Source organism: Ustilaginoidea virens, chromosome 2 (genome assembly GCF_000687475.1).
Source record: "Ustilaginoidea virens chromosome 2, complete sequence".
Lineage (NCBI taxonomy): Eukaryota > Fungi > Ascomycota > Sordariomycetes > Hypocreales > Clavicipitaceae > Ustilaginoidea > Ustilaginoidea virens.
The window spans coordinates 2,107,579-2,375,535 of NC_057317.1; the positions used below are offsets into that span (position 1 = coordinate 2,107,579).

General features: G+C 54.3%; 77 protein-coding genes across 77 annotated transcripts; 38 read left to right on the top strand and 39 right to left on the bottom strand.

Moving 5' to 3' along the window:
- Positions 1 to 3,555: 3,555 nt before the first annotated feature.
- Positions 3,556 to 4,902, bottom strand: UV8b_02319 (uncharacterized protein; the record flags this gene model as incomplete). The annotated part of the gene is made up of 7 exons (XM_043139817.1): positions 3,556 to 3,658; positions 3,717 to 3,945; positions 3,998 to 4,094; positions 4,417 to 4,511; positions 4,573 to 4,638; positions 4,703 to 4,811; positions 4,891 to 4,902. The coding sequence occupies 7 exons, from the start codon at positions 4,900 to 4,902 to the stop codon at positions 3,556 to 3,558; spliced, it is 711 nt and encodes a 236-aa protein (XP_042995751.1).
- A 447-nt stretch (positions 4,903 to 5,349) lies between these two features.
- UV8b_02320 (uncharacterized protein) lies at positions 5,350 to 5,843 on the top strand (the record flags this gene model as incomplete). Its single annotated transcript, XM_043139818.1, has 2 exons — positions 5,350 to 5,426; positions 5,576 to 5,843. 2 exons carry the CDS (start codon positions 5,350 to 5,352, stop codon positions 5,841 to 5,843), a joined length of 345 nt encoding a protein of 114 aa, XP_042995752.1.
- Positions 5,844 to 6,478: 635 nt separating this feature from the next.
- UV8b_02321 (uncharacterized protein) lies at positions 6,479 to 8,333 on the bottom strand (the record flags this gene model as incomplete). The annotated part of the gene is made up of 5 exons (XM_043139819.1): positions 6,479 to 7,152; positions 7,210 to 7,369; positions 7,429 to 8,009; positions 8,080 to 8,162; positions 8,269 to 8,333. 5 exons carry the CDS (start codon positions 8,331 to 8,333, stop codon positions 6,479 to 6,481), a joined length of 1,563 nt encoding a protein of 520 aa, XP_042995753.1.
- A 1,043-nt stretch (positions 8,334 to 9,376) lies between these two features.
- UV8b_02322 (uncharacterized protein) lies at positions 9,377 to 10,059 on the top strand (the record flags this gene model as incomplete). The annotated part of the gene is made up of 2 exons (XM_043139820.1): positions 9,377 to 9,584; positions 9,656 to 10,059. The coding sequence occupies 2 exons, from the start codon at positions 9,377 to 9,379 to the stop codon at positions 10,057 to 10,059; spliced, it is 612 nt and encodes a 203-aa protein (XP_042995754.1).
- Positions 10,060 to 12,245: 2,186 nt separating this feature from the next.
- UV8b_02323 (uncharacterized protein) lies at positions 12,246 to 12,479 on the bottom strand (the record flags this gene model as incomplete). The annotated part of the gene is made up of 1 exon (XM_043139821.1): positions 12,246 to 12,479. One exon carries the CDS (start codon positions 12,477 to 12,479, stop codon positions 12,246 to 12,248), a length of 234 nt encoding a protein of 77 aa, XP_042995755.1.
- Positions 12,480 to 14,619: 2,140 nt separating this feature from the next.
- On the top strand, positions 14,620 to 15,666 carry UV8b_02324 (uncharacterized protein; the record flags this gene model as incomplete). The annotated part of the gene is made up of 2 exons (XM_043139822.1): positions 14,620 to 14,760; positions 14,830 to 15,666. 2 exons carry the CDS (start codon positions 14,620 to 14,622, stop codon positions 15,664 to 15,666), a joined length of 978 nt encoding a protein of 325 aa, XP_042995756.1.
- Positions 15,667 to 18,036: 2,370 nt separating this feature from the next.
- Positions 18,037 to 18,606, bottom strand: UV8b_02325 (uncharacterized protein; the record flags this gene model as incomplete). The annotated part of the gene is made up of 2 exons (XM_043139823.1): positions 18,037 to 18,387; positions 18,460 to 18,606. The coding sequence occupies 2 exons, from the start codon at positions 18,604 to 18,606 to the stop codon at positions 18,037 to 18,039; spliced, it is 498 nt and encodes a 165-aa protein (XP_042995757.1).
- Positions 18,607 to 19,631: 1,025 nt separating this feature from the next.
- Positions 19,632 to 22,354, top strand: UV8b_02326 (uncharacterized protein; the record flags this gene model as incomplete). Its single annotated transcript, XM_043139824.1, has 4 exons — positions 19,632 to 19,658; positions 19,766 to 20,284; positions 20,379 to 21,946; positions 22,165 to 22,354. The coding sequence occupies 4 exons, from the start codon at positions 19,632 to 19,634 to the stop codon at positions 22,352 to 22,354; spliced, it is 2,304 nt and encodes a 767-aa protein (XP_042995758.1).
- Positions 22,355 to 24,533: 2,179 nt separating this feature from the next.
- UV8b_02327 (uncharacterized protein) lies at positions 24,534 to 24,842 on the bottom strand (the record flags this gene model as incomplete). The annotated part of the gene is made up of 1 exon (XM_043139825.1): positions 24,534 to 24,842. The coding sequence occupies one exon, from the start codon at positions 24,840 to 24,842 to the stop codon at positions 24,534 to 24,536; it is 309 nt and encodes a 102-aa protein (XP_042995759.1).
- A 2,748-nt stretch (positions 24,843 to 27,590) lies between these two features.
- On the top strand, positions 27,591 to 27,908 carry UV8b_02328 (uncharacterized protein; the record flags this gene model as incomplete). Its single annotated transcript, XM_043139826.1, has 2 exons — positions 27,591 to 27,731; positions 27,801 to 27,908. 2 exons carry the CDS (start codon positions 27,591 to 27,593, stop codon positions 27,906 to 27,908), a joined length of 249 nt encoding a protein of 82 aa, XP_042995760.1.
- A 2,679-nt stretch (positions 27,909 to 30,587) lies between these two features.
- On the bottom strand, positions 30,588 to 30,947 carry UV8b_02329 (uncharacterized protein; the record flags this gene model as incomplete). The annotated part of the gene is made up of 1 exon (XM_043139827.1): positions 30,588 to 30,947. The coding sequence occupies one exon, from the start codon at positions 30,945 to 30,947 to the stop codon at positions 30,588 to 30,590; it is 360 nt and encodes a 119-aa protein (XP_042995761.1).
- Positions 30,948 to 32,082: 1,135 nt separating this feature from the next.
- UV8b_02330 (uncharacterized protein) lies at positions 32,083 to 33,361 on the top strand (the record flags this gene model as incomplete). The annotated part of the gene is made up of 4 exons (XM_043139828.1): positions 32,083 to 32,422; positions 32,532 to 32,703; positions 32,790 to 32,937; positions 33,032 to 33,361. The coding sequence occupies 4 exons, from the start codon at positions 32,083 to 32,085 to the stop codon at positions 33,359 to 33,361; spliced, it is 990 nt and encodes a 329-aa protein (XP_042995762.1).
- Positions 33,362 to 35,406: 2,045 nt separating this feature from the next.
- Positions 35,407 to 36,901, top strand: UV8b_02331 (uncharacterized protein; the record flags this gene model as incomplete). The annotated part of the gene is made up of 2 exons (XM_043139829.1): positions 35,407 to 35,475; positions 35,855 to 36,901. The coding sequence occupies 2 exons, from the start codon at positions 35,407 to 35,409 to the stop codon at positions 36,899 to 36,901; spliced, it is 1,116 nt and encodes a 371-aa protein (XP_042995763.1).
- A 1,030-nt stretch (positions 36,902 to 37,931) lies between these two features.
- On the bottom strand, positions 37,932 to 38,507 carry UV8b_02332 (uncharacterized protein; the record flags this gene model as incomplete). Its single annotated transcript, XM_043139830.1, has 2 exons — positions 37,932 to 38,381; positions 38,475 to 38,507. The coding sequence occupies 2 exons, from the start codon at positions 38,505 to 38,507 to the stop codon at positions 37,932 to 37,934; spliced, it is 483 nt and encodes a 160-aa protein (XP_042995764.1).
- Positions 38,508 to 38,843: 336 nt separating this feature from the next.
- UV8b_02333 (uncharacterized protein) lies at positions 38,844 to 40,840 on the top strand (the record flags this gene model as incomplete). The annotated part of the gene is made up of 2 exons (XM_043139831.1): positions 38,844 to 39,796; positions 39,979 to 40,840. The coding sequence occupies 2 exons, from the start codon at positions 38,844 to 38,846 to the stop codon at positions 40,838 to 40,840; spliced, it is 1,815 nt and encodes a 604-aa protein (XP_042995765.1).
- A 359-nt stretch (positions 40,841 to 41,199) lies between these two features.
- Positions 41,200 to 42,276, top strand: UV8b_02334 (uncharacterized protein; the record flags this gene model as incomplete). The annotated part of the gene is made up of 1 exon (XM_043139832.1): positions 41,200 to 42,276. One exon carries the CDS (start codon positions 41,200 to 41,202, stop codon positions 42,274 to 42,276), a length of 1,077 nt encoding a protein of 358 aa, XP_042995766.1.
- A 484-nt stretch (positions 42,277 to 42,760) lies between these two features.
- On the bottom strand, positions 42,761 to 44,686 carry UV8b_02335 (uncharacterized protein; the record flags this gene model as incomplete). Its single annotated transcript, XM_043139833.1, has 3 exons — positions 42,761 to 44,245; positions 44,349 to 44,428; positions 44,590 to 44,686. 3 exons carry the CDS (start codon positions 44,684 to 44,686, stop codon positions 42,761 to 42,763), a joined length of 1,662 nt encoding a protein of 553 aa, XP_042995767.1.
- A 2,137-nt stretch (positions 44,687 to 46,823) lies between these two features.
- Positions 46,824 to 47,354, top strand: UV8b_02336 (uncharacterized protein; the record flags this gene model as incomplete). Its single annotated transcript, XM_043139834.1, has 3 exons — positions 46,824 to 46,853; positions 46,903 to 46,953; positions 47,031 to 47,354. 3 exons carry the CDS (start codon positions 46,824 to 46,826, stop codon positions 47,352 to 47,354), a joined length of 405 nt encoding a protein of 134 aa, XP_042995768.1.
- Positions 47,355 to 48,607: 1,253 nt separating this feature from the next.
- On the top strand, positions 48,608 to 50,852 carry UV8b_02337 (uncharacterized protein; the record flags this gene model as incomplete). Its single annotated transcript, XM_043139835.1, has 2 exons — positions 48,608 to 49,263; positions 49,343 to 50,852. 2 exons carry the CDS (start codon positions 48,608 to 48,610, stop codon positions 50,850 to 50,852), a joined length of 2,166 nt encoding a protein of 721 aa, XP_042995769.1.
- A 1,194-nt stretch (positions 50,853 to 52,046) lies between these two features.
- On the bottom strand, positions 52,047 to 55,787 carry UV8b_02338 (uncharacterized protein; the record flags this gene model as incomplete). The annotated part of the gene is made up of 8 exons (XM_043139836.1): positions 52,047 to 53,419; positions 53,538 to 54,150; positions 54,215 to 54,283; positions 54,403 to 54,537; positions 54,613 to 54,708; positions 54,781 to 54,813; positions 54,894 to 55,140; positions 55,276 to 55,787. The coding sequence occupies 8 exons, from the start codon at positions 55,785 to 55,787 to the stop codon at positions 52,047 to 52,049; spliced, it is 3,078 nt and encodes a 1,025-aa protein (XP_042995770.1).
- A 3,687-nt stretch (positions 55,788 to 59,474) lies between these two features.
- Positions 59,475 to 60,350, top strand: UV8b_02339 (uncharacterized protein; the record flags this gene model as incomplete). The annotated part of the gene is made up of 1 exon (XM_043139837.1): positions 59,475 to 60,350. One exon carries the CDS (start codon positions 59,475 to 59,477, stop codon positions 60,348 to 60,350), a length of 876 nt encoding a protein of 291 aa, XP_042995771.1.
- A 3,490-nt stretch (positions 60,351 to 63,840) lies between these two features.
- UV8b_02340 (uncharacterized protein) lies at positions 63,841 to 69,963 on the top strand (the record flags this gene model as incomplete). The annotated part of the gene is made up of 2 exons (XM_043139838.1): positions 63,841 to 63,999; positions 64,093 to 69,963. 2 exons carry the CDS (start codon positions 63,841 to 63,843, stop codon positions 69,961 to 69,963), a joined length of 6,030 nt encoding a protein of 2,009 aa, XP_042995772.1.
- A 1,207-nt stretch (positions 69,964 to 71,170) lies between these two features.
- UV8b_02341 (uncharacterized protein) lies at positions 71,171 to 73,338 on the bottom strand (the record flags this gene model as incomplete). The annotated part of the gene is made up of 3 exons (XM_043139839.1): positions 71,171 to 71,416; positions 71,511 to 73,016; positions 73,105 to 73,338. The coding sequence occupies 3 exons, from the start codon at positions 73,336 to 73,338 to the stop codon at positions 71,171 to 71,173; spliced, it is 1,986 nt and encodes a 661-aa protein (XP_042995773.1).
- Positions 73,339 to 74,072: 734 nt separating this feature from the next.
- On the top strand, positions 74,073 to 75,320 carry UV8b_02342 (uncharacterized protein; the record flags this gene model as incomplete). The annotated part of the gene is made up of 4 exons (XM_043139840.1): positions 74,073 to 74,357; positions 74,445 to 74,646; positions 74,741 to 75,066; positions 75,156 to 75,320. The coding sequence occupies 4 exons, from the start codon at positions 74,073 to 74,075 to the stop codon at positions 75,318 to 75,320; spliced, it is 978 nt and encodes a 325-aa protein (XP_042995774.1).
- A 992-nt stretch (positions 75,321 to 76,312) lies between these two features.
- On the top strand, positions 76,313 to 77,131 carry UV8b_02343 (uncharacterized protein; the record flags this gene model as incomplete). Its single annotated transcript, XM_043139841.1, has 3 exons — positions 76,313 to 76,411; positions 76,480 to 76,559; positions 76,657 to 77,131. The coding sequence occupies 3 exons, from the start codon at positions 76,313 to 76,315 to the stop codon at positions 77,129 to 77,131; spliced, it is 654 nt and encodes a 217-aa protein (XP_042995775.1).
- Positions 77,132 to 77,450: 319 nt separating this feature from the next.
- UV8b_02344 (uncharacterized protein) lies at positions 77,451 to 78,584 on the bottom strand (the record flags this gene model as incomplete). The annotated part of the gene is made up of 1 exon (XM_043139842.1): positions 77,451 to 78,584. One exon carries the CDS (start codon positions 78,582 to 78,584, stop codon positions 77,451 to 77,453), a length of 1,134 nt encoding a protein of 377 aa, XP_042995776.1.
- A 1,425-nt stretch (positions 78,585 to 80,009) lies between these two features.
- UV8b_02345 (uncharacterized protein) lies at positions 80,010 to 80,624 on the top strand (the record flags this gene model as incomplete). The annotated part of the gene is made up of 2 exons (XM_043139843.1): positions 80,010 to 80,114; positions 80,391 to 80,624. 2 exons carry the CDS (start codon positions 80,010 to 80,012, stop codon positions 80,622 to 80,624), a joined length of 339 nt encoding a protein of 112 aa, XP_042995777.1.
- A 1,305-nt stretch (positions 80,625 to 81,929) lies between these two features.
- UV8b_02346 (uncharacterized protein) lies at positions 81,930 to 85,697 on the bottom strand (the record flags this gene model as incomplete). The annotated part of the gene is made up of 13 exons (XM_043139844.1): positions 81,930 to 81,936; positions 81,992 to 82,037; positions 82,149 to 82,263; positions 82,363 to 83,131; positions 83,200 to 83,541; positions 83,610 to 83,816; positions 83,885 to 84,008; positions 84,068 to 84,201; positions 84,262 to 84,498; positions 84,610 to 84,739; positions 84,993 to 85,343; positions 85,439 to 85,582; positions 85,664 to 85,697. The coding sequence occupies 13 exons, from the start codon at positions 85,695 to 85,697 to the stop codon at positions 81,930 to 81,932; spliced, it is 2,640 nt and encodes an 879-aa protein (XP_042995778.1).
- Positions 85,698 to 86,742: 1,045 nt separating this feature from the next.
- Positions 86,743 to 87,302, top strand: UV8b_02347 (uncharacterized protein; the record flags this gene model as incomplete). Its single annotated transcript, XM_043139845.1, has 4 exons — positions 86,743 to 86,815; positions 86,865 to 86,953; positions 87,012 to 87,060; positions 87,154 to 87,302. The coding sequence occupies 4 exons, from the start codon at positions 86,743 to 86,745 to the stop codon at positions 87,300 to 87,302; spliced, it is 360 nt and encodes a 119-aa protein (XP_042995779.1).
- Positions 87,303 to 88,895: 1,593 nt separating this feature from the next.
- UV8b_02348 (uncharacterized protein) lies at positions 88,896 to 96,578 on the top strand (the record flags this gene model as incomplete). The annotated part of the gene is made up of 9 exons (XM_043139846.1): positions 88,896 to 89,066; positions 89,123 to 89,179; positions 89,260 to 89,347; positions 89,401 to 89,466; positions 89,535 to 89,737; positions 89,799 to 90,039; positions 90,098 to 90,447; positions 90,523 to 94,948; positions 95,053 to 96,578. The coding sequence occupies 9 exons, from the start codon at positions 88,896 to 88,898 to the stop codon at positions 96,576 to 96,578; spliced, it is 7,128 nt and encodes a 2,375-aa protein (XP_042995780.1).
- A 969-nt stretch (positions 96,579 to 97,547) lies between these two features.
- Positions 97,548 to 99,545, bottom strand: UV8b_02349 (uncharacterized protein; the record flags this gene model as incomplete). Its single annotated transcript, XM_043139847.1, has 5 exons — positions 97,548 to 97,694; positions 97,838 to 98,103; positions 98,226 to 98,897; positions 99,010 to 99,055; positions 99,126 to 99,545. 5 exons carry the CDS (start codon positions 99,543 to 99,545, stop codon positions 97,548 to 97,550), a joined length of 1,551 nt encoding a protein of 516 aa, XP_042995781.1.
- A 4,765-nt stretch (positions 99,546 to 104,310) lies between these two features.
- On the bottom strand, positions 104,311 to 105,893 carry UV8b_02350 (uncharacterized protein; the record flags this gene model as incomplete). The annotated part of the gene is made up of 3 exons (XM_043139848.1): positions 104,311 to 104,782; positions 104,886 to 105,090; positions 105,173 to 105,893. The coding sequence occupies 3 exons, from the start codon at positions 105,891 to 105,893 to the stop codon at positions 104,311 to 104,313; spliced, it is 1,398 nt and encodes a 465-aa protein (XP_042995782.1).
- A 4,332-nt stretch (positions 105,894 to 110,225) lies between these two features.
- UV8b_02351 (uncharacterized protein) lies at positions 110,226 to 110,649 on the top strand (the record flags this gene model as incomplete). Its single annotated transcript, XM_043139849.1, has 2 exons — positions 110,226 to 110,305; positions 110,382 to 110,649. 2 exons carry the CDS (start codon positions 110,226 to 110,228, stop codon positions 110,647 to 110,649), a joined length of 348 nt encoding a protein of 115 aa, XP_042995783.1.
- A 1,679-nt stretch (positions 110,650 to 112,328) lies between these two features.
- Positions 112,329 to 115,007, top strand: UV8b_02352 (uncharacterized protein; the record flags this gene model as incomplete). Its single annotated transcript, XM_043139850.1, has 2 exons — positions 112,329 to 114,596; positions 114,687 to 115,007. 2 exons carry the CDS (start codon positions 112,329 to 112,331, stop codon positions 115,005 to 115,007), a joined length of 2,589 nt encoding a protein of 862 aa, XP_042995784.1.
- Positions 115,008 to 115,285: 278 nt separating this feature from the next.
- UV8b_02353 (uncharacterized protein) lies at positions 115,286 to 118,629 on the bottom strand (the record flags this gene model as incomplete). Its single annotated transcript, XM_043139851.1, has 3 exons — positions 115,286 to 118,138; positions 118,206 to 118,520; positions 118,597 to 118,629. 3 exons carry the CDS (start codon positions 118,627 to 118,629, stop codon positions 115,286 to 115,288), a joined length of 3,201 nt encoding a protein of 1,066 aa, XP_042995785.1.
- Positions 118,630 to 120,711: 2,082 nt separating this feature from the next.
- UV8b_02354 (uncharacterized protein) lies at positions 120,712 to 122,852 on the top strand (the record flags this gene model as incomplete). The annotated part of the gene is made up of 4 exons (XM_043139852.1): positions 120,712 to 120,790; positions 121,056 to 121,356; positions 121,869 to 122,182; positions 122,254 to 122,852. 4 exons carry the CDS (start codon positions 120,712 to 120,714, stop codon positions 122,850 to 122,852), a joined length of 1,293 nt encoding a protein of 430 aa, XP_042995786.1.
- Positions 122,853 to 123,529: 677 nt separating this feature from the next.
- UV8b_02355 (uncharacterized protein) lies at positions 123,530 to 125,317 on the top strand (the record flags this gene model as incomplete). Its single annotated transcript, XM_043139853.1, has 2 exons — positions 123,530 to 123,744; positions 124,015 to 125,317. The coding sequence occupies 2 exons, from the start codon at positions 123,530 to 123,532 to the stop codon at positions 125,315 to 125,317; spliced, it is 1,518 nt and encodes a 505-aa protein (XP_042995787.1).
- A 1,294-nt stretch (positions 125,318 to 126,611) lies between these two features.
- UV8b_02356 (uncharacterized protein) lies at positions 126,612 to 126,986 on the bottom strand (the record flags this gene model as incomplete). The annotated part of the gene is made up of 1 exon (XM_043139854.1): positions 126,612 to 126,986. One exon carries the CDS (start codon positions 126,984 to 126,986, stop codon positions 126,612 to 126,614), a length of 375 nt encoding a protein of 124 aa, XP_042995788.1.
- Positions 126,987 to 127,501: 515 nt separating this feature from the next.
- On the top strand, positions 127,502 to 127,792 carry UV8b_02357 (uncharacterized protein; the record flags this gene model as incomplete). Its single annotated transcript, XM_043139855.1, has 1 exon — positions 127,502 to 127,792. The coding sequence occupies one exon, from the start codon at positions 127,502 to 127,504 to the stop codon at positions 127,790 to 127,792; it is 291 nt and encodes a 96-aa protein (XP_042995789.1).
- A 1,871-nt stretch (positions 127,793 to 129,663) lies between these two features.
- Positions 129,664 to 132,640, top strand: UV8b_02358 (uncharacterized protein; the record flags this gene model as incomplete). The annotated part of the gene is made up of 2 exons (XM_043139856.1): positions 129,664 to 132,127; positions 132,252 to 132,640. The coding sequence occupies 2 exons, from the start codon at positions 129,664 to 129,666 to the stop codon at positions 132,638 to 132,640; spliced, it is 2,853 nt and encodes a 950-aa protein (XP_042995790.1).
- Positions 132,641 to 133,018: 378 nt separating this feature from the next.
- On the bottom strand, positions 133,019 to 134,754 carry UV8b_02359 (uncharacterized protein; the record flags this gene model as incomplete). The annotated part of the gene is made up of 2 exons (XM_043139857.1): positions 133,019 to 134,485; positions 134,656 to 134,754. 2 exons carry the CDS (start codon positions 134,752 to 134,754, stop codon positions 133,019 to 133,021), a joined length of 1,566 nt encoding a protein of 521 aa, XP_042995791.1.
- A 2,414-nt stretch (positions 134,755 to 137,168) lies between these two features.
- On the bottom strand, positions 137,169 to 138,992 carry UV8b_02360 (uncharacterized protein; the record flags this gene model as incomplete). Its single annotated transcript, XM_043139858.1, has 4 exons — positions 137,169 to 137,462; positions 137,531 to 137,825; positions 137,958 to 138,812; positions 138,877 to 138,992. 4 exons carry the CDS (start codon positions 138,990 to 138,992, stop codon positions 137,169 to 137,171), a joined length of 1,560 nt encoding a protein of 519 aa, XP_042995792.1.
- Positions 138,993 to 147,483: 8,491 nt separating this feature from the next.
- On the bottom strand, positions 147,484 to 149,064 carry UV8b_02361 (uncharacterized protein; the record flags this gene model as incomplete). The annotated part of the gene is made up of 1 exon (XM_043139859.1): positions 147,484 to 149,064. One exon carries the CDS (start codon positions 149,062 to 149,064, stop codon positions 147,484 to 147,486), a length of 1,581 nt encoding a protein of 526 aa, XP_042995793.1.
- Positions 149,065 to 153,020: 3,956 nt separating this feature from the next.
- Positions 153,021 to 154,989, top strand: UV8b_02362 (uncharacterized protein; the record flags this gene model as incomplete). Its single annotated transcript, XM_043139860.1, has 2 exons — positions 153,021 to 153,136; positions 153,255 to 154,989. 2 exons carry the CDS (start codon positions 153,021 to 153,023, stop codon positions 154,987 to 154,989), a joined length of 1,851 nt encoding a protein of 616 aa, XP_042995794.1.
- A 677-nt stretch (positions 154,990 to 155,666) lies between these two features.
- On the top strand, positions 155,667 to 157,906 carry UV8b_02363 (uncharacterized protein; the record flags this gene model as incomplete). The annotated part of the gene is made up of 5 exons (XM_043139861.1): positions 155,667 to 156,000; positions 156,076 to 157,347; positions 157,515 to 157,609; positions 157,668 to 157,748; positions 157,814 to 157,906. 5 exons carry the CDS (start codon positions 155,667 to 155,669, stop codon positions 157,904 to 157,906), a joined length of 1,875 nt encoding a protein of 624 aa, XP_042995795.1.
- A 646-nt stretch (positions 157,907 to 158,552) lies between these two features.
- Positions 158,553 to 160,298, top strand: UV8b_02364 (uncharacterized protein; the record flags this gene model as incomplete). Its single annotated transcript, XM_043139862.1, has 2 exons — positions 158,553 to 158,604; positions 158,674 to 160,298. 2 exons carry the CDS (start codon positions 158,553 to 158,555, stop codon positions 160,296 to 160,298), a joined length of 1,677 nt encoding a protein of 558 aa, XP_042995796.1.
- Positions 160,299 to 161,185: 887 nt separating this feature from the next.
- On the bottom strand, positions 161,186 to 163,343 carry UV8b_02365 (uncharacterized protein; the record flags this gene model as incomplete). The annotated part of the gene is made up of 2 exons (XM_043139863.1): positions 161,186 to 163,002; positions 163,103 to 163,343. The coding sequence occupies 2 exons, from the start codon at positions 163,341 to 163,343 to the stop codon at positions 161,186 to 161,188; spliced, it is 2,058 nt and encodes a 685-aa protein (XP_042995797.1).
- A 1,077-nt stretch (positions 163,344 to 164,420) lies between these two features.
- Positions 164,421 to 165,193, top strand: UV8b_02366 (uncharacterized protein; the record flags this gene model as incomplete). The annotated part of the gene is made up of 2 exons (XM_043139864.1): positions 164,421 to 164,487; positions 164,568 to 165,193. The coding sequence occupies 2 exons, from the start codon at positions 164,421 to 164,423 to the stop codon at positions 165,191 to 165,193; spliced, it is 693 nt and encodes a 230-aa protein (XP_042995798.1).
- Positions 165,194 to 165,638: 445 nt separating this feature from the next.
- UV8b_02367 (uncharacterized protein) lies at positions 165,639 to 166,778 on the bottom strand (the record flags this gene model as incomplete). The annotated part of the gene is made up of 1 exon (XM_043139865.1): positions 165,639 to 166,778. One exon carries the CDS (start codon positions 166,776 to 166,778, stop codon positions 165,639 to 165,641), a length of 1,140 nt encoding a protein of 379 aa, XP_042995799.1.
- A 426-nt stretch (positions 166,779 to 167,204) lies between these two features.
- UV8b_02368 (uncharacterized protein) lies at positions 167,205 to 167,955 on the top strand (the record flags this gene model as incomplete). The annotated part of the gene is made up of 2 exons (XM_043139866.1): positions 167,205 to 167,235; positions 167,294 to 167,955. The coding sequence occupies 2 exons, from the start codon at positions 167,205 to 167,207 to the stop codon at positions 167,953 to 167,955; spliced, it is 693 nt and encodes a 230-aa protein (XP_042995800.1).
- A 178-nt stretch (positions 167,956 to 168,133) lies between these two features.
- On the bottom strand, positions 168,134 to 169,903 carry UV8b_02369 (uncharacterized protein; the record flags this gene model as incomplete). Its single annotated transcript, XM_043139867.1, has 1 exon — positions 168,134 to 169,903. One exon carries the CDS (start codon positions 169,901 to 169,903, stop codon positions 168,134 to 168,136), a length of 1,770 nt encoding a protein of 589 aa, XP_042995801.1.
- A 1,980-nt stretch (positions 169,904 to 171,883) lies between these two features.
- UV8b_02370 (uncharacterized protein) lies at positions 171,884 to 173,639 on the top strand (the record flags this gene model as incomplete). The annotated part of the gene is made up of 2 exons (XM_043139868.1): positions 171,884 to 172,642; positions 172,782 to 173,639. The coding sequence occupies 2 exons, from the start codon at positions 171,884 to 171,886 to the stop codon at positions 173,637 to 173,639; spliced, it is 1,617 nt and encodes a 538-aa protein (XP_042995802.1).
- Positions 173,640 to 174,271: 632 nt separating this feature from the next.
- On the bottom strand, positions 174,272 to 175,612 carry UV8b_02371 (uncharacterized protein; the record flags this gene model as incomplete). Its single annotated transcript, XM_043139869.1, has 1 exon — positions 174,272 to 175,612. The coding sequence occupies one exon, from the start codon at positions 175,610 to 175,612 to the stop codon at positions 174,272 to 174,274; it is 1,341 nt and encodes a 446-aa protein (XP_042995803.1).
- A 1,609-nt stretch (positions 175,613 to 177,221) lies between these two features.
- UV8b_02372 (uncharacterized protein) lies at positions 177,222 to 179,114 on the bottom strand (the record flags this gene model as incomplete). The annotated part of the gene is made up of 6 exons (XM_043139870.1): positions 177,222 to 177,700; positions 177,827 to 178,158; positions 178,263 to 178,372; positions 178,746 to 178,765; positions 178,884 to 178,897; positions 179,032 to 179,114. The coding sequence occupies 6 exons, from the start codon at positions 179,112 to 179,114 to the stop codon at positions 177,222 to 177,224; spliced, it is 1,038 nt and encodes a 345-aa protein (XP_042995804.1).
- A 1,118-nt stretch (positions 179,115 to 180,232) lies between these two features.
- Positions 180,233 to 181,085, bottom strand: UV8b_02373 (uncharacterized protein; the record flags this gene model as incomplete). The annotated part of the gene is made up of 2 exons (XM_043139871.1): positions 180,233 to 181,012; positions 181,083 to 181,085. 2 exons carry the CDS (start codon positions 181,083 to 181,085, stop codon positions 180,233 to 180,235), a joined length of 783 nt encoding a protein of 260 aa, XP_042995805.1.
- A 372-nt stretch (positions 181,086 to 181,457) lies between these two features.
- UV8b_02374 (uncharacterized protein) lies at positions 181,458 to 182,090 on the top strand (the record flags this gene model as incomplete). Its single annotated transcript, XM_043139872.1, has 1 exon — positions 181,458 to 182,090. The coding sequence occupies one exon, from the start codon at positions 181,458 to 181,460 to the stop codon at positions 182,088 to 182,090; it is 633 nt and encodes a 210-aa protein (XP_042995806.1).
- An 816-nt stretch (positions 182,091 to 182,906) lies between these two features.
- Positions 182,907 to 185,574, bottom strand: UV8b_02375 (uncharacterized protein; the record flags this gene model as incomplete). The annotated part of the gene is made up of 2 exons (XM_043139873.1): positions 182,907 to 183,713; positions 183,799 to 185,574. The coding sequence occupies 2 exons, from the start codon at positions 185,572 to 185,574 to the stop codon at positions 182,907 to 182,909; spliced, it is 2,583 nt and encodes an 860-aa protein (XP_042995807.1).
- A 774-nt stretch (positions 185,575 to 186,348) lies between these two features.
- UV8b_02376 (uncharacterized protein) lies at positions 186,349 to 187,714 on the top strand (the record flags this gene model as incomplete). Its single annotated transcript, XM_043139874.1, has 4 exons — positions 186,349 to 186,480; positions 186,577 to 186,625; positions 186,796 to 187,555; positions 187,657 to 187,714. 4 exons carry the CDS (start codon positions 186,349 to 186,351, stop codon positions 187,712 to 187,714), a joined length of 999 nt encoding a protein of 332 aa, XP_042995808.1.
- Positions 187,715 to 188,639: 925 nt separating this feature from the next.
- UV8b_02377 (uncharacterized protein) lies at positions 188,640 to 190,003 on the bottom strand (the record flags this gene model as incomplete). Its single annotated transcript, XM_043139875.1, has 2 exons — positions 188,640 to 189,170; positions 189,302 to 190,003. The coding sequence occupies 2 exons, from the start codon at positions 190,001 to 190,003 to the stop codon at positions 188,640 to 188,642; spliced, it is 1,233 nt and encodes a 410-aa protein (XP_042995809.1).
- A 2,607-nt stretch (positions 190,004 to 192,610) lies between these two features.
- UV8b_02378 (uncharacterized protein) lies at positions 192,611 to 194,597 on the bottom strand (the record flags this gene model as incomplete). The annotated part of the gene is made up of 3 exons (XM_043139876.1): positions 192,611 to 194,104; positions 194,251 to 194,358; positions 194,469 to 194,597. 3 exons carry the CDS (start codon positions 194,595 to 194,597, stop codon positions 192,611 to 192,613), a joined length of 1,731 nt encoding a protein of 576 aa, XP_042995810.1.
- A 2,359-nt stretch (positions 194,598 to 196,956) lies between these two features.
- Positions 196,957 to 199,578, bottom strand: UV8b_02379 (uncharacterized protein; the record flags this gene model as incomplete). The annotated part of the gene is made up of 4 exons (XM_043139877.1): positions 196,957 to 197,829; positions 197,898 to 198,038; positions 198,106 to 198,438; positions 198,511 to 199,578. 4 exons carry the CDS (start codon positions 199,576 to 199,578, stop codon positions 196,957 to 196,959), a joined length of 2,415 nt encoding a protein of 804 aa, XP_042995811.1.
- A 1,113-nt stretch (positions 199,579 to 200,691) lies between these two features.
- UV8b_02380 (uncharacterized protein) lies at positions 200,692 to 201,732 on the top strand (the record flags this gene model as incomplete). The annotated part of the gene is made up of 3 exons (XM_043139878.1): positions 200,692 to 200,986; positions 201,135 to 201,283; positions 201,388 to 201,732. The coding sequence occupies 3 exons, from the start codon at positions 200,692 to 200,694 to the stop codon at positions 201,730 to 201,732; spliced, it is 789 nt and encodes a 262-aa protein (XP_042995812.1).
- A 3,079-nt stretch (positions 201,733 to 204,811) lies between these two features.
- UV8b_02381 (uncharacterized protein) lies at positions 204,812 to 205,021 on the bottom strand (the record flags this gene model as incomplete). Its single annotated transcript, XM_043139879.1, has 1 exon — positions 204,812 to 205,021. The coding sequence occupies one exon, from the start codon at positions 205,019 to 205,021 to the stop codon at positions 204,812 to 204,814; it is 210 nt and encodes a 69-aa protein (XP_042995813.1).
- A 2,486-nt stretch (positions 205,022 to 207,507) lies between these two features.
- UV8b_02382 (uncharacterized protein) lies at positions 207,508 to 211,233 on the top strand (the record flags this gene model as incomplete). Its single annotated transcript, XM_043139880.1, has 1 exon — positions 207,508 to 211,233. The coding sequence occupies one exon, from the start codon at positions 207,508 to 207,510 to the stop codon at positions 211,231 to 211,233; it is 3,726 nt and encodes a 1,241-aa protein (XP_042995814.1).
- A 1,471-nt stretch (positions 211,234 to 212,704) lies between these two features.
- On the top strand, positions 212,705 to 214,852 carry UV8b_02383 (uncharacterized protein; the record flags this gene model as incomplete). The annotated part of the gene is made up of 4 exons (XM_043139881.1): positions 212,705 to 212,764; positions 213,119 to 213,793; positions 213,917 to 214,066; positions 214,130 to 214,852. The coding sequence occupies 4 exons, from the start codon at positions 212,705 to 212,707 to the stop codon at positions 214,850 to 214,852; spliced, it is 1,608 nt and encodes a 535-aa protein (XP_042995815.1).
- Positions 214,853 to 216,734: 1,882 nt separating this feature from the next.
- UV8b_02384 (uncharacterized protein) lies at positions 216,735 to 218,816 on the bottom strand (the record flags this gene model as incomplete). The annotated part of the gene is made up of 2 exons (XM_043139882.1): positions 216,735 to 218,551; positions 218,651 to 218,816. 2 exons carry the CDS (start codon positions 218,814 to 218,816, stop codon positions 216,735 to 216,737), a joined length of 1,983 nt encoding a protein of 660 aa, XP_042995816.1.
- A 1,884-nt stretch (positions 218,817 to 220,700) lies between these two features.
- Positions 220,701 to 222,041, bottom strand: UV8b_02385 (uncharacterized protein; the record flags this gene model as incomplete). The annotated part of the gene is made up of 1 exon (XM_043139883.1): positions 220,701 to 222,041. The coding sequence occupies one exon, from the start codon at positions 222,039 to 222,041 to the stop codon at positions 220,701 to 220,703; it is 1,341 nt and encodes a 446-aa protein (XP_042995817.1).
- Positions 222,042 to 222,630: 589 nt separating this feature from the next.
- Positions 222,631 to 224,341, bottom strand: UV8b_02386 (uncharacterized protein; the record flags this gene model as incomplete). Its single annotated transcript, XM_043139884.1, has 3 exons — positions 222,631 to 223,246; positions 223,326 to 223,854; positions 224,044 to 224,341. The coding sequence occupies 3 exons, from the start codon at positions 224,339 to 224,341 to the stop codon at positions 222,631 to 222,633; spliced, it is 1,443 nt and encodes a 480-aa protein (XP_042995818.1).
- Positions 224,342 to 232,147: 7,806 nt separating this feature from the next.
- UV8b_02387 (uncharacterized protein) lies at positions 232,148 to 233,549 on the top strand (the record flags this gene model as incomplete). Its single annotated transcript, XM_043139885.1, has 2 exons — positions 232,148 to 233,291; positions 233,422 to 233,549. 2 exons carry the CDS (start codon positions 232,148 to 232,150, stop codon positions 233,547 to 233,549), a joined length of 1,272 nt encoding a protein of 423 aa, XP_042995819.1.
- Positions 233,550 to 234,564: 1,015 nt separating this feature from the next.
- On the bottom strand, positions 234,565 to 235,779 carry UV8b_02388 (uncharacterized protein; the record flags this gene model as incomplete). The annotated part of the gene is made up of 4 exons (XM_043139886.1): positions 234,565 to 234,615; positions 234,828 to 235,261; positions 235,373 to 235,420; positions 235,734 to 235,779. The coding sequence occupies 4 exons, from the start codon at positions 235,777 to 235,779 to the stop codon at positions 234,565 to 234,567; spliced, it is 579 nt and encodes a 192-aa protein (XP_042995820.1).
- A 933-nt stretch (positions 235,780 to 236,712) lies between these two features.
- Positions 236,713 to 237,792, top strand: UV8b_02389 (uncharacterized protein; the record flags this gene model as incomplete). Its single annotated transcript, XM_043139887.1, has 2 exons — positions 236,713 to 237,544; positions 237,656 to 237,792. The coding sequence occupies 2 exons, from the start codon at positions 236,713 to 236,715 to the stop codon at positions 237,790 to 237,792; spliced, it is 969 nt and encodes a 322-aa protein (XP_042995821.1).
- A 944-nt stretch (positions 237,793 to 238,736) lies between these two features.
- Positions 238,737 to 242,367, bottom strand: UV8b_02390 (uncharacterized protein; the record flags this gene model as incomplete). The annotated part of the gene is made up of 3 exons (XM_043139888.1): positions 238,737 to 239,566; positions 239,623 to 241,647; positions 241,734 to 242,367. 3 exons carry the CDS (start codon positions 242,365 to 242,367, stop codon positions 238,737 to 238,739), a joined length of 3,489 nt encoding a protein of 1,162 aa, XP_042995822.1.
- Positions 242,368 to 243,005: 638 nt separating this feature from the next.
- UV8b_02391 (uncharacterized protein) lies at positions 243,006 to 244,179 on the bottom strand (the record flags this gene model as incomplete). The annotated part of the gene is made up of 3 exons (XM_043139889.1): positions 243,006 to 243,817; positions 243,877 to 244,024; positions 244,093 to 244,179. The coding sequence occupies 3 exons, from the start codon at positions 244,177 to 244,179 to the stop codon at positions 243,006 to 243,008; spliced, it is 1,047 nt and encodes a 348-aa protein (XP_042995823.1).
- Positions 244,180 to 244,637: 458 nt separating this feature from the next.
- Positions 244,638 to 248,363, bottom strand: UV8b_02392 (uncharacterized protein; the record flags this gene model as incomplete). The annotated part of the gene is made up of 5 exons (XM_043139890.1): positions 244,638 to 245,411; positions 246,651 to 247,112; positions 247,168 to 247,736; positions 247,793 to 247,852; positions 247,910 to 248,363. The coding sequence occupies 5 exons, from the start codon at positions 248,361 to 248,363 to the stop codon at positions 244,638 to 244,640; spliced, it is 2,319 nt and encodes a 772-aa protein (XP_042995824.1).
- A 4,885-nt stretch (positions 248,364 to 253,248) lies between these two features.
- UV8b_02393 (uncharacterized protein) lies at positions 253,249 to 254,106 on the bottom strand (the record flags this gene model as incomplete). The annotated part of the gene is made up of 2 exons (XM_043139891.1): positions 253,249 to 253,936; positions 254,003 to 254,106. 2 exons carry the CDS (start codon positions 254,104 to 254,106, stop codon positions 253,249 to 253,251), a joined length of 792 nt encoding a protein of 263 aa, XP_042995825.1.
- A 426-nt stretch (positions 254,107 to 254,532) lies between these two features.
- On the top strand, positions 254,533 to 260,539 carry UV8b_02394 (uncharacterized protein; the record flags this gene model as incomplete). Its single annotated transcript, XM_043139892.1, has 4 exons — positions 254,533 to 254,721; positions 254,778 to 256,391; positions 256,452 to 258,983; positions 259,049 to 260,539. The coding sequence occupies 4 exons, from the start codon at positions 254,533 to 254,535 to the stop codon at positions 260,537 to 260,539; spliced, it is 5,826 nt and encodes a 1,941-aa protein (XP_042995826.1).
- Positions 260,540 to 260,946: 407 nt separating this feature from the next.
- UV8b_02395 (uncharacterized protein) lies at positions 260,947 to 263,214 on the bottom strand (the record flags this gene model as incomplete). The annotated part of the gene is made up of 5 exons (XM_043139893.1): positions 260,947 to 261,350; positions 261,494 to 261,552; positions 261,638 to 261,850; positions 261,989 to 262,732; positions 262,835 to 263,214. The coding sequence occupies 5 exons, from the start codon at positions 263,212 to 263,214 to the stop codon at positions 260,947 to 260,949; spliced, it is 1,800 nt and encodes a 599-aa protein (XP_042995827.1).
- Between the last annotated feature and the right edge of the window lie 4,743 nt (positions 263,215 to 267,957).

The following is a 267,957-nucleotide window of genomic DNA, read 5'->3' on the forward strand; positions in this document are numbered from 1 at the left end:
TCATGTCGAAAACCGCGGTCTCGTATGGGGAGGCCGGCGCTTAATGAAAGGCAAGCCATGCCGCCACATTTGACTTTGAGATCCGTCAACAGACGGGGGCTACCATCGACGCCTGCGGCGATCCAAGAGTTGTCTTCTTCTTCACTGTCTCACCCCCTCTATCTTAACCACGGGGAACGTGATCCGCAACCGGGCCATGGGAGACATGTCCGACAAGACTGACGGGGCGGATCGTCTAAAGCCGAGGCAGATGAGCGAGCACCAGCAAGAGCACCAGCAAGATATGGTGGCATGGCGTAGCGTACCGTTGCGTTGCGTTGCGTGAGAAGCGATGGGCTTTTCGCGCGAGTGCAAAGGCATGGCTGCTTGTACAGTTGCCGGCTCCGTGTCGAAACCTACGATGACCTGGTGGTCAATAGAACTAGCCTGCCAATGCTGTCACCAACAACACTAGGACCATGGGATCCGAGCGCAAAGCCTGCTTGGTTTCGGCCGGGGGTGCCTGCTGGCTTTGGTTCCGCGCCTCCAGACAAGACGTTTCCCCAGCCCCTGGCTTCAACGATGTCTCCTTTCGACGGGTAAGTAGAAAAGATCCGTGGCTCGGCTAGATACATGTGCCGGGTTAGCTCACCGCAGAGATGCCGAACAAAGTCTAGAGTCCAACCTACCGCAAAACCAGACGATTTGAGAGGGGGGAAAAACAAGAGAAGGAAAAGAAAAAGAACAGAAGCTGAAAAATGCAAAAAGGAAAAAGGAAGGAAACGGCAAATGCTGCAGTGTGGAGTTTTTTCTTCTCAAGGCTAGAGGAGATGCACCGGGCCTGATGGAACTACGGACACGAGCACTCGTACTAAACAGAACAGGTCCATGCCCGTGAGTTTCACGCCAAAGGCTAGGTCATCCGTTGCAACCGGGGTTACTATGCATAATGCGAGGCTGAATGAAGCACTTCACTTTTGCAGAACAATGGGCCAGGCAAAACGCCCGGGTCCTCCGCCCGTGGGTGGCTGAACCCCCTCGCCGCGTGGAATAAACGGCCTGAAAACGTCGGAGCACGGCACTCTGTTGCCCCAGTTGGAACCCGTAAAGTATCCATCACGCTCGCGGACGGGCTGCCAAGGCGGTTGACCAACAATGCTGACGTGGCGTGGCGGCGGTGGCGAGACGGCGACAAGTCGGAACGGTCAATGGCCGTCGCGACTTCGCCACGGTGGCGAAAAAAAAAAAAAAAAAGAGCTCCCCCGTCCAGCGACCAGGCTCCGATCTAGAGCGGTCCTCTCATCTCCACCTCACGAACCGGGGGTTCCGTTCTTTGCGGCCCATTGCGGGGCCTGGAAGCGGTGCCAGGGAATTTCGGGCGCCAAGAGCGTGGCCCGGGGTTGTGATGGCAGCCAATGCGAGCAGAGCATCTCGACTTTTGCGGGTGAGCGGCTGCATCGACCGAAGTAAAGCAGAACAGCGGTCCGACTTGTCCAACGGACATGCGCGGCGGCGGCTGCTGCTGCGAATGCTCCGCTCCGTCCGTTGCGTCGCGGCAGGAAAGCATCCGTATCGAGCATCGTTGACAGGACAAAAATCGACCTGCACTTGTCGATGGATACATGCCGGGTCTGCAGTGGTCTATTTGTGCATGACAACGGTCGACAAAAGCCCGGAATCCGGTTTCCTCCCGTTATCGGATCGGACTTGTCTGACGTGAGAGACGCTGGCTTCGGACAGAAAGCCGCCCGGAACCCGCGCCCAGATGACGACGACTAATGGTTGAAGAAGCACGTTCGTACGAAGACTGTGCTGCGATGCAAGCCTTGCTCGCACATCGGCGTTTGTCGTGTGTCGTGCGTGCGTGTCGGCCAGTCGGGCCCGAACCAGTCTGTTGGTGCTGCATCGCATCAGTCATCACCAATCGTCTGTAGTGATGCTGCCTGTAAGCGGTAGGCAAGACGTTGGAATTGATAATTCAGGGACCAGACTTCTGCAGCCACACAAGGCCACACAAGGTCGACTTTGCCACAGGCGCTTGTTTCGGGCAGATCTCATCGTTTCCCCCCTAGCTCGTCCGTGCAACGCAACGACTCGAGTCGACTAGACCAGCCTGCGTCGTACCTTGCAAACCCGGGATTTGCTTCCCCACTGCTTCCGCCGCGGAGCGGATGGGAATCTCGTTTTTCCCGTTTTTTGTTTTCCCAGTCCAGAAAACTCAAATTCGCCACCGACTGCTCCGCTGGTGGCAAAAGAAGGGGAAAAAAAAAAAGTTCAAGCCGCCCGTTACCCCCGCCCTCGTTCCCCTGGCGGCAAGGCGGCTGTCGATCAAGCAGCCGGCTCAGCCTCAGGTACAAACGCACTCTCTCTCGGGCGATCGGCGGCGCTTCTCTCCCGTGCTGGACCTCATTTGCCCTGCGCCCCTGCGCCCCTGCGCCCCCTTTCGCTGGGCCAATTGTTCGATATAGATGCAAAAAAACTTGATGCAAAAACCGAGTGGCCAAACCCGGACCGCTCTCTCTCTCTCTTTCTCTCTGCTTTGTCATGGAAAAAGCGGACCTTTTGCTCTCCGTAAGCGCGGCTTTGCCCGCTTTGGCCTATCACAGGGCCCGTGGAGCTTTTGCTCCGGGACCTCAGTTGCTTGCCCAACTCGAACTTGGATCAGACAGTTGCTCCTCCAGCAGAGGCGGTGCACAAGTTTGCACACGTCGATGTGGCTCTCTTGAATATTTTTTTTTTTCTTCTTTTCCTTTTTCGCCCCTGGTTCGCCATGTTTTCATGTTTTTTTTTTCCCTTGGTCCCCTTCGTGTTTGTACAGCCACCCGTCGGGGCCCTCGGTCCTTGCCATTTCTTCAGGGGTGTTGTCCAATTAATTGACTGACTGCTGAGTGGTCCTACGGATATCCCCAAAGCTCCGGTCAAGGCCCGGACGGTGGTGGCGACCCGTTGTGTTTCTTGCTCTTCCGTGTCATGGCTGTTTGCTGTGCCCGATGCCATCCGCTCCTCTTATCAGCCTCCGCCTTGCTCATAACCGTTTGCGTCCCTCGATATTCTCCCGCATGGGATAAACGCGCTCCGACTTGGCGGAATCTCCTGCAATCATCTTCTCCTTGCTCAATTTTTCGACCTCATGTCTCTCGGACCGTTCATCCTCCATGACATTTCATCGCCTTGTACTTGCTGCCACAGGAGGTGACGAGGCTTTCCAGTCACGATAAATGTGCAAGGAGCATATGGCTGAATGCCCAGTTTGCGGGAAAGCCTATCTCGTCTATGTTGCCTTTTGCCATCTTTTCCACCCGCCGTTGCTGTCATGTCCGAACGGCCTATTCATTCTTCGCGCCAACATGCGTCAAGGCCAGTGTCCAAGCCCTGTTTGCCCAAACAGTCTGCGAGGTGGTTGCCGCGTCATGTAACGCACGCACACTCAATGCATCATCAATTTTTTCCCCAGTGCCGATCAACGGCCAAATAGAGCAACAAGAGAGATAACGACAAGGAGTGAGGAAAGAGAGGAGGAAGAAGAGTAGTGCTGGGCAGTCACTTCAAGCATTGCGTTGAAGCTCTTGGAAAAGCTCAAAGCTTCTCAGTACCTGTGGGCACCTCAACAACCTGATCGATGCCGCTGTACGTTGGGATTTCCAAATCATATTTTGTTGCCATGTTTGGCGTCAAAAACCTGACAAAAGACGTCAGCTGGCGATTCCGGGACCCAGGGTATACACCAGAGTACGTACCGACCACCGATGAAGTGTCGTCCCTTGAAATATTTGACCAGTGGCTTTGGTGCAGTGAGGCTGACAAGGGCTGTAGGCATAAACGAGCTGCCCAGTCCAGATCTCGGGGGACCATGTTCGATATTCCAGGAAGAGGGTGCGTCAACTGAGGTGATGGGGAGCTTGGTTCTCTCAAAGGCACGAATCACGTCTGGGAACGGATCCCTCACCTCTCCCGAGAAACTGAACCCTGAGGGATGATTTAGCTACCGACGCAGCGTAAGCAGGTGACGCACACGAACCGAAAATGGCATCAACGATGTGGTCCGTTGAATCCAGTGCTGCTTGGAGGTCTTGCGCAAAGGGGACTTCCAAATCTTCGAGTTGTTTCGTTAGACGCTAAATACAACGATGGGCGCGTCAGTCATGTTGCCTTGGCTACTACATTGTGTCATCATCACTGATGCGTTGAACCTCGGTTCTTTGCCGTCACCTGCCTGAAAAGACAAGTTTCGACATTTGGTAGTTATAGGATGGGTATGGGGGTTTAGTGAAAAGTACGGATGGGTAAGAAGAAATAAGCCCAAAGCGAGCTCTGTGTGTGCGCGCGTCTTGCGGGGGGTTTTTTTTTTTTTTGTTTCTTTTGCAAAACAGACGGAGAGGCTCCCCTCTCCTGGGGTCGCGACGTCATCTTCCCAACACCCAAGAAAACAATACCTACTCGGTACAAGTCCTTCTGGCTTCGTTTTGGATAGTATACAGTTGGCTGGTATCCGTAGTGGAAGAGATGCCGAGCAGCCACAAGCCCATCTCCGCCTAGATGACTGTCAGCGACAAACTTGGGGAAAAGCGCGAGATTCGGGCGGTAAACACGTGCCGTTATTTCCCGGGCCGCACGCAACAAGAATTCTGCGTCCCCTTTCCAAGGGATGGATCCGATAGACTTAAGACCAGGCTTTAGACCCCAAAACTGCAAACACCCAGGATTCCCCCAGTATGCTGCTCACCGGCTTGGGAGACGGACAGACCAGCCAGCTCCATCAGCTGGTCGATGGAAAACGCGCAAGTGCTCATGAGCTCCTGGTCAAGCGCAGCAGCGGCTTTTGCTCCCAGCGTCTATCGAGGGCCGGTGCGTTGGTCAGCCTGCGAAGCTCGTCGTCCCGCGGTCCCGGAAGTGGGTGCAGGTTCTGCTGACCTTGAGTGCCATGGCGGCCGAGTCTTTTCACTTGTCCGTTTTTCTTTAAAAATAAAAAATTAAATTGATTAAATCAGGCAGATGTAAGGATTCGCATCAACTCAGTCAGTCGTTGTTTGCTGGGCAAACCTGCCAATGCTGAAAACGTTGAAAAGGTTTCGTTGCGTGACAGACTGACAGAGACGCGTCGTGGCAAAGGTTCTGTCCTCCGTTGCGTCGTGCCAACTGACATCATCATCATTTTCTTCCCGATTGGCTCTGCCAGCTGGACAGACAGCGAGTCGGCGCTGATTGGTCGGCGCGGCGAAACCCGGCCTCCGACGCCCCCGGAATAGCCACCAAGCTCCCATCGCGGGTTTGCACGCCCTTTTTGGCGGCGACGAAATCCCGTCCGTCTCCCCCCATCGATTGCCAATTGCCAGCAGCGCGCATACAGCCCTTCTACCGGAGGCAGCCGCCATGGTCCTCAAGATCCGTCTCGCGCGCTTCGGCCGCCGCAATGCCCCCTTCTACAACATTGTCATTGCTCACGCCCGGTACGGTACGCCCAACGCTCACCCCGCCCGCCTTACCCCGGTGACGAGAGACGCAACACGACGTCTTTTGGGGGGGGGGAGGGCCGAAACAATCGCTCTTTCTTGCTGACGTGGAGCTGTTGTTGTCCCCGCGGGAAAAACCTTTCTAGCACGGCGCGCAACTCTCGTCCTCTTGAGGTCCTCGGCACGTATGACCCTGTTCCGAAGCCCGATCCCTACGATAACTCGGGCAAGCTGCACAAGGATATCAAGCTGGACTCGCATCGCGCCAAGTACTGGCTGGGTGTTGGTGCGCAGCCTACAGACACGGTGTGGCGCCTGCTCTCAATGAGGGGCATCTTGCCGAAGAAGACGTTTGGGCCGAAACCGACGGAGAAGAATGCGGCTGTCGAGCCGACCAAGGTCAAGATTCGGTAGGAAAGAAACATCGACAGCGACCATGTGAACTGCTGGAGGATGGGCGTGTGATGTAACCCAGCTTCATTGCTGTTTAGTTTACGGGACACACTATACGATTACGGGATATCGGCATTTGAGGCGTTTTTTTTTCCTTTTTCCAACTCGGAAACGAAGATTCGGCATGTTGCAGCTAGAGGAAGCACTGGCTTTCAAATCACGTTTGGCCTCGGGGACGGTTCACAGGGCATGGCAACGATAAATAACAGATGCAGCCCTTTTACCTAACTTTTAAAAGGACAAGAAAAGATTCGATATTTGGTAGCCAAAATGAATGTTGACAGACACACGCGCAAATGCCTCCTTCTCATACCTATAGAGGTCTGAGGTTAGTCTATTGCAATGCTCACGCAGGAGCCAAGCCTTCTACACAAACAGAAATGAGAAAGCGAAAAGAAAGGGAAAGAATGCCATCCTGGGCAACAGTCCCGTGAAAGGAAAGGAAAGGAAAGGAAAGGAAGGCAAGGGCGAAACACAAGAAAAGAAACTCCGCAGTACCCCAGACAGGAATATCTGCATGCTCATGAATCCGACACATTTCAACGATTCCAACGTAACGCTGACTTCTGATAGTCCAAACATTGTGCTGACGTGCCCTAATGTGACGCTGCAAAGAAAATGTTCATGATCAAGCACACCACCATAACAACGACACCATACACTGCCAACGCGAGCGCAAGTCTTCTGACCAAACCATGATCGAGGTGCTCCAAGTCCCATCGCCACTTTCTTCGCCATCGCCAAGGGCTTGCGTTTGTAATGGTCGAGGAGCCACCCAAGGCCCGGATGCTGCTCTCCGCGAGCGGAGCCGATTCCTCCATGTCGGACGTTCCTGAACCCTCCATGTCATCATCTTCTTTCAAAAGTCGCTGATGGTACGGACTATCGGGATCGCTGATCTTATAGTAGAAAAGCCCGGGCAGGATGAAGCTGATGGATGTTGAGCCCGTGCTTCCGACGAATGCCAAGACACGGTCCAAGCTGCTGACTGATAACGCGGTAAAGTACGCCAGTGTCAGAATAAAGGTCGTCAGAAGCGCAAAGCGTGTGTCAGACATTGGCGCCGTAGCGCCATGGTCACCTCGAGGCGCAGCTGCCGCGCCATGCCCAGACGAGTCGGGCCGGCCGATATTCGGCTGGGCTGGGCTAGGTCGCCATCTTAGAACGGCGTCCAGGGACGCTCGGCATGGATGAACTTGAAGCGGGATGGAAAATAAGACGAGAATGACAATAGCAGCCTTGCCAACTGTTGAGGCAACACCAGTGGGGTCTGAAAGGCCATCAGAATGATATGCGGTCGTAGACATGACGGAAAACGGCAACTTACACATCAAGACAATGTTACCCACAATGTCGTTGCCGAACGTGATGTAACCAGTAACGGCAACCAATATGTAAATGCTCGCAGCCGATCCAATGCTGGCTATGACGACGCGAACTATGCTCGAAGGGGTATTATCTTTGATTTCGTTGACAATTGAAAACATCTGGCGACTTCGCATTAGCACCCATCGAGGACGAAACGAGCGGGGTGGTGTTGACGGACATTTTGATGGCAGGTATAAGCAAAGACAACAATCGGCAGAGCGCTCAAAGTCTCTACAGCCCCGGCCCATTTGATAACACGGATATTGTGGGAGTCGGCGTGTGGATCGACCGCGAAATGATAGATGACCAGCACAATCAAGTAGCCTATCGACACCAACGCTACCAGGCTAGTATACTTGAGCGAGTCGAGTCGTCGAAGAAAACTAAGGGGAATGACCAAGAGCATGAAGGCTGTGATCCAGAAATGTCGATCAACCAAGTACGGAATCTGGTCTGCGCGGCCATTGAAACCCAGCATAACACCCGGCATCAAGTCTCCAATGATGATCATGTAAGAAACACCGACTCCAAAGCATTTGATAGCAATAGCAGCATCGAAAATAACCGAAGCTTGCGAGTAGGTGATTTGCGACAGGGCGAAAAAAGAGGCGCTCCCACGTTCGAGGTAGCGGGCGCATTTGGACTGCAAGTAGAGACCGAAAGCAGCCGTCAATCCCGACCATAAAACTAATACCACGCCGAGCATAATGCCCATATGAGATAGGACAGAGGGCATTGCCAGCGTTCCGGCACCGACAACTAAGCAAGGAATCAACCACGGTCAGTTTCCAGGCGAGCGGCCCATTGAGATGTGATGGTTGACACGGACTAGTATTTAGCAGGTTGACGATGCTGCTGACTGTCGAGGCTCGCCCACCGTGGCCACCATCCTTTCCACCGCGGCGTCGAGATCTTTGCGACAGAAGAGAAGAAAGTGCATGGTTAGCCTGCTGCCGTTCGCGGGCAGGGAAATTTCTCACACGGGCCCGTCGATTGACAAGAGTGCGACACGACATACCTTGGCATATCGCTCCGAGAGGTGGCAGAGGAATTCCCATCCGTGATGGTCGAGTAATTGGTCATAGCAGGCCCCTCCTATGACAGCAACCCCAGCGCCAGGGTACTGTGCGAGTTGGCTTGTTGTCAACCGAGGCCGCCGCAGAACGAGGGACGAGACAGACAAAGACAGACAAAAGCCACCTGTCGTCCTCCACCCAGCAGCAGACCCTAAACCGTAGGAGGGACCACCTCGGCAATTGAGCTGCGCCCGCTCGCGCGCTAACCGTCGCTTGGAGCCAGAAAGAAAAAGAAGAAAGAGAAAAAAAAATTGAAACGAGTGGACAGTCCAATAGCAATTTGTGTCGAAGAAAACGGCGCGTTGTATGTGTCGACGGTTGGGCAAGAGTAGGAGGAACCTCGATTGACGTTGGATGTGGTGGAGAGTCGTGACAACGAGCCTAGCCGGATTTAGGTTGGGCCCCTCACAACGGACCCACCCTGAACTTCACTTTCCTGAAACCCCACACCCAGACCTGGTCCTTCCCTCCTGAGCCGTTCTATGCACGTTCTATGTGTCCCTTTGGCTGTGTTAAGGTGCAGCTTTTGTATCGGACCCACTCTTAGCTAAATACCTACAAGGTACCCTCTTGGCAACTGGCCTAGTCACCAAACCTTTATCACTAAAATCCTTATACTAGGGAATTCTGGCATTTTTAATAGAGCTAATAAGAGAAATCTTAAGAGTTAGTAATAACGCCTTTCTATCTGCCCTTATCACTGTTAAGTTGACAGCCTAATATTGTGGGAATAGCCTCACAGCGCTATATGCCTGGCCCTATGGGTGCGATAAGTGCGATGTAGCTCTTTGTAAGTCTGGAAATTGCCGGTACTTATACTACTCTGCTATTTACTAGTCTGCTAATGTACCCTTTAATTTACGGTTTTCTATTGGCTAAAACCCTGGTCCGTTACAAAAGCTGCACCTTAACACAGTCAAAGGGATGTACATACCTACCTATCCTATATGTATCAAGCTTGCTCGTCCATTCGCATCAACAACCAGCAAGGACAGTTTGCTCCTTATTGCGGCGCGGACACCGTCCGAACCAGGGACTTCCGAAGCCAGCATGGACAACTCTCTGGACCAGACGACTCTAGCAACCCTTTCCCTACTCGAGTCCCGATTATTGCGAATCGAATATTTGCTTTACGGCCAAACCGTGTCGCCTCCGCCAGCACAACAGGATGCGGCGCTACGGAGGATGAAAAACCTGGAAAGGAGATTTTCCATGATGGTTTCTCAAATACGTGTTTACGGCGAACTGCTGAAGATCTGTATGCGCACCAGCTGACTTGGTTCTTGCGGGACACTCTGTCGCAACCCGCCCGCTGACATTCCGTACCAGACAGATCCCATCCGGACTTGTTCCACGCACCGAAGGCTTCCGAACCACCATCCCAGCTGTCAATGTCAGCTATCCGGTCCATTGTTCTAGCTTCAGCTTCAGCCTTTCCCTCGACACTATCGTCCCTGACCAACATCAAAGATAGTCCGATTCCAGACCTATCCGAGAGCGCTGCTCTGATAAGCTCAGCGGAACGAATGAAGTCCATGGAAGCAACTCAAATAGCTCAACTTGCCGAAATCAGTGACTTGCGACGAAGAAGCGAGGCGGCCATGCTTTCGTGGTACGAGAAGGTGGTATTGACGGGCTCGCAGGGTCTAGCTGATGTTGAGAGCCGTGTCCAAGGGCTGGAAAGACTGGTAAGAAGAAAGGAGCTGGCGGTGGAGGAGGGCAAACAGTTGTAGATGCAAAAGCGCAAGGTGGAGCTTACCCCTCAGCTCTTTGACGGAGCAAAGCGCATTGCATGCTAGATATGTGCGGTCATGCATATAACGAGCTAAAATGCCAAGCCACGGATAGCAGGTAAAGCCGTTGACTTTGGTGGGTGCGGCGTTTGACATCATCTACCAAGACAACCCGCACCCCCGCATGAAGCAACTCGAGAGAATAAGGAGACTACTTGCATAGGTTTGACAAACATGTTACGGCCAATGGGACAAGATCGGTCTCTCATGCGACAGTTGATCCCACATTGAGAACAGCTACTGTGAACGCTTCGAATTCCCCATGTTCCTGATCGTTGCAACAGAACTACTGTTGGACTGGTGGTTGATCAAAGCAGGTCAATCAGTTGATCACTCAGGTGAGGTGACCGAGTCACGAAAGCATGCCTTAGGCAATTGCCCTTGGCATGAGAGCTAACCAGACATGATTATGGTCTGGAAGGACTTGTATTTTGCAGGTGGCATACATTTTCACATTCGAAGCAGCACTCGCCTGAGTCTGGGCTTCACATCAACGTCCTCCCCCAAAGTTCAGCAAAGTGCGCGCGCGAACTTTCCGAAACATCAACGTTGACCCGCGCAAAGCTCTCGAAAACGCGATTCAGGCGACAACTGGAAGTCATGGGTATCGGCGAAGGGAAAGCTTGTGACGGCGGTTGATGCGTGGCGCTGGTACGTCCAAGACGGGGGGACGTGTCGCGTTTGATTTGAGCATGGCATAGTTCTTTCCGACACTCGGCAGCAGAGCGTGTTTCGACGAACAGCAAGCAACAGCAAAGAAACTGGCTTGCCTCTTCACCTTCTGTCCCGAATACGTGGCGTCCTCTTCAGCCGTCGCTTGATCTTCAAGCTCAACGATCACGACACAGTCCATGCCTTATCGTCCATATAACGTACCTATAGGCATCGTAAATTTCACCATGACACGTAGTAACAGGGCCGGTGGTAACAACACTGGGTATCTGGTCGGGACAAAACCGGCATGCGCAGCTTCGCAGCTTACAACCGCCGGACCGTATCCCACACGAGGCTGGAAAAGATCCATTTCTCGCCAACCTCGCGAGGCGAACACCTAGGACTAGCCGGGCCAGAATATGCAGCAGAGGGGTTTGATCCGCCACTACTGTTCTTGCCCGAAGCCGGGTTGTCTACTCCGCAGGATGCCTGTTTGCGTATGTCTTGCTTCGGTCATTGTAGCATCGTTTCATTCTGCGCCAGTACCTAGAAGCTAGTATTCACGAAGATTTACGGAGTAGTGTGGTCCTTTTGATTGAGGTTTTTTTTTTTTTTTTTTTTTTTTTTTTTTTTTTTTTTTTTTTGAGGTCAGACAGGTTCAAGTTTACGGAACAATCTGGTATACAGCCCGTCTTTCCGTCGAATGGGTTTATTATTACCTTGTCTCATCCACCCCCGTCTTTTAGATACGAGCTTTCTTGAGCGGGAGCAACACTGCTAGGGCTACCGTGCAATCCCAGAAGAAGGTACTGTGTATAACGGGAAAAAGGCCCAGCCTCAACCACCAACATGTCGGGCTGGTTTGGGACAAGGTAACGGCAACTCACGATTCTCCGGTTCAGCGCCATGGCAAGCGTGGGCGTGGAGGCTTGTTGGCTGCAGATGTGGCTTGCGCCCATTCACGATTCATCCAACGCATGAGCCATCGCTCCACCAGCAGCCGCAGAGGTTTCGGCTGAGGATCGTGGCTTTTGGACGCCTCCGAGCGGCGTTGCAGGCGTTGCAGTCATGGGGGCGTCGATTGGCGAAACCAGGCAGAGACAGACTCGAGCCTTGGAGGCAGCCATCTTGACCTTTGTGAAACAACGAGTGAGATATCCCAGGAACAGCATGATGATGCAGGGGGTACAATGACGCGACGCGACACGACGCGGACGCGTACGCAGGTCAAGCAAAGGCCAGATCGCAAGCTGCAGGCAGGGTGGCAACCGCTCGCCCCCACCGGCCGGGGGCCCACCGCCCAGGCAGCGAGCGATTCGTATCAAGATGGGGACAAAACAGGTCGAACTGCCTCCCGAGCTATTTGACAGGTAGGTTAGGTTAGGTACCTACCTCCTGGACCCCGTGCGGAATAGTGATGTCGGCTACGGGTCGCTTTCGAGCAAAGACGCCCGCCCGCCAGCGTCGCCAAGTCAGTCGCCAGCAGCAGCAGCAGCAGCAGCACCACCACCACCACCACCACCTGGCACTGACCAGTCGACAAGGGCGCCGGCTGCCCCATAATCCCCAGGGCCATTTATTGGATCGGGCCCATCTGCTAGGGCCAATGCGCCGCGGACAAAGGTTGTGAAGGGTGCCATCGGGGTGGCGGCAAAAGCTAACGGAAGTGACGGAAGTGACGGAAGTTGGACACGGAGACAGGGCATGGAAGGGCATGGACATGTACGGAGTAAAGAAAGAAAGACATCAAAATACCTTTGAGGAATCCGAAATCAGGCCAGAAAGGGCGGGCCTCGTGGCAGGTTGCAAAGTCGCCCTTGACAGGGCCCAGGTGGCTGGCGGCTGGCGGCTGGCGGCTTTTAACTGGTCGCCCCAGTGGCCTGCCCTGCCCCGGCCAGACCCTTGATGGCTGGCTGGCTGGCTGCCTGTTTTTTTTTTTTCCCCCCCAGTGGACCCATCCATCGCCAATGGCCAAAGCAAGTACCGGAGCAAGAGCCCTGGTACATAGGTAGGTACCTAGGTAGGAGCCCTGGTAGGTAGGTACCTCTACCGAGAATGCATCTTTGCTTTGGACGTCAACTCTGTATCGGCCATCGACTCCCTTAGGGAAAAGGTACTGACTGGAGCTACTTGGTAACTACGGGAGGTTCCTCTGGGTACTCCGTACCATGAATCTAGCTCGGAAATCAGCCCTTCCTTCGGGCCTGCCGACCGCCTCATTCCTCTCCGCATCTCCTTTGTTGAGCAATGAGCATCTTAGGGATCGAGTTTGCTAGGAGTCTGGTACGGTTGTCGGTGGATGGCCCTTGATTGCTCGAGCCTTGCTCGTTCCATCCGAGCGTCTTGTTCCAGATTTGCACTCCATTTTCTCCCCGTCATTTTATAGCGACCCCTGCTGTACCCTGCTATCCCCATCCGTTCTCCACCTCGTTACTCTCCTCAACTTTCTTTCTTCTTCAGGCACAACCACACCACCTGGCAAGGAGAATAAACATCATGGTATTTTAAATAAACACCAACCGTACTCCGTAGTTTTCCCCTCCCTATCCCGCATATCACCACGCTGTGCGACTGCAAAGACTTGACTCGACATCCCGTGGCAAGGGCTAACATCAGCCACCAGCCACCAGCCGCCTGACCAGCCCCGTTGGAATCACTGGCGCCCGTTGATTGCCTGGCGTCTGCCCCGACTTGCCCCACAGCTCATTTACGGGGTGCTCCGTACATGAAGAAGAAGAAGAAAAAGTAGAAAAAAAAAAAAAAAAAGACCGAAAAAAACTAAAAGAAGCATAAAAATAAGAGATAGAGAAGGAGAGAGAGAGGGGGAAGCTAAAAGTAAACGAGCGAAACAAACACGACTCCAGGTCTCTTTGTTGCAGACCCCTTTTGTTGGGCGTGCAAGTAAACAGCTGGCACGTCCACCAAGTCTGCACCCAACTTTTCTCGTACCGGACTGGAACAAACCCGTCCCAGCCACATAAGGTAGGTACCTCCTAAGGTACCTAAGGTACCTAAGGTACCTAAGGTACCTAAGGTACCTGCGTACACGCTGTGCCGGTGTCACAAAGACGAGTCCGGTGTGGTCACTGGTGCTGTGCTTGCAGCGAGCGTACGCACCGAGCTAACCAGCTGCCCTTTGACCAACCCGCTAGCCAGCGCGCGCTTGGCACGTTGCAAGCACGTTGGAACGTTGGAACTGGTCTGGTCTGGTCTGGTCTGGTCTGGTAGAGGCTACGGAGCAGGCAGACTAGAGCCACCCCGGTGGGCCCTCCGCACTTCAATTCGCTCTGGGACGGCCAGCTGCCAGCTGCCAGCCGCCAACTGCCAACTCCTACCCAAGTGAGGCCCCAGCCTCTGTCTGTCCCATTTTCCCTCTCCTTACTACTCCACCAGCTGGTGCGCGATCGACCAGACTTTTCCTTGGCTTCGACGTTTCTCGCGCCTCTTTTCAATTGCTCATCACCATCTTCCAACCAAAACTTGGAGCCGCTGCTGCTCTGCCATTCATTTTTTCAATCCCGGTGGGACTCTTCTTCTTCTTCTTCTTCTTGCTTTCAACTCTTCATTCTCCTGTTTCGGTTGCGGCTGTGCCGGCTCCGCCTAGCTTTTAAGCGACAACTTACTTTCCTTTACCGCGATTTCCCCCTACATCACCATTCTTCTCGCTCCCGAAGAAAACAAGAAAGGAAAGGAAAAAAGAAGAAGGAGCAAAAGTCGGGCTAACGACGAGCATCTTTTGCCCGGTATTGCTTGTGCTGACTCATCAACGACTGCCGCCCTTGAATCATCCGAGGCTCGACGAGTCCGTGTTCCGATCGATCAGTCGACTTTGCTTCGCTATTCCTTATGCCAGGTTACGATTCGCAGTACTCTCCGTCACTGCTGAAAATGGAACGCTCACGAGCGTATGGCGGCGGCCGAAAACGAATCTCATTGAGCAACATCCTTGGCGACCCCTTTGCTCTGGCAACTATATCGATTTCTCTCGTACGTCATCCGCCCCGGTTTCAGTACCTCGTACCTGTCGACACGGCTAACAAAAGGCAATATTTGTAGCTCGCGTGGTTCATCACCTTCATTTCGTGCATCATCGCCCAGATCCAGACCAACAGCACGCCTCTGGACTTGAACCCCGACGGCAAATTTCCGCCCTTTGCCTGGTGGGCTGTTGTCTATAGTTTGTTCCTGGTCCTTGGCGTCTTCGTCGTTGTCGCCAGCGACTCCATCCAGACGTACCATGTTGCCGTCACGGGTTATCTAGCCAGCGGTCTGGTCCTGGTCACGTCCGGAGTCAACGCCCTCGTGTACTCCAAGAACGGAGCCAGAGAAGCCGCAGCGGCTGGCTTCATTCTCTTATCCATGGTGGTCGTTGTGTGGATCTTCTACTTTGGCTCGACCCCGTCCTCCACCCCTCGAGCATTTCTCGACTCTTTTGCGCTGGCCAAGGAATCAAGCATCGTTCACAGCCAAGCCATGAACGGCTACGGCGGTACCGCTCGTCCCGAGACGTCTAATTCGGTCCAACCACCGCAAATGTACACGTCGGCCCAGCTCAATGGCTTTGAAAACCCGTCTCCCGTCGGTGGCGCCTCCCAACCGTCCCCAGCAGCAAGCATGCCCGTGTATGGTGCCAGCACGGTGCAGACAGCCAGCACAAAACCTCCCGGCAACGTCAACGGCAACGACGAAGAGGTCCTCCCACCATCCGAATACCCTTACCAGGCCAAGGCAATCTACAGTTACGAGGCGAACCCCGCCGACGCAAACGAGATTTCCTTTAACAAGCACGAAATCCTCGACGTGTCTGATGTCAGCGGTCGATGGTGGCAGGCACGGAGACGTGGCACGGGCGAGACTGGCATTGCGCCAAGCAACTACCTCATTCTCTTATGAGCAAATGACAGGCTCCAAAGCTCAGCCGGCGAGCCGGCGAGCAGAAAACAGTGAGAACCCTTCAGACTTGCAAGAGTTGGAAGTTGGAAAAGCTACTGCCCGACACGGACCATTTCATTACAATCAGTATCGATATAGGTCTTGTCTTCCCGGCTGTCTGTTTTGCCGAGGCTACAAACAGAAATTTCCCGCGCTTTTTGTGTGAATTCGTCACCATCTTTCTATATAATGCCGCAGCGTCATGACTTGAGATCCATTTCAACATTCCTATCTGGTCTTTTCTATGTCACGTCCTGGCCATGGTCTTTGTTGCGTTCTTTTATCTCTCTCTCTCTCTTTTTTTTTTTTTTTTTTAATTTCTTGGTGTTGCGAAAAAAAATCGCTGGGTTACTGGGACATGTATTGGATGGAGTACATTTGGATGATGTTCCTCTCTCACTGGGCATTTGGCAAAGTCATGTTTCTTTTGTGCTCCCTTTTTTTCTTTGCTCTCTTTTTTTTCCCTCTCTCTTTGGGTGATTTCTTTTTTCCATGCTGCGCTGCAAGTGCTGTCCTTTTATTGTCATGCTGCCTGCTAGTCATCCGCATTTTGCTCTGCCCAAAACTGTTTGTGATTGGTGGCGTCGTTTTCCTCGCATCCCTGGACAGTCTTGCCGAGTCTGTTCTGTTTCCGAATCGTTGCTTCCATCGCATATACGCCCTGGTGCTCCGGTGCCAAGAGGGGTATGCCTCGGCTGGGCGCTCAGGGCGCTCAGGTCACATCCAGACAAGCAGACAGACGAGGTCTCTGGCGAATGCACAATGTATATTGGGGACAAGGTTGTATTATATGGCAAGGAGACGGGAAGTTGGCGTGCATGACTGCAATTTCGAGCCGTGGCTAGCTGGAAGCCTGTTTGTATGTGTGCTCAGGCGGCGAGAAGGATATCCAGAGCTTTTTGGCAAGACTAAACAGGGAAAATGGCTGACAAGTGTGCCTCAAAGTGACGAGAGGTGTTTGACCGTGACTTTCTAGCAGCCCTCACTGATACTGCCCATGGCACTGCCGAGCAGTCGCAGTCGCAGTCGCAGTCGCAGTCGCAGTGTGTTCCGCCCGTGATGCTCAGAGGCTTGCTCCAGCATCGCTTGAGCTCAGACAGACAGACAGCTTCTCAACTGGACCAGCCATTCCGAAACGAATTTCTCCCCCATCGCGACACGTCGGCCCCAGACCCAAAGAAACACGGAGCTGCTGTGCCAATGACTGGGCTCGGCCTCGGCATCAACTACCCACTCGCTTCGTCATCAGGCTGCAAAAGAGGCCCCGTCCAGCATTCCCCCTTGATTCTGCCAAGGGATCGTGTAGAACCGCAGTCGAGCATCTGCCGGCGCGACGATTGTCTTTTCCCCAGCATCCAGCAGCGCCGAGCCCCCCAATCCCCGGTCATGTCCGCCTCGTCCGACCAGCCGAGGCCGGTGTATTTGCATCGGGGGCGCAATTCGCCACGCTGGGGGATGAGGCATTTAGGCTGCGCGCGAGGCAAGGATGGGGGCTTGACGATTGGGACATTTGAAACGCAGCATTACGAGCTGCTCTGGCGAGGCATTTCATACGCATACAGCCCCGGAGGGCTGGATGGAGAGCCATGGGCAGGCTTCGGGTTGGGGGTGGCGGTCGCAAGTGGCTACTGGTTTGGAAGCCGCATGACGGTACGTTGCCGTCTTGACGCGTGAACGGGGCTTGGCATGGATTGACGCACTGATCCTGGGAGGGGGGTTGTGGATGGGATAGTGGTATTCGGAGCAGGAAAACGGCTAGGGGTTGTGTCTGGGTGTTTGATGCAGTTTGTGATGAAGGTAGCTACATACGTACATGCATACATGGTTGCCGAGGATAACCGATGGCAACACAGATGGTTCAACCCGCTCGTCATGACCAACGTGGCAATCAAGGTGCAACTTGATCTGGCGAGGCGAGGCGAGGGGAGGCGAGCACTGGGCGGGACGGTGTCCGCCTAAATTCCTTCCGGACGGGACGAGCCTGGTCGGACTGATGCCATGCGCGCTGGTGGCCGGACCAAAGCCACGTTGCCAATCGTTCCGAGTGACGGGTGCCTCCGGCGACAGCGAGCGCCGCACCGGCCTCGGGATAGCCAAGCCATGGTGAACCGTGCCTCGCCGTTGCAGCCGCAGAAACAACTCCAACAGTTCCCCCCCTCCCCCTCCCCCCGCGGGGTTTCTCCGCTCGATATTTAAAAAAAAAAAAAAAAAAAAAAAAAAAAAGAAAACCGCAAAATCAGCTGCGTGCCCCGGGCCGTGGCAGTTCCTCGCTTGATTCTCCCCGCGCGCCCCGTCGGTCTTTCCCTTTTTTTTTTTTTTTTTTTTTTTTTTTCACCCGTCCAGTCGTCTTCTCAGCTCGCGTTCTTTCTGCAGCACCTCCAGCTCCAGGCGTTCTACTCCGTAGCGAAGAGCCTCCTTGCGCTGGCGGACGATGCGGGCTCTCAGCTTGTCCTCCCCGACCAGCTTGCGGGCCGTCGGCGCGGCCGACCGGTCCGCCTCGCCGGGGCGCGAGAGCCGGCCCTGCTGAAGCTCAGCCCGGGCCTTGAGAGTCTCTATGCGTCGGTCTTGCTTGCCGACCTGGGCCTCGGCCCGGGACAGCAGGAGCGCAATGTAAGGGCCGATCTCGTCGCGGAGCGAGGCCTCCGCGGCGGCTAGGGTGGTCTGCGGGATGAGTTCGTAGTGCTGTTTGAGAAGGGTCTCGTCAGGCGCGCTGCTGCAGCGGCATTAGGGGAGGGGGGGGGGGGGCGTTCGTACTCGGACGGTCTTGAGAACCTTGATGAGGCGAGGGTAGTCGCATACCCCGCTGTCGAGGATTCGGACCGAGGACTCGAGGAAGTTTAGGGAGCTGCGCAGCGAGGACACAATCTCGGCGTAGGGCGAGGGCCCAGTTGTCGTGGCCATGGGGGGGGAGGGGGGCGGGAGGTCGGTGCGATCGATGCTCCTTGTTTAATGTTTCTCGCTGGCGCCGTGACAGGAGCCATGGAATGAAGGGAAACGGAGGCGGAGGATGTCGCGAGAAACGTTGTGGTCGGTCGGGTTGGTCGGTCATTGGTCACTGTGGGCTGACCGGGTCGCCGGGCCGTCGGGGGCGGGGGTGGCAGCTGGAGGGTCGGAATGTCCTACCGTGTGCACTGTGCTGTGCACTGGGGAGTCTGCGGCCCAACGGGCTGCTAGGGGGTGTGGCTGTGGTGGCAGCAGCAGATGCTTGCTGCCTAAGCATCAATCCTCCGCTGGATTTAGGCGTCTCCACAGCGGCCGCCCCTTGTCAACTCCAACTCCGGCAAAGAAAGCAAAGAAGGGGAGGCGGGAGGGGCGGCACGTGCGCCTTCAGCTCTTCCTGCTCAACCTCCAACTAAGCAATTTATTCATTCGCAGATCGCAGGCAAAAGCGGAGCCAAAATGTCATGGGCAAAGCTGACATCGTGTATTCCGTAGGAGGGCTCTGCTCGTGCGGCTGCAAGGCGTGTGTACACGGTACAGCCACCTGTTGGCTCCCTGCCCGGCGTGTTCTGCACCAGGCACCAGGCACCAGGTACCAGGTACCGGAAAACTGTGAGGCTGCGCATCGCTCTTGGCTCACCCATCCGGCCTCCTTAGCTCCCCATCCCCAACCTTTACCTGAAGCTGCCACGCCGTCACCCAGTCTCCTTCAACTCCCAACCTTCTTCTAGATCGCCGCGCACACCAGTCAACCATTCCTCCAGGCTGGTGCTCTCTCCGAGCCCGCAAAGTCGCAATCGATCCGATCCGATCCGATTCGCCCGCCGTCCAAGCTGCCGCTTCGCGAAAATCCATCCTGAATGCATTAAAAGCCTTGGCAAACTAGCAGCTGGTGCGCCCGTATTCGGCCTCCTCGCAAGCTCCCACCAGACAGAGACGGAAAGGCCCTGCCAAGACGGGGCGGGCGCCTGGCCGCCGAGGCCGCCATGTCGTTCCTGTGTGGTTTGACGCCGGTAAGCCACGAGAAAGAAGCCTTTTGGCCTGCGCGCAGGCTGCTGCACGCCTTCCTCACCCGACACCCGTCGTGAACTTTGGGCTGACCGTCGCCGGAATGCGCAAGCGTCGCCGGTTTCTGAGCCGCACGCCGAACCATGCCGAGACCCCCCGACGCGCTCGAACAATGTCCATTTTCGGAGGCCCCCACGGGGGTGCTCGCCGGACCTTGCTGACCATGGTTGGGGTCACGACGCTGCTCCATCCTCCCCGGGACGCACCTCCCACGACCTCGCCGGAGCCGGCCGAGAGAGAGCTCGATATCGACAAGCACATGCACGACCTTGTGCATCAGGTATACGAGGACCTGAAGCAAGGACATGCGCAGCTTTCGAGAGAACAGCTGCACAGGTTTCTGAAGCAGGTTCAAGCTGAAGCCGTCGTTGAGCCGCTCGACCAAGAGCACTACGCTTCGTGGGAGTTTGTCCGTATATGGTTGAAGGGCTATGGTGCAGACGCAGTGGCTCGACCTGCCGCCAAGGACCTGTCCAAGCCCCTCACCAATTACTTTATAAACAGCAGCCACAATACATATCTGGACGGCAATCAGCTGGCATCTCATAGCACGCCCGAAGCGTACAGAAATGTGAGTACAGCCCCCCCCCCCCGGGGCGCCGTGAACCGCGTTTGTAATGGGGCCTGTGAATTTACGTCGACTCACACATGCGCACGCCTCAAAGGTTCTCTTGAGGGGTTGTCGCTGCATCGAAATTGACGTCTGGAACGGGGAACCGGCTCCGAGTCGAGATCGGTCAAAATCACCACACGGAGCACAACTCAGCGCGGCACCCTCGAGAACGTCACAAGCCAACCAAGCCGAAGTGGCTGTTGCCGCTCTGGACAAATCCTCGCCGGAATCGGCGAGCGTCAGCGCTCACAGTCGGACCACGGTGGACGAGCCCTCGCCGAGAACGAGCGTCCTTCACCTACCAGACACAAAACAGCAGCCAACCGGCGACCGGCTGGATGCGCCTCGACTTAAATCTGGAGCACCGCTGCCGCCTCGACAACCTCGACATCAAAGCCCACCGCGAGGCGAACCCATTGTAACCCACGGCCACACCCTTACGGTTCCTTGCGGCTTCCGCGAGGTCTGCGAAGCCATCAAGGATTCTGCCTTTCAAAACAACGAGCTGCCCATCATTATCAGCCTGGAAGTACACGCCGACTGGGAACAGCAAGAGATTATGGTCCAAATCATGAGGGAAGTGTGGCAAGATCTGCTTGTGACGGAGCCCCACGAAGATTTTGACCCTAGATTTCGGCTGCCCAAGCTCCAGGACCTACAGCGTAGGATTCTGGTCAAGGTGAAGAAAGCCCCGGCTAGGATGGAACCCCTCGGGCAGATCGTCACCCACAGCTCAACAGAAGGCGCAACCCAGGGCGCCAGCCAGGGCACCTTGCAAACCGCGTCGCAAAGCGGCCCGAGCCTGCTACCGACAGTCACAGACGGCGACGATTCTCCGCCGGTTGAAAGCGAGGCCCAGCCGCAGGCGCTTGCAAAGGCGACTTCTGCCCCTCCCGCGCCAGCCGCGTCTCAAGAGAAGCTCAACGTCGGCCGCATATGTCAGAGCTTGGGCGATCTAGCAGTGTACACACGAAGCGAGCACTTCAAGGCGTTTGAGACAAAGGCGGCCAAGACGCCGGCGCACATCTTCTCCATCAGTGAAAAGCGCATTCTCGAGCTGTACCAGAAGAATCAGCGGGACTTGTTCCTCCACAACAAGAACTACTTCATGAGAGCGTACCCCGACAAGCTGCGATTCAACAGCTCCAACCTCGACCCCAGTCTCTTCTGGAGACGCGGAGTGCAGATGGCGGCCATGAACTGGCAGAAGATGGACGCGGGAATGATGATCAACGAGGGCATGTTTGCCGACGAGAAAGGGTGGGTTCTCAAACCCCTCGGCTACCAGAGCTCCGACAAGCGTGCCGAATCGCACAATGCAGCATCCCCTGAATGGACGTTGGATCTGAACATTACAATGCTTGCTGGGCAAAACATTCCGACGCAAAGCGACGATTACGACCAGCACCAGCGCGGCGGGAGCACCATCCGGCCCTACGTCAAGGTCGAGCTTCACGTCGAGCGATCTGAAAACGCCACGGGCAAGGAAGCTGACGAAAACACGTACAAGAAGAGGACAGATGCCGGAAAATCCAGAAATCCCAGATTCGGGGAATCGTCAAAGAGACATCTCAGCTTCGCAGGTATACCCAAGGTTGTGCCCGAGCTCAGCTTCGTTCGGTGAGTCACCCCATTCCCTCGATGCACGGCCACAGCCTCAAACACGCGGAAGACCCGACCCAGGCGTGCAACCACACCGACGCGTGAGGCTTATCCTCCGCCTTTGTCCGGACAATTTTTTTCCCTCCGTGTCTTTCTTTTTTGTTTACCGCATTGTCAAATGCACCATCACTAACCAGTGCTACGTCGAGGGGGGGGGGGGGGGGCCGGTTCAACAGATTTCGTATCGGCGATGACTCTCGTATGAGCACTTCCATGCTGGCGTGGGCTTGCGTCCGACTCGATCGTCTCCGTCCAGGCTATCGTTTCGTCCGGCTCATGGATATGAACGGCAGCGCCATTCCCCGCGGGGTGTTATTTGTCAAGATTGAAAAGAGGCTGTATGGCAGGGATACGATATCCGAATGAGCCTGCCACGCTGTGAACAGTTTGCTACGAACCGCCCCCCTCTCCCCCCCCCAAAACAAAAGAAAAGAAAAACACTCTTTGTGTTTTGTTGTCCAGTCGGTTGTCGGGTTTTTCCAACTCTGTACAAAGATACAAATATCTACTTTTTTCGACGAAAAAGGACGACAAGAAAGCGATGGACCTGCAAGCCACCATCATGTAGCTTTACCTCGTCGTTGATATGGACAGTCTTTTTTTGTTTTGTCATGATTTTGCAAAACGAGTCAAGTCTTGGGAGGACAACAGGTCTTGGCGTTTGATATGGTTGCATGGATCGGCTTCGTGTACTCGGTACGCTGGCATGAAGGGCAGGGGCAAGGCTGGGGGGAACAGCTTGACAGCCCGGTGGCATGACGTGGGACAGCATGTTTCGTCGGGATAATACCGGCGTCTGTGCAATCATGGGGTCGTGGGATTTCCTGGGGCTATATTACGCTACATTTGGATTGTTCCGGCATCGGAGGGCGATTTTGGACGCGGATTGTCGGATGGACGGCATACATGCAGTTTTCCTGGGTCCTTGCAGAAAATGGCCCCGGGTTCCAATGCCTTGGACGTGGGAGTATGCATTTTTGCCCTTCAGACCGCCCAATTTTCCGTGTTCCCTCGACTCCCGGTCAGGACATGGACGTGCCCGAGCAAAGACGTCTACGCAACGTGTGTTGGCTGTCTGTGCGGCCGCGAAACCCCGAGGGGGGAAGATGTGTCTGCTGCCAGCCTGCGTTGAGGTTATGAAGCCTTGGACAGAAGGCAACTGGCAACTGGTGCTTGGGTCTCGTCATCCATCAGTCCCGTCGCGACCCTGGCTCGCAAGGCCAAGTCAACTGCATGAGAGGCACGCGTACACTTGGGACCTCTGGGGGAAAACCTAGACGACTTGTTGGAAACCCGCTGCGCTGTCAACCATGACATGGCCTCAAAATCGACGTTATCCAGGAGGGTATCCGTATATGGCATCCTTGTGTGGGCACCTGTGCCTGTGGACCAGCTCGAATCACGTACGGAGTACTCCGTACTCGGCATGGATTCTGGTTTCAGAAACAATCGGGCCCGCGGCGTTTAATACGGGCCAAGGGCATCATTTGCCCATGCCATGCCACAGGTGCGACACGAGAGACGGTCGTTTGTGAGAGCCCACCTGTCGTTTCGAAGGCCCAGAGGCAGGCAAGGCTGCTGATTGGTGGTGGGCTGGTGTGCGCTGACAGAGGCCGAATAGTTTCGGCTTTGGTGGTGAACTCGACGTGGTCAAGAGGCACGACCCACGACTCAAAACGATGCCCTTTGCTTGCCAGCTGGAGAGTTTGTGCATGATGACGATGACAAGCTGAAATTATTCGATTTATTCGTCGCCTTCTTTAGTGTGGGCCAATCGGGATTCGGGTCCAAGGCCGGCCAAGGGTGAGAAAAGTACAATGGGCGGGCCCATGTTCAAGTGCGCACCCTGCAAGACCCCGTTACTTGCTATGTTTCGGCCGATAAATTCTCGCCAAAAGCACAGGACGTCTGGAATTTGTAGAGTTGCGGGTTACTTGGTATCTATCTGTTCCAGCACCTGGCAAGCTGGAAGCGGCGAGCGGCGAGCGGCGAGCGGCGATGGCTGGGTATGCGGCATGTGTGTCAATGTCAAGTTGACCGACATGCTGTTTGTTCGACGAGTCCGTCACAAACGTCGCCAAGAAAGCTCCAGTCGGCAAAGTGGCGACGTCTCTCAGTGTAGCCCGGTTGATGGTGGAGGTGGGCACTGGGCTGTAACTTGTCGATAACATTTCCCTGAGCGTTTAACCACGATCGAACATTTGCCTTTCCTCCTCTTGCGTCTGACGGGAGATTCTTTCTCCATCTTCCCTTTTCATGCCCGTAAACAAGACGACGTCCAACCAGTGGCCAGTCGGTTTCTATGGTGCGTGATGCAGCAAGATTTCTTGCTGGGAATAGCGCGGCCAAGCCCTCGAATAATGCAAGGCAAAGTGTGACGGCTGGTTGGTTGTCAGGCACATCCATCACACTATTGATTGCGTTTCAGGCTGGCCACCTCGTTGGCCCCCGGGGATTTTTTCTTTTCTTTTCTTTTTTCTTTTTTTCTTTGCTTGGCCTTTTCCAAAGCACATCACAGGCCGGCAAGGTTCTAGAAATGATGGCCTCACTGACATGCTGTGACCGGGATCCGGGAATCGCGGATGCTGAACTGCAACCCACCCACCACCAGTGGTTCGGATGGCAAGTCGAGTTGAACTGGCGAGTCATCGTCTTCCGGTATGACTCGGGTGTTGAAGCAGAGCCCTTTCTGGCGGGACAAGTTGCCGTTACCATCTACTGCCTGTCGCCCAGTGCCCAGTGCCTGCTGCCCGCTGCCCGCTGCCCGCTGCCAGTACTTCAGTACGTCAGTAACCCGGAGCCGCATGTGATGATTCAGATCGTGCCGAGATAGTCGCAACTTACAGATGCCCATCGAAAACTGCGCCGTGTCAATTTCGACGGATAGATCCAGCCGTTGTTCAGGTCAGACTTTTCGATTGGAAGTGCAACCAGGCCATGCAGGTGCACTGTGCACAGCAGCAGCCATCCTGACTAAGTCTGTGGAAGTCTGTGGAAGGCGCGCCGCCAACCTGAGGTACCTCGGTATCTGCCTCGTACCTCCAACTTCCAAGGTCCCAACCCCTACCTATGTACAACAAGGAGCGTCACGGGACTCTTAAAACGGACCCTCGGAAATCTTGTCCATGTCGCCATTCCGAGCCCAGCGTTTCATCCGCGGGAAGGAGATGTGTGGCGCGCCCAAGTCTGAATGGGGGAGATGCATCCGGGTCTACCGAGTACGGAATACTTTGCGAAATGTTTGCGTCTTCTGCTGCCCTCATGTGCTGACATTCGCCGTTGGAAGGCGCAAGAAGCGCAAGGTCACGTTTGCTGCAGGGCGTCAGCCTATGGGGTTGTGCTCGGTAGAGGATTGCGTCACGAGCGCCGCTAGGCCATGCTATCCGCTGTCCATGCCACGTCGGTGACTCGGTATGGATGCGCAAGGCGCCAAGCAGCCAAAGCCAAACTGCGCCACATCCGAACTTAGGAAGGTACGTGTATGTGTATGCAAGGCATAAGCAGTTGCGCATCATAGCTTGCAGTGCCGCACCCCTCCCCTCCCCACACCCCTAGTACATACCTACCTCTCCTCCTACATAATTATCACGTAGAATTTTTTTTTTTCGAGTCTAGGGAGAGACCGGGCTTTGTCGTGTGGGGTTACTCCGCAATCGGACTCGTTACCGCCCGCTGATGCAGAACGGGAAAGCGAAAGGAGGGAAGGAGCGTGATAGGCACAGTCCCTTTTGGGCGGCAGAAGGACAAGAGTCTGTCTGGTACCACGACTCGACTTGACCAAGGATGATGCACCACGGATGATGCACCACGGATTCACCACGGATTCACCACGGATTCACCACGGATTCACCACGGATTCGCCACGGATTCGCCACGGATTCGCAGAAAGCCAGGCCCAAGAACTCCACTGGCGTCTCATCCCGCTTTGTGCATGACAGACCATACATGACAGAACCAACCCCGGCTAGCCCTGTGTTTCCCCCATCACTACAGAGTACATCCATCACCAACCCAACCCACTCCGTCGATGTTGGTCCGAAGCGGCAACCATGTCGATGCCCGATACGGCTAGCATTCATCTTTCACCCATATCGGGGCTGCCAAGAGCCAATGATGGGGTGCCTGGGGTGCCTCTCTTTTGCTTTTTGCTGGCCCCGGCTGCTGCAGCTGTATGCGCCAACTTGCAAGGCCAAGCCGACCTCAACCTGCATTTCCCTTCCCGACATCCCGGCCGGCACGCTTGCATGCATGCCATGCCATGCCATGCTATGCCCTATCTTTGCCAGGGCCGAGGGCCTCAGGAAAGCTTCGCGGGGCCTCAAGCATACTACATAGCCAATGGCACCCAACTGCTCCGTACAACGCTCTAGTATCCCGGGAAAACAAAAAAAACCATGCGGCAAATCCCCATCGCCACTCCGGTCGCTGACGATCTGCAACGACATGAATCTCATTGTATCACATATATGCACCCCCTTAGACCTACAGGCAGGCTCGGCGTGAACCTTCCAAGTATGCTTCTCGAAATGGCCCGAGATGACATGAAACCTGGCGCAGGATCCTCTCCCCCAAAGATGCTCGCTCGTGTACGACTCTAGTTTTGCGGCACTTGACTTGCTCAACCAAGTCCCCCAAATCCAAGTCTGGCTGGAGATGATGCTTCGGTCTGGAGCCTCCATCATGGCGACTCCCTGACGACTGTAAGCTCTCTGCATCTCGAAAAGGCCAACAAACTCGGACCGCGGCACCCCCCCTCTTTACTCCCGGGCAATCCCCCGAACCCCCTTTCCCCGGTTCAAGCCAGCCGAAAGCAAGGATCTGGGGTTCACAGCGCTCACCCCTTGCTCCCCCCGTCCTAGTCTCCATCCAAAGGTTGCCCTTGTCCACGTTTCTCAAGGGCATCTCTGAGCAAGCCTGCCATTCTGCCTTGATGATAATATGCAAACTATTACTCCAGCAGTCTCGGGCCGCTGACACGCCCCCTGCCCAGATGACCTCGCAATCTCTGCGTCTTTTCACCGTCCCCGAGACCAATATGACAGGTCTCCTGGCTCATGATCGTCTCCGCTCAACGAGACGTCTACCGATCACCACATGCGCTAGATGCCGCGGCCAATCTTGGTCGGGATTAGTCGATGGCCCTGTCACAAACTCTGACCCCTTAGAGGCTTAGACCTGGTCCCTATCTATGTAGTTTACCAGATTCTTGGTTCCCGCCCAGTCCCGCTCGAATAGCAACCATCGTTCCTGTTCGGTCAACGAATCATCTTGATTGATTTCTTTCTTCCTTTACACACTCCCTAGTTCTCGGTGACTCCCCAACCCTTTTTCCGTTTCAACAAGTTTATTTTTTTTTTCTTCCCTTTTTTTCCCTCCGTCTTAGCCATTACATAAATGACAACGGTCCCCACCGGCTTAGACGTTTGGGGGTTCTTTTTATTTCATGCTATAAATATTGCTTTCAACCCGCCTCCTCCGATTGATAGAAAAAAAGGTCTTGCAGCATCTATCAAGCCTGGTTCTTTGACTTCCTTTTCCAATTCATGCCAACCAAGTTTGACGACATCTTCTTCAATCTTTGCTTGAGATAAGCGACTCGAAAATGGTCTTCTCTCAATCCTTCCCCAGCACACAGCCTGCTCCTGCCATGCCTAGTTCATCCGACTTGGACTGCTTATACCCGCCTACTACCCCGACAGCAGAGGCCGTTGGCGGAAGTGGAATCATTTTTACGGGCCCCATGGTTTGTTTGCCATCGGTTTGTTTGCCATCGAAACCTGCCAGCCGACCACAAAGCTAACACCTGTTCCAGATTCCTGGCACTCGATGCCCTACTTGCGCTCTTGAGGGCAAGGAAGTGTGGGTTATCCCGGGCAGATGCTGCGGCTACTGCGGCACACCATGTGATGATGAGCATTGAATGTTGCAACCCGAGGTTTTCTCGTGGGCCTGTTTCTCAGTAGAGTGCCTGCACTAGTAAACGCCTCGAGTTTTGATTCACATTCAAGGGTTTGGCACGGTAGCTGCAACACTATCGTTGCCTCGGACAGACAAGCTACGGCGGAGCGCTCAAGCGGCAATCACGGCGCTTCCGCCTGCATCCACTCCACAACGGTTTCGCATCGGCATTTCCTTGCCTCGTTCCTTCTTTTTTCTTCGGCTGGAGGAGGAGAAAGTGTCAACTTTTAGGACCACGGGATTTTTTAATGGCTCCAAACCAGGGGATCCCTCGCAGCCAACTCGAGGGAGACCGAGATTGGGCATCCGGACTTGGGCGGGGTAGAGGAGGTGGCTCGGTTTATTAGAACCACCACGCCAGGATAGAGTCAAATGAACCATGATTCGGGCTTGCAAGGGCGGGAACCTGGGGCGCCGCGGGCATACAGGCGCAAACTAATACTTGTTTACAGGGCAGGGGATTGGTACGGGAGTTGGTTGCTTGCACGGCCTTCGGCTGTCGGATCTGTAGTTAGATAAAGGGACAAATTTAAGAATTCGCAGACACACCAGACCACCACACAAAGAAACCTTTCAGGCTGGACCGGAAAGGCTCCTCGCGCGATGCAATGTTGCCGTCGATTATCAGTCCCAGACATCCCAAGTCTCCAAGGGGCAACGGGGAAGCCGGCACAAACAAAAGCCAAGCCGTCAGGCAAGCGGATGGTCTGTAGGGACCACATGTACAATCTGCCCCATGCGCAGCAGTCAGTCTCAGTGTCGGTGGCTTCCAAGCAAAGGCCGGCATAGTACATATCCTCCACCCATCCGACCAAGGCGATGTAAACCGTACGCAACCGTACACATCAGCGCCGCCCATGACAGCAACGCCAATCGCGTCTGATGCACACAGAGCTGGGCATCCCCACAGATCTAGATCATCGAGGCTGCAGTGAAACCCCTGGATGGGCTAGCAACCTTTGTACCACTCTGCTGGTCTCATCTTGATCCCGAGAACCCGGTCCACGGAATGTTCCACACGACCGGTGACGGCAACCCCCAAGGGACGCCCGACGACAACAAACCATGGATCCGGTTTCAACACGCCGAAAGCAACTGGCCGGTCAAGCCAAGGGGGAAAAGTTCCGCTCGTGCAAGGATCAAGACGAAAGAGCGCAAATCAAGAAAAAACAGAGGAAACAGAGGGAAGAGGGGGAGAATTGGGAAGGGAGGGGAAGGGGGGGGGGGGGGGGGGGGGGGGGGCGGCAACGTGGTCGGCGTACTGCGCCGAAAAGTTGCGGCGGACTGACCTTGACCTGACCGTCAGTGCCACGCCGAAAATTCGCGGCGGACCTTGGGGACTTTTTCCACTGTTTGTTTTTTCCCCGTTGCTCCAGCCGACGAGACCGGGGTGGTGAATTGGCAAAGCCAGGAGATGCGCACGGCATGGGGAAAGCCGCTGGCGAGTGCGACGGAAAATAAAACAAGGCGCCTTGCTTGCTCCGTGGACGGACGCGCGATGGCTTTCCGTCTCGGTATGGCACGACTCGCTAGAGGCTGTTCTGTTCGTTGGCGGCTTCTTTCCGCGATGTCGACACGATACAGTACGAGGCTGCGCTGGCACTGTGCTTCCGCGAATGACGAATCATATTATCGACGGGTGTACGAAGTATACATTTCGTCTTTCTGGCGAATGGATCTTGGGGCTCATGGTGAGAAATTGGTGGCGACTTTTGCCGTCGCAAGTCTTGGACTCTTGGCAAACGTTTCCAGACCGAGCCCTCTTGTTGATGCCCTTGGGGCTGCAGTGGTGTGTGACTAGCAAGGTTCCTGGTCCTTGGACCCCTTCCTTTTTCGTCTTGTTATTGGGAAGGATAGGGTGGGTGGTGGTCACTGATGACGAGGGCGCACCCCCTTGCGACGGGGGCTGGCGTCGCGGCGATGCGTGGTAACGGCGACATGAGACTTTGGATCTGTTTGAACCTCGGTTCGTGCCCAATCCGTAGTGTCTCGTTAGGCCCTGCCCGGTACTAGGTATGGAGCATCCTAGCCGTGAGGCGTCGACGTCGAGGTGAAAGACAGACATGGCGAGTTTGGAGGGAGGGCGAAGGAACACGCGGGTCAGCAAAGCTCGGCTAGTGTCGCAACCACGTCGATCCCTGCGAGTTCCCCCATATCTGAGCTTTCCCAACTGATGCTCGCAGGCCGTGCGGCGGCGAACAGACTCTGCCAACGCAACATGTCGGGCGTTGGCTACCTGTCCGCGTTGGCAAGCAATGAAGCGTTCTCGGTGGGCGGGCGGGCATGGAACACGGCGAAATAGACGTGGGCAACATTTGTCCAGGGGACGACGGGTGCTGCGGCCGCCTTGTTGAGATGATGCGGATAACTGACGCGCCTGGTGGGCTCCAAGACTGACCCGAGACTGACTGATGACCATTTCTTGGCCGCTCTGGAAAGGAACGATTTGTCAGGAGTCGGAGTCGGAGTCGGAGTCGGAGTCGGAGTCGACTACAAGAGGCCAACGGGATGGGGGATAATGTTGATGCGTCGGCCCGGGGGCAGCTGGCATGCGGCTGGCAGTGTCCGATCACTCCACATGCACGCAGCGCGAGCTCCGGTCCGTCGCTCGTGGGTATTCAGCGCTCGCCCCGGCCACCATCTACATATCTGCACCCCGTTGGCCAGACTCCGCATGCGCAAGCTTCCGTCTTCCGTCTCTTGGCCTGGCCAGGCCGCTGTCACGACATTGGGTCGCATCAACCAGCCAGTCTCGGGCAGGGCAGGGCAGGGCAGGGCAGGGCACGCGAAGCTGTAGTCTTTGTCTCGTTGCCTCCGACAAGGAGTCCAGGACAGGCTTTTCAGGCGAACCAGACCCAGGCCAAGTCAGTTTCCAACGCGTTACATTCATCCAAGGAATGGCATCACGGGACACTATCAACCGGGTCGCGAACCACGTCGAGACGAAAGCACTAGACGCTGCTCGGCTGCCTGGCTGCTTGGCTGATCGCGACCGACCCATTGGCGGATTGGCGGCAGCTCAGCCCTCAGGCGACGACGTCTACGAAATCCCGTCAACTCGGACCGACATGTTGCGCAGCGGCAGCGCGCAGCGTGACATGGTGCTGATGTCTGTATGCGTCTTGCAGCGTCGCGGCCCATGGCCCAGTCCATCGCAGCAATGCGCAACGTCCAGGTGCTACTCCATCCGGCGTCGTTGGAAAGAGTTTGGTCACGACTCTGGGCTCAGGACTCAGGGCTTCCCACAGTAGCTTGACAAATGGTAACCAAGGGTAGGGTAGCATTCCACCCGTCCGTCCGTCCGTCCGTCCGTCCGTCCGTCAGTCAGTCAGTCAGTCAGTCACGACGAGCTATCGTATCAGACACGAGTCCCCCGACAGCCTTGCGAGAGTCAGAGGAAGGTATGCAGGGCCGACCTGGTCGAACCAACTTACAGCAATAGTACAGCAATAATGTTGGCATGCCGACTTGCTGCTGTCAGTGATGCTGGGCCTGGCTTTGGAGCGACGGGATATATCCATCAGTTGCGGGAAGTGTTGAAGTGTCGGCGAATCGAGTTGCAGGAGCTGAAGCTCCGTCGATTCGATCCTCATCCCATCCAAACAATTATCCCATCCAAACATTCGAGGAGAATTTCGCTGGAGCCGGAAGCCCGCTCTTTGCTTGGCCGACACCCTCAAAGGCTCGCTAGTGCTCAAGCCTCACGCCATCTGCCGCTGCCGCTGCCGCTGCCGCTGCCGCTGCCGCCATCCCGGTATTCACGGAAATAGCAAAGGCAAAGTCGGGTCGACCAAGCTTCCTCATTCCCGTCGACTGCTTGAATGCGTAATGCGCGCCGCTCCGGGTTCTGGTCCCAGTTGACGCTCAAGCGTTGTTACCAGGGTATGTACATACATATATAGCGCGTGCAGGCACGGAGTACGCTCTACGGCTACGCACTACGCACTACGCACTACGCACTATGTACATAAAGCTCGATCTGGGACTTACCAACCATCCAACCGGTATGAGTGAGCCCGATGACGCAATGATGAATTTCCTTCTCCTTGCTCCTCCGGGCCCGCAGTATCCGCAGGATCCGCAGGATCCGCAGCCTCCCCTCCCCCTCCTGCCCAGAAACCCCCGCCAGATGGATGATGGCCTTGCCATGTTGCTCTCGCTCTCGTTCGTTCTCGCTCTGCAATTGTTGCGCGTCTCGCACGCCTTTGGCCAAAACATCCATCCAGACGCAAGCTGTTCTCCCGACCTCGTGCCACGCTGTACACCTCCACAACTCTTGGCCACGTCCGTCTCCGTCTCGCAACTTGGTGCCGCGTATTCGCCGCAAGAGCTTCTGTTTCCTTTCCCAACCGCCCGCCATGTCGACCATGCCTGCCACAGGAGGCCACAGCCACGCGTGCTGCAACATTTCTCCTGTTGTGAGTAAAGGATATCAGGCCAAGGGTGTCTATGAGGACATTGGCGGCTACAGGACTTGTAGGGTTCCCCCACTCGTTTGCATGCCGCGTGATTTACGTCGCAATCCCTGATGCTTGCTTTGACGAGTTGCATCTACTTACAGCAACAAACCTTTATTTTCTGCCAGATGTCACGGGCCCAACTGATGCCACCAGAGCGATTGTGGTCATTTACGACATCTTTGGCTATTTCGAGCAGACCCTGCAAGGTTCGGATATCCTGGCGACGGGCGATGGCGAGCACAAGTACAAGGTCTTGATCCCCGACTGGTTCAAGGGCAGCCCGGCTGCCATTGAGTGGTATGCCTGCCAGCTTCCAGCATCCTGCGCAAACCTGCAAAAGCAACAACTATATACTCACCATACCTTGTTTTCTTTCTAAATAGGTATCCCCCGGACACTGCCGAAAAGAAGGAGAAGCTGGGCGAATTCTTCGGAAAATTCCCTCCCCCGGACATTGCCGGCAAGATTCCTGCCTATGTCCAGGCTGTCAAGGACAAGTATCCCGCTCTTGGCAAGTTTGGTATTCTGGGTGTATGTCATGATGCACTCGCCTGCTAAGCAGCACACGCTGCCCTTCCCCCCCATCATTCATGCTCACTCTAATGCTTTTTTTTTTTTCCCCTAGTATTGCTGGGGCGGCAAGGTCGCTCTACTTTCTACCAAGGCCGATAACAACCCGTTTGGGGCTGTTGCTGCTGCGCACCCGGCAATGGTGGATCCAAAGGATGCCGAAGGTGTCAATGTTCCCACGGCTTTGCTGGCCTCTGGCGATGAGCCAGCCGAGGATGTCAAGAAATTTGAAGAGGCTCTCCGGGTACCGAAGCATGTCGAGACATTCAAGGACCAGATCCACGGCTGGATGGCTGCTCGCTCGAATCTGAGCGATGCTCGCGTGAAGGAGGAGTACGAGCGTGGTTACAAAACGCTGTTGACCTTTTTTGGCCAGCACCTATAGTGGGACTTGTGCAAGAACTTGCACGATTGCGGCTCGCAGAATGGACGTCTTGGTTGTGCATTCTTCAAAATGGCGACGACGGCCGGAACTACTCTCGACCGACTGGCAGAAGGGCGTTCCGAGGTTTCACAGACTTTGTATTTTAGCGCTTCCAAACTCGGTGTTTATCTTGTTCAGATGTGTCCTAATGGCAGGCAAGGTCTGTGTCCAAGGCGATCGGCGTCAACGGGGGTTGTCGAGCGGGCAGATGAGTCGTTGGGCCGAGTATAGCAGCGGTTAATGCCAAAGTAGTCGCGGGAACTTGCTGCCATGGGGCGGAGTGTGGGGAGGGAAGCCATTTGAGAAAAGGGAAGCTCCATGAGCGAAGCAACTCATCACCCGGCTCATGATGCGCCTTTCTGTACGTGACGTCGGACCAGATGAGGGCTGGCGGGATTCGTAAGGCTGGTGAAAAGCTCCGTGAGGCAGCTCACTTGCAGCAGCAGCAGCAGCAGTAGATGCAAGATGCGGCGTCGTGGAGAACGTTTATGCGTGGAGGACCATGTCCCGAAAGCCGTGAATACCTGGTCCGTCCCGAAAAGTGCACTTTTTTTCCGATGCAACATCTCTCTCTGCTGCTAGCTTTTCGCAAGCGCCGCGTCAAAGCCGCCAAGTCGCATGTCGCATGTCGCGGGCATCGGATACACCCGGCCGCGTCGTCATCAACCTGCCAACTTACCCACTTGCGAATGCGGGATTAGGTTCGCATTCATCGGTCGCAAGGTTCCTTCGGAGCTTTTCGACTCGGGGTTGGTTGCTGCTCGGAGAAGCTTGTTTGCCGTGCTGTCCCCAAGCACAAGCACAAAGCACAAGCACAAGGCACAAGCACAAAGCACAAGGCACAACAAGGCATAAAGCATAAGCTCCGGCAGTTTGAAAGAGGGGCAAAGGGGACACATACAGTCTGAGTCTGGTATGTACGTATGTACATGCAAGCACGACCACCTCGGCTCACTGCTGGTGCAGGGATGATGGATGACGGACCTGTGGTCAACTTCCACTGGCTGGGCCAGGCTGGAGCGGAGCTTTAGAAGGGCCCTTGGGCTGTTGTACGCTGTGCCAGGTGCCGACGTTCAGCGTCTCCTCTGCGCTGCAAACTCCCCAGCCTGGATCGGCGCAGGAGAGAGGCAGGCCCGGCCACATTGATACATACAGTACATGCAGGCATCAATGATGGCATGGCATAGGCTAGGTAAAGTACAGTAGGCACAAGGCCAGGCACAAGTTGAGGCCACCAGTGCAGTGCAGCAGGCAGGGCAGGGCAGGGCATCTTCATCTTCACAACCTCCTGAGCCAATCCGCCAATCCGCCAATCCTGAGCCAATCAAGCAACAAACCCACATGCGCCAGGCCCGGCCCCCCTCAAAGGGCAACAAAGAAAACCAAAGAATTAACCAGACATCATCCATCGACGTCTGTCTGCTCATGCTGCTCATCCCTGATTCGCTCCGGTTGCTGGATGGATTTCTTCAATCCCCTTTGCTGATGTCTCTCCCTCACAGCTGCATGTGCCTATCGGGTGGCCGCCCGCAGTGCACCCCCAGTTGAGCCGACCCAGTCGACCCTCCTCCATTAACCCTTCAATTATTTCCTCAATTGCTTCCTCCCTTCCCTGAAAGCCTTCCCTGGAGGGCTTCCCTGGAGGGCTTCCCTTGGAAAAGGCTTGATTGAGAATCACCCGGCACCAACCACGGAGCAGGCAGCGGTTGGCAGCAGTCGTCCCTCTTCTCTCCTCCCCCCCCCCCCCCCCCCCCCCTCTCCGGATCAAACCACCTAAACGATTGATTGACCTTGATTCCACCCCGTCACTGGCGCTGGGGGGCCCCGTCGGTCTTCATCACACGACTCCCGTTGCACACGGGGGGTTTAACCAGGGCCACCCGAAAAATCTCAGCCTCTTCCTATTATACCCTCAACGGCGCTGCCAGAATCACCCCCAGCCCGGATCCTGTTTTGCGTCTGTCCCGCCTGGGCGCTGTCGAGGCCAACGAGGGCAGCGGGCCGAGATGAATTCTGCCTCGGGGCGTGCCGGCGTCATTCGCGCTCGTGACGATGCTTCCAGCATGGACAAGCTGGTAAGTCAAGGCTGACCTGCCAACCACACCACAGTTGACCCCTTTGGCCTTCCCTTTTGATGCCCCCTTTCCGCCCCAAGGCAACCATTGGGAGCGTCAATAGTCGCACACTTGCGCCTGCCGTTGCACGCTCCTTTTTTCTTTTCGGGTTGTTTTGCTGCCTTTTCAGCAAAAAAAAAGAAGAAGAAAACAAAAAAAAAGGAAAAAGAAAAAGAAAAAGAAAAAGAAGCAACCGTGGTCTTGTCGCCTGTCGTTCTGCCACGCACTAGTCACTCAATGGACCAAAAACCTCGTCATGACACACTCACGCACGCACACAATGACTGAGGCATTCTCGGCTGACAAAGTACATACTTGCTCGCCCGCCGTTTCTCTCCAGGTTCATTCCGTCCTCGACGATATACTCTACAATGTCATTTCGGACTTGGCCATGAAGGTTCACCGGGACGAAAAGACGGCCAAGGCCACCACGGCGGCAATCCGAGTCGAGAAGATGGCGTCGGACGCTTCCGCCAGCTCGTCGCCCGACTCACGACCCGACATTCGAGTCGAGACGGATTCTGCCCTGTACCAAGATGGAAGAGTCCTGCTAAAGGGCAACCCCCTCGCGACAATACGGGACATTTTGTGCCCCAAATGCCAGCTACCCCGGCTACTGCACCCGACCGACGGCAAGGGAGCCCGAAAGCCCGACCCGGCCGTCATCTACTGCAAAAAGCACCCTTACATTGACAAGCCGGGCTGCGACATTTACGGCCAGAGCTGGGTAGCGCCGGGGCCCGGGCGAGGCAAGAAGAAGAAGGACGTGGAGAAGAAGGAGGACGGCACGCCAGAGCAGCGACCCCCCAACGTGCTCTCCTTCCCGTCGGCAACCTGCAGCAAATGCAAACGATGCATCCTCGTCACCCGACTGAACAACCACATGGGCTCCTGTATCGGCAACAGCGGCCGGAACGCCAGCCGAGCCGCCGCGCAGAAGCTCAACGGCAATTCCCAAAACGACTCGACGCCGCCGTCGTCGCAAAAGGCGACCCCGACGCCGGGCTCCCGCGCCGGCAGCCCTCGAAAACGAGACGCTAGCGAAGACGACGCAGATTCGGACGCGAGCCACCAGAAGAAGAAGCTGAAGCCCTCGGCCAGCAGCAGCTTGACCAAGAAGGTCATCATCAAGACGAAACCCACCTTGAAGAAGAAGGACAAGACGAAAGGGGCATCTCAACTGAGCCAGGAGCACAGGTTGGATTCGGGCTCCCCAGCCTCGAACGGGAGAGGGACGCCAAAACCTTCAACCAAGAACGGGAGCCCTGTCAAGAAGATCAAGACGGCCAAGCCGGCCCATAGCTCGCCAATGTCCAAGACTGGGAGAGATGTTGACGCCATGTCGGAAATATCCGACGCCATGTCGTCGCCGCCGCCGGGAAAGTAGGAAAGTCCAAGAAATTCCTTCCATCACGGCAGGGAGCCTGGGGGCCAAACAAAAAAAGAGAAAAAGAAGAAGAAAAAGGAAGCATCTCTAGCGGCTCACATTACACGGAGAGTGATTATTGGTCTCGCTGCCGCATTTCTCACATTGCGCATTACTGCTTTGGACGATTGCGCCTTTGCTACACGGAGTCTAAGGACGGGAACATGATGACGGATAATCGGTGGCTTGCAACGGCAAGCAAGGCATGAAGTAAAAAAAAAATCATGACACTGGCGGCTGCCCACCAACACTACTTTGGATACAAAACTACCCCGATGGGGCTGAAGGGAAAGCATGGATATAGAAGATTGAAGACGTGTTCGTCTTGTTTCAACTCTGGCAGGAAAAGCAGCGTCGTTTTTGTGTAACAATTTCCCCCCCTTGGTTTTTTTTTTTCTTTCTTTCTTTTTTCTTTTTTTTTTTTTTTGATTCAAATCTGCATCAAGGCGAGCGGCCGGAACTTTGGCTACTGGGGTGGATGGCAGGAAGTTGGTTGGAACAACTTGCCAGCATTGATGGACGATTTTGCGCGGGTCCACGGAGTTTGGGTGTTTTTTTTTTTTTTTTTTTTTTTTTTTTTTTTGTTTCAACTCGTCTGAGTGCGCGCTTTGCTTTCCTTTGGCTGGGATTTTTTTTTTTTTCGTTTTCTTTCTTTGTATTTTTGCCCCCCTCATTTTTTTTTTTTAATTTTTATTATTATTCTCCCGGGTTCATTATGCATTCTTGTTCTTTTGCGGCGGGTGGAATAGACAGATTGTCTCGATCTCCTCGACGTGGATGCATCTATACGATTATAGCTTTTCAGACTGGGAGTTTTTGCGGCGGCATTACATTTTTCGATGGTGTTTGCACACAGTACATGCATGATACGTGGTCTATGATGCTCTTTCCCCCTCCTTCCCTCCCCCCCCCCCCCCCCCCCCAAAAAAAAAAAAGCCCCGAGACGCCAAAACTCCAAACTCCCAAGCACGTCAGACATGCCAAGCGGCCGTCACTCGTCGCCGTCGACGAGTCTGGCCGCCACGATGCGAATCTCCTCGAGCGGCCGGTCCTCGTCGCCCGTCTTGACCATGCCCATCCTCTTGACGACGGCCATGCCGCTCTTGACCCTCCCGAAAATGGTGTGCTTGCCGTCCAGCCAGGGCGTGGGGGCGAGCGTGATGAAGAACTGCGAGCCGTTGGTGCCGGGGCCCGAGTTGGCCATGCTGAGGATGCCGGCGCCCGTGTGCCGCAGCGCCGGGTGCGTCTCGTCGTCGAACGTGGGGCCGTAGATGGAGGAGCCGCCGCGGCCGGTGCCGGTGGGATCGCCGCCCTGGACCATGAAGTTGGGGATGATGCGGTGGAAGATGGTGGAGGCGTAGTAGCCTCTCTGCACGAGGGTGGTGAAGTTGCGCGTGGTCCGGGGGGCGTGGCTGGGGTACAGCTCGAGGACGACGGGGCCCTGCGACGTGGACGGGACGGGATGGGATGGGGATGAGTGAGCAAAATCGTGGGGCGTGGAAGGGGGGGGGGAAGCGGGAGCGAAGGAACGAACCATTGTGGTTTCGAGGAGCACGTTGGAGGCCATTGCGGTGAATGTGGTAGTTTGGATGTGGATGTGGATGTGGTTGTTGGTGTACGGAGTACTTGTTGGCATGGAGCGAGCGAGAGAGCTGGGCCGGCCACCAGCTCGAGTCGTGAGTCGTGCAGCTGGTCGTGGCGGGTGGATGTGGATCCGCAACCCGTCCAACACCTGGCTGGCTGGGCATCTTCACGGACGGCCTCTCACGCATGGCATCTCACGCATGACATTGACGCGAGAAACAAAACCACGCGCGCTCGCGGGTTTCCAGCAACCCCTTCTGCCAGAGCCGCATCATCTGCCTTGCCGTTCCTCGTCCTCCTCCTCCGTACCCCCGCCGCAATGGCAAACGCCACGGAAGTCGACGTGCTCAACGCCTCCGCCGCCAGCAGCAGCAGCAGCAGCAGCACCACCACCACCACCACCACCACCACCACGCCCCTCCAGGACGTCGACTTCCTGCTCCTCGAGCTCAAGCTCGTCCTCTCCGCCCTGGGCATCATCTACCTCGGCTCGCACGCCGCCCTGCGCCGCCCCCCCTCCGCCGCCCCCCGGCGCGGCTCCGGCACCGACGCCGCCCAGAAGCAGCGCGACCGCGACCGCGACCGCGACCGCTCCTCCCTGCAGGGCCTGGAGCCGTCCGACGCCATCGTGTTCCCCCTCATGGCGGCCGTGGTCCTCGTCGCGCTGTACTACCTCATCCTGTGGCTCAAGGACCCGGCCGTGCTGAACAAGATCCTGAGGTACTACATGTCGACCGTCTCCGTCGCCAGCGTCCTGACGCTCTACGCCCACGCCATCGACCTGGCCGCCTCGCTCGCCTTCCCGACCTACTGGCGCGGCGGGGACGGCCTGCTCCGCCGCGCCGACCAGACCACCAGGACCGTCGCCGTGTGCGACGACGTGGGCAACGCCGCCCCCGCCGCCGGTCCCCCGCCCCCGCGCAGTAGTCCGGTGCCGGGGCCCCTCGGCGGCCTGCTGGCCGGCTCCGAGAGAGCCACCGGGGTGGCGTGGGAGCTGCGCGGCCTGCTCACGAGGCACTGGCGCCTCAGGCTCTTTGTCCACGGCGTGGGGGAGGAGACGGCCAAGGTGCGCTTCTCGCACATGACGGCCCTGCTGCTGAGCGTGGCCACCGCCCTGGTGTACTTTTCCACCACGTCGCCCTTGCTGTCCAACGTGCTGGGGATCGGCATGTGCTACAGCTCGTTTCTGATCCTGTCGCCCACGGACCTGCTGACGGGGAGTTTGGTGCTGTGGGGGCTGTTTTTCTACGACATCTTGATGGTGTTTTACACGTGAGTCGGGGGTGAACCACCCAACCATCTCCCCCTGTCTCTTTTTTGTTTCTTTTTGTTTCTCTATCCTTTTTATTTTTCTCCTTTTTTTTTTTTTTTTTTTGGCGTTTCCAGCTATTGTTTCCTTGACAAAGAAAAAATAAAAATACCCCGTCTGGTGCTGACCACTCCCCCACGGCCAGTCCCTACATGATTACCGTAGCCACCACCCTCGACGTCCCCATCAAGCTCGCCTTCGAAGCCGGCTCCCGCAAGAGCATCCTCGGCCTCGGCGACATCGTGATTCCCGGCATGCTGATCGCCTGGGCCCTCCGGCTCGACCTCTGGCTGCACTACGTCGGCAAGCTCAAGTACGAGCCGGCGAGCCTCCGCATCGTCGAGCGGGACCCCTCGACCGGGCTCGTGGCGCAGCGCAGCGACACCAAGCACCGGCAGGTCAAGGCGCGCTACGTCGAGGTCAAGAACCGCTGGGGCGACGGGCTCTGGACGCGCGGCGGGCGGCTGTTCCTCCGGCGGCCGCGGCAGCTGCCGGCCGACCTGGCGGCCGCGCGGTTCCCCAAGGTCTACTTCCGCGCGTCCATGGCCGGGTACGCGCTCGGCATGGCGGCGACGCTGGCCATGCTGCTGGTGTTTGAGCGCGGCCAGCCGGCCCTGCTGTACCTGGTGCCGGGCGTGCTGGGCTCGCTGGTCGCCACGGCCCTGGCGCGGGGGCAGCTGGGCGACGTGTGCCGGTACACCGAGGACGGGAGCCTGGACACCGAGGACGTGGTGGTGGACCTGGACGGCGACGGCAACGTCGTCAAGACGGTGGGGGTGTGCCGCGACGGGGTCGTCGACACGACCAAGCGCGAGGGCAAGGGCGAGGCGGACGCGGACGCGGACGCGGACGCGAAGCCCAAGGAGGAGCAGGCGGGAGAGGGAGAGGGAGAGGGAGAGGGCGAGGGCAAGGACGACGGGACGGGCAAGGCGCGCGAGACGGGCGGCGGCCACAGCGTGCTTGTGCTGTCGATAGAAGCTCCCGCGGAGCACGACGAGGAGTACTAGTCCATGTTGGAATAGAAGGCAAGACGGGGGAGATGCCCCGGCACTCGCCAGCTAGTCCCTCCGAGACCACCAGCTTCACCCGCGCCAACAAACGGCGCTGCCGCTGCCGCTGCCGCTGCCGCAGGTCGCTGCCGCAGGTCGCTGCTCGCGAGTTGCTAGCCGCCGCGGCAACCTGCCCGGTTGTCCCGTCAACGCCGGCCCCCCCACCTGCCCCACCTGCCGGCGTCAAACCGCAGATTCCAGCCGCCACGCCTCCGTTCACAATGGCCACGTGCCCCCCCCCCCCCAAACGCAGCGCTTGAAAATCACCGACGCCGAACCCATCCCCCGTCGCCAAATCCATCACCACCCACCTCGCCATGTCCCAGCCCGCGCAGCTCTCCATCCGCTCCTTCTTCGGCGCCCAATCGCCCAAGTACGCGCCGCCGCCGCCGCCGCCGCCGCCGCCGCCGCCGCTGCCGCCTCCCCCTCCAACCACCACCACCACCACCACCACCACCACCAGCCTCCCCCGCGAGGCCGCCATCCGCCCCGTCGCCGCGCACGACGTCCCCGCCCTCCGCAGAATCAACTCGCTCCTCCTGCCCGTCGGCTACCCGGACTCGTTTTACGCCCACGCCGTCGACTGCCCCTTCTCGCGCGTCATCACCTGGGCCCACGACGGCCAGGAGCCCAAGGTCGTCGGCGGAATCGTGTGCCGCCTCGAGCCGCACGCCCGCGACAGCGGCAGCGACAGCGACCGCGACAGCGACCGCGACAGCGACCGCGACCTGTACATCCGCTCCCTGTGCCTGCTCTCGCCGTACCGCTCGCTCGGCCTGGTCGCCGCCGCCCTGGACCGCGTCGTCGCCGCCGCCGCCGCCGACCCCTCCCTGCGCGTGCGCTCCGTCGTCGCCCACGTCTGGACCGACAACGAGCTCGGCCTGCGCTGGTACCGGCAGCGCGGGTTCGCCACGGACCCTGCCCCCGTCCAGGGCTACTACCTCAAGCTGAGGCCCGACTCGGCCTGGCTGGTGCGCCGGCGTCTCCCCGCCCCTGCCGAGTCGCGCTCCGCCGGGTCCGACCAGCCCCTCGGGCCGAAGCACGTAGCCCCAGGGCCGACCGCCGCTGTCGTCAACTTGCCTCCCCCGCCTACTGCTGCCACCGCCTCGCCATCGGCCCCTTCATCTACGAAATCTACTCCTCCTCCTCCTCCTCCTCCTCCCCCTCCGTCCACGAGACCGAAACCTGTCACGGGCCAATCATACCAGAACCAGCGCCCGGACGGAGAATGGAACGATTTACCCGCCGACATGGCGCCGCTGATGACCAATCTTCGCAAGTCGGCGAGCGAATCTGCTTCAGGGGCTGCGTCAGGGGCCAGCTCAAGAAGTAGCTCCACAGCGCCGCGCAAGAAGAAGGATCGGTCCTACCCTGCCGGCGCGTTTGGAAATTGAAGCCGTCTTGCCTTGACCGGGTCGGCAGACGGGAGGATCGGGAATAGATGCCCAGGATTTTCTGGCGCAATGGGAAAGAAAGGCTTTAGCGACTAATTTACTCACTGGCCTTGTGTGTGATACCCAAGGACCTGGGCGGCCAGCCATACGAGCATCAAACTCAAACGCGAGAAAGATACAGATACGCAGCATAAAGATTGGAGGGCAGATGGGATCGCGTAGAGAGCTAATGTAAAGAAAGCCTGTACTATGACTGACTATACACGTTTTGCAAGCACGAGCGCATGAGATGATGGATATTTAACACTAGCATTGTAATTGATATAATACGCAAAAGTCATCCTGCCACCAAAGAGCTAAAAGGGGAAAAAAAAAAAAGAAATAAAGAAAAAAAAACTCCATTCCCATTCCCATATATCTTCATCTCCCTTGGCGTTGTTTTGTTGCTTTGCTGCTGCCTGACGGCCGGCCGAGTCCTCCTCTCTCATCGTTGCCGTCTGCTCCACCAAATGGCGGCAATCGTCACGGCCGCCACTGCTCCACCAAGCAAGAGGGCCTTCATCGGCAGCGGAGCATCCTCCACCGCCGGCACGTTTGATGGAATCTTCTCCAGACGTCGTTTAATGTCGCTTCGCAGGTCGGCCAGGAAATCCCCAGGCTTTTCCATACGCGCCGCAATCAGCGCAATCAAGGCGGCGCCCACTCCGCTGCCATCCTTGGCGATGCCAATCCGAATCTTGGAGGCCCCGGCGGCCCCGATTCCGTCAATGGCAGCAAGCGCTTCGAAAATCATGTCTCGGAAGAAGGGGTAATGCTCAACCAAGCTGCCGTCAACCCCAATGTCGATGACCTCCTCCTCTGGGTCCTCGAGCTTGCCGGATTGCAGCGCGACGGCGCCGATGGCGACGGCGGACAGCCGGGCTGCTCGGCGCGCCACCGCGTCGGAAATGGTCTTGAAGGCCTGCGCGTCCTCCAGCGACGGTGCGTATATGTCCAGCGACTTTTCCAGCTCTTGGCGCAACGAAGACAGCTCCGGAGTCGTGTCCGCCGCAGCTACCGACATGATGGCGCTGTCGAGGCCCCATGCCTTGAAGATGCCCGACTTGGGGTCGATGCTCGTTGTCGTGTGCCTGTCGTTGAAGCTAGAATTGACGTCGCGGAAGAGATAGATGTCGTCGTGCTTGATCATGTCAACCACGGCCAACCGAACGATTTCGCCCAAAAACATGCCCGACACTCGTTTTTCAAACATTTGCATTCCGGGATTCACGCTCTGGGCATCCAGCGCCTTATCCCACGGTGTCGAGGGCAGGACGTTGAGCTGATTATCAAACGAACCCCATTCGGTGTTGATGACCATTTCGCCGGTCGACGCGTCGTACTGTCCCTCGATGGGCTTCTTAATGTTGGCCGTCTTCTCAATGTACGCGCCATTGGTCCCCGTCCCGAAAATACCACCCAGCAGTGAGTGATGCTTTCCGGTCGAAGTGTATGATCTCGCCATCAGAGTGCCGACAGTATCGTTGACAAGAGCGGCTACCTTGACCGGGAGGCTGAGGTTGTCAATCTCGTCCTGAAGCAAGCGGCAGACATCCTGGCCCACGGCGTCGGGAATATCGAAGCCCTTGGTCCAGCGAATGAGGTTTCCCTTGTTAATGGCTAGTTGCTTCACAGGAAAGCTAAAGGTGAATCCCAGACGGAAAATGTGCTCGTCCCTGTAACCCATGGGAGTGCTAGCAGTCGCTCTACGGCGTACGTGGCTCTCAAAATGTTCGGCATGGTGTTCTCGAAGGAAGAGCTCAATCTGCTTGGCCAGGAATGCGAAAAGCTCCTTGGCAGTTTTCGCAACCATGAGGTCCTTGGGAATGGCGACTTTATTGTACGTGAGATTGAAAGTCGTATCGCCATTTAGCATGATGGAGCAGACGCGAAAGTTGGTGCCGCCGAGATCAACCGCAAGGTACAGTCCCTGCAGCGATTAGTTCTCCGAGTCAGTCTTTACTGTGCCGCGCCGCCTGGCATGAGAAAGAATGCATGTGATGCGCATGCGACGAGGGAGAGAAGATGCTTACCTTTTCCGTGCCGTTGGGCACGCCGGTGACGTAGGTAGGGATCTGGCTCAGGCTGGTACCATCTTTTTCTAGTCCTTCCTCTAATCGTGTCTTGTTAGCTATAAGACAAGACAAGCCAAATTCGCGCGATTCCGGAAAAAAAAAAGAGCGAAAAAAGCGAAAAAAGCGAAAAAAGAGAGAGATGGAGAAAAAGAAAAAGGGGGAAAAAATTACGCAGGTCCCAGTCTCAGCGTCTACCTACTCATTTGCTTCAAGAACTCAACTACATGAGCATTGACATCTGCATCCGAAAGTTCAAACTGCGAGACGACTCGCTTAGTTTCTTCGGCGAGGGCCATGGTTAGAGGTCGGGATACTGGGGCCAACACGGGAAACGATGGGGAAATCGGGCAAACAGGATCGGTCGTCTCCAGGACGAGGGTGGGGAAGAGTTGAAAACGTCGGGGCGTGGAATACTGAGAAGGCAATAATAAGGCCAAGGAGGAGGAGGAGGGGAAAAGAAATGACGATGGAAGCTGCGAAAAGGAGAGTTTGGCCTCGCGGAGCACAAGATGGACAAGCTGCTGGAAATATTAGCGGGTAAAATTGGCAAGCGGACGAGAGCCGGGATCCAGCTGAGCAGCAATAGTAATAATAAAACGACGGGCGGATGAATGACAGAACAGATGTGGATGGGGGGTCTGGTATGATGTAGTGTGGATGGAAGCCACTTAACGGTGATGCGGGGGAGAATGGCCAAAGCTAGCGCCACCGACCAAGCAAAATTGAAATTTCAATGGCTGGCTGCGGGTGCAAGCAAGCTGTCGAGACTCGGCTTTGGTGCGGAAGTGGGCTTTTTTTTTTTTTTTTTTTTAACCCGTGTTATGGGGGTGGTCGAGTGCAGAGAGCTCAGACCAGGCTGAGGAGCGACGGGTAGCAAGCAACTAGAAACTTGTTGCTCCACCACGCAGAACGGGAAACAGGTCGGCGATCAAGACGACGACCCAGCAGGACGGGGATGCTCAGGAAGCAAGAGTTTGGGGCTCGCAAAGACTCACCACAACCACAACAAGTAGACACAGCCACGTCGCGAATGGGCTGAACCAGCTGGCCAAATTAGCCCCTGGACTGGCCGTTTGCCTCATGCTTCCCTCATCCGCATGCGCATCCGCATCCTCCAAGCCAGCCCAGACTCTGGCGCCTACCAGACTCTAATAACCCTCGTGTGTGTAACAGCGTGGTTCGCACGGTATAACCGTGGATGGATTTTGCGCAAAGTCGCAGACCAAGGCCAAGGCTGGCAGGTTGGTGGTGTTGGTGGATGTTGCTATGTTGCTTTCCCTCCACTGTCCCCAACCACTCACTGCTCCGTACTCCGTACACCTGCCGATACAGTTTGCGATAGTGGCTGCCCGTCCCGTCGTAGGTTTCGCCTGTGGTGGAGTTGCGGCCGCTAACAATCAAGGTCAGCTCCCACTTTTGCCAGTCTTCTTTTCCCTGGGAAGCCCTGGGAAGAAGCGCCAACGAAAGAATCGTCTGTTCGCTACCGCTTCCCTCGCTCACAGCGTGGGGATGCAAGCTCGCCGGGGTGAGCAACTTTTTTTTTTCTTTCCCCCCCGTCTTTTTTTCTTCTCTGCCTGTTGAGGAGGAGCCTGCCGGTATTCATCGCAGCAGTGGGAATGGAAACGCGCTCGCATCGATGCAACGCAAAACCTGCTGCCCCTGGCCCTTCTTCTCTATTGCCGACGTACCATGGATGGGCGATTTGCCAAAGAAAAATGGCCGCGAGACCTGCCGACTATGATGCACGCTGATGCAGATCCAGCTGGATGACATGCCCTGCAAGAAGTATGAACAGGAAACTGGAGCCCTTGACTTGTTGAGTGCCACTGAGCGAAATAGATTGGACTCGAGTATGGACAGAATGAAGGAACCAGCAAAATCCGAATTCCGGTTTGAAAGGGGTCTCGGGGTGACTGATGCAGTTTTTATCAAAAGAATTCTGGTCAGTTTGTGACTAGCATGGGGCGAGGTATTGCGTTGAACCCATTTCTCTCTGTTTGTGATCTTCTCGCTTCTCCTCTTTTCTGAGTCGAAGAAAGGTCCTACAAAGGGAAGTCACGATGCGAAAGAAAAGTTGGACCAAGCTACTACTACGGTACCTACCTGTAGGTAGGTACCTACCAAGAGGTATGTAGCGCACAAGCCTCTCCAGTTCAGGGGATTGGTCAGCTGTACATAAGGTCAACTACTACCAGGTAGGTACCTATCTCTATTTTGATTCGACAAGGTACATACATAACGTACCAGACATGTCCTGAGCAGCCAGAGCAGCCAGTGGTCAGTGCCCACGGCAAGTCTTTAGCCCAGCAGCTTCTTCCGAAACTTGCAGGGGCACTCGAACCCTACATCATCTGCGCCTTGATATTCGAAAGGTGTACGTAAATTGACCTTGACAGTACTCCGTACTCTCTCCCCTATTGCAGGGTGCTGTGGATGATGCAGTGGATGGCATCGGGCCTCCTCGTAGGTCTTCCAAAACTATTGATCCGTGGCTGACTACAGAGTAGAGTAGGGAGTAGGGAGTAGGGTCAAGACTCTTCAGCATCCCCTGTTGGCCTCCAAGGTACGGACGTACTTTATTTTTTCCAACTTGCCGTGACCCGTCGTCTTCATCCGTTGCTGATGCGAAAACGAACGCAGGGGTGGGATGGGCGGGAACGAAGCCGCCTGGTTACCGGTTTGATGTCAGCTTGCTTTCCCAAGTCTTGCCGAAATCATATCGGGACTCGGGCAAGCATGGACTCGACCACCCTGCTTCATACCCATCCATCATCGATATCGCCTGTGCGGGTGCAGTCTTGGCAACATGATGCCGTACGTGCTAGATGCGCTCGCAAGACAATCGGCACCTCACCCCGCGAACCCAAAACCCATGTTTACCGCGCGACTTTCAGCCTCGGAGGGGCTCCTATCCGCCTTCCCCACGCCCTGGCGATAATTTCTTTAGCCATCATTGCCGCATAATACGGTAAGCGGAACAAGGTTGAAAGTGTGGACGTAACTCTTGGGGCGCATCGTCAGATGTTGGGGGGGGGGGCAGCCGGCTCAGCTGCGAGCTGGCTTGCTCGAATCGGCAAGCTTCAAATCAACGTTGAATCAACTCGTCGTTCGCTCAGAGAGGCACCCCTGCTGGGCAGGTTCGGGCGCCTTTGTTTGAATTTCCTGCTTAGGTTCGGCTTTGAAGGGGCTGAACCGACGCGGTTGATGTTCAGCTACTCGTTCAACACAGCATCATGACATAAGTTAGTGCTGATAGGGTGGGGGCTGCAGCTAACCTAGCATTGGTCCATGTCGAATGCGGAGAGCTTTGCTGGGCTGGGGTACCATTTTCCTCCGTGCTACTCTGTTCTGTACTGGCAGCGTGGCCATTTCATCGGCTGCGGCCACCAATCCTGATTTTTCATTCATTTATTCATTTACTTATTTAATTTTTTACTTGTGTGTGTGTGTGTGTGTGTGTGCGTGTGTGTGTGTGTGTGTTCTTCGGTACCTATTTGCAAGACGCATGCTTGACGTTCAGCTCATTGACCGACCAAACCCAAGGTCTCCTCCGGACTCGGTCGAGGTACCTGTCCGGGATGGCTTGTCGAGGCTGTACCCCCGCCGCTCCTTCCCCCTCCACTCTCCCCCCTCCCCCTCCCCCACCACTGTCGCATAACTCGAATCCGCTATCCCCTTTTCAGGTAGCCGCGCAGGGGATGGCATCGTCTATCGTCTGAACTCTCAATTCCGAACTGCTTGCTGCACTCCACTTCCAGTGCTCCATCAATTTCTGGCTTTGTTGACAAAGCATTCATTGAATGCGTACAGTATTACTCTCGAGGGGCTTTGTCCCATTTCCCCATATCGGAAAGCCTAGTATCGATGCGAAACGCGGTCTTGCCTATTTCATTCAAGCAAGCGATAAATCGCCGCCGCCACACCCAAACCTGCCATCATGGCAGCCATGTATGTACCAAATGTATGTTGCTTTGGCATCTGCACCCTCGGGCCGTCTTCGTCCTCTTCGCTCTTGCCTTTGCCGCCGCACGTTTCGTGATTGACAAGCCTCTGACGTGATCAGTTGCCCTGTCCCTTCATTCTTTTCATACATCTCGTTTAACCTCTGGTCCTAGTACGCCACCCAATCTGGAATCCCTTGGCAAACGTCTTCTGCATGACGAGGTCGGGGTTTGACCAAACTCGAGCCTTGAGCAGAGACTTCGGTAGCTTCATGCATGGCACTGGATTCCGGCCAGGTTGCCGGGCTACAGTCGACAATACAGGATGGTGACAGTCTGCGTATTCGGCTTTTGCATCGCAGCCGGTCTTATAATGCCGCTGTCCCCGTAGCGGCTCTCGACTCCCCCTCGCCGCCTTCTCAGCGCTGTCTCGACGGTTGGGCCATGGGCGACAGAAACCGTGATGCCCCCAAACTGGCCAACCGGCGGCTATCCAAGCAGAAACCAGCCCGTCTCGCCTCTCCTCTTGGCTCGCCATCTCATTTCTTCGAGACTGCAGTTTCCCCTTCTCCTGCAGCCACCAGTCGCAACTCGCAGGCTTACCTTGCCGGATCCCAAGCTTCCCTTTTGCTCAAGCAGCCGCCACTGCAGCCGCTTCAGCTTGACTGTCAACCAAGAGAATCCGCAATAAATCAACAAGGACCTGGTATACCGAAGCCTTGTAACCTTGCAAGACGTAGAAACGAGGGCCAGCTGCATCTGCAAATCTCATCTGCGCCGCATCCGTCTGGCTTATCAAAGGGCTTCCTTGACAAAGATGGGCCTGGTTCATCCAGCGCGGCATCTACGCCGCCAATTTCCACGCCTAGGTCAACAGCTTATTCAACGACAGTGCCGGGTTCTCCATGCTCGTTATCCTCGGCTAGAATTAGGTTCGTCCGTTGATCTTTGACAAGACCTTCTGTCACTGCTCGGCAAGATCTTGCATCTCGGCTAATATGGACTTGGCAGCTCGGACTGTTATGTGTCAAGAGGAGCCACACCTCTTGCCAAACTACATGCTGACCCGGTGTCGCCTTTGAATCCCAATTTCCTCACCGATTATGAGGCTGTGACTTCTTGCAGGCAGCCTTGCTCTGTCGACGAACAAGCTGCACCGCCGGCAAAGCAGGAGGTTTCCAAAGTCGCCTATCCGCCGATGCGTCGACGTTCGCTCATTCAGACCCCTGGTGTTGCAACTCGTCCACCTTCCGTGGATCTTCCGCGTAGCCCGGTAAACCTAGACTACCCTACCCCAACTGCCTCCGTGCTCTCCGAACCGGGCAGCAGGATGAGGGCTCCGCACAATGCAGAGCTGGGCATTTCGACGCAGGCGTCTTTGCCTCAAACCCTAGAGACCATACCTCAGGAACGGTCCGTCACCCCATGCGAGTCCGATTACCAGCAACTGGGAGGCATGAAATTCGGAACGCTGCGAATTACAAATGCTTCGCCGGCCGCCCCTACTTGGTATGCAAATGAATGCGATAAATCGACAATACCAGTGACCAGACGTCCAACAAACCTGACGGACGGCGATGTGCTCAGTCCACATGGTAGGCCACGAGCTCTGCCCATTATCTCTTCTGGCACAATACCTGCACAGATAGCAAGGACCAAGCCAAACGAGCAAAAGATTCGGCCTCCCCCATCACAGCTGGGCTATTCTTCTCGCGAGAAGTCTCTGCCAAAATTGGAGGAACCAAGTGCTGGACCCAAGAAAAAGAGGAAGTCGGGCTTCCTAGACCTCAAGGAGAAGCCATGTGATGGATTGCCCCAAGGCAAGGGTGCTGCGCCGCCTCACCTGTCTACAGCAGCAATGCCTTCGGGGAAAAAAGGTCCCGACGTTGTGCATCCCGTCAAAGAGGTCTTGTGCGTGAGAAACGACCCTAGCGCAAAGCCTCTACGGGAGGCGTCTCGGAATGTCAGCAGAGGTTCAGACGCTCTCCGGAAAGCCACATCGGAAACCGACAGTGGATTCCTGTCAGGCGGCTCATCCTTGAGCTCACGAAGGACCCTGTCAAACGCCGACAGCGCTTACTGCTCCAACATCTCGGTTCAGTCCAACCTGAGGCCTTTGAACGAAACCACGACTTCCAGCCCCGGTAGCTTTGCTCGTGACTCGCCCAAGGCGACTTCCTCCAAGGGTGCTTTGTCCAGCGACCTTGCGAAGCAAGCAACAACAGCCCAGCAGCCACTTACTCGACCCTCCCTCATCTCCAAGTCCACAAGCAGTCTACGGCAGTTGTCCTTTCGAGCACGTCGACGACGGCCAACCATGTTCTGCGCCGAGCCAACCAACAAACTAGTCAAGTCCCCAACAAAGCTGTCGCACCACCACTCAGATTCTCCCTTATCAGGGACGAGCACAAACACCCCGAGTTCCGCTCCCAAGCACGCCAACGCCGACCCCAAGACGCAGAGATCTGCAAGGCCCCTTAGGCTTTTTGGTTTCGCCAAGAAAGTCGACTTGTCGAAGTGATTTGCGGCGCATACCACCAACATCCAACCGGTCTCCCCCCACCCCCCCCCCGGACGTGCCGTGCCTCTGGATATGGAAGCACGGCTCAAGCGACACGCTACGGCCATTCCAACGCCGTCGACGAAATTCTGCAGCAGTTTTGTACAGAGCACCGAAACACTCAAGACCATTTTCAGTATCGAAAGCAGGTTTGGCCACGGCAAGCGCAGGTAACTTTGCACTCTGGTGCATTCGATGCGCCAAAGCTTCGAAAGCAACGGCCTCAATGTCGGGTGTTGCGTCGCGACAAGGGAGACTTGTATGGCAGTCGCATATCCCACGCTCTCTTGTGCCCGAGTAAACATGTTGCCGGAGGGTTTTTCGAGCTCGAGAGTTCCAACGTCAGCATCAGGCTCGCTGGAAAGCACATGCCTGCGCAGTGAGACTTCATCTACTGGACTCTCTCTCTCTCTCTTTCTCTCATATTTTTTTATTCTTTTATTCTTACACCTTGCTATGCTAATCGTCAAAGGCACAGCATTTCCGGTATCAAAACATCCTGGTCTAGAATCCGACTTTCTGCAAAGTAAAGCACAGCACCGTGCATCGGCGCGAATAACAATGAAACGCGGTGCATATTGCTGCATGGTTTCCTGCGGGAAGTTTGCCGTGTAGAATTCCATGTGTCCGCAGTAAAAGAGGCTGGATTATATGAACTTTTTTTCAAGCAGGGTTGCAGCATTAGTGGTCGACCGCCGCCCCAGGCATTAGTAATGGCACGGTGGAAATAGAGATAATCACGACGGGCTCGTCAATTTCTTCGTGGCGGTTTCATGGCGTCAAGCAATGTATGAACAGAGTCTCCAACGGTCACTCTCGGAACAGAGCTCCAGGTCCACAGGGTTGGAGGGCCATTTGCTGTAAATGTAGGCAGTAGAGAGAAAAACACTGCCCTTTACTTTGAATTTTTATTTTAAAAGAAGAAAAATGGGAAGAAAAGGGAAGAAAAGGGAAGAAAAGGGAAGAAAAGAAAAGAAAAGAAAAGAAAAGAGAGGAGGTGAACAGAAAAGAACAAAAAAGGACGAAGTAAAAGAAAAAAGTAAAAGTAAAAGAAAGAGTAGCAAAAAAGACAAAATAAAGAGTGAAAGTAGAAGCTCGTGATGGAAGCCACGGAATCTCAGATACAGTTCGAGATGAAACCCCCCCCCCCGGTGTCTAGTAAGCCCCAGAACGCTTGGAATACAGCGGCCCAGTGACCAACACAACTTTATTGCGCGAGGACTGCACAGCAGTGCCGGCTTTGAGCGTGAATCCCGGCAGCCTGGCGCCCGTGCCACCCAACGACCAGACAGCTAGCCCTACCCAGTTGTCGCCGTTGTAATTCAACACGCCTTCCGGTACAGGAAATTCCGTCTGCGGACCGATATTGCTGGCATATTTGCCGAACTGGTACCCGTTGACGTAGAGTTGCGCCCGATACTCTCCATTGTGGGTGGCGTTGCTGAACACAAACGACAAGGGAATGTCGTACTGCTCAGCTGGCAGGCCGAGGGTCAACTTGGCGGTGTAGTAGGTCACGCCGGCGTAGTCGACGCCGTCATGGGGGGAATTTTCGGAGAAGACGGAGTCCACGGGCGGTGAGGGGAAGTGGTAGCCCTGGCGTTCAAAGAAGAAGCCACCTTCGTTGAGGGGACCGCGATACTTGTCCACGTAGTTTTCGCCACCGAGGTTGCCCGTAATTTTCCAGCTAGTCACGTCGGTGACGGATCCGTTGGCAGAGGATATGGCGTAGTCAAAGATGCCGCGCGGCACTTTCATGTCCTCGTAGCCTGGGTTGAAGTTTTCATTAAAGCCCATCGAGTCCACCACCACGGTGAGGGCGTATGTTTTGCCCGTACTTAGTTTGGGTAGACTATACGTCGAGTTGGTGTTTTCCGTGTCAGAATTGCCCTCGAAGGAGCCGACAAAGCGGTCGTTGAGCCAGACAGAGGAGGCATATCCCAGGCCGCCAGAGGTCCACACTCTGAAGGAATTTTCCTTGCCAGAGGCGGTGAAATGGGCTCTGAAGAGGAGAGCTCCCGTGTAGAAGCCATAGTCCGAGCCGTAGAGCGACACAGGAGATGCGTCGGCGAAAAGGGTTGAGTTGCCAAGTTCGTGGTGCGCTCCAGGCTTATTGGCCTTCCGTGGCGAGGCGGTTAACCATCCAGAGTCGTCGTACCCGGCTTGAATCTCGGGGAGGGAGTCGACGGCGTACCACGTCAGTTTGGAGAGGTCAGGGACCTGGAGTGTGGGGACAGTGATGTCTGGTTGGCAGAGCAAGGTGCCGGATGATGTGATTGTGAAGTCGACAAATTTTCCGTTGATGGAGAGTTTCTTGACATTGGGGGGGAAACCAACTACCTCAATCGATGTTGACGTGCGGTTGAAGTCGGCGCGGAGAGACAGCGTGTTTCTGGATATAGAGGCCGATCGGATCAGATAGCCGCCCGCGATAATGACGGCTTCGGGATTCATCAGGGATGTTCCGTACTGAGAGGAATCGGAACCAGGGAGAACGGGAACCCAGTAGTTGTATGCAGTGTTGCGGTCTGCCAAGCATGTGCCGTAGTAATTAGTCAAAGGGTTCCTTTAAAAAGACGCAGTTGGACCTTTTGGTGGGACAGAGCAGGAAAAAAAGGAGAGAGAGGAGAGAGAGAGAGACGATACCGAGCAAATAGATGGCCAGATCGCCCACCTGGATAAACTGTCTCTTTGGACCAGGCTTCCACTGCACAATTGTCGACGAGCTTTCCTCATGAAGCAAGATGCTGCTACCGTCGATGCGCATGACTTTGGCCTCCTGCTGAGAAGGAGTATCCACTGCAAACTCGTGCAATTCATTTAGTCCTGCGTACAGGATGAGGACCGTCCTTGAAGCATACTTCTTCCAGGTAAACACCTCGGCTGTCGTGTAAAGCAGTTTATAGTCTCCCACAGGATAGTCGGTCAGATGTATTTTGGAGTCACGGCCATAGAGGGAGAGTGTGCCACCTCGCTGGGGGATGGTCAGCATGCCATTGGGAGACACTGGTAGCTTGAGCGTGTAGGAGACGCTGCCTGTAGCGGTGTAGTCTGACTGACGAGCGATGAAGTAGTTGCCTCCGGTATTGTTGGCGCCAATGAGAGGCGTGATTGTAATGCCAGCATTGTTGGAGTATAGGCTTGTGGAGGCGTCACCGACAGAGGCGGTAATGTATCCAGGGGAGACTTTGAGGAACTGTCCTTGAAGCTTGACTTCAGAGTACTTCTCGCGGTCAATGACCCGGTTCTCCCGGATACACTGTTGGCATTTTCAGTCAGAAAGGCTGTCGTCCACTGGGACGGTGAGGTCTCATTATACGCACTGCACCGTAGTCGTAAGAAGTGTAGCCACCAGGATGACCAAGATTACCCCAGTTTGTGCCGCCAAAAATCTGCGGCCAGTCAGCTCAGAGTTGGTGAGGCGCAAGACAGAAGGGCCGTGGATTGAAGGTACAAGGGGTTGCGAAAGATAAGTAAAAGGTAGAAGAGGGTGACGCATGGCAAGACGAACCATGTATAGGCTGAAAATGGTCACACCGGCAGCAAGGTTGTTCTTGTAGAATACTCGGGAGAATTCATGGTTTACCAGCGCAGCGCATTGTTCGAAACCCCATCCGCCCCAGGGATCAAATGCACCGCCTTGAAACTGAGCTTTCCGGTCAGAAAAGTCGGATAATACAAGCTTTATGCTGATGGAGCGAGCCCCTTTGCTTCAACTCACCTCCACAATGGAATATGGGGTAGACGGACTCTGCTGGACGTGACGCTTATGAAAAGTCGTCGGTAGCCCATTGGCTGGCCACACTGTAGGTTTGCCCTTGGATGTCACAGGTTATCAGGGTGGCTGCATGTTGACTTGACGTGCTGATGCGGGTAGTATCAGACTTACACAGTCAAATCCAAGGGGGTAGCTATCATGTCCCTAGGGTTTCCGGTTAGTCAAGGACCCTTGAGCTCATTCCCACTTGGCGAGAGGCTTGTTTTGTCATCATATAACCGTACATAAATGTCCATTGACCCAACTCCCTTGCCAGGTGCGTAGTTGCCACTAGGCCCAACATCATTGTTGATCATGGGGACCGAGATGCCCGCACTTCTGGCCTGGTTGATAACATATTGCATATACTGCCCGTTGGGAAAGGGTATGTTGTGGCCGGACGAATACTCATTTTCGGGCTGAAAAAGAACGACTGGGCCGCCATATGTGATCTGATGCTTGGCAATGATGCTGCATATATGTGCCATGTAACTTGATTTTGTTGGAAAGACCTTGTCAGCGCGTGTCAAATTCCGGCTGCATTCATTTTCTTCTTTCTCTCTGCTTGGATTTTCCCTTCCCTACGTGCAATTGCTAATATCTACATTTTCCAGACAGTATACTTACTTTTCGGTGGCGTTCAAGTAATCTGGCGCCTCAGATCTGAGATATCCATTCAATTTCTGCAAGTATCCGGGGAACCCTCCCCCGCTAACCTCGGCATTGATATAAGGACCAGGGCGAGCCAGTAAATAAATGCCAGCCTTTTTCGCGGCGTCAAAGAAGGGATCGAGGTCAAAGATGCCCTCGGCTCTGAAGTCGCCCTGCTTCCCTTCTAGCAGGGCCCAGTCGACATAGAAGGAGACCAGGTTGAAGCCCAAGGCTTTGATCTTCTCAAAAACGTCGAGATAGAGCGAAGGAACAGGAAGACGAAATGGATGAACCTCGCCAGAAAACATCATGGCTCGCTCGCCATGGATGAACAGGGAGTGCTCGTCCCAAGAGACCAAGTCTTGGATGGAGGAAGCTCGTCGATCTTGCTCATGGAAAATCTGGTATGGACGACCGCCGAAACCTGCAAGAGTGAGAGCTCGAGACAGTGTGAGCCACACTGCGCCGCCGAGAATAGAAAACCTCATGTCGGATGCTCTCCCTGTACTTCTCGGGCGGCGGCCAAGAGGACAAAAAGCCTGAAGAGACAAGCTCGATAAGAAAGACAAGGCATTGTGCTTCCTTTATACGCTCCGCCGTCCCAGTACAGCGCCGGCAACACTCAAGATGGCAGAGTACCACTCGGGATGAGGAGCCCTTGCAGCACGATCACAGATGGCGGGCGTTTCTCATCAGGCCGCCGGCCAACCCCGCAGACATGATGCAGCATTGCATGCAGTTACGGAGGGGTTAAAGCATCCCTTTGCGTTCTGCGTTGAGAGAGAAGTGCGACAAGCATGTCCGCGCCCGGCATCTGGCCTAGAGGAGGTGGGCGACCGGTCGAGACTTCGCCGTGGTCAAGGTCGACGAGCACGGCATCTTGCGGGCAGATTCTCCATTGCAATTGAGATAGAGGCTTGTTTGAATGCGGAACATGGACGCGGGAGGTCAGTGATGTTCCTCATGGAGAAGTCTGGTTTCCTGGCTTCTGTATGGAATGATGAGAACTGGGTTACTGGGTGGGTTAGGTGGTAGCGAGGTTGGGGCTAATGCCAATGCCTGGCATCATGGGGTCAGTTCAATATGTCAATACCTGCCACGCCTTGAGTCGGAACTCAGAACTCAGGGCCCAGGAGCATGGCCAATACTTGACCGCGACTGCCACCTGCCTGCCACCTGCCACCTGCCACCTGCCACCTGCCACCTGCCACCTGCCTCGGGAGTCGGGACGCACCTGCGCCCTCTTATTTTCCCTCGCCTTTTTCTCTTCTTCTTCGCCTCTTCTTCCTTGCTCCTTTTCCTTTTTGGTGTCAATGGCTCGCGGGGGTGTCCTTCAATGAGCAACTGATGCCGTTTATATTCCGTACTCCGTACACATCATTGACTCCCGGACCTAAATACGGCCGCTTGTGTTTCCTATTTATGACGGCACATTTACTGTGAGACAGAAGAGGGGGCCTCCGCAAGGCTTGTTTCACCTCCCGTTGCATTTTGATCCAACTAGTCCGTAGGGTCATGTGGATGGAATGGATCGACCACGGGACGCGATACCTGTGCGAGGGTGGGCATCTTTGTCATTGCCAGGGTTAAAGAATTTAGGAGAGCTACGCAACCTACGCATCGCATCGTCTCATCGTCTCTTTTGGGGGTAGCTACCTCCTGGTAGATACCCAAGGTCAGGAGGTAGATACGTGTGTTGCTATGATTAAGGGCAATTATAGCTCTTGGTATCATGGACCGTATATGTACTACCATACCACTTGCTTCTCAACCATCCTCAATTTTCAGGTTAGGCTCGAGTAATACCGCAAGAGCTCGGCTGGCTCAAGAACGGCGCAATCTACGCATGCTTTACAGTCGCCCAGGGAGGCCCAGCTCAGCAGAAGGACTGGAGTCGCAGTCAAAGCACATCATCTTGCGCATGAGCCTACGAATGCCGTACTTGATAAGGTCCTCGGCAAATCAAAGCCTATTAAACATGTGGATTGGGGCCATCGGGTCTAAGAGGTCCCCGACACCCTTGCTGCAGTCAGTCAGTCCCTGAAGATTCACTGAAAGGTTGTTTCGGCGAGTAACCGGCAAGGAAGGTGACAGCATACGGGCAAATGGCCGATGCCTTCAACATCTGTTCGTCCCGCCCATGCCAACCCTGATCTGCCTCCCAAGTGGTTCATCCGTCTGCAAAGCTACCATCAGACGTATTTTCCTAGCCAGTCACTTGAAGGCGAAGGTGCGCCAAGGGTTTGTAGGTCAGTACATTTAGAACAGTCCTGTATTCAACCATACAGCAATGTGCGCTGATTCGCGTATTAGCTGCTCGGTAGCCTTGTCCTTCGGCCAGATACTTGAGCTTTCCTCATTCAAAGCAGGATTTCGTATATAGACCTCCGTACGCATCCGTTGCATCGTTCTACAGAGTGCTTGTTGTGAGAGGTTGGTTGATATGGATGGGGTAGGATCCGCGGACTCGGTCGTGAAGCGGACATGTCATGCCAGAGTGTTCCTGTTGCAGCCTGTGAATGCGAGATGGAAAGAATCCCGGCTGCTCACGGAAACAGAAATTCAACACGTGCATTTGCCATGGAGCTTAGCTCTTGTCGCTGACATATGAGTTGACCTTGCGTACAAGGCCGGCCGATAATAACACGAAGATTTGTGGGGGGGGGAACAAAAAAAGAAAAGAAGAATCGAGAGAAAGAAGAAAATTGGAGTGGCAACAAGAATCGCTCGGGGCGAAATCCTCTTGGTTGAGTCTGGTAGGTCTGTTGGATCGTTGACGCACGATCGGTGCCAGCCCGTCCTTGTCAGGCAGGTGCGTTGGCGTTTCTCAAGGCGTCTGGTTGGTTGGGGTGGGTTGGATCTGGAGCCTCCCTGGGAGTCTCTGCCCCAGCCTCTACTCCGTACTCCGTACATGGCAAGGGGTCCCAATGCTTGGCCACGGGCGAGTGAACAACAATGCCGAGGGCTGCCATTTCCGTCCCGTCCCGTCCTGTCCCCGTCCCCTTCGCTTTCCCTTTCCATTTCCCTTTCCCTTTGCCCAGGGTTTGGCGCTCGAGTTTGCAGCTATTCTTGTTGATTCATCGGGACGGTTGTCGTTATACTCCGTAGTGGTTGCACTGTTCAAAGTTCAGGTTTGTTTGTTCCTGGAAAGTGGACCCCTGGCTTTCGGAGGACATTAGGGGTGGAGACACGACGGGTGATTCCCAGCCTCGTGCCAGCTTCCTTGGGAGGCCTCAGGCAGGCAACCAAGTCCATCGCACCGAGTCGCAGTGTCCTGTAAGGGTAACGTTGTGAATAAGCCGGGCGCGGACCAGACTGACCCATGACCACCAGTTGAAAGGAGTCTCATAGATCTGTCCCACTAATTAAACGTTCCCTTAGGTAGGTAAGGTACCTAAGGTAGTTGTATACCTTAGGTACCTATGTACCGTACTCCGTAGTCCTCCCAGCCTTGTCAGATGCAAACTGGGGGGCTGCAATGCTGCCACCGATGCGTCAGCGGAATACGAGGTCCCCGTCTAGTCTGGTCGGGTCTGGTCTTGTTCTCTCTGGCCCGTCCCGTCCTGGGCCACTCGCCCCAAAGGAGGGTCTGGCTTGCAAGGAAGGAAGCTACCAGACCAGCTCCATAAATATATGCAATTCATATGAAACAATTCCCGCAGTTCTTCCGCTATTTCCCGTGACTTACCTCCCACGTCTCTCTTCTAATTCTTTTCGTCCTCGTTGATCTTCATTCCGTTCACACCAGTCTGGTCCGTCTTGTTCAAGTCCTTTTCTACGCCGACTTTCGCTCAGTTTCTCCGTTTGTTCTCGATATTCGTACGACTTTCATCTCATTCTCTTTGCCCGCCGAAAACTTTTTTCTTCACGACGTAGTGTCGAACCGCTTCCCCCTTTCGTTTCAGATCCACTCTTCCGTTCACTGCACACATACGCAAGCAGTCTCCATCAGGCGGGAAGCGTTGCATTGCCTTTTTTTGCAATATAGAACCGAGAAAGTTGCATTTTCGGGCCAGGGACGACTTGTTTCGTCGTCTCTACGTCAGTGTGTTTTGAGGGGACGGTAACGGGTTTGCAGCCTTTTTGTCGTCGTTCTTGTTTCCCCAACATTTTTTTAGTCTGGCACCAAACACCAACCGTCTTGCGGGCCATTTCTCTCCGAAACGTCGGTCAGAATGTACTCGAAACGACTCCTGTCGCAACTTTTCGTTGCCCTGGCAGTGCTTTCGGTCTCCGAGGGTACATGGCTGAATACGAGGAAGTTGGAAGGCAAGGCGATAGCTGCACGACAGCTTAGTATCATTGGCGACATCCTCGGGGGAACTTCAAGCTCGGACTCGGGCCCCAAGTCAACGACGTCCGAGAAAACTGAAAAGCAAAGCACCTCCGCCGTCCCACCTACATCTTCAACTCCAGCCCCCGCTTCGGTTCCAGCTCCAACTACAACCAGCAGCCCCGCGGATCCCACGACTTCTGTTGCACCAGCTACCTCAAACCCTTCCCCGCCAACTTCGTCAACTCCTGTTATCTATACCCCGACTTCCCCCGTCGCTCAACCAACCTCTTCGGCTGCTGCCCAAAACACCAATTTTACTCCCCAGCAGACCCCAACTACAACTACAAGCTCAAGACAGACTTCAGTTACGCTGGTCGTATCTACTAAAGTCGAAGTATACACGGCTACGCGCAGCGATGGATCAAAGGAAACGTTGACTAGTCTCACGAAGACGACTTCAACAGCTGTCCTCAGCCCTGACGATGGCGAGACTAGCGGCATGGCAACAAAGACTCGAAATACCGTCATTGGAGTCGTTGTCGGGGTTGGAGGCGCCATCGTTCTGGCTACTCTTGGACTAGTTGCTTGGAGGATTTGGGGACGCAAGAAGCACAATGAAGAACATCATGGCCTAATGGACTATGACTTGTCCGCCCCTGGAGTTGAAAAGTCTGAGCGAGGCAGTAGTGCTGGTGGTGCTCAACCCAGCCCTTTCCGGTCAACCTTGGAGAACTATCACCAACCTGGCCAGATGAACGCATCGGCAAACTTTTGATAGCGGTGGATGGCATTGGGTGTTCGCATTCCAGTATTTACATACAAGTGACCTGTATACAACGTTTCCTTTTTTGTTTTCCTTTTTTGTTTTCCTTTTCTGTTTCTTTTTTCGTCTTTTTTTTTTTTTTTTTACTTTGTCTGGTGAATAGGGTGAGGAGAGCTCGCTCATGCCATCATTTTCGGCCGCAACCTTCAGATGAGCCTGGCAGACTCCTGCTGAGTACGGGCGAGAAAGACTTGGTCATGCAGCTGAGACAAATGAAGCGCCTGTTCCCACTCTATTTTGGCGATTGCATAGCGAACCATAACGAAGTGCTGCATCTAGACAGACAACTTAATACTATTATCCCAATCGATCACAAAACTGGCTGCCAATTCGGGGGGCTCGCTGATGAAGAAGATACCCAGCATCGAGGCTGGGAAAGTATAATTCCTCAGCTGAGCTGTGGCTTACTTCGGATTCATCGAGCTGCCTGAGTATCAGCCACTGTGCTAATCAGGACTTGGCGCGTGGCACAAGAGAAGTTGCATTCAACGTTGCTTCGCGTCACCACAATAGTTACAGCTATAAATATTCATGCGTCCTTTGAGTCAGCCTGGTGCAGTCCAATCGGCTTTGGCACCCCTTTGGCACCCTAGACCCTAGATTTGCGGGCGCACGTAGTATTTGGCTTGAAAAAACTGCAGCCAGAAGTTGCAGAGCTAGTGTATGGTTTGAATTCCAGCATTCCTCGGAAGTTTGAAGCTGTATTACCTCATGCATTGATAGGTAGGGTGCATTGGAAGCTTTGATGGACTTGATTTGGTGCCGAATGAGCTGACAATAGGACCCACCGTGCGAAATCGCAACCAGTTGTTGAAGTGGACTGTATGGAGTACTCCGTACAAGTCACAGGCCCGTCAGGTTAGCCTCGGCCTCTGATTAGACGTGACGGCAAGCATTAGGCGCCTACGGCACTAGGCACCTACCTTGGCGGACCACCGTCGATACTGGTGGCAGCCGATGAGGAGGAGCAGGTATGGAAGCTCTAGCCAGGGTGCTGTAGGACTCGCAGCATTTATAATTTAAAGTGCGGGATCCAAGGTTGAAGGGATCCTGCGAAACTTGTGCCTGACGATTTAGCTGTGGAGACGTCCTGTGCCTGGAGCCGCAGGAGAGTGGGTCCCGCTACCCGCAACATTGCCTCGGACCCGATAAAGGCACAGCTGGTCGCTTTAGGTACCCAGGCTCCTTCGAAGAGAACAGTACTCCGTACACTTGGGTTGTTCTTGTTCAAGAGGTACCTAACTTAATGTTAGCTCCAAGGGCTTGAGAGTCTGGCGGTCTATCTTTGTCTATGGTACGTACCTTACTTGACACAATAGAACCGAGGAGCTGCTGGAGCAGCTCAATACTTGCAAGCGCCGTGGTCCTTGGAATTCGTCGGGCTAGGTCACTAGGGCCAAGGCTGCTGGGTGCGCCATTCATCCATCAATGATCAAAGCAACTCGCTCAATGGCATCGTCCTGCCATTCTGAACAAACTAACGCGGTCCGAAAAGAAAGACGATCCAAAGTAGGCTTTCCTCTGTAGTCGCGGGATGAAATTTTCCCGCAACGAAGCTCGACTTGACACCTTGCCAAGCAAATTATGCAAATGTTGCCACTGAGGGCACCAAGAGCAAGAAACTACGGAGTATTATGTGCCCATACCCAGCAAAATGACGTACTGGTGCCTGAACGCAGGCGTTCTCCATAAGAGAAGCCCCAAACCCACACCGAGTTTTGTTTTGATCATGGTCATGATCATGATCATGACATTGATTTTGATTTTGGGGGGGTTTTTTCTTTTTGCAGAATTCCTCCGTTGGTTCGTTTATCTGGGTCATGGTGTGGTCGTCATCCTCAGCGTCTCGGTGTTAGGTAGTGGGCCGCTAGAAACTAGCACCTGCAGGCCACCCCAACCCCCCCAACTTCCAGCTGGCTTAGCCCAGGGCCGGCTGGGTTGTTGTCGTGCAGAAACATAACTCCGTGTCTCCTACAACATTCCAGTGCCTCCTTTCTTCCGTCATCCGGCTCTGGCGAACATCCATCGACTTGTCCTTCCTCCCCCATTCGATGTGCCCGGCCGCATCGATCCGCCTGCTTCTCTGATGCTGCTGTCTTCGATTTCCATACCGCCTTTTTTCTGGTTTTGAAAGAGGGCAGTAAGGAGGAAACGCAGCCATTCAGCAGCTCGCAACCACCGCCGCCCTTCCTGCGCCTCGCGCCCAGGTACCCGCCCCCTTACCCTTCTTCCAAGTGCCTAGCGGCAAAACGCGTCGCGTACCAACCACTCGACAACTTTTGGACGATCTGGCATTTGAGCAGTGCAAGTTTGCGGACTCGAATTGTCTTTTTTTCTTTTTTTCTTTTTTTTTTTTTCCAAGCAGATTTCAGTTGCGGGCGACAGCATCCTCGTCTGCGCTGAATCTCATCGGTGAGAAACCCCTGCCACCTCCCCCCCCCCCCCCCCCTATCATTTTACTTGCGGGTTGTCGGTGTCTGGAGATTCGGCAGACCGTCTCTGGTGCATTGCAGTTACCTCTGGGACGGTTGCATGTACCCCAAAGGCCGGAAAGCATCATTCCTTCACTGTTGAGCACTCGTGGCCTCCCGAATACGCCCTTTCTTCCAATGCATAAATTGGTCGATTGGCCCCCATAAAGTTGTTTTGCCTGCTAATGCCTGCATCCGTCTCTCGGGACTAGCTTGCAAAAACGTCGCTGCCTACGTTGTCGACGGCTCCTGCTCCTGGTGCATCTGCACAGGAAGGCATTGGAGAATTTCGTTCTCAAGTTCCGTCGCCGAGTTCCCCAGCGTTGTCGACCACATCTACAGCTGACGGCGACGAAGACGATATTGAGACGTCTCCGGCCCTCCCTCCGCTTCCAGAACCGAAGCTCCCTGGGCGTGTAGCGCAACTATTGAGAACACCTCCCTCTGAGGTAGGGGAAGACAGTCAGTTTGGCACTGCCAGCTGGGGCTCTCCTTACCCTCGGACTGACCACAACCTTCGTCGGCAAAGCTTCAGCAGCGAAGCCTCAGACGACGACTCGCCTGTTCATCACTTGAGCATCGAAACCCGCTTTTTACGCCAGGCGGGAGACAGTTCTGCTCTGGAGCAATCCCAACCGACCATCAGTGCTGCTGCTGCTGTTCTTGCTAATAGGGCTAGAAGACAGCATCGTGGTCTTACGGAGGATTGGATTCGCACACACACTGCTGGCGTTGTTAACGTTGAGCCACGCCATTGGTTCAGTGAAGGGAGCGACAGCGAGCACTCTTCAGTGAGCGGCTCCGAATTGGCTTGGTTCGAGGAAAGAAATCCCCAGACCCCCAGAGCAGCTCCGAAGCCGAGATCCAAGTCGCCAAAATCATCGCAACACGCGAGTAGACGATCTAGCCTCGAAACACTCAAGCCCACGTTGCCCCCAGTCGTAATAGCGGGGAACCAGGCAAGTAGTAACATGGCTGAGCCGGAGCTTCAGCAGGCCTCGCAAGAGGTTGACGCCGTCAAAATTAACCATGACACCACTGAGCTCTCTAAACCTCCTGCAACACCAATCAAAGGCAAAGAGAAGTCTCCGGCCAAGGAACCTGCCATGACTCCTAGAATCAAGAAGAAGGTACCATGGAAAGGGAAGAATATCATGGTTCTGATACCGGGCGACGACAGACGAGGCCTCCCTGGTGGTGCTCCCATGCCCCTTCGCCCACAGGAGGTCGAGAAAATGTTCGACTCCTGGAAACAGCTTGGTTACAGTGTCGACGGATTCGATCTCTGGGTTGAAGGATACCAACCTCCTGGCACAGACGACTCGCAAAGTCGCAAAGATTGGCCCACCGACGATGACATGTTTCGAGAAAGGGCCAACAACAGCTACAAGGTGCTGTTGCCGGATTTGAATGCCTGGAAAAATTACGTCGATGAGCTTCAGGAAGCTAAATTGCGGGCTTTGGGCGTCTCGTTTGCAGAGGAAGAACCTCCGGAGCCTTTAATATCCCCAACCACCAACCCGTCACGACAGGCTTCAGCACCGTGTCCTTCTCTTCCATTCTCGCCACCTATTCCAACGTCATCGGCATCCAGCACTCACGGTCTCTCGGGTTACCCATTCCCCCCGCAATTTCTCCCCGGAGTTGCCAGTCCCGGCCTCTCTTCTGGAGCGTCTCCTGTTTCTTTTGCTGCCGGAAAGTTCAATTCTCGACAGTCCATTTCGCTGCCCGCGGGGAACTCACCATTTCAGCTTACCCAGGCACAAGCATGGTCCAACCCAGCCGGCATCTTACATGGGCTGAATCGCACGGACTCTCCGCTTGCCACCCTGAACGGCATACTGCCTCCCCAACCTCCATTCGGACTTGATGGACTCCAACAAGCAGGTAGCCCTGCCTTTGGCTTTCACCAGCGGCACCAGTCACTGCAGTATTTCCCGCAACAGATTGTCTCAATTGCATCCCCGCGACTCCAGGACGTGTGCGAAGACGATGAAGAGGAGCTGAGCAAGAGCCCATCAAAAACGCCCGAACCCGCTGGGCGTATTGGCGACAATTTGCAGGCTGGAATCGAGGGCGCAGAGTATCATTTGGAAGAGCAACTGCGCAATCAGCTTGAACACGAGGATTATAATCCTCAATCTGCGGAAAGCACGCGGCCTTTTGCTCCCATGCACAGCCTTGCTGCCTCGTCTCAAAACCCCACCATTGCTGAGCGATTCGCGAACGAACCAGGGAAGCCGTTGGAACTGCACCATCCACGACCTCATTCTCGTGGTCACTCTCTGTCCCAGACTTTTTTCCGCGATCACGATGGCAACCAGGAGAATGTTGACGAGAACAACCTGCAGAAGCTTGGCTCGCTGAAAGAAAAGGACGAGGACGAGACGCAGGAGATTGAGACGAACCCTAGCAATCTGGGGACTCCTGTGCAAAACTTTGACTTTGCTACCGCTTTTGGACAGCACAAGAAAACTTCTTCCACCACCAGCAACCCCTGGCGAGAGCAACCGTCAGGTTCTAGTAGCGCGAGACACTCAAGCCATGGTAGCAAGCCGTCACTGTCCAAGCTCAATGTTCAGGCGCCCGAGTTCAAGTTCAACCCAACCACCTCTTCTGTCCCAGGAATGTACAATTTCTCGGCTGGTATCAATTTCCAGCCTGCCGTCTTCCCAGCAGGTATTGGTGGTAGGCAAACCGACCTCCACCCACCTGTGGAACCTGACCAGATGGGGGATTCGGACTCGGGGCTTCAGATGTCGCCCAAACCCGTACCGCAATTTGGCGGCCTTTGTAGGATGCATGCCAGTGCCCCGTCATTCTCGCCCGGCCAAGTTGAATTCAGCTTCTCTACATCCGGACCCAAGTTCCGCCCCGACGCTCCATCATTCACACCGTTCCAATCCCTCGCCAACGGCCCCGCCGCTGCACCAGCTCATACTGCGCGTCAAGACTCTATTTTTGGCAACATCAATATTACCGCCAGCGATATCGTTCGTCCCGTGAAGAAGTCCAAGGCCATCCCCATCGTTAGACCGTCTAGCAGATCGTCTGCTACATCTGGCCATTTTGAACTGGAGTCTCAGGATGGCCCTAACGGTCGCCTCGCTGACGAATCCAGAGTCAAGCGCGCAAAGAGTGCAGCGCCTGACGAGGATGCACTTCCCATATTTGCCGAACGACCTGAGGAAGATGATGGAGTCTCTAATAAGCTCCATCCTAATGCAGCTCTGTCAAACAGAATCGAAGAGGAAGAGCATAGTGTTGGTGAAGACGTTTCTGTGGATGGGGAGCAGACGCTTCCCGTCGACACATCAACGTCCTCCATCCTCACGTCTGATCAACTTGATACGATGGCCACAACTGCTGCCCCATCTGAGACATCGCCCGCTGAGGCGGCGGCCGAAAATTCGACACATTTCGATTTTGAACAGAAGGGTGAACCTCACAATCTGTTGCAAGCCCCATTAATTGGCGATGATCTCGAGTTCTTATCTGCTACGGCGACGCCATTTATTCCAGTTGGCGCGTCGCCCATTGCCCAACAGTCCCGCCGCATGTCGAACGATCGTAAAAAGAGAGAAGAGCCTGCAAAAGTACAAAACGAACAAGAGGAGATGGTTAGATCTTCCGCTGAGCCGGTTCAGCCGCCCCGCGTCAAGCTCACCCCCAAACCCAGAGGTCTCGCGGCCTCGCGGTTTGCCAAGGCTCAGTCACCTGCCGTTTTTGAGGTTCATCGACCTGAAGTCATCCAATCAGTTGAGAAAGAACTTGCGACTACCTCTCCCTTGCCAGAATCTTCTTGGAAAGGGCGGCCTTCTATCGACGCCAGGCAAGATCGGGAGCCCACATTCGAGGAAATTGACGCAGTCATGCAGCAAATGGAAACTGATCCCTCCGTGGGAGTCAACAAGACGCTCGAGTCTTCGCAATGGAAGCCACTGCCCAGCGACGCGGTCGTCGCCGGCTCCGTTGAAGCGTGCCCACCCGCGGGTGAAGTTGCTCAGAAGCCCTCAAGGGACGTTGCGAGCCTTAAGCCTCGACAGTTTGGCGCAATTACGGCCAACACCCCTATACTGAGCACCGAGCCCGAAGATCCCTTCTTGGACCCACCAATCAGCCCCCGATCGCCTGAGCCTTCTAATGAGTTTGACGAAGCTGAGGTTGCCAGTGAGCTTGCGAGTGACTGGGAAGGCACCTTCACGGAGGACGAGCACGAGAAGTTGGAGAACAGGGCCAACTTTTTCGACGGTCGGGTCAACGAGGTCGTCGGAAGCTTGCTGTCGTCCCGCTTGCAACCTCTTGAGAAGACTCTGGCATCGATTCAGGACTCACTGATGTCGAAGCGGCGTCCTCACCAGTCCACTCGCAGTGACATCCGTAGCGTCTCAGGTGACGTGCAAGATAGCGACGCTGATGATGAAGACGAGGAGCCAGCCCTTCAACGCTCAATGAGTCCTCGCCGAGATCGCAGGATGGAGCAAATGCGTTTAGCCATGGCCGAAGTTCTTGCCAACCACCAGCGTAACCAAATAGCTGGTCCGGCTGCGGACGAGAGAGAAACTGCCGTGGCTACTGACAACTCTATGGTAGTAAAGGCGCTCGAAGAAATGAAAGATCACCTGTCATCGAGCCTGAAATTAGCCACGCAACCCCAACCTGAGGATCTCAACCTGCGCAAACGCGATTTTCTTTCTCCAGGGCCTGAGGAACATGCCCAGCAAAAGATTGCAGAGCTTCAGGCCATGATGATGGATCTTGGCCAGCGTTTGGCCAGCGAGCAAAGCAAGACCGAAAGAGAGATCGTGGAGCGTCGTGCCGCAGAAGATGCGGCGGCTGAGCTCAACCGCAAACTGCAAGCGGCCGAGACTCGTGTTGAGGTCGAGATTATCAACCGTAGCGTCTTCAATCAGCGTGTGACCGATCTGGAAGAGCGTCTCAGGATTCAGGAAGATAAGACTGAAGAAGAAATCAAATCTCGGCGAAATGCCGAGGACAGGCTGTCCGAAGTGCAGCGACTACTCCGCATCTCGTCTGAAGAAGAGAATCGCCTCCGGGATGTTGTCGACGAAAAGGACGCCAGGATCAAGACGCTCGAACAACAGGGTGGCAAGAACGCCATGCGAATGACTCTGCTGGAGGCAGCCCAAAACAACTCGGCCCAATCCCAGAGCGAAATGACGAACAGGGTCAACGCTCTTGAAGCAGATCTCAAGACTGTTCGTCAAGACAACAACCACTGGCGGCTAGAGGCAGAACGGGCTGACGAAAACGCCCGACGTGCGGCTGGAGAGCTGGCTCAAATCACGGAGGAGAACAAGCACCTGCAGAAGTCGCTTAACACGCTCGCGGTCCAGCTTGAAGAGAATGAAAGACTGCGCGAATCTTGGAGAAGCAAGTTTGTGTCTCTTCAAGAAGATATGGGACAAGCAGCTCGGGAGGTGGCCGAGGAGAACGCTCGTCGCATAAAGAGAGACCAGGCCATGCTAGCCAGGCAAGAGGTACTTGATGCCAGACTGCAGGCCGAGGCCAAGACTCGCGAGCGCCTCGAAGTTGAAATGGAAAGACTGCAGGACAATGAAAGATCTGGCATGCGTGCTGTCAATGAATGCAAGCGTCTCGAGGGCCTGCTCAGCGACCTGCGAACTGAGAACCACAAGCTGCAACAGACTGCTTCCCGCTACCAGCGAGAGTTTGAAGAGGCTCGCGAATCTGGAGTCAGCGAGATCAAGAGAACCCGCATGGCGTTGCAGACAGAAATAGATGCCGCCAACAACCAGGTTAACGTTATTCGCGAGGAGCTCGAGGAACAAAACTCCAAGCTGCGGACGGAGCTGGACAACGTGAAACTCGATGCTGATACTTTCAAGGCTCAGAGCGAGATGCTCCTCGAGGCGGCCCAGTCCACCAAGGTTGCCGAGCTAGAAGCTGTCCGGTGCAGTCACCAGAACGAGATTGAGGACATGCAGGCCCGGTACGAGCGCCAGATCAACAATGCCACGGATGATGCTTCGCGAATGGAGCAGCAACTTCTCGAGCGCCTCAGCCTCTCATCCTCAAAGATTGAGCATCTCCAAGACCGTATTTTGCATCTTGAAGACAAGTTGGAAATTGCCAAGCAGGCTGCCGCTGCGGCGGCGCAAGCAGCAAAGACGACAAGCGTTGAGCCCGGTGGTGCCGCTTCATCTCTTCCTGCGGCGGCTGTCCCGCCCAGACGAGGATCAAAGTCTGCTGGCGCCCCCGAGAAGATCTCGCCTCAGGCCCTTCGAGAGTCCATCATGGTTCTCCAGGAACAGCTTCAGGAGCGCGAGCAACGCATCGAGGATCTTGAGCAGTCTCTTTCCAAGGCTGACCCTGAGGCGGCGTGCAAAATCTCGAAACGCGATGACGAGATCAGCTGGCTGCGTGAACTTCTGGCTGTAAGACACGGCGACCTTCAGGACATTATCAATGCTTTATCCCGAGACCATTACGACCGGGACCGAGCCAAGGACGCCGCGATTCGACTGAAGGCCAACCTGCAGATGGAAGAACAGGAGCGCGAAAGAGCCATGAACGGGGGGTCATCGATTAGCCTGCCCAACATTGCGCAGAGCTTTCAAGCTGCCACTCCTCGCGTGGCCCAGACCATTGGCCCGATCGCGGCTGCTTGGGGCAACTGGCGCAAGTCGAACCAACCGAGCTTCCGCAACATCTCGGGTGTCCTGTCGTCTCCCTCGTATGGGAACAGCGCCACTCCCTCCAAGAGTAGGACAAGCCCCGGACCGCAGAGCAGTTTGCTGAGCGGTCTTTTGACGCCACCGACCTCGGGCCTGCGGCAGACGCCGATATCTGACAGCAAGCCGCAGCCCACGGCTTTTGCTAGGACTGGCCGTCGGTACACGCCGCAGAGCAACTCGATGGGTCGCGTCCGTGGCGAGTCGAGCAGCTCTGGAGCGTCAGACCTCATGCCAGCCATCCCCGACACACCACAACGCCAGCACCAAGAGCGCGGTGAGCAACCCAGAACGCCACCAATGATGGGCGAGAACGGCTATGATTCCGACGCTCAGCCTGGTGACTTTGATGACCGCGACTTCTTTGAAGAGGATTGAGCGACTTTGGGTGTCGCAAGCTCCGTTGCGTTTTTTTTTTCTTTTTTGGATTTTTTCTTCTCAATTTTTTTTTGACTTCGACAGGTTGGGGGCGAATGAAGGTGTGATAACGGGATGAAACGGCCTGCAAGATAAATGTGTGGCCACACTGGGCTTGGCTCTGCACACATGGATTATTTGTTCTCGGAAACTGTTTTTCTTTTCGACCATTTTGTTTTCCTTTGTTGCCGACACACTTCCTCCCCTACAGTACGAGAGAAGTGAGCGAGTGGTCTTGTCTTGTTCGGACGCTTGTTTTGCAATCAGATTGCAGCTTCCCCCGTCTTTCTCTTGTTGCTCCATGTCTCTTTCTTTTTCCTTCCTTTTTTTTCTCTTTTTTCTTCCTTTTTTTTTCCGGATTTTCTCCTGTCTTTTCTTCTTCATGCAAGACAAAGGGCCTTACTATACCAGAATGCGAAAAATCACACCCTAGAAAAAGATACCCCCCCCGTTTGAATGTTATTTCCTTCACTTCATTTCCTCTCCTCCTGTTCTTGGCCAGCTCCCTCTGATGGCAAAGAGAGCCAAGCGACTGGGAATCGAGCAGGGCTTTGTTTTTATTCCGTGAGGTTGGTTCAATAAAGAAGATCAGAAATCACTTTGCAAGCATCAGCGTGTGAATGGTTTGATTCTCGAGTTTGTCGCGCCTGATTTTACTCTGTTTCGTTCCTTTCTTTGAAAAACAACCCTTAACCTAATTTATTGTGCTATTTACCGGTATTTGCCCTCGCGTCTTTTTTTCTCTCTTTTTTTTTCTGTTTTTGTTTTTTTTCTTTACGATTCTGAAACTTTGGAGCTTTGAGCATAGCGTTTTTGGAAAGGTCGGACGGATGCAATCACTCGTTAGTAAAGACCATGTCGTGAGACTTGGCGCCCATAGATTAGGTAGTAATAGTCCATTCATGTTGCATAGCAGAGGCACTAGTCATGACATCTTTACAACTACGTCGCGGCTTTATTGGTCCATGACGTAGCCAACAAAAAAAGAAGAACAGGGCAGAAAAGGAAAAAGAGGAAATGAAGAAGAAGAAAAGGAAAGAAAGGGAAAAAAAAAAAATCAGGGGAAACAGTTGCCTAACAATTGCCTAACAAAAGTGATAAAGACGTTGCACAAGCAGGGAACAGCAAATTGTCTTGACAAAACCGGGTCATACCCCTCGCAGCTCGTTTAGTTGGCACTCAAGAGCTTCTCGACGGCCCATTTGACGCTGAAATTCCTCAGGTCGGAGTAGTGTTGGCCTACCCCGACAAAGAGGACGGGCACGTTTGTAGCGTGGACGAGACTAACCAGCGTGCCGACCATGTCTCCGACGGTGTCGCACTTGGAGATGATGAAGCCGTCGAGGGAACGGGCTGAGCCGAATGCGGCGTTGAAGTTGCGCGCCTGGGCGACCGAGTCTGTGCCAACGAGGGCCTGCAAAAGCGTCAGCGAGACAATGGAGAACGAAAGGGCTCGGGGCGGGACGGGAGAGGAGAGGAGACAGAGGACAAGCAGGGGTCAGATATACCTCTCCCACCATGAGAATCTTGTCTGGCTGAGCAAACTTGGCAAACTTGTCCAGGGATGACATGAGGCGCTGGTCGTTGTGCCGCCGGCCCGCCGTGTCGATGAGCACAACGTCGTATGCTTGGTGCGAAGCGTGCGCGACTGCGTCCTTGGCCACCGCGGCGGCGTCCTTGCCGTAGCCTTTCTGGTAGAGCTCGACCTGGCCGCCTTCCCGGGCGGTCAACTCCTTGAGGTTGCGCACGTGGACAGCCAGTTGCTCCACCGCGCCGGAGCGGAAGGTGTCGCCCGCGACGACGAGGACCTTGTACCTGTTCTGGAGGAGGAAAAAGCATATCTTGGACAGGTTGGTCGACTTGCCGACCCCGTTGACGCCGACAATGGAGATGACGTAGGGGCGGGGCCGGCGGAGGGAGGTAGGGGCCGGCGAGGTGACGGAGTCGATTTCGCGCAGGAGATCGAGCGACGAGGTGGGCGTCAGCATCTTGGTGAGCGACGACTCCATGGCGGACTGGATCCTCGACTTGATGCCTTCGAAGGAGCCCGTCTTGACGCCCACGAGCTCCTTTTGGACGCCTTGGCAGAGGCGGACGGCGGCTTCGCGTGCGACGTTTTTGCGCAGCAGGTGCTCTTCCATGCCCTTCATTGCGTCTTCGAGGTCTTCCTTGGTGAGCGTCTTGCCGCCGACGACGTTGCGGAACATGCCGCTGATGACGTTGACGCTCGTGCCCAGAATGCCGGTCCTGGTTCCTGCCTTGGCGGCGGCAGCGGCGGCCGCCGCTTCTTTGTCGGCCTCGACGGAGGCGAGCATGTCGTGAACTTCGTCGCCGAGATCCTTGAGGACAAACTTGCCCTTTGTGGTGCTTCCCCATGCGGCCGTGGGAACCACGCCGGTTCGGCCAGTCTCTGGTTTCGCGTCGCTGGCGGACTCTGTTTGGTTCGAGTAGTCCAGACGCAGGTTGGGCTCGTCTTCCCCTGCCGTGCCGTCGTCGTTCCAGGTACGGTTCGCCTTCCTGGCGCCCTTTTTGGCGAGTCTGGTGGAAGACTCGTCTCCGGACGAAGCCGGCGCCGACGCAGACACATTGTTCCTTGACTTGCGAGCGCGGCGAGACATCTTGGCCACGGGGCCAGCCTTGGCCACCAGTAGGTTGCTTGGGGTCGGCGTTGACGGCCGGGACGTGTTCGGCGTAGCTACAGGACTTGAGTCATTTGACGTGCCTTCGTCTTGAACGCCGTTGATGTGGCTGCGGCGGCCGCGGTAGGTTAAGCCAGGAGCCGGGGGGCTCTCGTCGACGGAGAGGTCTGCATGTTGCGCCAGCGGGGGACTGCTTGCGCTCGAGGCGTCCAGCTCCTGCAACTGCTGGTCAAAGTACTTGTCGAAACCGGCGCACTCGACAATGGTGGTGTGCGGCTTGGTGAGCTGCTCGCCGTACAGGTTGACAAAGATGGTCTTGATGTTGTCGACGAGCTTATCGACCCAAGAGAGGTGCAGCAGAGATCTGTAGACGGCCTGAAAAGATCCCGCGGTGTTAAGTAAGCAACTGTGTGTGGTGGCAAGAGGACCGCGCGCTTGCTGGGAGACGAGACGCTTTGCTTACCACAAAGATGACGCCGAGTTCCTTGACAACGGTCCATTTCAAGGTGTGCTGGTCGCTCTTGTATACGGGATTGGAGGGGGCGGATGGCGAGTCTTTCAGCGCGGAGCGGCCGCTCTTCTCTTCGATGAACGTGTCGGCGATGAAGCTGTTAATAATGGGCGATTTGAGAGGCGCATATGTCCTGGACCAGAGGACGACGCCAGATGTGGTGATGATCTCGAACGTGTCCAGCATGGTTGTCGTTTCGTGTGCGGCGCAGCCAAGCCGAGCCCCCCGCGCAGCGAACTTGGGAGGGAAGCCAGTGCCGGACGACCATGGGCTGTGGACAAGAAAAGGGAGAACAGACGGCGAAAATCGGAGAGCGGGCTGAGCGAGGCAGTTGTTGCGAGACAGACTGCTTGCTACGTTGCTTGCGATGTTGCTTGCTGCTTTGCTTGCTGCTTTGCTTGCTGCTTTGCTTGCTTGGTTATGAAGGAGCGAGAGCGAGCACCAGGGTTTTCAGCCACGCGGCCGGTGGCTGGGCTGCTAGCCCAGGTAGGTACACGGTACCACGACAGAGTACGGAGCAAGCTACCTCCTACATGCCTTCTAGAGGTATGGAGTACGGACTACCGGCGGGAAGAAATCGATTCGACTTTGCTAGGGCTGGGCTGGGCTGCCCCACCTCATTCTCGCCGGGGGGCCCCACTCGGGACTGGCGGTCTTGGACGGCGGCGACCTTTCTGCACAGCCACAAACCGCTGGCATCCCCCATCCGACCACATTTCCTCATCAGCCTCAACGACTTTCTGCCGGCACGACGGTTCTCCATAGCGTGTGCTCCGAGTCACGACGACGAAACATGCTGTAGCTGCCACTCGCCGCCTCGCAGTCGCAATCAAATCCCCATCCGCCTCGCTTCTCCCGTCCTTTTCGTCACGCACGCACGCACGCACACCCTCTCTCCATAAAACTCGCCGTCGTCCATCATGCAACGGGGGACTCTCGGGGCGTCCCCCCCATTGCACCACCCAGTGCCGCAACACGTTTCCACAGTCCCTCAGCTGAGGTCGCCGCCGCCGCCGCCTGGTTCCGCGCAGTCACTGGGCCAAGGCTTTGGCGGTGCCGCCGGGACGCCGTATCAGCAGCAAGGAGGCAGCAGCGGCAACGTCTTCGGCTCCTACGGACAGTTCATGAACGATCCCACAGCTCAGATTGCGGCGCAATTCGGCCAGACCGCCTTCAAGCACGGCCAGGACTATGTCGAGCAAAACGTGCGGATTCCTTGCCCCCCTCACTCTGGCCTTGCTCCTTTGTCTTGCTGCAAACCCTCACGCTTACTTACTTGCTTTTCTCGCTAGTTTGGCCGATTTGTCAACGTTTCCGCGCTGAAACATTACTTCAACGTGTCCAACTCGTACGTTGTCAACAAGCTATTCCTCGTCCTGTTCCCCTGGAGGCACAAGCCATGGTCGCGGAAGCAGGCTGTCGGAGCCAACGGTCAGGACGGATGGTACCTGCCTCCTCGGGAGGACGTCAACAGTCCCGACATGTACATTCCAGGTCAGCTTAGGGTCGGATATCCAAGAATACGTTTTCGGAAGAAGCGCAAGGGGAGAAGCAGGGGAAAAGGGGGGCTGACATTTTCCCGTGATAGTCATGGCTCTCGTGACGTATATTCTCCTGTCGACGTTGATCGCCGGTCTCAAGGGTCAGTTCAAACCGGAGCTGCTCGGATACACTGCCACCACAGGCATGGTGGTTGTCATTGTCGAGATTGTGGCCTTGAAACTGGGGTGCTATCTCCTCAGCATTTCCAGCCAGTCCCAGCTTCTCGACCTCATTGCCTACTCGGGCTACAAGTTTGTCGGAATCATTGTCACCATTGTGGTCGCTGAGATCCTCAACAGAGGCAAAGGCACCGGCGGCTGGATCGGCTGGGCCGTCTTTCTCTACACCTTTCTGGCTAATTCGTTGTTCCTGGTAAGCTGGAGAATTGGGGGGGAAGGGGGGGTCAATGATGAAATGATGGGAGTCTGGGACCCGCAACACTGACAGGCATTCTTGGGTAGATGCGATCGTTGAGATATGTCCTTCTTCCCGAGATAGCCGGCAGCACGAGCGGCCCGATGCAGACCGACTCCCGTGCGAAACGCAACCAGAGGACCCAGTTCCTCTTCTTCTACTCTTACATTGTGCAGCTCTTCTTCATGTGGGTTCTTACCCGGGGAATCTAGACGCACGGATTTCGGACTTGGCGAATCAAGGCGCTCACGGGGAATTGATGGTTCTTGGGCGAGAGCTGGGGCGTGGACGACGACGTGGGTGGAGAGCGCTGGGATACACTGCACGTGCGAGATGCGGGAGGCGCGAGAGATGGCCGGCGACATACTTTGCTTGACTTTAATCTTGGCAGACGGAGGGCACAGACGAGAGCCCAGGCGGAGGGCACAGATGAGAGCCCAGACGGAGGGTACAGATGAGAGCCCAGACGGAGAGCACAGCCACCTCGTCTAGTCAGCCCTCCCATATTGATGGTCAAACGGCTAGTCAAAAGACAGCTTGTATTGTACCTCGGGAAAGATGACTTGCGACTGCAGGGGGGCAAAAGAAAAAAAAAGAAAAGAAAAGGAAAGAAACAGATACGTAGTCATGTGGGATGCAGGGAATCAAAAGACGGGAATCAAAAAAATATGACATCGCAGGTCGAGAATAAGCAAACGTTGGCATGCCCACCCCCCCCCCGTTGCATCTCAACAACCGCATGCAATCTGCTGCAGGCCATGACTTATGACTTTGGCCTCCTTCCCGCCAACCCCCAGACCCAAGTACGGAGTACTCGGGTAGCCAACGCCGAAATACGCAATTGCCCATATATTCTATTCTTGCACCATGGGCACCCGACGGGCTCCTCCAAACCCTCCGCCCGGACTCGCGGGCCTTTTTCAACGCCGCCTTGTCAACACAATAGCCGACATCGAAGCCCGCTTGCTTCAACTTGCATTGTCCTGCCTGGCCTGCCGCCCCCCCCCCCCCCCCCCCCCCCCCACGTGGCAAGGAGATTGATCCATCAACCATCCTTCAACCCCTACCATCGCGCATCTCATCACCTCCCGTCTCGCCTCCCGTCTCGCCTCGTGATTTCGCCTCGTGATTTCTTTGCGCCCTCGACTTGTCGTCTCTCTTCCACCCCCCCCGGTCTCCCAGTCTTGACGCAGAGCACACACGCATGGCGCGCAGTCCCATCTTCTCGGCGACCCTCCAAGCCGCCCTCCTGGGCGCAACCTCCAACATCCTCGCGCAGCTGATTGAAGCGTACAGAAAACAGGTCTGTCGCTGGACCGCCTCCCCCCCCCCCCCAGCTCCCGACTGGCAAAGCTTCTGACTGCAGTCCAGGCCGCCCTCCGGGTCGACTGGATCCCGGTGTTCCAGTTCCTCCTATTCAGCATCATCAGCACCCCGCCCAATTTCATATGGTACGTCCGCGGGTCCCCCCTCCGCCCGTTGTTTTTTTTTTTTTTTTTTTCGCTGCTTTCTCACCGCTTCCGTCTCCGTCTCCGTCTCCGTCTCCAGGCAGGATTTCCTCGAGTCCACCTTCCCGGCTCGTCGTCGTCGTCATGCTGCCAAGTCCCCCCCCGAGGCCGGGGGTGACGCAGAACGCGCGCCTCTGGATAAGCGCAACACCCTCGTCAAGTTCGCCTTGGACCAGACCGTCGGGGCCGTCTTCAACACGCTCCTTTTCAGCATATACATCCACTCGATTCATCTCGCAATGCCGCATGCGCCGCGTATCACCAGCTTCACCAAGGCGACGGGGTATTGGCTGTCTCCTGGCGCGATTGACTTCTCGGCTGTGGATATGAAGGTCGTGCTGGACGCGGCGTTTGCGGAGTTTTGGACCATTGTGCTGGCGGGCGTTAAGCTGTGGCCGGCGGTGAGCCTCGTCAACTACACCTTGGTCAAGACGGTGGAGGGGAGGAACCTGGTGGGTTGCGTAGCTGGGCTCGGTTGGGGGGTGTACATGAGCATGATTGCGGCCAGGGACTGAGATTGCGCGTTGGGAGTGAGCGCGCATGAGCGCCCGAAACGGTTCTGTTGATGCTGGGAGTTGGTAACTGTTGAGAGGCAACTCGACTGGCATGATGGAGCAGCACCAGCGGACGGATCTGTTCAACATCTCTTTTGGATATTCAATGAGAGATTTGTTTCTTACGCTATAGGCCTGTCATCTATCCAGTACTACGAAAACAAGCACACAAGACGCTATAATCTTCCGCTGATCCATCGAAACGTCTATCTTTCATCTTGTCATCTTCAGCCGAGCCTCAAGATTGCCAGGCAAACAAGAAAGCAAACATCTCTCTGCATTAAAAGTCTCCATATACCCACGAGTCATTTGAGGCAACGTCGCTGAATCCGCGGGGAATACCACGGTCCCACACTATCGATCCTTGTGATGGCGCCCGGGACGAAACCGAGGCAGGTGACGTCGTTAGGTCTGTTTGCGGATCAAACTCGGCCGCCTCTGGGTTGAGCCTGAATCTGCCACTCAAGCCTTGCGACAACTCATCCGAATATGAATTAGGTGGAGGGCTAGGATCGAACGCGGTACGGGTCCGGGCCCGCCCACCTGGGGCTGGGTCGAATTCCCCGTGATATACTGCAGCCCAGTCCGGCTGAGAAGCTACCCAGGCAGTGACTGCCGAGGAAATTTCGCAAGCCTGTGCCTGGTTTGCGTATTTCTGCACATTCGCTCGATGACGAGGAACGTGATGACGGACCGTTTGATTGCTATCTGAGCTGAGGGAATCGGTGCGGTGGCACGTCATGTCCGAGCCGGACTGCAGGCCCATTGCGTCCTGTGTCGTCACAACCTCTGGCCGCAGAAACCAGTCGGGATCCGGTGCCGTGGCCGGGATGTCATACTTGGCGAAGAGTCTGTCGGCCACATCGTACCAGTACATGAGCCACGGCCTCATTGACCACAATGCGTCCTCGGTCACATGGGGCCGCATCATCTCGTTGGCAAAGTTGTAGATTGTGGCCAAAACCCAGCGTACGTCTTTCGGGAGCCCTTCAAGAGACTGGATGATGCAGGACCAGGTGCGGGCCACTTTAAACAAGCTGTCGCCGCCCTTCTCAATGGGTTCCAGAGCTTCGAAAAAGCGCACGAGGTCGATGTTCCTGGAACATGGCTGGAACGCCATGGCACCGGAAAAGGTTTGATACTCCAAGAGGTACATTTCGGGAAACAAGGTATGAGGGACCATAGACGCGCTCAGATGGCGATACGTCGAGTCATGCCTCGGTATTTCGTCGAGAACGTTGAGACGGGGCGAGGGGGTCATATGCGGCGTGATGGGCTGCTGAACGATTAATTCCAGCTCGGGGAAATCGTGCCACCAATCACTGCCGCCAAGCAGCCGAGCCTCTTGCATGGCCTCCAGGATATCTTGCAGCTCTTCTTGCTGCTCGAAAGCCAGGCCGAGCTGGCCGGACATGTAAACGCCGACATCGAGGCTGCGGATCCACTAAATGTTGGGTGCTTGGTCAAAGTACAGGACAGCACACTCTCCGCAGAACGGCTGCGCGAAGGGTTCCCGGATGTAAAACGCATGATACTGACTGTGCGCTGGACAGAAATACCATGCTACTCCGAGCTCAGCTGGCTCTTCATGACGCACTGGGCGACTGTGCTCGGGGGAGTCTTTGCAATAGAAGCAGCGCCCACGGCAAGGCATTATTGCCGGAGGTTGAGTTGCGAGATGCAGAGAGTTGATCCGAGCCCGGTTGCGGCCCAAGGGAAGCAATGCTGGAAACGATGCTGGGAATGGCGAAGAGATGGTGGCGGCTGAAGCACTGGCGGCTGGTCAGTAAATGGCTGTCTGATGATGGCCAGGTGCAGCATGGAGATTCTGATTCTGCCCGGGGAATCTTGAGTCAATGCCTCCTACTTCAGGGCCGAGGTAGGCGCCGGGTTGTTGATGACTTGCTGATGGCTTGCTGATGGCTTGCTGATGGCTTGCTGGTGACTTGTCGACAACTTGTTGACAACATGGACTTGCCGAGAGCCTGGTGACAACGGGCTGGCGGGCTGGGAAGCACCTTCCGCAAACAACGTGGTGAGAATAAGCTGGATGCTGCCAAGCCACGGAGGCCTGCTCTGCTCTGCTACTTGTCGCTTACGACAGCCGCGGACCAGACCAACGCTGCAACTCAGCTCGACCAGACGTTTCCGTGAGAACAGAAAAATGACCAAACCCGTCAATGCTGTCAAAAAATCCTTTTTTTTTTCCTTGACCCGTCCCGCCCAGCCAACATGCCCATGATTCTGGAACGTTGAGCTTCGCAATAAAAAATCAATCCTTCTCCCCCACCCTGCACGACGCGGAGGTTTTCTGTCGTCGCTACTTCACTTTGATGGCATCAGCCCCCAAGGCTAAATAAACAAACAGCCAGCCCTCAGCAACGAAGCCAGGACTCGCCACGAAGCCGACGGGGGGCCGACGGGGGGCCGACTTGCAACTTATCGAGGAGCTATGGACAAAAGCCGGCGTGCCGCAATGATGGGGTCTTCTTGATCGGCCTAATCAATCCGAGGCCAAGTCCACCTAGTTCCATTTGGACCTGGCCGAGGCCGAGGTCAACAAGACTGTCCCAGTGCCAGTGATTCCCGCTGCCGGCGACAAGCTGGTAGCAAACAGTGGGGAAGGGCGGCGCTCCCAGGCGGCAATCAACGGATTCTTTTGTTCAACAGATGCCTGGCTGGCATTTACCGACTTCGGATTCATCATGTAATCCCCTCCTACGTGAACCGCCTTCTCCTCACGCTCGCTTCGCCTGTTCCAACATCAACCTCCGTCCACACCAAACGGCCACAGAAATCGTCCACGCTCACACCTCGCAGCAAGTTCCCGCCCGTCAACATGGCAGACCATGTCCATCGCATCACCATGTTTAAGCTGCCCGATCCAGCTGACCAGCAGAAGCTAGTCGAGGCCTACAGGGTCGTCGACCAAACCAACCAAAAGGTAGCTGCTATACTGCACAATGCCTGTGTTTCCCTGAAAATGGCACTCCCCCCCCCCCCCCCCCCCCCACCATCACCCCCTTTCCACTCTTTGTCCAAGCAAAACGAATCTTGGTTTGTGCTCCGTTCTCTTTCCCGTTTCCGAGTTCCAGGGCCTTTGGCCTCGGGTTCGGCGACAACCCGCTACCGACCCTTCAAATCAAATACTTGAGCATAATTGATTCCAGTAACGTTGCTTACTGACACGAAACTTTTTTTTCCGACTTCATCTTGTTAGGATGGCAAACCTTACATTCTTTCTTTAGCTGTTGGCCCAACCGAGGATGACCCTCGTTCCCAAGGCTACACGGTGGCTTGCAAGACCGAATTCGCCAGTCTGGACGACATGAGATACTACGACGAGAGTTGTGCAGCTCATCAAACTCTCAAGGCCACTGCAAAGAATCTCGGCTTGGAGGGTGTGCTGACTGTCTACTTCAAGCCACAGGTCACGGGGGGCGCCTCATCCTGAAACATCAATGGAGGAGCATACCAAAGTAACGGTGTACTCCGTAGTCTAGAATAATACCGGAAACAAGACCGACTCTTCTCCGTCAGAGACAAGAACCAACAGAAATCATCTCTCATAGACTCATACCTCTCGGTACGCCTCAGACGCCGAGCCCATGCAGAAAACGTGACACATATCACAAACTTGAGACGATGTTCATCCAATACGCTTTTTGTATTTCTCGACGTGCAATACACGGATCACTAATCTCGGGGAGCACAAATATTCCCATCCTGCCATCCTGGCATGTTCTACAGCACCACCCAGAGTTTTCCAAGCTTCTCAGCAGTGCAACATGGGCACTTACAACAGCCAGCCTGGTCATGTCTGCTACCTCGTCAAGTTATGTACTCCTCCACTCCTCCGCACGCGAGCTGGAGGTGACACTGGCGAGCAAACTTGCAATCTCCCCAATCAGAAACAGACCTCACAACGAACCCAAGAAGAAAAAAAAAGAAAAAAAGAAAAAAAGGCAAGCAGGCCAGTTGTGTTGCTTTTGCCCTTCGTCACATGATAACATATATTTCGACTCGAACCGAGTAGTTGCAGGGAAAAAAAAAAAAAAAGACTCAAAAGAATCAGATCCTAGCACGGTGGCCGTGTCACTACCCAGAATTCCATCCGTCAAACCGCTCACAACATTTCCCTCATGGCTCCGTTCCCAACTCCTGTATCCCCCCAACCTTTCGCGATAATACATTGGTCTTTCCGAAATCGTACATGGAAACTCACCCGCAATCAATGTAGTGGACCCAAGGGCGCTATACACTGTTATCTTCCAGTCATTTGCACAACATGAAACACGAGCTTCTGCATGTCTCTGCCTATGATCCATGAGTCTAGCCGCCCGTTGCGGTGTGGGACATGTAGACCCTGTGTTACGGGGTTGATGTGCCAAGCGACGACCGGAAATGGAAGCTCTGTTGAAATGGGTCAAGTGCCTTGACCGAGACTCTTTGTTGTATGGAAACACCGAAAATTCTTGGGGCATGGTAGTCGCCGAAAGCGACGATAATGACATGAATGAAGCTAAGACATCGATCTCGTAATCTGCTGTTTGGCCGGTAGTCGAGTGTTTGCTCTCTTCAAGCATCCTCACCGCAAGCGTAATGAGCTATTCCGTTACGCGAATCAACGACGTCCGGCAAGAGCAACCTTCCCAGTCATTGCAGACATGGGCAATCACTCTGGGAGAGTGCTTCGCTACGCCTCTTTGTACACGCACGAATCCCAGCGCTCCTGTCGAAGTGGGCGGAACTGCAAGTGTCATAAACTGCTATGTAATGAGTCTCAATGTTTCCTGTTCAACAGAATAGATGCCTTCATACCGGTTGATAAGAAAATTCTCCGCACCTCTCGGAAAAGGACTAGATGCTGAAAAGCGTAAATGTTATAAAAGTAGAACGAGCCAAAAACTACTCTGCAAAAAAGAAAAAAAAAGGTTAAATAAGAGGACACAAGCAAAACAAGCGAAAAGAAACCAACCTTGCGAAAGATAAAAGGCAAGAAAAGAGGCATGATGATTCAAACCGCATGGGGAGAGAAAGCCTTCCAGTTGTTCAAACTCATGTCGCAGACATAGTACTCCATCCTTGGGTCGCTTACGACTTGGTAAAGCGTTAGCATGTGAGAAATAGAGTAGTGCGAACAACAAGGAAGCAGGCCATCATGTCATTTTGTTTCATACCAACCTTTAAACTGTGTGCTGGACATTTACGACATCGTTCAATTCAGTCCCAGAGTCACTTCCCCTGCGATATGAAGACGTTTCGTCCTTGACCTGGGCTGCAACCGGCTGGATAGGTGCAGGCTTCTTCTCCAAGGTGAAGAGGGAAATAACCACCATGACCGCGCAGCATAGACCAATCACCTCAATCTCTTTCCCAAAGGCACCAATGTATACTTGTCTCACAAGCTCTCTCAACTTTTCAGGCAGTTGCAGCCCCGACAATGGCGACCGATGGAGCATGTCTAGTTCTTCTTCTGTCAAGCGTCCCCGAAGATGCTTGTTTGCATGTATGTTGAATAATATTGTGCACAGCGACAAGCCGATGCATCCGCCGAGAACCCTTGCCTGGGCAACTGCGCCCTGAGCCGAGGCTCTCTCGTTTGATTCCGTTGCCAAGATGTTTGTCATGATTGTGGCCGCAGAGAATGACAGCCCAACCCCTAACCCGAAAATCACTTGGAACCCATACTGAGCAGCAGCCTTCTCGGAGTCGCCGGACACTGTGGTCATCAGTCCTACACCTACCAACTGGAGGCATGAAGCACCGACAAGCGTGTATGATGTGTTGTTGCGTTTGCCAGAGATAGCTCCCCCGAGAAAAGATCCAAATGCGCAAGCACTCAACATGGGAAGAATGCGAACGCCGGCCATAAGAGGTTCCTGGTTATTAACCATTTGGAATCGCTCAGGCAAGATGATGGAAAAGCAAATGTATGGAAACCCAGTCAACAAGGTGACCCTACTCATCATATCCATCCATAATCAGTATCGTTTCGCTGAATTTGGGGTCGGCATCTTTCCACTTACAGCAGTCCAGCAGCATAGACGCGTTTCGTCATTAGCTGAATGGGAAAGATGGGCTCTACATGGCGGTGTCGTTTACCTGCCAGATGCATTTCCCAGGCAACAAACAAAATGAGAGACAAGAAAGCAACAATGAAACTGACAATGATCTCAGGACTACTCCACGCCAACGTCTGGGATCCTGCTTGTTGCATGGCAAACAAAACGAACCCAGAGCTGCACAGCAGCGTGGCACCGCCAAGGAAGTCTATGCTTCGAAACGCAGTCCATGAGAGAAGGTCTGCTACATCTTCCGTTGGCCAGGAACTGGCGATTGCCAGGATTGTGATGAGACCGCAAGGGATACTAGTCGCAGTTTGTTGGTGAGCCATGAGCAGACGCCAACGGAGAATGAGAAGGGCTCAGGCACTGACTTCATGTTGAATAACCACCTCCAGTCTGACAACTCAGATATTAAGCCGCCGACTAGAGGCCCAATAACAAAGGCTGTCGCAAGAGTGGCGCCAATCATGGCACCAATCAGGCTCGGTCGATGTAGAGGCCCAACTTCGACGAGTCCAATTTGAGTGAGACTGTAGAGACCAGATGCCCCGATTCCTTGAAAGGCACGACACACGATTCTAGTAAATTCAGTGACGAGATTCTGCCAGATCGGGTTGCTCACGGGGGGGCTCAAAGCAGCACATACAATGCAATCATACTTTTCGACGATGCACATCCCATGGAAAAGCCGATGAAAATAACCCAAGATAGGATCAACATGTTTCGTCGGCCGTATATATCGCTGAGCTTTGAAATGCAAACCGCAAACCCTTAAAAAGACATGAGCCAACCGCATGTTGGAGGTGAAGGGTCTCAAGACAGATTTTACCCATATACGTTAAAAGATAGGCAAGAACAATCCACGGCGCATTGACAAAATCGTTCAGTTCGTGTGATATAGTAACCAGAGATGTGGCTACAATAGATGTATCAAGGCTGGAAAACAAGAGGCCCACCAACAGCCTACATAGTAGTCATTTTCAGTGAAGGGGTTCTCATCCGGCCGCGGGATGCACCACTTACGAAAGTATGAGGACCTTTTGGCGCGAGCCGCTGACCCTGTGCCGATTCGGCATCATGGGAGGAGGCGTGATAGGGTTCGTTCCTTGCAACGAAGACATTTGGCTGAGAGAAGGGTTGGGGTAAGGGAGTGGCATTTGGTGTTCACGGGTCATGATATGCCAATGATGAGTTGGGTCCAACAAGGAGCGAGGTGACAAAAAGAAACGAGTGCAAGGTTTTTGGACGTTCTGTTTGGTGCTATTATGGGAGAGCTCAGCATTTCGCATCTATCAATGAATCCGACATGGATAAGAGGTAAGGAGGGTCAGACCCAGAAACTAAAACTACCTCTAACCCGAGGCTAGGTACCTTACTACTTGGCACCGTTTGTCAAGCGCACCGGACCAGATGTCTTCGACAGCGAGTGAAAAGCGAGACGACATAGACAAGCGAGGACGTTGCCGGGTGATGACGCAACTCTGGCTCATGTCCAGCAGTGCTGTAAAGGAAAGAGCCCGAGTCGGAGGGAGGCTGCTCTTGCCGGTCAACCGTGTTCAAACGCTACAGTTAAACAACGGAGTCCAGAGTCGCTGCGTCCCCCTACCATGAATTCGGCTTCTTAGTCTACAAATTAACCCAGTCGAATCCGACAAGAAGACAGCAAACATGGACGTGATGCATTCCTTGGTCCCTCACGCTGACCAACGGTCTCGCACAAGGTTGCCTTGAACCAATTGCACAGTGATACGTACTCGAGAGGGGATCCAGAGCGGACTTGTCAAACCAAGCCTGTTCTTGACTTTGAGTCAGCAAGCGAAAATGAAATACACCGTGTGTAGGACCCAGGTTACGCTTCAGTCTGGGAACTCCTGCTTCAATCGACAACCTGAGACATGGCTGGTTGGCTTGTTGTACAGAACATGCTGCATAGACCCTCTTTTGCAGGCATTTGCAGATGGTTGCCGATACTCTGGCCAAAAGAAGGACGTTTGTGGAATGATTATCTCGGCTGGAGCGGGATCGGCGTGAAATCGATAAGACGGCGCTTTTACAACCATTTTCCTGTGCATCCGTCCAGACGAGTTGTCCGTCTGTCGACCGATCTAGCTCCTTGCCGTCCGCGTTTCAGGGAACCCGTTTTCTCGGAAGTCATGGTGTTACTTTTGGTGAAAACTTCCGGACCAAAGCCTATACTTACATTCCAGGTCGATGAGCAGCAGCTGATACCGCAGCACCCATCTCGCAGTACATCGAACGCAGGATTTGCCTTCGTTGTATCTGGTCTTGTGGGTGTTTCGGCGTAACCGACCTTTTTGGAGGCGTGGTCCTGGCTTTATCTTGACTGTTGCCATGAGTTTTCCTATCAGCAAAGGCTATTCCGGGTGAATCGTTGTGGAAGTCGGATTAGACGGGGAACATGTACAGCCTGTTTGAAACCGAAGGAAGTAACTGCACATTACAGTAAGAGATCAGGTATGGCTTCAAGGCGAAAACCTGATTGCAGCAGAACTGCCAACCCGTCTTTGCCGCAGCATGTTGAGTCGCATCATCAGGCCGGAACAAGATCTTCTGCTGACTCGTTATCAGAAAGATCCTCGATTGCCCGCCCGCCCGTGGCGTTCTTCAGGCACGGATCCGCACGGACCATATTTCCGACCCCGCTTTTTCCTGCGCTTCCATGCTCATGCTCCTACCGAGTACTTTTCTCACGATTAAACGCGCCAACTTTGACATGTACATTACTCAAAGCTTCGCCGTTTAGGCTTCTCGATCTTATATACGGCTTTTGCGGCTTCTGCGTCACACACGCCTGATGAACTTCGCAATAAAAACCTTTGTCACGTTGTGCTTCATAGTTGCGAGGACTTGGGATGCCAACAGGAGCTGTACTGCGTCATTCCCGCATAAAGCACGGCTCACCTCAAAATGTCAAGACCGTCTCTTTCGCATGCCTGTGGTACTTGGACCATCCTCAATCATAGGGATTTTCGATTTGGAGTCAAGGCGCCATCACGATCTGTGCGTGACATGGTACAACAGCGAGATGTCAGCCTTATTCCAAGGTCTACATTCTAGTTGGGTTCCCATTTCTGGATCGGCGGGCCCTAAAAAGAAAAGAAAAAAAGGACAGCTTCTTTGAAAGCCAATCGACAGTCCATCACTCACGTCGGTCGACTTGAACTAGTGCTGAAATCCGGACTTTGCTTTTCCGTTTACTCTTCTACCCCGGGTGGGACATCACACATGCTCACAAAAGTCAAAAGTGCCAAATCGAGTTTTCCCCACAGCACCACGGACATCGTCATCCGTTAGGTCTTATTAAGTGGTCCGTGTGACGAGTCATTTGATACTCAACAAGGCTTTCTACGTGATGTCGTCGTCAATGGGCAGCCAACACAACACACAACGCACCTGCCAAGGAGGGGATGAACATTGATTGTTCCGCATTCCATTACCCACGCGATACCCCTTAGATCTGCTCTATCATCAATATGCAACAAGATGCGTATAAGGGATTTGGAACCCAGATTCAAGGCGTTTGACAACGATGGACTGTGTTATATCAGATGCGCGCGTGAGACAGCGGCAAATTTCCCAACCAGTGAGACTCATTGATTGACTAGGGTCGCAAGGCCAACAGTACGGGAATGAGCTCCAACCGCAAGTTGTGAAGAGTGAGGGCTATACCTTGCTGAGGTTGAACATAGTTTCAGTAAGTTCTCGCCATGCTGGCAGGCATCTTGCAAACGGACACTGAATTCTAGCACAAGTCGAAACACCCACACAGGCCACAGTTGAACCACTCTATGGAACGAATAAGTAGGTTGTCAATGGCTGTATTACTCGTACACCTCCTCCACGGTAGTCTGTACACGTCCCATTCTGTCTCGAAACAGCCACAATGCAACCCAGTGCATCCGGTGGCCACGACCAACTACATGGGCCCCTGGAAACATACACGTCACTTTCGTGTGTACACAGCAGTATCGCCGGGTTCTACAAAGGATCTTCTTTCCGCCCTTACCAGTACCAACCGTATTGAAGTGGTCTTGATCACCTAGTCATTCGGTACAAGACAGCAAGAAAGAAGAGGAGCAGCGAAGCAGGGGGGGGGGGGGGAGAACAGTACTGCTACAGCTGCCATAACCGCTCCCGGTGGACAAACTGCAATCTCACCCGGGTTGAGAATAGCAGAATATGGTGATTTCAGATTCATCACAAGAATCCTGCGATGCGTCGATTTTCTTCAACTGTTGCACAGTTCTCTAGACCAAAGCTTTTCACAAACTGGTTTTTAGTCAGAGAATATTCAAGTTGTCTTAGACAACTCCTTTCCCGAGCCAACTACTCTTCTTCCATATCCGTTACTCTTTACTGCTACACGTCACCCCAGCATGACCGCTTGAATAACGCTTTTTTTTATTATTTTGGCAAATCATTTACCGAAGCCAAGGCCTACATAGCAGTGCGCCTGGAGGCATCGGAATTGGATAAAGCGAAACATGGGGTTGTCTCTCGTCCATCCATCACCCCCTTTCTTCCTCGTCCCGTCACGGTTTTCACGGCATACTAAGCATTTTCTGCGCGTGATTTCCTGGACTCGACGAATCCATTTCTTCATGAGCTCGGAAATATACTCTTAAACCGTCATCACGAGTCGTGATCTTGCCAATGGGTATTTGAGAGTCCTCGAACATAAATGGATGGTACAGGCTTTGGCAGAGGCATGCTCAGCCCCCGAAACCTGTCAGCTTACAATCTTTGCACATGCTTGGCAATATGTTCTACCAAATGCCCACCACATCCACTCTGCCTCCCCGTACCCCAATATATGTCAAGGTTTTCTGTTGGTTGACGCTCTCTTGCATCGTGACCTCATCCGACTTGCCAAGTTAGGTAAGCCTGCATGACTTCCTCAGTCCAGACCTCGATATAATCATCTTTTAGCCCCAAGAGCAACAAGGCGGCGCCATGTCAGATCGTCAGCTCGCACGTCAACCATCTTCATCACATCGAAATGTACTGGGGCTGGTCACGTTGTTGTATAAATACCTGCTGCCTAGACCGTCAAGACTGTCGAATAGGATGCTATGATATGTCGGCATTGGTATTATAATCGGCGACACGATGTATGTACGCATGGTTACATGCAGGCCCATGAAAAACACTTCGCTGCCACTCTGATCCCTCGGGTTCAGTCTTATTCTCGACGGCTCAAAAACAGTCTTCGTTTGACTCTGCATTATTTGGTTTTCTAGTTGATTCAGCTTTCAGTTTCCTTCCCATTTCTCTTTTATCATTCACAGAGAAGTGAGACTGGGAGCAACACCAAGGTACCGTTCTCCAAGGTGGCTTTCATTTGTATCAGCGTTTTCATGGTTGACATTCACTGCTAATTCCTCGATGCTCAAACGGCACCCACAACAGAGTAGAGTACCGCATTGTTACTTACTTAATATCGATATAAGCCAACCTTTCCCTTCTTTTCGTTCTTTTCTCCTGTCTCTTTTGTCTCGTTAGGACGATCGATACCTTTGCTTTTTTTTCTGGATAGTTCTCTCTTTTTTTTCCCACTTTTGCCTTGACTTGTTGCTGTACTACCGAGTTTCTTTCTTCATTACCAGCTACCATAGGTAGCCCTGTCCTCACGCAAAATGGAAGACATTGCAGTCATTGGAATTGGTCTTCGATTTCCAGGAGACGCCACAAATCCCGAAGAGCTCTGGCGGGTGTTGGAAAATGGCGAATCCCAGTGGCGTGATATCCCCAAAGATAGGCTTAACATTGACGGATATTTCCATCCGAGTGGAAACAGATTAGGAAGTGTAAGTGGTTCCTTTCCATCGGCTCTCTCATGTTGATGTGTGCTGACGAATTGTAGATCCCTTTTCGGGGAGCTCACCTTTTAAAAGAGGATATTGCAGCATTTGATGCACCGGTTAGTCAGGCGACCATTATTTGTTTCAATAATTATCAATGCCCAGTGCAAAAGATTGGTCATTGACAAACGTGTTACAGTTCTTCAGCATAACAGCAGACGACGCTCAAGCCATCGACCCCCAACAGCGAATGTTGCTGGAGGTGTCATACGAGGCTTTGGAAAATGGCGAGTTTTCTTCCCTAATTTGCAGAGAATTCAAGAACTGACAAAAGATGTAGCGGGCCTGCGGAAAGAAGACATCTATGGCACCGACGCTTGCGTTTATGTCGGGTCGTTTGTTAAAGGTACGTATTACGATAACCGACTTTTGTATAAACAGACGTGTTTCACTGCTGAGAACCTTGGAAACCAGACTATGAGCAAATCTGCCTTCGTGATCCTGACTGGTCGCCGCAGTATGCTGCTACCGGCAACGGCATTGCCATCATGGCTAACCGCATATCTTACTATTACAATTTGCACGGGCCGAGTATGACTGTCGACACAGGTTGCAGTGGCAGCTTAGTATCCGTCCATTTGGCGGCTCAAAGCCTTCGCAATCGAGAATCGGCCGTTGTACGTTTTCAACCTATTGTGAATAGCCTCCTTCATACTTGACCCCCTAACATTTCTGCAGGGTATAGCAGCGGGCGCAGGAATGATTCTCACACCTAGCACCATGATGCCTATGACAGCCTTGAATTTTCTTAGCCCGGATGGCAAGTGTTTCACGTTTGACTCGCGAGCCAATGGTTATGGTCGTGGAGAAGGGATCGGCGTTGTTATCATGAAACGTCTGTCTGATGCTATTCGAGACAATGACACGATACGAGCCGTCATACGGGGAACTTCGGTCAACCAAGACGGTCGGACAACCGGTAAGTCGCGCCTAGTGGGCAATTCTCAACCTCGTTTCTCTGCTAAATGAAACGAAAGGTATCACTCTGCCAAGCAAAGAGGCCCAGGTGGCAAATATTCGCTCAGTCTACGGCAATGCTGGACTCGACTTTGGGCAAACGGCGTACGTTGAATGCCATGGAACGGGAACACAAGCCGGGGACTGGCGGGAGCTCAAGGCCATCTCCGAGACATTGGCGGCAGAACGACCCGCGACGAATCCAGTTATTGTAGGCTCGGTCAAACCGAATATTGGGCATCTGGAAGGTGCAGCCGGTGTGGCTGGCATGATCAAGGGGGTCCTTGTCTTGGAGAAGGGCAAAATCCCCCCCAACATCAACTTCAAATCCGGCAATCCCACCATAGATTTTGAGGAATGGAGGGTCAAGGTAAGAAGCGAATGATGGCGAACCCTCTTTCCATCATCTTGAGCCTTAGGTCTGTTGCTCACGCTCTAGGTACAGGTTCCGCTCTCTGTCATGGACTGGCCCATCCCTGGGCTTCGTAGAGTCAGCGTCAACTGCTTTGGTTTTGGAGGAACCAACGCCCACGTCATTTTGGATGAGGCTGCCGGGTATCTAGGTAGTCGCGGGCTGGTTGCCAACCACCACACTCACGTTTGTTCCTCTTCAAGCCCAGCTGCAGCCGTTTCCACCACAGCGGCAACGCCAACAGATACGAGTCAGCTCTTTTGCTATTCGGCGAGCGAAAAAAACGGTGTCATCCGTACCATGAAATCTCACTCAAAGTACATTTTGTCTTTGCAAAACTCACCGTCAACGACGCTGTTGCGCAATTATTCCTATACCCTGGCCTGCCGACGATCTACTCTGGAATGGAAGGGCTTTTTTGTGGCTAGGTCGCCGGCTGAAATCGCGGCCAAACTTGAAGCCGCCGAGACGCTTAATCTTGGTCGATCGTTGAACAAGACGGAACCAAAAATCGCATTTGTCTTCTCTGGACAAGGCACTCAGTGGGCTCAGATGGGGCTTGATCTCATGGTCTTTGATGCCTTCCGACGAAGCCTGGAGGAAGCAAATGCCTACATGCAAGATCTCCAGTCTCTGTTCGATCTGTTCCGCGAACTTTCCAGACCAGATTCGGAATCTATCATTTCCTTCCCTTACCTGTCACAATTCGCCACAACGGCGATCCAGGTCGCCTTGGTCGATCTTTTCCATTCATTTGGCGTCAGTCCGAAATATGTTATTGGACACTCTTCTGGAGAAATTGCTGCCGCCTATGCTGCAGGTGCCATTTCACGACCCTCCGCCTGGGAAATCGCTCACTTTCGAGGTATGGCTGCCATTAGCATCGGCTTCCGGGCGCCGAAACTCAGAGGATCCATGATGGCCGTCAGAATGTCATGGCAAGAGATGGCCAACTACCTGGCATCCAGTTCCGAGGCGGCAGAAATTGCTTGCATCAACAGTCCGCAATCAGTCACAATCTCTGGGAGGGTTGAGCCTATTGAGGCGATCGCGAAAGATCTTGGAAGAAGGAATATCTTTCATCGTATCTTGAATGTTCAGACAGCATATCATTCCTCCCATATGCGCCTCGTTTCACACGATTACCGTGACGCCATCAACACCGTGACGGCACAAGAACTTACCCCCGGTGTCAAGATGTTTTCTTCCGTCACTGGACGGGCTATTAGCGGTTTAGAGCTCGGCTGTGAGTACTGGGTAGAAAATTTGGTCAGTCGCGTGCAGTACGTTGCGGCAATGAGTGAAATGATGAGCTTGCCAACCGAGCAAAGACCCGACGTGGTCCTCGAACTGAGTCCTCGCGGGAGCCTGCGATCGCCTATCGCAGAGATAATGGAATCTGTTCTTGGGGAGTCTGCGCATCCTCCCTACTACTCTGCCATGCAGCCAAAGGGGGACGGCGTCTCGAGAATCCTTTCCGTCATCGGAGAGCTCTGGGTTCAGGGGTGCTCAGTAGACATGCTACAAGTCGTCACACGAGGCCACAACCATGCCAACCGGCCCAAGTGTTTGTCAGATCTTCCCCCTTACCCTTGGAATCACACAAAGTCCTACTGGCATGAATCACATCTCAGCGTTGCCAACAGACAGCGAAAGCACCCTCGTGAAGATCTGATTGGGTCCCTTACAGCAGACTCCATTTCCTTTGAACCTCGTTGGCGCGGATTTCTACGCATATCGGAGAATCCATGGATCCAAGACCACCAAGTACAAAAGACAATTGTGTACCCAGCTGCGGGCATGATCTCGATGGTTCTCGAGGGTGCAAAGCAGATCCGCCCGCAGACAAGCAGCTTCCTCGGCTACGAGATCACCGACATGAAGATAGCAAAGGCAATGATTATCCCCAACACGTCTCACGGCCTAGAGGTGGCTTTGAACATTAAATCCAATACGCAGCCTGGCGACAACCGCCACGAATTCGCGATTTACTCCAAGCCGTTGAATGCGCCCTGGGAGCATCATGCGTCCGGACTCGTCACATTCAAACACGCCGGTAACAGCGCCAACGCAAGTCCGAACCGTGTTGACGATGCTGAAATGAAGAGCTTGTCCAGTGTCTACGATCGGAAAGTCAACCCTCGCCAACTGTATGAGCTCTTGGACACTATTGGCATGAATTACGGCGCAACCTTTCAAAACCTCTTCGACGTTTACCAAAGGGACGGGGCCTGCTTGTTCAAGGTACGCGTTCCTGATACCAAGTCCAAGATGCCGGCAAGGTTCGAGTACCCTCACGTTATCCATCCTGCGACATTGGACTCCATGCTTCATTCGTTGTTCGCCATTGAGACGAAGCCAATGGTCCCAACCTACGTTCGACGCATCTTTGTCTCCGCGCAAGTCGACCATGACGGACCCCGGGTGTATTCAGGGTACGCTACTGCCGGCAAGGTTGGCCTCCAAGATGCGACTGCCAAAATTGTCATGAGTGCACCAGATTTGCCTGACGCAAAGGTCGTCCTCGACGGACTGCATCTGACAGCGCTCAGCACCGCGGCGACTGACTCGGTGCCCTTTCTCCCCAATTATCGAAATCTCTGCAATGAGATCATATGGAAAGAAGATGCCACATTTTCCACCACGACTAATGTCCTGCAGCTCCTGGATCTCTTTGCTCACAAATTTCCTGGGCTTTCCGTCTTGCAAGTCGGGGGTTCTTTGTCCGACGCCCTGGAAACGCTGAATCTCCTAGCTCCCGATGAGCATGAGACACCACGACTATCGAGGTTCACCTTGTTGGATCATGCCGACTCTCACGTCTCGTCTTCACTTTTGTCCAAACTAAAAAGCGGCAGACTGGAGCTATTCGTCGAAAGCAGACAGAAACTTGCAGAAGTCCGTTCCGAATATCACCTGATCATATCTTACGGCGATAATCAACTGGATTCGACGGGACTCAAGAGTCGGCTCAGAGTCGGGGGCCTTCTTCTCCAAACTTGTCTTGGGACAGCAGATGCTCCATCTGCTGCGGGCAGTTCCGGCAGTGCAAACGGCAATCCTCTACCGAATGGAAGCCTGAAAAGCCCAACTGACACGATGGTGTACAAGCGACCAGCAATACCCGTTGCTCAACCTCAGATCATTGTATTGACACCAGAAAAGCCGACCGAGGAAATGCTGGCATTCATCAGTATCGCCAAAAGCCACCCAGCTGTAGAAGGCGGGAAAGGACAACTGTTTGCGCTCACGTCGCGGGAAATTCTCCAAAGCTCGTTCCTTTTCGAACACTCGGTGGTGATTTCATTTCTCGACGTTGCCGCATCTCCCAAGCAAGAAGACCGGCATTCCATCCTACAATGGGACGAGGAGCATTTTGACATGCTTAAAACATTGCAGCGATCAGCAAAGGGCATTATTTGGGTAACCAGAGGCTCCCACATGTACCCCCGGTGTCCTGAAGGCTCGGCGGTAATTGGATTGGCAAGAGTTCTCATGTCAGAAGATCCCCGAAAGGTCATCGTCACCGTTGACGTGGACTCTGCGACGAGTCTCGGGGACTCTGCGGCTGCCGACAATGTCATGCACGTGTTTACTAAAACATTTTGCGAGGAAGCAGACTCGGCCTACGTCGAGACTGAATTTGCAGAGAAGGATGGCAAGCTGTTTATTCCTCGCATGAGACCTATCCAGCCGATGAATCAAATCATCGAGGGCCGTGAGCCGAGCATTACCAAAAGCCGCCCATTCCATAAAAGGGCATCATCCGGCGGGGACTTGGAAGTCGAGCTTTCCATCCTGCAGCCGGCACTGACGGATGACTCGTGGCAATTCACCGAATATGTTCCCACGGATGTGCCAGGCCGCGGCGAAGTCGAGATTGAGTTTAGACATGCTTTACTCACATGGCACGACGTCGAAACCATGCTTGGGCGCAGTGTTGAGTCCACTATCGGGACGGATTTACGTGGCATCGTCACCTCGGTTGGTCAGGACGTCACCGAGTTTTCACCCGGAGACGAGGTGACGGCGTTTGTGGCCGACGGGTGCATCCGCAGCTCGGTCCGCGTCAGAAGCTGCTTCGTGCAGCCCCAGAGGGAGGGTTTCTTCCCCGGCTTGTACGCCAGTGCTTACTATGCCGTCGTACACATGGGCCGCGCCAGAGCAGGCAAAAGCCTCCTCATCCACGGTGCCGCCAGCGCACACGGGCTCGCCGGTATTGAGATGGCAAGGTTGCTTGACGTCGAGGTATTTGCCACTGTTTCCGGCAAGGACGTCAACGAGCAGCGAAGACTTTTGGAAAGCTTGGGAGTGCCTGCCAGCTCAATCTTGGACGCAGACGACGACCAAGATTTCGCTCAACAAGTTCTGGCAGCGACGGGCGGCAAAGGCGTAGACGTCATCTATGACACGACACAAAAAACGCAGGTCAATGCAAACCTGAAATGCATCAAGTGCGGTAGGTTACTGACACACCGCCCAGAAAAAAAAACGAGAAATATGGCCACCCTTTCCCTTCACAGTGCTTTAAAGCGACCCATGTCCTGCTAACATTTCGAGTAGGGGGCGTTCTTATCCAGCTCGCAAACGCGTCTCCCATTTCCTCTGGCCATGATGTGAACCTGGGCACCAGCTCGGTCAGCGTTGTCAGGTTCAATCTGCGTCAGCTTGCACGACAAGACGAAGACTTGGTCGCCGAGCTTCTGGAGTCGACGACTCGGCTTCTTGCCGAGAGAGAGTGGGCATGTTCACCGGTTGGCGCCGCGGCCGCCAACGAGTTTGGCGTGGATGCGCTCGGCGACGCTCTCAGGCACGTCCAGACCAACCCTCACCGAGGCTTGTGCACGGTGTCGGCCCTCCCCGGGGAAACGCCCGTGGTTCGGGTTGTCTGCAGCGACACGTCCAGATCTCTCTGGGAGGCGATTGACCCTGACGGCACGTACCTGCTGGCCGGCGGGCTCGGCGGCCTGGGCCAGAGCATTTGCGAGCTTCTCATCGCCAACGGCGCCCAGCACATTGCCCTGGTGTCTCGATCCGGCGCCTCGTCGGCCTCTTCTCAGGCATTCCTGGACAGTCTGCGGCGCCGGGGGGTCCACGCCAAGGCCTACCGCGCCGACATCTGCGACGCGGTGCTGCTGGAAGCAGTGGTGGGCGTGGAGATTGCCGCCGAGATGCCCCCCGTCCGCGGGGTGTTCCAGTGCGCCGCCGTCGTCCAAGACGCCATGTTTGACAACATGACGTTTTCGTCCTGGCAGGCAGCCATCAGGCCCAAGACGGCGGGATCCTGGAACCTGGTCAAGGCCATGCCCGATGGGGACGACAGCCCGTTCTTCATCTTCCTGGCCAGCTCGGCCGGCGTGATCGGCAACCGCGGACAGGCAAACTACGCCGCCGGCAACAGCTACCAGGACGCGCTCGCGCACCACTGCCGCCTGCAGGGCAAGCACGCCGTCTCGCTCGACCTCGGCCCCGTGCTGGGGGCGGGCATGCTCACCCAGGACGAGGAGGTTCTCGACAAGCTCCGCGCCAGCGGCTTCTACGGCGTCCGCCACCAAGACTTCCTCAAGGTCGTCGAGCACGCCATCACCACGGAGATGGGCGCGTCGCGACTCGCCACCCCGGCCCAGGTCGTTCTCGGCGTCGGGACCGGCGGGCTCCTGCGGCAGAACAAGCCGGCGGACCCGTACTGGTCCCGCGCGGCGCTGTACGCCTACCTCAACCTGGTGGACATGCCGCCGCCCGACCTGGACGCCTCCGCCGCCGACGCACACGGCGCCGACCTGAAGTCGGCCCTCGCGCGGGCGCCCACCGCCGAGGCCGCCGCAGACCTGGTCCGCAGCGGCCTGGCGCACATGCTCGCCAAGGCCATGAACCTGCTGCCGGAGGAAGTCGACGCCAACCAGCCGCCCAACTCGTACGGCGTCGACTCCCTCGTCGCGGTGGGCGTCAGGAACTGGGTCCTGAGCAACTGCGCCGTCGAGGTGTCCGTCTTTGAGGTCCTGAGCAACGACACCATCAGCCAGATGGCGAGCACGATTGCCGCCAGACGCGGGGGGTACGGCGACAGCAAGGGCGCGAGAGATGTTTGACGAGCTTTTTGGTTGGTTGTGTTGCTTTTGTCCAGCTTTGTAGTTTTGCACACCCGGTCGTGGGGGGGGGGGGGGGGGGGGTGGAAGGGACGGACTCTCGGTGCTTCCTTGGCGAATCCTCGGCGCTATGTGGTGCATTTAACTAGGGCCAAGGTCCCGAGCATGTCGGATGCTCTGTTTCGGTTGTTGACGGGAGTGTGCGTGCCAATGCAACGGTCAGCTGTAGTACGAACAAGCAATGATGACTGTCAGAATTGCTTCGCAGAGCACATGATGAATGTGGAAAATAAAAGTCAGAATTGCTTTGCACAGCACATGATGAATTGTGTGGTGCGGACAAGGAAATAAATAAGCGTAGACGGGGTGCCTTGTCGAGGGATAGACGAGCACGGCGCTGCGTTGCCTGCGTTGTACGGCAAATGCGCGCAGTCGATAACATACGATAGATTGATACTACCAACGACTACGTCAATACTGGTCGGTAAGCGAGGCAAGCGCCCCTTTTCCTTGGCGGATGGGACAAAGAAAGAAAACAATTCATTCGCAAAGGGGAAACGGCAAAAATAAAATGAATCTGCCGGACAGCTAAAGACGGAATCAAAAATCAATCGGCATCCCGTGTGCTTCATGTCTTGCTGCGTGATCTGGGAATCGAACCCAGGGCTCCCCGACGCTGCGGATGGCAACGGAGAATTTTACCACTAAACCAATCACGCCTCAATTGTTGAATGCCGGTTAATAATCAACACATATACGGCGAGTAGCGTCACCACAAAGACGGCCGTCTCGTCGCGGTCAATCGCTCTAGCAGGGACAACCTGTATACACTCGAGGCCGACGCTGTTGCACCTCATTTTACGGTCGCCGGAAAGATGCGATGCGTCAAGGGCCACTAGCCCGTTTATAGATTCTGCGTAAAACGCAAGAGATAAAGTTTCTGTCCTTCTACAGGCAATGTTGCGCGCGCCATCAGTCAAGCTTGGCTGTGCCAGCTTGTGATGCGCCATTATCCGCCATGCCCCAACACGCCGTCACGCCGTCGTTGGCTTCATGTTCTGCTGGCTCCCACACAGCCTCAATCACACTCATCCTGCAGCCCGGCATCCTGGTGACTCCCTGGCGATAGGACTGTCAGCATCTCTCTCTCTCTGTGTCTCTTTCTCCCTTCATTTCTTTTTTTTTCTTTCAATTTTTTTATAGGCGGGAGGGATAAGGGGGGGGTTGGGTTTAACGCGCGCGGAAGAAGCAGCCGCACTCACCTTAAAGACAAATTGCTCATCTGCAGCTTGAAACAATGCCTTGAATTCTTGCTCCTCGCGCTCTTGCGCGTTGAGCAGGCTCAGCATGATGAGATCCATGCTCCGTATCAACTTTTCGTCCCAGGGGTTCTCGGAACCGGGCTCCCGGAGACAGTGGTCGTTGATGACCACGCGCGCGCCAGGTTTCAGCGCAGGCACCAAGTTCTTTAGGAGCTTGATGGCATACGGGGTAGAGTAGTTGTGTAGGATCCATCGGAAAAAGTATACTAGTCTGCAGTCAACAAAGGCGGTGCTTTTCTGAGGAGGAGGAGGAGGAGGAGGAGCAGAAGAAGAGGGGAAGGAAAAAGGTTGGCAAAAGGGGTCTCAAAGGGTTGAGCAGGGCAATTACCGTCTGCATTCTTCACTGGCTGCTCTCTGAAAAAGTCGTGCGCCTCGAACCGGATTCTTTCCGCCACGGACGCATCCTCGCAGATGGGCCTTGGTGCGCTGTTCACGGTTTTGGGAAGATCCTGGACGACAAACTTCATCTTGGTCCACTTCTTGGCCAGGTCCACGCACACGAATCCGTGACTGCCGCCGATATCGACAAACGTTCCTCCCCGCTCATTGACCTCGGAAAAGTCATGGTTGTCTACGAAATAGCTGATCTGGTACCCTTCGCCTCCTGTCAAGCTGGCCATGGCTCCGCCCATCCTCTTTGCACGCGCCATGTCTTTGCCAAAGGTCACAAACATGGGCTCCCTCTCTACCGTGTCGAACGCAAAGTTGAAGCCCGTGGTGGCGAGAGAGGTAGCTTCAGGGTACGTCTTGAGAGCCTTGAGCACGTTTGCGGCAGCTGGGAAAATGTCTTCCGAGTTGAAACCGACCCAATCTTGCAGAGCGGCATCCTCTGCCAGCAGGCGTGACGAGGCAGTGTGGGCAATCAATCCCGGCTTTGGCTCGCAAAAAATGCGGTTCGTCATGGCATGACGCAGCACGCGCGCCAAGTTTATAGGATCTAGTGTCGTTTTTTCCTGTAGCTTTGCGAGAGAGATGGCTTCATCAACCGGCACATGTTTGGCTAGAGTAGTAAAAGGAAAAGAAAAAAAAAGGTTGGCAACATTGTCCTGGCGGAGAAATAAGAAGCAAGGGTAAAGGGGCAAGCTTTCACATGTTCCCCCTTCCAAACTTACCAATGTCATAGTGATTGATGATTTCCAGACTAAGCGTGTCCAAAAACTAGCAGGGACGTTGTTAGCACACTTTTGCTCCTAACAATTGGGGAACCAGTCGGGGGCATTCGACGTACACTCCAGACGCTCCATCGCACACTCTCTCGCGGCCCTCTGACCAAAGAGCCTAGCTCTTGGCTCGCGTGAACGATTGCTTGGCGGCTTCGTTGAATCTCAGGTGGCAGTGGAGGAAAATCTGCGGGTGCGTCGACTCCAAATCCTGGCTGCAGTGTCTCGTTCTTCCTCAGGTAGGCATCCAACTTCTCGGTCTCGGCCGTGATCAGCCTTGCCAACGCCAACAAGCGGGAGGCTCCGGTATTTGACGCGGCCTCGACGATGGTCGGCGTTGATGATGCAGCAGATTCTGGCTTCTGTCGAAGATGCTGCGTAAAGGTGGTAAAGGACCGCCTATGCTGTTTCTTTTTTGCTACTTCCGGGCCCGCGCCTGCGGGAGCAGCAGGCGTTTGCAACCATGAGGGCACCTTGAACTTTCCCATTGCTGACTACGGGCAGCGCTAAACAAGTCCTAATGATCAAAGATGGCGGCCGCTTGGCAAGAGAATATTAGCGCAAGATACAGAACTCTTAAGGCAACAACGAGAACTGTTGCGGATCCGGAAGAAAGAATGAGGGAAAACAAAAAAAATCAAAGGAAACAAAAATGACGGCAGAGAACAAGCGACAGAGGGAGAAAGAATACAGTAAAACAAGAGCTAAGGTTCCGGCAGCGTCAAGACGCGCCAGGAAGCTCATGGGAAAGGGGACGACGTCAAGGGTTTGAACAAGTTCCGGCTTCACATCCATTGTTGGGTCACTTGATCCACCTCATGCACGACACCTCTTCAATATCAAGGCTAGGCACGTATGCAGTACATGAAGGGTCATGGTAACTACCTGTCAGCCATGACGGCCAAATAGGCACATGGTTGTGTTATCGGATGGGGCTGCAGCTCGCTTGCACAATATCGTCCAGAGTGGATCTTGAGAACCTTTCAGCCCGCAGGTTGCGACGTGTGCACCAAGTTGGGGTGAGATAACACACATGGCCTCTTGGGGGTTGACCGTTGACGTAGTTTCTTGGGAGTTGAAGCGTCCGGTGAGTCTTTTCTTTTTGCTTCCTTTTTTTTTTTTTTGTTTGTTGTTGTTTTTATTAATTCCTCCCTTTCCCCCGTTTCGGCCCTCTTTGCTCCGAAACGGATTCAGTCAGTAGGGCGTCAGAATGCCGGTGGGCTGTTGTTGATGTCTGTTGGTTCGAACTCGGCATAGTTGTTGGTTCCTGGCCCAACGGGCGGCAAAACCTTAGTTGCGGCAGATCCAGACTGTCGGGTCGAAACAGGACCCCCTGTTGGTCGCATTCGTTGCACCCCTTTGAGCAGGCGAGAAGAACGGGTGGTGCGACCCAGCCAGGCTTCCCACGTGGATCAGTCGAGGGAAACGACCGTTGGGCTTTGGCGAACAAAATGCCTGGCCTCGCGCAGAGCTTGCGAAAAAGCAAAAAAAAAAAAAAAAAAAAAAAAAGGAGGACAAAAGGGAAAGCAAGGGAAAGCAATGGGGGGGGGGAGGGGGATGCAAGACTGCAAGACTGCAAGACTGCAAGTAAACAAGGGCAAAGGAAGGGGATGCGAGCCTGCGAGGCAAAATTGACCGCCATTGGAGAGGCAAAGAGAAGTTGCATGGGACTCACCATGCGGGATGGCGGGATGCGTTTTTGGGTTTCCGGGTTTCCGGCAGCGTCCAGCCTTTGCTCCGTTGCTCCTTCTGTTATTTTCGTCCCGCGCTGCTGCTGCTGCTGCTGCTGCTGCTCCTGTCGTTCCTGCCGCTCCTGCCGCTCCTGCTTGTTCTTGTTCTCCTTTTTTCCTTCTGCCCCCTCGCCAAAATCGACAAAGGCGCGGCCGACGATGACGCACACGTCCGCGCACACACCCTGGTGACCGTTTCCCCTCCCTGCTCGCTGCCTTTGCCCCGTTTCGTTAGGTTTAGATCGGATTGTTTTTTTCTGCAAAGAGGCAGCCCCCCGGCCGAGTTTGTCCTCCGGCGACGATGCTGGCCTTGAAGGGGGGGGGAAGGGGGGGTGTGTCGACTCTCTCGGTGTGGCTGGATGGTGTTCCGGCGTCCAGCGTCCAGCGTCCAGCGTCCAACGTCCAGCGTCCAGCGTGTCCCCTTGTCTGGCGGTATGTATGTATGTATGTATGTATACTTTGCTGGGCCGGCGGCGTACCAAGCAAACGGATGGCGAAGCAGAGGAAGGGGTGGTGAATCGGGGGCCGACGGTTCCCAAGGGGACAGCTACAGGAGAGAAAAAAGATGGGGGATATGGCGACGACCTTTTAACACCCATCATCTCCCTCGCCACGCCCGAAAGAAGCACAGTTGACACTTTGTGGTGAATTGGCGTCGCAGTTGATGCCACCACCTGAGAACCCCCCAGATTCACCCCAAAGCCCGCCGCCCTACTCCCGTTTTCAAATTGAATTCTGCCGGATTTATCCAAGGCTCTGCCTCCCCTAGTCAGTAGCCAGCCAGCTGGGGTCAACTGGAAAGAGGGGAGGGGAGGGGGGGGGAACCACCATCCATTAGCTCGGAACCTAGCGCCTTTGCGCCTTGGACTTGTGATTCGCGACCCCAGAGAAAAAATGTCCAATTCGGACACGAAGCTAGCGAACGATCAGGCAGCCCACATGCCCATCCCCCCCTGCCCCCATGCCCCCATGCCCCCATGCCCCATGCTTATCCCCCCCATCACGGGCCGGGGGTCTGGGGGCCTGGGGGACCGTCACAAATCGGCAGCTGTGGGTCTCTGCGTCTGCGTTCTCTGCAGTCTCTGCGCACGCCGCAAAGAGTGGGGGAGACGAGAAAAATGCAGTGTCGCAGACCCCCGGGAACCAGCGCCTCGGTCCGTCGTGACATACATGACGGCGAAAGCGTGCAGCAGGGTCATTCGTTGACTTGTCGTCGATTGATTCCCGACATTGGACAATGCCCAGCCGGCCCGATGCGGAGAAGGAGAATGCATGGCAGGCAGGGCCAGCAAACGCGACATGGAGCAGGCAAGGCAGCATTTGGGATTTCCTCCAATGTTGGCTTCCGAGTTCCCACCACGCCCGGATTTTAGAAAAAATAAAAAAAAATAAAAAAAAATAAAAAGAAAAGTCCCTGTGTAATCTTACTTTGGGGCCCCTTTTATTCATTTGTTTATTAATTTGTTCGTGAATTTGTTTTTGTCGTGGTGGCTGCTTTGAGCCTCGCTAAGCCGACAAGACAAGCCCAGTAATCTTACTTGGTGGCTTCCATGTTGCTTTTTTTCCCCATCACATCTTGTCAGGAGTCGGGACTTGGGCAAGAAGCCAGCCAGCCAGCCAGCACCTGGGCAGCCCTTTCGTGTCGCAGGCGCACGATGCATCTACCGAACGGATGCTGGGAAAGGGGGCCGACGACGATGCGGCGAGCTCGAGTCAGTCGGGGACACGAAACAGCTGCTCGTGAGTGCTCATCTGCATCCGGCATGCTGGCTGTGCTTGCTCGGTATGCTTGCTCGGTACATATGTATGCTCGGTACGGAGTATGTATGCTCGGTTTGTTTTGGTGCGTTTGGTGTCAGTGTTTGGTGTCAGTGTTTGGTTGCAGGCAGGACAGCAAGCCTGCCTTGTCTAACCAGTTGACTTGTTCTGGTCTGGTTCCGGTCTGGTTCGTTCCGGTCTGATCTGGTCTGGTCTGGCATCGATCCATGGGACACGAAACTTGTCCCAGGCCACTGTATCTGGGTCGTGTATCTATCTGGCTGGCATTGACAGAGTAAGCAAGCTGTCGCGGGACATTCCTTCCCACCCACCCTCTCTCAATTCCCCGCCCAAGGCCCGCGCCTGCCCGCTGGCGATTTTGATTGGCCGTGCTGCATCCAAGTTTGTCCACCCGTTCGTTGTTCACAACCTCCCTCCCCCTCCTGCACATGTGTCAATTGATCCCTTTTTTTTTTTTTTTTTTTTTTTTTTTTTTTCCCTTTCTCGTCGTTGCGTCCAGGACGCGGGAGCCAAAATTCGCCGGCAGCAAGTGACGTATCATATGCTCAGCCGTGAACCTGCCGATCTCGCGCATTGATTGTTTGCTCGCTTCTTACAGTAACAGCCGCCCAACTTCGTCCCGACTCCCATTCCCGACTTCCCGTGGCAAAGCAAACCGCTGAGCCACCTGCAGCAAGAACAATAAGCTTTCCCACCATCGAGTAGCCGGATTAGCGGTTTTGTATCGAGCCTTGGCAAATCTTGGCAACAGACATCTTCAACGCCCGACTTTGGTATAGCGTGCCCAAAAACAACACGACGTCTCTTTATCGAGTCCCCGGTCAGAGGAGCAACTGTCGCCAAAAAAAAAAAAAAGAATTCAGGCCCGTTTTTTTTTTTTTTTTTTTAATTATTGCTCGCCGCCACCAGCCAGAGCTCATCGTTTTTGTATTGATCCAATCAAACGTCCCATGTCCGGCTGCATTCCCAACCTTGCTTCATGCCTTCTTGCTCCCATCACACACGCTCAGCAGCCAGTGTTGGTGCAAGTCGCGGCGGTGAGTCGTAGAACAGGGGCCGGAGGAGACGAGCAAGATCCTCCGCCGATAGATGCCCCTTTACCGACTGCATTGCGCTCTGCTCTTTTCCTCAATGCGGAAGCCTGGGGGGCACCGGGGGTCGCCATACATGCATCCGCATCGCTGCCCATCTATCAGTGTTTCACCCTAATCCACGCCAGACGGCACGCGAGCTGCGCAGGACCGTGGACAAGATCTGTTCAGGCCGTAGAGACGGGCAACATGACCCTGGCCTTTGTAGCTATCACATCACTCACTGTACTCACATGGTCGTGACGGTATTTAAACTGGCCATCAGAGTAAAAATTGCCTTTTGACAACCACACAACCCCCACCCCTTCTCCGTCCCCTCCTTTCGCTGACGTGTAGAAATCAACGTAACAATGGTAAGCGAAACCTAATTGCAAGCCCAAGCGAGCATTCACCAAAAAAAAAAAGGGGGGGGGGAGAAAGAAAGAGAGAGAGAGAGAGAGAGAGAGAGAGAAAAGACCATCCGTTCAAGCTGCAACCGATTTTCCCCCAGTATTGCCGTGACCAAGAACAGCAGACCGCAGTCAAGCAGCCAAAACAAGTCTCCAAAGCCCAACCATCAATCCTCCAACCCTCGCCGCCCCCCTCTCTGTTTTCAAGACATTGTCAATTGTCACGAGAGGTTGCTTTGTCTTCGGACAAGTATTCTTATTCAGTCAGTATGCTGTGGTCGGCTTTTGCCCGTAAACTATATACAATGGCATATACATCAGAGCGGTGTTATCATGGTAGGCTCGTCTCACTTCCATGAGAAACATCTCGACTTGCTCGCGGTTCCAGCGTAGTCCACGAGTCAGCGGCCCCAGAGCAATGGCTTGGAGGCCGTCCAGAAGGATGGTCCGCCAGTACAGCCCCACTGTCTTGAGCACCTTGTTCTTGGGCCATGTCCCTATGGGCACATGAAACACTCTTTCAGTCACATTGGTGAAGCCGGCTTCTTCCATCTTGCGGGGAAGGTTTCCGCCAGCCGAAATCTCCAGGTCTACGCCCAGAGCATCAAGGCCCTCGGTGATCAAGGTCCAGAATTTGGCAACAGGATGTTCTGGGGGTACGCTGCCGTCCACATTGGCACTGCGAGGTCTGTGGTGAATCTCTTGCATCTCAATCCAGGCGCCGGGTTTGAGGTGCCTAGCCAAACTGTGTCAGTTTTCCGTCCCCCGACATTTCTTGACCCCTCCACCCCCGAACAACGGGCGACGGGCGACGGGCGACGACAGGTACGTAGACTCACTCGAAAGCTCTTCTGTACAGTGTATCCCAGTCCTTTATAGCCATGACTGTGTGACGAGAATGGATGTAGTCAAAGTGATTTCGTGGGTATAACCAAGGTGATTCCGCATCATCAACCATGAATCGCACGTTGGGAGGTAGCCAGTCCGGCTGGATGGGAGACAGGTCGACGCCTAGGATGTGCGCGCTCGGAAACATATCACCCACTAGATGAGAGGAGGAGTCAACTCCGACAGTCGGGCTCTTTGCGTCGCCGTTGGTCAGGCCGAAACCAGCAGCAGCACTTACTTTCTATGGCCCAGATCCCAGTACCTGTACCAATGTCCAGCATTTCTTGCGGGTTGCTGCCGATGGGAGCAAAATGCAATTTCTGACTGCATAACAGTTTCACCATGGCGTGTTTCATATCCTCTCTTTCCTGCTCCACATCATCGTTGGGAAAGTTGTAGTGGCCTTCTCGAAATCGGTGGTACCTTCGCCCGTTTTCAAACATGTAATCTCGAACCGACGACTCCGCCGACGTGCTGGCCGAACTGAATCCATCGCTTTCGTAGCCTCCATCCGACCCATTTTCGGATTCTGGGTTGTTATCGGCAATGATTGACTCCTCGGCTTGGACAAGGGCTTCTTGTGCGATTTCTTCCTGCTGTGGCGTCGAAAGATCCGGGAACATGAACGTTCCGTTTGGATGCCGTAGTGGTGACGAGAGAAGCGACTCTCGCCTGTCCACGTATTCGGGCTGTTCGTCGACGCAGGCGTTCTCGTTACCGCCCTGTCTGTCTGGGGGTGCGTCGTTTGCCTCTAGATCCAGATTTGCTGCCGTCTCCCTTGGTTTGCTGGTCGACCAACCCGACGAGGCATCACTCTCTTCCAGAAGCAGTCCTCGCGGATCTGCTTTGAGCCTAGCAGACGAGGATAGAGGAGCTAGCTGGATCCGACTTTGGACAAAGCTGCCACTCGTACTCGTTTGTAGCATTGAAATGGAAGGCAGCTCTGCGTGTGGAGACATGTGCGGCAACTCGTTAGTTTCCTGATCAACAGCGCCACCAGCAGACACGTGTGTGGTGTTGGTCTGGAATTCCTGTGAGGCTCCTGGGTCGCGACGGATTTGGGGCAGTCTATTGTCGCTCAGACCTTGAGTTTGTGTAACCCCAACATTTTCGGAAGCTTCCCCGGTACTTTGACGGCTTTGTTGGTAAACTTGCGTGTTGGAGGTTTGCGTGCCGGTGGAATCCGTTGGCTCTATCAATGCAGCTATGCCAAGAACTGAGCGAGAGTAGTCGGGGTCACGGCGTTGTCTCACGGAGGCGTCCTCTGCAGAAGCGCTGCCACACGCATCCAGGGAAGATGGTCGATACATTATCAGTCAGTGTGGAGGAAGAAGAGAAAAGGCGAACCAAGAGCGTTTCTTTTTCTCTCTCTCTCTCTCTTTTCTTGCTGCCGAATCTCAAACTGAGTCTCCAAATTTTTACTGCATAACCCGCGTTGCAGCAAAACGAGCCAAGTTCGGCCGCCTGAGCTTTGTCGGGTTGCCACTCATTAACGCGGGCCGGGAAGAAGCAACAGGTTCGCTCCTAGATGAAGGCGATGAAAGCCGGCAACGGTGCGGATAGCCGTGTGGTCGCGAGAACGGTGGCACGCGTCTGGGTGAAGACTTCAAAGATGGGTGCTCTGATGAACGGGGAGCCGGTTTCGTGGCACCCCTGACATTACCTAGCAGTTATATGCGTGCGCATACATACACGTACACCACGAGATGTACACTGCGACACACCTAAATGTCCAAGGCAGTATTCCGATGGCTGAATGCAGAATTTTCTGCGGACGAGCTTCAGTCGTTGGTGCAACGTCGGAGTTTTGGCCTTGACGAAGGGGGCAAAAGGCGATTAGATGATGACGACGAACGAGGCGATGAAATGGCAAGGAGGAAAATATGGAGTCGGGGCAGCAGAATAGAGATGATGGCCACGCAAAGTTTGCTTTGCCTCCTAGGTGATAATGCAAGATCTAACAATCACCTCTGTGTGACGACCAGACTTGATAGTGGGGGGGTGAAGGGGAGGGAAGGGTACTGGCCCAAGGGGGATCCAGGCCAACCAAGGTGGAATGAATGAGGAAGGGAAGTGATATCTGATGCGATTTGCTGTCGTCGGGCAGCCGATGAACTTGTAACCCCAGCTTTAGCGATTTTGAAGCTGCGTAAGGTACCTAGGGGGACTTGCCTCACGGAGATACATAAGGTAGGACCTGCGTACCGGAAAGGTACCTAGGTATCTGAGTGGAAGGTAAAAACCTCCTCCTGGGTACCTACCTCCTTGGAAGGTACCTACGTCCAAGGGGGCATTTACGGCATAAATCGAGAAGGACGGGTAGTGATTCAATGAGCAGTGACCAGTGACCATTGACTCTTGAGTTGCGGCCAGATAATGGGACCTACGCGACGCAAACCTACAACCAGACTTTGCAAGCCTGCTCTTTTTCATCGCAACATACATACCAAGCTGTTCCGCAGCGAGAACCGGACAGCTATTCCTAGACCGTAAGCCAGCGGCAGCTAGCGCTTGGGTTTGTGGTGGCCTAAGTGGCCCTGGTGGGTACGGCGGAGTAGCGGCACGCGCTGGGAGGGGAGGCGGGGGGGGGGGGGTTACAACGGAGGTACTCCGTACTTGGGTTGGGGGGACGGCTGGGGGGGGATGGAGATGGGGGATCGGGGATGGAGATGGGGGCGGGGATCAGAGGCCTTCACCAGACTCTACTCTTCCTATACGAAGTACACATTACACTGTACGAGCACGTTAAACAAAGGAGCATTTCGATGATTGGCCTCTTCCACAGCAAGCAGGAATGGGGGGTCCAGTCTGGTGTTTGTTGTGCCGTCATCGTCATGCCTTTGGCGGCACGACCTCTCCTCTGATTTTTAGATTGATTTCCAACTACGGAGTACCCCGTACCTACCAGACAGTACCAGACCTAAATTAAGGCTGGGACCAGCGGACCTCAAGCTGGAACCTGGGGACCGAGAGGGCCCACTGTGCTCCAGTCCGTAGCGCGCCTTTCAGCGCCCCCTTCGTAGCCACGCGAAATTTGGCGGCCCCAATGCGCAGGGCGGACAAGACAGGCAGCGTCAAGCGACGAGACTGGAACGTTCAACGTTGCTGGCAATGGACGACGTGGGCTGCACGCCAAGAGTCGCACAAAGGCTTACATGTACTCCGTACTCCGTACGTGGCACCGGGCTTCCGTACTACGACTTTCCTCGGGAGGTATTCAGCGGACAATATGGATTGCGGACGTTATCCCGGCCCAAATGCTCCGCGAGTTCCGCATCGGCAGAGGGTCAAGCTTTAGACCCTGATTTCCCTGCCTGAAGTTGACGTTTCGAGGTACGTAAGCTGCCTCTAACCTGGAGAGGTCAGCTTTGGTACATGTACATGGCCACCTGTGCCTCTTGGAAGGTCTTGGTCTGCTGGTTACGGAGTACATGTATGTCGTTAGGCATCCCCACCTGGTGAAACCTTCCCATGTTCAGGGCATACTACTCCGTACGGACGTAGAGGACGTGGATGCGCTGGTTGAAATGCGTCAACTGTCTGGTGTCGACGGGCTCGACGGGGGTCAACGGGGGCTGCCTACATACTGTACCAGACCTATCTGGCCTGGTTATGCCGGGCCGGCAATTATTGATGGGCTATATTATTGACTGACCCCCTTCTGGCGGTCAAGCATCCAGCTCATTTTGTACTCCGTACCGCGCATCAAACCTTCACAGTCAACAGGCAGCTAGAAGGGATCCTTTTTTTATTTTTTTTTATTTTTTTTTTATTTTTTTTTTCCCCTTTGCAACAAATTCATCCCCGCGCTCGAGTGTCAATCGATAGGCTCCTGGTCTAGTAGCCATGGGCCCGGCATAACTGGTATCCCCGCTTACCGGCGCCTCTTGCAGATCGGTCGGTTGAGGCTGACGAAAGCAACCTTTGCGTCAAATTCATTGTCGTGTCTCGAGTCATTCACCCGCTCACTCCCCCTTCCACAGGACAACAGACAGACAGACAGACACCACAGACAGGACAAAGTCGAGCCCGTCCGCATGTCCCCATCTGGTTTTCGTTGCAGTCAACCGCAGGCGCCGTGGGAGTAAGGCAAGTCGTGGGCTTGGGAGCCAAAAGATGACCAGTCGATCCCGTGCATCCACGCAAACCCTCCCGGTCCCAGAGTCTACCACACCTGGTCTTGCTTGTTCTGGGTGGGCTATGTAGGAGCAAAAAAGTATAACTTGATTCTCTGGCTGAGACGTGACCGATGCATCCAAACTGCAACTCGTGCACAATCGCTGCGGAAAGCCCGAACACACAAACTCCAACCCAGGCCAGGGCATTCGAGGAGAACGAAGGAGCTCGACGCCGTCCAAGGCCTTTCCAACTCGGGACGGACGGCTGCCCTGTGCAGGGTGGGAGCAGCCAAGCGGCTCTGGCCAGCCTTTGGTCGTCCAGCGCAGGACAAATGCCTCGTCAGGGTGGCTTTGTTCTTGGAATTCTTGGAATTGTTGGAATTCTTGGAATCCGGGCTGGGGCTAGAGCGCCAGGGTTTGTTTTTGTGCCTCCAGGAGCCCATGAGCCGTGGGCAAGCTGTGGTTTTGGGACGTGGCGACTCGATATATTCGACTTGATTTTATTTTCCATGCCTCGGAGTCGAGCCTGGACGGATCAAAATATCCATCGCATTTTCGTGTCCACTTTTTCGCAGACGGGCAAATGGTTAGTCTAGTTTTTTTTTTTTTTTTTTTTTTCGTTAGTTTGCCTTTTGTCCAACCGTTCGTCCAGCTGGCACATGATGCCGTTCGTTGACTCCCGTGCAAAAGGCCGTCTTTTTTTTTTTCCCTGCCAACGTGAGGGGCCTACCATGCAAGAACGGTTTCTGCACCCAGGGCTAACAGTATGTCTCGTCTCGCCCGCCCGAACCAGTGGCTCGATGCGTCGGAAACCCTCTGTTTCGCCCAGAGGCCATCGTCCAAGATCAAGACAAGCTGAAAGCGGTACGGGCTCTCCTCGCCCAGGACGATCTGTACGAGGCAAGTCGAGTGTTTCTGGGGCTACCAGAACGTGACGCGTACACGTACCATGCCACGGCGTCAGTCAAGCTTGCCCCAAGTCCAGCGGCGTGGTGGGCTGGGAGAGGGCAACGATCAGGCGGCCTCAGTACGTACGAGGGGTTTGCGCGATCCAAGCTCGAAGACGGACTCTTCAAGCTACCTAGGTAGCTAGAGCCCCTTCCCCCAAGCCGACAAGCCGACAAGCCGACATGGAGGCATACATCTCCCATCTTCAGCTCCGCGACCGCAACGATGTCGGCCCTCAAGGACTTTGGCACCAACGCCAAGAAGGGGTCGATCCGTGCAGAGGCAGCTTGGCAGCTTGCCACCTTGTCAGCAAAGCGCTTCATCCATGCAGCCCTCTTGCCCAGCTTGAACATGCCCAAGTGCAAATGACCGCCCAGGCAGAACAGAAGCCTTATTTCGATTTCTGGGCCTGGTCCTGTCGCAATCTGGAGTGGTGCGGGCCATGTCCGTCCTCGGAGAGACAAGAGCAACGAGCCACCACCACCACACCACGTCTTTGCCCGTTTTCATGCACCACTTTGGCTGCGCGACCCCGTCCCACGAAGCCCTGGAAATTCTCCGCATCCTCTCAAAGGGCCGGGCAGTGGCCGATGTTGGGTCCGGCAGCGGGTACTGGACCTTTATGCTCCGCGGCTACGGCTTGACTTGACGGTGCACCTGCACCCCGTGGACAAGACGCAGAGCGAATGGAGGGTCAACTGGGTCGACGATACGGCTGTAGAATGATTTTATTTTATTTTATTTTATTTTTTGCCGCCGAGCTGCGCAGACCTCGTATGGATATCCCCGAGAAACATATGCACGGAGCTACTCGGTACGTGGGTGTACGTGGGTGGGTTCTGCATCAGCGACTCGACTCGGTGTGCACTGTGCATTGGCTGGCGCATATTGCACGCACTCAAGAGCCAAGTGAATTGCGTAAAACCGCACAACAACTGGTGGAAAGGACCCGAGTGCGGTCCTCTGTAATCACGCGAGCTTTGACACGCGGTTGCACAGCCTGTCCCCGACTGGCATGTCGTGTCATGCATTGTCGAGACCGATTCGACGCGCATCCATCAATGGCAATGACCATGGGCCAACTTGTTGAAGAAAAATGGTGTTGCGTGGGCAGCGGTTGGGTCTTGCTGCGGAGGGAGAGCACTGCACGGGCTAGCGAGCCGTCAACGTACGTCAATGCCACCAGACATTTGTGCATGCCATGCAGCCTCGCTTAGGAAAACTTGCGGGGAGTTGAAGCCCTGAGTCCTGACCCCTGACCGCAGGCCCGTGCCCCCGACCAACACAAACGGCCCCTGTAAATGGCACGTGAATCCACCAGACTCTACGGAGTGTATCGTACGTAGTCCGTACAGCGGCCCATGCTGAGTGTCTGTCCAACGTAGCAAATCAAAAAGACGTCAACTCGGTCGGGCTCATCGCCTCTCTCTCCAATACGCGGAGCGTTTTCAGCAGAGGAACAATGGGGATTTTCTTTATTTTCTTTCCTTTGTTGTTTTCTCTTTCTTGCCATCTCTCTCCTTTGCCCGACGCGGCGTTACTTTGAGTCATCATGGACGCGAAAGGGACATCACCCAGCAACCTTTATTCATGCAGGTCGTCCGTCATTGGCTTGGTCAATCCTTAGTCAATCCTTGCTCGGGGTCGTCGGGGCTGCTTACATCTATGTTAGCCAGCTGCGACCTCTACTAAGGTCCGAGGCTCCCCTAGTCTCCACCAGTAGAAGGCTACAATGCACATACACACAAGTACCATGCGGTACACGCTGCGGGGCCTCACTGGGATCTGGCGCCTAGGATTCCCCCAGCAGTTTCAGCTTCGACAGGCCGACGGGACGGACCAGCCGGGATGGACATGATGGACACGATGGTTGGTTATCTCATGTCCGATGGGGAGGGGCAATCTTTGCTGCTGGGGCATGGAGGGGGGGCATGGAGGGGGGGCATGGAGGGGGGGCATCTCGTCGCTCTCAGCTTTCTGTTTTCTGTCTGTCGGCTTTTGCTGCTTGGTTCGTATTCTTCTACGTGATTCTTTCGATTTGCCTCTCCCTTCCCCCCCCCCCCCCCCCCCCCCCCCCAACCACTCTCCTCTCTTTCTACGACCAAGTGCTTGCCCTGTCCATCAGCCAAGAAGTTGTCGATTCCTCGACGTGGGAATGTCATAGGCTGCCTGCCTCCTCGTTCAGTCCATCCTGACGCAGAGGCTCACGCAAAGCGACGTCTTGAAACCGCGTTCCCTTGCCAGCAAACGCCGTTCGGCGCGCCACCGCCAACCACAACCAGGACAAGAAAGAAGCAACGTCCACAACATCCCACCAAATCAATAATCATGTCTCTCGCCGTGGACAACGGTCACCGACGGGACCGGTCGAGATCAACGTCTAGGAGTCGTCGTCCTGGGGACAAGCCCGAGCTTTCTAGAGCCGCCTTGCTGGCTGACGTGAGAGAATCAAGCTACGTGTATCCCGAGGACGACCTGGGCGATCGCTACAGGTCCAAGAGCCATCGTGACTCTTCCCATGGCGGCGGCGTTTGCGATTTGCCATACCCCGCCGAAGATGCTGGTGCCGATGCCATGGCCCTCCCCGGAAGTCAATCCCTCTACAGCTACGACGACTCCCGTCCCGTCTACCGGACAGCCTCCCCCCCACCTGGAACCACGGCGTACCGCACCTCCCACGGCTACGCAGATCGCCAGAGCATCAACCACCTGCCCGGGGCGTTCCCTGATAACGAGCCCGTGAAGAGAGACGACGACAAAGATGGTCGGGTCCGTTATGCCGACCCCGGCGCGTCCAGGTACCAGAGGATGGATCGCTCCTACGACGAGACGAGCCACGGTCAGGACGCTCGAACCATGCGCTCCGGTAAGCATAGCGATCAGTATTCAAGCAGAGACGGCGACAATCTTCGAGTGCACGACGCGTCTCCCTTTAGGGACGGCAGGGACGGCAAGCACGCCGGGAGCTCCCGAGAGGACTTTGCCGACGACAAACTCCACCTTCTTCCGCAAAAGTACGGCCGCCGCTACGACGACGGCGGCGGCGACGCTGGTGCTCATCGTGAGGACCGGTACTCGAGAACGGACAGGGCGAGCGACCACGACCACGAGCGGGAGCGGGAGCGGGAGCGGGAACGGCAACGGCAGCGGCAGCGGGATGCTCGCTCCAAGCGGGAACGCGATGAAGATGCGCTGGCTTACGGCAAGCTTCCGGGGCCGCCGCGGTCCCAAAGGCCCAAGTCACCGTCACCCGCCACCTATGGAAGCTACATATCCGGGCCTCAGGCAAGCGAGAAGCGCTCTTCGAGGCATGGTCGCGCTGACGGGGATTTTTACGAACCGGCCAGTAGTAGCTCATCCCGTCATGGACCGCCGTACCGAGAGTCGTCGCACCGGGACGAGCCTCGTAGCTCTGGAGTCAGCTTGCTGACCGTTGATCCTGGCGGCCGTGACAGAGACAGATCGCGCGACCGCCGAGGAGACCAGTCCCCCGGCAGGTCCGCCATGCTGCTCGCTCCAGAGTCATCTGGTCGCAAGGAGAGGGATCGCTCGAGGGATCGCTCGAGGGATCGCTCAAGAGATCGCTCGCGAGACGCCAGAGACAAGAGAACCCGCGACAGGACCCCGCAGCCGCCGACGGCGCGCATGTCCAGCCTCACCGTGGGCTCCGGCCCGTCGTCCGGCATGTCGGCCTCGGCGGCCCCCCCCTCGCCTCTGCTCGAGTCGTACCGCGGGACGTACCAGGACTGCTCGCCGATGCCGTCGCCGCTCCTGTTCCCCTCCAAGAACCCAAACGACGACTACCGGGCCGTCGAGGCCCTCTCCCCCCCCGCTTCCGAGGCGGACAGCGAGGGCAGGGAGCGAGGCCGCCGGGCCCGGTTCCACGACCCGGAGGACATCGCCGCCCGGCTGGCCAAGGCCCTCAGGGGGGACCGCTCGCCCGACACGCAGCCCCTCGTCGAGATCCTGCCGTCCCTCACCCACGAGCAGGTCATGGAACTCCGCGCCGAGTACAAGCGCATCGTCAAGACCGGCTCCGACCGCAAGGGCGTCAACGTGGCCAAGCACGTCCGCGCCCGGCTCAAGGACGAAGACGCCAACCTCATGAAGGCCTGCTACGCCGTCGCCCTGGGCCGGTGGGAGAGCGAGGCCTACTGGGCCAACTTTTGGTACCAGGGCGACAAGACGCGCCGCGAGCTGCTCATCGAGGCCCTCATGGGCCGCACAAACGACGACATCAGGCGCATCAAGGACTCCTTCACCGACAAGAAGTACGACAACAGCCTGACCAAGTGCATGAAGACGGAGCTCAAGGAGGACAAGTTCAAAAAGGCCGTGCTGACGGTCCTCGAGGAGCGCCGCATGGACGACTGCGACCCGCACGGCCGCCCGACCCCGCTCGACTTCCGCCTGGTCGACCAGGACGTCGACGACCTGCACAAGGCCGTCAAGGCCGACAAGGGCGGCGAGAGCGCCATGATCGCCATCGTGGTGAAGCGGAGCGACGCCCACCTGCGGGCCGTGCTGCAAGAGTACGAGCATCTCCACCGCGCCAACTTTGCCAGGGAAGCCCTCAGCAAGAGCGGAAACCTAGTGGTGCGTGACTTTGCGCCGGAACCCCCTTCCCCTCTTTCCACCTTGCTTGCTGACATCTTTCTCTCTCTCTTTTTTTTCTGTTTCTCCCAGGGCGAGCTGCTGGCGCATATCCTGAACGGCGTCATCAACAGGCCCGTCCGCGATGCGCTGCTCCTGCACCACGCCCTGACGGCCTCGCGCAAGGACAGCCTCCGTCGGGAGCTGCTCATCTCGCGCCTCGTCCGCTTCCACTGGGACGTGGCGCACATGCAGGCCGTCAAGAGGGCGTACAGGGAGCGCTACGGCGTCGACTTGTCCGAGGCTGTGAGGGAGGGCACAAGCGGCCAGTGGGGCCGGTTTTGCCGGGAGCTGTGCATCGCGAGGATGCCGGACGACGTGCGGAGGGTCGAGAGGGTCGAGGTTATTCGCTAGCTAGTCATGCCCGCGCACGGGGGCAGAGAGATGCCCCATCTTCCTTTTTTTTTTTTTTTTTCTTGGCGAATCTCCCTTTGGATGTTGTTCTTTTTGACAAACACGTGTTTATGGGCCTTCCGAACCATGTCCCGTAGATTCTTGCCCGTACCTTGTGTTTATGCTTCCTCTTTTTTTGGGACGCCTTGAAAAATACGCCGTCCCTCTCTCTACTGATTACAAACCGCTCTCATCTACATACGAGACTTCGGATTGCCAGTTTCTGGGCATGACTCACCTCACTTGTTGCCCTTGCCACCTCTGGCTGGTTTACCCCCTGCTCTGCCTTTTCCGCCGCTCATCATGACTCTTACTCTGCCCGCGGGGACGCAATTGACAATCTCTTCCACCTTGAGGCCCTTGATCAGTTCCACTTCCCGCGGCCACATCTTCTCCGCATCCCGGGCCGAGTCGTCGACGGCGCCTTTCTTGCCAGAGTCCGCCCTCCACTTCTCCACCACTTCCCTCACAGCCTTGCCCTTTTTGGCCGCTCCTGGTTGCATCTTGGCTTTGTACTTGAACTTTGCCAGGGCGTTCCAGGGCGCGCAGACGGGGATCGCTTCCAGAATCTCGTCGCCGGCGAGGGCTGTGCCCACGAGCGCATCCAGATCAGCGGCTTGCTCAGCCCCGTCGGGTTCGAGCACCTCGACGCCCCCCTCGTCCATCATGACCTTGCGCATCTCTTCGTGCTCGGCCACCTCCCTTTGCTGGCGCTTATGCTGAGCGCGGCGGCGTTCTTTGGCAGCTTCCAGCTCGGCTTGCTTGTCAGCCTTGGCCTTGGCCTCGGCCTCGAGACGTTTCTGGCCAGCCGCTGCGCCAATGACAGCCTCGGCCGCCAGGCGGTCCTCTTCGTCTTGGTCTCTGTACTTGGTCGCAATCTTCTTGGCTTTTCCTTTTTGACCCCGCTTGAGAGAAGGCTTTTTGGACCCCGATTCCGCGGGAGGAGTTTGCGCCCCAGCGTGACCAGCAGCCGATGTTGATGATGCCGTCTCAGCGGGCTCTTCCGCTTCCGTCGCCTGAATAGCGAGCTCGAACTCATCCTGCGCGGACCCTTTTCCCGCGCCATCGTCCTGGCATTCCGTAGCCGGCTGCTTCTCGATTTGACATGCTGCCATAGCATCTGCGACTTTCTCAACATGACAATCTCCTGCATTCGCCATCTGTTTTTGACAGTCTGATCTTTGGAGCGAGTGAACACGAGCTTCTTCCTCTTTGTGTCCGTGGTTAACATCACTCTCCGCGTCACTCCCGTCATCACTCTCTCCTGTGTTGTCGGCGACACTGACATTTGCTTCCACGGGGGCGACTTTAGAACCAACGACTGCGTCGCAGTCATGTAGCCTGTGCCTCACGTGCTTCTTTTTGCTCTCTTCGCTAATCCTGAACGTGATTCCAAGGCCGAGGAGTAGTTGCGCCGGGGGCAGGAAATTCTTGCTCCCGCGCACCATGAAACTTCCCGTTGGCAAAAATCCTCCATCCTGAGCCGATTTAGACACTTGGTCTGCATGTACCCACCAAGCCCCCATACCGGCTTTCTGGTCCCACGCTTCGGATGCGCAGACGGAGAGATTTCCGGCCTGGGCCAAGGTTGCAGGTGGAATTGGCGCATTGGGGGTGCTGGGATTGTTCTTGATGACCACGCTAGCCGCTCCCTTGAGATCGGCATGACAATAAACGTCACCCTTTCGCAAGTGCCTCTTGTAGAGCATCTCGTTTTGATGGGCATCCTTTCCTCCCAGCACAAGGTAGCCGTCTGACGAGATGAACCATAGAAACTTTTCGAACCACAATTGTGCTCGGATTGGTTGCAGGAGTGCCTTTTCTTGCTTCAGACCCTTTCTGAGGTCTTCCTTGATCTTCTGCTCGGTATTCTTCAGGGCTCGAGCTGCTTGTTGTTGGGTCTTTTCCTCCTTGACCACTGCTGTGCGCCGTTGCTCGTAATACTCTCTGGCGTTGCTCCAGGGGCTGAGTGTCAAGTTGATCTCGACCTGCAGAAGCTTGGCGGGTTGATTCATCTCGTGAGAACTGGAAGCTGCGATGCCATTTTCCGAGCCATTTTCCGAGTCGCTGTCGTCCGTCTCGTAAGGATCTACTTCTTGCTCGTCTTCCACTTCTTCTTCTGCCAGGTTCAACGTTATGATATTTTCCGCCAAGTTAAGCGGTAGAGCTATGATGCTGGCGACCGGGTTGTTTCTCTTCTTTTCACGCTCAATGAGCTTGCCGATATCGACCCAGTCCATGCCTTGAGCGAGCAATCCGTTGACTGCATCAATAGCTTCTTGCACCCAGTCCACACTTGCTTCTATTGCTGCAGCCTTGCGCATGTTTAGTGTCTGAGCTTCTTGTAAGCCTTCTATCCTCTTCACTTGCTCTGCACTGGCTGCCTCGAGCTTTCTCTTGGCAGCGGTTTCCCTCTCGTTCAGCCTCATCTCCAACTTTTGGCCCTCCAATGAGGAGAAGAACTCGTCCACAGTCTGGTTATAGCCCTGAAACTCCAAGATTTGAAGTTTTGGGTCCTTTTGAAGATTGTATGGTATGAACGGGTGGAAATCTTCGTAGAGCAAGTGCTCTCGGCTCGTCGGGGCGCCGATGACACTCGAGCCCCCGGCTCTCAAGTCTTCATCTCCTCTTCGCTTCGCGAAGATATAGCCAGTGCATGTTTCGGACCCCGTGATTTTCTCAACCAAAACTTTCGCTTGAGCTAAAAGTTGCACTAGCTCGTCGAGGAGTGCATCGTGGTTCAATACATCGCCCGGTTTTACGGTCGCGTCAAAACCATTTGACTGGAGGACATGGTCCACCAGCACGGGAGGAAGCTCGGTTACGGAAGCCGCTAGAGCTTTCCGCAAATCTCCGCCTGGTTTGCTTTTTCTTTTAGCAAAGGCTGTCGAAGCAGCAGGTTTTTCGATGGCCAGCTTTAGAGCATCTGCAACTCGTTCCCTGGTTAGAGGCGGCACGCCGTGGAAGTTTTGCCTATTGTCGAGCGAATACTGCAGGCCGACTCGTTGGGGCTCCTGGCCTTCTCCTTCCGAAACATTCCTGGACAAGCTCAGGATTTTCAGGTCGGCATCGGTAAGGATGATATTGCCACTCTGCAGCGAATCATACATTAGCAGGGGCGGGGTTCATCAGGTGATGGGATGGAACGATTGAATGTACCGCGAAAAACTCGAGGAATAATTTGTACTGGCCATCGCTGAACCGGAACTCGAGGATTCTATCGGTGCCGACTTGCGTCACAGAGGTCAGACGTCGCGTTTTGAGGACTTTGCGGAGTCGGGCCACGAAGGCGGAAGGCGCAGCCGCTGTGGTACGGGCAAACTTGGTCAAATGGCAGCGAAATCCTGTGTCGATGACCAACTGCTTCTTGTCGTTGGGCTTTGCAAACTTGAAGAGCAAGATCTTTGACGAGAGGTCATACACGTTGGCCAGGCGAAGGGGTACCAGGCTCTGATTGAGCTCATATGCGATGACCTATTCCACATAATCGTTGGTAAGGAAGGGAAGAGACACGGTGGCGGGGGTGCCGTTGGGTTCCTATTATACTCACACTGACATCCAGCGACGAGAACCTTTGCTTCATGATGGCAATGGAAGCGCGGGCCTGTACTTGAGGGCAATGTCGAAATTACATGGCATATGCTGCGGCAGAATGATTGTAGAGGCTTGGCTTGACACGATGAACACCTTGCAGCTGGACGTGGGGCAACCGAACCGTCCGTCTGCAAGGCCGACTGCCGCGGGGCAGCTCACACTAGGCCCAACTCGGCCAAACCGCAATGACGCACATGTCACGTGCCGCCTCGGCTGACTTGGGCTGGGGACCTTTCATGGGTACCTAACGGAGGCTCAATACTCCGTGGGGTACGAAGAAATACCCTAATCCCGTGGATAAGCGAAATGCACGGTAATGAATATCCATGGCAATCCGTTCGCCTCGGGGGATTTGCAACCGATTAATTCCAGCATCTTCTCCGTACGGTTCGTCTCCAAGGCCACGTTGCAACAAAGGTCACGAAAAGGCAAGGATCAGCTTCATCACATTGGCCGAGGTCTGGAATGCTGGAAATGACCCGCGCCTCAGCTCCCACGGCGAAAAAGGTCAAGGTTGCCTGCCCGTCCCCCCGTCCCCCCGCTCGCACGCCCTCGGCTAAGGTACATATTCAATCCGCGGTGGCTGGCTGGCTACACAACCTCGTTAGCGTCGACGATGGAACCGTCGTTGTCGCAGCAACCGGGCCCATGTAGGATGATTACGGAGTGCGGAGTACGCTTGTTGGTGGTTGGTGATTGCACGTTGGCTTGTAAGCGACACCACGAGCGCGGACGATATTGATTGCAGGCTTAAGCCGACGAGCCGATGGTATGTACGGAGTACTCCGTACTCGGCAGGCTTTCTACGACATGAATGCTTGGGCGAAAGCTTCTACTTTGCTTTTGGAGGTTGGTACCTATGTACCTAGGTACGTATGGTTCTCGGGGCGTACCAGAACAAAATCTCGACGTTGGGTGATGCAGCGCATGATATTGGGGCCAGGAGCAGCCCAAGTGGGTTGCAACACGATTGGGCACATAAAGCCGACCCGCTACCGGGTACCTAACATTGAAGGCAGCTAATCATCTGGAGCCACCCTGCTGGGGGGGGGCGGTTGGCTCTTGCGGGCCAAAGCGCCCAAGTTTCACACGGTCTGGTTGAATTGAAGGAACCCAGGGTGTCCCTGAAGCAGCCCGAGGTACTCCGTAAAAAGGAACAAATTGAAGCAAAGATTGAACGAACATCGACTGCACCCACAGGTACCTAAGGTAGGTACATAGTACCAGACATCCCTTAATTCAACTCAGTGCGTCGCTGAATTAAAAGGCCCCTTGATTGGCTACAGCCACGAGGTTCCGTGCCATTATGCATCCAAGTGTCCAAGACGATCGCTCCGCTGTCGGGCTGGAATGGGTCAACCGTCAGTCTAAATTGGTATCTTTCCAACTGGGAGTGAGCCGCCGCCGCCTTTTCATTTCATTTTCATTTCTATATTAATGGTATTTTATTTGGTTATCATTCTTCACCGTTCATTTCTCACCTTTACCTTTATGCAAGGGTTGTCTGAGACACGGTGCTGGTGGCATCGCTGGGCCCAAGGAGCCCGCGGTAACGTGCTCGGTACGTACCGTTGGTGCGGAGAGCGGAGCAACAGTTGACATCAATTGATTGGCTTCCACCAGACATGATCTTACTCGTACTTGGCACTGGGCAGTGGACACCGGCACCTGCACCTGGCGGCTGCACCTGGCGGCTGGACGCGAGCCCCCTCTCCATCCCGCCTCCCGCCTCCCGCCTCCCGCCTCCCGCCTCCCGCATTCCTTTGGCAAAGGAGGCGTCGAGAAACACGGCGGCGACACACTGAGCATGACGGTGACTGGACGTGTACTCCGTACCCTCATCATATACGGAGTATTTACTGGCGCAAGATGAACCCACGGTTGGGTCCAAGATGGAGCGTGGAGGGAGGCACGAGCTGGGAGGCTGGGCTGTCTGGCAGTGGAGCTCTGGCTGCAGGAGGCTATGCTGCTTCCAGACCACAGTAAACAAAACCCTGGCTCGAGTAAACACGACAAACACCGACAAACACGGGCTTCGATAGATTCACCCTGCCCAGCAACCAAGGTCTGCATGACAGCACCCCGTACGGAGTACTCGCTGCATCCAGTATCCAGTCCGGCCTTCGTCCTCAAAAGCCATTGCGCGTCTGGTACGCACCTCCTGCCCAATTTCTCCTCCTCCAATTATCTCCAACCACATCAGACACCAAGAAAATCCCTCCCCCTTACCAAAGCAGTAGAAGAAGAAGAAGATCGGAAGGCGCTTCGAATCCTTTTCCTTCTTTCCTCTTTTTCTCCATCTCTCTCCCTCTTCGACTTTTGCTTCCCAAGGAACAGAAGCCAGAGATTCCTTCTTGTCCTTCCTTTCGTGCTTCTCGCTACGGAAGGTTGTATGAGAAGATTCTCTCGCGTCAGCAAAAGTCGCCAATCTGGACTTTGAGGCCCGCGTTCCCGTCCCCTTCAGCATCTTTCCCTCGACCTACCGGGAGAGCGAATCGCAAACCACTCAATCTCAAACCCACGAAGAGGTTGATATCAAGCTCTCCAGCAACCAGGAGCCAGCCGGACGGCAAGATCAATACTCTTCAAACTCTGCCCACGTCCATCTCCCCCCGCGTGGAGAGCACAGCTACAGCCAAGAAGAGGTCCGTATCACTGAAGAGCGTCATCGCCGTCCCGGATTCCAGCAGGAGCAGTTTGTCAAAGAAGACTTTCGGTACGTTTTTTTTCTTGTCCCTTTGTACAAATTTCCCTTGTCCAAGGCTGCTTGCAAAATACTCCTTACTTCCTGTGTCTCTTTTCTCTCTCTATCCCTCCCTCTCCTCTTCTTCCCTGTCCCACCTCGCCAGACTGTTCAATCCAGCACACAAGACACACACCCGCTTGTTCCAAGTCCCCAAAGGAGCTGCCCGTGCGTCTTGGCCGTCTTTTCCCACAATTCTAGCCCGCAAAAGACGGGCAGGACAGTGCGGTGTGACAGAGCAGCCCCAATCAGAGACGGTGTCTGCTCATTGCCCATGCACTGGCCACCATAGGCCCAGACCAGGGATAACCAGACTCGACATACACCCTCCTGGCCCTACTGTATACCCCCTAGCTCAGGGGCAGGGGCTTCTCGGCTATTCCCAGCCATTATTCCAACCTGGCTTTGTTGACACAAACCACGAAAAAACAACAAGCTCGAACGAAGCCTTCTCGACTAACCTTCTCTCTCTTACCTTTCCACAGACCAGCCCCCTCCGAGTATACCGAAACACGTGTTGAGGTTGACACTCACGTCCGACCCTACACCTCCCCCGTTGATATTGCTGAGCGTGAATACCGTGAACGGTATCGCCCTGCCTATCACACCACTGTAGACACCCCTGCCCGTCCTCAGTACCAGACCGAGGACTTCCGTGCCAGCCAATACACAGTTCAGGGCCGACCCAATCTCCAGTCTACTTTCAAGGAAGAGGTCAAGTTTAGCGAACAAACCGTCGAACCTTCTCGCTTCACCCCCGCCGAACAAAAGTCCAACATGGGTTACTACGACGAAGACGGTGAGTGTCGACTTGTCGCTACGCCAGAGAGAGGCGATTGAATTCTGACGGTTACTCCTTCGGGCAAGCAGGTCACTACCACTCTATCCGCCAGGGCATCCACAAGCTTGCCGACAAGGTTGTGCACCCTCACCACCACCATGACCAGGTCGACGTGGACATCAAGGAGGATATCCGCATCACCGAGACCCGCCCTCGCCACGGCGGCGGCGGCGGCTCATACGTCCCCAATACTGTCACCATTCCGTGCCACCACATTCGTCACGGCGACTTCTTGATGCTGCAGGGCCGACCTTGCCAGGTCATTCGCATCTCGACCTCTGCTGCCACTGGCCAGTATCGTTATCTCGGTGTGGACCTGTTCACCAAGCAGCTGCACGAGGAGTCTTCCTTTGTCTCCAACCCTGCCCCCAGTGTTGTCGTCCAGACCATGCTTGGCCCTGTCTTCAAGCAGTACCGCGTCCTGGACATGCAGGGTGGCAGTATCGTGGCCATGACCGAGACTGGCGATGTGAAGCAAAGCCTGCCCGTTATTGACCAATCAAACCTTTGGGCTCGACTGTCCAATGCCTTCGAGTCTGGACGTGGCAGTGTCCGCGCTCTCGTCCTCAGCGACAATGGCCGTGAGCTCGCCGTCGACATGAAGGTCATTCACGGCTCTCGTCTGTAAACAGGCTTGTCCAGTGTCAATGTGAAGATGAATCCATCACCCCCTTTGCGGACACGGATAGAGTGGCTACGGTGACGAGCGCCTGTATCAACAGATTGGCAAATTGTCTGCGCGAACGGGAAAAAGTTGACATTGGAGTGTAGAAATCTGCTGCATAGTGTGATATTTGAAAAAGATTTTTTTTTTTTTTGGATGGACAATTTGTTTGATAAGAAATGGAGACTTTTTGCGTATGTAGATAGGAGACTGTTCCTGTCGTATGGACGGACCAATGAAGAGTCGAGTTGTATCCGAACTAGTCCGTTGGCGTGATGTGTTTTATGCAAATAGTTTCTCGGGTGGGATGCTAGTGGATGTAACCATCAGGGTTGTTGCACTGTGAACTAGCAGCGCGGGGTTGCGGTGAAGGCTTGGTTGATATCGAACATCAATGCTTTTTCGTATTGTGGTGTGGTCCCCCAACTTGAGGGGTCGGGAAGGGCATTGTATAGGTAATAAGAAGCTGTTTCCCTTCCCACCTCCCGAGTCTTGAAGCTGAAACCGTTCCGTCACAACCACAAACACAACAGCAACAACAACAACAACAACAACAACAACAACAACGAGCAGAGTTTCCAGACACGTCCGCAACACCTGGAATTGTGTGGCTGCAACCAGACACGGTACTCGTCACCAAAATGGGCAGTCAACTGTCCAAGTCTCCCTCATCCCGGCCGCAAGAAAAGGACGCTTCTGTTTGTCTGCACAAGAAAAAGGCGGAGGATGGCGTGCAATCGTGTGCCTATGACGAAAAGAGCGCTGCTTATTCTCTCGAGGCTCGTGAACCGCACGCCCTGCCTCTGGAAGCCGTGGCTCTGATCCCGAGCCAGTTTCTGCAGGACCCCCGGAATAGGTACGTGTGCTGGCAAATGAGGCCGCATGTTCTGTGGCAGATGCTTGGGCCTGGCGGGCTTGGTTGTGCCTTTGGACCAGACACCTTTGCTGTCTGCTCTGTTCGACAGCTTTACCACCGACAGCGTTGTCAGAAGTTGCTGCCAAGCGGCCTGTTTCCAAGCCAACTTGTATTGGCCTATGACGAGAGAAGATAAAAGCTACTAGCTTGCTTGGCATGAGTTCCGGCGCTGACTTGCGCGCGTTTATTTTCGCGCGAAACCATACATAGACTTGCGCTGTCAGCATTGAGCTCGGCCGATCCTCGTGCTGTCTTGACCTCACAGGCGTCCAAGATTACCAACCAGCACGTCTTCAACACCAAGATTCCTTCCGAGGGCGCCCCAATCACGAACCAGCGATCAAGTGGTCGATGCTGGTTATTTGCCTCCACCAACGTGTTCCGCCTGGCGCTTATGAAAAAGTACAACCTGGAGGCGTTTGAGCTTTCCCAAGCATACTTGTACTACTATGACAAGCTTGAGAAATCCAACTGGTTCCTGGAGCAGATCATCGGCACTGCCGGCAAGGACCTAGAAGATCGCCTGGTTCAACGGCTGTTGGGGGATCTCGTCTCCGACGGCGGTCAGTGGGACATGGTGTATAACCTCGTGGAAAAGTACGGCCTTGTCCCGCAGGCGCTCTACCCAGACAGCTGGAACGCCATGAACTCCTCGGTGCTCAACGCCATCCTGAAGACAAAACTGCGAGAGTTCGCCCTGAAGCTCCGCAAGTTGCTGCTCGCGCCCGTGCCGCCAGCCCCCGGTGTCGTCGTCGCCGTCAAGACCACCATGATGAAGGACGTCCAGCACATCATAACCCTGCTCTTGGGGCCGCCCCCGAACCCGACCAAGGCATTCACATGGCAGTACGTGGACAAGGACGGCAAAGCCCACCAGCTGACCGTCACACCCAAGCACTTTGCCAGCCACATCGCGTCATCCTCGTTCCAAGCCAGCTCGTCCACCATCTCGGGCATGGTCTCGCTGGTCAACGACCCGCGCAACGATTACCTGTCTCTGCTGACCGTTGACCGGCTGGGCAACGTCGTCGGCGGCCGAAACGTCACCTACATCAACGTCGACATGGAGACGCTCAAGTCGGCCTGCGTCAAGATGATCAAGGCCGGTCTCCCCGTCTTCTTTGGCTGCGACGTCGGCAAGTTCAGCGACCGCGCCTCGGGGGTCATGGACCTCGGCATTTTCGACTACGAGGTGGGCCTCGGCGCCGGCTTGCGCGCAATGACCAAGGAGGAGAGGCTGCGGGCGGGCGAGTCCCTCATGACGCATGCCATGGTGCTTACGGCTGTGCACCTGGACGACAAGACTGGTGGGCCGGTTCGGTGGAGGGTGCAGAATAGCTGGGGGCCTGACAGCGGCGACAAGGGATGGTTCGTCATGACGGACGAGTGGATGGACGAATTTGTCTACCAGGCCGTTGTGGATGTCAGGTTTCTGAGCAAGGAGGTGAGGGATGTTGGGGGGCAGCAGCCAGTGGTTTTGCCGTTGTGGGATCCAATGGGTTCCTTGGCGTGATAAGGAGTCCAGGGATGTCTGTCTAGCGGAAACGTTCAAGCTTTTTGTACACGATGGCGATGGGGAATGAGATATAAGCAGTGAGACATAAGATTGCTTGTTCTGGATAGCTTATCCGGCCATTTTCCTGTTTATTATATTTTCCCTCTCTTTCTTTCTTCTTTCTTTTTCTCTTTCTCTCTTCTTTCTTTATTTTTGTGAAGCAAATCACCTACAGAGACGCCAGGGCAACAAACACTTCGTAGGGACATGATGGCCGTCTGCCATCGCGTTTCGAATAGTTGACCGTCTGTACATGTTTTGCAACGTCGCCTGAGAAAAAATTCCCTTCCTCGGCCCTGTACCTGATGCCTGAGCTTTTTTCATCCGGCCTGTCTCTGTGTAAACTCTGCCCATACGCCTTCACGATGCCGCGTAAATTCACATGCGCTTTCATACCCAATGCCTTGCTGACAGCCCTCACAGCAAGTCACACCATTACATCCCCGACGAGTAGCACGTCAAGTCGAGGTTTCATTTCCCTCAACATGGCAGCTGGACGCTCCGATCGCTCAGAGTTTTTGCCCAGCTCAGATGTTCAGAAGGAGAAACCGGTGAACAAAAGCCGTCTAAATGCCGTGCAGCTTGCCAGCTAGGAGTGGGCACCATGCAGGTACGGGCTCCCAGTCGTCCAATCGATCATTCCCTACATGTTGGTTTCCATGGCTGCCCAACCTGCGGCTTACGGGGGGATCAACGTGGCCCGGGATTTGATTCCCCAACGGAATAACTACCTAGGTATGTATCAACATGGTGCCAATCGGAAGAGTTACCTGTGTGTACCTCTTTTCGCAGAGACTTTGGAGAATCCAGCCTCCCCGTTGAACTCTATACGCTCATTTGGGGATGGCGTCTAGCTTACGATTTTACCGACTTCGCATTTAATAACCTTGTGGCATTTTGGCTGATTGGGCGCATCGAGAATGCAGGCTTTCCGTTTTCGGGTTGGGTAGGCTATCTGGTGAAACGTCGTAGAAGGCGCCAACCCTTGCGACTTTGGTCTGTCTGCTCCTGGCTTACCTTACCTGTCAAGAAGGGAAATCGATGGTGCTGTGCTTGACCATCAACGCGGGATTGCCTGGGGATTGCCTCATCAATCTACTGTGAAACCGGAGGTTGGGAATACTCTGGCCGCAAGCAAAACCCGTCTCGATACCTTGGGGCCCCAGCAGCCAATCATCATGCTACTGCAACCGGTATAGCCACGACGTGGTGTCTAACCGGCTGAAGGGAGGGGATTGATTGATTGGGCTCATTAGGACCCAACCGGAGCGACGGATCTCAGGTTTCCTTCGGAGGCGTCCGTCGCTGGGTGCGGGGGAGCAGAAACAGAGTTGGGAGGCCAATTTCCAAACATGTGGCTCCAAGACCGGGACGGACGCACGCCAAGACCGGGGAGGTGACTCGCGCGGTGCTTTGATCGAGTGCCTCGTCTCTTTTTCCTGTTTGAATAAGCTCTGGCGCAAAATATGAGAGCCTGGTCCTGGTCGGGTTTTGGGTTGCTGCTGTCGAGGAGGGCGTGCTCTGAGTCGGCGGCACCATTTCCAGCCTGGGATTGACGAACATCAAAGTTGATCAAGACTCTGTCTACTCCGTACAGGGAAGTCCATTGGTCCGATGCCCCCCCCATGCTTGCCTTAGGCCCAACTTCCAAAGCATTGACGGATTCCTCCCAGGGCGACTTCCCCTTCCTTCCGGAAGGAACAGGGGGTTGCGGTTGCCTCGTGTGAATTGAGCTGCCCTCTGAACCTGGTCTTGCGCCTCGTCCAACGAGACATCACCGACATGCCTCTTGTTGAGGTTTTGACTCTTGGGCTCTTGACAGCACTTTGAGTCAAGTGTTTCGGGCGGTACGGACCCGGGGAGCAGTCAATCAATCAATGCATTAGGTGCATTTGCAGGTACGTACGTCTTTGTGAGGGGTCCTGGGCAAGCCCTGAAAAGAGGCCCGCAGGCGTCCAGACGCGGAGCCCTGCATCGACACGAGTCAAACGGGGTCATCCGAGACAAGAGCTGGTATGTACGGAGTAGCTTGGAAAGTTTTACCTCGAAAATCTGTCTTGGACCTCGCTCCGATGGTGGCCCCGCCGAGATGGCTCGCTTCGACGGTAACCAGCAAGCTCATTCCGTACGGGCAGCTACACCATGTCTGCAGGAATGGCGACTTTTGCCGGCAAAGAGAAGAACAAGACAGCCAGACACGACAGAGACCCGCGAGGCCTGATTGGCATCCCGGCAGGCAAACCCTCGCAAGGTCTTTGCATAGTTCTTGCATACCCAAAGGGACTGGGACCAAGACCCAAGTGGCGACATCGGCCTAACGGGACCTCTCTTGAGCAACTTGCATCACTTTGGTCCACCAGCCCTCGCCGTCTCGGTGCCGTTTCGAGTGGCAACAACGTCACGCCGCGACGGTTCGTTCGTCAGCCTGAGTAACGACGTCTGAGAGACGGTGCAGCGCTGGAGAAGCGAGAGGGGGCCATGGGGGCCCAATGACAGCCACGAGTGCGCGCCTGTGCACCACCCACCAGCCTCTCCCTCTGGCAACCTCCCTCTGGGCCACAAGGCAATGCACCAAGGGTGCAGAAGCTGGCAAAAAGCTAACAAAAAAAAGCTAGGGAGGGTGCGGGTGGAGACGCGCCCATTGAAGAAGTCCGCGGATGATGGACCGGGCCAGTTGACACCAGACGTGACATTGATGCACTACGATGGGCCGTAATGTCGGTACCTGCCCACGGACAAGTCCTCGAGTGCAAATGCCGAAACCCAACTCCATGTTTCCCCAATCCCGCTGGGGCCCTGATCTTCGAAATGGTTGCCTGGCTCGCAGCCCAGTGGTATGCCTCGGTGCCTCGCCCGTATCGCCGCACCTGCAAAGGTGAAGGTGTCCCTCCCGGCTGACCGAAAGGCAATCGCCTCACGACTGGGCAGGTGGAGGTGGGCGATACTTTACGTTGGTTGTTGGCGGGTCTCGATGCCAGAAGCCTAGGCGTCACGAAACGCCTGTTAGCGACTCAGCGGCAGCCGCAAAACATTCCAGCGCGCCATCCGAGGGTGAGCAGAGAGCAAAGAAGCAGGGAGCAGGGAGCAGGGGGCAGGGAGGGAGCAGGGAGCGCTGAGGGGCTCGAATCCGAAGCGGTCCGCCCGCCGCCTCCATTGCAAAGGCTATACGCGAGTGATCCGGCGCAAAGGTCCAGCCCTTTGCGCGGCGATCCATGGGTCTGGTCTCTGGTCCGAGTGACGTCGCTGGGCTGCATACTCCGTACACATGTTCATCCCAGGTCAAACTGGTTGCTTCCTTGGCAGCAAACTGCTCCGCCCGCGGCCGCAACCTCGACGCCACTTCCATCTGGGAACGGGGCAGCCAGGGCAGGGGGTTGGTGGGGGTTTGGGGCGGCGGCGGAGGGAGGGGGGGTCTTCAGCTGCGAGTTCTGTGACCCTGGGCGAGAAATCGTCATTCCCAACGGCTCTTCTCTGTCAGTCGTAAGCAGGAATGGTTCCTAGGCAATCGTGTCGTTCTGGACCTGACCCATCCATATGACCTTAATAAGGCTTGGGACCCCGGAGAGAATGAAGGATAAGAAGAAACCCCCCTTGCGCGCTTTGCATACCTTGTCTACAAAATCTCTCCAGCTCCGTCTCAAACGTCATAACCTTGTTGACTTTCTCATTCATCTACCAGGCATAACTACCAGGCATAACTGCCAAGCTTCATCTACTACTTTTACTACTACTACTACTACTACTACTACTACTACACTGCTATTACTGCTACTTGCACATATTCCCGCCGGCGAGCCACCAAAGCAGGTCCGCGATACACATAAACACAACCCCCACATGTTAGTTCCGCCAACATTCCTCTGACCAGCAGTTACCTAGCAGGCTTGCTCGTCGCCAAAACTCACGGCCCTGCCTTGAATCCTTGACTAATCGAGACAGCCGACAGCTCTTGCCGCCTGCTCCAATCGTGCAGCTGAATACCCCTTGAGCGCTGGTTCTTTTTCCTTTCCGTTTGTTGATTCGTCATCCGTCACATTACTCCCAAGGGCGGCGGCGGCGGCGGTTGGCCGAGATACGACTGATATATCACGAGGGAACGCTCTGACAACCCCTCATTGCATTTCTACCGTCTTTCTGGGCCTGACGACATTGTACACCCCCCTTTTGGTCGGCAACTCGGGCTCCCGAGCAACTCTTCCGCCCGCCATTTTGAGCGAGCTCCCCGCCGTCACACACACGTCTCGACCGACTGACCCTTCAACAAGTTCCAGCCTGTCGCGCGGCTGGGGCTCGGAAACATCATCATGTCCGAACGACACCAGACGCACGTTCCCATGGCTTCGAGTCGCCCCCCCGCCTTCAACCCAGCCAGATCCTCTGTTCCCACCGGCGTTGGCTACGGCTCCACGTACGCTGGTGACATGCATCTCGCGCCGTCTGCAAGCCACAGACACTACATCACTCCTCGGGGCTATTCCATCTCGACAAATGCGGCTGGAGTTCCCACCACAACGAGGACCTATACCGTGACCCACGGCTCAAGAGCAAAGTCCAAAACCCGCGATGGGAGCAGACCTCGCCGCTCAACTTTGGACTCTCTTTCGAGACCCCCCGTCATCATCACCACAACGCAGCTTGATCGACCCCATGCTTCGTCCTCGTCTCGTTCTCCCAATGCCCGCTCCGTCAGCCCTGTCCAAGATGACTATCGCGCCTCCGATGGTCAGGTCTACGCACAGCCTGCTTCATCTGTCCGCTCACGCAGCGTGGCTCGGCCATATCATCATCACGCACCAGCCGCTAGTGAGGATCGTGGCCGATACCGGGATCGTTCCGATGGCCACTTGAGCTCCCGTGATCTCGAGGCTTATCGAAGCTCTCGGCCCTCGGTTGTATACCCAAGCGACCCAAGACATAGCATGGCAGCCATTGATTATGGAGACGACGGCTACCAATATACCAATGCTGGCGAGCTTGTCAAGTATGACCTGGATCAGTCAAAATCAAGGTCCGGCCGCTCACCAAGACGGCGCGACAGCATCGATGCGGGCTACTACCGTCCCAATGTGAACTACGATGCTGATCGAAGAAACTTCAACGTAAACATGAGCCACGACCTTAACCGCGTCAGACAAGCAGAAGGCAGAGGGGGGCCTCCGCCGTCAACTCGCGGCTTCGACAAGCTCCATCGAGGCTACGATTCCCGGGATGTGCCTCCCACGGCGCCTGTCCCTCCTTCTCCCACCTCAGCGGGCCCGGCAACCCAGATCGAGGTACCAGGGAGCTTGGCGCCCAGGCGAGCAAGACCACTCTCCCTACATCAAGAGGGCGGACTCCGGTCCTTGCATTACGACGAGTACTATCGAAGCCGGGAGGATGAGCGTGCCATGCGTGATCGGGACATGGACAAGGACTACGACCGCCGGCCTGATGCCGCTTCTCGTTACTACGATGACGGTGTCACTTCCCGGGGATTCGGCATTCGCACGGACTCGCTTGCGGGACCGGTTGAGACTAGAGATCGACGACACGATTCAAACGGGGACGAAAAACGCAGAAGATTTGATGACGAACTGCTACCCATCGGATCAGACAAGGAAAGGGATGGCAATCGTCGAAGTCGTCAAGCTGCTGTGAATGGTGAGCCTGAGAGCCGCCGAGATCGTTCTCGAATTTCCGGGTCGCTTGCTAGCAGTCTTGGTGCCCTCGTCAGTGCTGTGGGCCTCGCTCCAACGTCCAAGCAAGACAAGCAGGATCCGGAATCCCCCGATCCAAGGAGACGTCCCAGCCCGCCCGAAGAGCGTGAGAGCGCGCGCGAAGCACGCAAGGAGGAGTTGCGCGGACAGTATCCCGATCGGCCGCTTGAAAGGAAACGAGAAGCGGTGCGGGATAGGGAGCCCATCAGGGATCGAGAACCGTTGCCCCTCCGCGACAGCGACATGACAGCGGCTCGGGATGTCTTCCGAAATGGTGATGGCAGAGACAGAGAGCCACTGCGGGAGCCTCTCCGAGAAAGGGAAATTGTAAAAGAAAAAGACAGTGCCAGAGACAAGGGACCTGCTCGTGAGCGGGATTATGTTCGCGAGAGAGAGCCCGTTAATGAGCCAGGCATAGCTTTGACCGAATCGGATCGAGTTAGGCCCGCATCAGATTTTCGAACGAATGGTGAGTCTGCAAGACTGCCTGCGTCGGATCCTGACGACACGCGGGGGTCTTCTCGGCGAAACCGAGCCTCGAATGCATTCAATCCGAACGATGCCTCCGACTTGAAGCAGCTTAAAGAACAACTAGCCTCTATGGATGCTACGGAGAAGCGGCGAGAGAGGGAGCCGGACAAGCAACCTCGAGCTCGATCGCCATCTCCTTCTCCTACTCCTGGCAAGGCACCAGCCGCGAATGGCTCCACACGGAATTCCTCCCGGGAAGAAATCCTTGACGACAGTCGTGGTCGTGAGCTTGTAATTTCGCCCCCCAGGGACAAGGCCGATGGCAAACCTCTCAAGGGTATCCTGAAACAACCTAAAGCCAGCTTTCCAGAAGATGAGAATCCAGTTCGAGAGGGCGTGGCCCCGCACAAGGAGGATAAGAAGCTCAAGGAAGTGCCCCCTGGCGCGCGTTGGACCAAGATTAATCGAAAGATTGTAAACCCAGAGGCGTTGACAGTCGGCAAGGAGAGGTTCGAAGTGCGCGAGGACTTTGTCATTGTGCTACGAGTGTTGAGCAAGGAGGAAATTCAAGCATACGCTGCAGCGACGCAAGTTTTGCGAGGTGAGGACACAAACTCCGTGCTCGTGCTCGTCCTCCTCTTTCCTTTGGCTCTTTTTTTTTTTTTTTTTTTTTTTTTTTATGCCTACTTGAGTGAAGATGGAACTAACATTGGCGAAAAATGCAGAACGTCGCCGCCGTAAAAACGACGGAAACAAGGAAAGAGATGACGAGCGTGACAGGGAGCGTGAGCGACCGGTGGACGACGATGACGATGAGGTTGAGAACGGCGAGCGGCGCCACCACCGCCGTCGACGTCGCGATAGTGACGAGGTGGATGGAGAGGGGGGAGACAAGGACCGTGAGCGTCATCGTGATCGGGATCACCATCGCGACCATGCCCGTGACGACGATAGACGGAGACTGCATAGGGGAGATGATGGTTTCGACGGGGGTGATGATTACGATGTTAGATACAATGCGGATTCCGACCATTACCGGCACCACCACCATCACCACCACCACCACCCACGATCGTTTAGAGAACGGGAGCGTGAACTCGATGGCAAGGAGTAGAAGGCATTTAATACGGGGTCTGCTCCAGGACGAAATCCATGTATTGTTTATTTGTTGTCCATGTATTGTCCATGTATCGTCCCTGTATTGCCTCATGTACTTGTCTCATGTATTTGCCTCATATGTTTGTCTCATGTACTAGATAGGTTTGGTTCTGCCAAGGGGATCGGCGGCGGATGCATGGCCAAACCCTTGGTCTCTGGGCGATTTCGCACGACACAAGGGATAGATTGCAAGCGGCGGGGCCATGTATAGCATGCACCGCAGATTCTTCCATTCTTTCATCCTTGATACTTCTAATCTTTATCCTCTTTTCCATTTCTTTTGTCTCAAAGGAACAAGATATCAGGTCATGCTCCCAGGGTAAGCCTCGGATGTTTACAATTTAATAGAAATGTTCAACTCATCCAGCAGCACAGCAAACCCAGTCACAGCACCCATGTACCCCAACAGGATAGCCATGGACTGGATCGGCGTGGCATGCAACGTCTTGACCGTCATGTTGACCAGGCCGGTCAGGAGGTTGGCGACGAGGAAGACGGCCAGGCCGTTGCGGTTGTACGCCCTCAGTATCCTGCTGGTGGCCGCGTCGTTGGCCTCCCTTTCGGCCTTTGCATCGAGGGCGGCGTACGTGGCAGGGAAGAAGACGGTGTCGATGGCGCAGCACGCAAGGATCTGGACGGTGTTGAAGGCGGCCACCCACAGGACGTAGGGCAGGTTGGCCAGGCGGCGGGACACGTCGAGGGCCAGGCCGAGCGAGTACGAGGTGCAGAGGCAGTACAGCGCCGACCAGATGGCGGCCCAGACGGCAACGGTCATGAGGAGGGTGGCGCGCTGGGCGCGGGGCGAGACGTTGCCGGTGCGCGGGTTGATGGCGCGCGGCATGACGAGCATGCCGAGATCCTGGCCGGCGAGGAAGATGGCCAGGTAGCCGAAGAAGCTGAAGATGCCCTCGCGGTTCATGGAGACGAGGCCCCGGCGCGGGGCGGTGAGCACGTAGGCCTTGAGGCTGGTGCTCTCAAGGAGGACCTGGTAGACGCCGGCGACGAGGAGGGCGAGCGCGGCGCAGGAGGGCACGCAGCGCAGGACGACGGACTGCGAGGCGGCGACAAAGGGCGGCAGGAGGCCGAGGGTGAAGAAGAAGTTCCAGTGGACGCCGTACTCGGTGACGTGCTCGGCGTAGTCGAGGCCCTTGACGCTGAGCAGGCGGACGAGGCCGAGCAGCAGGAGGGGGGCGGAGTGGCGGGCCGAGCGCCGGAGCCGGCGGGCCAGCGGCACGGGGCGGCCGGACGCGCGCTCGCGGAGGACGGGGCGCGCGGCCACCACGCCGGCGGCGAAGACGAAGGACCCGACGCCCATGTCCATCAGGGAGGTGCCCCAGGTCTCGACCTTGGCGAAGCGCCGCGGGAAGAGGCGGAAGTCGACGGCGAGGATGCTCGCGCAGGTCATGACCATCATGGCGCCGCGGTACGAGGTGAGGAAGGGCTTGACGGGCAGCAGCGCCGCGGCGTCGGCGGCGCCGGGCCGCGACGACGACGACGACGACGACGACGACGACGACCTGCCTGCGCCGTCGGCGGCACCAGCACCAGCACCGGCAGCCGGGGGCGGCGGTAGCGCCGTCTTCCGCCGCCGCCGACCCGCCGCCGCGGGGGGCATCATGTACACGGACGCGACGGGCGCGAGCAGGAACAGCAGCAGCAGCGTCGGGGTGCCGGCGTACAGCGTCGTGGCGAGCAGGAAGGCGCCCACGTGGAGGAGGAAATCGACGGCGTGGCCCAGCAGCGAGGGCGGCTGGAAGAAGGAGTGGCGGGCTTGGAGCGCGGACCAGAGCAGGATGGCGACCTAGGCAGAAACGGGGGTGGGACGGCGTCAGCGGGCACAGGTCTTGATCATCATCACCCTCTTCTTCTTTCTTCTTTTCTATTTTTTTTTCTGGTGTTTATTTTCTTCTTTCTTCTTTTCTTGCCTCGCCAACTGATACTCGTGGTCGGCCGGGGATATGCAAATCATACAGGAGCAACGGCCGTGACGGCGGCAATCTCGGCGACGGGGCCGCCGGACAGGTTGGACACAAAGTCCTCCTTTTGTTGTTTGTAGCTCGGGTCGGACATTGTGGGCGTTGGAGCGTCAACGCATGGCCCGGGGGGATGTTGTCTGCGGCGAACGGGACGATGTCTGTCGACGGCCAGCAGCAAACACGTGGAGGTTGGCCATGTCGGTGGGCGGTGGACGGTGGGCCCCACCTGGTGCCAGCTTCCGTGCTGTGGGAGGGGGGGGGCGAATGAGCTTCGTAGAGGTGGGGGGGGGGGGCGTGGGGCATGGGGGCGTGGGGCATGGGGGCGTGGGGTCGTGATGGTGGGCTGTGGCGGCCTGGGGCCTCGGGAGCAGCCAGTGGCGCTGGCGACGCCGAGAAGCCCAACCAGACAGACGGCTTGCCGTGGCGTTGATGGCCAGCTGTCTGCGTCGCGTCTGTAAGTCCTGCCAGGTCTTCCCACAAGACCGGGGAATCGGGGCGCCTGACGCATCTCTGGCAGGAGGCAGAGGGAAAGCTGACCCCCGCCTTCCTCCCCCCAGCCCATTTGCAAAGCGCGAACCATCAATCTCGATGGGGAAATTCTTCTTTTCATGGCCCTTGTCCTCGCGCCACCGCACCTTGCGCCGGCCCTCCTGCAGGCTTCAGCAATCTGCAATCTGCAACTCAACCAACAAGAAAGACCCTTTGACAGCAACAGGTGGGGCTCGACCATTCGACTTTGGGGGTCTCCGAGCCGCTTCATTCGTCCTCGCTTGTTGGATGGCATGGCATGCGAGCTAGGGATCCTTGATCCGTCGAGAATCCGCCTTGATGGCCGAGCTGCTCGCCTTGGCATTTTCACGCCCGACGCCCGACGCCTTGCCGGCGGGTTTGTGTCGAACAGCAAATACTCCAACGCCGCACGCTTGTTTTTCCCTTGACGCCGGCTGGCCCGACCAAGGCGGACGAAACCTGCGCGGACTGAACCCCGACGTCTGCGCAGCAGAAAAACCCTCGCGGCATCCACCGGCCCGAAACAACCTGATTGGATCCCTGCCTATAGCCGTCAACTTGCCCTTCCTTCTTCTCCTCTGTCCTTTGCGCCGAGCGAATGCCCAGCCCTGCCCGGGCTGTCAAAGGGTCCTTCCGTCGCGGTGGCGCGTCCGATACCCTTTCATCATCGGCTGCCCGCGTCCAAAAGCAGGTTTTTTTTTTCATTTCTTCAGGCAACGCACTCAAACACGCATCGCTTGCATCTGCAGGCTCGAGGTGGCGTCGCGGGCTTGTTGTTCGACTTGTGTGCGTGCATTAGCTCTGCCCTGCCCTGCCCGCCTTTGGGTGCCTAGGTAGGTGGCTGGTACCACAGAGCGAAGCGTTGGACAAGGCCGAAGGGAAAGGGATCGAGGGATTCATGGCTTTCTCTCATGAACTGCAGGCGCCTCCCTTGTTGGTCCTGGTTCTGCAAGGGAGAGATGTGACGAGACGTTGCAGAGTCACCACCCCCGTCGGAGCTGCTGGCCTTTGAGCTGCTCATGCGTCCTGTCGAACCCTCGTGTCAACCTCGAGATTGCTACGTCCGTCCATTAAATGAAATCCGTCTCAAGCTTTAAGCATGGACAAGTCAGTCAGCCAAGTTTTGTCATTTTGGCTGTATTACAAGTCTTGATTTGACTTGGCTACCTGGTCTGAATCGCTGCCCCCTTGCGTGGCAGTCGAAAATTTCACCAGCAAATATCAGCAAATCAATGCCATGCCCACGGATCGTGCTCAAATTCCCACCTTGATTAAAAACGAAGAGGAAAAAAAAAAAAAAAAAAAAAAAAAACACAGACGAAGGAGAAGTGGTGGGGAGCGACCCTGGGGCAACAAACAGACTGCCTTCCCTTGCACCAAGCTTGACAAATTGCCCTATTTCATGGTCAAATGTAAAAGAAACCCGTTTCCGCTGGTGAGTATCAAATCAACGCCCTCCCGAATCACCCCAATTTTTTTCCATGCAAAGAGAAGGGTCTGGTATCATGCGTTTTCCTTCTGACATGTCAACAACCAAGAGTGCACCTGCAGCCACCTATTACGGCTGCCAAGCAGTGACACCCTGCCAAAGCTCAATCTGCCGCAAGCCAACGTGACGGACAAGAGGCGTCTCAACGACAATTCTATATCGGTCCTATAAGCCGAGAAAACCACTGAATTGTTCATCTTGGAAAATGGCTCGTAGACGTTGCTCGAGTTCAGAGATTACCCCCCTTCCCCGAGGAACGAGGGAAAGGAAAAGAAAGAAAAAGTAAACACACTGAAAAACGCCGATTAGGTTGTTGTGCGGCCGAGTTCTGTCTCACCTCTGCCTTTTTCATTGGGTTTTTTTTTTTTTTTCCAACCATGTGCACATTGATGAGAAACACATGAAAATAGCGGGAAAAGCAGGAGAACAAAAGTACATGGTTCCATGCAGTACAAATTGGAGAGGCTAGACTGGATGGCCTCTTTTCATCTCGTCACTGCTGATATCAGTCAGTACAAATGGGAACTGCGTACGCTCCCAGCGTCCTGGGCACGCGAAAGGGGTTCCTTTGGGACTCGAATTGGCACATATGAAGTGCTCGAGTCGCACGCGACGTAGTCGCGCTTCTCCCGCAAATCGCCATCTCTACTTTCAAGAGACGTCTGTCTTGCCTGCTGACGGACGTTGAACTGAACGAGAGATTTGCCTCCGGGAGGAACTTTCAATACAGAAGATGGTTGCGGCACAGGTGCCAATCTTTGCTCATCATTCTTGTCACCATCGGCTCGGCTGCCCCAAGAAGTCTTGGAATAAACGTGTCAGTACAGTACAGCACAGTACGGATGACAGGCTGCAACGTTTTGCAACATACCATGTTAAGAGTAAACAAGGCGTAGAGTTTGATGAGTCCATGGAAGTAACCAAATACTATGGAGACGGGCAAGAATATCATGTCTCCTGGGTTTCTGCGGAAGAGACCCACAAGCTTGACAACCTTGGTCAAGGCGAACATGAAGATGAATTGGGCCCAAAAGGCGTATCGTCGGCTTTTCATTTCCCACCCAGCCGTGGCCCACCAACAGGAGGCAAGGAGGAGCGGGTCCACCAGAAACGCCAGCGAGGTAAAAGTGGCAATGTGGAGAGCATACGTGCACCACCACTGCTGTCTAGAAATTCAGGGCAAGAGCGGCCTGGTTAGCTTCCTGCTCTGCAACCAGATTCGCCATGGAGATTTGGGGGCGCTGCGGTTGCGCGGGGTGGCGGAAGGAGGGAGCATCCAGTTTTCTTCCAAAACTTACTTCCAGACGTGCTTCTCGATGAAAAGGCTCTTGCAGTTGCTTCTCCAGTTGCTACGAGCCCACCGGGAACATTGATAAAGGTACTTGAAGCCGTTTTCGAGAGTCGTCTCCAGCTCACACTCCGAAGCATATTGGATCCATGTCTTCCATCCGAGGCTGACCAGCCAGCGAGTCACAAAGTTGTCGTCGTCTGCATTGAGGATCCAGTTTCTCCATTTCTCGTTCTTGAACCCGTGCAGAAAGTCGTGGCTAGAAAGAATCTCCGAGCGGTATGCCCCGGTTCGCCCCGACATGCACGAGGTACCACCATCTATGTTGTGTGTGGCCGAGATTTCAAAGTTGCGGCGCTCAATGTAGGCAGCCCCGAGCCAGTTCCAAATCCGACTTGCCCAGGGGCCGGTCCACTCGCGCTTGACTCTCTGGCAGGTCCCTACACCTCCAATCTTGGCGTCTTCGAACGGGGCGAGTATCCAAGGAAGCATGGTGGAAGGCCAGGTCACGTCGTCATCCGCCATGACGGTAATGCGCGTCTTTACCTGGGGCAAAGCCTCACACACCTGGATCCTCTTGTTTGCGATGGGAGTCGAGAGGACGGTAATCTTGAAGTCTCCCAGGGACTCGCCCAACTGTTTCAGAGCCTCGTGTTTGTCATGAGTAGTAACCAGGATGAGCTCCGCCGGCTTGCAGGCCAGGATGCTCAGCAGAGAAGGTCGAAGCTCTTCAAAAGCGTTGTGAATCGTGGGTATGACAACGGTCACGTCATGGTGCGTGAAACTTGGTTTTGGAGGGATTGGCTTCGACTTGTACGTCCAATGGCTAACGCAATGAACAAGAAGCCGGAGATAACGGTGAATCCTGACCGGAAAAGTGAGCAGCCTGTGCTTGCTGCTTTCAAAGGGGCAGACTGGAAGAGACATACCAAAGGACCCAGAAAACCCACGACCAAAACGAGGCGGAATACCAAAAGCCGAATGACGATATAATATGAAACACATTATATACGAACGCCGTTGGGCTCCGCAGGAAGCTGTCCATCGTTGAGATATGATTATTTCTTTCTGCAATGAGTCAATGATGGACCTAGAGCCAAAGGAAAAGAAAACCTCGGTGACTCCAGACGGTGCAAACGAAGATGTAGTGGCTGTCTCCTCTTTTTCTCTATCACTCTCTCTCTCACATACTCTTCTTAAGCCGACCCCCCCCTGTTCTGTCAATTCTCAGACTTCGCGCACACTAGCGAGCTCAAGCGAGCATTGCCTGCGTGGGAAAGAGCAAACGGAGCACACCGCAAAATTTACGACTCAGAATGCGAATTGGCACAACCTCTCTTCCTTGCCCACCCGATCAATGTATCATAAATCGGGAAACGAGCGTATTATCGGTAACGGACAGGCGATACTTTTTTTTTCTCATTCCCCTTCCTTCTTCTCTTTCTTTTCAAGAACCAAATAGAACCAGGTTCTCCGCGCAGCCAAAGGTCCCGGAAAGTGACGCTGGTATAGGCAACCCCCCATAGGATGGGCCAAGATAGTCCGGTCAGGATGAGGAATATTGCAGTCAAGTAATGAAACAGAACCAGCTTTAAAAATGAAGAACGGGAAAACACGATTCACCCAGCCAAAGAGTTATGCCTCGAATCTTAGTCAAAAGACCCAAAGAAACAACTGGATTTCAAGATGGATGCGATAAATCTCTTTTGCAACCACTGGGGATAGAGCCGTAAATATACCCGCAAAAGAAGAGCAAGAATAAGCCAACTCAACCTGCACAACTCTGCCAGGCTAGACCCTCAGGCGCGTCAGGGTGCGCCTCCGATTCCAACCATGTCATGCATGAACATATGAGCCAGGACAAGGAAGAGGGTCTAAAAGATGGTAGATGCATGTGAACAATGTTAATTTACAAAGAAGCCACAATGCCTGTAAAAGAAAATACCGTAAACAACAAGGGAGTGTAAAAACAAAAATTAAATAAAAAAAGAGAGAGAGAAAGAGAGAAGAATAGAAAAAAAAAGAACGAAATTAAAATAAAGAAAGAGGGAGGAACGAAGAAGATCACTCAGTCAAGCTACCAGATACACAGTGGCAGGCAGCAGGCTAGTCAAACATGAAAGGCCTGCTTTGGACGTCCAGTGTCCAGACATTGAATGGGTCATGACAACTTATGGCCAGGATGTGGATGAACAAGACGGAATCCATAAACTTGTGTTTGCAAGGGTAGGAGGGGGGGGGGGGGGCGTGAGCTGCCGAAAACACTTACATGGGCCAGCTTAGCCACCTGCATTAAACAAGTGATGGATGGGGGCAAGCTTTCATTGGCATTCAACGCATTGCGCATTAGCCTGGTCCGGTCGTTTTGTTTCATAGGGTACTGAAGTCGTGCGCTTGGTTCAGAACATGGCTCGACGACCCTCGGATTGTATCAGCACCCCCCAGTCATGCATTGGCAGATCGGCATGAATCGTTCAAAGCCTCTCATGACAAAGGGCGCCAAACCAGATGTTCTGCCGGATCGGCTAACGAGCGTTCACGGAAATTTTTGCCAGCTCCCGGGGTCCATCGCGTGCAAAGTATAAAAGCTAGACGACTTGTTCGAGGTTACAAGTTGATTATCGCGACGCTTCTGGCAAAAGTGGCCCGACAATTATCTTAATTTAGATGATCTTCAGATGCGCACCAGGGGTCGTGTGCGTATTTTCCTTCCACAGGCAGCAAATGTCTCCTCCTTTATTGATTCAATGGAGCTTCTGTGATTCGTCCGCAGGCCACGGCTGGAGCCGGCGTCGAGCGAAGGACCGATGCGATGGAGGGGAGGGAGTGGCGCTGGAATGGCCCACAGCGTGGCCATGGTTCGTGTAAAAGTCTTGAACAGACGTGAACGGAAACGATCCTTTTTGTCTCGCTCCATATCCTGGCTTGCAATTGGTATAACAGAGTAAGTGCAACACTTTCTATCGAAAGATGTCAACGCAGGTGTTCAGGTACCTACTCGGATTGGGCGGCTGTTTCTGCTTCAAGAAATCCGTCGTATGCAAACATTACAAGTCGAACACGTTGAACCAAGCACGCGGGACTGGTCCGAGCCTATCTCTTCTTCTTCTACTTCTTGACAAGACATTTTTGTCCAGTTCCCTTCTGGCCCACTCCCCTGGATATGTAGCAGTGTACGGCGTAATGCCTTCCTATTGACACATAATAAAGTAGAACCAGCAACGGAGCTTTGACTCGATTGGCTCATGGCGATCTACAGCAGTCAACCCCTGCCGCCCCTCCCCACTCGCGGGGAATTTTTTCATGACTTGTCGCCAGCAGCAATATGGGGTACGGTACGGGCGACGGGCAGACTGGTAGATCTATGAGTAGTTAGTGGATTTGCTCGCAATCAACCAGTTCAACCAGTGAAGCGGACCTCTACTGACGCCATTCTTATTAGATACTTTGGCCATGTACATGCACGTAGCACAGCGGCTTGAGGCATCGTGGCAAGATATATGTTGATACCTCGCCCGTGAGCCATGGCAACATGGGACCTCCATGCTTTGCCCCATTGATGGAAGGCGATACTAGCTGGGATTGGCTGTGCCTGGTGGCCTTCGGTACATTATTGTCGATCCATGAACCACGACAAGCCACCCTGGTAGTTCTGTACCTGGTGGAAGCGAGCTAGTGTGGGCCGGCATTCGGGACAGATTCTTGGTTATGTCGAGAAAGAAAAGGGGAAAAAAAAAAAAAAGTCGAACCTTGTCTTGACAACCGGCAGAGGATGGGCAATAGCGGTCTCCGATGGGATAGACCGAGATCTGTTTTCGCCCTTGGTTGGACCCAAGCACGGACGAGCGGCTGCACTTTGCTTTCCTCGCCATCGTCTCCCGAAGGAAAAAGAACAACATGACAAGGTTAAACGTGCAGGAATATATAATCATGTGAACTGGGTGGGGACCTTGCAACCCGGAGAAATTTTTGTCCAAGGGCAACATCAAGCAAGCACCACTCTGTTAAGCCTGTTAATTTTTCTGTTCCGGGGGAAAGAGCGTCCCAAACAACCCAGCACAGTACGTATCAGCAGCTAGAATCTGGAATCGAAGCACCCACCAAAAGTACCCGCCTGGTAGCCAGCAACCAGCCTTCCTCGAGTAACGACTTGGGAAATTCCTCCATCCTTGGCTCTTGGGTCTCGAGTTCCTTGTTCCGAACCCGATTACCTACCTAGGCACCCAGGAGGTACAGCAAGGTACATAGGTACGTGCCTCTTACCATGTTTAGTCACTTGCCAAGCACTGTGCAGTCTCCAGGAGCCTTTCTTCACTTTGCGCTCGCTCTCTTGTTGAGTTTCTTCGGGTCCATCATCGAGAGACCAACAAATACACGAAAGATCTTGCTTCCATTGTGGAGCCCGCTTCCCCATAGAGTAGGATGCAAACTCTGCTTCCTTCAACGACAAGTGTCCTTGCGAAACGAATTCAGGGCTGTGTCTCGGCTGACAAAGGGGAACGGGCCGCCTGGGATTTGCGTGGAGCTTGATTCATTGACGGTTCCACTTTCTATCCATCGCCAACTCCGTCTTGGTATGTAAGTGCACCGCAATCGGTTCAGGGTCCAGCTGCGGTACGGTATGGCTACGACGTCAGCATGTGACCTTGTCTGAATAGAAGAAGGCTGTAACCATGCGGCAGTAGTCTGGAATTATATTTTACATAACTTCTCCATATACGTCAACTGGAACCACAGCTGATCATGTTAAGTTCTTTTCAGCCGAATCGGATATGCCTACGGACATGCCAACATCGTTTCCTCGCCATACTTAAAAATTTACGTTCATTTTATTTCTTTAGTATACTTCACTTTATCCCGTCCTTAATTCAAACCCTCTTCCCACCCATCTTTTCTTCAATAATCTTTACTCTCGAACCGATTGCACAGCACAATTCGGATCGATTTCTGCAATAAGCTGTCTATCATCAAGGGAACCCTGCCTGAAAATGGCGCCCGAAATTTGAGTTTTGTAGGTACAGGAGGAAGAAGAGAGAAAACGGAGTGGGTGAGCATTTCAGATGATCAAGAGAATAGCGGTAACCCCGGGCCTTTGCTTTCTGTTCCAATTCTTTGTCTCTTGGGTGACCCAAGTGCTAACCTGCCGTCTCAAATCCACGTACTGCGCTGCGCATATGCGCCGCCCAGCAAGGCAGGTAGCAAAATGCTAGCATGTGCCCGACTAATAATACTCGACACAGGCCATCATGGGGCCGACTTGACGCGTCTCGACTGTTGAGGCATTGGCTCTGGAGACCCTTCCTTGTTCGTTCACCTGCTACAGTCATGGACCAACGGGCTAACTCCTTGGCTTGCATTAGACATTTGGCGAACCAGGTTCTCGAAAAATCCACTTGGCACCCTGCCCTATACTTACGCCGAGTATTCGCGCACTCATTATGGAGGCAAATGGCAGGAATGTATCTGGCATACGGAGTATTCTGCCTTGACCTACGGTCCAGACTCCGTGCTGTCATGACCATCAATCTTTATAACAAAGTTCCTTGCAGTCAGCGAAAATTTCGTTCCAATCCATTAAAGACATGACAACGGAAGCCAAGGTCGACAAAACACCATGGACCGGGGTGGAATTTCGAAGCTAGGCACACCCCAGTCTAGTGTCAATCATTCAAATGTTTGGCCATCGCTCTTCAACCCCAATGAGTGATGGGGGGCGGAGTTGCAGCGGATGCGGGTACACTTACTTGGACAGGGGCCCAAGAAAGTACGGAGTATCTTGCTGCGAGATGCCGCGTGGCGTCTGTTGAAAGTCGGGGCAACCTACCTACCTCTACCTGGAGGACCTAACACCTGTTGATGATGTATGGGATACATGCCGCCGGAGCGGATGAGGCCAATTGACGAGAAATTTTTCGTGTTGGCAGGTGAGCGCCCTATAAAAGCCCAACAGGACTGGGTATTCTGCTGGCCGGGGCTTCGAAATCGCGAGCGCTATACGTTCATGTGTCGGGGCATTCCACAAGCCCGTTAGCTCATCGGACAAAGAACCGAGGGATGAGGTCCCTAAATCTGAGGCTGGGACCACACCACACCAATCTTTGATGAGCGAATAGCAATGGTGGAGAAGCGTGGAGGGCAACGCGCATGACACGGCAGGGTGTCTCTCAACACCAAGCCTATGTACACCACACTCGTCGATCGCAGGTGGAGGGAGGGGACGCTGACGAATGGCGACTCGGAAAGGTCTGTAGCAAGTGGGAAGCCGTCCTGTTTGTGGCCAGACTCTGCGTCGGATTGATTCCTGGACCAATATGAGCTGCCCGACCAATGATGATGCGAAAACGGTTCGTTGCTTTCCCAAAGAAGCCGTGACACGACTTTATTCACCCAGGCTTGAAGGATCGAGATTCTTTCTTCCGAAGCCATGAATCAGGCAAAATCCGAGTCATATGTGTAACAAGTTGAACCCCACTGCGAATCCTTGTTGAAGCAGTAGACAAGGGCAATGAAGAGCTGACGCTCTGCGTTTATGGCCGCTTACAGAGTTTAAGCAGGGATAGCAGCGTCAAGTTCTCAACCGGGTCCTGACGCCAGTGCCATCATGAGGTTCGATGACAAGGCCAAACTCTATGCGGGGAAGCCGAAAAGGCTCGTCTGCTGCTGGCGAGTCAATGATGGATATTGTTTGCGCTTTCATTCAAACTTTGTCATATCAAAGAGGGCCAAAATAAAAAGAAACGCCGATGTGTCGTTTCCAGGAACAATAGTCCAACTGAAACATGCTGCCATGACGGAGAGAAGGGATTGTGCCCGCAGCAAGCTGCAGCCGTTGTCCAGGCCGTCACGGTTCCTCAAGAAAAAAGCCACACAAGGCCACACACATGGAGAAGGGGAAAGAAAAAAGAGAAAGAAGAGAGAGAGAGAGAGAGAGAGAGAGAGAGAGAGAGAGAGAGATGCACAAGAGCTTGACCGGTGAGCCAAGAGATGATGGTCGAAACTGTTCACAATGGAGGTTGGTGTCATTTTTCCTTTACACGTTGTCGTTTTTGACTTGGCCAAGTTTGTCTGCGTCACCAGCATTTGTGGTTCCGTGGCACGACATCAAGCCCCTCAACTTGATGCAAAAGCCGACACATCATACCGTACGAAATCCCTGGCTGCTGTGTAACGGGAGGCCAAGAAGGGGATTGACCTGGCTGTACTCCGTACACCAGAGAGGAACCAGCAGAGCGTGCCAGCATTTGCCCTCCTCTTTTCCCGTTTGTTTTGTTTCGTCCGGGCAAATTTCGTTATACTGGCCTCGACAAGCTCAAGATGCAGACGGCATTGACGAAGCCTCGTCCGGGTTGTCATGATTCGAGAGTGGGCTGCAGACGAGGGCTACTCGTCTTTTATCACGTGTGGGGGGGATTTTTTTTTTTTTTTTATCTTTTTATCAGTTTCCTGCGTTTAATATATATAAAGTTTGCAAAAGATTGACCCTACGCGTATACGGGCATGCGCATGATGGGGGCTAATTTGCAGGGAGAATCTTTTGAGCCTTTTTCCTGCGTGTCTTGTCCATTTTTTCCTGCGCGGGGAAGAACAAAGCGCGGTCTGGGCGTGGGCATATACTATTTACTGTATGCTAAGTGCTGCCAATATGCTATACATGTATGCTATATGCTGTATACTGTATGCTGTATGCTGTATGCTATATGCTATCGAGGGAGAGAAATCTAAAGTAATTAGCCGTGCTCGACGCTCGGCTCAATATGGCCTCTGGTGTCTTGAACCAAAACATGGCAACGTGTCTCTTTGTCTCCTTCTCCCTTTTCTATCTGCCCCCCCCCTCTTCTATTCTCTCTTTGGCACAAAGACCTGGCGTCCAGTCCGAAGCGTCCAGTCCAAGCCTCCATCCAGCTGGCCCTTTTGAGTCTGGAATCACGCCTATGCCTGCCCGCAGGCATTAACGTGGGAACACCCACGCGTCATGCGGATGATGCCCCCCCCCAAAAAAAAAGATGCTTTCTCTCTCCCCTCCCTTTATCCTGCTGCACCGCCCCGAACGCTGGCGCAACGGTCCGAGCGAGGGTTCCGTCCCCTACGCCTGCCTCGGTTTCCGGGTCGCGCACGTCGGGGAAAAGGGAGCAAAGGAGGGCGGGCGAAACCGCTCGAAAACTGTTTGCCGAGAGCGTGGAAGCCAGGGGGCTAGCTGTGCCCCCGGGGGGATTATCACTTCACTTCATTTCATTTCATTTTTTTTTTTTTTCGACGCGCGGCCTCGGGGGGGGGGTGCGGCAGGCCGTTTGTGTGGAAAAAGGCCTAGCGGTGCGTGCTGCTCCAAGTCGCTTTGCCGTCCGGGGACAGCGCGGCTGGGCCGTCTGCCCGGCTGCTTGCTTTGCCGGGTGAGGAGAATGGGGCCTGCCTGCCTGCCACCTGTCAGCTGTAGCTGTTCGACTGTCTTGCTGGTGATGAAGTTTGTCCGCTTGGGAAAGGGAAAGGGAAAGGGAAAGGGAGTGCTTGTTGGGGAGAGGGCGCGGCGTGGAGATGCTTTGCTTTCGGCGTGCCGGACGAGACGAGACATATCCACGCGGTGCAGGCGAATCCCGCCGGGACGGGGCACCTGGCCAAGGATGAGAAAAGTCATATTTGTGAGACTGATAACGACTACTTTGCTACTTCCCAGACGCCGCCGTCATACCAGCAAAAAAAGAAAAAAAAAAAGAAAAAAAAAAAAAAAACAGGACGCTTCGCTTTGCAGCCCGCAAGGCGCGGGGCCAAGAGCTCAGAAAAAAGGGGGACAAAGCACGCTTCACCCAAACCCGCGTCAAATGGCGAGGACATGTCGAGGGGGGCAATAGGGGTAAAGAGTCGATACATGACCAGACTAGAGAACCCTCCCCCCTCCCCCCAACCCCCCCAGCAAAACCCGCGTGCCGTTCGTTTTCCAATTCCTCCGGGGATGTCTTCCGAAACACAAAGTGCTGCGTTGCGTCGCCTCTGGCCGCGTACCCAGCGCAAGCCCCTTTTCCGATGTGATGCAGTCAGTCGTAAAACAACGCCGCCGTGAAAGGGGAGAAAGGAGCGGCAGGGACTGTGTGTTCTGCCGCCGCCGCCCTTACAAGGGGAAAAAAAAGGGGGGGGGGGATAAAGGAGAGAAAAGAAAAGAAGAAAATGAGGAAAAAGTGATAGCCGGTAACGCCACGCCAGAAAAGTGTAGTTTTTTGAGGTCTTGCTTCGATTTCGTTTGTATCATCATCTTCTTCATGCTCAATTTGGGTTGTGACGGATCCAAAAGACAAGAAAGCGTGTGTTAAAAAGGGGGAGGGAGGGAGGAGGGCATCTGGCGTTTGTGCTGTGGTGTTGCTGCCAGAGCACCCAGGTCGCGGACGGAACGACGTGTGACGCTTTCACGGATATGGCCACGACGGAATCACGCCGCAAAGGAACGCCTCGCCATCCAAAAGTAGCAGTCGGCGACGGCAACCCATGGCGGCCACGTCCCAGAGCGATGGTTTCGGGTCGCGGTCGGCTGCTCGGCCGGTGACCTTTTCCTAGCGTCTGCCGAGCTTGAGGAAGCGAGTGCGAAGCCAGAGCACAAAGGCCGTCCAGACGCCCACGGTCCTGTGCTTGGCCGTCCTGGACCTCTTGGACGGCGAGGCGAAGTGCACCTCGTCGGCCCGGGACGACGCCATCTGCCCAGCATGGGTGCTGTCGTAGCCGTGGCCGGCAAAGTCGAGCTTTTCCCGCACGTCGCCAGGCGCGGCCCCGCGTCTTCGGAACGACGCCACCCGCACATCGGCGCCGCCGGACGCGGTGCTGCCCGAGATGCTGCCGTTGCCGACGCTGCCCTTGCGGAGACGGGCGTTGCACTTTTCCATGCGGCTCGCCTCTTTGGTCTCTGCCCGCTCTCGCTTTCGAAGCTGCTCCCGGGCATACTTTTCGTCCTTGGCGCGTTCCTTTGCCTCAAACTTGCGGCGTGCCTCGCGGACCTGCTCCTGATGGGTGGCGGTGTCGACCTCGCTGTGGGAGCGTAGGCGGAAGCCGCTCATGTCCAGGGAGCTCCGCAAGGGCGACATGAGCGAGGCTGAGGATGACGACGAGGCCGGGATCGGCTGGGCAAAGGACGAGGTGCTTGTTGTTGTTGTTGTTGTTGTTGTTGTTGTTGCGGCGGTGCCCAGAGGCGCGGTTGAGGATAGAGGCGAGTCGGCGGCGGCTACGGAGCTCAAGGTGCTCGAGTTCAGCTCGGACCGGCTCTGATTCAGAGAGGCGGTGCCGAGGAGGCGAGCCTGCGCCGAGCTGGAGCGCGTTGCCGGCGTGCGCAGCGCTTGGTTTCCATCCGAAAACGAGCTCGTGCGCTGGCTGGCCAGGGACGGGCGGCGGTAGTTGGGGTGCTGGAAGTACGCCGAGGGGTAGAGCGCTGGCCGGGGTGTCGTCGCCGTCGAGGTGGAGTGCAGGGACGCGTACGGGTCGACGAGGTCGTCTTGGTCGTCGTGATCGTCGTCGTCCTCGGTGATGGTGGGGGAGTAGCCGGTGCCGAAGCCGTTGTCCAGGGAAGCCCTGGCGTTGGCGTACTGCAGCAGCGGGGGGGAGGAGGTCTGCGGCGTCTGCTGAAAAGGGTGGACGAAGGAGCCCCCGTTGCGGCCGGCACTTGCGGTAGTCGCGACGGACGAGGCGTGGGAATTGCCGCTTGCTGACCGCACATGCGAGTATTTCCGACGGCCTCCAGCTCCTGCTGCCGCCGCCGCCGCCGCCGCCGCCGCCATCGCTGCTGCTGCTGCTGCTGCTGCTGCTCCAGCGCCCACCATTCCCAGGCCGTATCCAGGACCGCCGGCGACGTCGGTTGCCGAGAGCGAGAAGCCAACGTCTCGACCGGCTCGCGCCGCGGCAATGGCCGTCGACGAGTAGTGGCACGACCCGTCACTGTCGTAGGGGCCGCCAAAGTCGAAGCCGGTGGCTAGGCCTGGCGAGGGCTGGTCGTCCCATCCTCGATCCAGGTCGAGCGACGATTCCCGGTCGGAATGATGAGAGTGCAGCTTCCTGAGGATGGGCTTGACAACGGTGCGGTGTTTGGACTTGGAGCGCTTGCCCAGGGAAAGGCCAGGGACAGCGGGATGAACCTGGACCGAGGCCATTTGGATTCGTGATTCGCTGGGTTCGTTTTTGCGGCCGGCCAAGGAGAGCGGTGCTGCTGCTGCTGCTGCTGCTGTTGCCGCTGTCGCCGCCGTCGTTATCGTTGCCGGTCGTCGAGCAGGATGTCGCCGTGTCGGATGTTTTGGTGCGTGGGACAACGAGGTGAGCGAGGGCCAGGCATCTCCCCTCGTCACCACGAAACAGGGCTCTCTTGCTATGGCCCCTCGGAAGTGACGCAACGCGGGTGCTCAGAAGAAGCAACCAGGCATCGACGGCCGCTGTTTTTTTTTTCTTTTTTTATATAATAAAACCCGTGTGCTTGGTTGCGTGGGACAGAGCCGGAACTTTGGGGGGGGGGGGGGGGGGGGAAAGGGGAGGAAACAAGGACGAAAGCAAGCGACGCAACCAACAGACCGACCCGCCAGCAACCAACCAGGCCAAGCAACCGGACGTTGACGACACAGACTTGACGACACAGACTTGACGACACAGACTCGACGACGACACAGACTTGAAAGGGTCAACTTGGTGCTGGTGCAAGTGCGAGTGCGAGTGCGAGTGCTTCTTGATGGATGGAGCCTCGAGTCGCAGCAGCAACGCCGCGTGGGCCCAGGGCCGGGTTTATTATGATCATTATTATTATCATTATTATTATCATTATTATTATCATTATTATTATCATTATTATTATTATTATTATTATTATTATTATTACAGTCTGGCAGGCCGTGTGTCTGTCTGGCCGCAGCAGCCAGCGTCGAACCAGGCCCCGTAATACAGAGTCGACACCCGCACAGGCTCGGATTAGCGGCACGCCAAGAACAAGGAAGAACAAATGACTTTTGTTGCCGGCAACTGATGCTGATGCTGATGGGCTGGCTGGCTGGCTGGCTGGCTGATGGCTGATGGCTGATGACTGATGGCTGATGGCTGATGGCGCTGATGGCGCGGCCTCAAGCCTCGCCACCACACCACATGCAGTGTGCAGTGCAGACGTCTTCCGCAACCATCCATGTACAGTGCACCGCCGCACGCCGCACGCCGCACGCCGCACGATGCACGATGCACGATGCAGTTGACACTTGCCACGGCCACGTCTCCGTCGGAATGTGCCCCAACACGGCACGGCATTCCTCCAGTGTCCAACCACTGACTGAGTGTTCTGGGGCATAACGCTCGACCTGGCTTGCGGCCAAGCACAGATTACAGAGTACCACATCAGCATTCTGGGGCCGCTAGAGTAGAGTAGCAGGCAATCTCCCCCCTGACGAAGCACAGCCAAGATGAAATCAAGGGGGCCGCGAGTCCATCCCAGAGGCCCAACAGGGGCTTTGGGGACGGTCGCAATCTCATTAGTCTGCCGTGGTTTCGTCCTTCCAGAAATTTACATTATACACGGTACACGGCCGACCCGCACACGGCTGGCTCATGCGTGAAACGCCTGGCAATCTCGAGCCCCATTCACGAGGGTTTGTGTTGGGCTTTGGCAGCGGGCCACGAGGGCGTCCAGGGCAAAAGATGGAGAAGGAGGAAAAAGGAGCGGGGGCAGAGGTAGTCGTCGAGGCTCGGCATCCTCCATCATCAGCGACCCCAGTCGAGGGCCTGCTCCCTCTGCGAGCGACGTGAATCCGTACCCCGTGCAACCTGCAGTTTGCCCCTTTCCGGCATATCCATGGTACCCGTCCGTACCCATGCGTGGTAGCAGGGCGCACAGATACATTTGGTCTGCTACATACCTCCTATCAACCTCCCCTCGATGGGCTGGCTGCCTGCTCGTACCACCATCCCGTGACGCTGCTTCACGTCCGGAGAGTCTGGTGCCCATGAGACTCGTGAGTTTGTGCCGTCGTCAGCAAACGTTGTTTGTTGGCCAGGTACGCCCTACTCCGACCTGGTTCCGACCTGGTCCGGCGTGTCAACTTGCTTCCTTCCTGCTTGATCTGCACCTGCACCGTGCGGCAGCAGTGTGCCTGTCACTGGGGGACTGGGGTCCTCACGCCCCCGCTAGCTTCGCCAGCCCGAGACGTGGGCATGAAGCCAATAACGAAGCACTGATAAGGTTGAGGGCGCTCTGACATTGCTGACATTGATTGACTGACTGGTCCGACCAGGCCCGTACGGAGCCCTCGGTACATGCATGTAGCTTCCATCCATTCGACGAAACCCCCCCCCATCGCCCGTCGTTTCCTTACTGGCCCTTTGAGCCAACAGAGTACGGAGTACAAGCTCAATGGACGCGTCAACCGACTCCCTACTTGGTGATTCACACTGTCGGCCAACTGTGGGACGTGGCCTGCGGCCTGGGCCCTGATGACATGCATGTACGGAGTATGTAGCATGAAGGGCTTCGACTCGCCACGATACGTATCATCAGCCGACCGCACTTCATCTTTTCTTTTCATCTCTTCGTCCGTCAGCCTACCCTTGCGGTGGCCTCTTTACTGTTGCTCTTCTCGGTCCAGACTACAGGTTCCAGATGATCTTGCCCCGTCCCGTCGTGCCTGGCCCAGCTGGCAAAGGCTGCATCCGGACACACGGGTAGTTGAAACTTGATGCCCCTGGAGCCACGCCGCTATCTACGGATACCTTACGTATCTACCAGCTAGTCCGTGTCATCTCGCGTACGGGACAGCCGCAGAGGAAGAGGACTCGGTCAAGGCCCAAGGGTGCATCAAGCTATCGGCCTTCGTCGCCTATTCTCAGTGCTGTCAAAGACTGGCGCCGTTGAAAATGTGAAAATGTCGCGCGTGGCAAGATCTGGTCCTCACTCATTCAAGTGCCTCCAACAACCCGGGCCCTTTGGTACATACGTCCAATAGTTCTATCGGGGAGGCTTGGCGCTTCCGTCATCTATCCAAGTACGGACTACGGATTACTCCGTACATATGTAGGAGTGATGGCGGGTTGCGGCGGTGAGGCCTTATTTGCTGCTACTGTAGACGCAGAGCCACCAGTTAGTTATCCCGAGGCAGCATCGTTCTTGACCCCGCGGATCAAGTAAACGCCATGGCCATTGGTTGGGCCAACAAACTATCCCTCCTGACGCGTCAGCCGGGCTTATGGCCATGACGGCCAGCTGTAGGGAACCGCAAGATTTTGCTGCCGAGAGAAGGACCGCCTGGTCGGGTTGCCTTGCCTTCAGAGCCTGTAGTACTCCAAACGTCCTCAAGGTAAACGATTAGCACGATAGAATGGAAGAATAGAACCTGCCAAGTAGCCTGTATACCATGCGCATGCGGGTTGTAGGGCGCAGCAAGAGGTTGCTTCTTGGAACCACCCAGATTCTTATGCATAGCCACAATGTCCTTCGAGTTAAACGCCTTAACCCTCCACTGCTACCTCATCTCGAGCCTTTTTTTCGATTTCGTCATCCGTAGAAGAGCTCAAGAGACAAAGAGAGATGCCGGCTTTCACAAGATCATGACCTCTTATCGGGGTTTACGCAGGGCATTCCGATCCGATCCGGGCTACGAGTGGACTGGTCAGCCACCAGGAGTTTCTTGGGCTAGCTTTCCAGCCTCATGCGGTATCAAGGGCTGGGCTGGATATTTGCTTCGGCGCCTTGTGTAGATGGCAATGTGCCCAGCATACAGTGGATGGCGTAATCCGTACTATTGGGGCTGGTAGTTGACGATATTTCTGCGGCTTTCCAAAGTCGCCAATGGCAAGAAAATCATACAGACAGATGCGCCTTCCATTTTTTAGGATGAGAGAAAGCTGTTAGTCGGACCAAACACTTTTCTCACCTTGTCTCGTCGCAAATTGCTGCGTGTTCCTTCGCCACCCCCCGCATGACTAAGCACGTCGTTCTTCCTCCCAAGATTTGGATGAATCTGTCCATAATCATCAGCTCAGCTCAGCAACTTCCATCCGGAATACGGCCCAGGCTTGAAGCTTCACATGAAACTTGCGATTGAAGCGAGCTGGCCATGTCAACGCTGCTGTTTCGCGTACTATCATGGTCTATGACTGGGATGCGCATCAGCAGACATGTTATCGGCTATACATCCAAGAGGGCAAGTCCCTCGAGGACATTATGGAGCACATGAAGAACTTTCACCAGTTCACGCCGAGGTGAGTCATTGCATTCGTGCGCTCAGGGGCACGGCCTGCCCTTTCCGCTTTTCCTGTTCAAAGGGGGTGGTTTGGCTCGGGTTCGAGGACTGTGAATAACCGACACCCCCTTCGCCAGCAAACGGGCCTTCCAATCCCAGTTTCGCCGTTGGGATTTCCCCCCTAAACAGCAGCCTGCTTACAAAAATGAGCGGCTGGTGTGCCGCATCAAGGAGCTGTGGGGGGAAAACCTTGCTCAGCAAGAAATGCTGCGGGTCTTGAACGAGGAAGGCTTCGACGTCCGAGCAAGAGAGCTGATGAGGGTGCGGACTCGGAATCGCTGGTTGCTGCGAGTACCCCGTGCCCTTGAAGATGAATGCCAGACCGACGAGGGCGAATCTCGAATCTCGCCAGCAGGCTCGTCAGCTCCAGGCTCGTCAGCTCGGAATGAACAACCAAGTTCCAGGGACCACGAGACCAAAACCAACAGGCGCAGATCTAGGCGCAAAAGCTCCTCGGCGGGGGCCCGCGCCGGATCGACGGATCGCTTCCCTTCGGAAATGACGCTAGATGAGGCGCGACTCATCTTGCGCCTTGACGTGGCCGCCTACCGTGCTGTTCGAACACACTTCCAGCAAGTCTGCCAGGAAGAGAACATAATCAAAAAGACTACGGCTGGGGTGGACAAGTGGGATGCGGCCAAAGCGCGGCTTCATTCCCTGGTCTGGTCAACCAAGGAGAACCCGGAACCACCCCAACGACTAGCTCTCGATGTAATCTGCACCGACGTCACCAAGCGAATGCGTGTGCTGAAGACGAGAATGACTTTGGCGGAGGCCAGGAATGTGTTGGGAGTCGATCCAGCAGAAGCTCGAGAAATGCGCCGAGCCCTGCGGCGAGTTCTCACGGATTCTGGCTTCACTTGCAAGTCTGACGCTACTCCTCAGCAGTGGGAAGAATTGAAACGCACCTGGGCCGACGGGTCAACACCCGTTCGGCACGTGCTACGTGCGCCTCATGCCCAAGATGGAATCAGTCAGCCAGAGAAGGCTCGTGCTCTCGACGTCATGGCCATGGACATCATCAAGAGGTTTCGGGACGATGGCGGTCAGAAGGAGCCCGGGAAACAAGAGCTTCCGCCGAGTCCAGCCGTGTCGCCGCCACGTGCTGGCCAGCGAGCAACAGCTGCCGCCATGGCGACGGGCAGCTCAGCCCATGATGACCAGATGGATCTGGCAGACGCCATGGCAAACTCGAACTTTGATGCCTTGTCGGAGGTTTCGCATCCATCACAGATGGCCTTCAGCCCTGCCAGCAGTGCCATGGGAGCCCCCATGCCAGCATCACTGCGGCCTCAGACGCCTGGACTCCCGGGCTCTCAGGAGCGGCTACCCCGACCCTCCCGTGTCTTTGTCTCTCCTCCAATGTCGGCCGGGATGCCACTGGGGCCACCGATGAGTTCGTCCTTGCTTTTGGGCCCGAACACCCAGGCTACCTTTCTGCATCAGCAGTATCTGCCGTCGCAATTCGCAGCCGCCGCTACGCCAGCACCCGTGTTCCAACCCGCGCACCCTGCGCCCGTGTCTCCGGCGTGCGCCATCTACATGCGAGCTCACCCTTCTTCGAGCTTCGTGCCGAGCCCGAGCCTATGGATTGCCACCCTCAACTCGCAGTCTATCCATGAACTGCGGCAGGCCGCGGCCAGCAAATTTCCCGGAGCAATATGCGCACGCGTAGAGGGGATCTTGAGAGACGGCAAGGGCGGAGAGCTGCCGCTACCAATCGAACAGGATGATGAACTGAGCGCCTATTTAGCACATCTACAAGGCGCAGCGCCAACGTTTAATGTGCAGCTGATGTGGAAAAGCCCCTAAAATCCTGATTTACCACGTAATAATGGACGGCGTTGTGAGAATAATGCGACAAGAATCGGGGGATGCAAATGTAAAAATGCAGGCTCATTTCCTTTGTGCATGTCATCATGAGTACAGTACATACCTGGCAACTGACAACTGGCAACTGACAACTGACAACTTACAACTTACAACTTGCCAACCAGCCAGTCCTCCCCCATTTTCCCCATTTGCACGGAGTATCCGTATCCGTGTCCGCATACATGATCCGCACGGAGTACTCCGTACAGAGCATTGATTCAATGCGTTGCTGGGCTTCACCACTCCACTGAGTTGCCCCCAAGTGCCGTGCCGTGCCGTTAACTGCGCGTATGGGAAGGGTCACTGGTTCATTGCAGTGGGGCCACCGCGGGCGTTGGCCTCCTCTGACTCGTCCGCCACAGCTGGTGTCTCCTGGCAAAATTCCGCTCCAGGAAAGAGACATACGCTACTTGAGCTCTGTGCTGCACCGAAAAACCGCGAGCGCCGAGTTGATGAAATCCAGACCATCGTCACATGAGCAAGGGGGGTGAAACCACAGCTTAATCGCCGACGCCGAGGTCGACTGAGGACTCTCACGGGCTCTGCAGGTGGTTGGAAATCCTTGCCACCCCCAAAGCCAGCTGCTTTTTGTCCGCTGGGCAAAGCCGGACCGCGCAATGGCGCAGTTGCGACTGGCAGCCGCGTGCTTGAAACCGTTGCGAACCTGCAGCTCTGCCGGCTTGGTCGGCGCTCGCATGCCTTGTCGCGGAGCGACTGCGTCAAAATCTCTGGGAGGAACTGCAAGATGCTACGGAACCGAAATTGAACCAGAGAAGCCGAAGCCTCCGACGTCTGCGCGCCAAGGCAACGAGATGAAGCTGGGGAGGTCGTTTCAAGGCCAGGTAATGGGGAGCATCGGCGCGCGATTGCGACGGGAGAGGGAGCAGCGCGAGGAATACGAACGATGGAGAAACATGACGGATCCCTCGAGAAACTGGATGGTCACATTCTGTACGTTGATCCCGCATCATCACCCTTGGTGTCGCCTGGGGAAGGACTGACCTCTCCACCTCGACGACGCTGCAGTTTTCCTCTCGAGCATCAGCGTTGCCTACTACCTGGGCACGTTCTGGCCTCGCGAGCCGGAACCCGACTCGACGCTGCCATTGTCCAAAGTCAAGGATCCCAAGCACAACACCAAGCTGGAAAACATGCAGGCCGCCTGGGCCGATTTCGTCAAAATCTTGGGCAAGGACAAGGTCAGCACCCTCGAGACCGATATCGAGCATCACTCTTCGTCGATCTGGTCGACCCATCAGCCCCAGCCGGACGAGAGGCCCTTTTGCGTCTTGTTTCCCGGCAGCACCGAGGAGGTGTCGGACATCATGAAGGTCTGCCACCGGAGACGCATCCCCGTGGTTGGCTACAGTGGCGGCACCAGCCTGGAGGGGCACTACACGCAAACGAGACGAGGCGTCTCCATCAACTTTGGCCGAATGAACAAGGTCCTGGCGTTGCACAAGGATGACATGGACGTCGTCGTTCAGCCAGCCGTTGGTTGGGAGTCCCTCAATGACGACCTGGCCAAGGACAACCTGTTTTTCCCCCCCGACCCCGGGCCGGGCGCCATGATTGGCGGCATGGTGGGGACCGGATGTAGCGGCACGAACGCGTACAGATTTGGCACAATGCGTGAATGGGTTCTCGGCTTGACGGTGGTGATGGCTGACGGCACCATCATCAAGACCCGACAGCGGCCGCGCAAGAGCTCCGCCGGCTACGATCTGACCAAGCTGTTCGTCGGATCAGAGGGGACGCTGGGCCTCGTCACCGAGGCCACTCTCAAGGTTGCGGCCAAGCCGGTGTCGACCAGCGTCGCCGTTTGCACCTTTGCGTCCGTCCACCATGCTGCTACCTGCGTGAGCAAGGTTGTGCGTCAAGGGGTTCCCGTTGCCGCCGTTGAGCTTCTCGACGACAACCAGATGAAGTTTATCAATGCTGCCGGAATGACGTCCCGTTCCTGGCAAGAGGCTCCCACTCTGCTCTTCAAGTTTGCCGGCACGGCCGCCGGCGTCCAGGAGCAAGTTTCGCAAGTGCAGGCCCTGGCTCGACAGGCGGGCAGCAAAACCTTTGAATTCGCCAAGAGCCAGGACGAGCAGGACGAGCTGTGGAGCGCCAGAAAGGAAGCCCTTTGGAGCACCATGGCTGCGATGCGAGCCGGCGACAGAGTCTGGACCGGTGACGTTGCAGTACCCGTGAGCCGACTTCCGCAGCTGATTGAGGAAACCAGGGAGGACATGCGCAAGAGCGGGCTCACAGGCTCGATTGTTGGACATGTCGGCGACGGCAACTTTCACAGTGAGTGCTCTTGGATATTCCGTCCTCATCCCCCCTCCACCCCCCCCCTTTTCCACCACAACAACTTTGAAATACGCCATTGGAGCTGGAATTACCGCAGCTGTCCTCCCTCAACCTTTTCCGCCTCAAGTGGCAATGGTATATCTATCCATACTAACACAAAACAGCCATCCTGACGTACAGCGAGCCGCAACGCAAAAAAGCAGAAGCCGTCGTGCACAAGATGGTGAAGCGAGCTATTGAATTGGAAGGAACAGTAACAGTGAGAATACTCGCACCGCTCCAGCAATCTGGAGTTACTCGGGCTAACGATGTCGCAGGGTGAGCACGGTGTTGGTCTGGTTAAGAGAGACTATCTGCCCCACGAATTAGGCGAATCAACGGTCGATGCAATGCGACAGGTATGTAGACGATGGGGCTGGGATACCCGCCACAAGCTTTAGCTCGCTAATGTCGTGTCCTGCAGATCAAGAAGGCGTTTGATCCGCTCTGCCTGTTGAACTGCGACAAGGTCGTCCGCATGCAGAAGCCTAAGAAGGGAGAAGTGCTAGAGTGGTAAGATGTTGCGTGGCTGCGAGCTGCGCTGTGGAAAAAAAAAAAGGAGAAAAGAAAAAGAAAAAGCATGTAGATTGGCTGTCGATACCAGACAGTATGCTACGGTAGGTACATAAATCCGCTGCAGCCGTGTGCTTTATGCCGCCTATTCCTTTTGCCAGCCGCCTTGTCCCGTGGGTGGAAGGAGATGCGATGCGTTGGAGCTTGACACGGAGTACGGAGTAACTTGGGTACCTTGGTACCTTGGGTGCCTTCTAAAAAAGTACCAGGTACATACCTACCATGCGCCTCTCAGATGATGGACGGTAATGTGGGGCCAAAAATAACTGCCAGGTGCCCCGCGCGCCGCATGCCAGCTGCCGCCAGTTGCATCACATGGCCCCTCCCCTCCATCGAAGCTTACACGCCCCTCGGGATCATGCATCAATCACATCACTTGCATCCTACCTCAGCTCGTGATTTGACCTTGACATCTTTGCCTCCATATCATGCATGTTTCCAATCCTCACTATTATTCAAACTGCTCCATATCTCAAGGTTTTCACCAGCGTGATTGATGGCCACCTAAAGCACCTCCCGCCCCCAACATTGTGCTACAACGGCACCCGGCTTTCGCAAAGTCGCACTCCGGCTCGCTGCCCCGTGCAAGCATGTCGCTCTTCACGGCACAGCTGTTCCCAGGCCGAGCACTGGGGTTTCTGAGTATGTCAAACAACTATTGCGGCTGCGACGCATAGACGAACGCCAGTACTGATGCCGTCGATCCCGCAGTTCTCGGCGCATCCCTTCATGATGTCTTGACCCGCCTTAAAGCTGAACCACGGCGGTTCCCCAAGCTTGAGGTCATCTACTCGCCGGACAAGCCGGTCACCGAGCCGGTGTGCATCGCGTTGCCGCACAACGGAATTCGTCTGCGGTTCGATGGCCCTGAACAGCGTCTTCGTCTGATTGAGGTGATCGACTTTACCAAAAACCACATCACGTTCAAGGATAGAGACTTGCTGAGGCCAGCGTCCAACGGCACTTCAGCACCCGGGTCCCCTATCCCGGGAGAGTCGTCCTTGGGCCCGACTTTTAGACACATATACCACCGACTGCTGGGTCCGACGTACGGTGGAGAGTATATCCCGCCGCCGAGCCACGGTGGCGGCCAGGAAGCCGGTGTGTACGTGTTGTCCTACCCGGGGGTAGCATTCAACTTCCCCTTGGCGAGCTCGGCGTACTCTCCGGATAAAGATGTGGTGTCGTTGTTCTCGTCGTCCTCGACCCAAGTCGCGACGTCCATGGCCGTCTTCAGCGGCACGTCATGGGCAGAGGCGCGGCAAACCTTGTGGACGGAATCGCTGCCCAGCATCAAGCTGGCGTCGGTGCTGCCGAGAACAAAAGATGTCTACCCAGACGAAGTGTCCCTTGTGCGGATACACGGCGGGGGAAAGTTGGATTTGTTCCGCAAGTGGACAAAACACGCCTTCAGGATCCAGCTGGGAGAGACGACACCGCAAGAGCTCATCATGGAGCTCGGGCCGCCAAACGCGATATATCGAAGGAACGACCAGAAGATGGTGATTCACAAGATGCGCACAACAAGCCACTCTCACGGCCACGGCCACTCAAATACGGCCGATGTCCACCATCGACCCGATGATTTGACAGACACGGACCAGTCCTCGATGAACACGGGGTCAGACGACGACGACTCGGACATGGACTCTACCGAACCCGCTGTCACGGCCGCTGCCGCCGCTGCCGCCGCCGCCGCCGCCGCCTCCTGCGCCATCGACGAGCAGGCGGCAGGCAACCCCTCCGGCGAGTGCTTCTACAACTACTTCTATCTCGGGTTTGACATTCTTCTGTCCCCGCCCACGCAACCGTCAGAGGCGCCGCCGTCAGAGGATACGGGCCAGGCCGGTGGTCCTGATGCGGCGGAAAACCCGGTCAAGTGCCAGCTTCCCGACCGGCTAGTTGCCAACAAGCTCGTGCTGCACGGCAACGTGCCCGGCTCGTACGAGTTCAACCGGCACCGCCGCTGCCGCTGGGACATTGCCTACTTGGCCGACGGCAGCGGCGGCAGCGGCGGCAGCGGCGGCAGCGGCAGCAGCAGCAGCGACCCCACGACGTCGGAAACAGAATTCAAGTACATCGAGCGGCGGATGAGCGACAAGTGGGCGTCTGCCTATCCGCCCGGCCGGGCGCCCCGACGTCAGAGAGGCATGGTCCTCAACCGCGGCTGGGGCGACAGTCCGGGGAGCAGCTGCGAGTTCCTGGGCGGGTGGGAAGAGAGCGGTGCCAGAAGGATCGAGGCGACGGGGGACTCCACCACGACCTTGTACGGGTTCCCAGGCATGGTGTTTGAGGTTTTGAGAAACGATTATGTGAATACAGTGACGGTGTTTTGAAAGGAAGCTTGAAGAGAGAGAGAGAGAGGGAGCAAATCTCGGAGTCGAGTATTTTGCACGTGCGGCCTTGCCCAGCTGATGGATGGAGCACCCCGGGGGGGGGGGGGGGGGGGGGGGGGGGCAGCCGCAGTATGTAGTTAGTACGGAGGGCTGAAGCTCCCGAGTCAGCTTCAGATTATGCCAAGACAGAGCAGACACAAATCGCGGTGCCATAGGCACGGCTACCTACTCCGTACCCCTGCTACATACAGTACTCACTGCTTGGTCTCGACAGGCCCGCGGCGCCTCTGCGGCCACCCACCCCCAGTGCAGCGTGCGCACGCGTTGGTTGATATGCATCGATCCCATGGTCCGCCAAGCAAATGCTCTCTTTGGGCCCCCGTCAAGATGCCATTTCCGAACATGACCCAGCCCTTTGGCAGTGCCGAAACACTCGGCGCACGTGCGGGAAATCTGCTCGCAGAGCCGCCGCGCTGCTAGAGCTCCTGCAGTGTAACTACGAACCGACCAAGGAAGAAAAGCAAGAGCGGAGAAGGGAAAACGAGGCCGATGCGTTCCTTGGATGGCATCGCAGGCACGTGTTGGTTTTGCAATGGCCGTTCTTTCATGGCTGTCCTTCCGTGGTCACCGACGTCCCTCGTCTCGTCGTCTTCACAGGTCCGTCGTCTTCGGGGCGCCCTTCACCACAGCTCACGTCATTCTTTTTCCTGACTGGGCACTGGGCTGGGCCTCGAGGCGCAAAACGCCAACTGATGCATTGTTTCTGCGTAAACACACACACACACACACACATGTATATCAGCACCCATACCCGTCCGTCCGATCTTGTACCCAAACGACGAAACGCAATGGCCCCTAGCGCATCGAGACACAATCCAACGGCACGTTTACAGCTTCTCCAGCAGAAGCTTGCTACCTGCGTTTCCAACAGGGGCCTCGGCCTTCTTTTTGCCCTTGCCCCCGCTCTTCTCTGTCTTCTTGTCCTCTTGGGCCTCCTTGGCCGCCTTTTGCTCTGGCGTCATTTCGGAAGCCGCCTTGTCCAGTAATTTCCTGTTCTTCTTGAGCGTCTTCTTGAGCTCGTCGGAGCTGCCAAAGTCCTCCGACTCCATCAGCCCGACGACGACAAAGGAGCTTGGACCGGTCGCCCAATCCAGGATGTAGTCCTTGATAACGGGATACAGAATGTCCGCAAATTTGAGAGGGTCGTCGGCGGGGATGATCTTGCCGGCCGCCTTGTCGTATTTTCCACCCTGAATGAGCGATTTGAGCATCCGCCCGCCGTGGGGAGCCGCTGACATGTGCGGCCTGGCACGCGCGCCCTCGTCCGCAGATTTCTCCTTGGGGTCGCCGGCAGCGGACTGGGCGACGGCTTCGAGGGCTTTGGCCTTGTCTCCGGTCCCGGAGAGGAGAATGTCGGCAACGAATTGACACCCAAAGGCTGTAGCTGTGAAATCGTCGGCACTCTTTTCAATGGCGGAAATCAAATACGGCGAAAGCGCGGCGACGAGTTCCTTTCTTCTGACATCTTCATCCTTCTTGCTCGTCGTCTTGCGAATCTCATGCACTTCCTTGAGGATATCAAGATCGAACGAGTGGCTGGCAGGGAACAATGACCTCGATAGGCCTTCAAACAAGTACAGGAACGTGGTCCTGGCGTAGGGGTTATTCGCGGCGCTGACAATGTTCTGGGCGACCTCCTCGTCTTTTTCTCCAACAAGCTCGGGGAATATTGATTTGGCTGTGAGTTTGGTGTCGTCCATGACATCGTACGTGGCCAGGATGATTGTGTGGGCATAGGCGTCACCAGACATGAGAAGCCAGGTGTCCTTGTACATCTTGAGGTATTGCTTCCTATCCTTTGCCGATCCGTAAGACAGCAAAAGGCATGAAAGCCGGCCACCAGACTTGGTAAAGGCCATGTTTTTCAGCAGATCGCCAGACTCATCTCCCTTGACCATTTCAATAAATTCAGCAAACTCCTCTGTGCCCGGCTGTGTGTTGAGAAAGTATTGCAACATGGCATCGTGGAGCATGGTGAAGCCAGACATGCGCTTCTGGACGAGCGAGTTGATCATGTCCAGCAAGCCCTTCATGATGGGTCCGCGCTTGCTGGGTTCGGCCTGGAGAATCTTGCTCAGATCCGAAGTAGGCTTGGAGTCCTTTGTCAGTTCCCGGATGCTAAACTCGGGTCCGTACCACTCGCGTAGAAGGAGGGCCTTGTGCTCCTTGGTGGCAACTGTTCGATAAATGTCGTCCAAGATCCAAGAGGCCTCTGCGTGATTGATGAGCTTCCGAACTTTGCCAAAGAAGTTTGGAATGACCAAATCTCGAATCTCGTCGTCATTATGCACGAGCAGTTTGCCAATGAGGAACTTGGCGTATTTGCTTTCCGCGAGCTGCGCGTACGATCCGTCGAGCTCGCGTGCGATTTGCCTTCTCTGAGCTGGAGTGGCGTACTTGATGGCCGTCTGGACGGCTCGAACGGCATCGTGTTTCAAAACAAAGTCCTTGCATCGCCCGGTGATGATGCCAAACAGCTCCTGGACCAATTTCTGTCGTTCTTCTTTGGGCACTTGAGATTTTATCCTCAGCCGCTCCCAGATTTTCTTGGTGCGCTGTACGTCGTCGGCCAAGGGCTTGGCGGCCCTGCGCTCTTGCGCCAGTTGTTTTTGCTTGGCATGAGTTTCCCTCGAGGTCATGCCGTCTAACCGACTGTTCAGCGTCTTTTCTTTCTTTCTTTCTTTCTTTCTTTTTTTTTTACACCGGGACTGTCGTCACCTCGAACGATCAGAGTGAGCACTTACTACGATCGAAACCACTGGCATTCGCACCGGCATCAGGTTTCTTGGCAAACTTTTGGCTGTACGGCTTCTTTTCAAGCTTCACACCGCCGTCGGGTTCAGGGCATGAGACAGAGACGTCCTCATCTTTGGAGTCTGGCGCGGTCTGAGGCTTGGAGAGTCGAGCCTTTTTTGAATCAGACGATCCCTTTGCGGTTGGGGTGGCTTTTCTTTTGTTGCCAGCAGCAACTGATTTAGCAGCCATTGTGTGAGTCAGTCGTTGGAGAGGTGGTGCAAAAAAGGGACCAGAGACTCGATTCGTCGTGAGGATTGATGTCGACCAAGCGAGCAAAACTTGGAGGACTCCCTCCAGAGCGAAGATGCTTGTGGCAGTTTCCGAACATGAATTTTTTTGAAAATCTGCCGAGCGGTGAAGTGCGCGCTAAGCCTGGGGAGGATCCCCCACTATTCCAGTGGAGTAGCAGAACATGCAGGGAAAGATCTCGGATCATGCAATAACGCTAATCCTAAAGCAGATAGAGTACCTGCACACACATTTTTCTATAAGTAGTGACCTCTTATATTTTTGCTACGGCGAACCTTTTAAAGTGTGCACATATTAAGGGATATCGCGATTTTAATGCCCTTTTCATACGAGCTTCTATTGAGGCCTGCAATATACCCATCCTTCGTGCTGGCTAGAGTCTATCTCTATATTTACCTGGGAAGATAAGGGACTTAGCCCTGGGCTAAATTGCGCAGAACTTGAGGTATAGGTCCTATTATATAAAAGGGTCGGTTATATTGAGTCATTTGAGGGGATGCGGCCGGCCGGTATGCTGTTGAAGCGCCTGCTTGCGAATTTACCTGTGAAGTAAAGGGACTTAGCCTAGTACTAGGATTGCGTGTAATAGGAGGCACTTGTGCTGTTCCGTGGAAAGGTTAAGAGGATACTACGGGCCAATTTACTATTGTTAAAGGGCCTACTTAATGAGGCTATTAGTGATGATAATGATAATAATACACAGTAGCTTATTACTGCGAGGTCTACATAGCCTTAATGGTGCCTGCTATCCTCAAGACCGCAGCCTGAAGCTCTTTAGCCCGCTATTAGCCCTGATCAGTGTGCGCAGGTACATCATCCGTTTTAGGATTAGCGTTATTGCATGATCTGAAATCCTTTATTGCTTGTTCTGCTGCTTGTTCCACTGGTGTGACTATTCCACTTGTGTGTTCTGCTGGTGATAACCCCTCCAACCAGACTGGCTGATCGCCGCGCCACTCGACCATCGCACCCCCCTCCCTCCCCCCGACTGATATTGCTGCGCGCATTTTCACGATCATGGGGCGCGAGGAGCAGACCGAGGAACGCGAGGTTCTCGCGTCCATCTTCCCCGAGGAAATCACAGGTATGAAAACCGAGCCTGTAGGTCAAACTCGACTTGTCCAAGCCCTCCGTCACCGGCGCTAACGCAGCTCAACCTGCCAGACCTGTCGGACAACGAGCTTCAGATAGCAATCAAGCTGGACGTTCCCGACCAAGATGAGGAATCAGCGCCTACACTTCTCCTGCAAGTCCGCTACCCAGAGGACTACCCCGACGTGCCCCCGCACCTGGACCTCCTCGCGCCCCCCAACGCGCAGCCCAACGACCATTTCAGCATTGGCGATGACAGAGACGCGCTCCTCGCCGGCGTCGAGGAAACCATCCAGGAGAACCTGGGCATGGCCATGGTCTTCACAATCGTCTCCGCGATCAAGGAAGCCGCCGAGCAACTCATCCAAGACCGGAAAGATGCCGCCGCAAATGCCCAGGAGGAAGCTCTCCTGGCTGCAGAGAGGGAAGAGAACAAGAAGTTTCACGGCACGGCCGTCACGCCCGAGACTTTTCTGAAATGGCGCCAGGGCTTCATCAAGGAGATGGAGGACAAGGCGCGGCAGGAAGAGCAGGAGAGGTTGGCCGAGCTGAAAAGGGCAAAGATCAAGGACCCGGTAAAGCTGACGGGGAAGCAGCTGTGGCAAAGGGGCTTGGCCGGTAACGGCGACGAAGAGGGTGACGAGGATGACGGCGTGCCGGCTGAAGAGGTGGGAAAGTTGACGGTAGCTGCGGGGTGAGCTGACGGAGACAAGAATCGGGAGCCAAGGACGATTTGAAGAGGCAGAAGGCAGAGAAAAGTGCATTTTGCCGGGGGTTTGGGGATTGGCGAGTTTGCTTTTTCGGACCTGGACATCGTTTTTCTAAGGGAATTCATCGCAGTGGTTTCAGGAAAGATGGCATGCGAGGGGCCGGGTCGAAAAGGCAAAGGACATGTTTTGGCGGCTTCTTGACAATATAAGATGAAAAAAACGAAGGGATTAAAAAAAAAAAAAAAAGTGTCCCGCTCCATCAACGGACGTTCCCTCATATTTGAAACGCCGCAAACATCTCTGGGAGACTTGTGTGTTTCTCTGGTGGAATCAGTTGTATATTTCTTGTAAACGTCACCCCAACGCCGTCCTGATGCCAGCCGTCAAAGTAAAGTACCTGCCATTTTATAAATCAAACCAGTTTCACATACTGTCAACCCTCCGTCATCTCTTCGTCGCCATCGCCGTCGCCGTCGTCGTCGTCATCGCGGCCATCGTCCCCAGAATCCTCCCAGTCATCTTCCCCCCCGTCGGGCATCTCGCCCAATTCCTTGTTGAGATCCTGCAACAGCTCGACAGCATGTTGGCCCAGCCTTTCGTCCTCGTAGTCTAGCTTTGCGTACAGCTTGAGACACTGCGCCAACCACTTGCGCGAAGTAGACCAGGTGGACTTCCAAGCCTGTTTGGCGTCCCCGTTTCCATGGGGCTGGGCCTCTCGCTGCTTCCTACCGGAGATGTAGAGACACCAGCCGCCGAGATACCAGGCTTCGACGCTTTCGTCGTCGTCGCTCACAAGGCGCTCCAGCACCTTGAGGGCTTCTTCCTCCATCTCCGTCTCGAGCAGCAGTCGTGCGAGGCCAACTCGGGTAGGAAACGCGGGAATATCTGGGTGAGAGGGCGGCAGATCTTGCCAGAGTTCCAGGCTTTTCGCGAGGGCTTGCTTGGCCTCTTGCATGCGCTCTTGCGAGATTCTCACGTTGGCGACAGTCTGCCACGTCTCGGGGAAGTTTGGCGCAATCATCATGGCCTCTGTGACCAGGGCTTCGCAGCGCTGCTCCGCATCGTCCTCCCAGGAGAGATCGGTCATGTACACTTCCGCCACGGCACAGAGCACCCCGCCCAGCTTTTGCTGCTTCTCCGTCAGGCTCGCCTGCTGTTCCGGGCTTCTCGACGGTCGATCGGCCAGGTTCTGAATCTGCCTCCGCAGCGTGGTGGCGCCGCGCTCAAACCACTTGACGCTATCCTGGCCGCCGTCCTCGCTGAGCTGCGCGAGGAAGAGAAACTTTTCTGGTCCGCCGCCGATTTTCTCGTCCGCCATGCCATCTTCGTCCAGCTTGACAGCACGCTCCAGATAGCTGCGGCCGTCTTGGATGTCTCCAGCTTCCACAAGCAGTGTGCCCAGCAAGCTCAGCGCGCGCAGCTCATGGTCGCCTCCGGGCCCAGTGATCTCGAGCGCTCTCGCAGCGAGCGAAATAGCTTCGTCGAGGTTCCCGACTTCGAACTGAGTGTCGGCATCGGTCAGGAGAGAGTCAGGATTTTGCTGCTTTTTGTTCTCCGGCCGACTGGGCGCCATGACTTTGGAAAAGTCGAGGCCAAGCAAGTGTTTCGGGAAAGAAAACGAAAGAACGGAATGGCGAAACGTCGAGCGAGCTCTTTGCCGGCAAGGCAGGCGGGCTGCGAGATGTGGGATGCGCGATGCGCGAGACATGGAAATTTTAATTTTCGGTGGATAACTGGCTATCGATAACAGCTTCACCCCCCTCCCCCTCCCCCACCACCGCCAGCCAGCTACCTACCTTTGACAGTTGACAGTTGACAGTTGCATCTCGGGCATTTCTTTTCCAGGACAATCTACTTCGTATACAATATTAGCGTTGCGTTTTTGCAAAGACTCCTTCTTCATTAGTTGGAGGATCACGGGTAGCCTGATTGTTCACCCCAAACCCAAAGCCTTACAAAGCTCAGCACGGGCACTGCCCTCCCCCCTCCGCTTTCCATCATGTTCACCGGCATCGTTGAGGATATTGGAGGTGAGAGAACATCTCATTCACCTCGCTGTAGCCCCAGGTCGGCTCACGCAAGGCATAGTCGTCTCCCACCTTGACAGCAATGACTCCACTGGAGGCACCACCATGACGTTCACCATCCCCCCTCACTCACCCCTGCTTCAAGATTGCCACGAGGGTGATTCAATCGCCGTCAATGGCTGTTGCCTCACCGTCACATCCTTCACTTCGGACACGTTCAAGGTCGGTGTGGCTCCGGAAACCTTGCGCATCACCAACCTCGGCACGCTTGTTGAGAACAGCCCGGTCAATCTGGAGCGAGCTGTGAGAGCAGATACACGCATGGGAGGACACTTTGTGCAAGGACATGTCGACACGACGGCCGAGATCCTTTGCGTGACGCCCGACGGAAATGCCCTGACCTTTAGGTTCCGGCCCAAGAATCGTGAAATGATGCGGCACATCATCTTCAAGGGCTTCATTGCCATTGACGGTACCAGCCTCACCGTCACCAAGGTCAACGATGCCGAGGACTGGTGGGAGATCATGTTGATCGCCTATTCCCAAGAACGAGTCATTCTTGCCCAGAAAAGAAAAGGAGAGACTGTGAACGTTGAGGTTGATATGATGGCAAAGTATGCCGAAAAGTCACTGGCGGGTATCCTAGGCGCAGAGAGCAGCGAAGCAGCTGTTCCTCTGTTGGAGAAGCTAGTTCGGCGTATCCTCTCTCAGGAGAAGCACTAGGCCATCGTTTCGCGACTGGCCTATTCGCCAGCGTGGGGGAAAAGGAAGCGAGGATCCCTCATTCAAGAAAGGCCCATAGTAGGCTCCTCTTCTCCGCCTGTTGTAAACTCTCAACAAGAACAGAACTCGTGTGTGTGCGTGACTCTTGACGGCCATCTAGGAGTCATGCTCAGCTCGATTATGCGTCGCCCCAGATTTCGGCAATCCTGTGACTTAGTGCCTTGCCAATCTTTTTTCTTCCGACCAGATGCGCTAGTTGGGTTGACACAAGATCCCGCTTCCTCTTCCTGCCTTGTTCTCCTGAGCCACAAGCTTCAAACGCCTTGACGAACTCGTACGGCGTCGACCACCGTTTCTGTATCTCTAGCGCTCGTTCCCCAGTGACACCTCGTGTCGTCATCAACATCTTGAGAAACACATCGCGCAGCGTCATCATTTCTGATTTGGACGCCAGCGAGGAAAACACCGGATAGGTGACAAAGAAACCCACGGAGGGCTGTGACTCGGCCAGGTGCTTCAGAAGCGGTAGGTAGTTGCCTGCCGTGATGATTTTGGAAGGTATGACATTCAGTGTTTGCTTCTCGTACCTGCTCTTGAGCTTTGCCGTCAGCCGCGCCAGGTACTTGACAGTCTCATCCATCTTGCTTGTTCTCTTCACAAAGTACGCATTGACAACTTGGGTAGACGCAATGGCTGAGTGAACCGACTCTTCATGTCTCTGCCACATTGTGGCATCCATGGAGATATCCTCGATCAAGTAAACCACCCTTCTCACACCAGAGCGCTTGAGTCGATGTTTCTGTTCGTGGAAACGTCCGTCCTTGATACTTCCTATCAGATCATCCAGTCGTTTGCGTTCAACTATCCAATCCAAGACTACTTCATCGCCCTCAGCACCAAGTCTATGCAACAGCGTGGCATCGTGACACTTGGCGATCCACTGAGCATCGCCAACTTCGAGACTTCTCATGATGGGTGTGGCACCCTGCTTCGCAAGTTCTTCTTGCATGTAGTCGCGATCCGTCTTCGCCCGAACCTCACGTACATCGAGAACGAGACGAACACAAAATGACCCCGGTGGTAATCTGATGGGTTCGAAACTGGGTAAAGTGTCGTGGCCCGTTACTCCTCCATCAGGTGCCGGATGGCGCACGGTTGGTTCCGCAATATCGTCATCGAGAAGTACCACCTCGGGAGATTGGGCTCGGGTTTGGCTGTCAATGGCCTGGTCAGGTGTTACCTGTTGCTTGTACGGACAAGGCGGATCTGCTTGGAGACTGGAGTTCTTGTCGGCACCCCATTCTGGGGTTTGCTTAATTCTCTTGGCGACTTCCCACCCCTCGTCGGTCAATACGTACCGCCGCAACGGTCTTCCTCTCTCGTAAACAAGCTCCTTTTGAATCAGCGTCTTCATAGAATTCCAAGCCGTGTAGAATTTTGTGGGATCGCTGGGGGCTGTGAAGGAAGAATCGCAATGCGGCTGTGCCAGCTCGATCAGGTCGGCCTTGGTGATGCCCGTCGAGTTACCTTCGGTTATGCTAGATAATCCAACCAGTAGGGCATACGCGCCGGATCGAAAACTTGGAGCGTAGGCCTTGGGTTGCCTAGCCTTGCGCTTCTTGGGCGCCGGGCCATTGTCAGCATTTTCCGGCTCTTCTCTTCCCGCTCGCTCTGCAGCCTTCCTCAGCTGGGGATGTTGAGGCATTGGAACGTTATTTTCGCGACAATACTTCTCAAGCTGGCCGGTAAGACGTTGGCAAAGCTTGGGGCCGAATCCTTTTAGCTGTTGCAGTTCGGCGGGGTGCTCAAAGGTCAAGGGACAAGCTTTGAGAGATTCATAGGCGTTACGGTACGTCGTTATGCCTTGCGTGTTGCGTTCCCTCGCAACATCCAGCCATTCTTTAACCCAACCAAGGAGTTGAGGGTTGGCGCATTGTTCGTCCGCCATGGCAGCAGATTTCGCGGGGGGCAGAGAATCTAAGTCCGCTTCGCGTTGCTCAGATTGCAGCCATGTAGCAAAGCAATCGTTGTTGAGTTGGAAGCCAAGCAAGTCCGCCGGAGCAAAAGCATTCGAGTTGAGCAAATGAAGACGCAAACGTTACGAGAACCTGCTCGTAGGAGGGGTCGTTAAAAGCCAATGTCAAGGCGATGGCAACTGATGCCAGGCGAAATCCAAGTCGCGGCGGGTACGGCGGGTACGGCGGGTACGGCAGGTTCGAGTTGGTTGTTTGGAATGTCGAGGGCTCGTCGGACCAAAAAGCCAACGTGACGACGTGAGGTGACGTGACGTTGGTCACGAACTCGGAAGGTACTGTACAGTACCAGACCAGACCCCTGGTACCTCGCAGACGCGAAAGCACGTGCCACGTCATCGCCGCTAAACAAGTGCCAAGAGGAAACTGGGGCTTTCCCTTTGATCAGCCTGAACTAAGCCCAATTGCGTATAGCCCGATGGAGAACCCTGAGCACTGAACACTAAACGAACGCTGGACGCTGGACGCTGGACGCTGGACGCTGGACGCTGGACGCTGGACGCTGGACGCTGGACGCTGGACGCTGGACGCTGGACGCTGGAGTACTTGAGCTGCAAACATGAAGGCATGATGACGGGCGTTTTTCGCCATCTTGGTTGCGGCACAGGCCCAGCCTGGCGACTTTAACAACGGGGACAAGTTGTCAATTGGTTGTGACGATGGAGATGCCACGCTGTCCGGGCCGTCTGGGCACCTCTTCTGCTCGAGGACGACAAGACGTTGTCCTCATCAAGCGGCTATGCTGACGTCATTGGATTCGCTTCTTATGCCATGGCTCCAAAAGCTCGGAACTGAAGCAAAGTTACATCAACAGATTGAGCGAGAAGCGAAAAGCCTCCTCCGAAAGAGGCTCCCCGCGCATAATGGAGCGGAGAACTAATACGCTCCTACGCTAATACGCCAATATGCTAATACGCAGAATACGCAGAATACAGATCGGATTTCCCAAGGCAGACAGACACATAATATTGACCCGTCCGGGTTTTCCAACGCACCTGCTGCATGTGCATGTCAGCAGTTGTCTGGTTCAAGCCCAAGCCAAATAAACTCAGTACGGAGTACAACCAACTGCATTGCATGGAGACGACGCTCCACTTTGCAACGCGGCGGGGTCAACGTGAGCGACGGCTGGGTTTTGTAAGGCTGGTATCCGTGCATAACTTGTTGCTTGTTCAGGGACCTGTTTTCTGGTGGAAGGACTGGCAGAGTACCCAGATACCTGCCGACGGGGTATGAGATACATACCCTACAAGTATACAAGTTCACTGCCTTAGTGGTATGTATAGTGGTAGGCACCGAAGGGTAATCCAGCAATACTCTCAATTGCTGCCAGGGGCCACTCGTAAGCCGATTGATTGATTGTCCGGGCCAGACCAGCGGTTCCGGTTTCAAGCGGCCCCTAAGATTCAGGCACCAGACCCCTACTCTGCATTCCGCAGCAGGGCCCAGGACTCCGCGCTACTCCGTACATGTCAGGCAGGTCCCTGCCTGGTACCCACCAAGGTACGCCGCCCGTAGTGTGTACCTGCCAATGCCACTGCCACTCCGAACCCCACCCCCCCCCCACCAACGACCCAAAAATAAAAAGACGCTCTTGTATCGCTTCACAAGTTATTTCCTCCCGACATTTCATTTCAGTCATGCCATGCTGATTTCCTTGTCACAACACGCTTCTGCCCCATAGTCCGTAACGATCGTAACGATTTTGCATCTGCCTGGCATCTTCGCTGTCACCCAAGCCGTGCCGCCGTGCCGTCAAGTCCGGCTGCCGTCCACCTGCACAAATGCGAAGCTGTGCCTGACCTTGTCCTTTGCTTCTCTTGCCATTGCCAACTAACACACCAAAACTTTCTTCCATATAGCCCGCACCATCCCACTACTCACTACCATAGACCATGGACGAAAAGATCCTCGCAGCCTCGGCCAAATATCCAATCGTCGCCGGCCAAAGGTACAGATATGGCACAGCAGGGTTCCGGATGAAGGCCGATTTGCTCGCTGGCGTTTCGTTTCGCGTGGGTTTGCTCGCCGGACTGCGCAGCCGCAAGCTCAATGGCCAGGCCATCGGGGTCATGATCACTGCCAGTCACAACCCTGCAGCTGACAACGGTATCAAGATCGTTGACCCCATGGGCGAGATGCTTGAGCAGGAGTGGGAGAGTTATGCCACCCGACTGGTCAACTGTCGTACCGACCAGGAACTTTTGGATACCTACAAGGCCATGGCAACGCAGCTCAAGGTTGACATGCACACCTCGGGTCGTGTCATTTATGGCCGTGATACTCGCCCCTCTGGTCATAGCCTCGTCTGCGCTCTAGCTGCTGCTTTAGATGCGACCGACACAAATCATACAGACTACAAGATTCTGACGACACCTCAGCTGCACTACCTGACCCGCTGCGTCAACACAGAAGGAACCCCCAAAGCATACGGCGAAGCCAGTGAAGTTGGCTATTACGAGAAGTTTGCCGATGCCTTTGTCCGCGCTCTCAGAGGGAAGAAGATCCGAGGCCAGCTCATAGTGGATTGTGCAAATGGCGTTGGCGGACCTAAACTCTCGGAAATGTTGAAATTCATCCCCAAGCACGTCTCCGGATTTGACGTCAGGCTGGTCAACGATGACGTCCTCCGACCCGAGGTGTTGAATCTCGACGTAAGTAGGCGCATAACTTGAAACAGACTTTGAAACAAAAGAGGTTTCGCCGTGGTGGTGGTGGTGGTGGTCGTGGTCGTGGTTGTGGTGGTACGAGAGATTCCCTTGATCGTACGAGTTTGCTAACGTGTGCTCCTAGTGCGGCGCCGACTTCGTCAAGACAAAGCAGAGAGCCCCTCTGAGCCCCAAGCCAGTGCCCGGGGTCCGTTGCTGCTCGTTTGATGGCGATGCTGACCGGTTGATTTACTACTGGGTTGATCCCGAGATGGGGTTTGTCATGTTGGACGGCGACCGAATCTCTTCGCTCTGTGCCTCCTTCATTGGGGATCTCGTTCGCTCGGCCGGGCTGGCGGACGAGCTGCGAATCGGCGTCGTGCAGACTGCCTATGCCAACGGCGCGAGCACCACTTACATTGAAAGGCATCTTCAGCTACCCGTCGTCTTCACCAACACGGGAGTCAAGCATCTGCATCACGCGGCTTGTCAGTTCGACGTTGGCGTCTACTTTGAGGCCAATGGCCACGGTACCGTTGTCTTCTCGCAGGAGGCCATGCGCGCGTTTGTGGAAAAGGAACCGCAGTCGCCCGCTCAGAAGGCGGCCCTGGAAACCCTTGCCGCCGTCGGCGACCTGGTCAACCAAACAGTGGGCGACGCCATCTCCGACATGCTGATGGTTGAGGTTGTCTTGGCTCACAAGGACTGGACCCTGAAGGACTGGGCCATGACGTACACCGACCGGCCCAACCGCCTCGTCCGTGTCGAGGTCGGCAACAAGCACCTTTTCCAGGCGACGGACGCCGAGAGACGCCTCAGCCACCCGCCGGGCGCTCAGGACGAAATCGACCAGGTTGTTCAAAAATACACCACGGCCCGATCGTTTGCTCGGGCGAGTGGCACAGAAAACGCCTGCCGCGTGTACGCCGAGGCAGCTACTCGATCCGAAGCCGACGAGCTTGCAAACAAGGTGGCTCAGATTGTCAAGCAGTTTGGATCGTAGTACGTCTGACACTGACAAAGGAGAGGGCGGCCAAAAAGTCTCGGAAATTTAAAATCCCCCCCCCTCCCCCCCCCCCCCAAAAAAAAAAAAAAAGAAATAAGCTTTTACATGACGTGGGGCGGTTGATCGGTTGGGTATCCATATGCGATGGGCTTTTTTTGTTGAACGGCTCAAAAACAAGACTCGGCGTACCCTTCCGCGAGACACACCACATTGCCAGGCGATGTGTAGCAAAGAGTGAGGAGCTGGGTATCCCGATAAACGAGCTTACACTCGAGAAAAGGAAGGCTATTGATGGCCGATTTCCGGATTGCGTCAGGAGCATATTCGAGTATGAGAAGAGCGTGGAAGCGAAATCGGCCAAAGGTGGCACGAGATAATTAAGTATGCTAGAGCAAATTAAGGCCCTTAAGTCTAGGCTAGGTTACTGGCAGCTCATGAAAACGACACGCGAGAGACAAGATGAGAGCCCGGTATTCCATCCCTTTGCATATCATGAACCAACCATATCATGAACCAACCACCTGCTCAGCTCCATCACAACTTGCACTTCACCAAATAGCTCAGATGTAGTTTTCGCGGCTCCAACTTCTGTGGCAATAAGAATTCCACATGACTGTCTTCAAAAAGTATTAGTTCGAGTCTCGCAGTTCTTGACTTGTAAGTGGGAACATCTGCATGTTCGGAGCCCCCCAGCAGCGTTCCTCCAAGAAATTAAGACCCCATCGGACACGCATTGCATATTGCACTGCTGGCCGACCATCACTTCTTTTCTTGAAAACATCCCGTCGCCTGATCTGCTCATAGCTTCTAAGACCTTGGTAATAGCGATTAGGCCTTGAAGCAATAGTACCAATAAGCAGATCTGCTTCATCAAATCGTCGCAAGTGTCGTGGAAGCTGGCGGCCATTTCTGCCACAGAAAATCAACTCCTCCCAGGTCCGGTCATTTCCAGTTGGGTCATAGTATACCCTCTGAACTTTATTAGAAGGAAGAGTTTCAATTGCTGAGTTCGGTATCTTGATCTGAATGATGACTGTCAAGTTAGAAGCGGCCTTTGTTTTTGCCCAAAGGGCATATCTTTCTGCCGTCTCCCGATCAACAGCAAAATAAAATCCAGAATCTAATCCGAAGAGATCAGTTTGGGCGCGGGAAGAAAGGCAAATCATGTCGAGGCGACCGTTATCTTCTCGGAACCTTATCCGTTCATGGATAATCCCCTTGAATAGAGTCAGCTCGCCAGGGGCATTCTGTGCAGCGAGTATAGCAGCATTCGAGAGCGCGGTATGAGATGAGATATTGACAGAATCTCTTAAAGGACCCGAGATATTGCGCTGTCTAGAAGTGGCGGTACTTTGCTGGTGGCTTCCAGGGCGGCTGCGCATTCGTTGAAGTGCCTGTTCTCGTTCTCGCGAAGCAACTTCAATCGCCTGAAGGCCTAAATATCGAACCTCGATAGCATCTCGCAGCCAGTAGAGACATGAGTTTGTTAAGCGGACATTTTTGAACCTCGGGTCCATTATTGCTTCCTGCAGTTCACCGTTGATGCCGCATCGAGCCATATATTCAAACCAGGGGCTATCATCGTCATCATAAACGTCCTGGGCTTGCGGTCCAACGTGACCGAGAATAAAGTCAATAAAAGTTATGGGGTCAAGAGAGTCGTCGTCACTAGGCGGATCGGTTTCGCGGTGCGGAGGAGTTGATGGCCAGTTCTGCCACTTCCTCCATATCTCCCTCGCTTTTTCGCTATTGAATCCGAGATACTCCAGAGTAGCAAGAGAGATCCGGATCTCTGGTATAGTAGCGAAAGCGGATTCGGAAGGTTGTATAAGGGGGAGATCGCTGTGTTCTTCATCGCTAAAACGATTCATGCAGCGCTTATGGACCCTAATAGTCCCATCAGGAGCAGGCGGAGTTGCCAGACCAGTCTCGACGAGATGTCTATGGTCTGCCAAGGTCAAGATGGACATTTTGATAACAGAGAACTGCCGGAAGTAAACGTAATGAGAAGCTTTAAAGGCAAGGCTGGATGAGGTATGGAAAGAAAGGTCTGACAGAGATCGATGAGAGGGGGCAAGGCAGCTATTTATACCTCAACAGAAGCAGATAGCTGGCTCGAGTTTACTGCATGCCTATTATGAATCAGTTGCCTGTTATGAACCAGCTGCCCGTCGTGAATCACATAAGAGCGAGTCTAAATAAGGTTACGCAAGCAATGGATCAAGAGAAGCTTATTATGTGAGTGAATGTAAGTCGGGGCTATAAGTTTATCAGCGCAGGCAACCAGCTGCCCGCTATGAATCACATAAAAAGCGAGCCTGAATAAGTTTCGGCAAGCACTGGATCAAGAGAAGCTTATCACGTAAGTGAATGTAAGTCGAGGCTATAGGTGACTTAGCGCAGGCAGCCAGCTGCCCGTTATGAATCACATAAGAGCGAGCCCGAATAAGGTTACGCAAGCAATGGGTCAAGAGAAGCTTATCATGTAATAGTGAATATAAGTCAAGTCCAGAAGTTGAATGGTGCAGGCATCAAGAAAGTGAGTCACAGTAAACTAGTTAGTCCCTATGCCAACCGAATCATCGCTATCCTAGGCGCAGCAATATCGGAGTGAGCGACCAGTGAGTGAATCCGCTTCAATTTTCATATTTACAGTGATAAGAAGAGAAAAAAAGGATCCGATTTATTTAGGACAGGCTGTACTCCGTAATATATCGGATGATGGCCTTTCAATCGATGCCGAAGTGTTGCGTGGACAAAGAACGTGACAGGATTTATGACTGACTGGGTGGAAAGGAAAGAAAAAATGAGAAATGTTTGCAATGTCCGTGCTGTTGGGGGGTAAAAGAAGAAGAAGAAGAAGAAAATCTGTGCCCATCAAGACTGCACTGCCATGTCAAGTTGCAAGGTAGGAAAGCCGAGGAATAAGCTACCTACCTACCTAGGGGAAAAGCACAAGACGAGAATGCAAAGCGTGATTTTGGTCTTGACAGCCGGGCTTTTCCACAGCAGCAACACGCGGCAACCAAAGTAGCCTCGGGTCTCGACGTTGCGTCGTGGGCGTGGGCGTGGTGTTCCCGTGCGTGCCGCTCCATTCTCCATTTCTACGTGGGACGGCTGTGAAATGCCGCTTTGCCATGGCACGAGACATTGCATGCATCAGGTAGTCGGTACATCCACACATAGTTGCGCGCAAAGTCCGGTCAAGGGAGCCCAGGCTCATGCTCATGCTCATGCTCATGCTCATGCTCATGCTCATCATGGGTCTGACGGGGACCGGGGCCGAGCCACCGGCAAGCCGAGCCACCACATTGTACGAAAGACTAAACAGAAACTATACGCCGTCCAGCTGCCACGATTATCGTTGGGGTTCCCTTTTTTTCATCCTTTGTTCTCTTTTACCGAGTTGGTTCGTCAATTTGCCGGTCTTTTGTTTCCCCCTTTCCAAATAGAAAGAAGAAGAGCAAGGAGAAGAAAGGGAAAAAAAAAAAAAACCAAAAAAAAAACCCCGTATGTCCCTACCGTATGTGCCTTTGATTGTTCATACATCAATGTCGTTTGGCGTGCGCGCAAACGAACTCAGCACATGTGGTAGGTGGATGCTCCAGAACACGAGCGTGTGGCATTGTCGGACTGGAAGTCGTACTGGATATCAATGTCCAGGTCGCGGCGGTTCTTGGCATTGGGCTTGACCTGCAGGTTGCACGAGATCTCGTCGCCGGTCTCGACGGTCAGGACCTCTTTGAAGTAGAAGACGGTTTGCTTCCAGTGGGTGTACTTGGTGTGCGGGCCGGTGGAGAATCGGATGGGCTTGTGGCAGGCAGTGAAGTCAATGTCGAACCATGACACGAGGGCGTGGATGAAGTCGTTTCGCTTGGCGGCGAGGGTAAAGGCCGAGGTGAATGCCAAGTCGGCGGTGGTGCATGTGTATAGATCGAGCACAAGGACCGGGGTGGGATCGGTCACGACGGTTTTGAGATCAACCGTGTCGACAAGCGGCTCCGAGAGGGCGGTTTCCTTCAGGGGCGTGTAGTCAAAGCCGTAGACATTGTCCCAGACTAGAGTAGCAACCGTCATTAGTCGTCGTCCGTCGTCGTCGTCGTCGTCATCCTTGTCGCCGTCATCGCACAAGGGTGGTTTGGGGAGCAAGGTCAAACAAAGCAAGAAGCACTAGCACGACTCACATCCAATCTTCTCCTCCTTGTAGTCGCCATCCTCGATACCGGCAAAGAAGATGGTGGCCTTGTCGGGGAATATCAGGCCGTCCTTTTCAAGGTACTTGTCACGAGCGTACAGAACAGTGTCCAGCATGCTCTCGTACAGGAGAAAGTAGCCCATCCACTCGGAGATGATGATGTCGACCTTGGGAAAGGGCAGGTCAATCTCCTCCATCTTGCCTTGGATCAGGGTGATCTTGTCGGCGAGTCCGTTGGCCTTGACGATTTCGCGGGCCTTGAAGATGATGGAAGACATGTCGACGCCAATGACATGCTTGGCACCGGCTTTGGCGGCGAACCTGAAATATGCAAAGACATGCAGTGTAAGCCAAGCTCTGCAGCACGTAGCGGACGGCTCAAGGGCAGAAAGAGTCTTGGGGCCAAAGCGACAACGACAACGTACATGGACAAGATGGCGGTGCCACAACCAACATCGAGAACAACCTTGTCCTTGAACAGGTGCTTATTTTGTACAATGGCGTTCATGTAAGATCGCGTGCGGACCTCATCTTTCTATAAGTACGGCTGGTTGTCAGTACATCTCGCATGCTATTGTTTTCCGTGATCAGTGGACATATTGTCTTTTCTTCTTCTTCTTCTTCTTCTTCTTCTTCTTCTTCTTCTTCTTCTTCTTCTTCTTCTTCTTCTTCTTCTTTCTTTTCTTTTCTTTTCTTGGGCGACGAATAGATCTTGAGCAACCAAGGCAGCCGAGATGGAAGAAGAAGCGTGACGTTTGGGTGTCAAGTTTCCCCTCCCCCCACGTTGCTTGCTGTTATCGCGGGGTTTCGAGGTATGGCGGGGTATCGAGTACCAAAGATCTACTAGGAGGTATGTAGGAGAGGCAGGTAGTAGGTAGGGGTCGTGCTCAATCAAAGGTAAAGCTCACCAGCATTTCCTCATGGATGCCTTTTTTTTTTTTTTGCGAAACGGTCAGCCCACAGCCCAAGGCCGAAAAAAAGAAGAAGAAAAAGGAAAAAAAAAAAAAGGCGCGACGGATGCACGTCACCAGGTCCTCATATCGTACCATGATGGTCGTAGCTGCCGCCATCGTTAGTTTAGTGCTCTGCTCTGCTCTGCTCTGCTCTGCTCTGCTCTGCTCTGCTCTGCTCGTGCTGTGCTAGTGATTTGTGCTGTGCTGTGCCAGACTGCAGCGGACGTTGGTGGAACAGTACCTCTTGAAGTAGTGCTGCTCGCTGTGGGCAAGTGCCTTCATGCGCTCTTCAGCGAGCTCGACTTCCATCTTGTCGCCGCTCATGGTGTCGTGAATCCGGCCAACAAGGTCTCGAGCCGCAGGTAGCAGTAACTGGTGGCAGCGAAGCCCGAATCAGTCTCAAACCCGCGAGCCTGGGCTACAGAAACGCGACGGAAGCAGAGGCCTGGAGATGGGGAGCTTGCAATTCGCAAGCCTGGCAACAAAGTAGCAGTGCAGCCGGAAACCCATTGAGGCAGGTGCAGGTTTTGTCGGGCAGAAACCACAGGGAAAAAAAAAAAAAAAAAAAAAAAAAAAAAAAAAATTCCGTCGCCGTCACCGCCCGGCGACAGGAGCCCCACCGCAACATGACGCCTTTTCCAGTGCACATACATGTACATGCCCTGACTAGTAACGGACTACTCCGTACGGAGGAAGGGGACCAGTTGACTGGATTCTTGAAAAAAAAGAATTCTTTTAAAATAAAAAATCAAAAAAATGGTGTAGCAAAATAAATAGGCTCACACCAAGAGCTAGATCCAATTACATGCTCGTATGTCCTTTACTGGCTGGCAGTCGGTTCCAGAGACGATCCGCCCAACCTCCGTCGCCCCAATCCCAAGGAGGGGCGCTGACAAAAGGTTGACTGCATGTGAGAACAATGAGCATCGTGGACCGCACCGCCGCCTGAATACCGTTGACCTCATGCGGGAACGGCCCTCAACTGCGTTTCTACGGCCCTGCTCAACCGAGCATGTCTGATCAAGTCCGCTTCTCCCTCGCCCCTCGCACACTCGCACCGTCGGCAGCACAAGGCAAGGTCGAGGATTATGCTTGCGCCACCTGCTCTTCACATCTCCTGGCACAGAAACTCCCAAACGTGCAGTACAGCCTCAACGCGTTCCGAGTGTGAATAGCTTTCGGTTTGATAGTTTTAGAGTCTGCAACGCCACCGCACTTTATCCCTGGTGATCTGTAATGCCGTGCAATGCGTTCCCTCCTCGACACTCAATTCATCCTCTCCATCTAAGCCATGACACCAAGCAAACGCCGCCAACGCCGTTACATGCGAGAAATAAAACCGACAACGTGTGTCAAGCAATAGGCTCTCCGCCGCCGCCGCCGCCGCCGCCGCCGCCGCCGCCGCCGCTGCCGCCCACCAGCTCAACCGCACCGTCTCTCTCTCACACCAGCAGCACACTGTTGATGCAGCCCTCGTTCTCCGGGCTGTTGGTGACCTGCGCATATCGACCCCAGACGACTTTCCCGCCGGCGGTCACCAACCCCAGCTCGCTGACATTGACTTCGATGACGGTTCCTTTGGTCAGGACGCCGAGCTGCGTGTAGAGCGGGTTCTGGGGGTTCTTCTTGACGCTAATGATGGGCAGTTGCACCGTGACACCAAGCTCCGGGTGCGTAACGTTGGCCTTTTTGTAACGCAGACCCATGGGACGGATGAAGCGCTCGTATTTGGGGTTTCGTCGGGTGAAGTCTTGCCCCACAAAGGTGGGCTTGGTCACCATTCGCTTCCAGCCCTTCTTCTGGATCTTCTTGCCCGTCTTGACGACGCTAAACATCTCCTCCTCGCTGATGCCACGAACCTTGGGCAGAGGAACGGCAAACTTGGCCGCCTTTTCCGCCCGCTTGTTCTTGATGGCGCTGCTCAGAGCTTTGGCGCTGGACGGGTTCGTCCTGTCGAGCAGGTACGAAGGCATCGGTGTCGAAGGCTCCTTCTCGTCGGCAGTCTTTACGTTTCGCTCCTCGTGCGCTTTGATGGCCTTCTTCATCTGGATCTTTTCCTTGCGCCGCTTCTGCTGGTACAGCTTGGCCCGCAAGCCTCGCAGGTTCTGCGCGTCCTGGGACGCCTTGTGACCCTCGCGGGCGGCTCTCTTGCGAACCCGTTCCTCATGATCGAGCCGGCGGCCGTGCAGCTTGCGCCACCTCTCCATGTACTCATTTTGAGGCTACAAAGCATGTTAGGACGCAAGGCCAGAAACAATAGTGCGCACGGCGGTCGGGGACGAGCTAACGTACCATGTTGACTGTAATACCCGAAACTTGGGGGGGGGTGCTTACTCACACACACACGTGGGTAGGCGATGATGGGTGTTTTTGGTGTTTGGGAGGAGCTGCAGGTTGAAATTTTGCCCGCCAGCCACCTTGGGAAAAGCGGCCCTCCACCCGCAACCGGATCTCGGCGCAACACTTATCCGGTGCAACCTTGCCTAGACTTTTCGAACGTTCCCTAACATTGATGATGATCAGATCGTCAGATGGACTAGCCATGGCATTTTGCCCGCTGCTGCGTTGAGCACCCCAAAGAAGCAAGCAGCAGCAGCAGCAGCAGAAGCAGCAGCATCCGGCTTTGCCATTTGTGCGCAACAAGGGCCCGCCTTGCCGTCTTGCATCATGAGCAGAGCTCTCCTCCGCTCCGTTCTGGAGCCTCGAACATGCTCTCCATTGCCACGGCTGACGCTGGCTCCCGCCATCTCCCTGCCCACGCGCTGCCTCCGCTCCTTCAACAGCACCACGCCCATCATCGAGCCGGCGCAGAAACCTCACGCCAACAACGCCCCCAACCCAACCGACGGGCAGATCCGCCCGCTGGCCTTCAAGAAGAGCCATCCTACGCCGCCGCCGGCCCCGATCCAAGATTCCGTCAAGAACCTGCTCCCGTTCCTGGTCGCCCAGCCCAACCACTACATCACCGTTCACATCCACGGATTCCCCTACCTCGTCCAGGAGGGAGACCAGATCCGCCTTCCCTTCCGCATGCCGGGCGTCTTGCCCGGCGATGTCTTGCGCCTGAACAGGGCGAGCGTTATCGGCAGCCGTGACTACACCATGAAGGGAGCGCCGCACATTGACGAGCGCATTTTCGAGTGTCGCGCCACAGTCCTGGGGGTGGAGTCGGAGCCGTTGCGGATAAAAATCAAGAAGAAGCGGAGACAAAGAAGAAAGAGGCAAGCCAGGAGCAAGCATCGCTACACCATTCTGCGCATCTCGGAGCTCAATATCAATAACGTGGATCAGCTGGAATGAAATAAGATGCCATCTCTTGGATGAAACAAGGCGTTGGGGAGGGGGGGGGGGGGGGGCAGTGGGTGACAAATGTCGACCAGAGGGGACGTTGCGAGAAAAGAAGCGAATAGCGGTGGAGGATGTTTTTGATCCGGCTACAGAGGAAAAGAGTGCAACATGGCATGTACTGGGAATCGGTCAAGATCCCACGTGGTGCATCAATATCGACCGACTTAAGGCGGCTGTACAAAAGAGTCATACGCAGGCATTGAATTGACTCCCACCACGTAGAGCAGTCCTCAATCATGCAGAATTTCAATGAAAACCAAATCGCTTGTATGCATATCCATTCATCCCATTCATTCAATCACCGAGAATCAGGAAGATCAAAAAATGAGTGGTATTCCAAAAAAGGGGGGGGGAATAAACCAAAGCGACTCCTGAGCTTGCAAATAATTCCAGTCGCTCGCTACCTTGATGCTGATTCGGACTCCAAGTAGAGCCCGTTGGTATAACAAAACAAGATAGGCAGTTGGCCAAGACGTCCCGTACACAATGTCCAAACGAAGAAACTCCAAATCAGCCCAAAACCAAAGCTTCTTGCTTGTTTGCCAGCCCGCAAAGGCAAAGAAAGGCCAGCTGCTTATGAATATTTCTTGACAAAAACAACAGGATGAACAAACCAAACTTGCCAAGTCTTTTTTAACTGGCTTGGGCGTCTTGGGACCCTATCATTCGTTCTGCTTCCAAAAATCGAGCATGCGCTCGTCGTTTACCATCATTCATCGTTCTCGTGGGGCCAGGAAATGACACATGCCAAGGCTCAACACCAAAACTTCACACTCGCCTGTCGGCCATGGCCTTTCGCAAACTCGTCCAATATGCTTGACGCCAAATGCTGGCACTTTCGGCTTCGGTAGGCATTCTCTCGCGACATCTGGAGACAACGTTTTGGATGATTCTGCCAAGCATGTCCTCGTCAATCGGGAGGGCCTTGTCGCTGAAATCGGCAGGGTATAAGAAGGGATCGGTGATGTGGAGAAGTTCTTCGCAGGTAGGCCGCAGATGTTGCTCTCTGTTGAGACAGCGTTTCATGGTTCGAAGAAGGGAATGAGGAACCGGCACTCCCCCAACTGCTCGGGACGGGTATTCAATGGCATGATCCCAATTGATGATGGCCTGACATCGTGCCATGTGGTTGGCAATATGGCCAAACGGCGGTACTCCGTAGACCATCTGATACAAGATGCAGCCGAGGGACCAAATGTCGCTTGGTTTGCCAATCTTGACAAGCCTGGGGCGTCCAGGCATCCGCCCTCCGCGAGGGTTGTTTGTGTCCATCAATGACTCTGGGGACATGTAGTTTGGCGTGCCAACCTGGTTTTCACGGTGAACATTGACAGTCTGCTCCGTCTGGATGGCATTGGCAATTCCGAAGTCAATCAGCTTCAGTCGACCTTGGACGAGAACGAAGTTGGCGGGTTTCAGGTCGGAGTGGACAATGTCATATTGGTGTACCGACTGCAGGCATTCCAACATCTCCTTCCAGTAGAAGCGGACGAAAACTGGATCAAACCTGGCCGACTCGGGGTTTTGACGAGATGTTAAAAGCTTGTTCAGGTCGAGCTCACCCATCTCCATGAGCTGTGAAATAAGAGGCATCAGCTTTCATGTCCGAGACAGAGTGGGGGATGCGCGGCAGGGGAGGGACGGGCTACGTCAAACCCACCAGAGTCAGAGCTTGCTTGTCCGAATTCAATTCATAATCGTAGAGATCAATTACGCGGTCGACGCCTTTGAGTCTTCCCAGCAGATCGATTTCGCCTCGGTAGCCCGCTACGGTGTTCTCATCCGCATTTTCCAGGGCGACTCGCTTGAGAGCAAACATCTTGCCATTTTCGGCAGTGACGCGATATACTTTGGCGCTGCCACCTCGACCAAGGCAGTCCAGCCGGGTGTAGCACTTGCCATTCACTCGAAGGACATTTCGGCGCTGCTTGGCCTGAGTGGCTGTAGCGGCTCCAGCTGTGGACGTGGCGGCATCCAGGACGGACATCTTGGGCGGCGGTGGTGGAGGGGCAGCACGATGAGGCGTGTTATTGACCAGTGAAGCAAGAGGTTTTCGCTCCGGCGAGGCGGGTTTGGCGCTACCAAGATCATCAACACTCAAAGGTCGAACCACGGGCTTCTCCGCCATTTGATCTGCGGCTATCTTGACCGGTCTTTTGAAGGCTTTGGGATAGTCATTCTCCTGATCATGGTTTGAGGGTATCTCGATCGGCTTGGGAAGCATTGCCTCCGGTACGGTGATGTGATCGTCTCGGTGGGCGTCGAAATGGACACCACGAGAAGAGCGCCTAGATGATCCGAGATCAGGAACCTCGATACCAGAAGCCTGTCTCCTGTGTCCCGGCCGGGACGCATTGCCACTGACAGGGCTTCCTGAATTGAACTGATTTGCGGCATGATACATGGAGGACTCGGGTATTTCGTCAGCAGCACGCTGCTCGGCATCGTGGTTTAGTGCCGGATGCTCTCCTTCGTTATGGGCCTCGCCGTCCTCCTCACTTTGTCGCCGTCGGCCTCTCCTCGCCGGGCCGCTGAGAAAGCTTCCTGAAAGCTTACCAACGCGTTTGACGCGCATGGAGCTTTGCAGGTTCAAGTCGTCGGGACGGCTTCGCGTCGAACCATATCGTGATGCACTACCATGGCTGCCGGAGTTTTGTGCAGCACTTCCAGGAGCCTCGGAGTGGTCGAACTCTGCCTCCAAGTGGGACTGATCTGCCACAGAGCGTTCGACATTCGATCGGGCGGACGAAGCACCAGAAGAGCCGATGCGGCTTCGGTTGGCAGATGAGCCGGCGACGATTCGCACGACTCGCTCCCCGTGCGAAGGAGTGTTGACCTGCTGCTGAGGCTGAGGCTGAGGCTGAGGCTGGACCTGAGACTCTGGCTCGATTTCTGATGGCTTTTCTTGATGACTTGCCCGACCATGCGGTGGTGGAGCCGAGGCTCTTTGGCTGGTCAAACGAGAGGTTGATATCGACCGTCTCGTGCCTGGACCCATTTGGCTGAGGCTGTTGTGCGGATTACCCCCGAGGCGCACAACCCTCTTTCGAACAGGGCTTGTTTCCTGGCTCTGGCCCGCGTGGCTGGCCCTTGCGCCCTTGTCTTCTGTAGACTGCGCACTTGCGGACCGCAAGCCGCGGCGTTCAAAAGAAGGAGCGGTGCCAGCAGCAGCCGACGCAGCCGACGCAGCCGACGCAGCATGAACATTGTTGCTCAACGCGCTAGTTCGTCTCTTGACAGCAGAAGGTGAAGGAGGCTTGGAAAAGGGCTCCGGAGCGCCGTCGTTGAGCAAAGCCTTTGTGAGAGCCGACAGCTTCATAGGCACAGGGATCTCGTCCTCGGAACTGTCGTCGTGATATTGTTGCTGGCGGGGAGATTGGCTTGCTGCGGCAATGGCAGCGACAGCGGCTGCCTGACTCTCACTCCTGCTGGCCATTTGCCTCGACAACGGACGCCTGAGAGCCTGGCGTTGAGAGGCTCTCCGAGTCGGGCCGGCCGGGGCCATTGGAGTTGGCGATGCAGTCGCCATTGAGGAACGCGTCGGCCGAAGCGTAAAGGCGAGTCCCGACTAACGGCAATTTTTCGTCCAAGGAAAGGGGGGGGGGGGGGGGGTTCGGGGAGCGAGGGAGAAAGAAGGAGAAAATGCTATGCGTTCAGCGATCCCATGGCCAGGCATGCGATATACCAGGATAAGCCACGTGTCGTTGCGAGTGCGTGTTCAATTCAATTTGATGGATGGATGGCTCTTGGTGTGTGGGTGTTGTGTTGCAGTCGGTTGCAGCTTTGTATGTATCATGGAGAACGTGAAGGGCAAGGACAAAACAAACTTGGCTGGGTATTCTGGGTATTTTGCCGGATGAGAGCCACTGGGCGAATGAGCGCGGCGGGTCGCGGCGGGTTGCTGTGGGCAACGACCGAATGAGTCTGGCGGGACCAAACTGGGAAGGCGCGCTCCATTCCTCAAAGTTTCAAGGGCAAGCAGGCCGCTTTGTGGGCTGGTTGGCGGGCTGGTTGGCGGGCTGGTTGGCGGGCCCGCACCGCCCCGGTGCCATGTGACTGCCGCCAAACTCGGCACCTCACAACGCACAAAGTCAGTCAGTCACAGTCACACACACCTCGACAGCTTGGCTCCATCATCTGTTGAGCAGTCCGGCGTCGACGACGGATCGAACCGAGCCCGTCAGCCTTGTGCCACTCAAACCCACTGGCCATGGCGAGTCGCGGCGGCTTGGCCCGGGGCATCTCTCTCTCCCTCTCCGTCAGCCTCCTCTTGCTGCTGTTCTGCGCCGCCGCTCAAGCATCTGTAGGAGATCGTCTGCCCTCGTTTCGCGAATGCCTCGAGGTACTATACTCATCGACACCTCATCCGTGCTGTCCCCCCCCCCCCCCAAAATCAATACTTCATAATTCAGACGAGCTGATTGCTCCGTTTCTGCAGGTCTGCCAGGCTGAAAACTGCGGATCCGGAAAGGCACACACCCCTATTCGTATGCCCCAACTCTCCGGCTTCTCTTTTCACGGAAGGAGATAGAACCCGTCGTCATCGTCATCGTCATCTTCAACCGTCATCCTTCACCGTTGGACGCAACGCGCAGCCCAATCCCCTCCGTCACGCCCTGGCTTGCAAAAAGAGGGCTAACCAAGGACTTTCTGCTAGCTCTGCTCCACCGCATCTTGCTCTGGGACTGCGCCTCCGAATGCGACTACACGTGCCAGCACATCATCACGGACCAACGCATCGCCTCCGCGGAACCCGTCGTCCAGTTCCACGGCAAATGGCCGTTCCGCCGCTTCCTCGGCATGCAGGAGCCCTTCAGCGTCCTCTTCTCCCTCGGAAACCTCTGGGCCCACCACGACGGCTTGCGCAAGATTCGCGCCCGCGTTCCCTCCACGTACACCCTGCGGCCGTTCTACATCGTCCTGGCGCACGTGGGCATGGCCAGCTGGTTCTTCAGCGCCCTCTTCCACACGCGCGATTTCCAGGCCACCGAGGAGCTGGACTACTTCGCCGCGGGGGCCAACGTCCTCTACGGCCTGTACTACACGGCCGTTCGCATCTTCCGCCTCGACCGCCCGTCTGCCCAGCGGCGAAGCGCGCTCAGGGCGTGGACTGCGATGTGTCTGGTGCTGTACCTGCTCCACGTGGCGTACCTCAAGGGCGTGAGGTGGGATTACACATACAACATGGCTGCCAATGTTGTCGTCGGCGTCGCGCAGAACATCCTGTGGACCTGGTTCAGCGTCACTAGCTACCAGAAATCCAAGAGCTTGTGGTCCATCGTGCCCGTTGCCGTGGTCGCATGGGTCATGGTGGCTATGAGCATGGAGCTCTTTGACTTTCCGCCTTGGCTGGGCTGCATCGACGCTCACAGCCTGTGGCATCTTATGACGATTGGGCCTACCGTGCTCATGTACAAGTAAGTTTCCGGGTCCTCCCTGTTCTTGGCCAACCTGACTGCCGGGGCGTGCACGTTCGACTAAGACAACCAACCCACCCCCCCCCCCCCTCCCCTGACAGCTTCTTGCTCAAGGACACGCAAGACACCATGGCTGGAACGCAGAGATACAAAGCATGAGCACTTTTGCGCGCAGACACTGCAAAGTTGGCGCTTCCAAAGCATGCATGGTTGGCAGGACAAGTTGCGATTTGCCCAACTGCTCATGTGGCCAAACGGCCAAAAATCACACTCGAAAGCGTCTTGCACGGCCAAAAAAAAGTTCGGCGTGATGCCGACAAAGGGCACACCAAAAAAAGGAAAGGAAAGGAAAGGAAAAAAAGAGAATCAAAAGGCAAGGCCGCCCACTACGTGCCCGCGCTTCCAGGCTGCAGCGCTATAAAAAAACCATCACCTCCAGCCCGTCTTGTAGCAGAGGCAGCAGCCATCGAGGCTGCAAACGTCTTACGAGCGCCTCCTTGGAACCCGTAACCGGGTCCGTCAGGGCAGCCTTGTTGCAGTCACGACAGCCATTCTTTGGCTGTTGTTTGCTTCAACGCATCTTCCCGTGGGAAAAAAGGTCACCTGACTCTGTCTGTACGGAGAAGCCATGCGAGCTCCGCAAGAAAGGAAGATGAGCAGTTGCAGCGTACTGAGAGATTTGAATTTATACAGGGACAAGCGTAGAAAAGAATCAAAAGTTACAGAAAAGAAAGTTGACCTGCTGTCTGGCTGTTCTCGGTATTCATCCTCATCAACTCGTGTAACCAAAGGGGATATCATGTACATGTATTGCGTGCTTTGTAGTAGCTTGTTTTCTGCTTTATAGCAGCTTGTTTTCTCTTTTTTTTTTCCCGTTTTTGTTCTCCTGTTCCTCTCTCATTCTTTCTGCCCTTTTCCAGATACGCAACTCATGGGCTATATGCATAAGCATGCAGGATCCCCACCTTGCTTGCACAAGGCAAGACTTGCTGCCTCGCGTTTTCCACATGACGCATCATGCACAGATAGAAAAGTTTGATGCGATAAGGGGAAAAAAGGGGGGAGGTGCTCCCCTGGGTCATCATCAGGTGCTGAGCAAATCGCGTACCGACAAGCCACGAGCATAAAGGCTAGGATTAGTGCCGCGTCTATCGCTGTTGAGCATTAGCAGAGCGGCCGTAGCTTCTTGATCGAGGTCGGATTGTGGATGTAGAGCAGGACTGGTCAAGGTCGAGCCCGAAGTCTGCGGAGCTCTACCGTGCCACCGAGGTCCAAAGGCTGGTGAAGCGCCGGCTGATGCGCTAATGCTATTGTGCCGCTGATCGGTTGACGCTGACGAGAATGATTGTTGCCGGTGACGCGCATCCTCTGGCCGCGAGCCAGGAGAGAGTGACAGTCCATGAAGGTGGTCCGGATGCCCAGGGAACAAGGGCGACGCCGTGCCTGGGTCCGACATGTCCACATCGCCCGAGGGGTCCATATGGGAAGTGGGATGATAGGCCCGAACACGAGGCAAAAAGCTTTGTCCAGCCCGGTCTCGGTTCTGGTGATCCCCATGCTGAGCCTTTAATTTAGCAATGCAGTCCTCCAGATAACGCACATAGTCGATTGAAGCCTATCAAGTTGAGACAAGTCAGTCATGGTGCGGATAGAGAAAAGCTCACCATCCCCCTCGGTGCAGCAGGGAAAACGGAGTCCAGGCAAAGGACTTTCTGCAGGCAGCGCAAACATTTGGCTTTTACAAACCTGAAGAATGGCAAGCTTGTGCATCTCGCCAGTGCAGGCCGGGATCATGCTTTTGAGTACGGCAAATTCCTCGTTCATCTTGCTTCGCCGCCGTCGCTCAATCAAGCTGTGTGCAGTCTTCCTAGCAATCCTACGTCCGGCGGCGCTGGTAGCGCTAGGCTGCGGTGGCTGCTGCTGCTGCTGCTGCTGCTGCTGCTGCTTCTGCTGCTTCTTCGCTTGAGTTGCGCTTGTGTCGGCGGCACCGCTACTCTTGTTGGTGGCAGACTTTGCGGACCCCGCCGAACCCTTCCCTCCAGTCCTGCCAGAGTCTTTGGCCGATGCGGCCGTCCCCTCGTGCATTCGAGGCTTCATTTGGATGATTTTCCTGGACCTGGTTGGGGGTGGGGGAAGAGCAAACGAACAGGTGTCGTTGTCGCCGCTGTTGCCTTTGGCAGAAGACGATCGGCGGCGCGACTTGACCGTCTCGGCCGCTTGCAACGGATATGTGGTCCGCGGGGAGGATGAAGAAAATGTAGGCGGATGAGGTACCGCCTGGGACGATGAAACGGCTTTCGAGTCCGTAGGACACGTGCGCGAGGCGTCATGAATAGCAGGCGGTGGCAGCTCAAAAGCAGCATGTATAGACGACAGCTGTTGGGCTCCGTCCTTTCCCTTGATGTCGGTAGATGAGCCAGGGGTCGGGGGAAGAAATGGTTGAGGCATCGCGAGAAGTCGCGTGAGCTCGACCGACGCGCGAAGGAAGGGTGATGGTAAAGATGATTAGTGTCAGAGTGCCCCGCAATAAATACTAAAAAAAAAAAAACTATCAATAAGAATGATGATGATGATGATGATGATGATGGTAGTGGTGGTAGTAAATGTGTGGATGGCACACGTCCGCAGACTGGCCCGGAGTCAACTGCGTGTTGGTCCAGATCGAGAAAATGGCCGTGGCTAATCGGGCTGGTCCCGAACCGAGCTTGCGTGGACGATCAGAGTGGCACAAAACGCAGGCAAGGCAAGGGGGCCAAGGCTAATGCAACCGGGATGGCAGGCGCGCGCCAGTGAACGTGAAAGCGAATTTGAGTGATTCTGCTTTCGTAATCCGAAGATTCAGGTGGTTTGGCTGACGCACCAGAGCTGCAAGCCTGGTGATCAGGCCCTTTGCAGTCTCAGTCTCGGTCCAGACCCCAACCGCAAGGGAAGCTAAACGAGCGGAGCGACGGCCTCGATGATTCCTTGCGGCCAAGATGCGCGAGTTTTGAGTTTTTGAATTTTTTTTTTCCCGCCGGAGGAGTCGGAAAGGCTGCAGCTCCCTGAGTGTGTACTCGGTACAAAGGTTCTAGTCTGGGGATTTGCCGAGCTTCTATGGGCCGAGTCGAGTGATGGCAGTACAGCGAAAGGCGGAGATGCCAGCGTCAGCGGCCCGAGCTTGAGCGGGATCAGGGCCAACTTGAAGAGCAGGCGTCGAAGGATAAAGCAGAATCAGACATCAGAGGCCGCAAGCGAAACGTGTGTCTCGGATATCTGCGTGTTGCGTCATGAGAGACTTGACGACGGCTTTCGGGATGTGGGCAGTTGGGCAGGCAGGTAGGTAGGTAGGTAGGTATGCAGAGAGACGAGATGGGCAAAAGAGGAGACGGATGAATGATGAGACTGGGGCATGAGTCGAGGCGAGAATCCCCAGGCCCGTCGGCCCATTTCCGCCCCCATTTCTCTATTTCTCTTGGGGGTCGTCCTTATCCCGCTGATTCGGATGGCACCAACCCGTTGTCACAAGCAAAGCAGGGAGGGGAGAGCGGGGGAATGGCACGGCAAGGCAAGAGCGACAGCAAGAGCAACAGCAAGAGCAACAGCAAGAGCAACAGCAAGATCCAGTCAACAGCAACAGCCAGAACAACAGCAACAGCAACAGCAACAGCAAGAGCAGCAAGCAGGTTGCAACATTGCGCCTGCCATTGTTGTTGCATCGCATTGTCGCTTGACCCACCAGCCGCGCGGATTGACCAAGCATCGCCGAGGGAATGGTCGCGTGCTCCCCCAGCTCGCTGCCGCGTGCTGGCCAATCAGAACTCGGCATCAAGCCATGTGTTCGCCCGATTCGTTCCGTCATGGGCAGGCCATTTGCACCATTTGCACCACGGCGGGGCGGGGGGGCGGGGAGTTGGCAGTTCAGTTCCTCCGTCAGTACTGTACTCCGTACTCCGTACTCCGCTTGGGTACCATGCAGATGTCGGTAGATGCCTACCTCCTAGGTACCTGTACCTAAGCGCTACGGACTCGGAAGCAAGGTTGGTGCCAGGGGCTCCTGGCGCCGAGAGCAGGGCCCCGTTGGGTACGGAGTACCCCGATCGCAACCCTGCGCCATCGAGCCCAGTTGCGTGCGGCCTGTCGTGTGAGGTGTCGTGTGAGGTGTGTGAGGTTGTCGTGCGAGGCTGTCGTGTGTCGTGTGTCGTGTGTCGTGTGAGGCCTGGTTGAGCCAGCACGTGCTCAAAAGAACCCCCCAAGTCTCTCGTTCCCCCGGCGCCCCCCATCGCCCCATCCACATCCACATCCACATCCACATCCACATCCACATCCACATCCACATCCACATCCACATCCACATCCACCCACCCGAGGGAACGCACCAGACATCCATCTCTCCCGTCATCCCGATGCCGTTCTCATCTTGAACAACCAGACCGATTGCCGGCGACGGCTCAGGACTGCGCGCCCTGGGTCCCTGGTGCCAAAGCGGCTCCACTTGGCTGATTTTCATCCCACAATGCCAAGTAAATAAATAGCCATGCTGATCCTGTCCATCTGTCCCACGGAAAAGGCGGCCTCGGTAGAGAAAAGGGTTGGCAAAAACCAACGCTGGTTAGCTCAGGCCCTATTTTCGTGTCTGCGGTGTCAATTCCTTCCGGTTGCCGCTCATCATAGAGTTAGGCGGATGATGAGACATAACCCCGACCAAGATGAAGCTCGCCACCATGGCAGAGCAGTCACCACGCACCTATGCAGCAACAAACAGAACCGCGTGCTGCAACCAGAAACAAAGAGTTGCCCCGCTTCATATGTGAGATCGTAATTAGGGGCCTACCTAGGTTCATACCTGTAGCTCCCAAGTTTCTTCAGCCCCTAGTAATTTGCACCCGTGGCAAGTAAATGTAAACTCCGTTTCAACCGCTAGATTGCTCAATGTCGCCAATTCTCATGCTGCCCTCACCTTCCCCCTTCGGCCTTGCTCCTTTTCACCATGATTCTCTCACTCTGTCTCTTTCTTTGTTTTTTATTCCCTCCTCTCTCTTGGCTGCAAAACTCAACATCCCCGACTCCCGTCCGCGCTTATACTTGGTTACTCGGATACGCGACTTGATTCGTGGCATTAAACTCCTCCTTCAGAGCGCGAATGTTGACAAATCGAGTCAGCAAGTTGGAGCTACCGGCCTTGTCGTCGGTGCCAGAAGCACGAGCGCCCCCAAAGGCCTGCTGACCAACAACAGCCCCAGTACTCTTGCAGTTGATGTAAAAGTTGCCGGCAGCGTTGCGCAGCTTGTCCTCGGCAAGACGGATAGCCTCGCGGTCGCTGGCAAAGATGGCACCGGTCAAACCGTACTCGGAGGTGGAATCGACAAGCTCGCAAGCCCTGCTGAAGGCATCACGAGCGGCATCGTCGTAGACGTACGCGGTCAGAATGGGGCCGAAGAACTCGGTGGACAAGAACTTGTGGGCCGGGTTGGTAGTCTTGAAAACGGTCGGGTGGACGTAGTAGCCCTTGGAGGAGTCGTACTTGCCGCCAGCAACAAGCTCAATCTCCTTGTCCGCCCTGGCCTCGTCGATGGCTCCCGACAGCTTCTTGAAGGAAGCCGCGTGGATGACGGGACCGCAAAAGTTCTGGTGGTTCCAGGGCTCGCCGACGCTCAGCTTCTCCACCTCGGCAACAAGCTTCTTCTTGAACTCGGGCCACACAGATTTTGCAACGTAGAGGCGGGAAGTGGCGCTGCACTTCTGGCCCTGGAACTCAAAAGCCCCGCGAACGGTGTGCGCGACGGCATTGTCAAGATCGGCCGAAGGGTGAATCAGGTGGAAGTTCTTGCCGCCAGTCTCGCCGACAATTCGGGGATAGGATCGGTAGCGGCCCTCGACAACACCCTCGCCAATGGCACCGTACAGCTTGCGGAAAATGGCGGTGCTGCCCGTGTAGTGGAGAGCGGCAAACTCCTTGTGGGCGAGAACGGTCTTGGTGACCTCTTCGGGGTTGCCCGGGACAAACTGAATGACATTCTTGGGCAGACCGGCTTCAAGCAGGATCTGATAGACGAGCCAGTTGGAGGCAATGGCGAAGTCGCTTGGCTTCCAGACGACAACGTTGCCCATGAGGGCCGGGGCGCCGGGCAGGTTGCCGGCAATGGCCGTAAAGTTGAAGGGACTCACGGCGTACACGAAACCCTCCAGAGGGCGGTACTCGAGGCGGTTCCACGAGCCTGGAGAGTTGTGCTCGGGTTGCTGGGAGAGGAGCTCCTGAGCGTAGTGTACGTTGAAACGGAAGAAGTCGGCCAGCTCGGCAGCAGCGTCAATCTCGGCCTGCCAGGCATTCTTGCCCTGGCCAAGGACGGTGGCAGCCATGATGTCGTAACGGTACTTGTTGGCCACGAGATCGGCGGCTTTGAGGAAGACGGCGGCGCGGTCGGAGAAGGGAAGAGCCTCCCACGCGGGCTTGGCGGCCAGAGCGGCATCGATGGCCTTGCTGACGTCGGCGGGAGTGGCGGTGTGGTAGTTGGCGACTCTGCTGGAGTGGTCCGACGGGTTGAGCTGGTGAGAGACTGCAGAGGTTTTGATCTGGACCGAGGCAAAGAACCGAGAACGGCACGGTTAGCCATGTCTGGGTCCCGACCGGCTTTGTTTGACCTCGGGAGGGTTGTTTGGGGACGGGAGTACACTGCAATTGAAGCTGCAATTGAAGCAGCAAGTTCACACAAACTCACCTCTTTGCCGCCGACAACAACGGGGACCTCGATGGGCACCTTTTTCCTGTAGTTTGCGACGGCAGCGGTCAGGTCCTTGCGCTGAGCACTGCCCTTGGCGTAGTGATGCTGCAAAAGGCGAAGACTGTCAGTCGGGATGCCGGCTCCCCCGACACGCACGAGCTGAAAAGGGAAACCGGCCTCGGCCGTCGAGGGTGCGCCTGCAATTGGATTCTTACGTTGGGTTCGTTGGCCACCTTGGGTGTTTTGAAGGTGGCAAGAGTGCCCATGCTCATGCGTTGGGACGTCCGGCCAGCAGAGCGCAAGCTCTGAGCAGCGGAAGCCTTGCCAAGAAGGACGGACTTCATGACGATTGCTGAATGACAAGTGCCGGATGGCGGTGGATGAGGACGAAGAAATCTAGATCAATCCAACCAACTAGCCAAAAAAAAAAAATATGAAAACAATTAAAAAAAAAAAAAAAAAAAAAAAAAAAGGAACAGTCAATCACGACAAGACGAGAGACGCAAGATGCAAGGTGCAAGGTGCAAAACGGCGAGAGGTGGCTTGCCTGCCGACTGTGACCGTGACCGCTGTGACCCGCTGTGACTGCTGTGACTGAGTGACCGCTGTGACTGGCCTGCTGCTGCTCTGCTCGTTCTTTTCTTGCAGGCAGCAAGCTCCCGGATCCACCGCAACGTCGGCTTCTGGCGGTTTAGCCATGCGCAATTCGTGGGGCCCCGCTGCCCCCCCCCCCTTTGTTGGGTTGGAATATGGATGATAAGAAGTGGAGCACTTGTTAGAACGAGCTTATCACATATCCTTACCTATATACATAGACACTCCACCGTCACATATCCTAGCTTAGCTCAATCAAGCCTCCTTCATACTGTATCACATCGAGGGTACAGGTCAACCGACCTGTGTCCCCCCCTTGTCATCCGACCCCCCCATAATAACTTAACTGACCTGACCATTGCTGTGGGCTATACTCTTAATATAATTGGTTTATTAGGGAATAGTGGGGTCAGGTCACTTTACATAGAATACTATATAGAGAAGTACTTCCTCTGCTATTTTACTAGGTTCCTAGGTAGGGGTTGTCGGAATCGCTGTCGTAAGGTGCCCAATTGGGCACATTGCGACGAATATGCCGCGCACACCCGTTGGGCACGATGTGGCCACTTTTGCCCCTTTTACCCCTGTGCCCCTGAGCCCGGTAGGGCATGCAGGCAGCCCGGCCCGACCGCGCCGATGCACGTGACTACGGCACGCACAAAAAGGCCATATTGTGTAATATCTCTTTTGCTTCCTTTCTTTCCTCTGAGTTAGTCAGTCATAATCAAAGAAGAACCATACCTTTAACCGGTGACCCTACAGTACATGATACCACGCGCGCGACCCTACGTATAACTGGGTACCCCGAGTTTATATCAACAGGGGTACCTAGTAAAAGAAATTAAAGAAGTCACTTTCTATAGAAAGATATAGAGAGAAGTACTTTCTCTGCTATTTTATTAGGTTCTTATATAAGGGTGCCTAATATAAGAAATGAAATAAGTCACTTTATATAGAAATATATATATAAAGGTACCTACCTCTCTTTTTATCCCTAGTACCTACTAGGTAGGTAGGTACCTAGGTACCTAGGTACTAGGCATTTAGTAGAAGTATTAGAAGTCACTTTATATAGAAAAATATATATAAAGGTACTTCTTTCTACTATAGTACCTAAGTACCTAAGAGGTATATACCTAATAAAAAGAAAGGAAGTCGCTTTCTATAGAAAAGTCTATATAAAGGTACTTGATTTTCTTCTAATACTAGGTTCTTAGGTAGGGATACTAAATAAAAATATAATAGAAGTCACTTTCTATAGAAAAATATATATAAAGATACTTATAGTCTAGTGGCTACTGTAGATTAAAGGATCTACTACTCTTTATTAGCGTATCTCTATATTAGGAAAGAGCCTTGGTCAGGTCAGTTAAGTTATTATGGGGGGTCGAATGACAAGGGGGGGGCATAGGTCGGTTGATATGTAGTCTCGTATCACATCGTGCCCCTCACAGAGCTATAACAATTCAACCTTCCTACAACCCACTACATATATTTCGGCCCCATGGTCAGTAGAATTATTTCACCCCCCATGGGCGCTCTAGCTCCGGGTGCTTGCCGAACTCGGCGCCGACTCGCGCCCAGCTGAATAATTAGGCCGGGTCAATCCCTACGCGCAGGCAGGCACAGCCGCCCTTATTCTACATAGCCAAGGCGCTTGTAAAGTCTGCAGCGCGCCCTCGCAGCAATCTGCAAAACCCGCGGCCGACGCCGAGTCCATGATGAACGACCTGCAATCAATCTCCAAATGGGGAAACGGGGGCAAAAGAGTAGACCAAGCGTTTACTTGAGGGTCGAGCATTTCATCATACATATTATGTACTTCCCCATAGTTCGTGAGCCACGCCTCCAGCTCTTCTCATCAAACGATAAAAACGACCTCGTATTACATACCTACCCACAGTTTCAGGCAGTACCTTGTCCCCGTTCTTTTTTCACTGCCGCACCTTCTGTGACGCGACAAGCAGTTATTCACAGGCATCGCAAATAAATACCAGAGTAGCCTTATTTACTCTCATCCTCACTGCTCCTCGGCATCGCGGGTTTTTTTTGCTGAGCGCAGAGTCCGTGCGTCAAAGGAAAACCCGTCCCTACCTACAATGTCTCGTCTCATTGCGTAGTCACCGGCCGCGAGCTTGACCCGGCAGGCCGGCTGGATACCAGCGAACCACGAGTCGCCGGCTTTTCGTAGCGTAGCAGTGGCACCGTCAGGCCATACGCCTGGGTCTTGCCCTCGGCACTGTGCTGGTCAATCTCGACGTTGACGCGAATGTCAAGACTGCCGTCGTTGCCGCGGCCATGAGCATCAGAAGCCGACTCGTGCTCGGTTCCTGCGCGAATCTCGCCCTCGTGCAGCTCGGAGTGACCGTCACGCCCGCCAAACCAAGGCTTCTCCTGACCGTCGTTACCAGCAGCAAAGGCTCCGTTCCTGCCGGAGGCGTTGGGGGAGTTCTCAGTCAGCATGGCATAGTTTCGGCTTGGCATGGTGCAGTGATTACGGTCCGCCGTCTTGTTCGACCCGCCCGGATCTTTGTTGAACAAGTCCAGCAGCGTTTCGTCCGTCTGGTCATTCAGGTGGTGAATCTTGTTTCGCCTCGCCAACAGATTGGCAACTGCCTGCGGAGGGGGCTTGTTCACAATGGCCGAAGAAACCACATTGGCCATGTAACGGCAGTCCCTCTCGACCGGCAGATTCAGCTTCGGGTTTGAGTAGAATCGACCCAACGCTGCCAAATGTACGTCGCCACCCAGTATCGTCACTCGAACAGAAAACTCGGCCGATATCTTCTGCAGCTCTTCGATGAGGTTTCTTCGCTCGAGCTTATGCGTCTTTGCGGTGTAGTGGTCGTCCAGATCGTCAAGGAGATCGACACTACCGTCAAACTGATTGAACAGACCACCGCCAACACCGAAACGACGATGCAAGAACTTGACAGGTCCTATAAATGGGCTGCGGAGGATGTTTTCGAGCCAAGTGAGGCGCTGACGCCGGTGTGTTAGTTTCGGAGCTCTCACTCACGACGTTTGGACGGTCGGTTGTTTGTACCTACAGGATACGCAATGGGGATGCCAAGGAGAAGGATCAAGTGCCTGATTGGGCGCCCAGTGTTGGCAGCTTCTGCGAGCTCGCCTCGAAGCCTGTTGAAAATGAGCCCATACGTCTCTGGATAATTTACTTGATGACGGGTCCGCTGAGCAGGGAAGAAGATCAAGTTAGCCGCAGTGAAACCGGTCGACGGGGGAGCCCGGTGGACCTACCTCGGTTCGTGCATCAATTCCTAGCAGGGCCATACGGGCACCAAGGCGGCAAAAGATGTTGATGGAGTGTTCCGCTACATACGGACCGGGCTTGGTCCCTACGATGTATTGCTCCCCCATCCTGGGTTCCGCAACAAAAGTATTCATCATCTGATTGGGATCCGCACCAGCGCTCTCACCATTGGCTTGGACATGGTCAGAAGTGTAGGTTGACACCGGAGGGGGTAAGTGATGCTGGAAGAGGAGGTAGTATTTGTGAGCCGTGCCGCCGATTCCACGGAATACGTCGCATCGCATGAAACTGTCGACGTAAGAGCCGAATCCATCAATGATCTGTCGGACCTGTCAGTGCCACTCGTCAAACTCCTCCTCAGAACTTCCAATAGCTGGTCTGCCCGCACGCACATCATGGTCATCCCAGATGTTAACTTGGGGAATTTGCCCATTGGCCAAAGCGAACGGCTCGGAATTGTACCATCGTATGTAATTCTTCAGGTAGTAATCGTCGCATTCTGACCTCAAGCCCTCTGGAAATGGATATTCAGCCCTCTTCTTGGGATTTCTAATTTCGGTCCATGTACGGAGAGGGCCGTTGACCCTGATGCCGTCGTTGTAGATTTGATCACCACCGCCTAGCATGACGTGGAAGGGTGTTCTCTCATGCTTGCGCATTACATCTTTCCACAGGGGAGCGCCGCTGAAGGCTTCTTCATCCGTGCCGACGCTGAAGCCGTTGCACGAGTGGAACATGACGCGCATGGACTCGTCGGCGGCCGGAACGAAAAAGCTGTTGAACCGCGGCTTGTGTTCCTTGGAGTACCGCATGTCGGGAATCACGTACTCATACTTGACTTCTTGGGCCTCGATGGGAACCTGAATCTCAAACGCCCAAAACGTATTTCTGGCGTCAGAATACAGGCGATGGGGCTCAAATCGAGTTTCTGGAGTCGTGTTTCGGTCGGCGCACTCGTCAGTTCCGTTCTCTGGGGGTGCGCCAGCCATGAGCTTCCGGGCGTCGCCCAAGCGACGGAGTAGTAGGGAAGGTTGATATAGAACATGTTTCCCGCCGCCTTTGGCAACGATCAGAACGCTTCCATGCCAGCGATTTTGGTCCATGCGGCGGTAGTTGAGCAAAGGACCACACACGATTTCCTTGCCGTCTGGCTGGGCTTCGGCGCGACCGTCGGTTTCGGCTTCGTGTCCGGTTGGCTGTGTAACAGCTACGGTGATGGGTTGGAAGTTGCCGCCACCACTGGGATCTTCAGGTGGATCAATTCTGGAAGAGTTGAGGAAGTTGGCCAAGTCGCCAGTCGTTTCGGTAGACACCGGTTCGCGGGCTTGAGCGGCATGATGAGCGGCGTGTCGTCGGTAAGCCGACGACTCTTGATGTCGCCATCTGCTGGCGGACATGTGGGGGTTGTACTCGGCATCATCTTGATGACGAGCGTCATCGCCATCGTGTTGGTATGCCATGCTTTCGAGGTGCACCTCGAGTGCCCGTTTGTTGATTCGTCAGGTCGTCGGCAATGCGATTTGCGCGCGTGAAAATTCGGGAGCAAAACCAACTATGATTGCTGGCTGGAGGGAACTCTGCCCACCCGGTTATTTTCAGCTCAGAAATGGTGTAGCTAGCAAGCTAGTTCGTCTGGCGCGTTTTCTGGCACGTTTTTCTGTTTTTCTTTTGTTTCCGTCCGGCTCCGCACGTCAATTTCATGTTCAAGTACGTCACACGGTCACTTCGATACGCCCTAGTCGAAGCCGCGAAACTGAAGCGCGCCTGGGCCGGGGTGTCCTGGGCCTGGATTCATGTTAAATTTGCCATGGGAAGGGAAGCGGCCGTAGCTAGCGCAAAGATCCATGTAGCGGTAGGCCGAGGAGTTGGTCGGCTGAGCTTGTGGGAAAAGCTGGACTGACTGGTCTGGTGAGAAATTAAGACACCGCATGTGGGATTGAGACAGAGAGGCCCCCCAGACCTCTGAGAGTCCTGCCTGGCTGAGCCCTTCCTGGCCGGCGTTCAGGCATGACGATACAGAACCGTCCAGCTTGAGGCGCTATCGGAGCCCCACCTTGGCGGCCGAGCAGGCGCTAGGGCCGGTTAGGGAAAGCCTGCCAGCTGTGGCTAGGCAAAGGTCAACAACTGGCTGCCGGCTGGCAGGGCACAAGGCACGGACTAATCTGACTATTTCCTGCCAACAACCCCTGGCCGTGGTCTCGGACGAGTTTTGATAAGTGAAGCCGCCAGACGCATCAGCCTTTCACATCAACTGGTCTGCTGTCCTGATCATAAGTATAAGCACTTGCTTTGCCACTACTGAGTCCTGGCTGATGAGTGTGAGTGGCATACGTTTACTTTTCTTGGCACTCGGGCTCCCACCTGTCCAATTTAGCAGGGTTACAGGTTACATACAGGCTTCAGGCCCCTGTTGCACAAACGGAACCGAAAAAGGGAAAAGCGCGGCCTTACGTAATCAGTTTGCCCCGTTCTGGTTGTGTTCCTGAAAATTCTTTTCTCGTCAATCTTCCTCCCGAGTCACGACAACCCTTCTTCATCCCTTTTCTTCTTCTGCAAACAAGAAAGGGGCACAGATGATTTTTCTTTTCTGCACACCGACGTACCGTCAGGTCAGGCCTCGATTTGCACTCCTCTGCGGCATTGCTTCAGTGCTTCTTAGACCAACCGTTGGGAAGGAATCGAAAATCCCCCTCCCCGCCCCCCATTGGCCGTTCTCTCTGCGGTCAATCACCGTGACCAAAACAACGAGCCCAACGTTCTCAGAGAAAGAGCACCATGCCCTGCTTGCTGAATTGCGCGAGAGCGGAAGCAAGAAGAGGAATGGCGGTGGCCCGGCAAGTCGTTCGTCCCAAGGTCCGTCTAGGACAGGTAGGAAGGAAGAGGTGAATTGCTGCCAACCGTAGCCTTGATCAAGGTGTGATGTTTCTTTATTTCCCCCCCCCCCACGGCATATGTGTGTACGGCGGTGGGCTATTTCTGTGCTCCAACTGCTGAAGGATGAATCAAACGTGCCAAGAACAAAAGCTTCCCTGTCATTACCAAACACCGGCGGTCTCGTATCCTACGGCTTTGGTGCATGAAGACGAGGAAACATTTCCCAACCAATGCATGGGGCTTTCTGTATTCTGCTTGCCGACGTGGATCCTGGACATGGCAATAGGCGCAGTCAGTCTTGTCTGCATGCCTGTGCAACACGCACCACGTACTTTGCTGCCAATATGCGTGCGGCTGCTTTCCGAAGCCCTGGAGAGTCAACTTCTTATCATTAGTGGCGGGAGAGGACGTCAAAACATGGCACTTCCGCGAGCGGGTTGATTGCTTCTCGAGCACACGCCCCCGCAACAGGTGTTTTTATCATGCATCATGTTCCCGAGTCTTTTGGTCTCTTGGAGGAAGGATTTGGCTACCCGCAGCGGGATGCCTGTCGGCAAGCCGAGGCAAACCTATCAACCATGCCTTTACTCATCGGGTCATTGACGCTGAATCAGGCACCCAAGTGGCGAAGTAGAAGAAGGCGACGCGACTTTGATGACGGCATCTCCTTGAAGCGCAGCGAAGGGAGCGGCCGAAGCAATGTAAAATCACGTCATTACACGGCTCATTATCGTGCATGACCAAAAACGAGGAAAAGGAGCAGAGAGCAGAGAGCAAGCAGAGAAGGAGACGGGACAAAAATGGAGAGAGGAGAAAAGTAGCGGACGGAGAGATGACCTGCAGCGAGGTTGTAATGGGAACATTCATCATCTGACATGACCGCTATCGGTCGACCAGGTTAAAATAGCCAGCAAAGGGGTGCTCGTAACCCCAGTTGACTGACGAGCTGGTGCAAAGCTGGGTTTGGTCAGTCAGCGAGTGCTGTTTACATTTAAGCAAGTACCAGCAGTACGGAGTAGTACTCTGGCTGTCACGAACCGCGCTGCCCTGATGGCAAAAAAGCATTGACGCCAATGATGTGACGCGCCGCCATGATGCGAAAGCGGGCCCCAAGCTCATGACGCCGCAATGACTAATGAATGAATGGCAAACCAGCGTGCCAACTGGGCTACCTTGCTTGGGTGGGGTGGGTGGTGGTTTGGAATCAATCATTTTAGATTTACGTTTGTTACTCTTTGGTGTTTTCATTTCTGCATTAATAAAATACCAATACTACTATTCCAAAATCATTTTCTTGCTCTACATTTAAATCTCATCATACCAGACCGGGGGGGGCGCTTTTCTTGATCCCCATGCATGCATGGTTGGAAAGGGCCATGGGCTGCAGAGCACCGGGGGCAACTCGAAAACTCATTATTGTTGTTCCCGTTATTGTTGCTAGCTCCCTCCTATGGCATAGCTCCCTGGGAGCTCATTAGGAAGGTGACATGAATAGGTAGTGAGCGCTCTTGGCGCCAACCATTTGAGACAATCGAGCCATGACGGGTAAGGACTGGAGTGCAGAGCACAGACTAGAGAGCAGGGAGAGCGAACTTGGTGGGCATCAGAGCCGCAGAGGGAACGGATGGCGAGGAGTCAGGACTCGGCACCAAAAAAATCCCCCAGTTGATTGGTGTCTGGGATGTGTGGACTGATGGCATCGACAGAAGAAGCAATGAGCTGGGCCACCTGGGCCGCAGGGAGGGACAAGGCAAGAAGAGGAAGGAATGGGGTTTTACGAAGTAGACGGATCAGATTGACGGGACATGTGGTCGTGCAACCCAGTCAATTTACAGACCTCATTACATTACATGGCATTGGTGGTATGGTATCATGGTCAATCGCAGGTGCTGACGTACAAGGTTAGGTTAGGGACTGAGGAGCTGGAACTATGCGAGCAGATTTGACTGGCACACGTCAATTTCCACGTCGGTCGGGACAGGGGGAGGAGGGGCGGGCCAATGCGCGCTTATCAGCAAGCCCTCTTGTGCGGGATCAAGCTTGAGAAGACATTGATCAAATGGAACTGAAAACCAAGCCGTCCACGACATGCTGCAAATGCAAAACACGAGGGCCCTGCCGGGGCAGGCAGATGGAGATATGCAGCGGATGGAAGGCGGTAATGGTCCAACATGAAGCCTCCGAGGCAGGATAGGGACATGAGGGACCCGCCTGGGTACATACAGTACATTATGCAGGGAACATCAATGAAGCCTGGCACCAGACGTCAAGCTGGAAATTATCAACTCGCACCAAACGCGGCACTGGTTGTGCCCGGCAGTGAAGGTTTCGCTGAGCGGCCGGTGCTCAGCCGTGCCTGCCAAGGAGGGACATTACATGTATGTATTGACCAGACATCACCAGTTGACCAGACCCAGAGTCGTCCCAGACCCAGCATCACGTCAACTCATGCGCTGTCTTGTCTGTCTGTCTTGACCTTGACTGTCTGCAGCACAACATCCAGCGAGCGTTCCCACTCCGCACGCAAAAAAAAAAAAAAAAAAAAAAAAAAAAAAAAAAACGCCTTGTCTGGCTCATCGGCCGCGACGCCGCCTGATGTTGGGCCAACCGCCCACCCGCTTCAATGCTTGGGATCATTATTGTGGTGTGGTGCAGGAACAGACTCTGGAACCGGCGCAAGGTTTATTTATGCACTGCCGGACCCGACCTACCAATTGATCTGACTTGCAGCTTGCAGGTCAACAGGACCCCCCCGTATTCGCTGCGAGAAGGGCCGCATCGGTCGACTCCAGATTGTAGAGAGCAGATGCCAGACACCCACCCCATCCGCCTGGGATGACTTTCTTGGACGACTTTCTTGGACGACTTTCTTGGACGACTTTCTTGCATGACTTCCTTGGATGACACCCGATGCCGCAACGACTCGCTCGCTACATGGCGACAGACTTCTTGACCACTAGCATCCCAGGGTTTTAAATGGCTGCCATGGCCGAGGGAACTGTGGCGGGTCAAGACCTGCAAGAGGAGAACGAAGACGAAGATGCCGATGCTGACTACCATGTGCCTCTTGAGTGCCTGCCTACCTTACCTACCTTAGGTACCTTAGGTAGGTATGCAATGTACGCGTCCCAGGTAGATAGATACCCAGTACCTGCCACCCCACGAGCGGGTCGCGAAGCGCCAGGCATTTCATATTCTGGAAGAGAACATTGAATCTGTCGACCCGCATGGCCATTGGGAACAAATGGATGCGACGCAGCCTGTCAATCGTCTGAGGAGCAGAATATCGTGTGCGACGTACGGCTGGCTATTTATCGCGTCATATCATTTATCCACGATTCCACGCTCGGGCTGCAGGTTGTGCAGGACAAGACAGGGCAGGGCAGGGCAGGACAGGACAGGTGCGCAAGGTAGGTATGTAGCACGTACCGCGTCGATAGGCAGCCCGCTGCATCCGCCTAATCCGCCCAGAAAAGTTGGAGGGAACCAGACGGCTTCCCCAGCGATGCCTAGGCTCGCAATGACGACACCAGACACGAATAAAACTCCTCCGCGGGAACGATTTAGGGGGGTCTAGACTCTACTCCGTAGAGGCCGCAGCAACCGACTGCCAGCCATTTTCCCATTCTGTCAAATGGTCGGTCCTCCTGCGCCTGGTGGGGCCATGCAACGCCTGCCAGGCTGCCACCAGACGTGACAGAGGGCGAGGGCGGGCGAGACGACGACGACGACGACGACGACGACGACGACGACGACGACGACGACGAAGCAAAACGTGACTGGATGCACCCTTCAAAGCGTGCATTGACTGGACTTTGCTCACAGGAGGCCTGCAATGCGGTCGACGTCGGCGAGACGGGGCCAAGCAAAGTCGGCGGAGCAGAGCAAAGCATGCGGGCCGATCGATACGCCGTCTTTCGGGCAGGCAAGAGACCAGTCAAGAGCCGCACCGGCACGTTGCTGACACTGTGCTCCGTGTGTGCTCCGTGTGTGCTCGGTGTGTCGTGTCGTCAAACGCCACTCATGCATGTACCAGACATGGATGCTATGCTCTCACGGCAAGGCAAGGCAAGGCAAGGCAAGGCAAGGCAAGCAAGACGACGGGACGGACGGACAACGAGGCAACTTTGGCTCGAAGCACCAGAGAAAAGGTACACGTAGGAAGGTGTTGATTGACATGAGGTGGTTGCAAACTTGGTGCTGGCATGTTGTTATGTATCAATGTTGTCCAACGTCGTCGTGCTGGTTGTCAAGGTTGTCTGTCAACTGGTCTGGAGGCAAAGGCAGCCCGGGCCTTGGGGGACAGAGAAGGGGGGGGGGGGGGGGGGGTGGTTTCCCGTGGATCTTGGGCCGCGTGACATTAACCAGACGCTACCTAATGTCTGGTGCTGGTGGTTAGTCAGGGGACTAGCACCTTACCTACCTCCTACTTGGGTACCTCAGGAAGGTGTCTGGTAGGTGTACCTCTAACCTGGCAGTCGGCACTCCAAGATACTTGTCAGATTGGTAGCTTTGCATGCGCGGGCCGGGCTGGGCTGCACACGAGCGAACCCACCAACCAACCAACCAATTCGAGGACAAATACGGACTCGGAGGCAAGGCAAGAACGGCACATGGAACCCGCCCGTGCCCGTGCCCTCCTCCTCCATGTCCTTTGCCCAGACTTGACTTTGGACTTTTATCAGGAGCTGCGGAGAGGAAGAGGGAGGGAGGGGGGAAACGAGTTCCGCCGCCTGATTGATATCATCTGCAAATCGCTGTCTGCCCTTTTCTGTCCTGGCCTACTCCGTACTCTGTCTCTCTCTGTCTCTGTCTCTCTCTCTATCTCTCACTCTCACTCTCACTCTCACTCTCTCTCTCTCTCTTGCGTTTCGAAATTCGTACTGATACGAAAATCCTGGCGCCATTGGGGCCGCCACCGCAAAACCAGCACAACTGGACACACAACTGGACACACAACTGGACACACAACACTGATAGCGTCAATCAGACTGCAGAGTCCAGACAGACAGACACACAGACCAGACGGACCAGACAAACAGACCAGACGTGCGTGCCTCCTGCTCCGCACCAACCACGGGCTCCTTCTTATTTCTTTGTCCTCATTTCCCTCTGCCTCGCCGCCTGCTCTTGCTCTTGCTCTTGCTCTTGCTCTTGCTCTTGCTCTTGTTCTCGACGCGTTTCCGGTCAGCCACAGTTGTTGGCGACTCGATCAACTCATCTGCTCAACCCCCCCCCCCACCTCCCCCCCCCTTCCCTCTCCTCCCCCCCCCCCCCCCCCCCGTCTCGCCCCGTTTCACTCGTTTCACCCGCTTCACCCGCTTCACCCGCCCACGCGCCCACCACACACCCCCTCACTTTGTCGAGCCCGGTCAGCCCCCGGCTGTGCCTCAGAAAAGGGTCCCAGTCCCTGCCTCACTTTTACCTTTGTGTGCGACAAGGGCTTCATGCGAGGGACCTCCGGACCCCTGTCCGCCTAGGCAAATTCAAAAGAGCGCTCCAGCCTTCATCCGTCGAGCAACAGCCACGTCGTTGCTGTAAGCGGCTGAGCCTATCAATACCCGGCGATTGCGGAATTGGCTGGCCGTCTGCTTGAGGGGCTCGGGGTTCGCGCAGCTTGGACGACTCGACCAGAGGAGAATTCTCGCAGCCTCAGCGTCGTACAAATCACCGCTGCGGAGAAGACGAAGACGAAGACGCAACAACGCCTTGGCCTCAACGGAACAGCTCGGTCCAACCGTCGAGGCATTGATTCGTGCCAACCCGACTGCCTCCTCAACCAGCAACCAAAGGGAAAAGACGTATCGTACTTTCGCCCATTTCCTCTTCACCTTCATCTATTGCAAAGCCCATCATCATTGGTTAGGACGCATTTCGTACCACTGGCAGGAGCGAAACAAGAAGACCAAAAAAACCAAAATATAAATAAATAAATAAATAATCCCCCGAAATAGGACGGCGTGGCGGTCCATCCGGCCTCCTTTCTTCTACCACTTGCGCTACAACTTACCACTGCACCCGTACCTACTACCACCCCTATCAACCCACCCCAGGAGCTCAGGACCCTGGGCGGCGATCTTTACTTGTCAAGTGGAGGCTGAATGCTGGCACGCCCTTCAATTCCCCAACTGCCGTTTTCATCCATTCATTCGAGTCACTACCTTTCTTCCCGTTGCTAATCTATCATTCGACCTGCCAAGCTCCGCATACCTGATCGGAGAAAGTGAACAACCTCAGACGAAGAATTGACTTGTTAGTCCCAATATTGAGAGCCCGTTGTTTAATCTTGCTTCCCAAACCTTGGCTCCTCTGCCGGCCAGAGGGATTTTTTTTTTATTTTTTTTTAATCTTTTTATACAGGAAAGACACGGCCACCAAATACTCCGTAATGTGCGACTGAACCAGCTCCTTCCGTTCTCCTCTCCTACCTGCCTTTTGGGCGGCTCAGCACGAACTGGCATCGGTGTTTTGAACCCGAGCTGAGAACAGTCAAAGCAGAGCATCAGCTTTGTATCATGTGCTCGACTTTTGTCGTGCCGCCTCCCTTCAAACCCTCGACGCGGCCGCCGCCATCAGCATACGAGTTAGGGAGCTCAACTAAAGCTCTCATCGATTTGCCTCACCAAAGCCGTTGCATCTCTGGTGCCCAATCGCCATCGATTCCAGACAATATAAACGATTACTTTCAAGGCACCTCTTCTGAACCAGGGGAGTTTGAGTTGCCATCGTTCAAAGATGGCTTTGAGCTAGACACGTCCATGTTCGCCAGTGATGAAACACGGCGCTCTACCACGGAACAGGTTTCAACTCCGCCGTGTGACGTGACCGCACCGGCACCCGATAGCAAAGCACTCAAGCAAGCTCTTATCGGAAGGGGCAAGAAGCATTCGGTGATAGAGAAGCCAAGGTCATGGCTTATCACCGGGAGCAAGTCCAACAAGGAATCGTCCTCGCCCAATTGCTCCGACGATGGCTCCATCAACAGAGGCAAAGAACTGTCCAAGGGCCAGCCATCAACCATCCAAATGGAACGAGGCCGATCCGGCACGGATAGCTTCGCCAGCTTTGCACGGCGCTCGTGGATGTCGCGCTCTTCCCGGTCACCCTCGTCTCGAAACACGGCAAGCCCATCGACAGACCAGGCACCATCCGGGCTCGAAGGGCTGTTTCGAACATCCTCTGTCAAGATAGCCAAGGCACCGCACCGGCTGCAGGTGGTCACGAACAAGGACCAGGTAGGAGAAACGACGCGGAGGGAATCACTCCGATCGACTCAGAAACCTCTGGCTCTGGCTACGTCGTACCTGTCCAAGTTGAAGCCGAAGCAGCAACAATCACTTTTTGCGCGAGATGGCGCCGACTCTGAACACAGCTACGACTCGTCTGCTACCAGTCTCATTCGAACTTCGAACAGTATTCGGACGAGCGCATCTCGGTCCATCAGCAGCGATGGCAACACCAACACCCCGACCACGGACGAATCCTGCAACGAATCGACGCCAAAGCCGCGTGATCCCTTGTGGTCCAGCTTCAAGATGCTTGATTTGGAGGTGAAGAACTTCATGTCTAGCAAGCAAACTGGCCAGCGAGTTGCTCAAGTGCAATCCATGTTGCTGCCCTTCCTGCGCACAACCCGAGATCACCCATCCACCAAGACCATGGCCCTTGACGATGTGGAACGCAGAGCAATCATACTCAACAAGTGGTGGACCTTGCTTCTCGACATGCTCCAAGGACCGTTGCAACAGCCGATCCCGGGCATGGACCGCCCCATGCTCCTTGAAGCGGCGACGATGCTCATGATGCGACCAGAATGGAGACGGTCCGCCTCGTTTCTGCAACCGTTGGCTGAGCGATTGCCCTCTGAACGAGTTCGTCCAAGGTCTGGCACCAGCGCCTCGGGGTCGACCACTGACAGCTTCTTACTTGCCGAGTCGGCGGAGCACAACGTCAAGACCATGTTTGTGGCCAACCTGGTGAAGCAGATGGCCTATGTGGTGGAAAAGATGTCGCTGCGCCACGCACCGCTTAGTCTGGTCAATTTTTCGGGGAAAACATGTGCGTATGCCTTCTTCTTTGCACCTGGAGTCTGTGATGTTCTGGTCCGGCTCTGGGGGCTCACACCTGACCTCATCAGACGATCTGGATGCGAACTTGGGCTTCCACGCAAGGACAAGGGCGAGAGTGATGACATGGTCGCTTTGTTTCCCCCCAAGCTGGGGGGTTTCGGCTGGTCCTCACCCAGAGCTGTGTGGGATTCGCTGAAGCCGGTCCCCAAAATGCCGTTGACTGTGGCGAGAATACCGTGGACCGGACCTTGGGTTACGCGGTGGAAGGGACGGGACACGGACCTGTTCTTCATCTTCTGCAAATACTTTCATATTCTCGCAGACCAGTTCATGCCTCCAGGCTTACCCCTTTCCGAAAAGGCCAGGTCGCCAGCCTTCGCACTGGTTCACGCCCAGCTTCTTTCGATATTTGATGCAACCATTCATCGGCAGTCTTCTGCAGTGGACCACTCGCTTGCAGCGCCGTTTATCGATTCTGTCAACGGGCCCGACGCCCCCGCTGCGCTGACTCTGCCCTTGCCGGCCAACAACAATGCCATGAAAGGCATGAGCGAGAACAGGCTCATCATCTTGCTCAAGGATTTCCTGCTGGATGATGCTGCCGAACTGGCCAGCGCCAGGCACACATTTGCCGAGGCCTTTGCGGCTCTGACAAAAGCCGCGACTCGAAAGACATCGCTGTACAACAGTGCGGCATGTTTCGCTCTGTGCGACTTTCTTGAAGAGGTGCTCATGACCTATCACGGCTTCGAATCGGGCTCGATAAGCTATGTGGACTGGCCCTTCTGGATCGAGGTTTGCAAAAGAATGTCGAGCTCTATGAATACCATAACGGAAGTCCGCATGCTGTCATTCATCTTCACCATATGGGACGCGATTGCCAAGGACTCGCGCAGAAAGGCCAATGTCTGCTTGGAGTGGCTGCTTTCGGAGGAAACGTTCAACAGCTTCTTCAACAACTGGTGCCCCATGGTTCGAGCCTACTACCAGCGCCTGATTTGCTGGAGAATGTGCCGATACACTGGAGGCTCGAGCGAAGTCGACATGAGCATCTACCTTGCTGCAGCCGCAAGGCTCGATACTAGCTGGGCTCACTACCTCTACCTGAAGCAGGATGCCGACGAAAAGGGCCGCACACCGCCATCCACCGCGCCAATGTCCCCTGCCATGGGCAAGAAATTCATCATCATCCGTCAGGAGGCCTCGGCGTTGCAAAAGGGGCTCTTTATGGGGTTTGACACGTTTGCGAGGTCGGCAACCCGTCTTACGCTAGCTGGCAGTGAGACTGCTCCGGACACAAGAGGGCCTGCACGGCCCGACGCGAGAAAGCGATGGTCTTTGCTGGGTAAAATGTTCACCACCATGGGCTCTAGCAGCAGCCCGGAGAGCGCTTCTGGCGGGTTGCCCAGGAGTCTTAGCGACAGTGCTGTGCATCGTCGGGAGCTGGGAGAGCCGGCGCCTCTCGTCGCCGGGTCGCGACAGCAGCTTTCGGGCGCGAGCAAGAACAAGACGAAGACGGCCCCGTCAGAAGACGGTTCGTTGGGTTCATCGCCAGTGTATGACGAGCAAAGGTACATATTCAAGTTCATTTTGGGCTGGCAGCAGAATCCAGGCCTCGCTCGGGAGCGCGTCCTCAGCAGACCGCGGCTGCCCGTTCCAACGCAAGCTCGGGTTACCGCCCAAAGTCGGCCCCACGGGACATGGCTCGTCGCCCCTTGTTCGCCTTCATCCCAATCCCCGGCACAATCACCGCCCCAGACTCCGAGGCCACTTCTTCTCCAAAACGGAGACGACGTTAATCTGACGGCGTCGGTCGAGGAGTGGCTGCGCAACACGCCAACAAGCAGTGCGTCCTTTGAAGGCGCGGACGATAAGCACGGCAAAGTAGGCGAAAATCGCAGCGACATGGTTGACGGCCTGCACACGTCGACGCAGTCTCTGACGGCAGTTAATGTCGAAGGCACGGTGGACAAGGTCATAAAGCCGACCAAACCAGCCGGGATTTTCGCCAAGAATTTGGTGTACTGCGGCAGCGCTCTTGCGGAATGGTCGCAAGTGGTTTCCGAATGCAACATCTTCACCGAGAGACGCCAAGACGACGGCGTCGAGCGCCTGTGCGATGTCGAGGTTCCAATCCTAGGTGTGGAGGGGTTTCGGAAACTGGGCGTCTAAGCTGTCTTGCTACCGTTGGGTGAAAGGACTCGAAACCGGAGACCTTTCGACGCGGCTGTGTCCCGTTTTCTTCATCATCTTCTTCATCATCTTCTTCTTGTTTCTTCTTCTAATATCTTCTGGATTCATTTTTTTCTTTTGAAAAATTTCCTGTCCCTGGAAACCCCTCCTTTTCATGGTTTTGCCTTTTTTTTTTTTTTTTTTTTTTTTTTTTTTTTTTTTTTTTTTTCCTTCTTCTTCTTCCCTTCAGAGATGGCCCGCAAAGGTCCACGCATGGTCATATATTCCAAAGACATTTACACAGGGTCGGGCAGTTTGATGCCCCCATTACTCATATACACGGTGATACACCCCTGCGGGAAATTGGACGAAGATTGGTCCAAGTAGGATTACTAAATAGGACACGAATACGACAGGGCATGTATTTGCCGTGCTTTGACATGTATGCGTTTCCGCCTGAGACTCCCATGGTCTATTTAATGCATCAAGAGATTTATTTGGTAATGTGTTGACACATGCAACGAATGGGGGGCTTGGGAGGCGTTCCGGACAGGGTGGGGACAGGCATGGATTGATGGGATTGATGAGCCGAAAATTACCTAGGCAGCTTACGGAATCTTTTGGGTTTTTGACGGGCCCTAGTAGGACCGAAAATATATTTTGCAGCGCTGCATTTGTGCGAGGACCTGTATGGCGGGTGGGACCGACGATGCTCGAGACTCTGGCGAGCCTGATTTTCGGTGTGCGGTGTATAGGTGCTGGCGTGTTACGGAGCACAGAAGCGACGAGACGCAAGAGTCGCAGGATCTCAAGAGAGCGGGGCGGGGTCGGGGTAACTGCGCAGCTGGCCACTGAGAGGACGCGACGGGGCCGAATGGGGAAGTTGCTTGTGCTCTGTGCTGTGCTGTGCTGGGCTGTGCTGGGCTGTGCTGTGCTCTGTGCTGTGCTTTGCTCACGTGCTCATCCCATCCCGCTGACAAAGGCTAACCTTCCAAGAACAGCAAAGAGATTGTGGCGGGATCGGAATGATGCTCACGGCTGACAATGGGACATGTCACTCACGGCGGAGCTTGACGGACCCACTTGGCGGGTGTGGCTTAGCTCGACTCGACGACGGGGTGGTGCGACCCTGACCCACGCACGGGCCACCGCAGACTCGCACGAGTTGTTTGTATTAAGTTCAATCGAACCCACCTACGGAGCACACCTCGAATGCAATTTCCATATTCTCGCGGCGGTGATTTCTGATTCCCCCCCCCCCCTCCCCTGGCCGCCTCCCCCACCTCTCTTGCGGGCGGCACCTGGACTGCTGCGTGGGATCCTTCTTCGCCAACCACGACGGACGGCGGCGTCGGACGTGTTGTACTTCGGCCCTGCCGTCGTCTCGGGGCCTCCAGCGGCTGGGTGCTTGTGTACGGAGCAAGTACGGGCGCCAGAGCGGGCGGGGGTCGGAGGGCTCCAGCGAAGAGCCATGCCCAACACTGGGCGGCCCAGCCGGGATTGCCACCTCTGTCGCAAGCGACGTGTCAAGGTCAGTTGGCGCGTCTCTCTTCGGTCCATGTCCGTGTTTGCGCGTGGGCGAGGGCGTGGGCGTGGGCGTGGGCGTGGGCGTTGTGCACCCCCGGGTCTAGCTTGCTTGCCGTGACGAGGAGCCAGCAAGTATATCTTTTGTATTTTTTTTTTTTGTGTCTTGATGAAAGAACGAAGAAGGAAGGAAGAAAGAAAGAAAGAAAGAAAGAAAGAAAGAAAGAGAGGCAAAGAAGGAAGATTAAGAAAAAGAAAAAGAAAACGAAAAAAAAAAGACAAAAAAAGAAAACGAAAAAAAAAAAACGAAAAAACCACGCTGGCACAAATTGCTGCTAACAAGCCCTCATGTGCCTTGCAGTGCGATCTGAAACGCCCCGGATGCCAACGGTGTGTCAAGTACGGCGTCGAATGCCCCGGATACCGGGAGCAGCACGAGCTCGTCTTCCGCAACGCGAATCCGGCGACCCTGAAAAGGCGCAAGGAAAAGGCGGCCGCCAAGCAGAGCGTGCAGCAGCGCGACGCCATCATCGCGTCCTCGAATCGCGGCAGCGGAAGCAGCAGCGGCAGCAGCAGCAGCCACCGCCGCCTTGGTCCCGACACGCCAGCTCCGCCGTGCCGTCTCGGGCTCGCAGCCTCCGGCACCACGGCGGCGGCCTCGTCACCGACGAGCAAGGCCATCATCTCATCCGGCCGCCTCGTCAGCCTCCCTAGACCCCTGGCGGAGCACTGGACAAACCACTCCGTGCCCATGCTTCTCAACGTTTACTCGACCCTCGACTTCCTCCACAACGTCTACCGTCTCAGCTTCCACAACGGACCCTTGATCTGGGCGGCTCATTTGTTCTCTCGGACGTACGTCACCAACCTCCGCCACCCCGGCTTCGTCTACAACGACTCGGTGGGCGAGACAAGACGCGAACTCGGGACGTATCTGGGAAAGACGCTCAGTGCCGTCAACGCGGCTTTGCAGAAGCCGGAAGGTGCCTTTCGAGACGATGTGCTGGCCACCATCTGGGTTCTCACCAACTACGAGGTTCGTTCACGGGGCCGCCAGAGCCACACAACTTTGATTCAAACCGCTGCCCCCCCCATCAAGCTGCCACCGAAAAAAAAAAGGGCGGGGGGAAAGAAACTGACTCGACGTTGTTGTGTGTAGTTGCTGATTGGCTCTCTGGGCGGGGTGCAGCCTTTGAGCCCGTGGCATGTCCATATTCAGGGCATCTACAGTATACTAAAGACGAGAGGCTGCCAGACTCTCAACACGCTGCAAGGCCGGATCGCTTTCTGGCCGTGCTATAATATGGTGGTGAGTGCGCATAGGACGACAACTACTTTCTTTTTCGGGGCTCTGACAGACCCAAAATCTTAGCAAATCCGGGCCCTCATCAACAACAGTGAATGCCCTCCCGAGTCGATAGAATGGCTAGCTGCCATCCGAGACGGCCCGTACGAGTGGGAAGAATTCCCATTGGTCGTGTCATTCTTCGTCACGACATGCACGCGCGTGCAGGCGACGGTTGTGGATATATTCGACCGCGTCGACTTTGCCGCCGCCGAGAAGCAATTCGAGTGGTTGGTGGAGCAGCTGAGCGAGGCCGAGAGCAAGGTGAATCAGCACATGGCGAGGGCGGCGGCGGTCGACGCAAAGCCCGCGGACGTCTACATGCGCAACCTGCACTACACGGCCGTCATCAAGGGCCACGGCCACATATCGCTCCTGTGCAACTTCCTGGCGCACCGCGCGGGGAGCAGGATATCGCTCGGGCGGCTGAGAGGCCAGCGCGCCCAGGCCTTGCAGGCGGTGCAGGCGGCGGCGCGATCGATCCTGGACTCGCTGCCCGAGTCGCTGTATTATTCCGCCGTCGCGGACAGAGGCGACGAGGCGGGCCCCAGGGTGCTGTTTGACGCGCTCAAGATGATCTGGCCGCTCACCTGCGTGCTGCTCAACCCCACCACGTCGGCCGAGAACAAGGCCGAGGCCGAGGCGGCGCTCAAGTTTATCGGCAGGCAGTTTGGGGTGAGGCAGGCCCTGCGGACGTACCAGACGCCGGCGCCGCTGCCGGCCGAGGCGCAGGTTCCGCTCGACCTGTAACGGGCGGGGGGACGGTGTTTTTTTTTTTTTTTTTTCTCTCTCTCTCTCTCTCTCTCTCTCTCTCTCTCTCTTCCCCCTCGTCTGCCCTGCCATGTCCGACTTGAAACAGCTGAGGCCAGAGGCAAAAAAAAAAAAAAAAAAGGGCGGGGCAACAGATCAATAAGGGGGTTAGCAAATTCAAAAGCTTCTTGCAATAACCCCGAGAAAAGAAACGAGAAAAAAAAAAAAAAAGGAAAAAAGAAAAAGCCTCTTCTGGCACGCGGCGGCCGGTGAGTGGCCCGCGGGGGGCGCCGGATTGTTACTTTTGGCCGCGCTGGTGCGTTCGGCGGACAAAGCCGAGTGGGGGGGGAAAAGGGGCTTCGGGGTCCTATGACGTCGCGAGGGGGAGGGGGGGCGAGAGAGAACCGATTGCCCCCCCTCGGAGACCCACCCTGCCGCGGCCAATCAACAGCAAGCGGCTAGCCCCTTTCAAACAAAGCACTTGGCAGGCTCCGGCGCAGCCATTGGCCCATCGTCTGAAACCGTTCAACTGGACCCCGTTTCGTCGTGACAAAAGCCCGAGCAAGCCCCTCCGACTTCCTCCCCACCCCCCCCCACCCCCCCACTTGGTCTGTCGACAGAAGCCCGCCAAGCCGGCCCTTTTGGCTGCGCCGCATCGTATACGCCGGGCCCCCCGGCCTTCCCCTTCCCAAGTCCAACGTTGCACGGGGTCCGCGACGGATCCTCACGACTCTGCTTTCTTCACTTACTCAGTTCACTCGCCCGCCACACACACACACAGACACACACACACACACACACACACACACACACATATATATATATACATATATATTAGAAATCGAGGCCCCCGGTACGCCGTCTGCGCGCAACAACCACACACCACCTGGCAGACTCTTCTCCCCCCCCCCGGACGTCCGCAAACAAAACAAAACAAAACAAAAAAAAAAAAAGAAAGAAAGAAAAAAAGAAAGAAAGAAAGAAAGAGCAAGAGAAAACACGCAATGACCCCCCCGGCAAAGCACACCCCGGCGAGCGTGCCCCCCAGCCGCCCCAAGTTCAACTCGCGCCTCGCGTCGGACCGGCTGCGCGAGGGCGCCGCGCCGCACCTGCCTGCGCGGTTTGTCTCGCCGACCGGCAACCTGCGCAAGGGGCGCGTCTCCGTCTTCAAGGAGACGGGGCTGGATGACGCGCCGACCCTGCCGTGAAGGGAAAAAGGGGGAAAATGGGGGAAGGGGGGGGGGGGGAGGGCGCGACGTGACGTTGCGGCGCGGTCGGCTGGCTGTCCCCCCGTGCGGATGGACGGGGCGGGGAAAAGTCACGGAATCAAAAAAAGATCTGCTGGATATCTGGGAGCGGGAGGCATGAGAGTGTTTGCTCGGTGCAGTATACCCTTTGTTTCTTTTTTAGGAGGGCTGGCAAGTGAAATGAGCCAGGCGAGGCGTTGACGCACGGAGGAGCATGGTTGTCTTTTATCAATGAATTGCGGTTCGGCGTGCTGGGCCTGTCTCTTGCTTTTCTTTTCTTTTCTTTTCTTTTCTTTTCTTTTTTTTTCGTTTCTTCTCTTTGCGTTTCTTTTTTGCATCTCGGCTTGGACATGCGAAGCGGTCCATGGACGCATCTCGTCATCAGGGGCTGGGCGTTGGTTGGTCGCATCACGACCAGACACAGCGGAAGCGGATTCATCACATACATACATACCCCAAAACTAGATCATCTAGCTCCCGTAAAATTCTAATCCCACTCCGTCTCCGGGGTAAACCCGGACCAACACCGCGTCACTGCGCTGTGCAGAGGGCCAAGGAAACGCCAAAAAAAAATAAAAATGAAAAAAAAATGCCCTGCCACGCCATGCATCGCAGTCCTGATATGGAAACCGCCCCTACAGCTTGGCCAGCTGATGCTTGGGAATCGTCTTGACAAACGCGAAGCCAAGCCACTGCAGCCACGTCTGATTGCCCTCGTGCTTCTTCTTTTTCCCGTGCTTGCGCCTTGCCGTGTCGTAGCTACCGTCGTCTTCGAAACCATCCGTGTCGCTGCTGCTGCTGCTGCTGCTGCTGCTGCTGCTGCTGCTGCTCTCGGCCCCGTCGCGTTGACCCATGCGGTAGGCCAAGTGGAGGTAGCTCCGGACTGTGAGGTCCTTCAGCTTGAATCGCTTGTCGCTGAACGTGCTGTACTCGACCTCGTAGCGGAACCTCCGAGGTTGGGCTGGCGAGCGCTCTGGCTGGTCGTTGTTGATGTGGGTGAGGTTGGCAAAGTACTGAGTGTACCCGGTCAAGCTGAGAGGCTGCGGATAGTACGCTGGACCGGGCAGCGATGCCTCGGGAGGCTCTTCGGGCATCACCAGGTTTGGGTCCTTGGGCCGCTTCCCCTTGCCCTTCTTCTTCTTCTTCTTCTTCTTCTTCTTGTTCTTTGCAATCGTGGGTCTCGGCTCCGTCGAGACATGGCCATCTGCAGAAACACCGAGAGCAGCAGCCGCATCTTCCCACGAGGTCCGTGATTTATCCTCCCAGACACTTGCATTTTCCAGTCCGGTAATGTTGTACTTGTACACTCTCAGAGTCGGAAAGTAGTTGGGCACGACGCTCGGACTGATAAAGGCGAGCTGGTAACGTTCGGCGTACTTTCCGCCAATCTTTTTGAATCTGTCCCTTTTCTTCTTGTGTCCCTTTTTGAGAGCGCCCGTCGGCTCATCCTCTCCGTCTTCTCCGTCTTCTCCGTCTTCTCCTTCTTCTCCTAGCGCCTCGATGGCGGAATTGGGAAGGTCTCCCCAGGCCTCTCGCAGCTCCCTGAGATAGTCGTTTTTGCCAGATGCTGAAACGGTCTCTTGGTAGAGGGAGGCTCTGCCGGGCCTGGGCTGAGCGGCCGTCGCCCCGGTCAAGTCGATTTCCTTGGTGTCGGCAAGGAGGAAATGATCAATGTTCATGTGGCCGAACAAGGACGCCACCACGACGTCGCGGTATCTCTGCAGCCAAAGGGTATAGCGCTGCCAGCACGTCTCATCCCAATTCTGCTTGCTTTCCGTCCGCGCCGGGGGCACGTGCCCAATCAGAATCACCTTGGCGCCGGCGTGCCGCATCGCGTCCAGCTGAACGCGCAGCCATTCCATGTGCTTGAATCCGGGCTCCAAAGGTTGCGCGCAGCCGTCGACAGCGGCGTTGCGGTCGAAAAAGTACATGGTGTTGAGGCTAAAGACGGAGAGCTTCCCGGGGATGACGTCGACGCGAAACCAGCCGCCAAACTCAAAGGAATGGCGCTGCTCCTCGGGAATGAAGCGGCTCCAGATATCGGCGTACTCTGCAAGCCAGCGGTTTGGCCCAGGGTACATGATGTTGTGGGGAAGAAAGTCGTTGTTTCCGAAATTCGGGACTATGGGGACGGCGAGCTTGCCGGCGGGTGTGCTGAAGGCATCCGCCATCTTTCTCGAGACGGCCCGGTTGGCTTGGAGAACGGTCTTTTCGGATCGAGGATGGTCTTCGTCGCTGTCGTGCCTCGCCGAGTCGCCCGTCCACACGACAAAGTCTATCTCGTCCTTTAGGTTCTCCTCGACCCATTTCAGCGTAGCGTCCACGAGAGAGTAGGGCGAATCGCAGTCGGTCTTTTCAGCGCCATAAGCGCCAGCCGTGCCTTTGCCTCGATGGCAGGCCACCCCGTCCTTGGTAGAGGTGTGGGCTTTGTAGAACTCGTCGGGATGGAAGTCTACACGCCCTCCCCCATGGTGAGTAAGCCGGCGAGTGCAGAGGAAGAAATGAAGAGTGGGAAAAAAAAAATAAAATAGATTTGAAAAAACAAGCTGACCTGTAATATGCAGGAAACTGCCGTGCAACTTGCGCCTTTGCGGTTCCTGGCGCAGCCGTGCATCGGCCTGCAAGATCTTTTGCTGCGAGTCGCCCAAGGCCGGCAAGGCGACGACGGCATGGGTGAGGGCCCAGGTGGCTTGCAGCCAACCAAGAAGCGGCGGCATGATGAAGGAGCCAGTGAGCTCTTGTTTTTTTTCTGTTCGGTATGGGAGCACAGCAGCGGACGGAACCGTGGCGGGACTGGGGACAGCAAAGGGACCAGCCAGAAGCCAGCCAGAAGCCGACCCAACCGTTTTGGAATGCGGCGCAGCCGAGGGAAGATGGGATCAAGCCGTGAGATGGACGCCGCTTTCGAGGCGGGCGCGATGGTTTTATGTCAAAACAAACCACTTTGCCTTCAGCAGGCGGAGCAAAGAAGGGCAAGGGTCCAGATCCAGGTCCAGGTCCAGACGCAGAATGAGGTCATGCGAATGCCTTCACATGGCGTCGCGGCAAGATGAACGCTGCAGCCGACTGGACCTGGGCGTGGGCGTCGAACCCCCTGCACTCGCGACGGCGGGTGACGATGTGTGTGATTGCTGCGTTGTTTTTTCGACTGAAGCACAGCAAAGACGGCCGTCTCTGCACACAGTGCTCTGCACCGTGCAGCCTCCCGCCGGTGATTGGTCGGCCCGGCTGCGGCTGCCAGATCTGATTGGTTGCTAGTGCTGCTGGTTGGTTGGCTGCAACATGGGAGGAAGCACTGGGAGGCGTGGCGTGACTCCTACCCGTGAGCAGAGCAGTTGGCACTGGGTGCGCCGACTAGGTACAGAAAAGCGGGAGAAACAGCGAGCGAAAAGCAAAAGGACAATACGAGTAAAGGAGGGGGGAAAATAATATAAAAAAAAAAGAAAGAAATAAAGAAAGAGGCGGTCAAAAGTGGGTGCAGCATCTCCGGAACGCGAGCAAAAACACGCCGTGAAGGAATTCCTCCGGCCGCTGATGTCATTCTCTGCTCATGCCGCCCCGCCCCGCCTGCTCTTTCCTCAGTGCCTTAGGTGCTTACAGGTCAATACCAGCCGTATGTACAATTAACACGGCACGTACGGAGTACTCCGCACTTGGACTACCCCTTGCCAGCCACCCCTTGCCAGCTGCGTCGTCCCGACTCCAGAGCCGAGAAAAAGATCCCCAAGCCCCAAGTCACGTTGCCCGCACGTGCTGCAGCAGCAGCAGCGTGCCTGTCGCCACGATTTACCATGGGGTGCCGTCACGGAAGCGCAAAAAACACGCTCGGAAACGGTTCTTCACGTACGGCATCCCTCAAACTAGTGGCCACGTATCACGTATCAATCTAGCAAACCGATGCGCATCTGGCGACGATTCTATTCCGGAAGAAGGTCTTGCGTTTTGCACGCGTTTGGCACGTTTGCTTGGGGTAGAAGGAAAGGAAAGGAAAGGAGAAAAAAAAAAAAAGGAGCAGAAAAAGACGCGGGGGGCGGGGGAAGGATCGAGACAGACTTGCCCCTCCAGGATTAGTCAGCCGCGGCATGCTACGGCGGTGGCACGTGCTTGGCCGGTACGTGCCGGTAGGTACACAGCAACATTCCGGTGGCGAGCGTCAAGCTATGCCGGCAAAGTCATGTTTTATCGAAGCGATAAAGGGGGCTGTGCAGTCTTTTTTGGTTTTGCGTCTCCAGCTGCATCGGCGGAATCCATCCTTCCCACAAGTTACAACATCCCTTGCGGGATTCTGTCCAGCGTAACGAGTAAAGTTCACGTATAAGATTAGCTACCTACTTACCTACCTATGTACGCCACCTTGACTACTGTAGGTAGGCAGGAGGCAGATTGCAAAAACGCTGAAGCGTTAAAGAGTCCCTCCCCCCTTTTTATTTTGAAAACCAAAAAAAAAAAAACCCAAAAGGAAGAAAGACAGTAAACCCCCCCCCCCCCCCAAAGGAAAAGTCCAGGAAAATTGCAGGAAATTGCAACAAAAAAAAAGAAAAAAGCCAAAATCAACACAGACACCGTGGCCAAACCTCATGTCCTTCGGCCCATCGGCAGACTTAGTCCGCCTTGTGATAACGGGTGGCAACAAACGGCATCTTGCTGACAACACCCCTTCTCTTGCGTCCGCGCACCACTACGTCAAGCTCGGTACCAGCCTTGTGCCATCCATCTTGCACGTATCCCATGGCAATGTTCTTGCCCAGTGTCGGGCTGGGAATCCCGCTGGTGATCTTGCCAACGGGTTTGCCGTCCTTCTCCACCTTGGCACCCTCCCGAGCCGGAGCGCCTTCGACCACAAACCCCACGCGGCGGACGTCGACCCCGGCGCCGCCCTTGCTCTTGGGCGTCAGTTGACGGATGATGCGCTCGGCACCGTGGAACCCCCCGGCCTCGCGGCGGTCCTTGGGAATCACCCACGCGAGCCCAGCCTCGACGGGGGTCGTGGCGTCATCCAAGTCGTTGCCGTACAGGCACATGCCGGCCTCGAGGCGGAGAGAGTCGCGAGCCCCGAGCCCGGCAAGCCGCAGGCGCTCAGGGCCAGCCACCTCGAGCAGAGACTCGACGGCGGGGGCTGTCGTCTCCAAAGCGGCATACAGCTTGCCATTGAACGAGATCTCGAAGCCGTCCTCGCCAGTGTACCCGCCGCGGCTAATCAAGACGGGGTGCGTCTTGCTACCGTCGGCCAGCCGGAGGTTCGCGTAGACGGCGTTGCCAAAGTAAAGCTTGTCCAAGTCGACCTCGCTCGCGAGGGCTTCCTTGAGAATCTCGGCGGCTTGCGGGCCTTGCAGGGCCACCAGGCCAGAGCGGTCCAGCCTCGTCCACTCAACGCCGCCGCCAAACTGGCCCAGCTGGTCGTCGAAATACTTGCAGTCCTTCTCGAAGCAGGCGCCGTTGGTGACGACGTAGTACTCGTCCTCGCCGATCCGGGTGATGACGGAGTCGTCCACTATGCCGCCCGTGACGGGCCACAGAAACGTGGTCAGCTTGCTCTGCATGATGCCCTGGTTGCGCCAGCCCGAAGGCGTCAGCTTCTCCAGGAACGCGGCAGCGTTGGGGCCCTTGAAGATGTGCTGGACCATGTGGCTGACATCGAAGAGCGACGCGTGGCTGCGCGTAAAGTGGTGGGATTCGGCGAGCGAGGCGTCCGAGTACTGGACCGGCATGCTGTGGCCGGCAAAGGCTACCATCTTGCCGCCCTTGGCAACGTGCAAGTCATACAACGGCGTCTTCTTGAGATCTGATCCGGCCGCGTCGGAGGCATATCGGACGTCGCCGCGTCGCCGTTCGATCCCGGGTCGGGGCGCGGACATGGCCCTGGCGGCAGCCCCGGAGCGGCTGATGGCGAGTGAAGCGCGAACCCTGGGGGCTGCCCGCAACGCATTTCCGAATCCCTTCATCCTGGCCTTCAAGTCAAAAGTCAAGTTTGGGGTGGGCCAAGCCGGGTAGAGAGGGGAGGAAAGAAGGGGAGTGGCAATGGAGGGGGAGATCCTGGCCAAAGGGAGCAAAAGAAGAACAAGGAGAACAAGAGAGCGAAAGACGAATGGCCTCGGACCAAGGCAAAAGGCAAACCGGCGCCCAAGTGGGCAACGAGATTGATCAAATGAACTATCAAGTAAATTACTTGATCAAATGATCAATGGAGAAGGTCCTAGGTTTCAGGACCCGTGGTGGGTGGGGCTCGAGCGTCGGGTTATCCACGGATCCGCTCCCATCTCCGAGCGACGGCCAAGATTAAAAAAAAAAAAAAAAAAAAAAAAAAAAAAAAAAAAAAAAACCGAGGAGAATCTCATTACCTAATGGAACAGAACAAGCTCCCAGCTCCCAGCTCCCAGCTCGTACGACGGCGTGGCCCGATGCAAGCCGCCGGCAAAGTTTCAAACTAATGTTGTCTGATGGCCCAGTCTGGTGCACGCAGACACGCAAAAGCAAAACAAAAGGAAAAGCAGCCCGTCCCATCTATCTGTACACACGCTCGCTCCCGCCGCTTCACATCTGCTCGAAGCTATACTTGAGCCAGCCTCCCAGTGCTCGCAGGCTCTCCCACCGCACATTTTCATCGTCGCTCTGCATCAGCTCCATGACTCTGGTCTTGAGCCCAACTTTTTCCAGCTGGTACCGCTTCTCGGGGACTTCCTTGACCAGGCAGCCAATATCGTTGCAAGCAATGGCGAGGACTTGTTTATCACTGTCCCATGGCTTCTGCATAATCTCGGCGAGCTTACGAGGAAGCTCGCCATTCTCGTACTCGAGGATTTTCCTGGCATTTTCCGCCCAAAACACCTGGTTTCGATGGGGTGGCGACCAGCGGAGATGGCCAGAGTTCAGCTCTGCCACGTACTCATCAAACGTCGTCTTGGTCTTGGTGTATTCGTCGAGCAAGTCCTTGAGGCTCTGCATATCCTCCAGGAGGTCGGGGTCCGTCATGTGGCGGCTGCCCAGATTTTCCAGAAGGGCGGGAAGGCGAGCCAGAACCGCGGTGGGGAGAAGAGACGTCTGGTTCTTCTCCAGTAAGTTGTAAAGCGTAGACAGGATGAGCCTCGTAGTCTTCTCCTTTTGCGACAATCGCAATAGATGGGTGTAGAGCAGGATGATGTCGTACTCGCTGTTCAGATCAAGGGTTAGCATCCGAAATGGAAACTGGTCGTGCGTGCTAGCCACGACGGGTGGCACGACAGTCTTACTCGTTCAAATCGTCTCCAATGTCCTCGGCCTCGAAGCTGAGCTGCCACATGAGCAGGAGGACATGGTACAGAAGTTGAAGGCCCACGCCGCCTCCAAGAGACGCCTCGAATCCCACGTTGCGAACATTGACGTTGGCGCTCCACAGACTTGCGGCCGTGTTTGCGCCGCTTCCTATGCCAGCAGCCGCCCGAAGAATCCCGACAAGGGGCGCAACGGTTTCGCTTCTTTGGTTCCAGAACTTGCCCCGCGATGCACGACCAAAGAGAAGGGCCGAGTATTGTTGGACCGCGATATCTTGCAGGCAGGCGTCGGCACTTTTGGCCAAGCCAGAGAGGTATGTTAAAAGCACGGGCAAAGCCTGATCAGTCGCCTTTGATTCGTCTCGGGCCAGAGAGATGAGGCTCGTGAGAGCGTTGGACGTGAGTAATGGGATGGGGTCCTCTGCAGCGTCGGAACGAAGCAGAGGCAAGATGTGCTTGTACGGGTCGTCGGTGTTTTCGAACAAGGCCTTTGATAAGGAGGGAACAGCTGCGAAAACGGTGCAGATTACATGTCAGCAATAGGCACTCGGGGCATTTTCTTGCAAAAAAAAAAAAAAAAAAAAAAAAAAAAAAAAAAGTCCATGGACAAGAGGTGAGGCAGGAGGGCGGTTTTTGTCGGCCATCCGCCCTCTGATGAGAGGTGAGGCTCCAAGGAGGGGAGACGGGTCCGTCGTACCTTGGAGAAGATCGGCCAGAAGCACCAAGAGATACTGGACGACATTGGCATGCTTGGCTGCCGATTCCAGCACGCTAGGTTGGCCAGGGCCGCCCACAAAGAGCAAGCGGTAGCCATCGAGATCACGTTGGACGAGCTCCCTCTGCTGCTCGGGCTTTTTCGCCTTGTCCACAGCGCGAACCTTTGCATGTTGGTCTTCGGTCAGCGTGCCGGCTCTGACAGCTCCATCCCAGGGGATGGGCCTTTGCCGAATGTTGCTCAGCAGGGAAGCTAGATAGGTGGGCGGATCGAGGGACATGCTGGCAGCGGAAGGAACTTTTTGTCGTCGTCGTCGTCGTCGAGGTAGGGAAGGCGGAGGGTGAGGCGGAGACGACGTGAGCAGGTGGATGGGATACTGCTCGTGAAAGACGAGACAGGAGGGCTTGTGTGGCGATGACGGGCCCCGTGGCGGTGACGGGCCTTTGGCAATGTGCTGAGGTAGGTTGCTTTTGCAGTCGTCAGTGATGGGCGCGGGTAGCTTTGGCCCGCGTCAAAGACTGGTGGAGTTCAATTGCCTCGACCTTTTGCTGTGCCGAAAGCTGGCTGCTGGCTGCTGGCTGCTGGATGCCCCGCCGCAGGCATGACGGGGCCTGAACCTTTAGGCCATGTCATGCGTATGTACTCCGTACCGCACGGAGCGTCAATGTATACGGCCGTATGCCCGTCATGTCGCATGTACATTTGTCAGAATGCACAGGGAAAATGCGATAAAATGCTTGATTGAAGGAACCAAGTCCTCTCTAAGAGACTTGTGTTCCCAGCTATTTATAGTGGGATAGGGGGTACCCCTAAGGGCTTACTGATCTAGGGAGAACTCGGCATATCCGACCTTGGATATGACCGATATCCACATTACAGACAAGCCAATTTCCCTCCAATACACCCCCTCAGGATGTGCTTTCTCTAGGATATCCTGCTATATAGCTAAACTTAGTGCAAAGCAAGATAATAAGTAGAAATATCAATCTACTTAAAACGATGTGCACAAAATGATGGTGCTATTATTAAATAGGCTACCTGTATAGGGGTAAATTGGCCTAATAGCACATATATAAAGTAAGAAAAATAGCAATAAACCGTAGATTCCAATTTTCTATAGGAAATAAGTGCAGCTGTTGAAAAGCCCCTTTCAATCTGATTTTTTAGGGCGTCTTTTGATCTTTATGAGGCTCTTCCTTACTACTAAAAATAATATCGTGAGACTACGGTCCGGCGTTGTAGGATCCCTTTAAAATAATGAGCCTAAGCTGCCGGCGGAAGATTTTAAATTTCTGGCCTATTAGGGGCTTTGTGAAACCGTTAGCAACTATATTGCCCGTTGGAACCTATATAATATCGATCGTTCCTTTCTAAACCTTTTGGCGCAACTAATGGTGATGAATATCTATGTGATGAAGCCGTATTATAAGCTTAAAGAATTCCTCTTTTAATAGGCGAATGGTCTAGATGTTGTTGCATTAAATTGTAGGGATATCGGTATATAATTGGAGCCTAATTTCCTCGTATAATCTCTTGAAGGTGATGACCTCTTTTGCTGTGTGAGATATTGTAAGAAGCTCTGCCTCTATTGATAATATCGTAATAGTATCCTATTGACCCGATTTATATATAATCAGGCCGCTAAAGAGCTTAATTATATAGCCCTGACTGCTTTATTGCGTCGTGATATCGTCGGCATAGGAAGCATCAGAAAATGCCTTTATTTCTGCTATATTAGCCCGGAATTTTATCGTGGTATTCTTCTATGTGTAGCTATAGTCGAGTGCCTTCTTTACGGCTTGTAAATAGTTTGGACCTGGATTTTGAAGGAATCTTAATAGCTGTGATCTAATATAGCTTAGTTCAGGCCTTATAATTATAATTAGATATACCAACGAGCTTACTATTGATTAGTATCGCTTTATATTGTGTGGTTTAGCTATCCCATCGAATGCCTTAAGTCTTATAGTGTGTAGCGGGTGCTCCGGAAGGCGGTCCTTAGTATTATTAAACGCGGTAAGGTTATATTTTATCGCTAGCTTATTGAAGTAAGCCCTTTGTGTGAGCTATAACTTTCCGGCCGTATAGTTGCGAATAACCTTAATTGCTAGGAACCACTATAGCTCGCCGAGATTTTTGATCTTAAATGCTACTATTAATGCTATATAGAATGATTCGAATGCCTCTATCTGTGATTTATGATAAAGCATGACTAGGTTATTAATATAAAAGAATATAATAAGGAAGCTATTAATAAAGATATAGGGGTCCTTATAGACCTATTTGAAGCCTTATTGCAATAAGAATCGTAATAACTCTTTAAACTATAGTAGTAGAGACCTTCGAAGCCTATATAGGGTATATAATAACCTGATGAATGTGAAACTATTGTGGAATCTATTGGGTTATTTGCAATAGATGGTCTTATTAAGTGGTGTATTAAGAAAGGCTGTGATGAAGTTATATTAGTGCGTTTCTAGGTTAAAGAAGTATATTAACGCTATAAGAAGCCGAAATGTTTGTGCTGTAAGCGCTACTGCCTGGGTATTATGAAGATTATAGGGTTATTGATTATTATGAATGCATAATCGTGCCTTATAACCGGTAAGGTACCTATTTTGGTCCCATTTATAGGTAAATACCTACTTTAGGTCTAATGGCTTGATCCGAGGGTCGATAGATGAATTATTTTATTGAATAATGTACCTAATCTCCTTATTTATGACTTTTGAATATTCTTCTTTTGTAGTAGCGATAAATTCTTTATATTTAGGGTGCTTCCTAAGCTCCCTTTATATCGCCGGCTCTTTAGGTATGTTTATAATATATAGTGCCTCTATTATAGCTAAAGGCTTCGCGATAGAAGCTGCGAAAATATTGTGAGTATTTCCTTTGAGCTTTATAAAGAATATATTATCGAAGGGAGTAATCGGCTTAAGTTTATTATTAGGCTTAGGCGAAAATGGCGGGGATAGTAGTATCGCTTAAGCGATAGCTTCTTTAGGGTAGTCTATGACCTTGAGATTAATTTCTATTAGTTAAGGGGTATCGTTAGTGGCTTTATTTTATGCTTTTAGTGCCTATTTAATAATAGGATTGTTAGTAAAGATGTTTTTAATTGAATTCCCGGATGATATAAGTTTAAAGTCGTTAATAATAGGTGTTTCTTTAATATTACTAATGAGGCTATTTAGGGCCTCTTTTTATTGTTTAGAAATCGGTAAGTGGCGTTTATTTTGATAAAATATGGTCTTATCGAATGTAATATAGCTTGAATTGAATTAGCAGCTTCTTTTCAATAAAGGCACCTAAATTAAGTATTAAGTGGTCGAGATATAGCCTGCTAAATACCTGATATAAGCTTTTTGATTGAGCTTTAGATCTTTCTATAATATCCTATTGCGAGTTATTATAAAAGCCTTACATCTATAGGCGTAGAGGTGGTGAATTTATGGACGAATATCTGCTGGTAAGTGCTTCTAAGCAGGCTTATTTTTATAGAGCTAAAGTTAAAGTATTTAAAGAGGTGACTTCTAGTTATTATAAGGTCTTTTTGACTTCCTAGGGCTTTGATTTAGCAAATATACTACTATTTCGGCTGTAATGGGCTATAACTCCTTAGGAAAGCCTACTTATATGTTAAGAAGGGCTATCTTCGTCTTTAATACCCCCTTAGAACGTTCAGTATAACCGTTCTGATATTAATAACTAAGGCTCGAATTTCGAATTATGATGCCTTTCCGCTTAGCTTCTTCCCGATTATTATTAGTCTAAAGCGCCGTTTTATTATTAGAGATGACTATTGCGATCGCTATATCGTATAGGCGTAAAACCTGATTTTCGAAGATTAGCTAGTATCTAGGTAGGTCGGTCTTTCTAGGTATTATAAAAATGCACTTTATTCCTGTGAATCGGTAGGTAAATAATGCTATATATTTATTACCGTTAAAAGTAGTAGCTTATAGAAATAGATCGAAAGAGACTACTTTAAAGGGTTCTTAAGGCATCGAGAGCTTGTGAGATGACTATAATATCTGCTTTACGATTTTTATGCTGCTATAAACCTTATAATTTAAAGCTTCTTTTTCCTTGGGTATCTATAATATATCCTTAAAGATACGATCTATCGAATCCCGACCTAAGTGCTTAAAACGTATATACTAGATAGTATAAGGCGTTTTTATCGAAGTTTTGGGCTAGCGGCTATCTCTTCGAGCTAAATAGGCTTCGTTAATAATTAAGGCTTTATTTTGAGCCCTTGTGATGAATTTATCTATAGGCATATCGTTTCTACTACTTTAGTAGAGGATGTAGGGCCTTTCTTCCACCTAAGAAACTTAAAAGATAACTTTTTATTAACTATTTTTCTGTAGGTAAATCTCGTCGACTTTATTATTCTAGAATAATCCTTTATTTCTTATCTTTTTTATAGCGAGAAGATTTACTATAATCGTCGGATTATATAGAATATTAGTGAAGGTAATTGCCCTTCTATCCTATAATACGATTCGAATAAAGCTAATACCGAGGACTTTTAAAACACTATTATGAGTATTACGAACGAAGTGCTTATTGATATTATAATCGATATTAGTGAACTACTTTATATTGTTGAAAATATGCGTTGAAGCGCTACTATTAAGTATAATACGAGACTTTAAAAGACCTAAATTATCTGGGTAAATTCCTATAGAAAGAATAGATATTGTAAATACCTTATCTTCCTTTTCTTTTTCTATTGATCTATTTTCTTCCTTATTATTGTCGTTATTACTTTTGCCTTTACCCTTTTATTTATCTTGGAAGGCTTTAAATGCATTTTATACCTCTTTGGATTCCTTTTTTATCTTTTTATATGCAGCTTCCTGGCTTTTCTTGCTAATCCTGCCCTTTAAGTGGTTCGGAGCTATTGATAGAGTTAATATCTAATAATTCTTATAGTGAGGCCCCTTTACTATATAGGGCTTGCTATAGTATTTATAGGTCTTTTTCTCTATCGAAGATAAAGCCGAAGTATCGCTAGAAGCGGCTTGTAATGAAGGTTTAGTATTATCGGTTATAAATACTATATAACTACTACTAATTTTCCCCTTCTCTTCTAGCTCCTATTTCTGCTGAATATATTTAATAGTTATTAGAAAATCGAGATATTTATTTTATTCTTATACTTTTACTATTCGATTGAGGATTTTTTCCTTAAAGGCAGGATATTTTTGACGAAGAGCTTCTGCTAGCTATTTAGTAGGCGTATTCCTATTGATAAGGATCGAGTCTATTCGTACTAATCGCTTATATAATGTGGAGATTTCGTTAAACTATTCCTCTATATTATACCTTCTAAGGTTATATCGTATAGCCTATATAAATTTTTCTTCGAGGTATTTACGGATAATAAGCTGAACCGGTCGTATACGTTCTATTAGATGTTGAATTTTTTCTCGAACGTTCCGATTGCCTGCTACTAATATCTTATAGCTAGGGCTCAGTATTGATTTAAACTATGCTATATACGCTCAAAGATTCCGACTAAATATTGTATAACGGTCGTTCTAAATATTATACTAAATATTGGCTTATTTTATCTATTCTGCAGTAGTAATATCACTAGGGCGTTATATCGGCTTGAAGTGGTAGTTTTCTTTAATATTCTTGATTTGCTGCGGCCGGATTATTCTTATTCTTACTAGGGGTGTTACCGATGATGCCCTAGCTGCCGTTACAGCTCTAGTATTTACAGAAGGGGTACGAACTGCAGCTTCTATTGATAAATCGGCTATTGCTGCTGATATTAGTGTTGATGCTGATGCCTGCGTAGAATAGGTAGGTTTATCTAATTCCTATGCCGGCAGAAGGGGCATATTCAATATTGCCGAGCCCTTAGGATTAACGAATATCCAAATATCATCATCTAAAGCATGCTTTTGAATGTAATTATACTAGATATCCCAGTTATATCGGGATATCAGCTTAACTATTAGTTTGGAGCTATTATTAGTAATAGTACCTATTTTCGCTGATAATGATGTTTAGGGTACGAATTGATCTGACGAAAATAGCGGTTAAGATATCGGTTAGTTAATTCTTAAAGGAAATATCGCGACTTTCCGAATAGCCTCCTTTTTGATTAATAAGGCCATACGAGTATAATAGCAACGATACTTTTAAAGGATTTAATGGGGAATTTGGAGCTTGCTCAAATAGGATCTGTAAAATAGTAGCTTTTACAGCAAAATAAAGATAATAGTTGATCTTAAGGCTGGGCCATAAGGTAAGGGATAACAATAAGGTTTTTGTTGTGATATTTACGCAATTGCTACTATATCAGAATGCATAGGGAAAATGCGATAAAATGCTTGATTGAAGGAACCAAGTCCTCTCTAAGAGACTTATGTTCCCAGCTATTTATAGTGGGATAGGGGGTACCCCTAAGGGCTTACTGATCTAGGGAGAACTCGGCATATCCGACCTCGGACATGACCGATATCCACATTACAGACAAGCCAATTTCCCTCCAACAACATTCATTCGCAGTTGCTGCTAGACCCTCAGGTGCTCCATACCACCATTGGCATTCCAGAGTACTCCGTACACTCGGACGAATTCTTCCGCACCCCATACACAACGGAGTGCAATGCAATGCCGTTAGATGTACGGAGTACGGAGTACGGAGCAGCAGGCGCTGCGTCACAAGTAGGGTAGGCGTTTCTCGCGCATGGCTCAGACCCGATTTGCTTTGCTTGCGCGGGTCAACGCAAAGCGCGGTGTGCTGCTTCCGCGTCTAGTCTATGCCCAATTGCCCGGTGAATTCCCCCTGCAGCAGCCAGGCATCTAGCACGATTATCTGTGACGCCGTGCTGGTGGCGATACCTTGGGTACGGAGTACGCCCAGCGCCTAATCCGTACTCTGCACTTTACGTACCCATGTACCAGGTAGGTAGGTACCTAGGTACCTAGGTACTCAATTGTACACCCTACAGAACTTGCCTAATAGGTACATCTACCTAGGTACCTACTCGCCAAGCATGGGGTTGCGCAGGTTGGGCAGTGGGCGAAATCTGCATCCCAGTCCATATGCGTAAAGGCAAAGCTGTGTTCGATTGCATGAGTAAATCCTGACGTCCATACAGGCTTCCCCGTCGTAGCCTGTCATGACCATGTGCGCTGAATGAAAGATGATGGTGGTGGTGGTGGTGGTGGTGGTGGTTTGGCAGAGTACGGAGTTGGCCGTAGGGCAAGACAAAACAAAGAAGTAAGAGTGGTGTGTTTTAAAAAAAAAAAAAAAAAAAAGAAGAAAGGAACAAAAAAAAAAAAAGAACAAGGAAAGAATAAAGACTGCGTTTATTCCACCAAGGAAAACCAGGAGCCAGAAATGGATGCTGGATGCTGGATGCTGGATGCAAGAGAGTGACAGGCATCAATTACCGCTTCTTTGTCCAGGTGGGGGTGCTGCTGGCTGCTGGCTTGGGGGGCGGCTGGGGGGAACCCGCCTGGGGTCAGTTAAAATATAAGCTATGTGTCGCCCCGCCTGGTCGCTCCTTGAAATGGAGGGGCTGGGCCAACCGCGACACCGCACGTCCACCAGCGCCCTAAGTTGGGAGGAGGTTGGGAATTGACATTGACTGCATGTGGACTGCTGGCATCTTTGACCCCCAGCCAGCTTCCAACATTGGCTTCGCCTTGCTTGCATCAATGGCTTAAATGCCAGCCTCTTGATGCGTGGCGCGCCCCAGCAGCTCCCTCCTTTTCCCTCTCTCTGCTCTCTGCTCTCTGCTCTCTGCTCTCTGCTCTCCTCCGTCTCCTCTTCTTCTTTCCCTTTGTGCAACATCCATATATCCATCAAAGGAAAACCGTCGTCTGGCATTCTTCCACTCGGCTCGGGCTGCAACGTCCTGCTACCCTCCAAAACTTGAACGACGATCCCGCTCGCTCGCCCCTCCTAGTCCTAGGCCGAGAACGCTTGAGCGGCACGCGAAACCAGACTGACTAACCTGGCTAACCCAACACAGCCCGCATTCCAGTCAAGACCCCCCTCTCGCCGTCTGTCTGCCGCCATCTCCTCTAGTCGTCTTGGCGGGACCAGCCGACGATGCGAGCACGAATCCCCTTCTCGCCGTCACAGCCTCGCGCGGCGCGCTGCCTTCCGCTCTGGCTCCTCCTGGTCGGTGCCCGCGTCGCCCTCCTCGTTGCCGCTTCGCCGTACCCCAGGGATGCCCTCCACGACGCCGGCTACTCCTTCGTCATGCCCCGAAACTGCGCCTCCTACTGCGGCGCGGATAACCAGCTCTGCTGCGGCTCCGACGAGGCCTGCACCACGCTGGCCGGCAACATTGCCACCTGCCTGCGCGGCTCCTACGCCGGCGGCTACGTCGTCACCACGTGGACCGAGACCAGGACCTACACGAGCACCATCATGACGCATTGGATTCCCGCGCCGAGCCCGACGCCCGGCGTCGACTGCAAGCCCCAGAGTCCCGAGCAGCAGCCCTGCGGGCCGATATGCTGCGCGGGCTGGCAGACGTGCGCCTACAGCGGCCAGTGCGCCGCGCGCCCCGGCTACGTCGAGCCCTCCGCCGTCGTCATCACGTCCAATGGCGTCGTCACGACGCGGTACTCCGCGCCGTACCGCGTGACCGGCGTCGTGACCGTCGTCAACAGCGGCGTTCCGTCCACTCCGCCCGCCAACACCGCCGCCCCCGCCGCCACCACCACCACCTCGGCCAGCCCGACATCCACTAGTGACGGAGACACCATCGGGGCCGACGGGAGCAACAGGGGTGGCACCGGGGGCGGCTTGAGCCCCGGCGCCATTGCCGGCATCGTCATTGGCACCCTGGCCGGCGTCGCTCTCCTCATGCTCCTCTGCTTCTGCTGCATCGCCCGCGGTCTCTGGGGCCTCATCTTTGGCGGCAACGGTACAAAAAAGAGGGAGACGGAAAAGATTATCGTCGAGGAGGAATCCTACTCCCGCCACGGTAGCCGCGCGCCCTCTGCCTACTCTCGTCGCGACCGCCACTCGGGCTGGTTTGGCGGCCGCCGACCTGCCCCCGCCGGCGCTCGACGTGACAAGAAGTCGGACGGCAAGTGGTGGTTGGCCCTCACCGGCGGAGCTACCGCTTTGCTCGCCTTGCTCAACTTCAAAAAGGACAAGAAGCCTGTTCGCAAGGCGGCTCCATCCTCGAGGTATAGCGACTCGTACTACACCTACTCGGACGCTACCGATTACACAATCAGTAAGTCCCTGCCCTCCCTCCCTGCCAGGCTTGATTCCTGACCGACGGACCCAACGCCGCACCGCACCGCACCGAACCCCTGGATGAAGCAAGGCGGAGGGACTGAGCTAACAGCAGCCGTGTCAAACAGGTGCCTCAAGTTCAGGCGGTCGAACCCATCGCACCGGCCGCACCGCCCGCAGCTACCGCAGTGGCCGCTCCCGGGACAGCCGAGGCGGAGCGTCGTACTATTCCCGCGCCGCTTCGCGTCGACCGTGAAACGGCAGCCCGACTGAAACCCGACTGGACCCATGTCCAGCCCCGATATAAACATATTGCATTAAGCATTGAACATTGTCTCCACTTTGGCATGATTCTGTGGACTTTGTTCCTGAGCTTTACGGAGTACACGCCCTTTCTTCTCCCGCATATACTGAACATTCCACTTGGTATTTCGGCGTCCTGGTTCATATTGCATTTAATTTAGCCTTGAGCATCAGGCTGGCAGGGTATTGGATTTTTTTTTTTTTTTTTCAAATACATCTCTTCGTTTTCTTTTCTTTCTCCGCGCTTTTTCAGCATATGCATTTTTTTTCTCGAAAGACAGGCGATTTCGCTCCCGCGTTCGAGCTGAGATTGAGACGCATCGACTGGACGCCCAGAGCCGCCTGTAACCTTGGGACAGGGATCTTGCTGCATTTGCAACGAAGCGATGCCGAAAGCTGCCGCTTGTTTTTACGAGAGCGTGGTGCTGGCCAGACATAGAGGAGGCGCTGCAACGCAAACCGCACATTTGCCGCAGACATGAGGAACGATGCGATGACGAAAATTCAAGGGCTCTTTTTTTTTTTTTTTTTTTTTTTCTTTCTTTTTTTTGGACGGACGAGGGCGGATCCGCCGGCATGTAACAAAAAACGACTGGATAGAGTAATGGCGGTTTGCTTTGACAAATCCATGGCCAGCAGCAATAAACCCAATGAGCTATGAGCAATCTGACCGGGGATTTTCTGGTATCCCAGTGCCTGTGTGGCGATTCAACGACTGTCGGCGGCGAACCTCCTGGCGAGCCGTTCTGAACAACAGTTACCCCCCCCCCCCCAAAAAAAAAAAAAAAGGAGTAAAAGGACACACATTCAGCATCCGTTCAGGCATGGTCGAGGAAAATATCGTGACTTTTTTCATCAGTTTCTTTTGTAGCCCTTTTTGCTACGTGACATGCAAATGGTTTAACCGTCGCCACTCCAAGAGACCCAGAAACGCAAAAGAAACAAGCATTCGTCTTTAAAACATCCTCTTACTCCTCAACGATATTACCCTTTTCAGAAACGTACAAACCGTCCAAGAACTAGTGGCGCGTTTTGTTAGCATCTAGGTGTTATTCTGATCAAGGGGGGAGGAGAGCCACGAGAAAACATGCCACAAGGGCAGTTTGAGATGGAAGGGCTCGCTCCCCCACAGTCCAATGCCTCCCCCATCCCTCCCCCGCGAAATAAAGGAAAGAAAGAAAAGGCAAGGGTCGCCGAAATCGGCAAACAGCGCACATTGGGGAGACGTTACCTTTCGGATATCCTTGTTGCGGACCTTGCAGATTTGCTGAATGTCGGCAGCGCTCTGGGAGACTCGCTCCAAAGAGTTGCCCGACAGGACAAGCTCATCCTTCTGGTTCTTGGACAATTCAACATCGACGCCCTCCTGCATGACGACTCGTCGAACAATCTTCTCGCCAATAAAGTTTCGGATCTCAACCTCCCACAAGCCCGTCTCCTTGCTCTTGTCCAGGTTCACGTTGATGGGAAAATGCGCGTACACGTATCTCATCTTGTACTTGAACCCCTTTGTGACACCTACAACCATGTTGTGGATGATCGATCGCACAGTCCGCAGGGTGGCAACATTCTTACGGTTGCCATGGTGGATCTCGATCGAGACGGTGTTTTTCTTGGGGTGGGCGAAGTTGACGGCCAAGTGGCCGAGGTCCTTGACGAGCTTGCCTGCAAGAGAGAGAGAGAGAGAGAGGCGTAGTCAGTGATTACGGCTCTCATCTGGATCCATTTCCTATGGGGAATGCACGCTGCACTTGGTGGACGCGGGGAACGTCATACCTCGGGGACCCTCGACGGTGACAATTCTGGTCTTGATGGAAACCTTGACTGCAAGGAAATACACGTCAGTGGTTTCGTCCACACATGTCTCCAAGTATCCCCAAACTCAATGTACCGCCGCATTCGATCGATGAGAATTTCCCGTGTAGCCGTGGCAGCCGCTGGACGTTTGTGAGACATTCGCTCGTGATTCGAACATGGCAGTCCTCCTTGTCCTTTGGGGCGAAATCACATCGTCGTGGCTGGCTGGCGCACAGAGGAGATTGTCAAGTCCTCGAAAGCAGCTGTATTGTTGGGGGCGTTCCGAACAAAGAGGATTGATTTTGAAAATGGTGGTGGGGGGGGAGAGTGGCCTACGCACCCCCTTCGGGGATCTCAAGGAGCTCCTGAGAATGAATGTACTTCATCCTGCCGGTCGTGATTTGGGCAATGCTCGGTGGGTGAGGTTGTCGAGGGTCGTCGGGGCGGCTATCACGACGAATTGTTTGGCGAAATCGTGTGGGCGGGAAAACTTCTAGGGCTAGCTGCACGTGAGCGGCAGAGACTGCCATCCGAGGTTTTTCCAGCGGGAGGCTCATTCGGGTTTGGTGGGCTTGGTGGGTTTGGTAGGCTTGCTTGGTTGTGAGTGGGGGCGTGCGGAAGTCGCAAGCAAGCGAGCCTTCCCAAGTCCCGACGCCGCACGTGACCACGTACGGTAGATGGCCGTAATTCCGGCTTCCACGTCTCGTTCTGTTAAAGGTACTCCGTAGAGGGGAAGCGGAAGCTGGTCCTCATGATGATGTGAAGCATTTTTGGTTCGTCTCTTTTGATTCTGGTACGGGGTAAGGAGTAGGACAGGTCACGCACGTTGCAAACAAAGCATCCCGGGCCGTGTTCAAGGCACTTGCAAAGGCACTTGTAAAGGCACTTGCTCAACTGCCCCTGGCCCGCAAGTGCAAGTGGCAGGCAGGTACGGTCCAGGCAGGTACGGTCCAGGCAAGAACGGTCAAGTGCGACAGATGCAGTTTACGGCAAAGCTTCAATGTTGCTGTGGAGCTCCGGCAGTGCCAGTACGTCAGCGTGCTGGGAACTGGACGGAGGCACCAGCCCCACCCCCAGACAACTGAACCACCAGCGCCTCGGGACGAGAAGCCAGACCAGACAATTCCCAATCCTCAAAGCAAGCTCCCACCAGCTATATCAAACCACCAGGCCCGTCGGCACAAGAACCCAAGCCATCCATCCCTCTCGCCGCTGCTCCCACTCGCCGCATCGCCAAAAACTAGCTCGCAGCACAGGCAAACGAAACCCGCGGTCGTCTGTGCCGCACAACCCTCGTTCCTTCGCTCCGTCAGCCCGCCATGTCGTACTTCTTCTCCACTCCAGTCGACATCGACGTCGTCCTGGACGATGCCGACGACCGGTCCATGGTCGACGTCAAGCTCGACAAGAACCGCCGCGAGAAGGCGCCCCTCTACATGGACGGCGAGTCGGTCAAGGGCGCCGTTACCGTGCGGCCCAAGGACGGCAAACGCCTCGAGCACACCGGCATCAAGGTCCAGTTCATCGGCACCATCGAGATGTTCTTTGACCGCGGCAACCACTACGAGTTCCTCTCCCTGAACCAAGAGCTCGCCGCCCCCGGCGAGCTGCAGCACCCGCAAACCTTTGACTTCAACTTCAAAAACGTGGAGAAGCAGTACGAGTCGTACAACGGCATCAACGTCAAGCTGCGGTACTTTGTTCGCGTCACCGTGTCCCGGCGCATGGCCGACGTCATTCGCGAAAAGGACATTTGGGTCTACAGCTACCGCATCCCGCCCGAGATGAACAGCAGCATCAAGATGGACGTGGGCATCGAGGACTGCCTGCACATCGAGTTTGAGTACAGCAAGAGCAAGTACCACCTCAAGGACGTCATTGTCGGCCGCATCTACTTTCTCTTGGTGAGGCTCAAGATCAAGCACATGGAGCTGTCCATCATCCGGCGAGAAACCACGGGCGCCGCGCCGAACCAGTACAACGAGAGCGAGACTCTGGTGCGCTTCGAGATTATGGACGGCTCGCCGTCGAGGGGCGAGACGATACCCATCCGCTTGTTCCTGGGCGGCTTTGACCTGACGCCCACGTTCCGGGACGTGAACAAGAAATTTTCAACGAGATATTATCTCAGCTTGGTTCTGATTGATGAAGGTCTGTCTTGTCTGTCTCTGTTCTTCCCCACATCACACCCCCAGCGACATGTGCGTTCCGTAACAAGGACTTTGCGCTGTTCCTCTGACTTTTCGTTGACATTTCCTGCAGATGCCCGTCGATACTTTAAGCAGTCGGAAATCATTCTATATCGCCAGGCCCCTGACGGTCTCCCTGAAACCTCTGGTGGTGGTCTCCAGCCTCTCCCAGCTCCCAATGAAGCCAAGATAGCCTCTGCTCACGCATAGCTTCTGCCATGGAACCCTTCTTCCTTGACCCAACTCAATCTTCATCTCCGAACAGTCCTCTTCCTCACAGCCTTGCTCCGAACAATCTTCCTCATCAGTATCCTCCTAAGCTTCTTCCACGGCTTTCCAAACTAAACGTGCGGCTTGTGCAGTTTCCTCATCGATTAGTTAGTTCTAGTTCTGTCTCCAAGCTATTTTCTTTAAGCTAACTATTAACCATCTATCTCTAAATCAGTCGTTTCCAAAGGAGTGGCAATGGCGAGTAGTATAGACTTGCGAATATAAGGCCCTGGAGTTAGAAAGGGGGATGTAAATTGTTATATCGGGCTCATGTCATTTCCTTTGCACGCTGCGCAATATGTATAATACGATCAAGGCCATGACGACCAAAAGGTACCTACCCAGTTCTACATAGGGCGCGCACGTAGTGCAACGTAGTGTTGGATCGGTTGAGCAAAGATATGCTGATTGACAGCGAGCTAGGAAGGAAGCCAGCCGTGGTTGACGGCGCAAATCCTACCGGAACATGCTTAGCCACTGCCCGGCCTCTTAAGCCACTCTTCCACATGTACAATAGCCCTGTTTTAGTCAACAAAGGTGTCGAGGGCCTTTGCAGATGGGCGATGCCGGGCATCTACCGTATCGCGACGGTGGTGATCGATGGCCAAGGCACACTGTACGATCATACAAGGTCCGTCGCAGCGGAGGGCAGCGGAGGCGTTTTGGAAAATGGATTCTGGCATGCTGCTGGCCGGCAGGCAAAACATAGCTCATCTCCGCTCGTGGCCAATCAATCTGAACCCTTTACATGCTACATAATGTGCCCCAGGTAATCTAGTCGGCAACCCGCATCCGCCGGGAGCGCTTCTCCCCACGAGGCTTGTGACGTGCGCTTGCTTCCCACACCCCCCCCCCCCCCCCCCCCCCCCCCTCCTTGCGTGTAACTACAGTTCCATCACGTCGCTTGCCTCAAACCCGAACTGGTTGTTATGAATTGCCGCAATCCTGTCCAGTTCATCCTGATACTGTTTGCGGATGTCACCAAGCGACACCACTTTGCGCTTGCTTCCGCCAAGTCCGTTTCGGTCAAGTGCTGGTGAGCCTTCGTCGAATATCCACGCTTGCTTGGGATCCACGCAACTGAGCGCGTTGATGAGCACCAGGTACTGCTGAGTGATGGAGGTGTCCAGGATATCGTCGCCGACGGGCCTGTCGCCTTCTCCCGTGAGTTGCAGTTTCTGGATCCGATCCAGGAGAACCGACGCGGCCCCTCGGTAATTGTTTCGCTTGATGCGCCACGAATAGAGCACCTGATGGTAAGGAAATCCGGCCGTCACGTCCGTGGCGTTGCGGCAATGCGAGGCCAGGATGTCGTCGACGTCTTGCTGCATCCCGGGGAAAGGTAGCGAGACCAGTTCGATGTTGTGTCGAGTTTCGCACATTTTGTCGACAAGCTTCCGAAGACCCGAGCGCCTCAGGGCGTCGTCTTGGATCAGCAGCAGGCTGGTATGGGCCAGCTCGAACTGGCAGGTGGCCAAGGCAGCGTTGAACAAGCGGCTTAGCATCTCGACCTTCGTCGCTGACGTCTCTTTAGACGTGCCGAGGAACTGTGTGGCTAATCTGGCAAAGTCCACGACGTATGAGTACGCTTTATGCGACTCGTAGAGGGCTACGACGTGGGAGTAGTACATCGCTTGTCCACGGTTGAGCAGATTCCACTCGGCCTCTCCTAAAAGGCCGCAGCTGTGCCTGTCGCTTGGTACGTTTTCTGTGCCTTTGCAGTTGAATCAGTCTGGGGCGTGCCACACACGCGCGCAGGAGGTGACTTACCCATTCCGATCGCGGCTTTCCTGAAACTCATGGCCGCTGATTCAAGGTCATTCAACGCTAGATGGACACGTCCGAGAACGTAAACTGAAAAGGGATTCTGGTCACCGAAAGGGATGACTTCCAGTGCAAGATCGGCCCGTCCTTGCTTGATAAGCGCACACTGGATGAGCGCGGGTGAAACTTCAACGTCGCTGTCGGGGGCGCAAAGGTTGGATATGAGATCAGTGATGCCACTAGAGAGAGGCTCGTTTTTGTCGCTGAAGCCGAGAAGATGGCCTAGGTTGGTTGTCAAAGCCGTCACTGTCTGCGAATCAACACTGCCCTTTTTCGTCAGTGGCAATGTCCGATCAGTTTGAGAAACAGGGACAGAGAGCTCGGTGCGGGCAAGCCACTTAAGAAGCTCCAATCTCTTCAAGGCGCCTAGTAGCTTCCTGAAAACGGACCCGACGTCGAGTCTGTTATGCAGAGCGTCCTCCTCGTTGTCAAACTCAAACTCCATGTGCACCAGCAGGATTAGCTGGCTGAAACATATGTTCCATTGGAGCTCTATGTCGTCTTGGACTCCTTTGATGATCAATTTCTGGCCAAACTCGGTCAAAGGATAACGAAGATGTCTTCTCGTGGCTCCGGCCGGCGCTGCAATGAGGTCTAGAAGGTGCGAGTACAAGGTGTCGGTGACGAGGGCAAAATTTGTGCCCAGCACTTCGACTACCTGGGTGCAATCGTCATCCGTGATACCGCGCCAGAAGCCTGCCTTGTCCGAGAAGTACTGGATGCGCTCAAGATCCGTCTTGGTTGACTCTTCGAACATCTCGTGTCTTAGAGCAGCTTGTGCCAGTTGGATATAATTGTCGGAAAGTCCTTCCACAAACGACAACGCAGAGCTCACGAGGGCTGCTTGTTGCGCATCTTCGTCGTCTGCCAAAGATTGATTGTGGTACAGCTGTTCCAAGTCACTACATCGCCTGACGGCAGAAACGAGATCGGTGCAAACGACCCATGCCATGTCCGTTTCCGAGTCAAAGGCCAGTCCGATAGCCTCTTCGCGTTGGCGATCGAGCTCTGTGAGCAGTCTGAAAAATCGACGCCATTGGGTTTCGTTTGACCCTCTAAACTGCTCATAATCCATGGCCCCGGACGAGCCTCTGTCCAAGGACGCAGTGGCTCCCAGCACCGAACAGATGGATTCGGCGAGACCGCGGCCTTTGGCGCCCTCCTTTGGCGCCCCGAGACCGCGTTCGTATATCGAGAGAGCGGTTTCCAGTGTCGCTTTTGTGAATCGTCCAGGTTGCAAGATATAACTGCTCCACTTCTCCGTGACGTCTGTGAAGTCGCAAGGACCGGAACTTTGTACTGGGGAGACTCCCGAGCTAGGACATACTCCGTCCCAGTTTTTCTCCCACGACTCCGTCATGTTCTTGCGGTCCAGCTCTAGTCTTTGGACCCTGTAGGTCAAGTTGTTCTTCCACAGGGTCCATAAGTTGATCGGACCCTCCGTTGGTGATGTAACAATGAAGTCGGCCAGTGTCCAAATATCTGATAGCGAAGGAGGCAATGGTATCAATGCGGTTTTTGGGAATAAGTCATCCACAAGGACAGTATGGGCATCCTTGGCTATCACTTGCCAGAATTTGAACTCGCCCGGACCAATAGGTGAATAGGTTGCGCATATTCTTTGCCCTCTACTTCTACCAACAATCTGAACCAGTCGTGACTGCGAAGGATCAATTAACCACTTCCCCGTGTCTTGGGCCGCCCTTTCAACTTTCAACAGGTCGCCGGTGTAGAGAATCTGGCCATTGTCCACGTTCCATATGCGAATTCGGTGGTCTAAGCAGACAGTTACGGCGAACAGGCAGCCCTCCAGCCCAAAGTCGGTGACTTCAACGGAAGCGGCGGCGCTGTATTCCATGTTCACCTTGCCGTATTTGATTGTATGGTTTCCCTGAAACGGTAGTAGACTGCGCAGGTTCTGGGCCCAGCCTTGCACGTTAAAGAAAGACTCTTTCCACCCGCCGGGAGATGCTGCATTCCAAATATCAGAACAAGGCAAAATAAACAATCGAGGAACAACAAGGAAGGGGGACAAAAAATAATCTCTTCCAACTTACAGTCATCATTCTTTGCCTTGTCCAAGCGGATCATACCTCCATCACTGGCTGTTATAAGCAGAATGTCGGCCGTCACAGCGACCAGTCGATGCGGGCTCTTGAAGCTAAGCCCAGCAGGTGAATGGACCTTGCATAACTCAGGCAGCACTGCATCGATTGCGGCCCTCTTTCTGAAGAACTCGGGTCGCAACGTAAACGTATACAGTTGCGACGTTTGGTCCAAAACAAATACACAAAGCGCATCGTGCTCCTCCGGATCGGAAAAGGCCACACAGCCGGTCATTAAAGGCACATCAAAGTTGAAATTCAGGATCAGAGGCGAGTCGGGCGATTTTTCTTCCATGCAAACATCGACAGCGCGGATGCTCAACACCGTATCATCCTCCAGGACTCGCCACAGAAGACTACGCGGAGTGTGATGCCATTTTCGATGATAGATGGATGCTGTCACAGCGAGATTCTTGGATCGGAAAGTCGTCTCATCGTCGATAGGTGTGTCATCAGTGATGCGTCGTTGGTTGCGGCTGGTGGCAGCCTTGGAGGACACTCGGATGTTGACAACAGACGAGGGCGCAGGGGGTTCGAGGTTTAAGCGTGTCTCTTTGAAGAGATACCGGATCTCGCCTGAGTCCATGTCGCCTCCATAAAGCGATCTCGGGTCCAGCGATGGCGGGGAATAAATAGAGGCGGATGAGTGATGAGGTGTTTCGCTCTCCACTGTTGAAAGCGACAGACTCTGCTTCCGTTGGTTGGCCTACGTAAATACGTACGGCGCGGCAGAATTTCGAAACTTTCGAACTGGGGGACCCACCACCGCACTAGCCCAAAGGGGAAATCAGCTTGTTGACATGATGTGCAACAAACAGGTCTGTGACAAGTCCTGTCTTCGGACCGAACTCGAAGTTTGAACTGTACAGTTATAGTCGAGCGATTTAGATGGATACCAAGTTCTACATCAACAGTCTCAACAGTGCAAGGAGTGTTGTAACGACATTTTCTTCGTTTTGAAACGACCATGTTAAGATGCCTTCTGAATGGAGGAAAAGACGCAAAAGGCCCGGTTCGGACAACAAAGACACCACGCATCCAGAGGCAACACATCAACTGGATTGAAGCGCATATCAACGGTGGTGGATGATTTGTCACAGCCAGATCAAGTTACACTGAGAATGCAAAAACGCCAGACTGTATGCGAGCATCGCTTCCGAATCCACACATCATCATGATCGGGGCCCTCCCAACATCCCCCCCCCCCCCCCCCCCCCCCACCGTCTAATCTTTCTCCATATCCTTTGGCGCAGGGTCTCCGATACCGTCCTCGTTAATTGCAAAAAGCGTGTCGCTCTCAGGAAGACATGGGCTGTCGTAGATCTTTGCAATTCGTGTCTCGCCACGTCCCTTCTTCAGACTGATACGAGTCGTGCTGGCGTGTGCGATAATGTTACCTCCAATAGGTTTTTTCGGATCTGGATTGAACATGGCGCTAGGGCCTCCATCCACCTGTGCAACGACTTGATTCGTTATCACCACAGCGATTCCGAACTCATCCGCTAATCTCTGCAGCATCCGCATGAACTTGGCCAGATGCGTTTGTCGGTTGGAGAGTTCTCCGCGACCGCAGAAATCTGTTCTGTACAGAGATGTGGCGCTATCAACCACAAGGAGGGAGAACCGCGTCTCACACATCATGGCTGCCGCTTGATTCAGCAGTTGCAGCTGATGATCTGAGTTGTAAGCGCGAGCATAGGCCACATTGTCAAGCACCTCCTCTCCCGACAAGCCGAATCGATTGGCGACGGCAAGCAGTCGAACGGGCCGGAAGGTGCCTTCTGTGTCAATGTAGAGACATTTGCCCTCCCCTCCACCCATATCGAATGGAAGTTGGCAAGTGACGGCCAGCGTGTGACAGATCTGACTCTTTCCGGTGCGAAACTCCCCAAACAACTCTGTGACTGAGCCCGTCTCGATCCCGCCCGCCAGAAGGGTGTCCAAGTTTTTTGACCCAGTCGTGATAGAGATCAATTCACTACGGCGTTGATGCATCTCTGTAGCTGTTGTGAAGCCCATGGGAACGAGTTTGGAGGCTATTTTGTTAGGTCAGCTATGCAGCGAAACGCGAGCCCAAGGGGGCTTTTCAACCAACCTTCTCCCAGTATCTTTATTGCCTTTTGTTCCGAAATACCCTTGATTTGCTCAAGCATTCTTCGAGGGGTGTATGCCACGGATTCGACAGTGTTAAACCCGCCATCCATGACGAGTTGAATGTCTCGCTTCGTTAGCCCAGCTATTCCCTGCAATTTTGATTCAATCAGATTCAATTTCTCTCTCAAACGTTTTGGGGCGGCTTGGAGGTAGTTACCTCCAATGCTGTGAGAGGAGTTGGCGCCCCGGGCCCAGTCATACCGCCCTCCTCCGCCGTTTGAGCCTCTTCATATTCCTCGGCCATTCTGGACCAGATAGTTGCAATGCGTAGGGTAAAAGGCTGTGGTACGAGAGATTTTTCAGGCCGCCTGGAATTCAGTACGGAGGTTACGAGTTGCCTGCTGCAATGTGAGATTGATGACAGTTGTTGTTGCATGAGTGGCGGCCAAGACGCGGCCAAGACGCGCCTCCTCCAGGCATCAACATCTCGCGCATACGCCAGATCACGTGACCATTTCCGGAACTGGCTAATTAAGTCCGGAATTTCGCGAAATATCAACGTGGCGTGCAAGCTTATCATCTTCTTGAGAGGCTTGCATCATTTCATCATTACAGCTCTGTTAATGTACAATCATCCGCATATGCCACACATACTTCCGATCCCTCGCTACTGCATCCATCGTTGCCGTGCATCATTATAAGTTCTGAAGGCTTTTGTGCATTCCAAACGCCATGTAGTAATCTATAACCTCCGTCTCTATTTCATTCGATGGCAACGCGGCGCAATTCAGGCTTCTTTGCCTTGGGTACATTCACGCGCAAAAGGCCGTCTTGAAATCTGGCCGAAACACTGTCGTGATCAACGCGGTTGGGGAAATTGAAACTTCGAGAGAATTCGCCTGTGCTGCGCTCAGCGAGCCAGTACTTGGCGTTATCGACGGTCTTCGTTGCGTCGGGCCCTGCAATCTCAGGTGTGATGCTGGTAGGCGTTGCAGGTGAATGGTCGGCATCAGACCACTCCTCGTCCTCGACGTCTTCAACAGTTGCTTGTCTCCGGTTTCTGCGCGACTCAGCTTCCGACAGAAGACCTTCAGCCTGACTTTTCGGCGCTGTGCCTGCATCATATCTTCGCTCGGCTTTTCCTCGAATCTGAATTGTTTGAGGCTCAGTGAATTCGATGCTGACATCTCCCTTGTTCAACCCTGGAAGTTCGCCGTAAAGCTCATATGAGTCGGCTGTTTCAAGGACGTCAAACTTGGGCTGCCATTGTGGTAGCGCAGATTGATGATGACTGCTTTTGGAGTTGGCATGGCGAGTGTACGAGTCATAATCATCAAGAAGTCGGAAGAGGGGAGTGAAGGATTTGTCCTGGTTGTAATAGGCTCGTGGGAAGAATGCCATTGTGAAGGTGTGTTGTGGGGGCGAGTTTGAGGAGTGAAGTGATGGGTAGTGTTTGAACACAAGAGGAAGTTGTTGTTGTTGTTGTTGTTGTTGTTGTTGCTGTTGTTGCTGTTGTTGCTGTTGTTGCTGTTGTTGCTGTGTGTGAGGTGTGTGTGAGATGAGGCAGAGTAAAGAATTATGGGATCAAGGCTGATGCTATATACTTGGCAAAGAAGGCATTCCAGAAGGTGCCTGAAACACGCAGACACTCGCAGAACAATGTAGGAAGCCACCAGACGAGACGCATTACGCTATTCCTGGCTGGCAGCTGTCATTACGCCCACCAGCTCAGAGAGCATGATGGTTGCTGGTGGAAGGTGCTGGAAACTTGGAGAGTGTCGATTACAGGAGGTACTTTTTGCAGCGCCGAAAAACCCACCAAGCCCTGTGGTTGACCCTCGAAGGCACGATGTGGCATTCTATCCCAGAATTGCTGCAAAAGATCATTCCCGTCAATAACCAATAACGCTTCAATCACGCAATGATGGACCAAAACTCAATGCCGACTCATTCATCAGGTACTCTGGGGCCCGTATGTAGGTACTTTGTATTAGAAGATAGTGGGTAACGGCTGGGTGCATGTACCTCCGTACGGAGTCAGCCTAGGTTCCAGCCGCATTATGACGTCATACTCACAAAGACTTCCAAGGTCCCACCGCGATGAGTATATTCACAACTACTACAGCAGCTTATATGCACCATCGGGTCATCATCTGTTGCGAACAGCATCGCCATTCATAAGCCATCCTCAGCTGACCAAATCCTGCGCCAGAAGAATCACAATGAATAAGCGTAGACTCGGGCGTGTGTGTCCTCTCTGCTGACTAACTCATAATAAATACCACGTTTTAAACATATTCCACGTAATTCGTTCCAAAGCCAAGAAAACTCCAAAGCGAATGGATCAATCCATGAAGAGCGTCCGAGATGAAGGTCACGCCGCAACCAACTTCTGTAATTCAACCAATATCCAAATCCGTATTCAGCCGATATGCATCCGCGACCCGAGTGCCGCAATCCTGTCGCAATCCTGCCGCAATCCTGCCACAAAGGTAGACACACAAGTCCCACAACCTGAGCTTGGCCCTCAAGGCATGGCTTGGTTCTTGCCGGCTCTGATGAGCAGCTTTGCACGAGTCATGTTGTGAACGCCTTGCCTCTTTCTTTTGGACGGGCAGGTGCCGTGTCGCTGAAGTAGTCTCGGTAACTCATTTGCTACTCATAATGAGCTGGAGGTGAATGCAGAGGCATGAAATTCATTGGCGCTTGCAAAGAAGCACCTGGCAGCGAGGATCTTTGTATCCGATTGAAGAGACCAATCAGCCTTCGACCAACAGATGGTTCTAGTTCGGTACCATCTCTGGCAATCTTCACCTCCCTATTTGAATTCCAGGGATTGCGTAGGCCCCTGGCGCGGAAGAAAGGCAATCGGATAGTAGATAACCATTCCAGCTTGAAAGGTTTGCCCCAGACCTTGGCATCTTCATCCACTGCAAGGCTGCAAGTACTCTCCACCTCATTTTCGCTGGCTGGAATTGCCTCGGAGTCATCTCGCTCAGCCTCCCAAAATATCGTTCCTCTAGCAGAGTCGTCGACTATCTTGCCTCGGGGGGTAAAGTCGGTTGCATCTGTGCGAGTTGCGTTGGTGACATCGACTTCGTCCGCAGCCAAGGGGGCCTTCGGTGCAAACTCGATCGCTGCTGCCGGATCTTGGTTGGTTTCCGATCTCATACGCGCGTATCCAAAATATTCGCCAGATTTGTTTGCAGAAAATATAAGATACACGCTGTCGGCGGTCTGGTTTGATATGTTGGCAATAGAATCCGTGGTGACTATTCGTAGATTTACTTACTCGGAATGCATTATTCAGATTATCTTCGTTGTGAGACTGAGTCGCCCAAACACCAGTTTGTACGCTCAAGTCGAGATCTTCTGTGGTCAAACTTTTCAAGATGAAAAACCTATCTGTGCGTTGCTGGCGTCGAGAATCCAGTTGGGGTTCAGGCGAATCCGGGATAAGAGAGCCAGAATGTGCAGTGTCGCTCTCTGTCACAGCCTTTGCAACTTGTTGCTCGACACCTACTTCACTGAACGCCGTAGCCGTAGCCGTAGCCGTAGCCGTAGCCGTAGCCGTAGCCGTAGCCGTAGCCGCCGCCGGTCCGGTTGGGGCAGCTGTTCCTGTAGATCCTTCCACAGAATTTTTACGTAGTCGGCAGACGAGTCGGACAGATTGAAACTTGGAATCTTGAAGCCTGAGCTGTGCGGCAGAGCAAGTAGGTCCGTCCCGGAAATTAGCGAATGCACAGTTGCTCTTTGAAATAAGGAACAGAGATTCAAGCCCAGATGTCCCTTTGAAAATGTGCTGGACCAATGCCATCAAGTCTGTCTGTGGAGGCAAGTTACCAACCCAGAGGGCGTGGCCTAACTACCCGGTCAGCAAAGGCTCATGAGCCCGTACTTTTTAGCAATCATCTTACCGCTCTGTCGTGGTTTACGAGGTGGCCCGCGAACGGTTTTTTGCTTGGTCGATGAACTGCCTAAACTCCTTCTTAATTCCAAGGGTGTACTTGAATGAGCTACAAGTACATGCCTACCTCGGCTACTCTGTGCTTTACTTGGTTTTCCCGTTGGAACATATCGTCCGGTCGTAACGTTGGTATGAATTGCCGGCGGATATGCAGCCAATTGGGCACTCGCCAGATAGTAGTAGCCCGTATGAGATGGAGAATTCATCAACTGGTTTGGGTAGTAAAGCATGCTTTGACGATTGTGCATTTGTGGCAGATGGATAGGAGGGTAGTAATGCGGTGCATGGGCCGGGTGGACATAGTAAGGATGATTAGACATATGCAGCGACGGCCCGGCATATTGAGCCATGGAAAGCATTTCATGACCTGTGGGTGCTGCTATCGAGTGATAAAATTGTGGATGACCACCAAAATACTGGTTCGCCTGTTGTGGGCGGTAATGAAAGTTTGGCAATGCATTGTTTATTGAAGCCATGTCAAAGGCTTCTAGTTGGCCCTGTTCTGACAACTTCGAGGTCATTGTTGCTTGACTGTCAAGAGGTTGCCGCGATGAAGAGAGCTGGTACGCGTGTTCTGGTTGAGTGGATTGATTTCTGTCCGTGACAGTCGCCGATGACTTCACGCGATCAGTCGGGATTTGCCTTGTTGTCGTTGTTGATGATGCCAGGGGCGAAGAGTCGAGTTGACTGGCGTCTTCTGCCGGATGTGCCATGTCCCGTTGCATCTGATGACTTTCCTCCAGTTTCTCCCCCATTATTCGCCAATTTTTGTACGACTTTAGGGGAAGGTTTGTCACCAAGTCAAGTCAGGTCGTCGAACGTGAACGTGAATCGTCAAACGGGAGAGTATATCGGCGAGCAGTTCAAGAACGTAATTGTGCTAATGTCACGACAAATCTCGTGTCCACAAAACACCAGCGGAACAAGTCCGAAACAAACTGCGCTATTTCTTTCCTCTTCATGGATCAAGTCCGTCGTTTGGAGCTTCAGGTCCTCGTTTGATACAATGATTAGTGCTCTGGAATAAGCAAGCGATTAAACGATAATCAACTGCGCTGCAATGTCACTTTAAGCATTGGAAGCAAGAAGTTATTACGTCCCAAAAAAGCCTGTGACTCCTTCCAGTTGTGTTGCAAAATATGCACCAAACGGTAAGAAGAGACGATGCGGGTGCGGCGGCAATGAATGGTTCGGGTTTCGAGATGTAAAAGGCCGCATAGAGTGAAAAAAAACGTGCGCAAACCCCTTGCCGAGGAGTCTCGGAAAATATCCAGTTCTGGTAGTCAAAGCCCAACAAAGGGCTCTGAATATAGTCTATGGGCCCAGATTCGGGGCCAGGAATGACAAGCAAATCGTCGAGGGCGGAAGAGACTCTGAGTCAACCATTTGCCAGGGCTCCTCGATCGCGACCAAACAAAGCTGAACAAGTCTGGTGAGTGTGAATGATAGGAGTGAGCACGCCAGGACCGCAACTTGGTAAACAACGACTTACGGCCCGAAGGGTCCGGCCTAACGGAGGATACTGCTGGGGTTACCTTGGGGGGGGATGGGGGGGGATGTCCAAAATATGCCAGGTAAACAAAGTATGGAGTCGGGCCATCCGCATCCAGATCTTAATCCCCAGGTTGAGACTACTTTGAGGGAGCCAACCCCGTGACCGACACAGGTTCGAAACAAGGACAGGGATGGGTGATGGGTACCTAAGACAGACACCTCTGTCCAAGCAAAATGGGGTTTATTTTGGGAAGGTGTGAGAGAGGTAGTAATGATAGATAGTTCAACCGCAACGACAAGCCTCGTCACGACTCCCGACGCTAGAGGTACGGACAGAATTCTCGCAGGCCCACGTCTGGCGAAAGAGCGGACAGATTGCCACTTGGACAGAGCCGTGACAATTGAATGTCTTTACTTTGGTCGGAATTCGCAGTTGGTCCAGCGAACCCTTCAATGCCGGAACAATAATCGCCAATGGAGACGAAACAACTCCTTGATTGACACACACACACACACACACACACACACACACACACACACACACATAAAGAGACGAGGGGTCATGCGAGGCTCACGGGGATCGAGTCGGGGGAAATCTGTAGCCTCAATCCGGTGTCAGTTTCGTCAGTTTCGTCAGTTTCGCGCTGAGCTAAAAAGATATTGATGGAAGTAATAAAGGGGCAGGCAGGCATAACAAACGCCCTCTGTCTCATCAAATGGTGATACTGGAAATCAAGGAGTAAAGTAAAATGTGTTCAAAACGGGGAACAGGAGAAGATGATGACGGTGAAAAGACTGTACTAGGAGGTACCTACTAGTTTAGATCCAGGACGGGAAGAAGCCAGCATGCATGCAGCAGGGAACTAACAGCGGCTGAGGGAACATTGTTGCGGACAATTTGCCACCCGTGATGATGAGGGATGGTCAGACGAAATAAAACCATTCGCTAAGCTGAGAAACGGGAAGGAACAGGGGGGGTTGCTGTCACTGCTGTTGGGCCGTTGATCAGAAACAAGCAGGCAGGTCGGGTGTGAGTGGCGACTTTGGTGTCGGTGGCCTCAACTTGCTTGCAGGACTGACTACATATGTTGCCTGCAGGACTCAATTTGCTTGCAGAACGGGGGCGTCGGGGCGTAGGGGCGTCTGAAAACTGAGAGGAGGGGGCACAAAATATCGATTCGACAGTGATGTTTGATAAGTACATACCAAACTAGAGAAAGGGGACATTCTGGACTTTCCCATCATGAGCTGCGGCAAGTTTTCAGTTTCTCGAACTTGCCAAACAAGACATCGATCGCAGTGCAGATAGTGCAGATGGGGCTCGCCAAGCCCCGTTATCGCTCATGTTACTCCGTAGGCAGGCGGTCGATTTGTATCCGCGCCCCTTGTCGATGGTTCGTTCCCTAGTGGGTACCGAGGGGCTTTTAGCTTCTTCGCACCCAGTCGGATTAGATATCCCTGTGCCACGGATGCCGATTGAATCGGGCATGACTGGGATGGATCTTGCAGCATATTGAGATTGACAGGTGCCTGAGCTACAGCTATGTATGTACGGACTACATGGAAGGCACCATGCGGTGGCAACTACCAGCCAGACCTGCCAAAGCACCAGACAATGCCAGTAATGGCCCACCCTGGTAAAGCAACGTAAGAGGCACCTATTGACCTCTAGGAGGCACCAGACCTATTGACAGTACCTGTTCCGGATTACCCCGTACTTTTGTCAATTGATCCATGTCCTTTTGAATACCTCAAGATACCAGGCCTCCTACCTGTTGACCCCAAGTCTGGCAAAGTCTTTGGGCAGGTTGAGAAATCCGCATCTGGCTGACCTATCAAAGCAGCGAGAACCGCCCACAGTTTTACAAATCAGAGGTATTTAATACGACTTCAAGTTCCGAAATTGGCTATTCGTGCCTTCATTTGCATTTCAAGAAGAGGAAACGGAAGGGGGAAAAGATTGAAGAAGCTTGCTCAGTGGGGCCGGGCCGCCTTGAAATTATTCGCAGCCCATGATTGGCGAATACGAACAACAGACAACAGACAGCAGACAGCAGACAACAGACAACAGGGAACCGAGGGCTGGAAAGCTATGCTGATTCGCATTGACGACTGCTCATGTCTGCTACTGCAGAGGTTGTAAAGGGCTGCCCGGCAGTGGGACTTCCCCCCACCCCCCCCCCCCCCCAGCACCAGCAGTTCAAACATCGACAGGAGCTAGCGGGTATATAGCGAAGTGCTGGCCAATTAAAATGCCTATTACTGAAGAAAGCACCCACCCACTCAATGAGAACCGGAGGTATCGCAGCCACGGCAGCACGAGCTAGAAGAAATTTATATCAGGTACAGAGCGTCACAGCTGTTTCTCACCTCGGATCTTTGCTCTTCTGCTCTAGTACAACACGTCACTTTGTCCAGAAATGGAATTTGCGGCCATGAAGATGGAAATATACCATGAATAATCCGGACGTGATATAGATTGATTCGCATCATACCCACGAAGCTCCGAATCCGTGTTTACGTGTAGCACCTTTTGGCGATGGACATTCTAAAACGACATCGGACACATAAAGTGACATCTTGGGATGCAAGAAAGTCGCCTTAGACAGCAAAAGGCTGAAAAAAAAGGGGTCACAGGCCCTTACTAAGGCCAAAAAAGGCAAGACTTGTCAACCTGGCCTGAACATGTCAGCATAATTATATTTTACCATGTTCGAGGGACAGCCAAGATGACTGACGTAACCATCAGGACGGCGTTGGCCACGGCACCAATATGTGGGGCGAGAGCCAGATTTTGTTGCCGTGACTTGTCAATTGAACCCATCAATAAGATCTTCGGTCTCATTTCGTTGCATTTTAAGAGGGGAAATGACATCAGCGACCAAGTTTTTTTTTCCTGGGCCATGTCTCGGGGACAGTGGATTGGATGCGAATGTTTGCTGTGGTCCGTATGAGCAGAGCAGTACGTGCTCCGTACTCTGGGTTCAAACCGCATATCTAGACCTCCCAGAGAGTTCGTCCTCGCATTTACTACCTACCTAGGTAGGTAGGCACCTCCTACCTACTTAGCTGCGTACCTAACATCACCGGAAATACCAGCTTCACCTCTTCCGCTGCGTCGTAGAAAAGCCAGCATGCTATGCAATTGCCGACAACTGCAACGAAATTTCATTTCAATTTAACTTAACTTAATTCCTTTTTTACCATCCCATGTCCCAGATAAGGCCAATCAAGTGAATATGGCATCCAGTAGAATAAAAACACCCGAGTCATCGTAGTGTAGGATTCAAGGCAGCTTTTCTGCAGCAGAAAACTAATTTGAAAAAAAAAAAAAAAAAAAAAAAAAAAAAAAAAAAAGGAGAACAAGAATTGAAAAAAAAAAAAAAAATCGGTGGGGGGAGGGGGCAGAAAAAGAAAAGACCATTCGCAAAGTTATGCGAGCTTGGCAATCATCTCAAACTCCATTTCATCCGAGGGAATGCCGGGAATAAGTAGCGAGGCTGCTTCGACGTGTCTGGTCCTCGTGCTGTCTAGCAGAACACCATCAACAGTGGGCACACCCTCTGCCAAACACTGACTCACTTTACAAAATGCGACCAATTTTCTCGTCAGAGTAGACGACGTAGGAGTCCAAGTCTTAATCCTGGTCGTGTCACGATGCTGATGTGGAGTTTAAAGCAAAGAAACGGGACCACGCGGCCTCCAGAGCCGACTCAGTCTACGTCCTCTGACCCAGCCAACCCTTGGTAACCCCTACCCCGAAAATAGGAAGCGAACAGAGGAGAATTCACAATCAGAGGGTATAAACACGCCCTCAAACCTTTTTCAGTTCATAAAGTCGGATCCATTCCCACTATATAAAAGGCAAAGTTATTGTACAAAACCGCGCGTTTATCGTTTCGTCAACAATGTTCAATCCTTCTTCATCGGCAACATGATCTCCTCAATTCCGTCTTTCGTGATAATGAGCATTTGTAACGCGTCGCCCACCTCGATATGACGTTCTACTGCGCCATCAAAGGCATCCTTGATAATCGTTTCGACTTGCGTTCGAGACAGTGGATAGCGCTCTCGTTCCTTCAAATCGTGTCCTTCACCGCTCCCGGGAATATACTGATTCTTAAAGTTGACCTGGTTGTCGAGGAAGGGCATGATCAAACTGCCCGCAGCGCCACCAGCTCGGCACTGCTCCCGTTCGTAGCTGCCAACAGGGTCGTAGGAGTACACGGCACCCTTCCCATCCTCATCAAGCCCCCCCAGCATGGCCGTGACGTAGTATGGGAAAAAGCGCTTTCCGTAAAGGATCGTTGACAGACGCTTCGCACAGGCATTCAATGTCATGGGTTTGCCATGACGATAGCGGTAGATTTTGCAGATGGTGTCGAGCTGATCTCTGAGGGCAGCGCCATCGGCAGCAAAGCCGCAAACAGAGAGTACAATATTGGCATCATCTTGTGACGAGTTTGAACCACCAATCTTGAAAACCTTGGGAGCCATGCGAGAGTTGATGCTGTAACCACTGGTGTGTCTGGTGTCCCCTGCCATAATAGTGAAATCGGCGCCTGCGATGCCCAACGTTGAACCGCCATTGTCGGTATACCTACATCGTATTAGAGTACAAGAAAGAAAAATGTCCACTTGAGGTTTACTTGGGGGTTATGCGTACGGGTTGAAGCGATGTTCTCGAGGTTCTCCGTTTAGTTTGGGGGTATCGGAGAAAGAGTAGTTAGGGCCGTTCATGACCGGGTTTTGGCTGAACATGGCTGCCATAATGGCAAGTTAACAATGACAAAGGTTCGGGAGGGCGCGCAATAGATCAACAGAAATGGGGGAGACGAAAGACTGTCAATTCCGTGGTGAGCCTGGTCAGTATTTATTGATGGAGGCGCGAGGTGACCAGCACTGTACACGTCGTCAAGCTTGCAGCCTTGTGACTCGTGAGCCTGAAGGGAAAGCTTGGGGAAGCTTGGATGACTAAGCCAAGAGGAGGCGGGCTCATCGTTTCCCCGATCAGGAAGTAACCTGTCCGTACCTAAAGTATCCATATCCATTGGCAGGGGGCAACTACCCTACCCGTCGGCGAAACACATGGGCTTCGGCCATAAGAACCTTCGGATATCCCCCCTGCGTAGATTCTTTCCTTTGTTTCATCACCTGCAGCTCCTCCCGCCGCCTGGGACTTGTTGAGCGGCGATAATGACTCGAGATATTCGCGCCAGAGCGCTCCAGCGTATTGCTGCACTGTCGGCAACAAGCTCCACTGCACCATTCGACAAGTCAGACCTTGACAGGCTGTGTCGGGCATGCCATTCTACGCGAGGACAAGAACATATTCATGGAGCACATATCACAAAGCAGGCTGGCGCATTGGGCCGTATCCCCATGGTCCGTATGGAGAAGCATCTGACGCTTAGTTGTAGATATAACTGACGCCCCTGCAGTCCATCCGCGAATTCGAGGTTCTCCTGACTCTTTGCCGAACCGCCCCCGGTATTCAGTCCGATACAAGCGCGCAAAAGCTTTTGCATCGCTTGATCCCTTATATAATCGAAGCGCACACACAAGTGTTCGCCCCTTCTTCATTCTTTCGAAGGGTTGAGCCATCCCCGACTGAATCCCTAGCGTTTCACCTTACCGCGGCACTATTGTCGCTGGGCACCAATTACCTTGACCTCAAAGAGACCGTGACAGATGGTATATGGGCCTTCATCAACGCGTGCGGACAGGCTATCGAAAGCATAATCTCGCCGCAATCGGGAGATATTGATGACGTACCGGTCCAGGATGCCCTCCGAGCCGCCAAGATTGTTCTGGCCATGCTTGGTTTCTTGGATGCCTTGTCCGCTCAAGTGTATTTCTGGAAGGCAGGAGGGAGGTTGGGATTAATCCAGAAAATAAGACAACTCCTCTCTGAGCAGTTTCTCGTCGCAGTGGAGACATCCCTGTCAACGATTCGGAATACTCTTACTCAGACCAATGAAGTACGCGAGTGGAAGCGATTGCTCCGTCATTATTCAGCCCACGGGAGACCTCTGGGCGCCATGCTACTCCAGCGTAGCTTCATGTGGCTTGCACTTTCTAGTACGTCTTTGATGGTGGCTGACAGGCTCGCTCTTCGCAATAACCATGTCTTGGACCTCCTCATGTCAGGAGAAGATACTATTCTCAACGGCCAACGTCAACTTTTGGATGGTGATCTCAGATCGATCGATGTGTATGTTGGCATTGCTACTGAGCAGATGGATTACCTCGAGGCTGGAGCAGATTTTGTCCGCTTGGGATCACCCGATCTACAGAGGTTAGCCTACGACGTGAGATCTGTCGCCATGATTGCCCACCTGAACTGCTCTTTGCTCAATGACGACACCGCCGACTCTGATGTGTTGATGGGCTGGCTGCAAGAGTCTCTTGAGAATCCTCTGCAAATGTCTGATCCTAACCTTGCTGCCGTTGTTCTACGATGCATGGCTCTGATTTGCCGGGTTTCACCATCATATTCCTCCACCGTTAGCCGGGCTCTTAGTCGCTTCTTGGTCAAGACTGTCCCCTGCGAGGACACTGCGAAGGTGGCTGCTAAGAGTTTAGCCTTTGTGTTGAAAACGTTATCAAAGGACGCAGTGATTAGCACCCTTTACTCTCTTGGGAATGTTCTGAGCCCCGATTCGGAGGCGGAGATGGCCAACGAAGCGCTTAATGGTACCCTTGGCCGTGGTGATGCTCTGACCACAGAATACGACCGCCGCCACTCCACTGCAAGCTCGATATCCTTTCTCGTTAACGGTGAGCACGGAACCGCTCTCGTTTCTGGCAATGTTGTGGAAGCTATTTGCACCATTGCCATTGAATGCCAAGACGAAAAGATCACTGCATTAGCTCAATCCATGCTTTTGCAGAAACTGGACAAGGTCAACGCGAGCGTTGACGCAGAAGTTATTGCTGGCGCAGCCAAATTGTCCCTTCACGGAGAACAGCTCGAGTTTCGTTCACTTCTTAGAATGTACAGCAGACTATGTCACATTGGCGTGGTCGACCACAAGGAGTTCCTCCTAGCCGCGGTAAGCGAGCAGTTTCGATTTTCTTCTTGTCTGTTTTGCTGAAAGTTAAAACTTCTGTAGGTGATGAAAGCGCGCACCCTCATCTCTGCCAACTTGAAACGAGACTCTCCCCTTTTCAACGTGTACTGGGAACATTTACTGGACGCTATCATTTCTCTGGGTGATGCCGAATCTCCTCACCAAACTAAAGAGTCCGATGTGCGATTAGCTGCTCTAGAAATTGCGGAATTGTTGCATCCTCTTGCCGTCTTCATGTCAAGCAATGACCTCGCGTCGGAACCGATCGAGGACGACGAGGCATACTCGCTCTTAAAAGATGCATGGTTCAATATTGTAGTCCACGGATTTACCACATCCACAGACCGCGGCAAGAAGTATCTCAACGAACTTCGAACTATTGCTGTTCATTCGCCACCGTTAGTTGCCGGAGAGAGAACCGAAGTCGTTGAAAGCGATATCGAGTTAAATACGGTGCTTAGAAGAGCGAACAGCGCAGAGAGAGAAGCAACACAAAAGAAACTTTTAATCGAACTCATCCCATCCAAAGCCGCTGACATCAAGAGCTTGAGCTATCGAAAGGTCATATTTCTACAAGCCGCATACCTTGTGGAGAGCCTACGTGCCGACGCAGGAGACTGCACCAAAGTCCTCTCGTACTTCCTGGAGCCGAGTATGCGAAGAGGAGAAGTCAGCAGTACAATGGAAGGCATCGCCTCAGCCGTCCTCGACAAGTATCTCAAAAAGACGCTCAGTGGGTCTGCGCCAACTTTCTCGGCTCAGTATGCTTCGGATCAGCTTGCTATCATTTTTTGCGTTTGTTGCCATCGCATCGAGCGTGTGCAGCAGGCAGCGTTTACTTGTGCTGACCGTCTCATCCGGGATGTGCCATCTGCCCTATGTCAGAGAAAATCACTCTTCGCTCTACTTGAGTTGTTGTCGCTCATGTGGTCAAGTTGTCTGGAGGCTGAAACGGACCTGTATGCGCCGAGATCTGTATTTAGGTCCGAGATCGGAAAGGTGACGCTCGAGCTTTCTGACGACTACGAGTTCCGCCGACGGACGCTAGATACCCTCAATCGAAAGGCAAGGTCATGGGTCAGTGCAGCTGTCGGCTTAGCCCCGATGGACATCAAAGGCCTGCTCCAGACGTATTTATCGGACTTTCATGACGAAGGAGCCTACGGCCGCATCTCTTTAGGCAGGTCATTTGCCCTAGAGCTGGGTTCCATCATACCGTCTACCGATAACCGTCTCCAGTCGCTCGAGAGGGTAGGTGACTGCAATATCAACACCGCGTCAGATTTCATTGCGCAATATACTACAAGACAGGAATACCGATACGGCGAAACCTTGCCTGACCGTGGAACTGAGCTCATTAGCTTCATGATGGAGATTCGACGCCAGTCTTTCCCCCAGTCAACTGTGACTGACAGTGCCAACGCTGCCACTGCGTTAGCCCACGTTGAGGCTAGGATCCTGAGTAACAAAGCGACATCTCTACCTGAAGTGCGAGAAATTCTACGGAGAGCTGCAGCCTTGCTTTGCCGCAGCCCCAGAGATGAGTCCGCTGTTGCTCGATATCTTGTCAGCATTCCATTCGCACTCTTTACCAAGCAATCCATCAAGCTTGGCGCCTCTTTGTGGCTTGGGGTCATGAATGAAAACCCCCGACTGGAACCAAAGCTCGTAAACAGTATCGCGCAACAGTGGGAACTCACAATTACACGGAAAGTCGGACTCTTCAGTCCACTGCTGACACACCCGGATCCGTTCTTTCTAAGAATGGATTTCAGCCCGAGTGACCTTGAGCTCCTGGCGAAGAAAAGGCAGGCTATCCATGATTTACTTTCTCCCCACACGCAACTTGTTCACTTCTTCATGAGTCACTTCAACGCAACTCGTTTGGGTAGTACCGATACGCAGAGAGTGTTCTGTCGTATGCTTGATCTCACACTGACCGCCCTCCGAGAGGCACACTCGCATCCCATGTCTCGAGAACTGCGATTCCAAATCGTCCTGCTGGGACTCAAATTTCTTCGCTCCAGTACCCTAATGGGAGCCACCACGCAGCGGAGGTTCAAGGAGAAGATCTTGTCAGCAGGTCTCGGATGGTTCAGAAACGCCCCCAAATGGTCTTTTGGTAGCAATATTCTTCAGCTCAAGACAGAACTGAGACTAATTGCAGATGTCTTGACTGCTATGAAAGTTGTTTCCTATGTTGGCGCTCAGACTGGCCCCAATGTCGACTCCCTGCAGGCAAAGGAGCAGCTACTTCAAATGCTGCTGGAAAACGAGCAATCCAGGTTGGCAGTGTGGGTTAGCCCTCTCAGCCAACATGGGCTGCTGCACCTGTCAGCGCCGAGCGTGTCCAAATCGCTGGCCGAAAGCGCACTGCTTCCTCTTGTCAAGACAGCCTGGCAGCAAGACCCGTCCATCGCCATCGAGCTTGCCACGAGGTTCCAGTTTCCGCGACTGCACCGGGAAGTTAGGCAATTGCTATTGTCATTCCCCGAACAAGCGGTGTCTGACCCGGAGGCACTGCCTCTGCTGTTTGGCGGACACCTCCCAGATGATGTAAACGTACAGCTCAAGGTATGGTTTCTGTCTCGTCGAAAACGAAACGGTTATGCAAAAACACCAACACTGACGTGACGTAGTTCCTCCTTATGTGGAGCCCAGTCAATCCATTGACAGCAGTCACTCTGTTCCTTCCGGCTTACAAGGAACATCCGTTCATCATTCAATATGCCATGAGGGCGCTGGAAAGCCATTCTGTGGATGTGACTTTCTTCTATGTACCTCAAATTGTTCAGACACTGAGATATGATAACCTGGGTTATGTTGAGAGATATATTCTCGAAACGGCGCAATTCTCCCAGTTATTTGCGCACCAGATCATTTGGAACATGAAAGCCAATTCGTACAAGGACGACGACGCTCAGATACCGGACGCGATCAAACCTACTCTTGATAGCGTCATGGAAAAGATGGTGGACAGCTTTTCCCCCGAGGACAAGGACTTTTTTGAGCGAGAGTTTGCCTTTTTTGACGAAGTAACCGGCATTTCTGGAAAGCTCAAGCCTCTCATCAAGCGTCCAAAGCCTGAGAAGAAACAGAAGATTGAAGAGGAGCTTCGGAAGATCAAAGTAGAGGTTGGGGTGTATCTGCCCAGCAATCCCGACGGCGTGGTCATTGGCATTGATCGCAAATCCGGCAAGCCTCTCCAGAGTCATGCCAAAGCCCCTTACATGGCCACGTTTCGTATTCGCAAGAACAAGAGCGGCGCAGACGAGCTGATCGATGGTGCCGCCGTCGAAGAAACCGAAAAGAGAGTGCAGGACGCGTGCCAAGACAGTGCCATTGAGGTTTGGCAGTCGGCCATCTTCAAGGTCGGCGACGACTGCCGACAGGACGTGCTGGCCCTGCAGATGATTTCCGCCTTCAGAGGCATCTTCCACAGCGTGGGCTTGGACGTGTACGTCTTCCCCTACCGAGTGACAGCCACAGCTCCCGGCTGCGGAGTCATTGACGTGCTGCCCAACTCTGTCTCGCGCGACATGCTTGGCCGAGAAGCCGTCAACGGCCTCTACGACTACTTTGTTTCCAAGTATGGCAATGAGGACTCTTTACGGTTCCAGCGCGCACGCAACAACTTTGTCAAATCCATGGCTGCCTATTCCGTCATTTCTTTCCTGCTCCAATTCAAGGATCGGCACAATGGCAACATCATGATTGACGACGCCGGGCATATTCTCCACATTGACTTTGGCTTCTGCTTCGACATTGCCCCCGGAGGCATCAAGTTCGAGCGCGCCCCGTTCAAGCTGACCAGCGAGATGGTGGCGGTGATGGGGGGCTCAACCGAGCACCAGAGCTTCAAGTGGTTCGAGGAGCTCTGCGTCAAGTCGTTCCTGGCAAGCAGGCAGTACTGCGAGAAGCTGAGCCAGATCGCGCTGCTCATGATGGACAGCGGCTTGCCTTGCTTCAAACCCGAGAGCGTGAAGCACTTCAAGGAGCGTTTTGTTCTGGGCAAGACGGAGAGGGAGGCAGCAGACTTTATGAAGGGCTTGATCAAGACCAGTTACTCGAGCTACAGCACCGGTGTCTACGACCAGTTCCAGCTGCTGACCAATGGCATCCCCTATTAAGGGTCTCTTGTCTATTTTGGCTTTGCCTGTTTTCTCTTTCATCCACCGGCCTCCGCCCCGCCTTGGCCTAGCACAGGTAGTTCTTTTTTTTTTTTTCCTATTCCTTGTCCAAGGGTGAAATCACCCTCTGCGCTTCGTTGCCATGATTTGTACACCAAAAAGCAAACCCTTGTATACGCCCCGCGTAAGTAATATATACAGTTGCCTGGAAAGTTGGTCTATGAAACAACATGTGCTATGCTGGTGACGTAGATTCGGCCAAGATGCCTGCAGATTCTTTTCAGACGAGCAGCGAAGAGTCTAGTAAAGACGGAGCCTCCATGTTGCTGAAACTTTTGTTTTTCTTTTCTTTTCTTTTCTGTTCTTTTCTTTTCTTTTACGCAAGGTAGTCAGTCAAGTTCTTGTACTTATGAGGAACTCTGTTTCAGCATGTGCGTCGGCGCATTATAACTGCTGTAGTCCACATGGACAAAGGCGCGATCTACAATGGGAACAGATTCGAGAAAGTACGTCAATACCTCGCTCAAGTCGTGGGAATCCTTGAGCGGTGTGACGGCAGAAAGAACGATGTCGACCTCGACGAATAGCTTATCGCCGGCATGGTAGGCGCGCAGGTTCTGGATTTGCCGAATGGCAGTGGCAAAGCGCATGGTCAGGTAGAGGAGCAGATTGCGCTCGTCGGGCTGGGCTGAGAAGCCGGTGAGGTTGCGGACGTGGTGGGCGGAAGTCTTGCTCCAGGTGAGAATGACGACGAGGGAGAGGACGAGGCCTCCTGCGGCGTCGAGCCACCAGATGCGGCCGTAGAATCCGACTGAGCGGGTGTGTATGAGCAGAAGAAGGAAGAAGGTGAAGATGATGATGAAGAAAACGAGCCAAGAGGTCGCAAGGAGTAAAAAAGGACAACGGTAGAGGGAGGGCAAGGGTCAAGGAAGATGCTCTCAGGGCTTGTCTTACCGATGGGAAACAAGATGGTGCCAATGTTGAAGATGACGTCGGTCTTTGCGTCCTCGGCCCTGGGAAAGGTATTGATTAGTTGGAGGGAAGCAAAGGGGGAAGGAAACGTGGCCACGGCATGGCAGGAAGAGGACTGTTTTTTACAGAGCTCGGACACTCGAGTTCTTGACCATGCGACACCAGACCCAGCACCCTCCCTTGGTGACGATGGTGCTGAGCATGATGACGATTGCTGGCAAGCTGAGCTGCAGGATGTCGTGCTGCGGGCTTGCGAGGCGCTGGATAGATTCCAGGCCAACTTGCACGAAGGAAGTTATCATGATGATGGAAAAGACCAGGACTCCAACGGGTTCCAAGCTGGACAAGGAGATTCAAGCCAAGTTGCTGTTGTCAGTGGTCAAAGTCAAGAAAGGAGGGGTGGAAAAAAAAAAAAAAAAAAAAGGGGGGGTGGGACCGCCCGAGTCGCCGGGGCGTGGGAAGATGGGTATAACGCACCGACGCCGGCCGACAGGATAATGGTGCTGATCTTGCTGGCCACGCGAGATCAGCCTAGTGGTGGTCCACACAATGGCGGTGCTGAGAAAGTCCAAGACGGCGTCGACCAAGCCCGCCAGGACAGACATGGAGGGGACCGACACAATGACGGCGAGTTTGCCGACGAGAAGAATCACGTTGGCAACCATGTTGACCCAGATGGCGAGGGTGACGACGGGATCGTCGCTGTCGACGTCCGCATCCTCCAGCCAGGGCAGGCTGGGTCTCGGGCCAGAACCGCTGGGGCTGGGGGCGACGGGCGGGCTGAGCTGGGGGCGATCCTCGTCCTGGCCGCCGTCGTGGCGGTGTTGGAGCAGGGGGAGGTTTTCCGAGGACCGAAATATGTCCCGGGGGGTGCGTATCGGCGGCAACGCGACGACCTGCTTCCCGGGGTGGTGATCCGGCGACCCGCTTGCCATGCCGTTGGGGACGCCGTTGACAGTGATGGTGCCGTACGGACGGCCTGGAGGTTGCTGTTGGTGCGCCGTAGCAGGGGGGGTGGCCGGAAAGGACGATGCAGAAAACGACGTAGACGGGCTCGGCTCCTCGGCGATGGTGGCGGGGACATTGACCGGCTTGAAGGCCGAAGCCTCGAGCTCGGCGTTGTACTCGTTCAAAAGATCATGAGGAATGGACGAGTCGAGGAGGCAGTCAATGTACATGTACTGCTCGATCAGCTCGTTTGTTCGCTCATAGTACTCTCGTCTGCGCGGCATGTCAGCAGCCGGATGCCGGCGCATATTCTTAAAACGCAGAACCGCGCGTTGCTCACAACGGAGTGGGAAAGGGGGTCCGAGCAGGCCTCACATGGTCCTTTTCATAGACTTCAGCTCGTCCTCACTCTTCCAGTACCGCTCCCATCGATATCGAGGATTGCTCTTGCCAATCAGGTTCATGCTCCTGGCCAGAGGCCCCTGCAGGATCTGGCTCAGACGGCTCCCGTCCTTGAGAAGCCGCTCGATGGCCTCGTCCTCGTCATGGCGCATCCACAAGCCGGCCTCGTCGTCGTCACTGGCCCCCCGGTGCGGGTGCGGTGGCCATGACCCCGTCAAGCTCTGCTGGGAACGGCTTCTCATCATCGAAGCAAGGGTGCCCGTCCTGGTGGCCAGTGGACGGTGGTGACTGTCCTCGACGGAAAGAATTGACGGCCGTCGGGCCGGACTAGGCCGGCGGCTTGGGGTAGCCATCGAGATGAGCACTTGCTGTTCTGAGGAATGTGGTGCCGGCAGCGAGGCGAGAGCGTCAAGTCAAGACAATGAATGGACAAATGAAGATGTCAAGAGCCCGGGGAATACTTCAAAGAATCATCATGACGGCAGAAGACAAGGGCTCGAGAAGGGATGCAAGTACGTATGCCTGCCATGACGGGGCGACGAGAAGACGTTCGAACTTCGCAAGAGGGCGAGATCGAGTCATGCCAAAACCAACCAGCAAGCCGAGGCCTCATTGGCTGCAGGGGGCGGACCCATGTCGGCAAGGTCCGTTCGGCTGGAACCCCAGACAAAGGCAGGGGAGAGATGCAAACGACTTGGCATCGGGGATTTTACGATTAGTCATCACCGCCGCATTGGGCGATGCTGGTATTTTTTTTTTTTTCCTTTTTTTTTCTTTTTTTCCCCCCTTTTTTTGCTCGTTTCAATTCATGGTCGGCGCCTGTTCACGGATACCATGTACATGTACCGGTTGGATCTCAGCGCCATGGCCATGGTCCTCCATCGCCGTAAGGCTGCAGTACCGACAGGGTTATCGAGCCAACCAACAGCCTGCAGTCGTGGTAAAAAGGTGCCTAGGTAGTTGCTTCCCCCTCATATACATGCATACATACATACTCCGTACATACAGGCAGGTAGGTGGTTGGTTATGTGTCGTTTGGGCCGTTGGCTCAATCAGTTCTCTTATCGATAACGGGCTTGCATCTGCGACCTTGCGGCCCACCTCGAAAAGGAGGAGAGGCAGGTAGTGGGAACTTTGTGCCTGCACTTCTTCATGTTGCACCAAAAGTGTGACGCCACACAATATGCGACTTTATTGGGTATTATATATACTGCGAAACTTCAGGCATAAAAAGCTCCACGCCATGACCGCAGTAGCCACGTTCTTGTCACGCAGTTCTGGTGGGAGCTAAACCCAAACGAAGCAGGAACTTTGGCGAGGACATTGCCCGACGTCGACCGTCCAAATTGCAAGCCATCCCGTCGTCAAATCTGTGGCACCAACACTCGGTTCAAGATGGAGGGACGACGTATGGCGCCATTGCGCGGCAGAGACGCGGCAGGCATGTAAAGATTGTACATGCAGTTATCTCTCCCTTCGTTTTGGGTTTAGCCCTATGATGGTGATTATTATATGGAAAGTGGCTGGGCTGGTCGCTAACCGACGTTCAGCCGGAGTCTCAGTAGGAAGATTGTGTGTGATTTTAAATTCCAAAAAAAGAAAAAAAAAAAAAAAAAGGGTCCCGTTTGGGAGGAGAAGCTTGGTGCTTTCCCTTCACCACGACAAGAGCGTATTTACCGACTCGCAAAATGGCCATGTCCTCGTACATGCCATATCTTGACCATGCTGACAATACGACCTGTGCCGAGGCTTGCGGAAAGGCAAGGACAAGGCTCTGGATGGATGGAATGGAACGAGGCAAGTCTCTGGCAACCAGTGGTTCATCTCCACGCGTGTTTATCCAGTCCACTGGCGCGCAAAGCCTACCAAATCCCCTCCCGAGTCAACAACATAACAGTCAACATAATAGTCAACATAACAGTCAACAACATGATAGTCAACAACATGACAGTCAACAACATGACAGTCAACAACATGACAGTCAACAACATGACAGTCAACAACATGCCGTGACAACGGGATGCTCGCGTTCTGCCACCCAACCCCTCCCTCCTGCCAAGTTGCGTGCGGCATATCATGAGCGCACCCTGGACCGGAGACGTTGTTTGGTTGGTGCTTTTTTCGGAAACGTTTTGTTCCAACTACTGGCTCACAACGACGCCAACGATGGAAACGTAGCACGTGCTTCCAGCGCCCCGTAGCATTCGGGAGCTTGCTGTGGACTCTGTGGATTCGGTGGATTCGGTGGATTCCCCTCCTTTTGCCTCGACGGAAAGCGGAGAGAAAGAGAACAAGGGAGAAAAACCAGGCAAGGATGGCCGCATCATCACATCACGGTCATCACCGCTCAAGGGCTTGCTTCTCTGCAACGCCCAAGCGTTCGAGTCCCACAACCTGCAGACGAAGCAAACGTAATCGCCAACAATCACCATAAGCATCATGTCTGGAGCTAGTCCAAGGTGTCCTTCATCCTTCATCTTGCTTACGATGACGGATCCATTAACAAAGCCAAGCGTCCTCGGCATCCAATGCATTTTGGCTGCGCAAAGGCCGGGTTGGGATCGTGGTCCGAGAAACCATCGGCCAAGTCTGCCGGCAGTCCCTACCATGAGCGAATCAAACTTTTGTTTCCGTCCGCGCGCGCACGGGGTGGGTGCAGACTGGTCGGCTTTCCCTGGAATGCACCGACCGAATCGACACTGTAATCCGCTGCTGGACTGTGGATGCCGATCGGACAGGAAGTATGTATGAAAGGGGTCCAGGTCCAACCTTGGGCGATCAGTGCGACTTGTTGACATGCAAGCCTGTCGGTGTCGGAGTCGCTTTCCATTGATTGTACTCCGTGCTCCGCCAACCCAAGTTCTACGCGTCAACACCTTGTAACCAGCCATTCTTCGCTCGGGACCGACTCCGGAGTAAGCACGGAGTACGGATACAGAGTAAGGGGTTCACGTATTTTTAGCCGTGCGTGAATTTTAAAAGAACTCGCCGTGGTTTGGTATTTAATCTACGGAGTACTCCGTACTGCACTGGGCAATTTATCGGGTGTGGACCTGGGGATAGCGTTCGCAAAGGGGGCAACCTTGCCCACAAGGCAAATTATGCATAGTATTGACAACAAACCAGCACCCCGGATAATCTGCAGGACGGCAACTCGGTGCGGAATCCTGGCTGCTTCATTCGTAAGAATCATCACATGAGGTCAGCTACCTAGGTACCTAATACGCTCCGCACTCCGTGGTTCCTGCCATTAGAGTCATTAGAGTAGAGGGAGTAGAGGTACCTAGGTACCTAAGGTAGGTAGGTAGGTACCTACGGTCTTCGCTCTACTAAGGTAGGTAGACCTACCCACCTACAGTGAGCGAATGCTCCTTCCTGCTAGCCACATGGCCCCTGCAAACAGTCACGGTTACGCAATTGCACGCTCATCCGGCTTGGCCAGTCCTGGGAACAGAATCTAAACTCGAAAGATACTCCCAGTCATCTTCAAACCCTTTCATCACGTCACTGCGGGTTGGCCATCCATCGATTCATTTACCCTCGAGGCTCGTTCACGTCCCCCCCTGCCCCCGGAATATATCCCCACTTGTCGTCGCCCCCTAATTATCATCGTATCTGCGCCGTCAAGTAGCGTGGCTCAGCCGACCAGACGCTATTCAGTTTCGGTACTCTGGATTTGGCAAAGGAACAAATCACTTTTCGAGGGCTAAAAAAAAAAACAGCAATGGTGCGCGTCGTAGGGCTGACATTCTCAACGCCAACGTAAAGCGGACCTGGTGGTTCCTGAAGCTAATTGACGCGAAAGCATGTGAGGGAAGGCAGGCCAGGCAGTGGGCAACGTGGTTCAATCACATTGCACGACAACTATTACTGAGCGCTCATAGCGAAAAGCCATTCTATTCTCTCTTGTTTTTTGCTTCTTTCTTCCTGGTCCAGCCACACAAGGCAAGGCCAAAACTACAGATACTAACGCAGGCATTCGCCCCCAAATCTCGATAGCGCAGGAAACGGGGGTGGCAGTGACATGTGGAATTTTTTTTATCTTCGGGCTTGTTCTGGCGCGGGCTTTATCAGATACTCCGCAGTGTCGCACCACCCTTTTTTGAAATTTGTTTGGGCATGGGCATGGGTGGGCATGGAATCCAATGCAATACTACCCTGGGCTCTTCAGCACCGTGCATGAACGCGACATGACCCCCAGCCTCGATAAACGCCGGACTTCTCCGGGCGGCTCCTGGTCGCACTCGTCATTGCTTGCCAACAACCTTAGTTATCCGCAAATCTCCTCCTTTGTAACCTACCTCCATTACTCCGGTAGTCTGCATCATTGACGAAAAAAAAAAAAAAAAAAAAAAAAAAAAGAGTGGCCCCCCCTTCGCTTCAGCCGAAATTCCGACACGGCAGAGAGGAGGTAGGCAGGTACCTGAGGTACCTCCCAGGCCGGCCAACGATTCTGCTCCAGCAATTTACTGTGTTCTGCCTACCTCAGGTACCTTCCCTAGGTACCTCCGGTTACCTGATCTAGGCACACCACACCAGGCTTCTTAGTAAGCCAGCTGGACCCCTGCCGAGAACCTGAGACAACGCAACGACAACGGAATAATAGCTGACTTGACGAGGTTTTGGGCTTTTTGAATTTTATCGCACTCGTCTTCTTTCCAAGCCGTGTGGCGATCTGCTACGACCCGTACGGAGTAAGTACACCGTCTCCGGAATCAGGTACATGTGGGCTTGAGCAGAAACAGGTAGGTGCCTTAGGTACCTAACCTAACCTTACAATGGGTCTGGCTGAGGTACAAAGGCACCTAGGTACCTACCTTACCTCCTCATGTTAGCCTAGCGCTGCTGTCTGGTGGCAAAGTGGGCGGAACGGGCGACGGTCTGGCGGGCGGCGACAGCGTCGCCAAGGAGGAGCCGCCGCAAACAGAAAAGATGGTCCCGACTCCCGCATCCTGTGAACTTGCAGCTCGGCGAAAGCACTAGCCATTATTCTCCACGTCGTTTTCGTAGCAGCCGTTTTGATCGTCCGCCCACTGGTGCACGGCACGGCGTATGCGAAAAGAGTAGGCGCCAGCGTGTTTTCCCCCCTTATTTCT